Source organism: Aptenodytes patagonicus, chromosome 7 (genome assembly GCF_965638725.1).
Source record: "Aptenodytes patagonicus chromosome 7, bAptPat1.pri.cur, whole genome shotgun sequence".
In the NCBI taxonomy this organism is placed as follows: Eukaryota; Metazoa; Chordata; class Aves; order Sphenisciformes; family Spheniscidae; genus Aptenodytes; species Aptenodytes patagonicus.
In genome coordinates, this window is record NC_134955.1 from 64577064 (window position 1) to 64818162 (window position 241099).

Below are 241099 nucleotides of genomic sequence, written 5' to 3' on the forward strand. Positions count from 1 at the left end.
CAATTACCACTCTTGAGAAGCAGCAGAGAGCATATACCATAAAGAAAATAGCACTTTTTAATTTTATAAATGAGACCAAACACATGCTTTTCCAACGGGAGAAGGAAATAGAGCCATCAATGAGCTAGGTTTAGCCAAAATAACTGAACAATCGTCAAAACCACTCACTCCAGTGAATTTTGTCTGTTCCAGCCTAAAGGAAATGTTTTTCTTCCTCATCCTGGCTTTCCTGACTCAAGCTGTATCACATCTCCTCGCTGGGTCCATCTCTCCAGCCTCTCTGCCTGCCTCCTGTGGATCCTCCAGCCCCTCTGCCTTGGCTGTAGCCACGAGGCTGTGTATTAGCACGGCCTTTTTGCATCTTTCACCTGCCTCTTCTCCCTGCGTTTAACCCAGAGGTTTCTCCCGGGGAGGAAGGCGCAGGCCTTGCAGGTGGGAATTTCTCCACCGCACACTAATTTGGAATCAGCCCCCACAGAATACGCAATGACCTGCCCCCAACTTTCAAGCACCATGAAGCACAGAAAAGGCTGTAACTTCTTCATTAACCATTGTCAGCAGACAGAGCAGGATAACAGAGTAAAAAGGTGGGAAGATAATAAACAGACACCATCTCAGAAGGATGTCTTGACGAGACAAATATCAGACGCCGAACAAAATGCATCCCCTCTTAAGTGGCATTTCTATATTTAACACCATCTAAAATGTGATAATTTACACTGTCACAACATGTCTCTTAGAAACAGTCCCATTTTATTTGCAGTCAGCTAAAGTCTGGGACTCAAATTCTGACCTCCTTTCTAGTAGGGAAAAAAAAAGAAAAAAAAGAAAAAAGGAAAGCTAACATCTGGCAGAGCTGGGTATTTATTAGACTTTATAAAACTCCACGCTTCTGTTATACATAAGACAGGCACAAAAGGGGCCCCCAAAGTGTTATTTCCCCACCAGTGTGAAACAAGTGGCTTATTCAGTAAGTTTTCAAAGAACAGAGGCAAATGGATTATCTCAAGGAGAAGTTAAACACAGAGAAACGCACTGTAAGCTTACTGTTGGGTTTAGCTGCCTGGTGGATGTGGAGGGAGTGGGGGGGAAATCTATAAAATCTATCATTGTGGTGTCCAGCTGAGACTTTACACTTCTCAGGGAAATCTGAGCTGTGAACCACCAACAGCTGCTTTTCTCCCAACTTGTGAAATCACCCACGGAAGGAAAGTGTTTTCTTAAAAAATTCTCAAAACACAGCAAGGAAGAGCCCGCTAAATCATCCGGCTCCTGACACCGGGTCAAGATGACAAGCTTTTTCCAGCCTAGCTGTGACTGTTGGGCACAATGAGGTGCGATTTGTGACTAACATAGCTGGGCTGGCGAAAGCCCCAGTCTAGAGAGAATTGCATGGGCTTTTGCTTGTTTTCCTTCAATATCACCAAAACACAGGTTCCCCACTCAAAACCAGGTCCTCCCCACGGGTGCTTGGCTGGTTCCCTGCTCCCAGCTTTCTGAACATGGACCTGGGCTTAGTCCTGACACAAGGGCAGGTCCAAGGTACGATCCAGCATCCCCTTCACTTCCCACCCTGGCGTGGTGCTCCTGGGATCTGCTTCAATCACTGTGCCCAACACCTAGATCACACACAAAAATAGTGTTTTCTTAGATGCATGGAGTAAAAAAAGCACCAGTGTTAGGTAGCAAAGTTCAGCCAGCAAGAGCCAGGAACTAAGAACCTGTAACAACGAGGATAATTTTTCTACCTAATTTAAAAGCAGCGAAACTGCTCTAAAGTTGGATTTTTAAGTTGTTACCATTGCTCTTGCTGACAAGACACCCTTTTCTGCTCACGCTGCCATCAGTAAGGCCCTTCACAGAGATGAAGGAAGAGAGGTTTGCACTCCCACACCTGGATGCAACCCTTCATCTCATATTCTGCTGCCATTGCAATGGGGCATGGGCAGCAACAATTCATGTGTATGGTGGTAAACTGCAGGGTTCAAACACACTCTTTAGAAAATAGCAGGTGCTTTTAAGGCAGTAAGTTTTGAGTCTGAGATGTTCCTGGTCTCTTTGGGATGAAGGATAAAGGGAAGGCTGAGGACGAAGGATACAAGCGAAGGGTTCAAGGGGGCTAGTGGGTGGCCCCATGGGATGAGCAACACAATACTTGGTCCTAGGGCTCTTCTTTGGGCACAGGGGTCAGTACTGGAGTGAGGCAGAGCTGCTGAAAGTCCAGGCTGACCCCTGACTGACCATGACACAGGTTCCCCATACACTCAGGACAGCACGGGCAGCTGAAGCTGAGCCGTTTCCTGGCAGCACCCAGCAGCTCTGTGCACCAGCTGAGCTAATTAATTTTCCTTCTCCACACCAAAGAAATTATGGCTGCCATTTGCCAAAAAAATCAGGTCCTTAACACAGAGGTACCATCAACCAGTAACACCGGTTTGCAGGTGGGCTGCATTTCTGCTTGGCACAGCAGTGCAACATGCTGGAGGAGGCAGACCTGATGCGAGAAAGAGCAATTTTTTTTAAAGCATACAGTGAAGCTGCTAAAAGATCTTGTTTCAGCCAACCTGAAATAGTTTGGATTGCACTTACTGAGTACTCTTAAATGTATAAATAGTTTCAGGGCATTTGGCACCTTTCACAGATTGAGAGACACAGCTGATGTCTCTTCTGTTGCAGCATCTCAGGCATTAATCTCAGTTCAAATCCCATCCCTGTTGAATTCAAAGTCTTTCTCCTCCAAAAATAGCCTAACCATCCAAGTATAGGGCATATCTAGGGGTGGGCACAGCGGGGTATCCCCACATACTGGGATCTGTGTTTTCCTCCCAGGTTTGGTCTCACCAGACTGAAAGCAGAGCCAGTCTGCTTCTTTTCAAGCATTGGAACAGGCTGCCCAGGGAAGTGGTTGAGTCACCATCCCTGGAGGTATTTAAAAAGATGTGTAGATGTGGTGTTTATGGACATGGTTTAGTGGTGGACTTGGCAGTGCTAGGTTAAAGGTTGGACTTGATGATCTTAAAGGTCTTTTCCAACCTAAACGATTTTATGACTCTGTGATCCTCCCCTCTGTCTGTGTTTCACACAAACAGCAAGGGAGATGGAAAGCAGCCCATGTCCAAGGCACCCTTCTGGAAGGTCAATGACTGAGGCCCAAGTCCTTGTCCCAGGTTATGGTTTCATAATCAAGGAGAGGGTCATGGCAGGTATTGGTACCTGTTCTGTGGATCCAACCTTTCACTCTTATTTATAGGACTCATTTTTGGTTAAATAAAGCATTCATTTAACCCTGAAACATCTTTTTTTCTTTCACTTTGCAAATCCAAAACCAGTCAATTTGGGGCCAATCGAAGTGATTGCAATAATTACTTTAAGGTTGAGCTATTCACTCAACATAAAGCAATTTATTCATTCAGCCTATCCCCTTCACCCCAGAATCCAGGTTTTATACCCCCCAGGAGGGGTGACACCCAGCCCAGGGTGTCTGTACAGTGTCATACCACCCCTGAGGATGTTCCCCTCCTGGCAGGCACAGAGCAGCCTTGCTCTCTGTCAGGTCCTCTCAAAGCATCCAAAGAAAGAGACCAAAACAGCATCCTCAGTCCTTGCCTTATTCTGTCTGCAGCAGAGATGTGCCAGTTACCTAATGGCATCAAATTAACAAATGAACAGGTCTGGTAGACCAATTAGCAGAGAGTGCAAGCAATTTTCAAACAGGCTGCAACTGTCAGCTAATGACCTTGGAAGAAGCTCTTTTTTTTTTTCCCCCACTCTCCCTCAGAAAAGTCCATATTAAAACAGAATTGGTAGCAGCTGAGTGTCACTTACTGGGCTTTCATGTCATCGAAGTGCACTGGGGGAAAAAAAAAAAAAAAAAAAAAAAAGGCAAAATTGGGAGGCCAAGTCAGTGTAATTCAAGCAGCACCTCACTGCTTTACCAGTCATCTAAGAGCACTGCAGCTTTGCTCAGCAGACATACCAGCTTCTCTCCAGGAGCATTATCTTCTCAACACTGAGTAATGCACCACACACATGCTGTAGCTGGAAGCTCCCCCACATTTCCTTATGAGCCCAGGTCATCTCAGCTACACCGTGCCCTTTCCAGACTTAACTAGGGCTTTCATTAGTAAAAGACAGCTGCCTTCTTACGCTGCTCAAGGAACAGCATAGGACTGAGAGTCTGACCAAGAGACTTTTCCTGCTGCTCCTCCTATTTTTAAAACAAAACCAAATGACTGTGTGACCCACAAGCAACTGTCCACTTCCATCTAGGAGTGAATAACCTGCATGTGGCAAGGGTTAGCTACACTTCAGCGTCTCACAGGAAAGCATGATGATGAACATAAAGTGGGACAAGAGAGACATTTGCACACCAGAGCATCTCATTTGGGACCATGGCTCCATGTAGCTGGGGTGTGTGTCATGTTATCGCACTTCTCCAGGTGGTCCCTTCCCAGGAGCTGCAGTTAGTCCTGGACCAGCGAGAGAATTAACAGCCAGTATCACACGAGCCCTCTGGGCTGAAGACAGAAGGCTTCCTCACCCAGAGGAAGCTGGCATGGCTCTGTTGAAGCCAGGAAAGTCCCAGTGACTTGCATCACGGAAGAGACATGACATCACTGGGAAGGAAAATCCCGAGTCCCAGAGCATTCAGTTTTTGATCCGTGTCCACATCCCTCCAATGTAGCACAGCAAAGTCTCAATAAGATGTCAAGCAACTTAGAGCAGGTTTGTGCTTTGTTTAGCATTCCCCACCCCCTTCCTCAGACAACTGGATTTCATGATTCCCAGAGAAGGAGTCCCACAGGAGAGTTTAGAGAGGGAACAAGGTAGTCCAAGAGAGCAGAGCTACTGCTGGTTAGTTTTCTTGTGTGCCCTGCATTTTGGTATATCCCTTTGCAACAGCCCAAATCCCCTTCCACACCCGCGATACTTCAGGTGCTCCCCTATCTGCCACCCAACTCTGCCTACACCTGGGAAGGTCATGCTGGAGTCTGGTCGTGGCCCCCCCAGGGCTTCCTCCTCTGCCAGTTTCACAAAACTCCCAAGAACGGAGTATCTTTGAGATCTCTATCCCTCTGTCAGCTGTAGTTGGAATCAACTGAGGGGCTCACCCTTATTAAAGGTCAAGAGGAAGATAGAGAGACTGCGGGTGGATGGCTCCTGCAATTGTATATGCCTTGTTCTTTTAGGAAAGCAGGTTAAATATGGGATGGAAGGGATTAAATTCTCTGAAAATGCTTCAGAACAGCTTTTCTAAGAAATATACTGCATAACTGCAACTCCTCACAGGAAAGAGCAAGATGAAAAGATTTTAATGGTAATTTGCGTAGGAGGAACAAGTTATGAATTACTTCTGGCTTGGATGCTCCTGAGTAAGGGACCAGACCAAAATGAGCCTGACAAAGCCTTTGTAATATTTCCTTACTATGAGGTAGTAATAGCATCATCTGTCCTACAGCATCAGGGTCACAGATGATTGTGTAAATCAATAAAATAGACAAGCATCTTTCATCTGAATCAGCTATTCTGTATGCTGTTTATTTGGTAGTACAGTGACTCAGAAACCTTAATTCTAATTCTGTTATTGGACCTGGTCCAAGATCTTAGCAAGTTCTCGTGCCTCAGTTTCACCCTGACAAAATGGAGATATTAGCCTAAACTCTTCAGAAAGGGCTTCAAAACAGAAACTGGTATTAAAAGGTTAGTGAACTACACCAAATCTCTGCTGTCACATAGCCTTCAGTGTTAGCACTTTCTTGACTTGCTATTGCAATAAAAAACATAACACTTCAGTTCATCACCACGTACAGATGTGGACAAGCTGTCCTTTAGGCACCCTAGGCACTACCAGAAGCAAGGAGAGATTAAAATAAAGAGCAAAAATGGACTGCTATCCACCCTTTAACACTGCTGTCTTGCAGTTGCAGGCACAGAGGTACCCGATACCCTGGGCTTGGGATTGCCCCCCCGCAGCCTGCCCTGCTCCCTCACTGGGGGTGGTGGAATGGATCCAGGCTAGCTCTGCTGTGCTCCTCTTATGGAGCAGTTGTCAGCGTAGTAATGAAATTTCCACAAGTATGACACAGGTGTTGCCCGTCCTTGCTCATAGCCAAGGAATCAACATCATAACTTCACAAAGACTCTCCCAGCCTTGTTTTCAGTGATCTGTTTTATGCCAAGCATTTTCATACAAGCTCTATCCCCACATTGCATCTGGGAAACTAAAGGGCAGAATCATTCATCTAATTAAGAAGCATGAGCCAAGAAGATTCAGTAAGAGAGAAGACATTTTCTGCTGAGATAGGAAGTGGGATGATGAGCTGATAAGTAGGAGAGATTTTATGTGGCTATGAATACGTTGTGTTTATATGGCCTTATACCATAAGTATGAGTTAATAAACAAGACGTACTTATATGGCTATCATCTATCACATCCAGATGGTGATAAGTACATTGTAATGACATAGCTATACATCCCATATATCCAGATATAAATGCATTGCTTCTTTTGGCAATATATGATAGTGTTTGTGGACATAAGTGTATTTACTTGGTATTTATTTGGCATAGGCTCTGTGTGTGTGTGCGACGATTACATTTCATCCACTTTTCTCTGTATGCATGTGTTTGTACCCCTGTTACGGACTTATTCAAACATGCCCTGCTCCTGCTGCCTAAAAGCTCACCTGCATGTTTCTCTAAATACGTTGGGTTCAGAGCACTGCCAGACTGGATTGGTGCACAGCATGAGAGTTCACTGCACCATAGAAATGAATACCCTGATTTTAGGCCACCAGTTTAAAATCACACTTAAGACAAACCAGGTTAAACTAAAGCCTAATAAAAAAAGAAATCCAAAGTGGACCAAAATATTTCAAAGGTTCATAAAGACATCCATCACAGAAAGGAAAGAAAAGGGCATTTCATATGGTTGTTGCAAGGTCAAAACCAACAGGAAACTTCCTCCACCGTGGTGAGTCAACAGTCTGGAGACACTTACCTCACCAGGGGCTTGCTCATAGGATGCCCTTTCTGCATTCTCAGTTTGCATTCACAAGGGAAAAAAAAAAAAAAAAATCAGGGTTGGTGCAGCCTGTTGCCTCTCCTTAAATTCAAAGCTCCCTTTAGTCATTGCATCAAGGATACGTTGATCCCCCTCCAACAGGAGGCAATTTCACCAATTTTCCCTCTGGGCCAGGGAGAGCTCTCCTCTCTTTGGAAATGCAAATATGCAATTGGGTGGCCAGGTGCAGTCATCTCCTGTGCTTGAAAGCCACTAGCAAATCATTCAACTACTAAAGGATAAGCTGATCTTTTCTACCTGGGCAGGTGCTTGCAGCCCTCAGTGTGAAGCCTGTCTGCATACTTTGTCACATGGACATGCCAATTACCGGCTCAACTCTGTCTCCAGGCATGCACATATGTTAATGCAGGGTGCTCACAAATGCCTCTTGATTGAGACCCAGCTGAAATCAGTCACTTTAGGATGCAAATGGCCTTTGGGGGGACTGACACCCCCCCCCCCCCCCTATCTGGGAGAAATACTGTGACATTCTCCTGCTCTGCTGGAGATGAATCACTTGAACACCACTGAGAAACGTGCTGCAGGTGTGAACACCTGCAAGAGGGTGTCCCCCTATATTTTCTTTGGATATCTATCATAAACAGTACTTGTAGTTCATTTACAATTGTTTTAAACTTTTAAAAAGTTAAAGTCCACTTGGAGTGTTCTGAAATATTCAGATGGAATGTTTCCATTCCCCCAGTCAGATGAAGGGGGTCAGTTTGCAAAACTGTGCTCATTTTCAACTTTTCTTCTTCAAAATCTCAAAAATTCTGGCACATCCTCCTTAGCTCTAATTCTGAAATCAGAGTTTGGCTTTAGATTTCAATAATATACCAGTAAGTTTTGTTTTGTTTTGTTTTGTTTTAAGAGCGTTAGCCATGGGTTAAAATGACAAAAAGATTCCTTGAGCAACGGCCTTCAAATTTTCTTTTCACAAAGTACACCTAAATCACCTCATTTCTGATGATGAAATGTTGTAAGTGATGGAGGGAAACTGTGTAAACTTGGGTAAGTACATGAAAGCAGTGAGTCACCCCGAGGACGCCACTGCAAAAGCCCTTCTTTTATACTGCCTTTGGCAGGAGGAGAAAATGTTTAAACATATTAACCAATTTAAATAGGCAAAAGGAAGGGGAGTTATTTCCTTTAGAATCTATAATGCACTGTAAATCAAAGAAACTTTCTGGAAAACACAGTAGACATGCGATAACAGATAAAAGACAAACCAAAAGGAACTCAAGTAATTGCGGTAGAAAACAAAAAAAAAAATGGTCAGACTCTGGTGTGTTAGATGCCTGTTCCCTGGGCGCTGGATTTTCCTTCAGAAAGAAAAAAGAAAGAGGCGTGTAGATCTGGTTTCTGTCTGCCTCAGTTCATCCAACGTGTGCCCAAAAGATAACCAAGAGAGTTTGGTCTATGTTGTCATCCGTCTCTAATATCTCAAATAGCCAAAGGGATGCTGAAGATGTTAGGGAAAACAACAGCCCTATTAGCCCACCTTTGATCTTTCATACGCGAGCTATAGCAATAAAACACTGCACATTAAAATTGGTTTGGTCTTTGAGTTTACTAGGATAAAGAGGCAATGTTGAAGCACAGAGATGACTGAAAAGGAGAGCGGGTGCTGGGTCAGAGGATGCAGAGCTCGACTGATGACATTTGAAGACCACTTTATGAACCAGACCCCAGCTGAGGTTCACAGACCAATTTCACTGCAGTGGTGGAGGTACACGTACCCACTCGTGCTGTCCACCCAGCCACAATGAGCAGGATTCCTGCATGGGGTGTAGGGCTCATCTGCCAGTTTACAGTCCATGATATCGTTGAAAATTGCTGCTTATCTTTGTTAATGGTTTTAAGTATTAAAGAAATCCCTGAGAAGTATGGTTGCTCAGGGACTAACACCCTGTTCAGCCAGCCCAGCTTCAGGAGGGGTCACACAGGGCAGAGGAGTGGTGCAGATAACTGGGGGCAGAACCTGGTTTGTCTCCCTCAGCCCACCCTGCCAGGTAGCACGTGTCACAGCTTAGTTTTTCCTTTCTTCACCTGCTTTTATCTACGATGTGGGACAAGGATCTGTGATCTAAATGTCTGAGACCACTACTTCAAATTGCACATATCCCTGCTGAGAGCCTGAGACAGATGCCAAGGATGCTGTCTGATAGTCAGCAACATCAAGGCTGACTCAGATTATGAGAGAAACCCGTCCTCTGCTGAAATCAATGAGATACCTTCACAAAGTGCCCTACTGTTTGGTTTGTGAAGCATGAGACCCTGGGAAGTAATTTGGTATATATATATATTTTGTTGGCATGTTTCATTACATAGCCACTTGACATTTCTTCCACAATGGCACTGCCTCACCATAATGAACGTGCTTGAGGTGTGAGTCAATGTCGGGCAGCAAAGGAGAGCATTTACTGCCTTCTCTGTCTGCAACGTTAGAAAGGTGCATAAAGGCTGGGAAGAGAAAAGTAATCCATGTGGTTTAGCTGAGAATCACAGTGTGATCCCACCACTTCCCTCTCCCGCCACTTACGGTGTGCTCAGAAGGCTCAGTCCCCAGAGGCGGTCTGCTGGCGATGAGGGCTGAACCCTCCTGGGTGCCACAGGACATGTTGTAAGAGGTGAAGTACTCTGACAAATCAGGTACGCTGCAGGCAAGTACTTAGCCTCCTTGCAAACCTTAGCTCTTAATATCTCTTCAGCCCTCCATTCACTCATCTGGCAGCAATGGGCACAAGAAAAACCCAAGAGAGCTTAAAGCGAGCACAATAGCTCACGCCTGGGGCTGTGCATCAAACAATAAGGAGCAAAGTGTCTCCAATAGCTGCTCAGTAAGTGAGCGCCATCCCTTCACTCCATTAACTGAGACAGGCTTTAGTGGAAAAAATAGACTGTGATAGGGTAAGTGAAAATGAGATCATGGTGAATTAGGGTTGCATGAGCAACCCTGAGCCTGGCCTTCCCTAACACTGAGACCTGAACAACACTCTGTGAGCAGCAGTGGGATTTCCAGGGAAGCAGCATGTAACAGCCTACACTGAACAGGACAGTAATCACAATGATGTGGATAAGGAAACTAAAAATACTCCAGGTTTTCAGTTTTTTTGAAACCTCCTTATTTTCCTCAAAAACAGACAGAAAGGATATAGGACCTTCATAGCACCATGTTCCCACAGATGCTATACAATTCCTCCCCACAAATACTGCATTACAACAAATCACCTCGTCCTACAACATGGAAGATAACAGCTAAGCCATGGGGCAAGCTGGACATCTTTGCTTCTTGGACCAAAAATTATGCATTCACTGTGATCTCATGGTTTCCTCATCTGCTTGATTTTCCTATTCTTGTCTCTGACCATGGTCTTCCAAAAAAGTAAAGGTTTCTGGTTATATGTGAATGTTAGTTGGAAGTGTCATGCCCTGGTCTTCATGCCCCTTGGGGACAGAATAAGGAGAACAGATTAAGACTGTAGCATGATGGGTTTAGGCCTGATAGTATGAAACACTTTCTAATGCTCAGGACAAAGCACTAATGAGAGCCCTTGGAGAGATGGTCCTGATCTCTCAGGATAGACAGACACATCTGCCAGGAACAAGTCAGGCCGAGGTGACCCTGACAAGGACCAAGAGAGTGGACAGATGAGCTCCTGCAGTTCCTTCTAGCCTTCACTTCTGTGATTTGTGGCCACCATTAAGGCCTTGGGGTCAGAGAGGAATTACAGAAGTGGGGACATAGGTAGCTTTAACCTAGCTGAAAACATAACAATAAGATTATAAGAATAGCCGTATTGGGTTAAACCATGGGCCTACCTCACCTGATGTTCTTTCTCCAACATCAGTCAGCCAACAGCAGACACCTAGGGAAGAATAGGAGGATGGGGCAATTGTATAGTAATACCTCCTCAGAAAGCTCTCCTGGCTCCCAAGATTGGCAATTTGAAAACTTCCTGAGCCAAACCCAGCATCTTTGATGTTAATAAATGGACTTCTCTTCCAAGTGTTTCTCCATTCCTTTTGGAAATGCCTAGTGATGAGTTCCAGTGGAGCTATGAGCCATGTGACAAACCACCTCCTGTGGTTTGTTTTGAACCTTCACCCCTGTAGTGAAGTCCCATAGTTTTTTCTAAAGAATTAGAGAGAAAAAAGTGGCTGAATGATGAATTATTCCTTATTCATCTGCTCCTGATGTTGTAAGCACTCTGCCCCATCCTTGGAGGACTGCTGATGGCCTCTGTCTTCCAGACCCTCATACAAGCTGAATTCACCTCTCTAGCCAGGGGCATGTCACAAGGAAGCCACTCCAAACCTCCCCTCATCTCTGCAGTGTTTCTAGATCTGTGTGTCTTTTTTGAGGTGCATCTGGTCATAGCTGCACACGTTGATACCACTGCAGAATGACACTGCCAGTTTTTATTCTCTTCCCTATCAGCAATGACATGTCAGGCTAGGCCAGAAAACAGCGCAAGTCCACCAAAATATGCAGCCAGATTACCAGCTTGATTTAAAAGTTCTGCCACTGCATCTTTACTGTTTGCATTTCCAGTTGTAGCTAGATTGAATGGTCATAGCAAGAGCGCAGAAGTGCTCTGTGTGTGTTTACAGCTTCTAATACAATGGAGGTCCAACCCTGGGATGACCGTACCACAATCCAGTCCACAGCCCTTCCCAAGCACACACAGCTCATTCAGCCAGTGGGATTAAGACATACAGATGTCTGTTGCAAACAGGACCTTTTGACTCCGAGATTCAGCTCTGAACAGTTATCCAGGAATAGCAAGTTCAGTTGGTCCTCACCTTTAGCTTGCCTCAAGAATGAGGTTTCAAATCAATTCAGGTTTACTCTCTCTGGAGACACCAGAGGGACTTCCTCTAACACAATGCACCTGAAAAAAAGAAATCAGTGAAATGACCGAGACAAACCCAAATACAATGTTCTTCTCCAAAAGTTTTATTTTTTTAATAGCAGTAAAAAAGTCTAGCTCTGCAAGTCCAAATTGTCTGGCCACTTCTCCCTGCTCTCCAGGGTGTTAGAGCAATGCCTCTGCTAAGTGGAGTTTTACTTTGTTAACAGTATGTCTTTCTTTATTCCAGACCACTGCTTCTCTTCTTCTTGGGGACATTTGCCATCTGTTTTATAATTTCACCATTATCTGATGGTAGGACTCAATGACCTTTCTAGACTTTAATTAAAGTTTCTTTCTTTTTAAATCATCTTCATCAAATTCATGTTTCCAAGCCACCTCTCTTGTGAATATTTTATCATTCTGACTGCAAGGAGATACATGACAGAAATATATTAATTACTTTTTATTTTATCAAACTGATGAATTAATCTGTGATTGGGTATGAAAAGGGTAGAAAATGTCTCCTGAAGTCTATATAGATGTCATGTTAGTCGTTTTATGAGTCACTTTACAATTTTTACACTATTTGAGTTTTCAACTGCAAATGCAGGCTTTAGCAGTTCAAACTCAACATGTAACCACCCAGTTAAGCCTAGTTAAGCATTTACGGCATCTGGACTTCACTACATCGTGCACAGAGCAGTGGGGTTGCTTTCCTCTGCAGCATGTGCTTAAGATGGTAGAAAGGAGGCAACGAGGTCATTATCTATCCCAGATGGAGGGACCAGGATGGAAGCAACGGGGACATGAACTCCAGGCAGGTGACCTATGAGCGTGGCTGTGGACCAGGCCTGGGCTGGGGAATCTCCCTGCCTCTGGAGCGTGGGGCTGCCCAGGCAGGGAGATACTCCCCCAGACCCAGCCAGGGCCTCCCTGGTGCTTGCAGTGGCCCTGTTGGCCAGTGCCACTGAGCTCCTCTGCATGGAGGAGAAATACTTGGTGACAGGCTCCTTTCTCTACTGTGGATTTCTTTGATGGCTGTGGGCAAGGCAGTCAGGCTGAGCTTCAGCGTCTCTACTCCACTCCTTATCCATAAAACAGAGGGAGAAGAAGGGAACACACTCCTCTGTGTCCCAGGGAGCTGAGGATAAACACATCAAGCTCTGCCATGCTGTCAGATGCTGTGTCTGTGCAGGGACATGCAAAATCACAAGCTTAGAAAGTCAGCCTCTGCTTTTGAGTAATCAGCAAGACAGGAGTGATTATGTCTCCCCCTTTGCTAGCTTCAGAAACAGATTCTTTCCTCCAGGCCGGGAAGGAAGGGAGGAACCACCGTTGCTCTGTTTTCTCCACTGAAGGCAACAGAGCCCCAGCAATGAACTGCAAGTGCAGACTGGGCTGCATCTGTTCACCTGCAATTGCTGTCAGGACTGCTGCGACGGTGCATCCCAGAGCACGCACCTGTAAGTGCAAATTTCTACAAGGGCTGAAAGATGTTATTCAAATTAGGAACCACATCCCTCATTTAACCATCTGTGGTACAATGACCTCTTTCTTGTGCTTCCAGAATAATATTACATGTAAATATCACAAAAGACTGTGCATTTAATATCTTTGTAATATGATGTACAAGGTTTTACAAGAGTATGTCCAGAATGGCATTAGAGAAACAAGTATCATAATGTTCAGACTGATAGTTAAAGCATAAAAAAGAAATACTACTCAACAAACCTCTGGGAAAAGCAAGGAGCGGGTAAGGTGAGTCCATCTCTTTCTGGTCCCAGAGTATCATGTGCTCTCATGCACCTCATCTCTGCAAGCAATGAAGGAAGGACTCTGAAGGAGGGCACAGGCAAGTCTGGAACATTTTAGCTTCAGATGGCATTGCATTTGTTCTGTGCCTTCCTACCCCCTAGGTAAGCCCCTTAGGCAAGGAAACTCCAGCTTGAGTTAACGGAAGGTGATTCCAGATTCACTGTCCTGGTTTCGGCTGGGATAGAGTTAATTTTCTTCCTAGTAGCTGGCATAGTGCTGTGTTTTGGATTTAGGATGAGAATAATGTTGATAACACACCGATGTTTCAGTTGTTGCTAAGCAGTGTTTATACTAAGTCAAGGACTTTTCAGCTTCTCGTGCCCTGCCAGCGAGAAGCTGGGAGGGGGCACAGCCAGGACAGCTGACCCAAACTGGCCAAAGGGACATTCCATACCACGGGACGTCATGCTCAGTACATAAACTGGGGGGAGTTGGCCGGGGGGCGGTGACCGCTGCTCGGGAACTGGCTGGGCATCGGTCGGCGGGTGGTGAGCAATTGCATTGTGCATCACTTGCTTTGTATATTTTTATCATTGTTATTATTATTTTCCCTTCCTTTTCTGCCCTATTAAACTGTCTTTATCTCAACCCATGAATTTTACTTTTTTTTTCCGATTCTCTCCCCCATCCCACTGAGGGCAGGGGAGTGAGCGAACGGCTGTGTGGTGTTTAGCTGCCTGCCGGGTTAAACCACAACATTCACCTAAGGGAAAGACAAAGAGAAACTGGGAGAGTAAGCCCTGGATATTAAAAATGGGGTCCTGGAACATCATAGCAAGTGTCCAGTCCCCCTAACAGACAACCCCTAGGCCACTCAAAGAGCATTCAATGTGCTAAAAGAGTAAACGCGCACCGTGGCATAAAAATTGTCATAACAGGGTTCACGAAAGGAAGAAGTGCCTTTCATTGTCCAGCCTGATCAGGAAAACTGTCTGGCATGGAGTACAGTAGTGAGGAGCATACCTGAACCCCAAGGAGCCCCAAGGAGTTTGTGAAGGCCACCAGTCATTTCTAATGAGCAAAAGACAACACATTATGGCTATACCCATAGGAGACCAATGCTTGGGTTGTCCTAAGCCCCACCACTGCACTTCTCTGCCTCAATATGAGCTATACTTGGGGAAATCTGCCTTCTGTTCAGATGCCCAGTACAACTGTACAGAGGATACCTCAATTATGCATGGAATACGCATAAATTGACACTTGAGGTGGGAGTTTTGGCTTTTGGACAGAAGGAGGGCCCTGGCTTTACGAGAGGCCAATAAGGGAAAGAGCATAGACCATGGAGCTGCTTCTCCTAAAAGGCAGTGAGCCCATCAGGGTGAGCGAGAGCATCAGCAGTGCAGTGAGTACCCGGGTTTTGGATGGTGGGAGGATACACAGAGGCTTTCTGTGTCATCTGGAAGCCAGAATGACACTAACTTCCAGTACAACAGCCCTCAGAGACACCGTATGTCTTGAAAAACATAGAAATGAAACTTACTTTTAAATTGAGGGAGCAAAGAGACACCTTTTTCATTAAAGCAGGACAGGGAGCAAGGATACCTCTGCTCTGTTCCTTGGTTTACTGTAAACGATCCATGCTAATTGCTGAAGTGTTTTGTGCTTCAGTTTCCCCATCTTTGTGATGGCAAGGATGCTGCTCCACCGCTGAGAAATGTTCTAGGAGTACCCAGACCCTCTTCAGGGACACAATATTTTCTTAACGCTTCTGGCACTCTAACTGGACAGTGCTGTGCCTGTCCATCTGTCCATCCATCCCTCCATCTGCAGGAAGCATTGCATGCAGTCTGCTTGGGGAGCTTGTCCCTGCCCCCCTGCTCTTGCAGGCTGTAACTCTTCAAAAACCCTGCAGCACAGCTGTGCCTCCGTTACCCCACTGCCCTGCCTGTACTGCAGAGCAAAGCGATGCACAGGGCCCCGGGACCCTTTGGGACTATTAGCTGCTCTGAAAACAAACCTTTCCCCTCCCACGCTGGAGTCTGCTTCACATTCCAGCACCTCGGCGAAATAACTCAGCTCCATTGCCTGCCGTTCACCTCCCCGACCAATGATCCCACTGATGATTTCCTCCCACCAAGCAACTCTCCGCTGATTTTATGACACAGTCCAAACAAGCAAGTTGCACTTGGGTTTTTTTCCCCCTCCGGTTGGAGAAGGAGGAGTAATTGCATTTGTCACCTCTGATCATACCCACAACCCACTGAAAGTGAGTCATTATTCTCATTTACAAATAGGTAGGTAATCTCTTCTCACATGCCCTTAAAAATCATTGTGCTATCGGAGCAGACTGTGCAGATTAGCCAATACTGGGAGATTGTCTTCAGCAAAGCAGTAAAAGCCCTAAGTGCACTAGATTGGTTTTTGATTGACTTTTGGAGGAACAGTATATCAGAAGAATCCCAATAAGCTCTCCCTGTGGTATTTTAAGTGGATATAATGGTCAGAACTGACAGACAGTAATGAGCCTTGTAGACAGGGGCAACTGTATGTTATTTAATTTCCACTAAAGAAGATATCTCAGCAAGGAAACTCAGCTTTAAGACAACACACAAATACTCAACAGCCAGATTTTGTTTCCATCAATGCCGAAGCATGGGGTGGTCCAGTTCCTTCTACTGCTTAAAATTTGGGGGCAAACATCTTAAATGTCACCAGTCAAGGAATGCAAATAAAAAATGACTTCCTCTTTGGAAAGACCGAGCGAGAGCATCTCTCATACACCCCGCTTCCTAGCATCTAATGGCTCTCACACAAATCGTTTCAAGCTGAAAATGTGAAATTGCTGATTAGTACCTGGGGAATTTCAGCTTGGATGTGGGAGAATGAATCCCCTTTGCATCAAATGTCAGACAGCAAGACACGGACACCCTGCAGCCAGAGGTACTATGGGGTTTTTTTTCTTTGAAGTTGTGAGACTTGAAGGAGAGTTTCTTAGAGAACGTGGATTAATTACCCTGTCAGGCGCACCGCACCGGGTCTCGGGAGGGTCTCCTTGGCTTTGCACTCTCCCCTGATTCAGAAGGACGAGAAGAAAAATTAAAAATAACCCTTTAATGAAAATTCCTGATGATCCATAAAAAGTTTGCTAAAATAAACAGGGCCGGTTGGTTGCTTTCATCCACTCTACCAAAGATGTAAACAGGCTCTTTTCTGACTCGCGACGTTGCTGTTTTCTCATGCTTTCTTCCCAACAGACAACCAGAGACCGGATTTTGGCTCTCCTCGGCTGGGTCAAACGGGGCTGTAGGCAGAGCACGCAGCTGCCAGGCCAGCAAGGAGGAGCCACCGCCCCGTCCATACCCTGCCAAGACCTCTCCTGGGAGAGAAGCCATCGCCAGCCCTTGCTGCCCCACGGCCCGGCCCATCACGGGCAGCCGGGTGTGCTGCTGCTCCCGCTGATGCTGGAATGATCAGTGGCAATATTTTAATTGGGACCAGGCCAGCAAACCCACCTCTCCCGGGCTCCCTCCCAGCACCTCATCCCGACGTCTGGCAGAACCCATTCACCGGCCGGCCCCTTTCCTCTTGACGGGGGACTGAGGTGGCGGGTAAAAACATTATAGTGCCTTTTTGCCCCTGTTTTCATATGGTTGGAAGTAGTTGTAATGGATTTATGACCCTCTCTGCAGGGGTATAATGTCCTTTGGTTTCTACAGAGCCTGCAGAGGAACCAGTGGCTCCAAAAATCGGAGCTATTTTTAGCATTGTTTCCTATTTTTTCTATTTTCATCTTGGTTGTCTCAGCAGTCTCCCCCTTGGTCTGTGCTGCTGTCTATTCGCTCACCTGCCTGTCCTCTCTCATGACTTCTTAGTTAGATGCAGCCAAAGACATTAAGTCCCTAAAAGATTTGGGTAGAATGAGCCTAAGACCTAAAGGTATGCCTTGATGGTGAGAAAAAGGTTGCTACAACTCGGCCCCATACTTATTGTTAAAGGCAGTGGTCGGTGGCAAGCGGCACACGTGTGCTGGCCTGGCAAGCAGCAGCCATTGTGCCCAGTAAATCACAGAGTCTGCTGCTACTTGCTGCCCAGACGGGAGGCTGACAGGGTGGGAGGCGCAGCGGATAAGACGCTACAGCGAAATCTATAGGAAAGTAGAAAGCAGTAATGCTGCTTGTTTAATGAGGGACTCAGACTCTGCGGCTCGGCTTTCAAGAAAAAAAATTAGTTGCTGCTCAATCCGTCTACTGCCGAAGCAGAAAGACCGATATTGGGAGATGCTGCAAGATGTGTACCCAAAGGGTCCTAGCTAAAATTTACCGAGTCCCATGCAAACGACAGCATATGAGTATCCCGACAGCCCGTGCCTGGCGCCGCACACATATGTACATGCTCTCCACAGCGATCCTCAGCCCACAAGGTGGGAGCCGATGGATGCTTTTATATGTCCCCAAGGGAAGGGAAAATGTTGTGTCCAGGAACTCCGGTGGAGTTCAGAGCACGCCTCAACATGGCTCTCTAAGATTTCTTTTTACTGTGTTGTGTTTTCAGCACACGGGCAAGAAAAAACCAGGCTGTGACCAGGGCTGGCCACCACCACAATGCACAGCTGCTTCTGCAAGGACTGAAAACTGTTCTCAGCTACAGCTGGTCCGAGGGTCTGATGGCAACATCCCTGCATTCCAGCTGAAGTCTTATGGGCAGGAAGGGATCACAAGGCATCCCCTCGCACCATGTTTCTCAAAGCCCTGCTTTCGGTTCACATCCAAGTACAATGTCTGAGGGCACTGGCAGTGAATTAAAGGGTTAAAGGCTGCCTAAAAAGTGTGTTTCTAATCTCACAAAACATCACAATCTATTCTTTAAGTGTTTTGTTTCATTTCTTTGATTTTTTTTCAGCTTTTGCAGCATTCTGTGCTCTCCAGAGATGGTCTGAGACGTGCCCCCTGCAGGGGCTGCACTGGACACCCATGACCCCCCACCCATCACGCCCCAGTCCTCCAACCCACACGAAAACCCAAATCACGTTCACTGAACTCGGTCCCAGAGGTGGGAGAGAGGCTTTTTCTCCTCCCCTGTTTTAGCAGGGTGCTGAAGAGAGAGAGAGAGAGAGGGAGAGGGACCTGGCTGAGTCTTCATGATTTAAATGGGTTTCACTGGGGTTAGTTGTGAGCTGGACAGCCAGTGCAGACAGCTCGGGAGCTTGCTTTGACTATATGTAGAAGATTTAAATAACAATAGACATTTACATAAAGCCCCTGGTAGTCCTGCCTCCTAATTACAATCCCAATATACTAATACCTGCCACAGCATTCAGAAACAAAAATTCACACAGGAGCAGTAATTCAACATGCTGAGCTAGCTACGAAAATCTCCTTTCTAAGCGCATCTCCTGGTGCCTCCCCTTCCCCTCCCAGCGAGATGAGAGCTCCCCTCTTCCCAGAGGCACTGTAGAAAAACTCACAGTTTGTAACTTCATTTTTACCAAGATCTCTATCCCTCGGCACTGGCTCAATGGGCCATGTCCTTAGAGGAGGGTTCAGGAAAATTAACGCACACAAGAAACAGCTAAACAGGCTTTGACTTGCTTCTCACATTGGGAGAGAAATAACTGAGGGGAGATGTGATAAAGGTCTATAAACTCAGGAGTAATATGAAGAGGGTGAGCAGGGAATGATGTCTCACTGCCTTCCAGAGCACAAGAATGAGGTGGCATCAAACTAGTGGGTAGCGGGTTAAAAACAAATGAAAAAGAGGGTTTTCTCCAAAAACCTCTGGAAGCTCCTTGCAGCATTGACCTGGGGGTGCTGAGGATTTACCCAGCTTCAAGGAAAGAATAAGCCCGTCCACAGAAAACAAATCTTCTGGGGATGGTTAAGCATACAGACACCGCATCAGGTTTGGGATGTCCGTGAGCCAAACACTGCCAGGGGCTGGGGGCTGTTGAGGGCAACCATTATCCCCGGTTTGCTCTGCTCTTACCCTCTTCCCACAGCACCTGCGTGGCCAAGATCCAGGCACGCCAGCAGCCTGGGGGGTCCCTGGCCCTGACCCATGGTGGCTGTTCCCATCCTGAGCCAAACCAAGCGACCCCATGCACTTAACATGGAGAAGCCACTCCACCGCCGAGCTCATCTGGGGACACCTGCGACACAGCCAGACGCTCAAGGCATGGACTGACTTCCTTAAAAGTATTCACACCTAAGCAGTCTAAGCAAGCTACTTTACAAATTCAATCAGATAAACCGTACGGAGCATGCCCATGCAGGCAAGCCTGCTGCTGCCAGGCTGCGCGGAGGCTGCACCCTGGCTTAGCCCAGACCGTGAGCAGCGCAGACACGTCCCACGACACCATCTCTGACCGGCTTCATTTTCAGCTGTGGATTCAAAGCAAAAATAGTATCGAGTGCTTAGACAGTGGTTTTCATTTTCCACCGCTCTCTAATCAGCGACTAATTAATTCTCAATGCCCCTGTGAGGTAAATATATCTGTTTCATGCATTAATACATATATATATTATGTTTGATCTTTCCTTAACAAGTCCCCGTAGCCCTGGAAATCCACACTGAAAACAGAGCAGAGGGGGAAAAACAGCACCAGCTTTGAAATCCAAAAGATCTTCATTTGTATGTCAGATTGAAAGTAAAAAGAAAATAGTTATTTGGCAGGTCTGTTCCCACTGAGGGATTAGTTTGCCTCAATTTGTATTTAATAAGTGTACCACCGAAAAGTATTTAATGCATAATGTATAATATAACTAGCACTACACTAAATAATAACCTGTGACTTTAAACATTAATGACTGTTTGTGACTATTTCTTTTGAATTTCAAACTACACAGAAAATATTTGTCAGCAGTAAAAATAAGCTTGCGATAAATAAATAAAATATTGGTGCAATAAACCCAAGTCATGATGTGCCTATTTAAATGCATATATACCTCTATTTAATGGAGAACAGTGAACACTGTTTTTGTGTAATGTTCTACTAATGTGTACAGTACAATATAGTAATATTCAACACCTTTTCACTTCAGCTGCAGAAGAATTGCCAATTCAGTACAACACTTGCAGCTGAAGGATATGTTTATACATTCTCACTTTTTTAACTCAACTCCTTGGTTTTTATGTAAAGAGGAGAGAAATCGTTTCACCCACATACAGACGGGAGGTTTCACACCAAAGAATATTTAGATGAGATAAATCCGATTATTGCCATTTTATTTAGTTATAGTTTTTACATTTCTGGAAGCTGTGCACTAGGCTCTTTCTCTTTACTCAAGGAGGCAACAGCTTCCGTAGGGACCTTTTGGACGGCAATGAACTGAGCTCTGGAAAGCACATAAGCATTTTCAAGGGCATGCTTAGGTCCAGTTTAAGTACGCTTAAGTACACACTTAAGGCTAGGAACACATTTAAGTGCTGCCCTAGCTAGGGCTGCGTTGAAACAACTTCATAACTGTTTTCTGAGCCAGGGCTTAAGCTCTTTTATTTTTATTTTTTATTTTAAATTGGATCTGATATCACACTCCACTAGCAAAATAAGACGCCCTGCTACAGCTTGGATGCCATGCAACACAGAGACTTTTCACTATGATGGTTATGTAGATCAGAGCCTAAAAGTTTGTCCCTCCCAACATTTTTTAGTCCTTCCATTGCTCAGAAAACTCCTAATCTCTGGGAAGCTGCCCAGAGTTGTCACTGGAAACCATCCTGAAAGACCCACTGCTCTTCAAGCCAAAGTCATGCTTGACAACACAAATGTCAGTTCATCCAGAGCTGTCACACGGGGTATGGTGCCAGAGGCAAGATTTGGGGGCATCAGATTGGGTGCTCCATTGTAGGAAAAACTGACCTCCATTTCTGTCTATCTGCTTTCTTGCAGTGCTGCCTCTGAAGTGCTGTACAACATAAATAGCATCTGCCCTGGGGTTTTTAGCCTGAGCTTAGCAGAAATATTAAGGTGAAACAAGAATTTACTAAAAAATGAAGTTTTCAAGATGGTCAGATTTTATTAGCTTGGACTGAACTTCTTGGGTATGTTCCAAACAAAAAAAAATAATAGGGGAGTGGAATTCTTGGAAATTCAGGCATGAAATACATGGCTTTGTTTCAAACTTCATAATGAAAAAATAACGAAGTTAAGTATCCGAGCAGTTAGACTTTATGTTCTTGGTAAAACAAAATATTTTGCTTAATATTTCACCTTGCAAAAATACTTTTAAAAAATCTAGTTTGAATTGATCTAACTTGAGCTTCTTTTTCAGTTTGGTCAATGAACAAGAAAAGAAATCCAGCATTTGCACAGTTCCCTTGTGTTCAAATGGACATTCAATGGTTATGACCCAAAAAAGATCTTTCACTCCTCTGCTACCTGGTGAAAGGGAGCACCGGTACATCCCGCCTTGCCCAGCTCCTCTCAGGATATGGAAGCTGGAAGCAGGCAAATGTCTCAAATGTCTTAAAAAGCCTTAGAATTTCTGTTTCCAAAGAAAAGCTACAAAGCGTGGAACAAATGCAGCTGATGCAGAGATATTTTCCTGAGTTTGCTGGGAGCCTGGAACAAAGGTCTTTGGGGTGCCTCGCTCGGCCGACCGAGAGATGGCTCGCAGGGCAGCCGTGCTGTTTTACAGGTCTTCAAGGCAACATAGGAAAAAATAACTAATCTTATAATCTGGCAATCCACCTAAATAGCAATAGGTCAAGGACATATTCCTTTTGGTACACAGAGGCCTTTACAAGCCCCTCAAATTACAAACACTACAAAAGTGCTGAGTTAACTTCTATGTTGGTAAATGCAATTTTAATCCATGGCACAGGCATTCCTGCAGCAGGCAGTTGTCAGGGTGGGGTCATAGTCAGGAAAAGATGGTTTCTGAGGCATTCAGATCTGCGCCACTGCTTTATTACTCGAGAACCACTGATAGCTCTGAAGTATGGCCACATGCTGCTCTCTGTTATACTGGATTAAATCTGTAACCCACAGGGTGCTAAATCTGGATTTACACTTGCTTTGAAAATGCAGAGTCTGGCCTTTGCCCCTTGCAAAGTGTCAGAAGGCGCAAACACTTGAGGCAGTCATTGCAGCATCTCTGGAGCTCCCCGAATGCAGCATCTTCCAAGACCCAACCCTCATTCACGAGCACCCAACAAATTTTCCAGCCAGTCTTATCAGAAAAAAATTACGACAGAAGAGCAGAAGTATTCCCAAAATATAAACTACACAGTGTTTTAGTACGCTGCTCTACTGATTCTAACGAGGTCACTTCAAAGAGGTACAGTGGACATTCTGTGCTTTTACAAAGAGCCATGCAACCTCCGTCACCTGAACTTCAATTATCCAATTTCCCCAGTACCTGCAAAGGCAATGCATGTTAATTACATTGAAAGTTATTTTAGTAACTCAATCATTCAAATTTTGCCAAGCTTCTCATAAATTCAGAGAAGCCAAGGTTACGCTATAGACATGGGTGTGTTCACGTCAGCTTTATGTATCTAAAAAGTTAAAGACTTGACAGCAATTTAGAAAATGAGTTGCTGGGTTTTTTTAAACACCAAGCAGATCAAAGGTTTGATGCAATTTGGGGATATGTTGTAATTGTTAACTATTTTAGAAGAGATCTCCCAGCCAGGCATTCAGTTTGAGCAATTGTTTGCAAATGTGTAGGATCGCTCCGTATCGTCCAGCCTCAGAACTAGCACAGAAATATGCATGTGATTTACCGCGGCAGGGAAAAATAACCCTCTTCATTTGGAGTTGGGCTAATCTCAGAGCAAGACAGCTGAGGCAGGAAAAGCCATTTAAGTAATGTAGTGTTTAAAAGCCCTGGACTGACCTCCATTTCTGTCTATCTGCTTTCTTGCAGTGCTGCCTCTGAAGTGCTGTACAACATAAATAGCATCTGCCCTGGGATTTTTAGCCTGAGCTTAGCAGAAATGGCTCTGGTGGCTGTGATGCACCCTTTCGCAGTGATTAGTCACTGAAGTTTTTCAGTTCTTCTGCCATTTGGGGCATATGTTACACTTCTATTTATCCAGACGTGATTGGGGAGGCAGCTGATTAGGAGTGACGGAGGGCACTCTTGCTCAGCAAACCTGTGTACCAGACAAAAATAGAGAGCAGAAAGCACGTAAAATGGGCGGACGAGAACTGGCCCAGCAGAGAAGGCAGCTTTAGGACACAAAGTTTTCCTTCAGCCTCCAAGTGTGTTGGAGTTAAACCTGTCACTAGAGTCAAGTCATCAGACTGAGAGGGACTGCAAGGACTTTCTTGCCCCCTCTGTAGCGTGGGAGCACGGGCAGCTTCCGGGGGGGTTATGCAAGAAATCATTATTGCAGAGACTTAGGCATTGGTGATCTTCTCAGCCTCCTCCGCACCTTTCCTGCTGCATTTGGTCATCTTTTTTTTTTTTTTTTTTTAAAAAAAAAGTCTTGGGTGCTACGGAATGTCAAGAAGCATCTGTAACCTATGGAGGGACATTTCATGACTCCTCCTCAACATGAGACCTCTCGCTCGTGACCACAGGAGCTCATCTCCAGAGGTGGTCTCCAGCATAACCACATGCCTTGGCATGATTTGGTGGTGTCCAAGAGCCACTCAGCCCTGCAAAGTCTCATCCTTCAAGCACCAAATGCACACAGCTGGCTCACGTGCCCTGTTCCGAAGCTGGCAGCCATCCTCGACGCACAAGCGGCCACTGCTCTGTGCTCACCTGGGGACACGCACCCCCGTGCAGCCCGCTGTGAGGGCCTCTCCCCCTCCCCACCCCACAGCACTGGCTCACATCCCGCAGAATCACCAGGGGCTCTCGAGGTCTGCAGATTTCAGCTCGGGCAGAGAGCCTGGGATAGAGACAGCAACGCACACGTGTGACGAGCACAATCCCAGGCAGACACAGTGTGGGCAACATGCTCTTCTTCCTCCCTAGAAGAAAGGAAGAGGCGCGGCAGAGCTGTGTCTCAGTAGGCCTTTGAACCACCGCACAAGCAGACCAGCCTTTTAGGTGGAAGAAATACCAGTGTGGTTTCACACCACTCCCGGCACAGCCACAGAGCAGAAAGGGTCCTTCTGAATTCCCTGGTGGACATCAAGGAGGCGACAAGGTGATGACAAGGACTGCGTATCATCTGCTGTGCATTTGCACACAAACCACAGAGCTGTTGCCCATTTCAGGAGGAAGCTAGAAGCAAGACTGCAGCAAACTTTTATGCACAGCTCAACCTGCAGCTGCTGCAGTTTTAATAACGCTTCTGTTCAGTTCATTGCCTCCTGCCTGATTGCATTTGCAGTATCATCCATCCTCTGGCCTCTGAATTACGTGGCCACTGACTGGAGCTGGGGAACAACAGGGGTAATGGTCTTCCCCTGTGCCGCACAACACACTTCTGCAGCAAGGCAGGCGGAGAGGGACCAGGCCGATGCCGGAGTGACGCAGGGAGGGACCACCACACTACACTGGCCAGGGGGACCACCACACTGAGGACGGGGGCTTGGAGCAGACGCAGGAGCAGGGATAAGTTTGCAGAAGCACAAAGGGAAGCAGATAAAGCATCAAACCCTACCTGAAAGCAGAGCATAAACCAAACCAAATGTCAGGCATATGAATGGCCTCATTGGCTTTAACAATATTATTCACTTGTTTAAAAGCAATCACACTGCACTTTGCAGCTGAGGACCTCGGAGGAGCTGGCCAGCGGGTGTGGTGCCTTCTTGCACAGGACAAAAAAAACCAGAAGAGTAGCTCTTATTCCAGCAAACATTTTGGGACAAATATTTTGGGACATTTCCAAGGTCTGTCTGACCTTGTGGGGACCTTACAAAGTTTCTCAGAGCACTGGCAAGGGCAGACTATATATTAAAGGCCTTTTAAAAGCCCAGCAATTCTTAACACATCCAGCAAGCTGCCAGCACCTGATGGAGCTGAATCAACAGTCCTGACCGGACAGTGAAATCATTCAGAAACATTTAGCCTTAGGCGCTCGCTTGTAACAGCAATCTGAGCACAAAACAATTTGAACATTTCTTCTCACCACATCTCAGATGTTATACAGGAAAAAACCCAAACAACCAAACCATGAGATATCTTCCTAGTGCAAATCTAACTTGTCAGGCTCCTAATCAAAAGCTCTGGAGAGCAAGACACATTTTTCCGTAGGTTTACCTGACACGCCGGGAGGTAGGATCTTCCCACAGCTCCCCTCCTGGAAAGCCTGGGATCCCTGTTAGCAATTTACAAGTTTTTGCTTGAGGTGTCTCATATAGTTCCTGCCTGGACATAACACAGTGTTCCTAAATGCTCCACACAAGTCTGTAGGCACCTCCTGTGGTACCGTACACCAGAAATGCTGCCTGATCCCCTGGGTTTATTGACTTGGTCACTTGGACAGATGAAGGATGGGCAAGGGGAACAGCAGCATCCTCAGGTTACAGGCTGAAGCGTAGCCCCTGGACAAGGTGTGTTTCAGGCCTCCTGCGCCTGGTCTGCCGAGGAGGCGTCTCTGCTACAGCTGAGGGAGTGAAGATTCATGAGCCCCCGGGGTTTGGTGGCAAATCCAGTTTCCAAATTTCCTCCTCCCCAGCTGACTCCACAGCCCCGGTTGCAAACAGGACCACTGAAATCATTCCGGGCTTGGTTTGGTTTGGTTTTAACCTGTGGTTAAAAGGGCATGTATCAAAGAAGAAGGGTGTTTTTAACCTGGATCATTTCAGGGATTCAGTGTTCAGGGACTCAAAAAAACCCTCAGCCATCTCTGGGGCAGAGGAGGGCACGGTGATCTGTCGCTGACATGTCCGTGTTTCTGTCACATCTAGATGTGACCCAGCAGTGCCGCTGAGCCCCCAGGGACCCTGGTTAGACCGTTGGTCCCACAGTGGCACCGGGTAAGCAGGAAGGGTTTGCAGAGTTAGTAGAGACACCGAGGAGTGTGCAAACACTTTGAATTTCCCTAAAAACAAAAAAGTGTGGCTCTCTGGTGGGAACAGAGGCCTGGCTGCTTCCTTCTGCCAAGGTGGAAGTTCACATCGCTCTCTAAAAAGACCTGGAGCAACACGTGCCTCATCCAAAGTCAACTGTCATGGATGGGAGCCTGGTATTGATTTCCAAGGCTGAAACTCCCAATCCTTAAATAAACAGAATATGAAATTAATACAGCCAGAAAGCGCTCACCATTTCCAGCACATTTCCAAGGAGTGGTGTTCGCTCCCCAAGACTGAGGAGGAATCCCAAGAAGACAGCAGGAAGAAGTTAATAAAGTTTTTCCATGTGATTTTTATCTGGTGTCAAGTGTCAGCCAGTTTGCCCATCTGGGATATTAATAATGCAAATAGTGCTAAAGGTTGCTTTGCTCAGAATAAGCCACAGGAACTTACAGAGTTCATTAGACTCGCATATTTCCTCTCCTCCCATTTAAATAAAGAGAGGGGACGCCGTGCCGTTTCCTTTCACACAAAACTGTTGGGCTTTGGCAAGGTTTTTACATCATTTAATTAGCCCACTCAAATTTCACTGAATCGGGAATATTCTAGTGACAATAATGTCCCTCTCCTGCTGAGTATCAGAAGGTGGAAAATAAAAAGCTCTGTCATGCAAATGCAGCCTCAGCAAAACGCCTAAGGTGGTTGGAAAATATCGTTTAGTCAAATTATTCTTCCTGCATTTGCCTGCGAATTTGGGGAAATGAAAACGAACCAGAGTTTTTGCCTCTCTAAAACCTGCTGCTGCCTCACTCCATGAAAAAAAATCACTCCATGGTTCAGCCTTATCCACTGTTGGTGCAGTACCCCATAAACCCCTGCAAACACATCTTGCAATCACCCAAAAAAATAAACAACCAACACAACACAACCCAAAATATGATAAGCAGCCAAAAGCCTGATTCAGAGCGTAATGTAAAATATCCTTCTACCGTTCATCGAAGTTAGCAAGCAGACATATTACTCACTGATTGATATATTATCCTCCCCTGCCAACGCATCTGGGCACATCGCAAAGTGGAAAACAGTACATTAATCTCTGTCAGAGGGAAATCAATGGGAATCAGGCACCTAATTCCCTTAGCTGCTTTGGGAAGTCCCGCCCTTTCTCCACTTATCATAAATCAAATTTAAAAGAAAATCTTTCTCTGTCTGTGAACATACTGTATCTGCCCAGCCGTGACCTCTTCCCTCTGAAATTCGTCCCTCAGCAGCTGGTCCTGGGGTCCAAGGACCATGTGCCACCGTGGCTCTTCCCGAGGTCCATGGGTGATGCTGAAGGGTCCGTTATGTTTTTGTGCGCTGAGTGGGAGTCAAGCCCTCTGTACCTAATCATCCCCTAGCAGGTAGGTACAGGGGAAAGTAAAATGAAGGTGACACCTCAAAATAAATACAGAATCGAGAGTCAAACATTAATTTTGCAGTTGGGTACCTGCTGGCTGAGTTATTCTGCTCCTCAAAGCGTTGTAGCTTCTGCATGCGGTAGGAACATTTGTCAAAATCACATTTGTTATTTGGTTGGTACCAGTTCAGCAATTTAGATACATATCTATGAGCAATCACTTTCTCATTCCTGGCTTGCAATGTTCTGGGTAGGTTTTTCATAAGAAAAGCTGATTAATTGTAGGAATCTGAGGATAACGTCAGGAGGGCTGAGCAAGATGGACACCTGGTGGATTTGCCCACTGTACATTATGGAGTTGGCTCCACAGTGTTGCAAAACTTTTCCCCTGCCAACAAGCTTCTTAAGTTCAGCCCCAAATCCGTGCCAAGACCTGTTGGTGAGCTGAGCAGATGCACATCACCGTACATTTTTCTGAGGTGCCACACAGGAAAGAGTTACACATGGGACAAGGTTTCTTGGGGCACCTGAAGAAGAGCTGGTGCTGCCTTCAGACGACGAGGAACCAGATGACCGCGTACCCCCCTTTTCCACCATTTTTTCCACACTTCTGTTGCAGTTAGTGCTCTAGAAAGCATCTCAAACCAAACCACACAAGTACAGGACAGTCATTCTGGGTCCAAGTGGGCCTTACACCTACCTCAGCCATGTCTACAGAAGCCCTGCTAGCCTTGTTCCTGCTGAGATCACTCCACTAGCAAAGATCCAAGTTGCTTCCAGCCCTGCTGTCCTTGCTGCCTGGGCAAAGAAGACATCAGTCTCCAGCGTCCACTACTGAGCAGCACAACCACCGCGGTGCTAAAAGCAAATGCATTTTCTTTTTTGTTCCTCAGGTGGTGGTTTGGTTTTTTTTTTTTCTTTTTTAATCTTCAAGAGACATTCATTCATGTTAAATTGTATAGAAATAATTTTCCTTTCACAGCACCGCCGAAGTCCCTTTCTGTCACAAAGTCCCACCTCTATAAAGCTGTTGGCTTCATGCCTATTAATTTTCTCCTTCAGAAATCAGCAGGAGGACAGGCAGAAACTATCCCCGCAGAGACGAGAGCACAACCAGGAGCGGGGAGCACTGTAAGGCCCCGGCCGCACCCCTGAAAACACCAAGTGCATCAGTACAGAACGGCACTTTCTTATTTTACACTCTGAAATTGCTGCTGGACCAAAGGAGCGATGCAAATGCTTCCCAGCCGAGAACAAAAGGCAGGAGAGGAGCAGGGGCAGGTGATTGCACTGGGGGCAGAGGAAGCAGAGCAGCTTCCTCCAACACAGCGAGGAAACCTCTTTGTTCAGAGCTTATGCAATTGAAAATGCAGATTCAGATGGACCCGAAGAACTCACAGGTCCGTGTCTGACTGGTTAAAGCAAAAGGGAGCCCAAAGGACTGTCTGATGGTGGAAATTTTGCTTACAATATTATTTTTTTGTTTAAAAATTATGTTTTCTTTTTGAAGCAGTGTTTCAAAAGTTTACATACAGCCCCTTGCTGTAAATGTTAGAGCAAACGTACATTAACTATAACTTACATTTGGGGGGGGGCAGATAAATACTACAAAATACACAGTTTATCTGAAGTGAAGTAAGATATCTGGATTTAGATTGAGCAAAATGTTTAGAACTGCATTTTTTTTTCCCTTCAGTATTTTAGTTCAGCTGGCAAATCTAAACATCCATCATCGCCCTGCTTATTCTTCCGTCCTGTCTGAGCTCACAGATAATGCATCTCCGCACGGGGATCAGAGGCGGTGGCTTCCCATAAAGCCCACCTTCCAAACAGCACAAGTAAATCAGCCTCAACAAGCCCTACAATAGCTGGGCTTTGAAAATGAACTAGATCAAATCAGGGGCTGTGCATTCATTTGACAAGTTCTGTCCTCTGTAGGTAAAATAAACCTACTGTACCAGAGACATTTTCATTGTAGTGCACAAACATCAAGTGCTAAGAGCATTTCAGTTTATTGCAAAGAGTCTGTTTCCCAGCAGCTGCTCTGAATCCAATCTTATTTCTCTCTGATCTTGCTATTTTTGCATCTATCAGAGACTTTAGTCTCCTGCTACTTCTACAGCATCTTAAAACCCAACTCTGACAGGCTTCGGGAAGCAGGGCAGCCCTGAGAAACTCCTGGCAGAGCAGGCCCTCCTCTCGCAAGCTGCTTTCTAGCAAAGCAGTTTGTTCATGCAATTGCTGAGATAATGAGGGTTTGCAGGCACGTAAAAAAAGTACACCATCTCCCTGAAAGCAGAAACCACCAAGGTTTGCTCATATGCCTGCTCCAGCATGTTCAGCAAAGTCCAGGTGGGTAAGACAGAGAACAAGGTTTCCAGCTTTGCCTGTCCTGCTCCTCCCCACAGCACAGGGTCAGCACCCCTCCACGCACACCTTATGCTCAAAAACTGATGTGGCATCAGCAGCACCCCTGCTATACTGCTATCTAGGGCTTGGGCAATGAGGAACGGGGCACTCTTGCCTGATTCTGTTGAAAATTGCTCCAGAAAAACCCAACTCATTGAGCTTTGTGGGTCCACGGGGTGGGAACAGGGACCTACAGCCCCAGGGAGTCCCCCAGCCCTGTTGCATTTTGCTCCTCCTACAAGAAGGTGTTTATTTTGCATGGCGGATGGAGCAGGTGTTTATTTTGCATCGTGTACGTGGCAGCATTGCCCGGCAGCCCTGCCAGCACCCTGCCTCGCCGTGCTCTCAGGTGTGCTGCAAACCACCCCACAGCAGAGCAGCGTCCTGCGGGGAGCCCAGCTCATTCACAGCCCCGGAGCCGCGGCTCATTCACATGGTGGACCCAATCGCCCTCCATCCTTGCAGCCTGCCCTGCGTGTGCTCTTAGTAAATACAGGGGGGAAACATGAAACCTGCCGCTGTTTTGCTTCCTTTAGCCTCTGTGCTGGCCCAGCTTGAGGCCGGCACGTCCCACTTGTTGGCAGCACAGTGTCATTGCAAAATAAGGATAAAATGCCTCCCTCGGCCATCTGAGCCTCTGCTGGCTGCTTTCCTGGGGGGTGAAGGGATGAGCTCCATCAGGATAACAGTGCTGCCTGCATAATCCTACAGCAACACGCTCTACAATTCATGCTTAACTGTTTTGCAAGCACGAACTGAGCCGGCACAGTGGGAAGATGCTACCCCAATGCATCAAGACACGGGATGGGAGGGCTCATCCCCAAGAACCTGCAGACATGAGCTCCTGGGAAAGGCAGGTAAACCCATTTTGGATGGAGGCCTTTAATGCAAGTTGGGAAACTCCTGTTTCACTCATTGTAGCAACCCCCCTTTGCCCTCATCCCTCACATCCTGCGGCAGTGCTGGGAGGGAGCATTGGCCGGGATGTAGCTGCCAGCAGGGTTTGAACCGAAGCTGGGGACGCATCTGCAAAACCGGATGGTGGCTTGGCAAACGGGATTAACTAAATGTTATCACCTTCCCCGGCCTCAGAGTGGCTTTCACAGCACATTAGCACTCCTGACTTTTATCCTTGCTTGGCCACAGCATCTCACCTTGCCTTTGTTTGCCAGCTCCCCTGACATGGCATCCCAGCACAGACCGCGCTGGAAATGCAGCCGTAGCTTGGGGAAGCAAGGGAGAGTTTTTACTTAAAAAAGAAATAAATGCAAAATTGGACAAGTGCTTTTTAAGGAGACTTTTGCCCAGTCCCCCTGTCAGTGGGTCCATTCACCAAGTGATTGGTGTGACCCTGCAACATGATGTGCGCTAGGAAGTGGTAGGAAGTGGGAAAACAGCTGGCAGGGGAAAAGCCAGGAGCTATAAATGTGCAGGGAAAAAAAAACTGAGGTGAGATTTCAGCTGTTAACACATAGCTTCATCTCTGCCAGTGGCACTTGGCACCCACTGCACGAGGGGAGGGAGCCTTGCTCATTGCATTCACAGGTCACCTCGCCAGCCCTCACCCCTCCATCGGCCAGGCAACCAAGGTAAAGCTCACGTATAACCTGCAGGAGGGTTGCTGCAAGGGATCTGTGTGCCAGAAACCTTCATCTCCCAGAGGGCTGGAGCCCTCTTGGGTCCCACCCTCCTGGTGTACCAAGTCTTGTGGAGTCCGGACACTGCTGCACGCAAGGGCAGCTGGCTGGGAAACCTGCACCCACCACAGATTGAAAACTATATTTTATTCAATTAAATGCCAAGAGTGATCATGCAAATCAGCGCAATCCCATTCCTCTTCCCGTGACATTTTTCTGTTCAGTTTAATTGACTTTTCTATTGGTCTAACATCTCTTGGTTTCTAACCAGGAAAGGTTTTGCATCATCAGTGCTTGACGCTATCCAAGACACTGCCAGGAGTCAGCCCCAGGCAGCCCCAGAGGTGAGATGGGAAAGAGGGTGCTGCCCATCAGGGGGTGCAGGGCAGGGCTCCAGATCATTCATAAGCACATTAATTTTATTCTGCTGCCAGAAGCAATCAGCAGCAGGATGGTCAACAATGTTGGCATGGACCTCGTCCATCATTACATTTCAGACTCATCCTCCGGGATGAAGGGAGCAGCCTTTATCTCCCTCTCCCGAATAAACAGAACATAAAGCCAGGAGAGACTCCCCAGAATATCAACAAACCTTCCAGTTTTCAGCCTAGATTACTTCATGGTTAATTTATTCTTATTTATTCTTATGCAACCTTGTTTTCTTTGCTTTTTCCTTTCCCTGGTGCTTGCCCCTTTGAAGTATTTATAGATTGAACTCAGATCCCCTCTTTGCCTTTGCTGGGTGAGGCAAGCCACACTCTTACAAGACCCTCCTAAGATAAACGCTCTGTTTTCCTACCAATCTGCTTGCATTTCCATCCACATTATAGGAGTGACCAGGACATGAGATCTAGTAGCCACACGCACCAGGCCAGGGACAGCCTCCCACAACCAACTCTTTCCCCTTTGGAAAGAATGGCCCCGTGGGCCAGACACCCCTTCTGTAAATGGGCCCCAAGCTCCGGCCCTGACAGTGAGGACAAGGACGTGATTTCTGTTGTGCGAGGTGGCACTGTCCCGGCAGCCCAGCTCCCTGCAGCCCAGCACGTCACTGGAAGCACCTAAACAGGCATCAAAGCCGAGGAAGGGAAGACATGCAAGATCCAGTGATGTAAACGGGAGCATCCAGCCCTGCTTTCTGCCAGCTGCAATGCCTCAATCTGCCCTGTGGGAATTGGTGGTGGATGTCACAAAACGTCCTTTTGCTGCTGCGCAGGATTCCGTCCCTCCCAGCGGGAGGCCCCAGGGGTTGGCACAGAGCTTCCGGACCCATTGCTTTTTGGTGGCTGCTCTGCTCACACCCCACCAGCACTCAGCTCCGCAGTTCTGCCCCCGCGCTTTTCACCTTCTCCTCTCTGTCAGTAGCACTTACGGGAATTTCACGGTGATGAAGCTATGCGGTGATCAGTAGTGTTTGCCTGGGAAACAGTGAGCGGCAGAAATGGTCTAAATACTTTCAGGCCTCTGGCAGTTCACAGAGCGATACCCCAGGCAAAGAAAAGGATATCTTGATTAGAATAATTATAATTGTCTTTTCCTTCGTTCTTTCTACAGATATTCCAGGCTAAATTATCATCTAATTTCAGAGCGCTCCATGACCAAGATTATTTATGAGTCATTTGTAATTATGTGCCAGACTGTATTAAAGCATGAAAATACAAAGGTTTCTCATCAAATACTAAGGGGGGGGAAGAAAATCAAATTACATTGGAGCAAGATAACTGTTCCAGCCACTTTCTGATTCATGGCATCCAGCAAATGCAAAGAAGAAAAAAAAGATAAAATTCTCATTTTAATAATTGTAGAATTGTGAAAACTGACAAATTACAGGAAATTCCACTTTAAGGCTGACATACCGTCCTATTCCAGTGCTGCTCTGGAAAACAGTGAAAGGAGCTTTAAGACTCTCCCATTCTGGCTCTGCACTAATTCCCATGGGAATTTCTACCGCAGCTTCGCCCTGGGCCTGAGTTTAGCATTAAAAAGTGGATAAAAACTGCCCATGTAGAAATGCAGCCCATATCTATCCAAACAAGTTTAGCTGGGAAGCAGCAAACACGCCGGCTGCCTTTCTGCACAGCCTCATACCCAGCAGCAGGCAATGTCCCCGGACTCCTCCATCTCTCTCCGGCCACCTCCCCAGCGCGGCTCTCCTGGGGCAGGAGCTGCATTTGCAAATTGAGGGTCTTCTCCCACTGCGGCACATCCACGGCCCCAAGTTTGCAGCACCAGTGATGAGCCCCAGGGTCAATCCTGGCATGCTGCATGTTGTATTTTAAACAACCGGGGGAAGCAAAGGCAAAAACGTTCCCCACGTGGAAGTGTGGGGAGGAGAGGGGGGAGGAGAGGGGATGTTGGAAACAGGGTCATTGGTTGCAGGGGCAAAATACGGGGCTGCATGTGAAGGGAGACCCAGATGACAGTCTTGACAAGGCTCTAACGTGTTCGCTTCACTTCATAAACAAATGTACACATGAATTTTAAATGAAATATTAACACACTGTACAACTTGGATGGGGCCATTTGTCTTTCCTGAGAGAACAGAGTCCTGTTTTCCCCCTACAAAAATGAGCATTATTGAGCAGTAATAAACAACAGGGAAATGTCTCAAACCCCAACAGCCGTGTAAAAACAAAGCACAAGATGGTGATAGGCTCCCACGTGACTCAAAGGTCTGGGATGTGTTCCCCCCGCAGGTTTCTATGCCTTTGGTTAACTTGGATGCTGCCCATCCAGCCACGGCCAGGGCTCCTCCAGGTGCACCCGCCTGCCACATCCCAGGGCAGCTCACACCTACCTCTGCTCTCCACAGGCACAGACATGTGGCAGCTCAACTCACCATCACACATACAGCTCTTCCAGAGAGCTCTTTTGGTAGGAATTGAACTCTTTTTGTTTGGTTTCCTTGGCTTTGCTGATGGCCTCTCCCAAGCCTGCAGTGAGAGCTCTGCCCCAACCCACAGGGTCTCTCCATTATCCCAGCCCAGGGCACTGGGAAGCTGTTGCACTGAGATGGTGTTGCACTGGGATTTATGCCCCCACCTCCTGCTCACAGGCTTGCCCAGCTCCTGAGAGAGAACAGCAATAGGCTTACACGGGTGCCTTAAATCACGCTTGGCTCTTACAAGCCAGGTGAAGGTAAAATGTCAATAGCAGCACTTATTTAGTCAGACCCTGTGAAACAAGCACCACCATCACAAGTGTTTGTAAAAGCCAGGGAGAAATTAAATTAATTTCCTTTCCTAGAGTGGCATGAGAACCATCTCCCTCGCTCCCAGCCACACAGCTACCCTGTGCCCCGAGCCACCCCTGCCAGCTGACCCCATGGCACGCCTCACCAGTGAGAAGAAGCACCCTCCATGTGCGCCCACAGCCCTCCTCTGAAGCCTTCCAGGGGACCTGACAAATTTTATCTTTTGCCCAGAAACTCAGCCCATTCCTGCTGCCCAGGAGATGGCCTGCCATTTTCCTCAACTAAAATAAGGAGAGCTTGCCCTCCGTGGGATGCAAGTGTCGCCTAGAGCCTCATGCATCTGCCCAGCCCCTTAATGACTCCCTGCCCCAGGGAAGGGCACAAATTCCCCTTTCCCTTCCCCATCTCAATGGTGTGTCTGAAAACAATGAGATCCTTTAGGTGAAACTTCATTTACATATGACCTTCTCCACGCAGCATTTCTCCAACACTTGTGGTTGGCACAAACATCTACATGGATGCATGTGTGTAGCTACTGAGTCCAGGCATGAGGGCAGCCGGCGCTGGGCCCTAATGAGCTCCTGCCTCCCCATCTCCACCCTTCGAGTCCCCATCCTTGGTGAAACACCAGGCACCTCCACTGCTGGGGATGCCCCATTAGGGATGTCAGCGCTGCGGGGCACAGGCAGCTTTCAGGGACAGTAGCAGGCAGGAGTTTCAACTCCAGCTCCATATGACACTGTAACCCATGTGCTCTCTTGGGAAGAGACTCAATCCAAAAGGTACTTTAGTTTTAAAGGGTGGAGAAAGTTCACGGTCACCGTGACTCTGGGTCAAAAGAGCTCCAGAGGCAGTTAGAGCAGTCGTTTCTGGAGGGATCAGAGCACCCTGGGATTGTTCCCGGGGGGTTTCTGATGAGTCCAAGCCACAGCACATGGACACAGGCACCACAGTGGTGGGCCAGGGACAGGAGGAGATCCGTAACATTCAGGATGTGGCTTAACTCAGCTCACGTGAACTTCAGATTTCATTGATGGAGCCCAAATTAAACATGCACATGCACAAGGACATGACACAACTTTAGTTATAAAACTCAAGTGTGGGAAACGCCAGAGAAAGCAGCTAGCAGCAGCAATTAATGTGCGGGGCAAATAGGCCAGCTGCAATTTATTCTGCATGTGCTTCAGACGTTTTAAATTGTCTTCATTCCTCACAAAGTTTTTGTGATGCTTGTCGCATGAGCATGTTTTAAATGCCAAATTTAGCTGCAATGAGCATTGCTTAGCAGCCTTACAAACGCTCACCCTGCCTGTTGTGAAATGGCAAATAAACAAATTATTAATCTATTTATGGTGCAACATTTTACAATGCCTAGTCAGCCCAGCTATACATTAAAAGCTCTTTAGTTTTGTTTCATGGCACATGATGACTGGTTAATAGCAGAAGGGAGGCACTCAAGTCTCTTGCTCTTTAGAACAATTAGGACTTTAAATGAAGGCTGAGAGGTGGGAATGGGATTTCCTCACCTCACCTCACTCCTGGTGCCTACAAGGCACACAATCTGTCCCAACAACTCACCAGCAGTTCCTTCATATTCAGTGGAGAGAAACGGGCAGCCCAGGGAGTCACCAAGCAAAGATGATGGCTTTAAATGAAGCAAAATGTTCCTAGAGAGTCTAGAGCTCTACAGAATAGATGTCCATATGTAATTATGTGGGCATGGCTGGCACTGCTACACCTCAGAGCACGGAGTGGTGAATTTGGGAGTCAGTGGGATAAATAGGCCACAGCAAAGGTGTGTTGTCGAAATAGAGCAAGAAGATAAGTGAGATCCTGTACATTTTTGCATGACCATGGAGAGGTGGGTCTGTTTGTTCCCAGAACAACCTGGTCTGGAAAACTGCCCAACCGCAATGACCTTTCTTCACCTACCTGAAATGAGAGAGGCCCGTTTTGTTCCTTTGTCCCCTTGGCCACCACGCAAGTCAACGGTGTAATTTGAGAGGAGTTGGATACTGCAACCGCTGCAATTATGAGCCTGGCAGAGCCAGCAGGAGTGGGCTGACTTTCATTCTGCAAGAGTCACAAGGCTGCGGATGGCAATTTGCTACTCATCAGCCCTGTGATCGCGAGAAGGGCATGTGCCAGGGCTGAAGAGAAGTTCTCATCACGCAGTGCATCTGCCACTGGGGGCACAGATGCCTCTCTTCTGTCCCTGGCAAACGGAGGAATTGCTTTTCTCTTGGCAAGCGCCCTTTCTTTCAGGACAGGCCTCCACAGAAATACCCACCCACGGACAGAGAAACCAGCAGAACATGGCAAGGGTCCTTATTACCAAAGAGTAGCCCGGGAGCTAATGGAGATGACTGTAGGGATGGTGACAAAATGACAATGGATGTCCCCTGTTTGCTACTTAATATTAGTACCGCAAAGCAGGGGAGAAGGTGAAGAGCTGGTACTTCCCTTGATACAGAGGCACCTTTGCAACTGGGAACCTGAAGGGCAGTTCACCCTGACCTCCTTCCCAAGCTCCTCCTGAGCAGTGGGGCAGGGAAACACACTGCCATTAGAAGAAGGAACATTCTTCACGTCAAGTCTTTGGAGCTCACAGGGCTTTTCAGAGCAACTGTTAGGGTCCTCGGGGGCTCACAAGTAGAGAAATTCTCCTCTGCTGAATGTTAATGTCCCAGCAAACTTTCTTGTTTTCCCTTCTATACATTGGTGAGGGAATTTTTAACAAGTCCATCACTATAGCTCTTAGATACATTACAGCATGTTATTTCTTGCTGGTGTGTAGGTGATCCAACACACTCTATCTGGAGAGAAAGGGGAAGGCTTTCCTTAGTGACCTGTGTAGTGCATATAGCTGCAAGGCTTTTCCAAATCTGAAAAATGGCTTTTGAGATTAGATCAGCTAGATCTAGAAAAACTTGAAGGACAAAGTCCAACAGTGCAAAAAGCTGACGTGAAGCTTGGCCAGGTGTAGCAGGGTCAGCAGTCCAGGGGAGGAACAAAGGGTTGGATAGACTAAGAAGGTAGCCAGGCAGTTACTCATTTAGTAGGCATTTTTTATTGCTTTTGTGAAGCATGATTCATCTCTTAATATGTGCAGGGACAGTCAATCCTCTGGTTGTGCAAATGAATCACCACACACTCCCCACTCCCTGCTCCCATGAGGCCAAGACCCTGCACAGCCAAAACAAACCCTTGGAGGAAGCAGGTCTGAAAGTCAGCAACTACTCACATAAAAAAAACACAAACAAGAACTCGCATATTTAAAGGGATATAAACCCTCCTTGTCATGGATTGGGTGTTCCAGAAGTGAGTATATTCATTACGAGACAGCTCGTACCTCTGAAGAACATGGCATTGCTTGCTCAAGAGAGAAATACAGGGCTGGAAGAACCATCGAGGCCTTGAAAGGTTTTTTTTGAGAACAACCATGTTCCTACCTGCTTTCAGCACAAGCATCTTATACCTCAGGAAATTTAGCAAGGGTGGAAGAAGAAAGCCAGGACTTGGAAGGCTGTCCCACATGGACAGGGTCTCAGGGCTCTACCATCTCCTTTTTCTTATCCCCACATGCTGCTGATGCTGATATCCAGAAAGAGATGTCCAGAAGGAGCTGGCACACTGCTGCCCTGCCTGCAAGGGGGCTGCCTATAAACTTCCTAAAAATCTCTTGACCGTGGCAATGGAATGAGGCAAGTATACATGAAATGTAGTATTTCTCCTGAACTGCATCAAGTTAATGACATTTCCCTCTCCCTTTGCACCTCTGTAAATCACGGCGTGACTGTGGAACTCAACGGTGTTACACTGATGTAAAACCACTCTCGGGAGGGAGCCAGTCGGCGTAAATCATCCCCTTCTATTTCCTTCTACATAATCTGGTGCCAAGCTCCGCCAAAAACAAGGAGAAAACATTCCCGAGATTCTTCCGAAGGCAATAGTCTGTCTAAGCACAACTTTAAATGTCTGCCATTAAAGTTTTCTCCATCTCATTAAAATGACTTGCAAAACCATCTGCTAGCTAATAAAGACTTTTTAAAGCTCTAATATTGTATTTTATAACGAAATATACTAAGGGGAAAACAGGACATGTATTTAGAAAGACAGAACGGCAACAATCTGCTGTTCTTCCACAGAAAGCCAATGATGTTTGCTCCCATGACTAATTAAAGAGACTGAAGACTTCAGCCCTCTGAACGTTTCTTGTACAAATACCATAATTCCTAAATGCATCCACATTTTTATTTAGACTGCTCCCAGACACTGCAGCACTGCTGATATCACACTGTTTTCAAGTTAAAAAGGGCAGATTTCACTTTCATGTCTGACTCCACTCCATTTTGTTAGCTTTTTACACCTCAAATATTTATTATATTATTTATTTATTACAGATTGCAGGGATTCCAGTCGGTAATTTTGCTGCTTCTAGAGACTTTTTCCCTTTTTGCTGGTAGACGAGGTGACCACGAGGTAGGACTTCCATGCAACCATAAGGGTGACTCTCTGGCATTGGACTCAGTCTTGCTGAGCACTGACGGCTGGACCAGCCGAGGATGCAGCCCAAGGTTTTGATGAGCTGCCATCCAGAAGCAAAACCCACTCCTGTCCCTAAAGCTCTCCTCTGGGAAAGGTTGGGAAGTAGCTGTCACTCCTGCTTTCTAGTTAAACCAGACTGTCTGTGCCGTGCTCCCAGCTCAGCCCTTTCTCCCGTGTTGCACCTTCAGACACAAGGACTGTTTTCTTCTTTATGGCTTCTTTTTTTGGCACTCCTGGATGCTGCTGTGGCTGGGATGTTGCTGCTTTCTGCACTGATCTCACAATATTTGCCACACTGCCTAACACACAGCAACTGAGAGCAGTGTTTCCAGGAATTATTTCACAACATCCTCTTCCAAAAATACCAGCGATTGGTATGTTACAGAGAAGGGCAGACACATAGGTGCTAAGGGTCTATGCGTAAAGAGTACTTAGCAGCCCCATGCCAATTTTCCAAAAGCCCTTGGTGGTTCTAGATTCCCTCAGCTCCCATGTTCATTTCCTTAAGCTACGAACAAGAAATTATACGAGAAACAAGAAATTATCTAGGTAAATTCATCAGAGACAGCAAAGCAGCCAGACTGAGCGAAGGCATGGGTGAAACCCTTAGTAACAGCACTACTCTCTTTCCAGGAAAAGGAGCTGTTCCTGTGATGCCCCAGTCCTTTTCACCTGCTGAGCCGCCGAGCTGGGCAGGATCTGGCAGTGAGCAAGCTATAATCACTAGCCAGAGGAGAGCAAGCTGGGCATCATGCCCATGTGAGCAGTTAATGGTGAAGAATAAGGCATGTCACAGGGAGCCAGCTGAGATGGTTTCACCACCCCCCTTTGCAGAATTAGGAAACACAGAGCCTGTCTCGGAGAGAAAATGAGGAATTTCAGATCACAGTTTACCGGACCAGGTCTCCTCCACTGTGCTTGCAGCTTGCTCCTCTACCACCGATGTGGGACATCCCTGGCTTCAACACCTGGAGCAACTGATGTTTTCACACTACAAGTTTCACCACAATTCTCTGTCTGTGCTGCTTTTTCCCCCTCTTTGTATCATTTAACAACATCTCTGCTCTTCAGTAGTGATTGCTTACTCCTGCTGAGCACTGAGGACTCTGCTTAGAAGGAAAGCTGCAATCCTCAGCAAGGTCCTTGCAATTTATGGCAATAGAGGGAGTAACTAAAAATCACACACACACACACCCCGAGCACTTTCTTGGATGGCAAGCCACCCTATGCTCCAATCAACCTAAGATCTACCGAAGAATTTAATGATAGCTAAGTTTGGCTGGGAAAGCAGGCTTGAAATGACACTGGAAGAGCCACAGCCTTCCTTCCAAACCTCAGCTAAGTCCTGTAATAGCTGTGTCTTCATCCTGCCTACTCCTGATCTTCACTTGAGATGTCACGGATGGCCTCAATTGCTTATCTCCTTCTGAGCATCATATGTGCTGTAATAGTCAAGGTGGATTAACGGATGGGACTGATCCATGGGCTGAACACAGCCCTTGGGACCCCCAACCTACCTCTCTGCACAGCGGTGTTAGTAGACCTGCTTTTTCCCACTCACATGTGCAGCGGACTGGGACAAATATAATCTCCTAAGTGGTGTACCACCATCTTTCATCTGAGATGTAGCCCCTTTCACACCAGTATTATACCCAAAGCAGTGACAATACTTGGGGTCTATGCTGGGCACCTTACAAGGGTTGGCACTACCCCTGGCGATAGAGACCTTTTGCGTACTAAGTGGCCAGGGGAGATCAGAAAGTCTACACTTGCATGTGTGCCAAGAACACGGGCCAAAAGTGCTTTAGGTGGCATTTTATTAATGCAGTGCAGCCAGCTCCTCTGAACCAATATAAAATATACGGGGAAGATCAACAAGATGAAAGATCCTTCATCTTACTGCAGGCAGCAAAATCCACTCAGACTCTTCTTCACGGTGCCCGATGGTCCAGAAAGAAAACACGATGATTCACATCACACTGATTTGCTGTTGGAGACCTCAGAGCTTACGGTAGGTCCTACTGATTTAATGCAGCATGCAGCAGTATCAATCTCCCAGTGGCCTTGTGTAAGAGTTTGCTTGAAAACAGTGACTAGAGTTTTGAAACCATTTGCTTTAGCTATATTTTACCCTGTGTCAACCCATGAATCTTACTCGAATTGTGCTGGTATGTATGTGTAGACTCTCCTTTGGTGAGCTTTCAGAGTATGGGCAGGAAACAAAGCAGATACAAGGACTAAGCCTGTTTCCCAGACACGGTGCTGCTCTGAAGAACCATTATTCAATTACAACAGATCCATGTCAGAGTAGCCTATGACCATCTAGAGAAAGTTTTGACAGCCACAGCCACATGCAGAGCTGAAGAGGGATGCACTACGTGCTGCGCACTACAGCTGTATCAATGCTGAAGTTCCCTTTTCTCATTTATTTTAAAATCAGCAGAATAGGTAACTCCATTTTGCGGGTTAATTAGGCAAGGCAATTAAGTTGTGCTTGACAAACGGAGTAAGAAGTGGCTTTGGGCAACATACCACAATATCACAAACTGTTTTCACCCCAGAGCACTTTCCTGTCTTCCTTCACTACTGCTACCACCTCTAGAGACTGTTGCTAATGGCACAGATCCTCAACTGATGTGAAAGGGCAAAGCTCTTATTGCCTGATGCAAAGTCGCAGGAACTGTACCAATTTACAGCAACTGTGAGTATCTATCATGAATATTTTCACATCACCTTCCTGTTAGTTGGTTGCATTTTTAGGAACTTGAGATCCCTCACTGCCAACAGACATCTGCTTAGGGCACAGATCACACTCTTTGCATGGGACTTTTACTCAAAAATGTTTTGCTCCGAAATCCTTATGTGCCCAAGGGTATTCAATGAGGACCAGGATTAGCACCTCTGCAGGAATGGCAGACTTAGGAGACACTCATCAAAAAGGAGGACAGGAGTCAGAGAACACTTGCCAGCTACACTACCTGCCGAGGAGCTCGAGGATGGATGGCTGCGCCAGCCATGAGTGCTGTCCTCCAACATGTGCTACTGCTCCGCAGCAAGGTGGTACCCAAGGCCAGCTTGGGCTGTGCAATCAGCGGTTTGACCTATTTTTTGTCATGGTTATAAAAAGGCAGAGTTGAAAAATGAGTATGTGGTGCTTTTTTTTCCCCAGAACCTTGCAGATTCTTCTTTGGGAAGGAGCAGCTATGGGCGGGGGGCAGGAAACATCTGCACCAAGCCAGAAACGCGTCCACCAGCCCACGGGTGGGGAATGCTGCCATCCGTTAACCAGCACAGGGGCAGCTGACATCTCAGGGCAGAGTTAGAAATGACACCTCGACCCGACAAAAGCAGAGGCACGTCAAAAACAGTGGCATGGCCAAAGACTTCAATTTTTAATGCAGCTGTGAGACCGGTTGGGTTTCTAGAGATGTGAATATTATCCTTGGTTCATTCCTATGCTCACTGCCTGTTGCACAGTCCAACACACTTCATTGCAAAGAAATATTCCCTAATCTTTCTGGTTTTCTTAATGCAGCTTGTTTTTCTCCTTAACATCAAACTACAGCCCTTAAAACCACTCTAAATAATTAATCATCTCCTTTGTTTTTACTCAAGTGAAAGAAAGACACCTTGCCACCTCCTCTTCCTTACCTGGCTAGGTGTCCTACCTCTTTCGATACCCTCCAGTGGACTGCCCAGTCTACAAATGATGAAAATGGTGCAGGATATACCATGAAACAGGAGTCGTCTGGAATTCTTGCAAGGAAAATGGACAATGCTGCCTCACCTCTGCTGCTGCCAAGATGCAACTTTTGCCCCTCTTAGTCTCTGCGTAAAAATAGCTTTCACCTTTCCCACAGAAGAGCGCTGAAGAAAAATTACCTGGTAAGCACAGTGTTGGTGCTGTTTCTTTTCATTGCTTTGTTCAAATTCCTTTAATTTGCTGTATTTTTCTGGTTTTGAAGAATTGAGAAACTTTACTAAGAGCACTAAGAGCAGTAAGAAAGCATTCTTCTTGCAATTTTGCAATAGAAACGGATAATACAATGACTGCCACCCGGGTGTCCAGTTCAATGCCACTTACTGCCAACCCATACAATAACAAACGTAAGATTCACACTAAAAGTCATAAAAACCTGTGCTCCTAGAGTCACATGGCAAGACGGGAATTTCATTTTGCATTTTTCTGAAATGTATGCGCCTCCCTCATTGCCATGAAAATGCACAACGGTCCCATAAGAAAAAAAAACAATTATAATGAAGAAACTCACCAAGTAAATTTGTTACGCTCTAAGTCGTGAATTTTCACCCAGCTTCCTTTCTCGTGTGCTTAACCCCTTTCACTAAACAACCACCACTCACCAAGACCACTGCCAGGTATCGGGGCGGGCATAAGAAATACTGAATAATATGCTGTAACTCTTCTTACAGACATGACGGGAGTAGAAAATTACAACAGCCTCTTCTGCATTACAAAACGTGAACCTAAGAACGAGTGTGCTACGGTCTACTGGTGACAAATGAAGCTAATATAAAGCTTTGCAAGATTTCAGCTTTATTAACGTTATTTAACTTCTCAGACCCTTAAAGAAGGCGTATTTGATAAACACAGCTGGGGGGACCGAAAGGTTTTTGTTATGAAAGCCTGGTGTGCTAGGGAAGAGAAAAATTACAGGACAAAGCCAATAACTACAGCTTGGGAAGAGCAGAAAATACGAGGCCAAGGTGGCCAGTACTTCTTAACAGCTTAGATGTTACGAGTGAGAGAGCATCAGTGATGGACACCACTGGAGAAGTTCCCAACTGCCAGTGGAAAGGGTTGGAACAGCTGAAAAGAAACTAAGATAAAAGCATCCCGATGTCAATGAGAGCAGAAGCACACCTAACGTGAGAGTACGGGAAGCCAGTGAAATGCTGGAATGACGCTTACTTACTGCCTTATCAAAACTACTGTTAATCATCCTACTATATGCTAAAACTTTGCAGTAGACACTCCTGAGGATCCAATAGTAGCTCCACTTCCAGAAAAAAATAAAAGGAGCAAATACCCATGTGCACAAAGGGTAGATGTGGATTTTGGCCTCCAAACTGTGGCGACCAGATGTTGATAAAATAACAAGATTTTTTTACTCAGCACACACCTTATTTATCAAGATACAACTTTCAGAAACAAGCACTGGAACAGTTCCACTAAACACACACACTATACATTGTTCCCACAGTTAGTTAATTATATAGCTTAGTGGAAAAGCCTCGTTAATGTGATGCAGTTTACAGAAAGTATCTACATTTATCAGTGGAACAACAGCTTGTAAAAAACACTTGCCTGATTAGACGTGTCTTCCCTCGTAGAGACGAAAGAAAACTCTGAATTACAAATTTTGGCCACTACCAACCAATCATGCAGCAATCAAAAATGAGCGTTCATAAGAATGAAGACAGAAAAATGAGAAATTAGCAGGAGAGCATCATAAAAGATGAGTTATGCAAGGGTTTTACTTTTTATTTACAGCAAATATATTACAGTAAAAAAGCTTAACATGGCTCATATTGTGGTTGTGTAAGGATGATACATATGCTTACATCAAACAGGTTTAATTTCCTTGGCACTAACTGAACCAAACGCAAGGATTCAACACAAAAATAAGAAACAGAACATTTATTAGGCAAACTCTACATTAACTGTACACATCCGCGACTGGAGTTTCAATGCAATCCAAAGAATACAAACAAGCCATCAGGATGGCAAGCACTTTTTTGACGAACATGTTTAACCCTCAAGACAAAGCTGTCTGGCACCATTTAAAAGTTGCTGTACTGAACACAGTGATTTTAAAGAAATGTCATAGATGATTAAGACACTGAAAATGCTCTCACCATAGTGAAGAATCCCATTATTTTCCTTATTTCTTTCATTTTTCACTCCCACAATACAAGAGTCTTAAAAGGCTGCATGGCAGACAAGCTGGATGCAACAGCTGGAGGGTTTTGCCTGTCAAGCAAAGTGACTTGCAGCAAAAGACATGCTTTATGCAACAAAACCTATGATATACAGCTTGTGTGGGTTCAAATAAGAAGATCTAAGAACAACAAATGTTGAAGCCTTATAAGCTCTCTTCATTATAATCAGAATCCTGAGAAAAGCAGGGTCCAAATTACTCCAAGTGAATTTAGGCTCACTTACATACAACAAAATTGTCCAGATACATCAACAGTAGTAAACAGAGTTAATGCAGTGTTAATCTTTTTACATTTTAATGACTAGCTATAAAAACAGAAACTGGCATGTTCTAATCTGTTTACATTTCCTGAGCTTAGTTAAATCAAGAAGGAATGAACATTATAAAAATCCCGGTAAGTCACCAATAAATTAAAAATGTACATAACCACTATAGCTTAAGAAGCCTTACAATGCTCAGAGTGAAGTCTGCCTATCCGATACCACAGCCTTTCCTTTAGGACTCCTATACAGAAACCACGCCATTAACTTCACCAGCAATACTGAGATGCTATGGAATTGTAGGTCTTTTTTTTTTTGCTCTCCAAGTGCCCTTCTAGCAGACTATGCCATAGCCTTTCCTAATGAAATCATATGAGAGCATTCCAAAACTGCAATCCTCTACCTTCAGTGCAGGGAACAATGTTCTCAGAAACACAATGTGATACTGAAATTCAAATTTACTAGCAGCAGTTATTTGGGTGTGCTCTCAGCTCCCGCACATAACATCACTACATTGGCAGCAGGTTTAGTACCCTGTGGGGGAACAAACCGATGAAAAACTACACAGAAGACTGGAGGAAAGACCCTTAGCAATAAAGAATTCATCTTAGCGGTTTCTTTAAGAGCCCACATCATGCATTTGAGAAAAGCACTCGACCTACATGAGTCATACGCATGTTTATTTATGCATGTTTATTTCCTGCATAGAGAATAATGTGTACCTTGGAATAAAACCCAAGCTTTGAGAATATACTGAGAGTACAGGTATTTGTAATAGTGCTATTGGCAGATTAATTCAAACCCCAGTGCTCAAACTCAGCTGTCTCAAAGACTTGCAGAGCATGAACTTTAATAAAACAAACAACTTTTTAAAAAATTGTCTGCTTATAGCATGATTTTGAATTTACGGTGTAGATAAAAGAGAGGTAGAAAGGTTTATCTCCTCAAAATCATTTTCTGTGCAGTATTTATAAAGTATCTGAAAAAAATCTATAGCTTTTCGGTGAAAATTCCAGCTTTCCCCCTAAGAATTATATGCAATCTCTTCTTTCCACTGAAGTGCTGCAAACTAAGTAACTGAAATCTGGTTCAGAAAAGCTCTTCTTTCCATTAGCCTCACTACATCATTTTTGTTACCAAGTTCTGCTTTTAAGAAGTCATTGCAGAAATACTCCTATACAGGGCTCAAAAACAACTAGCAGATACAACCTACCCAACAAACTACATTTACCAGCCAAATACTATCAAGTCTGCTTCTAAAAAAAGCACTCGCTCTTGCTCTAGTTAAATGATCCCTCTTATGCATGCTACTGAGAGGGACAGAAGAGGTATGGAAGGCCGTATGGCCCTTCCCCTCTTTGGTGACGACCACAGGTATGAGCATCGTCGTTACTCTGGCTGGCAGTAGCTAGAGAGCTTCCCAAGGCAGCTTCTTCTCCTGCCACGATCCACGCTCCGCAGCGGGAGGATGGATGGTGCTTTAGTAATGAGCGCTCCTCAAAAAGGGTAGGAAGGACGAGCTGACCAGGAGAGACAGCTTAACAGAAACCACATCGGTAAGATAAATACCTGTCTTTCCCTGGTGTAAGACAAGCCTGCAAGCGCTACAGCTTTCATGATTGTCACTAGGCACGGGAGAGAGATGAAAACATCTTGGCTCCTGCGTCTGCAGTCATCAAGACCATGATCCAGCATGCAGTGCATTTCCCACTGAGCTGAGAGCCTCGGACCCAGCAGTTCCAGAGAAAGGCAGGTCAGACGCAAGAGGGTGGAATCTGGCAATAGGGGCTCCCTCCCTGACCCCTGCTCCCACGGCATTGAGAGAGCTGATGTATCTGGATGAGAAGGACCCGCCTGTTGACATTTCGGGACGCACAAGGCTGGAGGCTCCACCGTTATTCACATAGCAGTGACTGTTCAAGGGTGGGATTTGAGCCATGAAAGTCAGACTGCTGCATGGTGACCTTTAATTTACCCATAGAAAGTTAAATAAATTACATTAAATTAAATTCAGCCAAAGCAGATGCTTATTAAAAAGCTCAGCTTTTCCTTTCTTTCAACTGGTTTTAGAGACAGGCAGCTCTTGGGAGCAGACCTTCGCTCTAACTCAGCTGGACAAGAGCAGCTCCGTAGAGATGGCCAGAGTGACTCTCCTGCAGCAATACCAGCCGCAGCAAGACCTGGCTGTCCCTAGGGATGCCCAGCAAAGGCACGTGAGCACAGCATTGTCGCCTGCTTGCTCTCTACACTTCTTGCCTCACCCAGGTCTTCTCCCTCCTTCCATGTAAACCGCACCGGGCTCGCAGTGGAAGACGATTCTTCGCTGCCAACATTGCCTTCTATTGTCGTATCTTTTAAGAAATCTATGAATTGATTAATATAAAGAACTATTTACTTCATTTCAGAGAAACAGATACTGCCCTGCAAATACATAACTTGTCATTAATTTTTGATAGGCTTGGGTAAAGAAGCTTGTATACAATAACAGGGTCATGTTTACAACACCGGTTGGAAATGTTTTCTTTCTTTTGGTTGTAGCATTGTGAGACAACTAATGCTAATTTGAGCTACAGCAGTAACTCAAATAATCAACAGGCACGCTTCTCATTTTTACCTGTCCTTCTATCTGTCCTTCTATCCGCTCCTTTTCAACAGCATGCCTAAAAGCAGAGTCACATGAATAAGAGATGTGTTGCTTTCAGCCACACATACACAGTCTATTTTGTCTCTTTTCTTCTGTTCTCTGGAAACATTACTCCCATTAATTTCATCCTCAAACTATGATCCACCAAAATAAAAAAAAATTCAAGTACAAACCCAACCTTTATTGCTGGGTTATGGGTCAATGTAAACTGACCAGAGTCAATGCCAACCTAAAATTCGCTTTACAAAAGTAAGGATTGTTCAATTACATTTGCTGACCATAGACAGCTTCTTTCACTATTCATACAGTTTGAAGACTGAAGATTTGCTGGGAACAAGACACAGTCCATGTCCTTTGGAAGTAAATGGAACTAATAGCCATCATCATCATCCATATCACAGCCATAATCTGAAACACACAAAGACAAAGGCATATAAAAATGCAAATATTCCAGGTAGATGGAAGATACAACAAAAGTATTGCTACTTTCAGGTTGTTTTCCTGCTGTGTAACTAGATGGTAAGTTGCACCTTAAGCAAGCATTTTAAAAAATCATATATTTTCTTAGGACTAAATAAAAAGTTCTTGCATGTACTTTCCTCAATGAAATAAAATTATTTGTAAGCATGTACGTGTAAATATCTCTTCTCGCTTGTCACTGGACCCTCATTTAGGAATACTTGGCACATGGATATGTGAAATACTTGGTTTAATTTAGAAGTTAAGGTGATCAAGCCTGATTGTCACAAGTAATTTGGAACATGGTGGCTGATAAGCAGCAGCATACATTTACAAGTAGGCACGGTTCTCACTAGACACAGCCACCAAGAAAAAAGCTGCCTTGTTTATACTATTCATGGGTTTATAAGCTGAAACTGCAAGGGTTCAGAGATAGCTCAGAGTTCCCATCCACATCAAAGGAGCCGTGCAACAAATCCTGACCAACGCATCCGACTCAGATCTCACGTACCTACTTACTTCTAGAGGAACAACTTAAAATTTTGCCAGTGTTTTTTTACCCAGTTCTGTTTTCTTAAACAATGCTGAGTGCAAAGACTGTGTAATGTGTGTGTCAGAAGGCACGTCTCTGTGTTTCTAATGCACCAATTTCTCTTCTGCATGCTTCTGAATGCTGTGAAACAGCTATTTTCTACTGTGAAGTCAAACCTACAGATAACTATCACGTATGAGCATTCAGTAAAGTTAACCTTTATATTCCAAAATCAATACAGTGCAACATTTCACCCAAAGAGCGAAGCAAATGCTCAGAAGCAGAATTTAGTATAATCTATAATAATTTGTGTAGAATAGGTGAAGTTCACCATCTGTAATTCCTGCAGTTATTCCAGGCAGACGGGTCTAAAACCCATGAAGAAAGCAGTTAGAAAGGAGTTATTTGTTCTGCTGAGCAGCTCTGCACACCTGCATTTGAATTCTGGGAATACTCCTTTCCTTTTTCTTTTTTTTTTTAAACTCTGATTTTTCAGCTGTTGTCCAGACCAGACAGGGAGTAGCAGAATGTTCTCAGAATAGTTTAAAAATAGTAACATTTACAAAGAAAAAAAGCTCAGTGACCTTTATTCTATTTTTGTGGGGGGTTTATTAATAAACATAGACCCACCCTCCCCCACACGGGTGCCTTTTCTTGGGAACATTATTCTAATAATAAATGCAGGCAACAAACTGTTTTTCCTACTTTCAGCAATTACTTTCCAGTGGAGAAATCAATTTAAAAGCAACACACACTTTAGTGAAATGTATACATATTGTCCATGAAAGCTAAATTAATAGTACTGGAAAGATTTTTGCAGTAAATAACATTTCAGTAGGAAACTTATTCCCATCTTGCTTTTTCACAACCCATAATTAGCAGCTCTCATTTGAAAAATATTTTTGTATATTTTCAAAGCTTAACTTCTAAGGGGAAGTTTTTAATAAAGGATAAATGTGGATGTGTCCAGCTAGGAAAAACCGCAGCAGAGAGGATACTGCCTTTTCCTGCCAGCAAAGAAACCTAATTAAATGAGTGGCTTTGCTGGATAACCCAAATAAATTAGCACACATCTGCCTACCATACAGCACACTGTATGCTATCAATGCAATTTCTGTACTTGGTGAAGAACTCTTTCCTCCTAACGCTTTCCCCAGAAATAGAGTGTGACAATTCATTTTGTTTTGAGCTGGACAGCCATGTCGACAGGGCTCACGGACAATCTGGACGTCGCTGCAGCCCCAGCTGAGGAGGCAGGCAGGAGCAGGGCGGCTCGGCTCGGGAGGCAACAAGCCCCGAGCACTGCTAACGGAGGGGTTACTGACCCCGTAATTCCTCAGATCCACGTTAATAAACCTAATTCTGAGGAAGGCGTAACATCAGTTTGTTCTTGAGAAGCCCTCTTAGCCTAAAGCTCGAGGTGCAGAGTTTTCTCAGGAGGAGCCTCTGAGAAGGTCAGGTTTCAGACAAGGGTAACTCCAGGCCTTCCCACAGGAATGGGCAATGCCGGAAAGGCAGCAGGAGCTCTGCACGGGACGAGCTGCCGGAGGGCAGGGACCCTGTCTGTCCTCAGCCCTGCAACAACGAACCCCACAGCACTAGTAGACAGTAATTTAGACAGCATCCCAGCTTACCGTTTCCTCCCATTAACTGCAAGGCGCTCATGCAGTGATCATCATCTTCTTCGATTTCTTCCTCTTCCACCTCTTCGTCAGGGTTATAAGCTACTGGGCCACTCTCCACTAGCACAGCTGCTGGTTTTTCTAAGTCAGGGGCTTCTGCTTGTGCATTTGGAAAGGTCACCTGCAAAAAAGAAGAGGGGACAGTAGAGCAGCCCTTCCTTTTGTTCAATATTTGTACAAAACTTCAGCAGCTTCCAAAGGATAGGGACAGGAGAGCTGGAAGACCATGTCCAGTGCTAGAGGCTCAGCTGTTCTAGGGGACATGCAAGTTGCTCAAAGAAATGTTGCCCGAATGAAAGTCAGGCACAAACATCCAGTTTTCACATAATTCATAGCCAGGTAACTGAAATATCCAGAGACAGTAACAGCAGAACAAGGATCCTCTTGCAAGCACAAGGTAAGGAGAAATATGGGAGTGAAGACTCCTCAGTAGAGCTCTGCGGGAAAACTTAACAACCTTTTCCTCATTGTGCTTGACTCACATCAGGCCTATTACACAATAACAACATTATTGACACTTTAATGATAGCAAAAATGTACCCTTCAAATCAGGAAAAAACCAACATGTATTAGTTTTGACAGCTCTAGTTGGATTTATTTGGAGGCACAATGAGCTGTGGAACAAATAGCACTCTTTAGGCAGCACTTAATGTGATGGCAGAGCACTAGGTTGATAATACACACCAGCACCTGTAACATTACCTATGAAATTCATCAGAATAATAATCTCTGAACACTAACTTGGGAATTGATCACTGACGGGACCCGTTCCGTACATGCACCTCCCCAGCTGCTCCAAGGTTAGGCAGGACACAGCAGGGAGGCAGAGAAAGGGCAACACCACAAGGAGACAGAGGTGAATTTGGAGAAGGTAATACTGTCTTCGGTTCACTAATGACAAATCTGGGAATGGGGCAAGAACCAGCAACATGGTCTGCCCCAGCACAGCCCAGGCTCTGGTCTCTCTGGAGCTCTCACTTCCAAGGTGTGTTCAGTCTAGGGCTCCACCTCCCTCCCTCATCCAGAGATGAGCTTTATCTCTGCCAGCTTTGTAACAGGGCTCTTTTCATCTCCGTTCTGTACTTGGACTATTTGGGGTTTGTACTAGACCCTGTGGCCCAAAAAGACATCCCATTAGTGGCAACCTGAAGAACATTAAACATTAGCCATTAACGCTGCTTTGTCATGTAAGCAATTTTGAGAAGGGAATACTTAACAGTACCTGTCACTAGTCAGCAGTTATCAGCACTGAGAGTCATCTCCCCTACCAGGGAAGATGGAAAAGACTGGGACTGCTTCCTTGGGAAGGACAGTGGTGAGGTGCTCCTAACAATGAATGATCCAAAGGAGACCAGGAAACCCCAAGTCCTCTGGTCCCTACCACAAGAAAAGTCCTACAGTGCTTTAGATTTTAAATTACAGTACACAGCTATGTACTGCTGCATCTTCCCCAATTCCATTGGCAGTAAGTTCTGATTCGATGTTGTAATTTATTTTATTTATTTATAAATGTATTTACTTGGGATGCAGTAACTCCCAGAATCCCTGTAACTCCAGGCACTTTAGAGATACACCATAAGAGAAAATCCACGTACCAGAAAGCTGATAGTCTAATTATTCAAACATCAAAGCTCTTCCTGAACTTGTCATATACCATGACAGTCAACCTAAAGAATCTGTCTGAGTTTTTCAAAGTCACCTAAGGGTTTGCTCCAATAGCTCATTAATAGGGCAAAAGACACCCATTAATTTTAATAGCAAATCAAGTATTTAGATATTCGTATCACTCAAAGACAGGTTTTCGTGATTTTTTAATGCTCAAATTAATCATATTATTTAGAGGAACTTCCCTCCAGTTTATTTTGTATTTCCTACCACTGCTTTTGCCTCTAGAGTGATCAAATTGAGTCCATCTAGGTTTTCAGTATAAGCAGAAATAGACACAACAGTTTGAGACGAATCAGTATCATGATATATATATCAATTTATATGCTTAAAAGTATCCATCTGCTCTGAAAAAGTGGGTGAACATAAAGGAGCTACAATTGAGTCATTATTTTTTAAAATTGCACCATGCTAATTAAAATGTGACCTTCTTCTAATTATCATGTCCACTTCCAGACTGCTATACTTCTAAAAATGTGCAGAGTTTTCTAATGAGCATAGCATAAGTAGTGAAAATGTATTTCCCCAGGCAGGATATCAAACTGTTTCTGAAAATCAATGGGGTTTAGTCATTTTAAAAATAAGGCAGTCAAACAACGCCTTTAAATAGAACTTCCTGAATTCACTTCCAGACATCCTGGACTTGAGTTTGGCACATATCTTTATGTATGGATGGGCAATTGTCAAAGCATGTTAAACTACCCAAGGAAACTGGTTCACTTTCAAAAGGGTGTCAGTATCACACGTTCATGGGAAAAAGAAGAAGGACAAATACCTTTGGTATATTAGGAACAGAATTTTTAGATACGCAGTAGGCAATTATTTTATCATACACAAAACGCATATGTCTACTCTGTACAGTGTGAAAATAATAGTGAAAGAAAGCAGTTATCGCTTTGACTCTGATAATAATCATGATCCCTTTGGCAGAAAATGCAGGCGCACAAAGCCACCCAAGGAGGGTTTCTGGCGGTGGCCAGTTACTAGCACTAACTTTTCTATGGCACTATTATATTTTCAAACTAGACAAACAAACCAACCAAAGAGTAAGCCATGCTATATAGGGTAAGCTGTCACCCTGTGTTTCCTCACCGGTCTCCCGCAGAAGCCCAGCCCTTCCCTTGGGTCAGCGCTGGCTGCACAGAAGCAGCGTTTTGCATTGTCCCCTTTCTCCGCGGGGACGGTCCAAGTGCTGAGAAACAGGCACGAGCTCTGCCCTCTCCTACTCCTCCTACCCACTTGTTTGATATGTACCTTTTTAGATGCTTGCAGGGAGTTTTCTCTTTTTTGCTGTCTAACCAGGCATTATGAGGCTGTGCTAATGTTACTGATGGGTAAGTAAGGGCAAATCTTGGTTAGAAAACAGGCAACCTCAGCTTTGCAGTGTTTGCAGTAACCAGCTCCTGGTCTGATCAGAGAGACAAGACTCTCATTTCTTTTGCCCATATCTACCACACAACCAGAGCTGGGCTGCGAAAGGCTTGTGGGAATTTCCAAACTCAAACTGTTGCGCTAGGAGAAGTGCTGGACTTTACATACCTCTTCAATGGCAGCCTTTTTAGCAAGCTGTGTTGAAATCAAGGGCCTTAATCTGCAAAGAAGGAAAGAAGAGATGGTGAACATCAGAAAAGTTACACCACGCACAAGAGTGTGACACAGAGTATTCACTCTCCAAACAGTGAAAGCACTTTGCTAGTGTTATGTTGTGCAATTACTTTTTTAAAGATATAAGATAAAGAGCGGAGAGCTACAGACTCCACAATAATTAATACACACATTCCCTTGTAAGAGTCTGCCCCAGTTCAGGATAATAAGAAAAGATGTCTGTCAACAATAGCAAAACCTCATCTCAATCTGCAGCCCCAGCTCAGCCCAAAGGTCTATGAAATAGGTGGTCAAAAGACTCAACTGATTTTTTTGAAGAATGCAGATGTGGCAAAAACGAGCCACACGCCAAATTACCCAGCACCACTCTGCAACTACTTCCCTGTATTTGATGATATACTGAGGATACCAGTAAGATTATACACGCAGGATATCATAATCATCATAATCAGGCGAAATTCTAACCTCCAGCTACAGAAATCATCGTCAAAAACAAGGGGACCCTGCATACCTTGAATGAAAAATGACAGAAATTGAACATAAACATTTTTAAAAATTCTGCATCAGATATGAAAAAGACCTGCGTATCTGGGGAGAAAAGATGAATCAGTATTACTCTACAGCTAAGTGTTAAATATTGTTCTTTCTGAAAAACATTTCATAGCCTGTTGTCTCCTTACTGCCATGAAGGCTGTTCTCAATCCATCATTTAGTGCTGCTTTCTGGTCCCTCTTCCTCATCTAGATGTATCTAGTCACGAAGAGGATGACTTGCTTTCTACTGACACACCGCTCAGACAGCTCCTCAAGTACATCTTTTAACTAAGTCTAGGCAAACAACTTAATGAATACCAATTTATGTCTCCAGAGATACAGTCTTTTATGATAAGCAGTATCTTTCTTCTCATTTTTCTATTAGTCATTCCTCCCTGTTAACACACAGATACTGGTTGTTTTCCTACTTATTTATTTATTTCAAATAATCAGCAGGAGGAAACAAAACCCCAGAGAATGAGCAGGGGAGACTCAGATCATTATCTCTGATGGAGAAGACTATTAAAATACAAGATATTGACTAAGCTCCAAAAAGGTTCAGAAACTGGTCATCTCTGAAATGCTTTGCAAGACCCGAAAGGCATTTTGGCAACCAAAGTAGTCCAAGGTGCCTCCTGACAGTAGATCTAAACAAAAAGAAGCCACGGGAATGCTTCAGGAGCTGTACCACTGAAGGATCCAGAACACACTATTCTGCTACAGATACTTCTTGTCATATTTCATAATTATAAAAAAATTCAAGAAAGAGATACTCTTGACTCACATGAACTATCTATTACTTACAAATCCTGGTGGACTTCTGGTCTTAGAGAGGATGTATCTGAAGGCATGGACGCACTCCTCCCTATGTGCCTGTCCTTCTCTTTCCTTTATCTAACCTGAATTGTAGAGTTTTCACAGAATCATAGAATAGTTTGGGTTGGAAGGGACCTCTAAAGGTCATCTAGTCCAACCCCCCTGCCGTGGGCAGGGACAGCTTCAACTAGATCAGGTTGCTCAGAGCCCCGTCCAACCTGACCTTGAATGTTTCCAGGGATGGGGCATCCACCACCTCTCTGGGCAACCTGGGCCAGTGTTTTACCACCCTCATCGCAAAAAATTTATTTCCTCAAATTTGAGACTACCTACTTACTGTGAGTCACTGTTTTCCAAAAGTCACCCTGTTTAGATGCTTACAAACACACGAATGCAGCAATGTCAAAAGGTTATGTAGCTGAAGGATGCTCATTACCAAACAGGTTGTATTTCATTGACATGACTGAAAAAACCCAACAAGGGTAAGAAATGAAGGACCTTTATTTTAAACCAGTAGTAGTCATTATTGCAATTAACATTGTACCAAAGATAGCACCTATTTCCTCCTGCTACCAAAAGACATCAGACCTCCCTGGAGCACCCTGAAATCTTTCCTCCCCCCAATTAAAATCAAGCTGTTGAGTAAGACTCACAAGGTAATCAGAAACTGCTGACATTTCTTTTAGAGCAAATTATACATGTGCTCACACAGTGAAGAAAACAATCACAGCTATAGGAAGCAAAGAGTAAACATTCCAGTTTCATTTTAATTAAAATGGTCCCCTCATGAAAATAAAAAGACTCACACTTATGAAAAGCCTATTGGCAAACTTTAGCGCTAAATCCAAGAGCCCTTCTATACCATTTTTCAGCAGCGAGTGATTCTCACACCCAAACTGAAATTAAAGCTGTATTTCTGTTCCATGATAATTGCTCACAAAGTATACATCTTCACTTCATTACTAGAAATACAGCGCTGCCATTCAATTTGGGCAATACAGTTTCTCTCTCAGCTAATGCACCCAAAAGCAGCCGGTCGGATTCTGCTCCTGCTCTGGCTGTTGGGTACCTCCTGCAGTGCGATCTGAAGGGGTCACTTGCCGTGTGGGCTGAACAGTCCAGCGCGCTGTGCCTCGGTACTATGTGCTACCCACAAACACTAGTGATGAAAACTGAAAAAAGGTAAAGCCATCGCCAAGAGAGACAGAAACTTATTTCCCCCCGAAATAATGTCTCTGATTAAAATTATACAAAAAGAAAAAAAGTTATAGAAGTTATAAATATGTAAAAAGAAAAGTTAATTTCTCTCCCTTGGCTCTCCTTATGCCTGTGGAAAACGCTACTATTACTGCACAAAACCATTTAGGAAGGTTTTATAGTGGGTTTTTGTTTTGTTTCTTAAATGCCCCGATGTCCTGACCTCCTTAAACCAGAGCAGCTGCTGCCACACCAGCCATATGGAGCAATAAATTACCAGCTGCCATGGCTACAGATATAGGCTCCTTCTGCTGTCTGGCCGCACCACAGAGGGCGGAAAAAAGTGTCTTCGTGGAAGAGCACGACTGCTTTTGAGGCTGGGATAGGTTTGAGTATTAATGATCAAAAAAGCAGCTTGGAAAAAAAAGTAACTGAAGTATCTTATCCAACTTTTAATGTGCATGACTCAACCTCATCTGTAAAAGGCTACCGAGGTACACACATGCACATATACACTACACGTGAAAAATCCTGCCCATCAAAATCCAGACCGAATTCAGGGTTGCCAAGTTCCATAAATAACAATAATATCCTGCATTAAGATACAATTCCATATATGCTAAAGCAACAACGGCCTCTATTTAAAATGTAATGTTGCAACTGGAACATAATGGGGCTCCTGGTCTTCCCAAGTGTTTCCGTAGTTGTTCACTAGTTATGATGATTTCTAGTTGGGGGCACTTTCGTTATGAACTTAGCAAATTAATACAGTTCCTTGTGGGAGGGAGTAACAAAACAAGCAACTTTCTGAACAGCAATGTGATCCGTAAAAGGGGAAAAAAAAGATTTCGCACAGCCCCAAGTGTTATATCCACATTTCAAACTACTTCAAAAATTATGCAGATCTACAAATGCTCATGTCAGCCAACACACATAACGCTGGAAGCAGATAATCTTGACATGTTCGCGACAAAAACTAATGGCACGGTACATGGCATCAGAGGCTGCTCCCTGCCGAATCCGCGCCGCTCTCCGCTGAGATGTGCACGATAACGTCTAGGTTTGTCCTCCAGCTTAACAATTTAAAAGATGATTCAATGTAATAGCTCCTGACAGGGCTGGAGATCACACAGACTGAACTTTCAAAGTGAGCAAATTCTCTGAAAAACAAGCTGGCTGTGACAAACAACTGTTTTTATTTTGCTTATTATTTAATAACAAAAGATTACACAGCACAGTACATAAAATAGAAAGAGTACTGCGAGGCAATAAAACCACCTAACTTGCATCAGGCTGTTCGCCCACCAAAAAGGTTTACGATACCATAACAATCTCCTCAGTGCAATCCTGCAAGTAATTTGGAAACTTACCCAAAGCTCTGTTTCTTACTGAATTTTAATTTAATCCATCCAAGTAGGGAACATCTTATTGCTGTTTACTGCCCATACTAATTTTATACGTGGACGATCCCAGAATACGTGATGGAAAGCAGAGATACAACAGAGCCCGCGGCCACAAGCCTGCAGTGTAATTATACAGGTCATCTAAGACAAATGCCCATAAAACCTATATATCCATACCACAGGCCTTTCACATGTATGCCACTTCAGTGACAGAAAAAGCTATTGAGAAACGATTTGGCAGGAGACTGGTCAGGTTCCCCACGCTGGCTGAGATCCTCCTCCCACCTGAGGCTACATGGTTTTGCCTCAGGAGGTCAGTTTACCAGACATCTGCATGAGAAGGAAATTAATATAAATGTTTACCCTGGCTAAAAGTGCCCTTTAATTAGGTACAGTCAATGTTATCCTTACCGGAAAGCTGGGAATTACCTCTCTGCAAAGATTTAATGCTCTTGCTGGAAACACAACAACATCAGGAGATACCAACCCACTGTTCTGCCATTAGGTCAGGACAAAGGGGTGACCCTCCTGGACTCGGACCACTGCTCTTTTCCAGAGGGCGCAACAGAAACTGCAATCACGACCGCGACCCCGGAGCACTCTGGGGTTTGCATATCCAGCTGCAGATCCCACCGTCATCTACATCTGCTTCTGGCTGAGAGCCAGGTGCTCACAAGAGCCGTTCCCTCCCCTAGAGAGGAAACGAAGGCGCGTGGCCAAGGCCATGGCTGGTTGTGACACCGATGAACGGCTGCTTGATGCCTTGAGGACAGGGCTGAGGTGTAAGGGTGCACCATGGCACACCAGAAGAAGTCCAGATACAACCACGGACAACATCACGCTCTGCAGAAAGACGAAGCATCTCTGATGCTCACACCTTGAAACCACGTGTGCCTGAATATGAGCCAGGCAGGTTTTTTTCGCCTTCTGAAGGCCAGGCTGACCAGCCCTTCGCCCAGCCCAGCTCACCATCAGTGTGAAAGCCCCAGGGGGTTTCCCTGAATCATTCTCCCCAGTGACAGGGCTGCAGAGACTCCAACCAATGACCAAAAGACTGAAGGTCACGTCCACATTGCAATGAGCTCAGCTCACGCATAGTGAGGTCCCTTGGAGCTGGCTAACCCCAGTGCTGCCAGCTGCACAAATGTGACTGACGGAGCAGCAGGTAGGGTCTGAACCCTGCTAGATACTACCAGATACCTGGGCAGCAAGACGAGGATGTGTTGAGCAGTGACTGAGCCAGCTATTTCTAACTCTGCTCCGACACGCCTGCGTGAACTCTACAAACTCCACCAACACAGCCAACGTTTTCCTCCTGTTTCCAAGCAAGCAACGCTACAGAAAGAGCCATTTCAAGCACAAAAAAAGCAAAGCTGAAGTGACAACAAAAAATAGAGTGAAATGAGAAATTGTTCCCCACTTCTGATTCCCACTCAGTCCTCTTTCATGCTGGATCATAGGAGCTTTGCTTTCATCGGCGCAGCATCAGACAACGCAGCACTGAGAACATCTTCAGCGCTAATGAGATTGGCCTCTTCTAGCAAATGCCCAGGCTTAAGTATCTAGGGACCAAAGCTCACAGGAGTAAACTGCCGAAAAATAAGAACCTCTATCGTTCACTAAAGGATGTATTTATCAGCGAGGAACTAAGCACCTACGTCAGTCACTGATATGCTTTTGAAAAGCAGGAACTCTGCTAATGTATAGTGAACTAAACACCTATTTCAGGCTTTTCAGAGAGGGGCAGAGGCCACGATACCTGTCTTCAATAACCCAACGCAGAGCGGACAATATTTTTCTGCATAGCTGCAGCACTCATTCCTCAATGAGATGCTGCAAAACAGCAACTTGCTGTTCTTTCCACTGACTAAACCAAAAGATTTTCAACAGCAAAAATGAAAAGAATGAAATCTAAGGCCACCTTATTGCGACCAAATGAAATTATGCTACTGCAGCAGATCCAAAACAATCTCTGCACATATCTGCCTCTAAAGGAAATTGCTGCAGACCATGGGAAATTACAATTGCTCCAGGACAAGAAAGGCTGACTGATCTAATATTTCTGGTCGACACACCTTCTTCCTGGGTTTGTCAATAAAGACACTGATGAGCTCATCTCTCCACAGGTCAGGAAAATATTAGTTGAAAACATGCTATTCCTTTCACCATGGAAATTTTTCCAGCTGAAATGATGGCAGCAAGGCAAATTTGCACCTTGCTGGGAGAAACTACTTAAAATAAGGAAGCTATGAAGCATTTTAATGAAGGTAAATGAGTAATCATGATCGCCTCAGTTAAGCAAGCCTAATGGCAGTGTCACTTTTAAAACATGGGCGTGAGACAACTCATGTGGTAACAATCCAAATATGTCTAACTATCTTGTAGCACGGTCTTTCAAATGGTAACAGTGCAGAATGCATCTGTTACGGCAGAAAGCACCATTATTAGCAGATAAGGCAAATATAAATCATTTTTAAATCATGCTTGGAACTACATTAATGGAAATGAAATTAAAAAAGTTAAATGAACACATTATCATCTGAACAGAAATATTATGCTATTGAAAAGTTCTCAGCAGTAGCACTGCCGTCTCTGTTTCTGGTGCAAATATATTTTTCTAGACTCAAGCAAGGAGGATTACAGATATTTGCTTTTGGACAGGTGTTTTGATCAAGCTCAACCTCATAAAAACAGCTAATGAGGCAAAAGATGAAAAGAAAAACATCTTAGTAACCTGCAGTCTCTGAGAACAATCCACTGAGATTGTTATACCCAAAGGTGATGCCAGATTTATTGTTAGATCTTCCCCATTGACATTACAAGGACAAAAATCATGCTAGGCAAAATACTAACTCACCTCTTCCAACGCCTCTGATAGCATATACCACTGTGCAAATTAAGTTTCTCTCATCCGATTATGCAGCCAAAACTAATATTTCAAAATTCAGGTAACTATAGATTCATACAAGTAATCCATCAAGGAATAAAGATGGATGACAGATTTTTTTTTTTCCTTGTGTCTGGTCTATTGTACATTAAAGAGCAATTTCACTGCCAGCCATCTGGAAATCAATGTATTCCAAGCTTTATTTTATGATTACCAACATTCCCCTTCGTAACTCATTTCTAATTATAAGCAATAAATCATTCCTTCTTGCTTGTAATTTATAACAGCCAATTAAGGCAAACTTCTTATTTAAATAGCAAATCTAGCTTTAAAACATCACATATTTTGAGGTATGCACAGAACATCTAATCAAGCAGCCGAATGGTAGAATGATGATTTAACGTGGCTTTTGCAGCCACCGAGGAGACACATGTGGAAGAACCCACTCTCCCCTGTGCCCCAGGTACACCAGGACTTTTCAAAACCGAAAGCACAGGTCTCATCTGTCTGATTTACTGCAGAAGAGACTGACACGTAGGATTCGTGAGCCAGGACACACCTCAGGGAAGTCTGGTGTCAAGGCTTCTTCCCTCTACCTTATCAGGAAACGAATAAAGAGGCTGTAACAGGAGAAGCAGCTGTAGGTTGGTCTAGTAAGAGGTTCTGGACGTTTTCTAATTTCATTTTAGGAACTAACGGTGAAAGAAGGCAGCTCTAAATTTAATACTTAAAAAACCAACTCAAGCAGCTTTTCCCGTGCCTGGATTTGCATTCGAGAAACGGACTGGCCTCCTCCTCCCAAGCCAAAGGACACCACCACGCACCGCCCAGGCGCTCACCCTCTCGGCTACTCTCTCTCGTACGAGGTTTTGCAGGTGTTAGCACATAGTGTGGCACTTGGCACGAGCACGGCACCCTCTCAGATCACTCCCCCCCATCCCTCACGGCCAGGAGAGGATCAGGCAGAACAAAGCAGTGAAACGGTCTGCAAAGAAAAGGTGTCACCAAATAAATCCAGATTATTCCTTCAGGGAGAAGTCTTTAATGGTGGCTTCCTATGGCAACTCTTACCAACAGAAGAATAGCACAGAAATGTAGTGGAGGATGTCAGACAGGACAAAACAGGGTGGGTACAAAAGCACTGGCAAGGACACAGAGAAGTTTTTACTTATATTTGTTCTTCAGTGTAGGTCTGAGTAACAAGGCATGTGAGTGCAAACACAAGAGAGAGGCTTCTTATAAATAGCTCTGCTGGGATTTGTCCGTTAGAAAAAAAACCTCACTCTTGTCAGAAAAGTATTTGATACAATTTTGGATACAGAATTTATTACATGAGAAACTGATCTCAGGAACGTGGAAGTGGTTCCCACTGAGATTTTATTCGGTCATCACACAGCTCAAGTCTGTTCCAGCTTCACATCGTGTCATCTGGTAAGCGTTTACAGTAGGAATCAAGGGAACTGGATTTGGAAAAAATCCATCACAACTGACCTAAATCTGATCTGACCTGAATAATCAAACTAAATACCAAATTAAAAAATGGCTAGACAGAAGCAAGGAGAGGGAATTCATCAGCTGCAGGAGTTACCTCATGAGCTTCCTTTCCCCAGCCATACATGAGGGTTATGCACCCCACTTTTTTCTTCCCAAAGAGCGGTGGTGATGGAGGCTACGTGAGCATCCCCTTGTACGAAAGGTGTCAAAAGCCAAGTGCATGAGCGCTGCAGGCTCCGCTGTGTTCCTTTCCTTTTCAGACACCAGTCATTCCTGAGGGAGCAGCACTTGGAAGCAGGGAATGGAAGACAGCGAGTAAATAAGAAAATCCAAATAGAACACCGTGGAAGGACAGCGGTGACTATGTCAGTGCCATCTGGCCTTGCCTTTGCCATGCAGTTACCCAGAGTCATCCCAGAGAGGGACCACCCACGTGTGGGTAATGCTGTGTTAGACCCACAGCCACGCCAGCCCCACCTTGCAACCGTGTGTCATATTCACAACCCAGCTCATCACCGAGGCTTGCCTGTATTCCTGCTTCGGGGTCTAACAGGGTTATGCTGCCAGCTTCGCTTTATTCCTAAGAGACCAAGCTGAAGACGTGCAGGTGCAGCACTGCCAAGTCTTCATAGATGGATCATTATTTATGTAGATCTTGTACTGATGTGTTCAACAAAAAGTTTCACCACTTTCAAGACTCCTTATCTTCTTTTTATGAGAGATCTAAGTATTATTTATTAGTCTTCTGAAAACACAAAGCTCAAAGACATCTTAACATCTGGTTTATTCTCTCGGCAGTAAGAACGAAACACTCAGAAGAAAACTCAAAAATCGCTGGCTTGATGTTGGTGAAACTTGGGCAATACTTTTGGCAAAAACTTTGGATGAGGATGCAAGAAAAAAGCCTGTACAAAACTGTAAAGGGAGGAAGAAACAGACACCAAAGCCTATAAATTTCATTTTGAAAATAAGGCGTCATTCCTATTATGCCTGTGGATGTATATCTTCCCCATATAAAGTTTTAAAAGCTTTATATAAACTATACTTCTAAGCAAGCTTGTACTTAGCTAGGGGCAGGCTTGGCTCTAATTATAACTTGTAGAGACACACATTATGGAAATACTTAGCTAATAACCATAGCGATGCTCTGTTGATGGCTGAAGTCAGGCTGGCATGTGATTGCTGTGTAACCACCTGAGTACTTTCTGTCTTGTGCAAACTGGGCTCCCTAATGAAGCCTGTAGGACCAGTCTGTCAGGTCTTCCTCCCAGCTCTGCCACACAGGGTAATCCAGGCTTCGCTGCTGCCGATGCTGTGATGCCCTGCATGCCTGCATCTGGCTTCCCGGCTCCTTACAAGTACGCTGTGGGATCTCTGTTCTCACCTCACCAGGGGATGCTGATACCAAAGGGACTAGGGAACCTGACGGAGAGAGCCAAAACTGCACCATTTCAGCAACAACAACAGGCAAGATCAGACTGCATCCAGTGCATGAATCGGTCAGATGTCAGCATGCACTGTGAACATGTATACATTAATCTGTACAGCTTTCTTCAAGGTTAAAATAAAGTTGATCCCACATCCCATCAAAAAAAGCCAACAGGATGCTCTGCTAGAAGAATATCCCTCCAAGTCAAAGTTCCTGAAAATCTGCAAGTTCATACAGGTCACTCACAACTTTGGATCCAACCTCTACTGACATAAGAAAGGTCCAGAAAGTAAACTGTACCCTTTTACTCCAACCTTGGAAGCTGCTTGCATGACAATCTCTACTTGGGTATAAGCATGCATGGATAATAAAGTGCAAAAATGATACAAATCACTGGGAAAATGGCCATTTACCATCAAATACGACACAAGTTTAAAAGATGCATTGCTACACACTATGGGCACTTGCTCACACACACTTTTATGTACCAATGAATTGCTGAACTGGGTCGCAGAAGCCCTTCACGTTACAAAAAGCCTATTTCCTTTGCAATGCATTTGGTACAGATAAATAGATGAGTGTAAAAATGCAGCCACATTTTCTTATGGAAAGAAAATTCCAAATGGAAATGTTAGGAAGGAAAACAAAATTAATTGCTGTTTTAAAATCTGTGTACAATATGTGCAACTCCTTTCAGGAAAGGAGGACACTACTTCTAATGAGCAGACAGCACCATCTTCTCCCATGTCTTGTGTAAGCTCCACGTTGCACGTCTAATTAAGTTAGGCTAGCTATTGTAGGCGATCCTCCACGTAAAGCAGACTTAGTTAATAGTAGTTTGCTTTAATACAGCTTAATACTAGTGTTAACAGACACAAATTAACCAATAGAAACCTCATTCAAACTGCAGGGGAGATGCCCCTCGCAGCCTCTCACGCTGGTTTAACTGGATCAATTAGAAAACCTCTCCAGGTGAAGCTGTGCTGCCCGCAGCCAGCTGCATGGGGCCGGTGAACGGGGCAGCTCTGCTTGGGCCACCAGTCCCTAATTTGGCTCAGTCAAAACAAGCCAGGTCAGCCTAAGGAGACCTTTGCTAACTATTACCCTTAGAAATTGCTGGAGTTTTTGAAACCGGTTAAAGGGCACTTGCAAAAGCAGGTCAGCCAGCAGATCTGAGGGATGGTGAGAAGCGGCTGAGTTCAGCTGGGAAGACGTTTCCCTGACCTTGGCTTACAGCCCACCCAGATGGCTCCCGACGCCTCCTCTTCACCAAGCCCTCACCTGGACGGGTGGAATGTTGACCCCAATCTTAAAACATCCAGATGGCCAAAACTTCTGTAACTGGGAATTAGTCACTCCTCATCAAAGCAAAACACAGCAAAACCCACGTGACAAGATGTGTTTAAAAATCCTTACTCCACCTCATTTTTTCACCCATCCCTTCCAAGAAATTGTGGCCCCTGGTGCTTAGTTCTTTGGCCATCAAAAATCCAGCTTCTGAGAAAGGTCAGTGTAAAAGCCAGGCAAGCAATTCCTACAGCTGAACAACGTCCTTTACTCCACTTCACTGTAGCTACAGAAGATGCATTAAAAAGGAAATTACTGCAGCTACAAGGCTCCATCCAAAAACTGCTCACGCACATCCTCAACTTTGTGTACACGGAAATACTGAAAAGCTCTAATAGTTGCGGTTGCCTTTCAGCACTGTGCTGCTCCCTTGGACGTGTACAGCTACGAATGACATCAGGCCATCTGAGAAGGAGTCACATATATGCTGTGCAAGCTATATTCCTATCACAATTATGAAGGTATGGACTGTGAACAGTAAAAGGAGTTCAACTGACCGTGAAATGTGTAAATACCACAATAAATAGATACTTATACACTGTCTTACTTATATAAAATTCCTTCTTCCCATCCTATCATTCATCTTTTGTCACCGTATTCTGTCAAGTTTTTCAGGCAATTTTTGACATAGAACAGATTTTAGTACAAGTCTAGTGAGAACGAGTAAAACATGAAACAAACACTATCCATCTCAAGTAAATCCCTACTTCTTTCTTTGTACCTAGGAAAGCTTGCACTCGAACCCCATCGTGAAATAACAATTGTGTTGAACAGAGAAGACAGTAAATTCCCACTGTAGTTTAAATCCTTCTAAATACTAACCTATGTTTGAAGATCAATAAAACATGTACTTTCAGGTTAATTTTCTGCTTTTTTTTTTATTTTGAACTTTAACTCCTTGCATTAAAAATTCACAGAAAATAAACCAATATTCCTACAAGACAGGAGCTACTTGAAGTTAAGTGCCAAGAAGTATTGTGAGATCTGGTATGTATGGACCCTTTCTAGGCTTTGTGCTGCACACATCCCTCTCCAAAGTGAAGGGGCTCCCCGCCGTACACAAAGAGAAGGCTGTTTGGGCTGAAGTCACAACTTCAAAGACCAGTAGCACAAAATTTGCCAACTCGCTTGCCCATTGAAGCAAATGTCAACTGAAACAAAAGCACACCAAGGAAAGTTGTTACAGAATGCCACGCTGGGAAAATAATGCAAATTTGTATCGATGATCAACTTAGCTTTAACTGAGTCTAACAAGCAACTTTGCTTTTGTTCTCTGTCATCACCACACTCATTTTGCTTTCTAAGTCTGAAAAGGCATTTCTGAAGCATCAGCTAAAAAAGCCCTCTAATTTAAAAAAATCAGTGACACCTCTCCCCTTTTTTTTTTTAAGAAACATTAGTCTTGAATGCGTTAAGTTTAGATTTCCTACATTCTGTACTTGGTCAAAATATGCAGCAAATGCCTAAGAAGTGCTTGGCCCCATTGAGACAACAGTCTGCACAGACTCACTTGTAATACATGTCTGCCTTTCAGCTGTTTAATCTCCATACACTGTATTTCCTTTATCAGCACTACAGCATCATTCCAGTTTGCCTTAGTTTTTTTGTGTCTACAAAGTATCGTGGGAACATCAGTACTTGGCAACCTAACACTTGGGTTTTTAGTGTGACACCACAGATCTCCGTGTTAACTTTGCTCAGTTGGTTAGTAAAATGTTACAGCAAATAAATAGATGCATAAAGTATTTTTTTTTAATGCAATGTAAGTGCCATATTGTAACATAAACACTTTTCACTGTGCATATTTTTATGGAAAAAGCTTTTCAGAGTAAACTGTTTTAAGGGAACGGAATCAAATTTAAACACATGCACGATAGACTTACATTTGGAAATTAGTTTGGTAGCAATTTATGACCCTTTGACGTGAACTTTCACAGTCGTTCTTAGAGCAAGAATGTATTAGTTCAGAAGTGTAATGTTTTGCCTGGCCTCAATGGGGAAATTACAGCTGAAGCTCCTCTAAGGTTCTTGTTACCTCTAGGCTTCTACCTCCTGGTAGAAGGGGATCCTACCTGGATCCCCGACCTTATTTGAAAATCTTAAAAGATGAACAAGAAAGCAGCATAAACTTCATAAACAAAATACATGCTCCTACCATGAACCCGCTTTACACGAAGATGCTGAAAACAATTACCAACAATGGCAAAAGTCGATCCACCCAATACTGAACTTGTTTATTGCCTCTGCATCTTCCCATTGAATTATGATGTCCATGAAAGTAGTCTGAACATTCAAATTCCCCATCCACCTCACAGGACAAAAGCGAAAAAATACACTTTAGAAACAGCATACGAGTGATATGGTGTTTACCAAATGGCAGCACCATGCGGAGAGCCCTGGAGCAGGTATCTCTCACCTCTCGACAAAAGAAATACGGGGAAGACATTGAGCGAGTGCTGTCCCTGTGGTCGCGCCCTGGGCTCCTGGCCCATCAGTCCTCCTGGCGGCACAACAAGTGTGTTTGGCAAAACCACGTTGGAACAGCCCTCCCTCATCTGCCATACACCGATCCCTGTGATACCTCCATGGCCCCCATTGACGGCTGACAGTATTTCATGCACATTAGCTCAGACACAAAATCATGCCTACAGGGTGTTACAGCTCCCAAGAAGCTCAAGGCACAGTCTCGGGAGCTTGGGATCACCAGACCCTTTCCTGTAGACATCACCTAAACAATTTGTCCAAGATGATGCAGGAGATGCCAGGCTGATGCTGATGCCTGACCCACCGAAGCCAGCTCCATCCTCCTCTCATTTTCCAGTATTCAAAAGAGGACTGCGTTGGACTCTCCCCAGCTTTAACAGCAGCATGACGGACCCAACCAAAGCCGATTGCTCCCAAACGCTGGTATTCACCTTGGCCAGTAAGCAAGTCCAGGTGTGTACTCTCTCGCATGATCAGCATTTTTGCAGACCAGCTTTTGCTTTCCTTTCATGTACACATTTTAACATCAGTTTAGATAAAATGATGCGCAAGCCCCTCACATTTTTAAAAGGATAACAAAATCATAAGTTGAGTAGGTGTCTTTAGAAGCAAGAGCTAAAAAGTTAAGACTCTACATGTCAAACTGCAACACAAAGTTGGCTTCAGTTCTGACATAAATAGCGTGCAAGCCTCACATTTATTAAAAACAGATGAAACAAGTCCCAATTCTTTTTGAATAGCAGAACTACTGAAGAGACCTGGTGGAGTCTAGCACAGCGGGAGTTTTAGTTGTCTATCACCACACGTTTAAACGCTTGCGGACTTTGCAATAAATGCTGAATTGAATTCACCATCAAAAGACAAAATCCATGTTCTATCTGCCAAAATCTTTAGCAGCCTAAACAGAAAATGTCACAATTGATTTTCAGCAATGGTATAGAAATAAAAAACAACATTTTAAAGTCTTCAGGGGATAGACAGATAAACAGCGTGACAGACAGATGGATTTATTGCTATAGGTAATTTTTTACTCCTCCTAAGCAAAAATCAGGCTTCAAATGGATTGATACAGCTAAACAGATTAAGAAAAAAACCCAGTTAATGAGTCATTTTCTTTTTAAATTCTCTGGTCTGTCAGAACCATCGGCCTAGAGGTATGAAGTGAACACATTTTTTTTCGAAAGCACTACTGTTTTACTTGCATTAAGGTTAAAGAGCTTCCTCTATCCTTGACTGGTGTCAGACATAATAAAACAAAAACATTTGAAAGGAGAAAAAAACCCACCCTGAGCTACGAAAACTGCTGTTTCGGAGGCTCTTTTACTCCCTCTCCATTTCTCTGACAAAGTCATAAATTACCTTTGGGCTCACTTCGCACCCGCAGAACCGCTGTTAGGGGTAGGTCTGCAGAGCCCCCCCCGCCCCCCCCATCCCGAGCCCCCTCACACCTCGGCTGTCTCCAGCTCTCGCTGGCCAGGAGATGCTTTTTTTTGTGGGAGGAGGCAGGGCTGGTGTATTCACAGATTCCCTCTTCTCACTGAATTTACCAGGATTTTTAATACTCCCGATTTAAACAGTGCAGTGAAATACAGAGAGAAAGAAACGCAAGCCAATGTCCGTAAACCCTCAAGGTTGACTGCAAGCATTTACCAAACATATGATCTTGGCAAGCAGCAGCGGCTGCTGAGCTGATAAGCTGTCTACTGTGCTTACAGACAGGCTCCCACATTTAAAAGGACTGAGAAATAAGCAACTTTATAATACTGCTGTAAGAGAATTAATGCTAATATTAGAAAAAGGAGTTTGAATACTCAGGCTCTGCAAAATGCAGTCGTACTAAGCAGCAAGCTGAACCACTTTCAAAATTACCAAGTAACCTGTTTTCATATAACCTTTTTGACATGAACAACTGACCTGCATCCAGGATCACAGTAAATCAGCTTTTAGTTTCCCCTTCTGCTTGCTGCACTAAAAAAAAAAGGTCAAAGTAACTGTTCCTACTTAAAATGGTAAAACATCTATGAGAACGGCAACCGGAGTGGGGAAATAATTTGCTGAAGATTTGTTTCTTTAAGACTAAACCCACTTTAACAGGGTCAACAGAAGCAACGGTGGAGAGAGGTCCAGAAAACTCCCCTTCGCCCCGGGGCAGCTGCTGCAGCTCTCAGGCATTTCCCCTCCATCACAGGCAGGAGCTTTCGGCTGCCCCCCACCCCAAGAAGCCTGCGACAGCTAAACTCCCGCAGGAGAAACAAACCGGCCCTGGTGATTTACAAACTTCTTTTAAGATGTTTTCAACCCCTAGTGCACTTCTACTTGTGTTATTAGTTGAAAAAAAGTCTGAGGGTGCTGACTCCCACGCAGGGAGATGAAACTGGGCCAGCCCAGCACCCTCCTCTCTCGCCCATTACTGACCGGGATGTGCAGCACCCTCTGGTTTGACATGGTTTAAGTTCACCTCCAGCTACAGAGGACCCACAGGAGTGCGTAAATGCTTCACCATCACCATTTATCTCTTTCTTCAAGTCTATGGGTGCCTTAAGGAACAAATTCAGACTTAATCTAAACAGGTACATCTCCAAAAAGAGACAAGGATCTTCTTACGTCACTTCAGTATTTGGCCCTCAACCTGTATTTTGACTACGCTGTCTTCAAACATGGCACTCAACCTTACCGCCACCGAGACTTTCCTTCTGCCGTCCCACTGAAATTAGCCTTATCCTCAGTTTCAGCCTAGTTCTGCCATGCCATATGCTGCTGTTTCCCTCATCTACGCTCCAAACGCTCGCACGCTCACGTATGTGTAGGCTCCTATCATCACACTATGGAGAGCGTTTCAGCATTTCCTCCATATCATCACCATTTTGTTTCTTGCTGAAATCACCCTAATGACTCCAATTCTCTCATCCACAGAAGGGAATGGTTCTCCAAGACAGGCCTAATGCCTCCCTAATCTGTCACGTGCTGCTTCTCCAACGCGTAGCCGAAATTGGTCCTTTTGTAGAGCCTCGTATCTAATTTGCAGTCCACTATCTCTCTATCTCCTTCAGCCTTATGGCTTTTACAGCTTCTGCTCCCGTGTATGTCTGCATTTCAGATTATATTTCTTTGGATGCATTAGCCTGGATTTTTTCCAAGATGCTTTTTTATTTCCTGCTCTCAGTTACATTTTTTTCTTAGTGGCACTGCTTTGCACGGCCATTTTCAGTCTTCTTTGCTGTATGACTCACTTTATTGTCTCCTGCGGATTTCATTAGCACAGTTCTCCATCTCATTATGAAGTAGGACTGGATTTCACACATTGTTCGAGCTTTCCACAAAATATCTTCTTGCAAGTTAGCACTGTCCTCACTGTTTGCTTGGGCAGACATGGTACTCCTCAAAAGGAAAGATCTCGGGGTAAGAGAATCTGCCTAAATAGTCCAAGTTTCCTGAAGTGCTACGAGGAAAATGCTAATAGCGTTAGAGAAGCAGGGTATGTTAACACCATTAGCTCCTGGAAGATTTTGGTTTTTCCCATGACCTGTTTTGTTAGGTATTTGAAGGTAACTCCTGCCAGGAACAGATGGTGTTCAAGCAGACAACTGGCAAGGGATCTAGAAGAGTGCACTGAGATGGTGGTGTGCGTAAGTCTGGCCAGTTATCCAAAAACCGGTATGAATACAACAGGAGCTGCCAAAAGGCATTGCTTCTGAAAGAGAGCGTAGTAAGTAGGACAAATAAACCTGTAGGTGAGGAAATTTAAGAAACTTTCTGATAGAAGGATGGTGCCTTGTCTGTTAGCAGCTCCATTTTTGAAGCATTTGTATCAAATAGTCTACGGATGGTTGGAAGCAAGTAATGCTTTGACACGTGCCCGTATAAAAGAATATGATAATGATCTTTCACAGATGTGATGGCACAATTAAAATAGCGGACAAGAGAAGCACTTTGTGAGAAACACTTAAAACCAAACAAATCTTAATCCTCCACAAAATGCCTTCAATTGGCTGAATAAATTTCTTCCAAATTTTTACTCCAGTGTTATCCTATTTAAGACCAAAAAAAGGATAACATAGGAGACCTTCAAATGAATGACACTATACATTATGTATGTGTTTCAGATAAACCTTGCTAACTGTCCAAAAACATTTCATTTTCAGAAATTGCATACTCCTCCAGCATAAACATTACTAATGATGAAAAATAAAACCAGAAGGGATTCATCTCCTTTCTAATGCTAAACATTGCACAAGTAACTACCATCTATGTAATCTTAATGCTGCCTCAACACAATTTTCAAAATCGAATACAAAATTGAGAATAAATTGTTAGGAGATTACTCTACAAGAGAACTATTGCCAGTAATCTCCTAATAAGACCTGTCACTTTGACCTTCATGCATATTTTTTTAACACCTTCACTTGCTGCAATGTTTGTGTGAGTCTCAGTGCAATGAGGAGCCCATTTAGGAAGAAGTCCCTTGTGCATTACGCCTCAACAAGCCACAAGCCTGAAATACCCATGGAACCGTTTAAAATATTTACGGCCACAAGGTCAAGCCCTGGAGATCCTGGACAGAAATCTATCACACTCTGAGAAATGGAAATATTTCTTTCAAACTTCCCCCCCTCCCCTCAAAAAAGTATGTTTAACAAAGACTTAAAAGCACTGTTTTAAGCAAACCCTGCAGATACAGGGAAACTCATATAGAATATGTTTTCTCTGTCCATAACTCACCTCTCTGCAACACACAGATAACATTAATCTTTACAATGTCCCCTATAAAATCTAGATGTAAGGGGTCCTAACCACAAGATTTCATGCCTTTAGTTTGAATGACTGTATTTGTGAGGAGCAGAGGATGCTGCAGGTGGGAAGCCAGAGACAGCATTACAATTCCAAGCGCCAAACGCTGCAGCAGAAAAGCCCCATAAAGCTGTTTACCAAAGATAGCCTTGATACACGATTACTCATCAGGGGACGGTAGGGCCAGAGCAGCTGCTGCACTTCAGATCGTGATGTAATTCATAGCACTGTTGCAGGAGCTCCACTAAATGTCCTGAGGTTTCATCACCCGTTGTACACCAGCTCCATATTTCTCTCATATCAGTGCATATAGCTACCATTTAACGGACATATAGGCAACTCCACATTTTGGAACATCACAATTAGTTTAGAATTCATTTTTTGCCCATTAAGCATCCCTCCTTGGTACATGATCTTTAAATGATTTTAGTTGGGGTATCTTAAGCATGGTCACATGATTTTGATTATGGTATGACATTTTCATAATCGAGTAATTCAGGGAAAGTTCTAGTTTTCTGTAGGTACCATTTTAAAAAAGTTGTCTGCTCTGTTTCTCCCACTTAAACAGCAACATGTTCCTTCTCATTCTAACCAACAACTGAATGCTATGGAAGAGCTACAAAGCCCACAAAATGATACTTGCATAACCATTAACTAAATGTTTGCTGCGATCAAGGCAATAATTAAAAACCATTAAAAACAAGTCACAGGCTGACCCAGCATCGGTCTCAACCCTTTCAGGCAACGAGAACTGTCACTAAAAGTGACAACTTTCTGGCTCGTCAGGACACTGGCAAAAAAAAGGCCCCAAGAAATCTTGTAATTTTTTTAACAAGATCCTAGTCTATCTCACAAGTGAGGTTTTCCACTGCCAGATGGTCGATAGGAATGCTAATGGAAAGAGTTGAAGCTGAAATAAATCTGCCACTTTTAATCAATCACAGACAACTGTGTCATCAATAAGCAACTCGTGTTATGACAAACTTCCTTTGGTCCACTACAAGCAAAGTTGATCTAACGCATCACACCTACGTATTCATTGCCGATACTGGGCAACTTCAATGAAGGCATTTTTGAGGGTTAAAGATCATTCTTTCCCTAGCAATGCTGTGATTTTGGATCCACTCTGAAAAACTGCTCAAAAGAACAACAGTTTCTAAATGTTAGAAGCTATTTAGATAGTAGCTCAGTTGGGGGGGGGAAAAAAAGCCACCAGAAACCTCCCCCCAAAAGTCCAAAAACCCTCTTAAATCAGCTACTGCATAACAGAAATTCACTCCTTATTTTCAAGTCTCTGCCTACACACACGAGGTGCACCCTCCACTGTATAGAAAAGATAATTATAAAAGGATAACTATGTGACAGGCTGACAGTCCATCCATCTCTCTTTCACTCCACTCCAGCCCCTCCAGACGTCCGGGGACCACAAAATCCAACAGAGGTAGAAGTCACAAAAATAACCAAGTTCCTATGTTCTCTGTGAAAATCAGAAGTAGGAAGAGGAGACCCAAAAGAGTTCCACCACCAAAGGGGAAAGAGTTGACCACGTCCCACGCAGGTATCAGCTGGCCAACAGCTACGTGCCTCGCACCAGAAAACCCACCTCTGCTTGCAGGAAAGGCTCACAGAAGAGAGCTGGGGCTCTTGCTCCAGGGGAGGAAGGGAAAGACCAAGGGAAAGAAGATGGCAATCAGTAGAAAACTAGACTTTGCTAGTTCCACTGTTCATGGCATAGGTTGCTTTATAACCATATTTTTAACAGAGGCTTCCAAACCCGGCCTCGGTAAGAACTGTGTCTTTTTGCTTTCACTCACTATTGTCCATCAGTGTTTCGAAATATAATTGCAAAAACAAGACTCTACGATTAGGCTAAGGAAATCTAATATTTTCCCAATTTAGAGGCAATATGGCATTCAGTTGCTTGAAAGAAAAATGAATAAATGACAAAAGTTACTACAGCACAAGAGCAAACGAGTCATTTCGAATCCACTTATGGAGACACAGGAAAGCATAATTAGCCCAAACTTCATAACTTGTCTATCAGTACAGCAATAAATACATTACTAAAGATGCTTCTCCCTCCTCGCCAAATTACAAACTCCCAGTATCTAACTTACAAAGACCAGAAGTCAATGCAAAAAACTTTCAAGCTGGTTTTGCGACTCTCCCTGGGCAAAATCATGCCAACACAGACACTCCTTTGCCTTCCCTTCATCCCCCAACTGAGAGAGATGACACCTTTGTAATGCTTGAGCATCAGATACAAAGCAGTCACATTTTGCTTGCTTCCTTGCTTGCTTTTTTGCTTGGTTTTTTGGCATCCACTCAAGTGTAACTGTGCTGGACAGGATCACTGGAACAGCATGATCACCCTTCAATATCATTTTGAAAGAATATCGAACTGTGTGTGCACACAGAGAACAGTGTTGATCCATTTTATGAAATAATGAATGCCAAGATGAGTATCCCAATATCTTCAAAATTTAAAACCAGCAATTTTTATTCCAGTAATAATACTCTGAAAGATAATATGTTGGAGGAGTTATAGACTGCTGCAGCATCATAGATTAGTCTCATAGTATTGATCTTCAGGAGACCAAATGGCAGATATGTGAATGATCCCTACAGTTTAATCAGTGAGCACTTTTCTATGTTTTTGAATTATTTTTTCTCCATTTTCCTATTTAATCTTTTTTTGTGCTTTTGAAGTTCAAAGGAAAAGAAAAACACAGCTATTTTTTCCTTTTCATGCAAAATGAAAGGTTCTTCTAGATTTTGAGAAAGACTGCAGTCAAAACAGTTCCTAAAAGCCTAAGTTAGACAAAAAGACAGTAACACTGAGACATACTTAGTAAGAGCTAAAGAAAAGCAAGATCATTAAACACAAGGGTGATGCCCATCCTAAAAAATATGGCACAAAAGAAAAGAAAGGAAAATACTTGCAGCAATAGCGATAGACAGCATGTTTAGTAAATTATCAAGGAAAGCTGTAGCACAAACTGGCAAAAATTCAGATGTTCTTATGTAGATTGTTTTACCATTTCCTTCCAAAAGCATGCACAAAGCCTGAGAACATCCATTCAGTCAACGACCCGCCTCGTTAGGGACAGAGACTCACAATTCTTTGCGGTGCCTGCATACATACCAAAATACACATTGCTCCACCGTTTGACAGCACGAACCAAAGTCTACCGAGGTCAGTGGGACAAAATCCAGCCCTAGGTATGTTACAGTACAGAAAATCTTAAGGTGAGCCATTAATAGAAGACTTGGGTGATTGAAATCACTTACCTAAAGCATTCCCTATCTCATCTTCATGACATTTTTAAAGCAGCTACATTTAGATTCCTCTTTAAAAACTCTCTTGAATATTAGTGCCTCTATAGCTCCTGGCTTTGACCCTTTGGTTATGGTGGTAAACTGAGAGTGCTTAAATCATTTCAGATTTACCATATTGAGTGCATTTAACTGGAAGCTGGCCAGGTATCCCCGGAGCTGTGATGTGGAGCACGGCACAAAGGCAAGAGGACCTCTGCTGTTAAGAGCGCTTTAGCAAAAGATAAGTCTTCCAATAAGAGCCTGAAAATCTTGATCAACCTTTAAAATTACTTGCAAGTAGAGCCCAATACGGGTACCCTCAGCTCCACCAGGTCTCCCGCAGTGTACGCCCAGCACCCTGCCCAGCCCAGGCAACAGCACCACAAACATCAGCTCGTAAAACTGTGGTCTGTAGAGAGGTAGGGTATTAAAGGTCTTGATTACTGTGCTAGAAAAAGTCTTCGCTATTTCATTTGCTTTAAAATGGGTTTTAAAATGAAATCAGCAGATATTGATATTGAAAAAAGAAGGAAAGTAATTTAGACAAAAATGCACCTGTTACTGCGGCTGGCCTCTTGCAAGCACTCTGCAAAAACCATCTTAAATCTGGACTTCCCTGAGTTGCAAATCCTATCAACAAATGCTGAACCATAAACTTGAGTTTTCTAGTGTCTGGTTTTCACTGAAAAGTTAATACAACGCTGTGCTTAATATCTGTGAGCTACTGATGTAGCAACAAAATAATGAATATATACTATACTGCAAGCCCACTCAAGGCCTTGGATCTCAGGATTTCCTACTGCTTCATAATTTAAGACCTCCTTATGTTTTAAGGAGTAATTTTAAATTGCAACCCAAAGCTAATAGAAAACTACAGCCTGGTAATCATCAGATCTTAGAAATGTTCTCTGTCAATTCTCCCAATGAGAGAGAAAGAAATGCATAAAACCTGTATTTTCCTCCAACAGCTATGCAAAGAACTTTTTCTGTAAAACTTGTGGGTTTATATATATATACACACACTTGTGCATATATATACACACACACATATATATAAAAAATCCAGAACCTGAAGATTACTGTGTGCTGAAAGACAAACTTTTTATGTGATTTAATTATATTTGTATTTTCTGTAGTTGAAAAAAATCTGTTATTTATCCACTCCTGGATAAAATATAGGAAGTACCTGAAAAATGTTGATTTAGTAAAACCAGCAAATCTTCCAAACAAGTTTGGGCAAATGAATCCCGGAGCCGGGTTTCCCATCCATCACGCTGGGAGCTGTGCATTGTTTTTCCAAGGCAGGGCTTGAGATCGCAAGCCTGACCTACAGCCATCGCTGCATTGTTGGTGCCAGCGGGTGAAGGCTCCGGAGCAGGAGCACGCTGCTGCCTCCTGATAAATCACTCCTAAACACAATGGGACTCTGGGAGACAATAGTGTCTACGGTTCCTTTTGATGTTAAGAGTTTTTCTAATCTTTTCAGGTTAGATTAAGAGAGAGGCAGCCAGGATTGGCAAAGGTCAGCGAGATGAGGTTTATTTTTACAGAAACCTTTCCCTTCCAACCAAGACCTCTCTAGCTAGTCAGTCACTTGCTAGTAAGTTACTTTGCATTATACAGAATTCATGATTTTGTATGGCTTATATATATCGCACTTTACATTGGACTCAGTTCACTAGTTGCAAAAAACCCCAAACCCCAGCAGCTTTAAATCCTTAATTAGCCCTTTCTTTGTCTTTCCTTCCCTTCATGCTTCCTCTCCCTCTGTTTCTGGGGTTTTTTTAATAGAACAGAATTAAGTATTTTCATTTCATGCTTTTAGAGTTGATGAATCAGTATTTAGGTTTATTTTCATGAAATGTACGATACAGTCTATCTGAGCCATACAAGATCAATATATGTAACCCAGTTAAACCAAATTATTTCATTATCCCAATGCTTTGCTGGTGAAAAGGAAGAATAATATTTTAAGAAATAACAGGAAAATGAAAATATGGATGCATGGATAAAAATTAATTGTATTCCTACAGGGATTTAATGAAATTTAAGGTATATGTCCTCTGAACTTTTCCCATGATGAGACTGAAGCTTTTTCAGCAAGCTTCTCTCTTATAGTTTTGGAGTATATATGTTCTGACTTTAAAAATAAAAATAAGTTATATAAAATCTGACAGTAAGGCCCAATAATTTTTTATATTCCAGATTGCCCAAAGGTCAAAACTGCATTTGGACTGGACCAGCTGTAGGCAAAGCAAGCTCTTATTTCACCAATGCATTTAGAAGATTTGAAGAGGTGTGGCAGAGGCGGTATCACGAACAAACATGTCAGCAAAAGGCAGGTTTTTTGCACTGCCACATCACTGAGAGCCATTAATGATCCTAATCTCCTCGACACTGTCCAGAGGAGGAGGAGGAGGAGGAGGAAAGACCCCAGAAGGTACAGCCTGATGTAGGAATACCCAGAGAAAGCTCACAGGATGCATCCATCGGCGACATGAGCAACCCAAACTGCTCTTCTACCCACCTTGTTCCACAAACAACCTACCCAAAGGAGTTAACCTTTCTTCTACTCTGTTCCCATCATTTTTTTTTCTGTAATATTTCAAAAGGTATGAATAAAGTGCAAACATGTTTAAGACGTGCTATATTTGCATATCACTTTTTTTAAGCCAATATTGCTTGCACACAGTTCATTTAGCAGGAAATGGAAGAACAATTGTCTAAACCACCTTCATCTAAGTAGCACATTTAGGCACAGAATTAACCCTTAAAGTGACCTACTAAAGCACAAACTGGAAGGGCCCATCTCTGCCTCCAGGAGCCAGGCAGCAAGCGATGCTTGCTGGGTATCCGGGCTTACTGCCTTGTAATAACCAGTCATATGTTTTAAACCACCCTGGTTTCTGTCTTGCTTCTCTCCATCTAATAATTTGATTCAATGTTGACTTTAACCTCCATTATTAATTCATCAGATGATTGATTGATTCAACTACAGCTTTAATCTGACGACTGTCTCGCTCAACTTCAGCAACAATAGTTTTAGTTAGGACTCCAAATTATTTTGTTTCTTTATTGCTGCATGATAAAATCTGTGCAAAAGTGTACAAAGCCATTTTTCTATTAAAACTACCATGTCACCACTCCAGACAAGCAAAGATAACCTTACAAAATAAATACGCCAGCCACTTCATTCCACTTCCAAATTTGTATGCGTCCTTCATACTTCAGATCTCAAAACACTCTGATTAAATATGTTGATAACTTCTTAAAAGAACACTATGCTGTAAAGTAGCATATATTTCTTTCACATAAATACCACATCTAAAACAGTTTCTGAACAAAGAGACAACAGACTATTAAATACATGCCCAACACTTCTATTCTGTATGGGACCTGAGAGTGCTCTCAATGTCCAAGCATCTTCAGTGCTCCACTTCAGCAAGGTTGCACTCAACTCTGAATATCAAAACAGACTTCAAATCTATCGCACCATGTCACGCTGTGGGCTGTAATAGCCTCATCGTATCCTTTCCCTGCCAGCTATCACAGTCCTGCTTGAATGGAAAGATTTCACATTGTCTACAGTTTTTGACAGCTGCTGAGCCAGGCGATGCCTTGAAAGAGCACTTGGGGTGAGAGGTTCTCCACTTGCACGTGCACTTGGGAGATGGACTGCAGGTCCTGAGGACCATACATGCTATACTCTACTCTGTACCTTCCCATCCGACCTCTGTAGCAGCACAGGTTTCTTCTCAAGTGTAAAATATGGGGGGAGAGGAAAATGTATGTAAAAGCTGGTGGTTTCCTCCCTTACTTCTCTCTGGGTCAGAAGGAAGGGGTCTGACAGGGTATGACAGAAGAGAAGGAGATGGGCTGCTCTAGAGCAGGTGGGGAAGTTACCTTGGTTCCTGCATATCCCAAACACGGCAATGGGTTTGTTCAATCTATCGTTGCATTGCATTGGAGGAAAGGGAAAATGCTGGGCAGAAATTTCTGACTCACAATAAATTGGAAATTCAACAACAGCAGAAAAAGTTAAATTTGCTGCATATATCTTCCAAGACCACATTTAGAAGTTATCTCAGTATGTTTCATCCTATATTTAGTAACCACTGCAGCAAGGTAAAACCGAAATCAGTCAACACACCAGAAGCATCCCTGGGTAATGGAACAGCACTTACATAAATGACTAAGTCACAGTACACTGGCCAATTTAAAACTAATTACATAGATGCTGTTAAATATGTGAACAAACAGTACTTCAAGTTTTGCAACAAACTGCTATAACTTTCCAATACTTTACCCAGCCGTGGTGAAAGAACTGCAGTCATAACCACATAATGATTGCCAGCTATCCGGTCTGGCAATACGTGCAAACATCAAGAAATAAGAAGCTTCACGTGACTGCTCTCCTAGTTTGGGTATTAGTCTTGGTAAAATAACATATGCCATATTGTACTGAGAAAAAGTTAATTTTTTGTTTGTTTTGTTCCATTTCCTTCAACGTTTAACAAATATTCACTGAAGACTCAACTTCATTTGCAAATCTAACACACATCAGACATACACTTCCTCTGGTTTACACTAAAAAAATGAGCAGATATATACTGCAAAGATCAACAAGCAGACCCTGCTGGACTAGGGGCAAAGGAAAATCAATTCAGAAACCAACCATTTTCCTACCGTGAAAAAAACAAAGAAATAAATCTACAGACTGAGAATGAGCATTTCACAGTGCTGAAGCCCTCTCAGCCATGACAGCAGGACATGCACCTCTAGGGTTTGATAACAAGAGCCATAACACTTCAAATTTCTTTGTTTCTTCCCACTCTCCTCACACTCCACATCACATATAACTATTTTTGCTAACACGCTATTAAAATTCAAGAGACTGCGTGTACATATGTATAGTAAGTCTCCCACTAGACCCACTGAGTGCCATTTGGAAGAAAAAAGCTCACAGACCATTTTCTTATAACCAACCTGAAAATGAGAACATAGATAAACAAGGCGCTCGCAATCCAACTGTCACACAAAATTATCTTCTGGGCTAAAATTGCTCCTATTTGGTCTTAAACCTCAAGATGAAATTATTTCAGACAGTCACAAAAATCCCCTCTGTGTTTTTGCACTGCCCAGCCGACCTCCTCTGGAATCCGACAAGGAGACGATTTTCCTGAGTGGGAGGCGGAAAAGCAATATCCAATTCATATTAAACAAACAAGAAGGCTGCTGTAAAAATAAGGAGACTTGACCTGGGTCTGGGCCACGAGGTCGAGCCAGATCAATGCCTTTTTAGTTTTAAATTGAAGGCGTTCTAATCATTTGGGGTAAATGGAGCCGAGCACTGGATTTGGCAGACGCTTGTTATTGCTGAAACACTCGCACAAGCCTAGATGTGTCCTCACCCAATCTTGAAGCGCTTATTTACATGTATTTCTCAAAGGTTCTCGTAAGTCCAAATAAATGACAGCTCAGGAACACTCCTCTGCAGTCCCAGCAGACCCTTACCTTTATGCTAAACCAAATTTTGTCAACATTAAATGTCTGTACTATAAAATCTGAATGCTCTTAATGAATGATGTACAACTAGAGATGATTTGCAGCATCACTGAACTTACAGAAATTGGTCCAGTTCACATCGAGAAGGCTTCTTTACATTATTTCTCCTATTACTAAGCTATTGGGGCATTTTTCTCCAATTGTATTTTACAGAGTGAAAATACAGGTGGGTTAGTTGCCATACTGAAATTTTGGCATTTTGTTCCAGTACTCAAAAACTAATTCCAGTATTTAAAAACTAATGAATCCAAAACTGGGGTTCTTAGGAAAAATACTGCATTTTAATAACATAACAAGCTAGAAAACCTTTAACTTCATTTCTCTTAACTCACTGGCAGAACAGGCATGAAAGGGAGAAACGATTCTGTAACTCACCTCCTGCAGGAGGAAGGAGAGGATTGAGGGATGAAGGATGAAGGAATGAGCTTTTTGGTAACCTCACCCTAACAAACCGATGCTGCATGACAGAAAAGTGCAGAGCTGCTGGAGTAACAGCTGAAATGATTTGGGAGTCGGTGGCAGAAGCAGCTCCTGCAGCAGCAGCACAAATGCACCCAGACCCTGCAGGCTGGGGATGCGAGCTGTGCCGGGTGATGGCTGGAAAGGAGTTCCTTTCTCAATGGTACAGAGCACAGCCATGAGAAACGCTATCCACGCATGTTTCAGAGTTTAATGCAGCTGTATTTTCAGGAGTATAAAGCCCGTCAGATGTGAAAGAAAAATGCTATCGTTGGTATCAGGGGGAACTGATCTTCAAAATAGCCTGAGTAATCAGAATAAACGTGAAATCCTGACAAACACCTGCCAGCTTCTGGAAGGCTGGGTTTGGGGAACTGGTTTTTCTTTTTTTTTTTTTTTTTTGGGGGGGGGGAGGGGGAGGCAGGGCGGGAATTCTTTCCCCATCCTTCTGTCCTATCTCAGTGTCAAGAGAAATGAATCTGAGGGCAAAAAAACCTGCCGCACTGTTCCCCGGACAGTGTGCTGGTTCCTGCCTCCCAAGTCTTTCGGTGGCATTTGCTTAACTCCGCATCTGCTCAGGAGCATGGTGCTACGTGCAGAAGCAATGCATTTTTCCTCCTGTGTCCTCACTTAATGAGGAAGGAAAGGCTGCTGGTCATCACATTTTAGTGTTCAGAAGTTAAAAACACACACTCATTTTAAAACATGTTGGGTCAGATACATTTCTTTCCAGTTCTTGCCTGTGATTTATCTCCTTATTACAATACAAAGCCTTCTTAGCTCATATGAACAGCAGTAACCTGCAGCATTAGCCAGGTTACAACATTACTACAGGTTTTACTAGATCAACTCCTCAAATCAACTGTGAACAAGTAAATGCATGTGTCAGCTCCTTTCAAGGTCATTCGTAAAGGTCTCGCCCGTATAGCTAACTTTAATAAGGAGATGCATGACTTGAAAAGCAGAACCTTGGAAGTCTTGAATTCATTTTTTCTTGGCTTTGCTTTTTGTAAATAAAATACTAAACATAATTTGTATAAGCTTGTCCCTCTAACAGTTACAAGACTGGAAAATACTTGTAAGATTTATTTTAAGTGGAGGTACTTATCAAATGTCACCGTTTTCCTGTTCAAAATGACTAATCATTTTGATTAACCTTTGATTTAAATGATTATATACCACAGCAAAGCACAAATATACATAAAATTACAGTCCAAAGAAATTATCAAAGCGCAGATCACATAAGAAAACAGTTATGTCAAAGTGGTTAGAGAATTTATTTACCACGTACATAATATTCAAACCAAAAGCTGACTCCACATGGGGAGTCACAGCCACACGGGAAGGCTCCCACCACGTGTACCCAGGAATCACAGCCTAGTTAATCCCGTAGCCAACATGAGACTGCTTCCAGAGGAAACACCAAAAATATCAACCAAATAATAATTATGCTATAGAAGAAACTCCTAACTACCGTCTCAACAAGTACTCCCAGTACCTTCTGTAAGGAATTTTATTCCAGGTGGGAAATTGGTGCTAGCACGTCAGTCACATATAAAAAGAAGGCCTGAAGCAGCACAAGACAAGAAATAAAATTTAATATCCCACTTTGAGTAAATACACATGAATTCCAAACCATGTAACAGACTTCAAAGCAGAGAGAGAAAAACAGGATATCAAAGGTAAATTAGACAAAGAGCTGAAGGCAATTCTGAAAAATAAAAATATATGGTGGAAAATTAAAGCATATAAAAAGACTCTTAAGATCCCATCTCAAAGGGCCAATTTGTACAGAGAATGCATACCTCCAAAGGTAGCATGGAAAAGACTCTCTCTCAAAAGCTTCGTATCTGCCAAACGTGAGGACTTCAGACACCCAGGAATCCCTTTGGATTATTCAAGCTGAGCTTTGTTTCACGCCGTTTTGGGTTGATCTAAGTAATCTGGAAAGCATGAGCTCACGCTCCTCCCCTCCACAAGTACCAGTCTCGTAATGTAAAATAAACTAAAAATATTGTACATTAAAGAACCCGTTTGCTTTGGGTTTATAAAAATAAATTATAAGCCTTAGCCAACATAGAATAAGCATTCAGGACAATCAGACTTGTAGCTGAGTTAGGAGCACCCAGCCAGGACACGGCACGGCACTCAGCACAAGACCTCCACCCGCCGAAACAGTAAAACTACAAATAAAGGTATTATCATTATCAATAGTCCTGGATGTGAGGGAAACAGGTGATTTGGGGCTTCTTCCCTCCTTATTCCCGAGGAGAAAGAAATACAGATTCTGCTGGACATCCGCAGTATCAACAATTGAAGAGAAAGTTTTCAGGCTGGGTGTGATAAATAGCACCCCATGCTCCCTCCCACAACTTTATCAGAAATAATCTGGCAAAGCCAACGAGATCGAAACCAACTTCTACCTTACGGAGTAATATGCACATCCTGGACACCAGAAAGGGCCAACTGCAAACGAGGGTCAGAGCTGGGGGGAGCCAGGGGCAGCGCTCCCACCGCCTCGCAGCGGGGAGCTGACTCTGCCTCCCCGGGCTCCCTCTGCAGCGTGGGATCGTCAGGCTCCTCCAAAGCACCTAACTTAGGCTTCTGCCCATATTCTACCCCCCCGGGGGAATCTGATTCCAATTAGAGCCAAGAAAGTACCAAGTAATTTATGAGGTTAAATGAGATGCCGAACGCCAGGCTGTAGAAAAGTATTACATACATTCTCGCAAATAATAAAGGGCATTTTTCTGGCGTTGGGACACCCATTGAAAAGCCAACAAAAATGTAGCCGGAGCAGATGCTAATTGAAAGTGTTCTTCCCAGGGCAGGAACTTGAGCCGCAGAACAAGTCCCTGGTACTGCAAATGCGCAGTTCACAATATCCAGATCCCGCGGCTCTGAAGCACAGGTGGAGCCACGTGCCAACGTGTACGAGCAAAATGGATGGTTGATAAATACAAGTGAGACCGTGGAGAGAATTTGGAGGTGAATTTCCAAATTTAATCAAATTTGAGATATCTACCAAGGGCTTTTGTCATATTCGTAGCAAGCATGATTTGGTTTTCTATTATATATTCATATGCTTCCATTCAGAACAACCTTGTTTCATTATAATGGATTCAGCTGTGCTTTGCAGTCCTGCTTCATTTCTTCCAAGGCAAATTCTTCAGGAGATTAACCTGACACATTTATTCCCCCGATAATATATCCTGTCCTTTCCGATATCATTACCAATTTCAAGCACATAGCAATAAATAGGCCTGAAATTTTTTAAAAGTAGTGACTTGAAAGCTTTCTTGTTCCCACATTTTCTTGGTACAACACGTTTCACTTCACAAGTAATGTTGTAAGATTCAGCTCAAGTAAATATAAAGTAAATTATTAAGCTTCTAACCAAAAGCTTCCAGACCTAAAACCCCTCTTTATTGGACTTGAAGAGCTCCAGCGCATGGCACAGCTCTAACTGGAGTTCAGGTTTTAAGTAGCTCAAAGTTTTGGTTTCAGCTGGGATAGAGTTAATTTTCTTCCTAGTAGCTGGCATAGTGCTGTGTTTTGGATTTAGGATGAGAATAATGTGATAACACACCGATGTTTTAGTTGTTGCTAAGCAGTGTTTAACTAAGTCAAGGACTTCTCAGCTTCTCATGTGAGATGCACAAGAAGCTGGGAGGGGGCACAGCCAGGACAGCTGACCCAAACTGGCCAAAGGGATATTCCATACCATGGGACGTCATGCTCAGTACATAAACTGGGGGGAGTTGGCCGGGGGGGCAGCAACCGCTGCTCGGGGACTGGCTGGGCGTCACTCAGCGGGTGGTGAGCAATTGCATTGTGCATCACTTGCTTTGTATATTTTGCTTATTCTATTATTATTATTATTATTATACTTTATATTATTTCCATTATTAAACTGTTTTTATCTCAACCCACAAGTTTTCTCACTTTTACTCTTCTGATTCTCTCCCCCATCCCACCGGGGCGGGGGGAGTGAGCGAGCGGCTGTGTGGTGCTCAGTTGCTGACTGGGGTTAAACCACGACAAAGTGGCAATTGTTCTTTTCTAGGAGTTCAACATATTATTCTTATGCTTCATATGCACAGAAGACATTAGTGAAGATAAACTGTGCAACTGGTAATTGAAATTAAAGTTGCAACATCTATTATGGTAACATCCACCGTGCCACATCTCTAACACACCGAGAATGAAACAGCTTTTGCGTACGAAGCACCAATTGTGGTACCCACTGGAACAAAAATGCATTAAGAAATGTAATGAAATACATTTAAACAACATAAAAATTCCTGAAATTACTTACACTGCCATTACCAGTCTTCTACCATCTTGACAGATACAATAAGTAAAACCCCGGTATAATTCTGGGAGATGTGTCTGAGAAAAGCATGTCTTTTTCTAAAACTCAAAAAGTTGCACAGCATTCACAGTAAAGAAACCTGTTCAAAAATCCAGTTTGCTTCTGAAAATATTGATGTATATAATGTCTACTCATCTAAAAAGGAGAAATCTGCATGATCTTTGGAAGAATTCTTTGAAAGTACCTTCCTAACAAAATTTCAGAAAATACCAAACATTTCCAAGATTTCAAAATCAGGATTTTTTAATGAAATAACATGCAGATAAACTTTGGAATCCAAGTAAATATTAAGTGATTATAGTAGCAACAAAACTATATTAAAAGGGCCACCAACTGAAAGAATATCCAGTTTAAGCATGCTCCTGGGACCATGCTTAGCATTCCAGCTCTTTATAAACTTCTTGCAAATCAACAACTTTTTACAAAACTGTAAAATTTGCTTACTATTATTACATCAGTAAACAAAAGCTTTTCCAATATTTTAACTGATTAACACTGTAACTGCTAGTTTATGTCATATTAAAAAAAGAAAAACCACCCAGAGATTGCACCATCTCTGGCTGGGTTAACCATGTTTTAGAGATAATCTGGAGTCCTCTATGTGGAAATAACAGCACAGAGTATTTTATAGCAAGGGGCAATTAGAAAGATGGACATGAAGATCAACTTCCTATTTCCAGGGTGCCACATACGGTATATGAAGATGATTTCCAAGACACGTGACAAACTTGGCTGCATCATCTGTCCAAACCTGGTGAGGTATGTAAAATCTTGGCTTGCAAAAGGAAATCAATAAAGATATTTATTTATTTAAAAAAAAAAAAAAATCTGCTTTCCTAATTTTATACCTTTACAAAAGTGCTGCTTTAATCACCAAGGATGAGTATTCTTTTCCTAGCCTGTAAAGCTCCCTGTAACTTGGTACTGGTACCTTCTAATTGGGATCAGGACTAAATGAGTAGCTCCTTAAAATCTGACTATAACTCAGATGAACTAAAGGACCGGATCAAAGCACGGTTATGCAAGGTGCTACTGCAGTCAAATCCAGCTTACTAAATATTTAAGACATATAAAGATAAACACACAGGACTGTAAATCACTACAAACCAAAATGGTTAGCAAGATCTCTGCAAATGCCTCCTGGATAAAGATACATTATGTGCTTCATTCATTTTCTAATAAGCAATGTTCAGGGGTTTTACTATTATTAATTGCATATAAATTACCATGATTTTTGTATCACTGGGAAAGTATTTAGCCATTCACCTCTCAGAGGAACAATGCTGAACAAAGGCAATGAATGCATGGCATATAAGAACAATGCAGAACACAGAAATTTATGCATGCCATTTAAAAGGCACGGCATTTAGACTACTAGCAAAAAAATCAAAAGTATGTCATAAATCTTTAATTGTAAGGAAAAAAAAGTCCAACTAATGGTTTGCCAAGTCCTTGATATTATTTGAGCAAGAACACTGCCTGCTTCTGGAGTGCAAAATCTCCTTAACTCACATATCTGCATGTATCCCCAATCTCCCCTGAAGTGTTCTGCTGCAAAATTCATTGTATCCGAGATCTGCTAATCATCACCAGGAAACTCTGTTATGCATCTTAAGGACGTACTTTAGGTTCTCAAGAGGAAAAATAAACATGTTTTATTAGCTGCTTTTGGAAAATACTGATTTGTATTTATTTAGAAACCTTTTCAAGTTGCACCACTGTTAAATTAAATATTTATGGCATGATTTTCCAAAGAGATTAACACCTGTTAAGAGTTTAACATGCTGACTTCAACAGGAGCTCCGAGCGCCCAACATTTCTGCAAACCTCAGAAGTGACAAGGTTCAGACGTGGTGAAGCAGCTCGAGCGTGGATGTTACTGCTGAGCTCTGAAATGCAACCGGGATCCTGCCCAGCCCCTACTTCCCATTGCAGCATTGCATTTCAGACAACTGAATCGGCCATATTTTACTAGAAATACCAGAAATATGACTCATTAATACCTGTTAAATCCAAATAAAGCATAGGCTAAATGCCGTTAGTTAATCCTCAATGCGTCTTCACTTTCCTTCACTAGTGGAAAACTTATGTGCTTGGGTCATTAGACATCACCTCAAGTAACAACTTATAGAGGAGACTAAAATCCACAGTGAGCCAAGAACTGGAAAGCAAAGTTGTTGATATTAAGAGTGAGAAGTTGAACGAGGATGAAGCCATCTTGCTAAAATACAGAATAAAGAAGGTACAGCAAAGAAAGAAAAGACGCTTGGTACACTGCAAAATCCTGTATCCCGGTGACAGTGAGGCCAGAGGCGCGGTCTTCAGTTTTGGCTGAGAAGCCAAATGCCAAAGCCAAAGCTTTGCTTCTCAGCCAAAATTGAAGCCCGCGCCTCTGGCCTCACTGCCAAATGAAGTCAAAATAAGGGGTTTAGGTCTAGTCATCCTCATTTTGCTTAGCTTCTGAGGGACATGCACTTACTAACTCTCCCAGCTTCATGTTTTCAAGTATCCTACGTCTCCCATTTTTGTACGAATAGATGATTTCTTGCCGCCCTCCCACCCTCCCTGGCCCTTTACCCGCTCTCAGCTGCAACACACACCTAAATCTGAACTATGGAGCAAAGACACTGTCTTCCATTTCAGAATGAAACACCAAAATTTCCTTGTGGCATCAGGCCTATACTTCTGGAAGCAAAAAACTGTGTATTTTAGGCAGTAAATAAACATATAGCATCTAAGCAAGAAATTACTATACATAGGCATGATTCAAATGATCATCCGACATGATTTCATAAACTGAAGACAAATAAAATAGTTGAGTATTGCAGATAGGACACATCAATCTCCTCAAACACTTTACAGCACACTACAAATCTGCCCGGCAAGTCGAATATTTTACTCATTAAAATAGTAGCTTTCATCACACTATAAAACATTTGCAAATGCAGACCAGGAAACCGACAAGCATATTTACTGTAAAGCTCTATATTTGTGTCATCAATTAACAACAAAAGTTTGGAATAAAACTAAAATAAAAGCTAATCAAAACAGTTAGCTCTCGAAACAGATGGGAACTGTATTTTTCAAGTCAAGCAAAAAGCCAAAGCTTTCAAACATTTAGTGTCATGTCAGCTGATACAGACAACTTAGAAAGGAAGGACAGCAAATGTCAGGAGTATATGAAGAAAAGGTGTCCCTGGCCGAAAGATTCACGTTTATGAATTTCCATTGATTTTTTTTTTTTTTTTTTGGCTTCAGGATGATTAACTCGCACCAAAGCAGACCTCTGATATGTGAACTATAAATAAGGTGCCGCCGTGACACTGCAGGCAAAATAAATAAAAACAGAGCTCCGACATTATTTTAGCCTCAAACAAATGTTTCAGTCCCTACATTGTCTGGCTCAGAAAGATACATAGACAGTCTCACAGACAGAGATACAAATGAACAATTGCAGTACCTTTTTCCCACACTGTTTACAGGGTTGGCTATATTCCTACTGGCAATAGATTTTCTTCTTGACAGCTTCTTGGTGTTGGTGCTGTCATCAGTGCTGTCATCCTCTTTCTTTGGTGTGTTACTTCCTTTGCTGTTCAGGTCCCTTAGCACATTATAATTAATTTTACTTGAGATTTTCTTCTGTTCTAACATCTTTTCAATTGCCTCTCCTGCTGTGCTGGCTTGAATTGGCTCCCGCTTCTTTGCAGATTTCTTTGGCTTAATTAAAATATAAAATTAGTGATGTAGATACAAACAAAGTTTCCGTGAAGCAGAAGGGCGAGCTGCAGCTCAGCAGTCCTGGCTCAGGTGCTGCTGATGCGGGGATGCAGGCGATGCGGCCGGGCTAAGCCAGCGCTCCCTCTCCTGCCACTCAGCGGGACCGAGAGGTCTCTTCCCTCCGAGAGGTAAGTGTTCACTTTTTGCCAAATGCCCACACAGTTTATTACAAATTTTTTACTTAGTATTTGTAATGCTGCCAGAGAAGAAACATGGGCCATTTCTCACGCATGGAAAAGAAAAAGGGAGTCAACTCCTGTTACAGGAACAGGGACCCTGATAGCATTGCCCAGCATGGAAATAAAGAAATTCCCCTGCTAAAATTGCCTTTGAAGTTAGAGTCAAGCTGGGTCACGACTCCCCTAAGCACTGACAACTCCGTATCGAAACTGCAACGGTATTTTATATCAAGTTCGAACGCGGCGTGGGAGACCATCTACCCAACTCCTCCTCCACACTGAAAAAGGCCAAGAATACTAGCAGCAGCTTTCTAAGCGTGGACTGGCATCAATGCCGACGGATAGGAAGCAGGAGGCTGCAGACACACGAGCGCAGCGGCAATGTCACCTGCAACGGCCCTTCCCAGGCAAACGCTGCCAGCCCAAGCCCAGCGTTGCGCTGCGGAGGTTGATGCTGCGCAGAGCCAGACAAAGAGAAATGACACCGGAGAACATTTCTAGCCATGTCCAACGCCTGGGTAGGTATGGAAAAAGAAAGAACCTCTGTTTCTCATTTGGCATTTTCCTTTTCAAAGGAAGGTTTTAACACCAAGCGCTGCAGGAGATTTATTTTTTAATGGATAATAGCCCCTCTGTTTACCTACATGGGTCAAGTGCTACCTTGAAATTGGAAAGCACTATATTAATCAAGTTCTACTCGAGCTGTCAGAAACAATACAGAGTTAGAGAAAAACTCCTGTGTTGTCCGAACAAAAAGGTGGGTGTTTGGGCTACTTGGCGGTGCCAACGAGTTATACAATTTTGAAAATTGCTGGTAGACTGCCACGTCTCCGTAAGTGCAGGATGAATGAGAAACTCTGAAGCATAGAACAGTGTTTCATTGTCTGGTTTTGTTTTTATTGTTGAAATACCTAGGGGAAGTAGGAAACTCTGTCTTTCGCATTAGTTGGAAAAAAAGATAGAGGATATACACACTAAAAACTAACATGGATTTTAGTTGCATGTGGAAGATTTGACTTGTCACTCGCTCAATTACACAAAATACTAATGCCGTAAATCGTGAATATATGGCCAATTAGGCTGCTTTAAACTGCTAAACATGGAGACAGGACATGCCATTTGTTAACATAACTGTCGCATTCTTTATGAAAGGTAGAACAAAATATTCCTTCAAGTGACTGTAACAAGGATCTGTTCAGTTCTTCATAAAGAAATCATTATTGCAAGAGCAAAGAAAGCTACTGAAGTTATGGCAAGTACAAACAAATTCCCCATGCACACGTTAAAAAAAACTTAAGCATGTCTTAAGACCTGTATTTAAATAAGCAAGCAATTAGGACAGCAATCATAAATGCAAAGAGCTAGCTCTGACTTTGCCATGCACAGAATTTTCTCACAATAGTAATTTAAAATAAAAGTTTGGGCAAGAAAGTGTTTTACTCACCACCTGAAAAGTTATAGCCTTGTATTTCAATAACAGGTAGAGATACAATAGCTTTTGCTCGTTTAGTGGTGACCTGTACCATTATGCCCATACATCCTACATGGAGCTGATCAGCAAATGTAAGGAATTTCCAGGACATTTTCAGACAGACACAATTAGCACACGGTTTAATACCTTGTGTTCCTTATAAATCCCAAGTTCTTTCTCTTTTGCTATTCTTGCTTCCTTTTCTGAAAGATGACAAAAGGGTAACCAGCATGAAGATTACACAGACTGCATATTTCAGCAACACTGGCCAAAAGGAGAATTTCAGTCCTATATACTTACCTTTTTGTTCCTTCAAATAATCTGCATTTTCTTTCATCCACAGCTCTGCTTTTATCTGAGCTTCTGTTTCGTTAAGTATATACTAAAAGACAAAACAAGTTTATCTACTTTCAGAAATCAACTTGAAAACCACAGAGCAAAACTGAATTGAAAAACCACTGCCAAGGTCAATTCATGTTCTGTTTTTTAAAATACATTAATAAAAGAAAATATGACTGAGATGTGACAATCAGAGAGCATTTCTAGTAACTTCTAAAGCTGGCAAAAACCAACATGTTTTCAAAAACAGTGCTTGGTTTCCAAACTATGATGGGGTGACCAAAAACCATCCAGGACTCATTGTACGTGGTCTGTAATTAACCTAAAATGATCCTGGGTTTATGATCTTTTTCAGATGATATGAGAGGGTATCATGACAACATGGCCGTCTGCAAGTAATTCTGTGTGTTGATGGTGGTCTGTAATTCAAACCAGTATGGGAACCATTGCCCTGCGCTACCAAAACAGAAACATGTGTCTTCTGGGTAGGTTTCTGTGAAGGTTTAGGCACAGTTACTGAGTTCAATGGCCACATCTGTGTGAATGATACCACCTTAGATTGCGGGAGTTTTAGTCCTCTAGATTTTGGAGAGCTGGGTTCAGTAACCACATCTAGGCTTTTTTCAGTTAACTCTACTTAGTCTCGGTAACATCATTAGTAGGCGTGGAGCTGTAAAACATATCTAGAACCATTCAGATGAATTACAGAAATAAATAAACAGGTAGGTAGCAGGCAGGCCGGCAGGTTGGTAGATAGATCTCCTCTTCGATTACTTAAATGTAAAAATAAACCCAGTATTTAGCAACTGCCCATGAAACAAAAGTTCTCTACAGCCAATGCTGTTAGGGAGTGAAGAAATTCTGCAGAACGGAGAAGACAAATTGGTTCATCCTTCATGAACAAGACACTTTAGTTTTAAGCAGCGGACCCAAGACTTGTAAAACGATGTTTAAGTGCAAGAAAAACAATCTGAGATTTCTCCATCTTACGGGTTTGTGCATTCGAGATTTTCTCCCAAGCAAAATGTACATATAGGATTTTATGAGAAAAATAACTCCAGTCAAATGAAACTAATGCAGGGAGGAGTCCTTCCTCAGAGGGCGAACGAGAGGAGCAAACAGCTGTGCAAGTCCTGGTTTATCAGACCAATATTTTCACTCTTTCATCTGCTTCTATCAAAGGTGAGCCGTAATAGTAAAACTCACTTCCTCCTAGCTCAGTTATTCATCCTTCTTATGATTTTAGAGAGTTCATAATCCTGAGCTTACATTACAGTCTATTGCCATGGAAATGAACATGAGGTCATAAAAGCAGAGTTATGACCTCATCACAGATCCTAGGAGGAGGAGAAAATGTGCTTGTTCTTCCCCCGCATTTGTTTAAATTATGGACCTGCTATACTGAAAATCTTCAGCCTCCCCGGTCCCTCCATACCACGTCTGCTTGATTCACAAGACCCCTCCTAACGCCCAGCCTAGCAAAACCCGCTTCACGGCTGAAGTCAAACTGAGCATTCTCCTGCTCCTTCATCAATTGCCAACAACATTCTGCAGATCAGTAATCCCTATGCAACCTCATCGCTCTCAATGATTTTGTACCCCAAAAGGAATTTTTAGCATTGGTGTTATCTGTTCAAATTACTCTTTAAACCAGCGTGGCAGCTCGAGAGGGCATCAGGCTCAGAGTCAGGAGAGCCGGACTCTGTGGCGTGTTCAAGTGTTGACCTGCTGCGTGGCCTTCAACAAGCCATCTTCCACAACTGTCTGTCTGTCATATTCAGGCTATATCGTAAAGGGTCTCTTTCACTGCCACACAAATAATAATAAATCCAGAAAATGTTACAGAAATCTTTGAGAGAACACAGAAGCTGTATACACTGGGTTTACAGTTTGGTTTCCATGGCAGCCTCCTATGTTGAATATATCTTAACTAAATAATGAATTTAGAGCTCCACCAAACTTTTAAAAGTCCTTCTTCAGAATAAAAGACATTCTAAAACATAATTATTCCAGCACGGTAAGAGCGAGCAGCACCAGCAGTCTCATAGATATAAAACTTGGGCAAGGAACACCAAATTCACAGGCTTGCGTGAACGTGAGTTTTGATCTCAGATCACCGAAAACCCTTGAACCTCTCTATAGATCAGAGCAAAGAGGCAGTGAGAGGAGAGGACAAAGCAGGTAAGAACCATTTTTCTTTCTCAGATACCCAAATGCAGAGACACCCAGGGTAAGAGGGCACCTTACCCGATCTATTTCACTGTCGTCGATCCCACTCAGGTCTAATTCACCATCTCCTGTATTCTCACCTACAGAAAAGAACACATTTTAATTAGGCGGATGTTTGTTCAAAATCAATCACAATTCACGTTCTACGGTAAAGTAATACTTAACAATCGTCCTTCAGAGATTTGCATCCTTCCGTGTTCATCCAGCAGGTTTAAGGCGTTGCTGAGTATTTTCGATATTGGGGGTACACGCACGCACAAATTCACCACACTGAATTCATTTAAAATTCAGGAACTGGTACGGTCCTCCTCAGTACTAAAAATCTGCCGAACACTTCCAGTTGCCTTTTTTTTTTCCATTTTAATTTACAGCCACAATGTTCACCAGGAAGCTGGGGAAACCATTTTAGGAAGATGACCATTTTTCTTTCATCACAACATGAATTTCTCTGTCAGAGCCTATAGGTCAATGATTCATCTGTAAATTATGACTTAGAAAATATTTTCTGATTTCAGGGAAGCAGCATGGACCAGTGAATAACACATCATGCCGACAGTCATGCCATGGCTTTCTTCTTGATTCTGATCTATCATCATTTGAAGCACTTACCTCATACCAGTTCTGTAAAAAGATGTGTATTAGTTTTTCTATCTGTAAAATGGGAATTATTAAAACATTTCCAAATTTTAAAATAACTTTTAAAAGCTATGGAAGGGTCTAGAGAAATGTTAAACAGTAATGACTTTCTGTAATTACAATTTCACTGTAATTTTTCTAGCTTTGTATTTATTAAGACTTCTTCTGAAAACACATTTTTTAATATTCTATCCATTAAAAAGCATAACAGCGCAGAAGTGAGGCCTAATTTGGGACTGGCACAATGTACAGCAGCAAAACCTGATTTTCCACATCACGTTAATGTACAGTAGTAATACACTATTAATGTAGTCCAGGTAGAGAAGAAAATAAATTATTCAAGAAAGACTTATGCTGGGGAATGAAGCAATCTTCTTGGTCATCTCCATTACATCTAATCAAGACTAGACAAGGGATGACCTAACCAGTTTACTTGCAGAAAAAAACCCCAACAAATTAAGTTTCAACAATCTGCAATAACGAATTAAAACTGAAACGGTGCAGAAGAGCTTGGCATCTTCACGGTTCCTGCTCCCCAGTCCTGGGGATGTGCCTCCCCACAAACCAAGACCTTTGAAGAATGGTTTGATTCTCCAGCCTGGTGCTTTCCCGCGGAGCAGAGCTCCTGAGCAGTGTGGAGGACCGGTAGAGGACCGGGAAGGCAGCTGCAGCATTTTGATCCAATGGCAGGTTATGGCAACGCGGAGCCTCGAGGCTTGAGGAGCACCAAATGGTGAAGACAAGCAAAGGTAGGCATTACGAGCATTCCCAGAAGATACGGACAATGCTCCACTTGACAAAACTCAGGCGTTTAAACCAGTTGCCTGAAGTACGTGAAATCACAGGGTCAGGAATCCAACCAAAACAACTAGTTAGGAAAAAAGGCTGCGCTTCTTGAGGCGGTGCAAAGGATCTGGCTGCTCAACTCAACAGACATTTACTGGTATCAGACACCAAGTGCTCACAAATGTCTTTTCAAAATCCACCTTAAACAACCAACAGAAAGTTTTAAACTCTTTCCATACCAAGTCATACGCAAAACGGGTTTCACCCCGAAGAAAATGTCCTCTTGCAGGGAGCCGCATAATACTGCATCTTGATTTTCTTCTGAGATTGTCTCATAAAAGTAGTATCTTTACCAATTCAGTAATCTGATGCTAATATGAATGAAAAGGCCTTAAGGAACATTTCTCATTGCCCTTACATTTAGAAATTAACTGTACTTCAGCCCCAGGCACCAGATTTACTTTACAACCTTTTTCCTCAAAAATACTTTAAAAGTGTAAAAGATTTTATAATAACTATATAATTGTTCAGTACATTTGCTTTTCTTCTGGTCTGATCTCTATATAGTGCAGTAAGAGCAGAACTTTCTGCACCAGGGCCACCAGCTCCTCGTGCAGGCACCCCGCTACCAGGCAGGCAGGGATGCGACCCAAGGACATGGCAAAGCACGCCCTGGCTCGAGGCTGGAGAGGAACAGCAAGGTGACAAAATACGTCCCGGTGGTTTGCTGCCTCTTTAATATAACTCACTGGAATTTTTTTAGCAAACCGTAATCATGCAAAGCGCAGAGAGGAATTACTGTATGCCACATCACCCACGGGAGTCCAGGGTATACTGCAAAACAGCACTACACGTCTCTCCCGCTGGAACCGAGATACAAATTTCCAGTGACCAAAATGCTTAAATATTCACCGAGGAAAGTAGTAAATACTGTAGTCTAGTGTCCGAGATGCCTTCCCAGGAGATTGTCCACCTGGATCCAAGAAATGTTTCATTACACAAAATAAAATAGCTCGACAGCAGAGTGCAAGAGTGTGCCCAGGCCAGAATAACCTGGCTCCTAGGTCGGAAGGAGTTTGTGCAGAAATGGGACTCGAACCGGATCGCCCATATTCTGGGTAAGCGCTTTAACCATCAAGTTGTAGGACAAAAGGGGGGATGGCCTCCCCCTTCTTTGTGTTATCTACCTTTTGTTTCCTCAAGGTGTTGGGGGGAAAAACCCCAACTTTCAATCTGGTTGATCTGAGTGAATAAAGGATTCTTTTTTTTTTTCCATATTCATTGCACCAGATAAACTGTCAACTATCTACACAGGCTTGGAATTAGGGACAAAGAAAAAGGGAGCCAACCTCAAAAATCATTAAGTTCTGAAAATCGCAGGCTAGAAAATCAAAATTTGGAAGTGGTGACGGAACTACTCAAGTCACTGCTCAACTTTACATAAAATCGCATCCCAAAATTATCTGTTGTAAAAACTGCCACAGCATCTTAAGAACACTAAAAATATCCCACTGAAATGAAGCTGCCGCTGCTTTTATTCATCATTAAACACCTCGCTCCTCCTATACCCTGCTATATTTTTGTATCAGAGGTTTAAAATTTAATATGTCACAGTACAGTAGGTATCTGTTCCCTTATACAGCCCTAATATGCTAGACTGAACATGATGTAATTTCAGGCACCATGAACAATTTCCCATGTCATTTTAAATATAACTTGTTACTGAATTAGGTGCCAGTTTTTCTTATTGGATCAATTAGCAACGGGGACGGAAAACTCATTCTCCAACTGGTAAATTGCAGAGAAGAATCCAGAAGCAAGTTATACGTAATAAGCATTTCTTAGACCCCATAATGGCAGTAGAGGGAGTAATTGCAGGATATCCCTCTGCCTGCAAGTCGTCCTTTTTCCTGCCAAGGCGATAGGCATTCATTAAATGCAAGGGGCTTTTCAGAAGAGAAGGTGCCTTCAAATCCCTAGTTTAACGCTTTCACTGAGAAAAAAAATACGTGTTTTGTTACGGAATGCCAATTCAAAACAGAATACATCCGTTTTGAGCTGAAAATTTCCACGGCAATCGTTTCCAACAGGAGTAGACCCTACCAGCCATAAATATCCGTCTGCTCGATGTTATATGGCTCACTCCAGGGCATGGAAAGTAAACCCCTTGCTTTTTTATATACCAGAAAGATCTTCCCAGCTGCTAAACTTTTCAAAACAATTTCTAAATGATCATTTTCTCTTTTAATAAAAGGGTCAAAATGAAATGTTCGACGAAATAAAAACACAGATGTGGTCAACATCTGGTCCAACCTCTTAAAAGCTTATTTAAAAGCAGTAGCGTCACGTGGCATGGCTCTTAGACATGCGGATTTCTTCTGTGAAGAAAAACAACCACTTTACTGCAGGGCACAGGCAAAAAATAAGTTGGGTGTTAAAAATACCCCCACACACACCCAAATCCAGTTCTTAAATGAAAGTACCATTGGAAAGAGCGTAGAGCGAGGCAGTGAGGAGCAGCCTACTCCATCCTCACCTAACATCTCCGTGGCAAGCAGAGGAGGACAGCACTTCTAGAGCTTTCCATCAAGGTCCCAAATCAGCTACATCCATGGCACTTAAAACCATCAGTCACCCAGCCATCTCCCCCAATATTTAAAAATAAAAATCCCCAAAAGCCCTTTCTTTACAGCTTTTTAACATCTTTCCAACCGACTCCAGTAGATGTGAGGGCTACAATCAGACACTGGGGATTAGGTTTGTAAACCTGTAGCATTATTTACTGTTCTTGTCATTACTAAATGCACGCTAAACCCTCTTTTAACACACCGCCTCCCCCTCTCCCTACCTCTGTGCAGCTAATTAAATGTATACATAGCACGCTATTATGGGGATTTATTACAGAAGAATCATGCCAGCCAATATATTTTAAACCCCACATTTTTAAAAACAGCCATGTGAAGAATGTGTTTTTCTGTTTCTATTACAGGAGGCAGCACTATTTATTGCTCTGCCCAGATAAGAGGATTTCCTTACAGACAGAAATGGAGGAAATCCTCCAGAGCAGATATAATAGAAGGCACTTGGTGCTCTGGTCCCATGCAGCAAATACACTCTCCGTCACACCGTTTCGTAGCAGTCAAAGAGCCGAAAGAGTTTAAACAAAGAACCCTTCCACCTATTCAGCACAACACCAGACACTAAGCACCCCCAGCATTTAAGAAATACTTGGGAGCTAGAGCACGACAAAATCTGAAAATAGTTGGGAGAGGCTTTTTCACTAACAAAAATCCTTAAGCAACAAACCAAACGACCTGAGCCCAGGGCATCAGAAATAGCGGGATTGACTGTTGCTCTCCAGGGAGGGATTAAAACCAACAGGAGCCACAGAAAGCTCCCGCAGATCGTCGGAGGAACCCGAGAGCGCAGAAACACTTTTGCAGCTAAATCTGATGAGCGATGCCGGTGCCACTTTGGGAGCTGCAAGGAGCGCGAAGGGAAGGCGGTAGCTTAGCGTCAAAAAAGGCACTGCACAACCGCACCAGAACATAATTGATTAGCTGATCAGAGGGGACAAGAACCCATCTGGAGGGGAAGATAACTGATTTACCGAGGGGCGTGAAGAGAACAGTCATTAAGCGTGGGTAACCGGGAGGGGAGCGGCAGCGGCGCAGGGCAGACAAAGTGCCGTAGCATCAGGTAGGGAAGAGAAATGGATGTGAAAATGCTGCAGTAGCAGCAGCGCGGCATGAAGTGTGGCGTACGAGGATCAATGGGTGTGCAAATGAACCTACTGCGCGTCAAGGGGTGAGCAGAGTCCATGGGTCCGTACGAGCGGGGTACACTGTGAGTTTTATTAATATGGGGCTAGGAGCCTCTGGAGCAGGCTGGCAGGTTATCTTGGCAGTTTTAAGCTGTTGCCAATCTCATTGCTCTGGATAAGGCACCTCTTTGTGCAATCCCAGCCGGCCCCGCCGTGCCCCCATCCCACAGCACGCACCCCACAGCTGCCAAGGGCTCGGGTTCCCCCCGGTCACCTTTGGCAATACCATCGTGTGCCGTCGTAACAAAAGTACACCACAAAAACAGAACGTAAGGACAGAACAAAATTAATTGCACTTACTGACAAAATAAGGTCACAAAACGGATGACGTGTATGCTCATATTTAAATGAAAACTCTTTTTATTTTATTGTACCTGAAGCCACCTTGAAAATTACAGCCTACTCCTTCATAGTGCCAATTCGACACCAGGATTTAGGTCTGACGGCGTACGGAGCACACGAGGCCACACATACAGCATAAAGATAAATGAAGTCTGTCACTTTATTATTTCCTTCTGCCAAGGCAAGGTTAAGGGGTCCTCTCCAGCCGAAGCCAAGTTTCCAGCCTGCTAGCTCCCTCAGAGAAAGCAAACACACTGCGCCATGCAGAGCGAGGCCCCTTCTTCCCAGAAACGTTCGTTCCTCCCGATGAGGGATGGCGGGAGCCATCGCTGGCCGGCGCCAGGCTGCCCAGCAGCACCAGGACACACAGCCCTGGCACTGCAAAGCGCCCACCAGCCGGCTCCTCACACTTGGACTATAAGAAGTGTAGAGTCAAAGCCCAAAAGGGTGAAAATGAAGGGCAAAGAGGGAAAAGACACAATCTAATAAAAACGAAGAAATTGCACATATCTGCTACATACCCTACCATTGCAAGTGTGAGAGAGTGGCTGTGCAAGGTAAGCCTGAACAAAAGCAGGGATGTACAAGCTCATTAGCTCTTTCCTCGCTCCTATCCATTGAAAACAGGACCTTCTCACAAAGCAAAGAGGAACAAGAGCCGGGATCAGCCCCAGCTGGTTTGCAGTCACTGCATCAGGCTCATCCACGTCACTGTAGGCAGAAGGAGGTTTTTGTACAAGATTCGGCCTTAACCCGGTGCAGAACTACAAACCCATCTTTATTAAGTGCCTGCGCCTCTATTTCCTCACACTGAGACTCAAGCTCCAGGTGCTACATCTCTCCCGCAGCAGCTGACTGACATCCGACAGCCTTCCCGCACTAGCCGCCTTCGTACGGCGGTTGCAGAACAATTATCCCATCGCAAGAACAGAATTTCAAATTTGTGTGCTTAATGATATATGGGAATGAATTATGAGAAAAGCTTTTCCTACAGTCAATCATCTCTCACAGAATTTTTGTTAGATACTGAACACATTTCTCATAAATTAAATTTCAATTTCGAAAAAAACCCAAACCACCAAACCCACTGCTTTTCTGGCAGCACATCCACACTGAAACAAATGCTATTGTTTCACCTCGCAGTCCAAGGAGGATCTAACCAAACCGCATCCACACATTTTATATACAGTTAAAGGTTATGCCACTAGTTTAACAGACACAGAAACTTGTTAACTTAAACACTAATCCATCAGAAAAACAGTTAATCACTCCATTCTTTCCACAAATCCTCCCTGCAATATATGTTTTTTAAAGCAGGTAGTACAAAAATAGTCCAGCAATAAACAATGCCTTCCTGATTCTGAAGATTTTTCTTTGAAAAGGTAAGCTTGTGCTTATTGAACTACATAGCAATATAAAAAGCCCTTCAGAAAAAATCCTTTCAACCTCCCAAAATAAATACAGCTGAAAGTTAAGCTTTTGAACTGAAGAACATCTTGACACTGTCCTCAAAACCAGCAGCAGATGTTCCTCTTCTGGAATAACGTTCATGTCCCCCCAACACCTTTTGAAAACAGTGAAAAAGAGCATCCTTTATGCAACCTACTTGATGCAACTCATCGTTCTTTTTTAAGCTCACAACCCTGCTGCCATGACCAAGTGCTTAGAGGATGGCTGCTCTGAACAATATGAAAACAGCTATTTTTTGCTGATGAAACCAATAACCATCAATGATCAACTTGACAAATACCCAGAAACATACTCATTAGCTACCACAAATGAAATTTTTCAGCTCCAAAGCCCAGAAATGGTACAAGCTCCCATGCACAGACACAAGTCTTCTCCAACTCATGATTTCTGTGTCTAGCAACGCCAAGACCGATCACAGCGCTCCTGCTGAAGGTGCAACACACTCACATCTCAGCGCTCGTCCACATATTCACCCCCTCCTGCCTCAGTAGTTATGAACTTAAAAGTTTTTAAAATGGAGACTATATAGACAGATTTCCCCTACTTATTGCTCTTTTCCATCCGACCACCAATTCCCTGCTGTATTTTCCTCCTTTGCCTTTCATGCTGTTCTTGGCATCTTTTCTCTCCTTTCCCTTCCCCCACCCTTCTTTCGTTTTGGTGCCTTCTGGCCTGTATTTTCTGCATTTTTTTAAATCTCTGCAGGGGTATCCAACAGTAACAGTTTATATAAAGGAAGAGGCCAGGGAGAAGAACTGACCAGCATCTTAATCAGTTCCCCTCTCCAAACCCCGCAAGTGCAAAGCGCCGCCGTATCTCTTGCAGAGGGTGAGGGCTGTACAACGCCCTGGAGAGCCGATGGCAAAGGCAGCCGGGCTCAGATGAGTCTCCAGCTCACTTTCCCCGTGCTGCCAGACCACCTTGTAAAACAGCAAGAGCACTTTACACCCGAGCCAGCCGTAAAGGGAACAGCTGGTTTAATGCTTAAGTGCTGAAGCATCATTTCTGCAACTGCAGCTCGCCGGTTAAGTAGCCAGGTCTTGCTGTGGGCACTAAATGCTCTGCTGTCCGTCCCTGCAAGCCCAGGATCCTTGGCTGGCCGGCGCTCAGCCACCCCAGCAGGACATATGTTTTATTGAGAAGCAAATATACTGCTGTAACATGCCGCCCTCCCTACACCAAATAAAATGAGACGGGGAGCTCTGCACTACTGAGAACTTAAAAGCAAATCCTAGAATTTTGCTTGCATTATTTTTATCTATATATTTTTTAAAATCATGAATCAATTTCTATTCCACCAGGAAAAATCGTATATGTATACAGCTATACATACACACACAGTTTTTAAGCTACAAAGACACAGGAAGAATTTGAGCAGACTTGCAATACAACATTTTAAGGCTAATTTGACTGATTGAAACTCAAAAGCAAAGCTACATTATTTTCTCAGGACACCACTGAAAATTCAAGGTTGGCTCAGGTGATGGCCCAAAAATTAGAGCAAACTTCCTTTAGCAGAAGTACAAATGGTTGAACTGTCATGAAGGAGTGCAAACCAGAGCCCAGCCTAACTCCAACACATCTCTTGCCCCGTCAGAGTTGCCACACTTACCCTTGCACTCCCACCCAACAACTCCCCACCTCCAGGACAGACACACAGGCCAGCACTGGGCTTCCAAAGGCCACAGACTCACATCCATGTTAACCTGGCCTACGTCAGCTCTCCCATTCAAGAAGCAGTGTTCCTCTTGCTCCCAGCACTGTGGTCTGGACCAAAGAGCTGCTCCGGGTTAAAAACAGCCTAGCAAAATAACTCACCCAGACGAGTGAGAAAGAGGAATGAGTTGAACTTTCCACTTACAATTTTCTTCTAATTACCCTTTCCTTCTCTCAGCAAAGGTGGGCTAACTTCTACTCCCTCCTTTGAGGTTCAGATCTGGTCTATGGTAGATCTGGCGACAAGCTCAGCACCAGCCACCAGAAGCCACCTGCACTACCGAAATGCTTCAGCAGGCAATTATTAGTATTAAGACAACACCACAATATAGTGTATTAAATTATATACCCGAGTCTTTATTTAGAGAAAAAAAAATCAATTTGTATCCTGGCCACTTACCACGCTGTCCGGGCGGGCTGAATGGTGAGAAGCTGTTAACTGAAAGAAAATTATCGGGTAAGAAATTTCTCATTTTGTTACCCAGCTTCTTCCTTCCTTCATTGCTAATGAGAAATAGCAAGCAGGGAATTACAGAGATGGGGAGAGGAAAGAGAAGGTAAAAGTTTTTTATTATTATTATTATTATTATTACTACAGTAGAATAACCAGCAAGAGCAGAAGCTCCTCTACAAAAAGCAAAAGGTTTGTAAACGAAGCAGTTAGGTGGGAACCTGGCCCAAAGGAGAAAGCCTCTGCAGTGGATGGGGGCTGGATTCAGAGCAGACACCGGGCAGTGTTTTATGCTGCCAGGACTATCAGAGGCGTGGAGTGGAGACAGATCACACATGTAAGATCCTGACTCTGGTTCAGTGATCAGGACCAACAGTTGGGGTTTACAACCCTGGAAATAACAGACATGGGTTTGAATTCTTAAAAGGTAGCAGCTACAGAAATGCAGATCTGTGTTAAGAGCATCAGTCCATTATGCAACAGATGGCCGCAGCCAGTGCAGACCATCCTTTTAAATAAAAATCATGGAGGTTGTGCTGTTTCTTGTTAGATGAAGTGCTTTTTGTCTCTGACCATGCCTAAAGGCTGAGAAACAGGTAGGTGGTCAAGTATTTCTCTGTCTTGCTCTGAACCCAAACAGAGCTCACATGAGCCCTGCTCCAGGGACCAAGGCATTTTTACGTCCATTCGGGCACCTATATGAAGCATATCAGGATCTCTGCAAAGTACAGGCGTTGCTTGCGTGGCTCCAGGTGACAGTGGAGCACAGCAGGCTCGCTTGGTCAACTGGCCAAACTGCAGCACAATCCTGCTGCAGACAGCACAAGTACTGCAGCAAACTTCTTGAGGGGACGTGCATCTCCTCCTCCTCCTCCTCTCCCCAGACATTTTAGGGACTGCAGCGAACCTTCTCCCAGATGTGCAGTAGACAGTGGTGAAGGGTTTTAACATTTTGCCTCCAGCAGCTCTGAGGCCCCAATGCCTTGGCATTTGGATAGACTGAACCATAAGCACAGCATAATTAGCATGTGTACTCCATATGCTTGAGATCCATCATTACAGTGCTGGAATGCCCTCCGACACCACAACTTTCCAAAAGAAGAAAGTTGTGGAGAAGTTCCTGGAGAATAATTTGCCTTATTCTTCAGGAATGGTGGAAAAAGGCACTTCTGTGCACAGGAGGTTTCAGTGGAGCTGGAGAAATAACCTTTTCCCGACAAAGCCCAGCAGCATGATTCACCTATAAATAATGGAGCCGGTTTCAAAGCCGGCCTTTCAAGCTAATGGCTATCAGAAAGGCCAGCCATATGCTTGTACAACCTGTCATTCTGATTAATCTCAACATCTGACTGTTGTATATAAAGTTTATATAGTAACAGGACTATATTTAATATGTCATTTTAGCTAGGTTATGCATTGCTGATTTTACAGTTTCTCACCAATCTGCCATTCTCCGGGGTACAGGCACACAAAAGACCCTGTTTAAATGTTGATTAGATGCAGAGCAAAGTGATGAGTTTGGAAAGATTTTAGTAAGTCTTGAAAACCAGGTAGACTGGTAACACGTTGCAAAGAGAGCACTGGAAAAGATAAGGTCCTGCATCCCATTAGATGTAATTAATTCTTTATTTAAATATATTAGGCCTCTTACTTAACACGGTATTGCAGAGGCAAGAAGAAAGTCACAAATCATGGCTCAGCCTCACACACACTAAAAGGATTCATGGCTCTTTCTGCCATGCACCCATTTTTTTTTACAGCATATGGCATAGTATCAAAGTTGTTCTTCTTTAATTAACCGAATAACGATGCTTTCCCATGAGGCTTAATCTAAGTTCACCATAACATACTGTATTATGGCACCAATTCTCAGAAACATGACTACGTGTCCACAGCCCATTTGGAGAGAGGGATGTGCATTTCATGTACCAATTCATTTAAACACATTCAGCATTAAATGCAATATTGATTTCTTTGAAAACAGTAAAGTATGTCCTGAAAATAAGCTTTGGATAACTTTTTACTATTTCATTACAAAATGAAACCCAACCCACCAGATCATGATTTCAAATTCAGACCTACTATCCTTTCCTACGGAACAGATGTTTATTTATATTTTATTCCTTTATTTCTTTTACTTCTTTAGATAAAACTAGGATGGATGGTTCTTTACGTTAGTTTTAACTAGGTAAACTCTTTCCACAGCAGACGTAAGCACCATTAACAGTGCAGTGAAATAAGCCCAGGATAATGGGCTGACAGAAGGAATGGATGAGGGAAGAGCTACCAACGTGCACAGACAAAAGCCCTGTCTCCTGAAAGAGTAAGATTTTGAATCTTACTAGCAAGACAAAGCAGAGAATACTAAAGTCCAGACAAAACACTCCCATTCTCTTCATGCCATCAAAATCAACATAAAAATCTTTAAATGCTAAAATAAAGCCAAGCAAAGGAACATTACTGTCAACAACTGCCAACTGAAATGAATGATCTGGGTTGAAAGTGTTTGCTGACGTAGCTACAAGTTGCCACAAGACTTCAGGGCTGTGGCAGCAAACTGGTCTGCAGAATAGCTCCTCACCTCCTGCCAAGACGAACCAGGCACGTGGACCTCAACCCTGCCATCGCCCCCAGGAATAGCTCCTCGCCTCCCGCTGAGATGAACCAGGCACATGGACCTCAACCCTGCCATCGCCCCCAGGAATAGCTCCTCACCTCCCGCTGAGATGAACCAGGCACATGGACCTCAACCTTGCCATCGCTCCCAGTGAACAAGGGGATGAAGCTGGAGCTATGCCACTCGAGGGCCTTTTGGGAGCAGGACCAAATGCACCCCTCACTCTAAATCGGGCATAACAGACCCAAAATAAGGCCAAATCACTATTTTTGGCAGCAACAGCAGAGAACCTGTGACGTTTGGCCTTTGCCCAGAAGAGGTTTGCAAGTCGATGGAAACACCTTATAGCTAGGACACCTCTGACAGGCAGCCAGCGCGGCTGTGCCAAGGCATCCGTACCCACCGGCATCACCGCAGGGAAAGCCAGTGAAGGAGTACCAGGAGGCCATGCCAGGGGCTGCGGAGGCAGGGATCCCAGTGTCTGCATCTACAAAAGTTTAATTCTCAAGGTATTTCTCAGCTGCTACCAAGAGACAATGTCACCTCTGCAGTGGTGATTGCAGTCAATCAGCTTGACTGACCGAACCGACTGCATATCTACCGGCCATAAAAACTTACAGACTACATTATTCCACATTTTGCCCAAAACACGAGGACAGATTTGAACAATACAAAGTCATCTAAATCACAGCCTTAATTATACTGGAATGTAAAAAAAAAGAAAGGAAACAAGAACAACAATTTCAGGCTTCCGTGTTATTTTTAGACACTACATTTTTCTCCATATTGTAGCAAAATTAAAAGTAGAAATCTTTGGATGCAGCAAGGAGAATGAGGAAGCTTGCCAAATTTGGGGGAATCAACAATTAATATAATAGCAATTAATTCAGAAGAGTAACTACATGACATTGTAGGGTTCCCTGTCTGTTCTGTCCCAGTGATTGTTTAAAAGAATTGTTAAGCAAAGAAATAAAATAAAAAATGTTCTTGTTTATTTTTTTCTAAATTACCAGCATTGCAAACTCATGCTGGTATTTGATAGTCAGTCTGGGCTCTCCCTAGTTATACATCCTTATTATCATAAACATTCCACAATTGGAAATTACTTTTCATGATGCTTACGTCAAAAAGAAAATAGCTGTATTGCATCTGCAGAACCAAAAGTAGTAAAATGTAATAAACATTCATCTTTGTCAGTGGCTCTGCAAACCAATGTGTTCGGCACGTAGGTGCCATTTTTACACAGTTGCTTTATTACTACATAATTATTGATGGATCAGCCAAGTGCTCTCTCAAGGAAAGACTGTTCTTAAAAACGAGCTTGTTAAAAGTTTAAGTGTAAACCTTAGGATAAAAAACAGCAGCTAGATTTCATCTGATGTAAACTTTTAAAGAGGGGAAAAAAAAAATTGCAGGCACAATTTCAAAAAATGCCACATTTGAGGCAGGCATGAAATTGAAACAGGCAAGAAACTATAATGTGATAGAAAGAAAGAATTGGGGACATCTGTACCGAGAGTAAGTTGTAAGTAGCAGGAGGAATTATCAATCTAGTGATGTGCCAGCTCTCTGCATTTCAATTGTTTCACAGGCCATACCATAAAAATTGTTTGCAATGAAAGCAGTCTGAAGTATTCCTACATTTTATTGCTCCCAGTGATACTCTACCCAGTTTGTGTGTGTATACCAATTGTAGCCTTTCAAGTACAACACCGTTTCGTATTAGTACCTGTTTAAATTACTCATCCACAAACATCATTCCACGTTCAAAATGCCTCACTATTAAATTTTCTGTTTCAGTCAAAGTACTTCAAGAGTTTATATCAAGCTTTCAAAGGCAAGAAAGTTTCATGCGAGCTTTCTGAAAGTCGAGATAAAGCAATGAACTTTAAATTTAAAAGCAGGCTTTTTTCAGGAGAGAATTCAGCGTACCTTTTTGAATTCCCTCCTCACCTTGTTCAACCAAACTTCTTCATTGCTCACAGATTTGTAAGTGTTGCACTTCTGGAGCTGAACTTCAAGCATCAGTCTTACTCCCAGTACAAAGACCCTGCATATAAAATGATCTTGGACAACAGCATATCTGAAGTTGCCCATTCCCGTTCACTTGACGGATCATGAAACCTCTCCAGCACCGATACCTCAGTGCAGGCATGAATGCCACTCTCAGCCTCCAAAATACATGTTCTCTGCTGCTGCAAAGACGTGGTCCAAAGCACTCCTCCAACCCCAGCTGAACTGGGGGAGCTGGTTTCTGCCCCCAGCAACCCAGCCCTGTGCCCCTTCCCACCGCGGCAGGTACCCCCTCCCTCCCTCCCACCTGCTGCTGTACCAATCAAGGCGTCATTCCCTAACACGCATCTGTCAAAATGACGCTGTTATTAAAAACGGCTGCACGAGCCTGTGACATTTTTGACAGACCCAGGTGAGGGAGGCGACTACACCTGCACTAACGCCAGCAGATAGGAGGGGGATGAGCCAATAAGGCAAGACACTTCTTAACCTCAACCAACAGCCCCACACCAACCAACTTCTTAACCAACACCGTAACATCACATCCCAACACACCTGCTCCGCATTAAAACTGGAGGATAAACTCAAAACAGTGCAGTACAAAACAGGGATTTTATCTTTGCTCTTGTGGAAGAACTTAGCACAGGAGCTTCGTGTTAGTTCTGCAGCAGCTACAGAGCCATGAGACATGGTGGTTGCATGGAGAGCAGTGCTCCAACTAAGTGCAAAAACTCTGGCTTGAAGTGCAAAGGGAGACTTTATGGAAAAGCAACTTCTCACTGAAGTATGTTTTATTTAATGAAAACATTGACAGAATACAATACCACCACCGGTGACACAATTTCATGTTGATATGAATGTTGCTGCATTTCAATACATGACTTCTATGGTAATGTGGATTTGCATTTTTTACCTTTAGCAGGAAATTAGTAAGGGCCATTGAGCATAACTTCCAAAATCAGTCATTCGCCTGCCTTGTTCCTATATAAGTGTTAACGATTTAGTCACAGAGCACCGTTTTACTTCCTTCCCGTCTGTAAGCACATGGTGGCTTCCCCACCGTAACTAAATCAAACATGGCATTCAGGTAGTGAATTTGCTGAAAAATGGTATCCTTCCACCCACTGTACAGCTGTTTACTTCTGGCTTCTGCATTTATACCTATGTCAAGAGCCTTGTTTCTTGCTCTGAATTTCTTTCCTGGTACTACTTACAGCATTATTTACTCTCTCTCATTTCATATTCGTTCCCTTATTTCTGCTACACAGTTGTAAATGTCCAGGTCTTTCGTTACAGAAAACAACTTCTACAATCTTAGGCGTAGACATACGTTTCAATATGAAAGCTGAGCCTCACCTTAAACTGCTGACTTTGAAAGTAAAAGAAAGTATTTTCTGCTTCCTTTTAGCAGAACTCAGCTGCAAAAAATCCCGAGTCAACTCTTTGCAATTCACCCCCTAATTTGCAACTACCCCTCCCCACGCAGCCTGCCAGCATCTCCTCGTCCGGCCGCTTCAGACACTCTTGACCCAACACAGTTCACACAATCCTAGATAAAGGATCACGATTTTTGTTAATAACCAACCCAAAGTTGGTCTTATCTGCCAGTTTCTATGGCTTTGCACCACTGTAATTAATGAACACCGAAAACTCTAAACGTGATTTTTTCAGCCCTATTGAATGCATTCTGGTGAGCACATACAGAAAAAAAAAATAAATTGAAAAGCTGAAGAGTACAGTAGCCTCATGTTGACAGGTCATTCTGATTCCAGGTCAAAGCAGAGTCTATATTTGGCTACTTCGATTATAATTGCTTACAGGATAAAAAATAAATAGCAATTATCTCATTGTCACACAAGAAAAAAGACCTAATAAATGAACCAATACTACAGTAACATTGAAAAACAAGTTATTTCAAAAGCAATCAGGAGCAGTAAAAGTCAGTCTCCAAAATTGTTTTTAATTGCCAAGTGTCAACATTAATATTATTCCTCTATTGGATAATACATCCATTTTAGTTATGAAAGCATTTAGCAAACCAAAAATGTCAAACTACAATTATACAAGGCTAAACTCATGACTGTTTTCATCAACAGTCTGTAGTGCTGTATCTGAAATCCCTAATTACAAGGGTCATCTACGCAAGCCGTAGTCCAACCCATGCATACACGTTTATCTTGACTACTGTAACAGTCCCACGGATTTCAGACTAACAAACAAAACAGATGAAGTGTGTAGGGGTGTGATGAAGTTAATCCTTAAGAGGATATAGAAATTAATTTTTCAAACTAAATTCAAAGCTACCGAACAAAAGCAAAACAACAAACTGCTACATAAAAATATTAAAACCTTGCAGAAGCAGTACTCCATTTAAAGGGTTTGCTTCGGTGGATTTTCAGTTTGCAGGTATTGCCTTTACCAGCTGAACCTGTACCACAAGAAAATAAAGTACTAAATGGAGGATTATTTTAGCTTTTTCAGAAGATGCAAGACAAAACGCAACGTGGTCAGGATCCACCACAGCACTGCACGTGGATTTATTACCCATCATATTAAAGCCAAAGTAGCTAAGCCTTGCAAATCCCTCTGTGCTGTATTTCCTTCTTCCAAGGGCACGTTTTGTGGCTCCTTGACCTAGGTTAATAAGTCTTTATTCTCACTAACAACTGAGACCGTGAAGCCTCCCTGAACTGAACCCAGGCCTCCACTCCTGACATTTCAGATACTGTGATGAATTGCTCAAATAACATCCTCCTGAGTGGTTAGCTTTCCATGCCAATTTAACGTCCTCTCCGTAGCCTCCACGCATTCCACTTTCCGCAACTCTCTAATGAACAATTTCAGTTTTCAGTTGAGTTTTTTGGTGAAAGACTTTTCTTCCTTTTTGGCAGAAGGGCAGGGCAGGAATGTCCGTTTCTTCTGCAAACTGGCCACCTAACCAAATAACTGTGAGCATTAATGGGCTCAAATTCTGACAGGTGCAGAAAAGGAAGTATCATATAAATCTCATACTAGCAGGGAAGTTACTCAGTTTTTTTAGCCAGGTTTCCTGTGTGCCTGTAGGTGTCTGCGTCATCACCCCCCCAACACCACCTCCCCAAGTCTTGTCTTAATCCGCAGCGTATTTCAACCAAGATTTAGGAGCGGGGCAGTGATCCCTTAGATGGTTACGTTTCCACAAGCTCCATGAGAATCGGCCCCCAGAAAGACAGGAGCAATTATAAATGCCCCTGAAAGTATCTCCCACACTGAGAACCAGCATCTTTTCAGATGCTAGGAGTGCAGACAAGAAGAAACCTTGAAAAGAAGCCCCAACAGAAGGAAAACCTTAGGTTGGCGCCTACAAATGCCGAGGCATCTAAGACAACCATGAAACACAACCCTCCCTTAGTATTTGGGGAACAACTGGTTTTGTAATTCTGCTATTTAGGCACGGGAAAAGGACCATTTGTAAAGCCCCAACTGAGCTTCTCCTTTTCTCCCTGTTTGGCTGGCTCTGTGCTCCTGGACATTTCCACCTCCTTAAGCCTAAGCCTAGGCAGAGCTGATGACACCAGACCTGGACTTCCCCTCAACGCAAGGGAAAACAATGCATAAAAACCTGCTCAGACTGATTGCTTCTCCTTGCTCCATTAAAAAGCAGTATCGATGCAGCAGCACATACATGTCAAATATCAACACACAGAATGACGCACCAGAGCACCCGTTCAGCACGTTCACGCTCTTCTCCCAGCCGCATGTCTCTAAACTGGAGAAACAGCCCTGCTGCCACCTCCTTCTCCAAAGAGCCTGCGGCCAGCAGCCAGCTGAAGCAGCAAGAGAGGAGAAAGCAGCTTTTTTGCCTTTTTTTCCTCAAGCAAGGGAGGATGATGCCTTAAGCAGCAGGTTAGCCTTCTCATCAAAGAGCAATGTAAGGCTTTTACACTACTCAAATTGAAAAGAAAACTGATTTTCCATCATGCTTTTATTGGAAGAATTCAAGACAGAAAAGACACATTGCCCACTGCCCACTTGGCCGTCAGGATGAGGCAGGAGTCAGGCCAAAAAAAATCCAAGCCTGGAAAAGCTTTCAAGATTTTAAAACATTTCCCATTCCAGACCAGAATTTTATGAAACAAAAAATAAGAAAAAAGAGAAGGAGGAGGAGGAGGAGGAGGAGGAGAAGGAAGAGAAGGAGAAGGAAGAGAAGGAGAAGGAAGAGAAGGAGAAGGAAGAGAAGGAGAAGGAAGAGAAGGAGAAGGAAGAGAAGGAGAAGGAAGAGAAGGAGAAGGAAGAGAAGGAGAAGGAAGAGAAGGAGAAGGAAGAGAAGGAGAAGGAGAAGGAGAAGGAGAAGGAGAAGGAGAAGGAGAAGGAGAAGGAGAAGGAGAAGGAGAAGGAGAAGGAGAAGGAGAAGGAGAAGGAGAAGGAGAAGGAGAAGGAGAAGGAGAAGGAGAAGGAGAAGGAGAAGGAGAAGGAGAAGGAGAAGGAGAAGGAGAAGGAGAAGGAGAAGGAGAAGGAGAAGGAGAAGGAGAAGGAGAAGGAGAAGGAGAAGGAGAAGGAGAAGGAGGGGAGAGAAGGGGATAAAGAGACTTCCTCCCCTGAAACAGTCGGGATAACAGGACAGCCAGTTGGTCAGCCAGGGGCTAAGGGCATTCATTCACATGGGACGTTTAAGAGACAGATCTGCTCCGTTTGTACCTGAACCCCGCTCTCCAGTACCTTCTCCCAGCCACAGCATCCATTAGTCTGGGGCAGTTCTCTTTGACCAAGACTTCTGACAAAAACAACACACATTTTCCTATAAGGAGTATCTTTGTTGATAAACCAACCCCCTGGAAAATTCCTAAAACATCCACAAATGTTCTAAAAATGTATTCACATGATTCAGCTTATGCTTTCACTCAAATTTATCTCCCTAATGGCTCTAACAAACTGCAGGTTTCTCTCCAAAACTCCTCTCTAGATTTGTTTGGAAATCTTTCAGCCAAACTATATGATTAGTTTTCATCCCTTAACCTTCCTAGTTACTCACGGCATGAATATGGAATGAATTTATAGCATTCCTATGCTTTAATGAAATGCAAAGATCCTGCATGAAAAAAAGTGTACAAAGATTTTGGAGTAACACATGTACACGCAATACTCATGAGAGTGACATACATAGTCAAATAAGAAAATCATGTCATCTGTAATTCATACCCAAGACTTCAGGTATCAAAAAACTGCATTCAAAGCAGCTGGTGGTCTCCTATTACCATGCTGGCTGCAGCAAGCTCTTCACATCTCATTAACAGCATAATGAAGGCTCAATCAGGGATACAGTCTATCAAGACTGCCAAACATAGGCATACAGAGGCTAGATTAGAAAGATTAGCTTGTACCAAGGTTTTTATTGCTTAGGTCTCAAAACTGGGAAAGAGCTAGTCCTGCCACAGAAAATATTTTCAGAAGAGCAAACGGCACAGGGAGACAAAGATCAAACCCTCAAAGTGCTCCAAAGGCATCACACAAGCGGGTCACACACGCTGCTTGTTTCCACAGGTGGGGCTTAAAACCACAAAAGCAACTGCGCTGTTGAAGCCAGAGACAGAAGAAGAGCTATCAGGATGGGGACACACATGCTTACACTGATGACCAAGTGTACTTCGCATACGTAACACAATTAGCGCTAAACTCAGCAGCTTTATTTCTCATGCATGCAGTAATTATGATTTAATAGGGCTTCATAATGTTCTCTCTAATTACTGATTATATCTTTTTGTATACTTTTATATGCATGTATACATTTATATATTTTCAAACAGTTGGCACTGATGTACTCAGACAAAATCTGAGGAAGAAAGGAGGATGCTAGAAGAAGAAACCAGCACACAGAGGAGGTGAACACCCATCCGTTGATGGAGCAGCAACGGCAAGAGCAGTGAGCCTGCCCCCCGCCATGCAGCAATCCGGGCTGGGGCTCCTGGATGGGGCGAACAACCCTCCTTGGCACACGCACTGCCAGCAGCCGTTCTCCAGCCGTTTGCAGCCTGTGGGCCCTTAGGCATCCTTCCAGGGCAGCTCAGACCTTGCTAGAAATGTCACGTTTCTGCAAACTTCCCTGCCCGCAGTGCTGCCAGCACTGGTCGTCTGCTGCTGCCAAAAAAAAAGGGGGGGGATCATGCACGCATGCATTTTTCCTCGCTGGGTTAGGGAGCTGAGTCTGCTCACGGAGGGATCAGGCAAGCCCCAGGGCCAGGACAAAGTATGAAGTGGGAGCTGGCAGCTGGTAGGGTGAGGGGGATGAAATCTGGAGGAAAAGAGCAAGACCCTGGAGGGTGAGCCCATCCCTGCCTCATATAACTTCATCTTTAGCCGCTTCTCACATCCTCCTTGAGTAAGAAGTTGAAAAGCACTGGTACACAGGGACGACAACTATTCGATCAATGAACGCTGTCTGCATGGGGTCTTTAACACCCACAGGAATCAATGGCAGCCCAATTCAACCTCAGCCCATGTCAGATTATGCCTGCAGCAGTAATGGAGGCATAAATACAAGGAGTAATAAATGAGCAAGCTATTAATTATGAACAAGCACAAAACCTTTCTCGTGTATTCTTTCTGAAATTAGCAGCGAATGCAGTTAGCTGGGTGCCTAACCAAGCACAAGATGGTACATGCACGGTGATTTCTCACTGCAAAAGCCGCTTACTTTCATGAGGACGTGCAGGAGCGTGTTACCACCCGCTTCACATACATTATTTGAAACTACTGCCCTAAATGACTGCATGTGAATTTTGATTCAAAACAAAAACTAAATCAGGTCTCAAACACTACCTAGATTACAAAGGGGAAGTTATATAAAGTCAGTTGGTAACTTACACCCTGTATTTTACCTTTATCTCTGTTATTATCAGACCTTCCTCACTTTTAGCCCTGGCCAGAATTAAGTTTACAACTTTTGATTTATGTGGCAAGAAGCAGCGAACTGGTGGTGTACAGCCTAGCAGCGTGACATGGGAAGGACAGGGTAACAGCCAGCAAACATCAGAAGGACAGAAACACCAAGAAAGATGACAGATTATTTGAAGTGGTATAAAAGGGACATCATAAAATAAATTGCGAAGGGAAATTTTACACCAAAGAATGTTATTTCTTGAGAATGGAGTCCATGATATTCGACCGTGGCAATCTCCTAAAGGAAACGGTGCCCTGTTTTGAGGAGCTGCAGAATCAGAAAGAGCATGTAGAGCGTGGAGAATGCTGGGATGCTGCACGGCCAGGAAAACGGACAGACTGACGTACCCACTCTCCATCTCTGAAACTGAGATCTCACTATAAAGCACTTTTACCATGAAGAATAAGAAAGAAGCCATTTGCAAAGACTCAAACAGATTTCAGCTTAAATGTCTCTGCAAATTAACACATTTCGTAGGAAAAAACCAGTCAAACGTAGTGTTTATTCTAAGCACTTTACTGCCTCAGACTCATTAACCCGGTACGTTACATGCGCTCTTTGTAATGCAAATTTGCTAAAATACTATGCTTTCCATAAAACATTCATATAGGCAAGCTCACACTGCCCAAACACCAATTGTAAGTGGAGCAAAAATACACTAAATTTTTCTTAATACTTGGGCTCTGCACCTAAATCTTATCTGCATAAGCAATTTGTGAGAAACCTTCTGCTGTTGCTGCAGCCACTGTAGCACAAAGGTGGAAGATTTCCCAAAGCAGCTAATGTAGGCAATTATAAACTGAATTACCACATGCAAAAGCCAAATGAAAAGACTTTGTAGAAGGTACCTACAGCAGAGGTTTTTTTGAGGAAGAGAAGCCATTACAGAGAGGAGAGGAGATACCCTGCATTTAAGGAGGCCAAACATTGCACATAACTGCACCTGCTTGCTGAGCTCCTACTTAATAGCCACCTGCCCAACCATGCAGCATATCACCACGAGGGTTTGCTGGGAATCCTCACCATGTAGCACCAGGCATGCCGTTTCCAACCGTTGCACTGATTGGATGTAAAACACCCATCCAACAACACGTGGAGCCCAGCAGGAGATACAAAATCATCCCGACTAAGGTCTCCAGCCCAGCCTGACCCAGATGGTCCAGACAGCAGAAGATGACTCAGGGTTGGAGAGGGCTGAGAGAAGGGAAAAGTTCCTGGTTTATGACTTACACAGCTCTGGAGAAGGACCAAAACATCACCTTAAGGGTGCAATGTTATCATGACTCTCTCCTTTCTCCAATGGACTTAGGTGTTGGAACATGAAATACCATAGCAAACCTATGGCCAGCTGAGATTCACAATATAAATTGCACTAAACTAAATTCAAATACACAGGATAAATTCAGGAAATTTTATGACTGTCCTGGTTTCGGCAGGGATAGAGTTAATTTCCTTCCTAGTAGCTGGTACAATGCTGTGTTTTGGATTTAGGGTGAGAACAAAGTTGATAACACACCGATGTTTTAGTTGTTGCTAGGTAATGCTTACACTAGTCAAGGACTTCTCAGCTTCCCATGCTCTACCGACTGAGAAGGCTGGAGGTGCACAAGAAGCTGGGAGGGGGCACAGCCAAACTGGCCAAAGGGACATTCCATACCATGGGACGTCATGCTCAGTACATAAACTGGGGAAAGCTGGCCGGGGGGGCCGCTGCTCGGGGACTGGCTGGGCATCAGTCGGCGGGTGGTGAGCAATTGTACTGTGCATCACTTGCTTTGTGTATTATTATTATTATATTATTATTATCATTTTATTTCAATTATTAAACTGTTTTTATCTCAACCCACAAGTTTTTCTCACTTGTGCTCTTCCAATTCTCTCCCCCATCCCACCGGGGGGGGGGGGGGGGGGGGGGGGGGGGGGCGGCGGGCGCGGGGAGTGAGCGAGCGGCTGTGTGGTGCTCAGTTGCCGACTGAGGTTAAACCACGACAATGATCTTTCCCTCTTCCCTCCACAGGTACCAACTACTTTTGTTTCAAGATGATCTATAATTGTGCCATCTCAAATTAAACTCTGAGCAACTGCTCTCATCCTATATCTAGTTTTGAAAACTGCCATTTCTTTTTCAGACTTGAAGAAGGGCCCAGAAACCTGGAAATTGTCTAATTTTTACAACTATACCAGTTGGCCTGATAGAAGAAACTACTACCTCCAGGTACAAACCTTTCCCAGATTTCCCAGAGCTACGAGGCAGAACTCAAGACATCATTGCCTGAGGTGACAGAAACATCCATACTAGTTTTCATTGGGGTTCAGAGCTAAGATACAGAGGTGACCAACGGGAGGCATCTTAACAAGAGGCTTTCCTTATTCTGTGTAATAACATGCCACCTGCAAGTCAGGTGTACTTCCCAGCCTGTCTGCTAGACCTGGTTCCCGATCATCTTTGGATGATCATCATCGAGGCTCCGTTACTGCTCCTGAACCCAGATGACTTCCTGAAGGAAACCAGGTCCTTGGGGGGATGACGTACACGTACACCGTGACGTACCCACACCACGCAGGCACCACGTGGCAAGGGCTCGGAGACTGGGAACTGCACCCCAGCACGACCACCCCGCAGTACAGACATAACCAAAGTGAATCTGACTTAACATGAAACTTTTAAATGATTAAAATAAATTAGCAGAGTCAGTGGGTGGGGGGTGGGGGGGGTAGGGGGGTGGAGTTTGAGGCAGGATCTACAATCAAAATAAAACCAAAACAGTAATTCGGCATATGAGCTTCACACCATGTTAAGAAAATAAGTTCTTGTTCAAACACCCGCAATGATTTCTCAGATGCATTAAAAGAGAATGAACATACTGAAACCTATTTGGTTTTGAAATTCAGTTCATTTGGCACATCCTCCACTTTGGAAAGAAAACAAACAGCAAATGCAGACAAGCCATAGCATGAGCAGCCATGCACTCTCCTGCCCACCTGCCTGAAGCCCGACTCAGAGGAACATACCTGGCTGTACCAGCCTAGTTTCATCTTTAAACTCAGTCTTCAGCCTGTCCATTAAAACGGTCAATAGCAATGCCAGCTGAGAAATGTCCATCACCGGGAACTCATTTTTACAGATCATTGGCTAGCCAGACAACAACAGCTTCTGGCCATTACTGACCTCTCTTCGACATGAACCGCTGATTTCCAGGAGAAAGACGAGCCACAAGCCATCCATTTTCTTAATCGTAATTAAAACAAAACCAAAACCACTCAACCGTTTCTCCATGATTTCGTTTGTACAAAATATAAACGTCCAATCATCCTGCTACGTTTCTGGAAGCCGAACACTAACATAATAAGAATCTGAGTGCATTCAGTTCATCTACTGAGGCAGGGAGTACCTTATTATAAGTAGGTGCTGTTGAACAGAAATTAGCATCAGAAGAGTTTGGATAACAAAATGTTCTGCTGCATTGACCCCCAAGTAAGCTGACAAACCAGATTCGGACAGGTGTGTCTTATGATGGAAAAATTAACTGCGATAAAGAAAAGAATAAAATGCCCTTTAGATATATTCCGTTCTCGGAGTCATTAAGATGCAAAAGGAATTTAAAAAAATGCCATCTCCATAAAGCTCAAGCACACGTAAGAAAAAGCAAACAAACCTGCCTGGACGGCTGGCTGTTTGCAGTACTGTCTGCCTTAATGGCTCTGGCAGAATTGGCTTCCTTAGTTGATCAGTCCTGCTCCCACTGTACTATACAGAGCTGTATGTTACAGACAGATCTGGGAGTTTCAAGAAAAATGGAGCAAAACCACCAAAACACACACCAAAGTTCGTATCAAAGAAAAAAGCATACAACTAGTTATTTCCTCTTACAAACATTTTAAATATTTGCCATTTGCAAAGATTCTCAATCAGAGAGACAGACTGCATCATGTTTGACTCCAGTAAAATGTCTCCTGAGAAAGTCTGCCTTGATCTAAAATTCTCATACTTGGATTTTAATCCCCAGTCATATTTACAGGAATCCGCTTCCTCCAATTTCCTAATTGAGACTGCATGGCTTGAAATATGCCCATCAGCTATCCTATGACTGCAAATCTACTCGACTAAGAGAGACACATTCTCAGGCTTCAGGAAATAATTAGGCACTCCAGATTTTCCTGCAGCTTCCTAAGGAGCAGATGCCAACGACCAACATCAACAACCAAGACCTCTGGTCTCATCCAGCCTCACAGCTCCTGTACCTCGATGTTACAGTGATTCACAGAATTTGCTACCACAGTAACCATGAAGATACATGGAAATTACACAACAAACCCACAACTGGCTGCAGGCGTCCAGTTTCCACTCTGAGCTGAACTGATCTCCTACTCACCAGGCTCTCGGTCCTTAGTGGATATGCACTCTTTTATGGACTCCGTTATGCCAAGACTAGCTGCAGTGGGGAGCGGGCCGAGCAAGGATTCCAGTGCAGGTGGTCTTACAAGAGCTTCATTTCCATTTTTGCATTCCCCATCTTCAATTTTTTTTACTCTATCCTTCTCATGAAGTTCATTATAAAAGTCCTTGTTTAAGTGATTAGCAGCTGCTTCCAGTTCCTCATCTTCTGCCTCCTCCTCTCCAAGTACGCTAGAGGTATTATCTTCTATAGAATCTGTAAGGGAAAAAAAAAACAACAGATCACTGCATACCATCTGTTATGGAAACTAAATAAATAGAGAGGTGCTCACTTAAAGAATAAAAATCTTTAGAGAAAATCTGTAGAAGAAATACACAATATTTTAGTACAATGTATGAATACATGGAGTTTCCAGATGCTCTTCAAATTCATTACCTTGGCTATTAAAATGTACTTTTGTGAATACAGTCATCATTTAAAATAGAAGTATTGTGTTATCAAATTATGGCAGGTAAAAGGGCTTTGCGAGAGAAGCTGGCTACTTACTGGTATAATTACAAATGAAAAATAGCCCGTTCAACCTGCACAAAGCCCTTCCGTATCGCTTGGTCAACTGGGGGATTTGGTGACAGAAGGGTCTAGATACTGGTCCACTGCACTTTCAGTGATGAAAAGGAACATTCTCAGGTGCCAGGGCCAAGCCTATACTGCACCAGGAAAGAAAAACAACTGAAATCATTAATGAACTGTCACTGTAATGAACAACGTAGTTGTTTTGAAGACTGATATTTGAACCAACTAATTGGCAGAGAGAACCCCAACGCAATAGAGATCTTGTACTACGCAAGCATATATATGATCACATTTATCACAATAAAGTTCATACTGCCTGCAGGATCAGAACCCGTTATTACTTAAGTAGTCACAACTCTTTATAGACTTACCATCTTTAGTGAAATTTGCAAATACGCCTTTTGCTTTTGGTCTACTGTTTTCTAATTCAATCTCTATTTCATCTTGATAGCTCGATATTTCACCTGTGGTGTTGAAATGAAAATAAAACTCAGCAATCATTGATGTAATTTTGAAAAAATGAGTGATACGTTACACTAAACACAACTTATACCTTCAAAATCCTCCAGCTTTTTTGATAACGCCTTCTCGAGCTGAAATGAAAATAAACAAAAGAAACGTGAAATTACTAAAAAAACCCAACTTTGTACTATTTGTGAACTGTATATAGAGACACAGAATTGTAGGGTATTTTAAAAGCAATAAGCAGGTTTTGAATCCCAACTCAAATTACTTTACAGTGTCAGACAGGTAAGACAGACAAGTTTCAAAATACTGACTGACTTCAAATGTTATCTCACCCGTCTCTATACTTCAAAAGGGACCTTCGCTCTGGCAAGCTGCAGATAAAAGGCCCCGTTCTTCAGCAGTCAAGACTCTATGACTGTGCCTGTAGATGTGAGCAAGTGCAAGGACAGCGCTGAAATTGCTCTGCCCCGGCCAGACGTAGCACACAGGTGATGGCAGAGTGAAGTACTGACCTACAGCACCTGGCAGGCTCTTGAGACATCACAAACATGCCTACAGACCTTTAAATGATAGCATATTTAGAACAGTAAAAACAAAAACCCTGAAAAACTAATAATGTAAGACTTGGCTATGACGGTAGTAAAATCTTCTCCTCTGGTGCCAGCTTTAGCTCATGCTTTGTAAAGAAATTAAGCCACATGAGAGCTAATCTCTGTGGAAGCAGGTGCTGTACTACACAAAAAAACAGCAGTCTCATTAAAGCAATTGGGTTATTGTTTTCGTATGTGTTTAAAAAAAAATTATATGCAATGGTACTTCTCCTGACCACGGGTATCACCTTAAAAAAAGTGCACAGTTTCTGATCCAATTACAAAGCTTACACCTTTGCAACCTCGATCCTTGCTAACCAGGGTGGAAGAGTGCACACAGCCCATAAAAGAGAAGTGCAGATGCTAGAACAGCTACTCAAGACCTCCATGCCACAAGCTCAGCTTAACTTGTCATATGAGAGCCTCCAGTTTTGTAAGGACAAAAAGATTTGATGCTTTGGAAAAAGGTCAGGACCCAAGAAGGGAAACACACATGCAGCAGGAAAGCAAGCATAAAGGAGATAACAGTGCTTCGTTTAACTGCATCAGCTTGCAAATGGCAGAGCATCTGGGCAGAGTGTGCTGAGCCCTCATCTACAATACAGCAGTCGTGGGCTAAGCACCACACACTGGTAACCTGCAAACCATGGAAGCTCAGCTGGTGCTTGTTCACTCGGCCACCCAGACGTTCTGATCTGCACTAACAAGAGCAGTGACTCTGTACTTCCTGCAGCGGCTGGCTAAGATAGCAGACATACTTCGATCCCTCATCAGGGGACGTTTAAAGCTACATTTGAAGGTACATTATCTGAAAGAGCACGCCTCTCTAGAGGAGGGAGCAAAAATGATATAGGAGAAAAACAACTTTTTTTTTTTTTAACTGGGAAGCTATCCCTTTGCCAGTAAAACAAAAAAATATCCTTTAGTTAATGGGTATCATATGCACTAATGCTCACCCTTCTCTTAAGAACTTCAAAATAAATGTAACTAACCCTTATCAAAGGCTGGTCAGTTAGGATTTCGTATTAACTGATTCAAAAAGGAATATACAGAGGGAGGAGAGAGGAGAGACATACAGAGAGCAACCGATTCAGCATTCACCTGCTGTATCTTTAATTTTTTTTGACCAGCTGTAAACGAAGGAGGATCACATTCTTCTTCCAAGTCGATCTTCATAAACTCATCTATGGTTAGCTGACTTGTTGGTGTGTCTTCAAACTCTGTCAATCTACCAAAGCATACAGTACATTACCATAACAACGTTAAGAACTTCTTTAAAAGTAACAAAATTTGTCAAACTGCTAAGTTACAGAATAAACATGTCATCTGTAGAAACTCTGGCTCAAATGCAGAATACATTAACACTGAAGTGATACTAATTGTTTCATCTGCTGCAAAGAAAGTATCTTTTCATATCGCAAATTAGCTTTTGATTCAGTAGAGTATGTAACACACACTTTTTCTGATGAAAAAAGACTGAACAGAAATACCGCAGCCACTACGGTCAATTAAGTATAGACTGACAAAACTGAGACGAGAAACGCAGCTCATTCCTCCTGTCTTATTGCTTTTGTTATAAACAACAACAACAAAACAGATTCCCAAACTAAAATATCTGCCATTATAGTTCGGCAGTATGCTCAAAAATATTCCTGATATGTTAGCATGATTAATTTATGCAAAGCAAATGTTAAAGTAACATATCCTCAGCAGACTGGAAGAGAGACAAGAGGTAATCTTCCCAGGACACGCAGAAGCAGTAGTAAAATAAAGGGATCGTCTGCACATTGCACAAATGAAATAGATGAATTCATGTCATTTTACAATAATATACTTTGTATTTGTTTAATGTTCGCATTTTTAAAGTCCCTACCTATGTGAGAGATGGGACTAGCTCCATGGGGAACTGCCATGAAAGCAGCTGAATCTTTCAAAGGAACTGAATCTTAAATGAGACCATGTTGTCATAACCTCATCCACAAATTTCAGCATTTTATACAGGTGGTTGAGAATGAGCACGTCCGTTTTACAGATGGAGAAAGCGAGACAAAGGGTTAAGCACAAAGCCAGGTCAGGAAATGTCTGGCAGAACACTTTTCTGACAGAAAATGCCCTTTTAATAATATCAACGTTTTCCATGGGAAAATGGCCATGATGGGTCTGCAGCTGCTTCACTGGAATATTCCCATCTTCCAGAGGAAGCAAAGCTGAGAACAGCTTCCACCTGCAAAGCTAGGAAACTAAAAACGGTGATTCAGTACTCCCAGCACAGGACCCTTCGGCATTTCTCCCCCCCAAAATGCAGTTGTGGTTTTCTCTTTTACCTCTGATTGCAACAAAACTACTTCCAAAGAAGGAATTTTCTCTAGCACAGAAATTCAGTTTCCAACCAACTCCAGGGTCAAAGCCATGAGTACAGGGCCACACTCTCTCCTGATATCCTTATCAGTACCTGTATTTCTTTTTTCATAAACTGAGGAGCAAGACAAGCCAGCCCATACAAAGGGACGTAGGCATGCCGCACCCTCAGGACACTTTGCCTGTAGGCACCCTGCTCCCGGAGCACATTCCACAGGCCATGCGCAGCATCTCACGCCACGAAATGCGCAGGGAGAGCTGGGCAGCTCTACATGAAACCAACAGTAAGCAGCACACTGAGCCCACGCACGGCTATGCCGGCCAGAATTAGTGCTGCTGAGGAGAAGAAAGCCTCTGAAACCTAGTCTTGCTTTTGGAGTGCAGGCATCTCCACGAAGCCACAAATTAGCCATGTATTTGAGAGTGACTGACAGCCCGAAACTTTCCTGCAGAGTACCAGGGACCAGCTCTCTCCTCCTGCCTTTCAGATCAAATTGGAAAGGCAAGGAGGATGCTGTTGGCAGCAGCAGCACCCAGCTTTTAATTAACAGACTAGAAATCTTTCGCAGCATTAACCGGCTTCCAGCATGCACTACCCACCTTCCAGGAGGGAGCCTCATCTATCAGACTAGCAGGAAAACCTGGCTAGGGCACTGCTATTGTTATTTTAATTCAGGATTCACTTAATGCCAAACCCGTGTATCATTTTAGGAGCATGGATCTTCCCAGTCACCATCATTAAGCTGTAGTCATCCATCTCTCCACGTATGAATCATGCACTCACAGGTAGTCCCACTTAAGCAAGACTTTTCCTCCCAACCAGCCTCGCCTAGTTAAAATGTTATTCTCCTCCCACTGTAAAAAGCCAACATGCACTTTGGCAAAGACTCCCGGTTTGTTTATCCCACGCTTGCTCCAGGTTCGAGAGGAGCAGCCAGACCCAGAGCCCAGTCAAAACGGCAACAGCTCCAGGCATGCAGGGCAACACAGAAAACACCAGTAAGCAAAACCAGTCGCTCATGAAGCAAGGTTGGGGACGAGATGACCGTGCTTGGGTTTCAGCACTTAACCCCACGCACGTCTCCTTGCAGACACCTGAGGCTCCATCTGTCCTTGTCTACCGTGTCGTGTGACTCACGTCACGTACCCTGCACCCGTCAGACATTAGCCCACGGGTGAGCCAACGTGCTGGCACCAGGCACGAGCTTCGGCTCAAGCGCCAGCTTCAGCTCTGAGCTGAAACGGCAGCACGGGTCTCTCCTAAGACCTTCAGTGCATCTGCACTAGGACAGGGCAGAGCTATGTCCTGTTTGCCGCTGGTGCTACCAAGGAGCTCAAACCCACAGCACGGCATGGTTCGACCGGCTGACCCGGCCACCAGTGTCCAGCCCCATGCCCATGCCCATGCCCTCCTCTTCCTCAGTCCTGATCCAAGCCAAACGGGGTGAGGGCTGACCACCTGGCAGTGAGGGCTGCCAGCGTGACGGCGTAGGCACAGCCCAGTGGCAAGCCCAAATTTAGAGCAGCACGTTATTTCTTCACTTCTCACCGGTCTTAACCACAAGGCTCTAGCCTTCCTCCTGAAATGAGGAACCGTCCTTGATGGTCAGGATCACAGTTTGAGCATCATCTCTGTGGGAGAGCGAGCTGTTCACTCAACATTGTCTCCTTTAACTTGATATAAATAAATATGTGTTTGCCAACCACTTGCCTGCCTCAACATTTTATATTGAGTGATATCCTGCCTACATATTTTTAAACATTTCTTTAATTTTATCCAGTGTTTGGACACATGCCACCAAGGCAACAAACTGATGTACGCAGCTGTCTACACCGCATGAAACCAGGTAACATTAGTTTGGCAGCTAAGAAAAACTGACGCAACCTTAATTATGAGCACAATAATTTCAGGGGCAAGGGAGTGCCCTCATGAAAAAAAAATAGCTACGGGCTATTTTTTAAGTTCCACATAAAAATGGTATCCAAGTTCATTTTGCACTTTCATTAATCTAAAAAAATCTAATAAGCGTTGCCATTTCAAGTTATGCACAGAAGGAGGAAAATAAACAGATATACAAATTAAGATATTATTTCCTTGGCACAGATTCAAAAGGCCTCTAAAAATTGAAATTTGGCAGACAAGTATTTTCTATTTATAGTCGAAGCAGAGGCAACCACTACAGCTCAGGCTAAGATTCAACTTCCAGTATAAACCCTCCTCTTACAGTTTCTCACAGCAAACTCTTTCAAGCAAATTCCTTTGGGAGAAAAGTTTTTCCAGAGCTTGGTGTCATCTGCCCCTAACCCCAACCCTTTTTTTCAAACAAAAATTTCCACGGCTTTTGTTCTATCCGTTTATGGACAAAACCACACCTCGTCTTCTGATAAAGCACTTTTGTGCACAAAACAGTAAACCGATTCTGTTCACACTTAATTTAGCTCCCAATAAGGGAAAATGGGTCACTTGTTTTGAAGTTACGAGCAATGTTTTTTTCACTCTGTTTTGTTTCAGGGATACCATCCAGTGAAGACTTATGAATCCAATCTACAGCTAAGGAAAAAAAAGACTCCTGTGTGCAGTTTTAATGTTTAATTGAAATTCTGCGGTGGCGGGCTGTGACAAAGCATGTAAAAGAACAGAAAATAGCAGAAATACATGAAAAAACTTTATTGCAAGATAAGCTGATGGTAGTAATTAAATTCCCCTGATTTTTCCCAAATTAACAATATAATTAAAACCCTAAGTAATAACTTATGTGGTATCTACATAATCTTAACTGTCATATCAATTACAAATATTCTAGTAATAGATCAGCTGATTTGACAACTCCAACATTTGCAAACTCTGGAAAAGTAGGGGATTTACTTTTGTATCTTAGTGAAGTACCAAAATACTGCAGTGTATCCCCACTGTTTTAACTTAACGTTCATCAGTGCTGCCCACCACTCTAAACCTGTGCACTCGCTCATGGAGAGAAGTTCAGAATTGGCACTGATGTGGCAAACCTTTGCTATTTTTTATACTACAAATTTAACAGTCTATTGCATTATTCTTCTCTCCTCATTTTTTCCAAGCCACACAATGTTTATGCATGAACTATTTATGGAAGTATGTAAACACATACCCTAGAAGTGATACTGAATAGAGAATGTGTATCAGCAATAGTTATTAAATGCTTCCTACATGACATAAAAAAAAGTTTTCAAGTATCCACCAGTATATAAATAGAGAAGCGTAATCTCCTTATATGTAATCATTATACACATATATAATTTTACACATACTTGCAGCAATATAAAAAAGGTATTTTTAAAGCCTATATGAATGAGTATCTCATTACTAAAGGTAAGGACAAAATTAGAGGTGTTCCAGTTACTGTGGGTTTACAACTTACAACTTATCACCTGAATGGAACAGTTAATTCATCAGATACCTTTCACAGGATTTTAGCATGGCTTTACTTGGATCACAGCTGAACGCAGACTTCTTCACGCCTTTCCCTTCAGTCCTGGCCTTGATTCGGCTTTGGTGTTCTGCAAAACTCAACCTCACAGCCACCTCGCAGCTACAAGCATCCCTGTTACCTTCTCTTCCCATCCCGACTCTGGACTCACGTATCAACCTGCTCCTCACCTTGCCTGCGCTCACAGAAGCCTACCCGGCTTGAGACTGCACTGGGAGCTTGGACATGAAGTTTATGTGAGCTATGTATTGCAGAAATGAAAAAAAAAATAAGAAAAGCTGCAAGCAATACATTTATCTCTATGCATAAATCTTCAATTTTCCAGAAAATTACCAACACAGTCATTGAAAGAGCTGTAGCTGGGTCCCCAGGATATGAGCAAAGGACCCCATTTATGAAAGTCCCTGCAGCATCTTCACCCAGCCTGGTAAATGCAGTTCCTTCGTCCAAGTATTGTCTTCCTTCACCAAAAATGTTGCCAGAAAAAACACGCACCTCAAAAATGAGCGCTTTAAACCCATTCTGGCCTTTTATTCCAATTCCTTCTAAATGAAGTTTTACTTCTTCTGAAGTTCATCACAAATAGGTTTTTTAACAGATAGTACTTTATGGAACTGAGAAGAAGTATTTTTTATGTAAAAAGCAGCTCAATTTAAAGATAGAGTAAGCCAAAGAAGTAAAATGCAAGTGTTAACAACGATAAGCGGATTTTTTTATTTATTTCTATTGAAGAAGTGCCTAAGATCTTCAAACAGCCGTAAGGGCCACACAGTATTAGATAACGGGCAAATATCACAAAAATTATTTTCACTGCAGATAAGACAGAATTTAGTATGCAGAGAAAGTATGCAATAGGTGAATAAACGGATGAAGGGGCAGAGTATGTAAAGGTTAAAAAGGCAGCAGCGAAGACAGGTGCATTGAACACAGGCACAAATGTGAGGATTAAACTAAATAAAAGGGTTGGGTTTATTAAAAGTTAATTTCTGCTATCTCCACAGATGATTACACAGAAAATAACAATTTGACTAATTAGTTAATATTTGTACAGTACTTTGAATATACAAAGTGATATATAAGTTAATATCATTTCAATTAGACTGGAAATGAGATAGAATTATCAGTGCATTTATTAATATTTAATATGTTCACTTTCAACAACAGCAATAAGCTTTACATTTTAATTGTGTGCTTCAAAACATAAAGTTAGAAGGCCCTGTGAAGTAACTACAAAGTTTTCTTACCAAGATCCTACCAAAAACCCACGCATATTATAAATAAACACACAGCGATTTTTAACCAAACAGGTGGTTAAATTAAGAACTCTTGATTCGAAGATGAGTAACAGGGTGCATGGGCCATGCTTTGTTGCTTTTTCCTTCCAAATCAGATTCCCTTTATGATCAGATCATTCATTTTCATGACCTGAAGGTACGTCATGTTTTTGTGAACCTCCTCCTAAGAGCTACTCCTCCTGTACACGGCGGTCAAAGAGGTGATAAGACTACAGGCACGTAGGGCTTGATGCTCTCCAGCTGATGGACAACAGGGTGATCGAATCCTTTTTTACACAGTCGCATCAGCTGCATTGCACAGGATCAGAAATAGTGCCCTTCTCAGGGAAGGGCTGCCACCCCTTGCTGAGGGTCTTCCTGAAACAGGAAGCCAAGCAGGGCTTTCTTAAAAATCATTACTCCCGCATCCTCAGCCAAACCACTGATCAACACAGCCCTGTTCCCCCCCAGACTGCTGGGCAGCCTCTGCAGGGCAGGGGAGAAAGCACCTTGTGTCAGTGCCGCCCCTTCCCTTGAAGATTTCTGCCATGGAAATCCATCGTCACCGAAAGCAAATCCAGCTTCCAATGGCCTGTGCTTCCCCAGGAGCCATGTAGCCAACTGGGAGCTAAATCAAACCATACAGCAGAACCTGCAGGTTGGACGTTTCAGCATTATCTGGACTCCTGTTTGGTTTTACTTCAAGAGCTGTCAGGGCAAAGCCATCAGCAGTGAGCATAGCGTCCAACGCCGTCCATTAATGAGCGTTCACCCAGCTACATTCAACACCTTCACAATGCGCAAAGCAGCAGTAGCTCTTTACAAACAGAGTAACTATAGCAATAATTAAAAGGAAATAAAGCTGTACATCAAACTGAGATGCAAAGAAATTTTTAAGAACGTGAAACAAGTGCTTATTAATTTAGACAACTTCCACCCGATGGCATTTTGAGAGGAATTCTTGAAAGAAGAGGAAAAAAACTGGAGTGCAGAAGGAGTTATTCAAAGGTATTTTTTTTATTTGCCTTCGTTAAATACTATATAACGTGCTCTTATTTGAAAAACATCAATCAAATTTATAGATTCATGATAAATACAGTTGTAATTATAGCTGCCTGAAAATAATTCAGCTGTCACGTTTACCCTGTCAAAGTAAATAACGCTGTCATTTTAGTTGATGTGTGTGACTTGAGTAAACATTTCAAAGCATGAATTTTGAAGTAAGATTTCTTCACTTGAAACAATTGCTCAAATTAATTTTCCTTCCAACTCTAATTTATGATGCTTATTTTCTTAGTAAGTACGAACTCTTTAACTATTTAACCAAGGCATCTTGAAGTAGACTGTGGGCGCATAATCATTAATCATACAAAATGCACATTAAAACACATGACCTGCTGACCAGAGGAAAAAAAGTGGCATTTGTACTGCTCCATCCTTATTGTTATAGTACCTTAAAGCACTTCAAACACTTTAAATTTATCCCTATACCACCCATGCATGGTAGGGAAATAGTAACATTCCTGTTCCACAAATTAAGATCTGAGGCAAAACCATTTTTCACAATTAAGTAGTGAATATTATTAACAAGTATTCGACTCAGCTGGATGTGCTAAAGCTGGTCTCAGCGAGGTGGAACGAAAGAGAGACACCAGGGGAGCTTTCTAAAGACAAACCTTGGTAGAACAAACTTCAGAATTTATTGGTGGTACAAAAATTTCCAACTGGGGGCAACAGAAAGCATGGTATTTCACAGTTAGGTCATTTTTTACTGAACCTATGGGGAAAGAAAGTGTTACAACTTTTCAAAACTAACATGAGGGAAACTGGGTGACTGCTTACTTCATCAAAATATGGAAAATGCTACTAGAGCTTTTAAAAAAAAAAAAGGTACTGGGGAAATTCCCATTTTCAGTCTCGCATTCTGCTAATAATTCCACTTCTGACCCCTTCAGTGAACTTATCATTAGACTCACTGCGCTGTCTTCTATTTATTAGCAGCACAACACGATCAAAAAAGAACATTTCAGCAAAATATTTTGAAAAGTTCTGTTCAGTAACAGCTAAAGGACAAGACTTTTCAGCACCGTATTCTGGATTAATGAAAAAATAATCCTACAGTACATCCTCAGCTTTGAGAATCAATCATTTCTTCTGAGGACATGACAACACTGTTAACATTTCCGACCCAACATTTTTTTGCCTTCAACTCTGCACCTGTTAAATGGGCACAGTGCTCCTTACCATCTTTGCTAAGCTTTTGAGGCCTTACGTAAGAGGCAGGTGTTAGTACTTAAAAGTGACCAGCTAAAACATGTTGTACCTATTTTATTCTGGGCGCCTCTGAAAATGAAAAGAACCTGGTTTTCTCCGACATACATTCATTTTAGACTACACCACTTTTCAGTACTGTAAACGAAAGATAAAAGCAATAAAACTGCACTGACCTTTTCCTTAATGTAGACTCACAAACCTTGACCACCCTGATGACCTCTTTAACAGTACGTCGGAAATCATGCATTCTTGCTGCCACTAGCAGAGCTAGAGAATAAGCAGGGAAAGTCAATGTCAAAAAGAAGAAAATTTCCTGAAGAAAAGCAGAAAACAGTCAGGTAACTATACCCTCTCTTTGTCCCTGCCTTCAGCTAAAGAGCTGTAAATGCTTGTGCTCAGCTGTGTCCCTGAATACAGGTGATTGACTTGACTTTACAAACTTTGCTTCCTACCCAATAAAATTAAGCTGATTGCAAATTGCACCCTGAAAAATTCTGTGCTTTAGCATTTGGGAAACCATGGTCAGCTCTTAAATACAGCACAAGAACACCTCATTGTTCACATATTTTCAGAGTTACCGTCTTTTTAGCAGAATTTACTCGTCCTGAATAAAAAGATCTCCAGTTGACTCTTCCAGAAACCAGAAGTGAAACACTGAATCCACTTAAGCCGTTATCCTCATTGCTGTCACCACTATCACTGTCTTCCTAGTGCCCAAGTGCTCGCAAGACCCGCTATACAGCTAGGTAACTAGTACTGGCTGCATTTACATTAGCGTGTTGATTCAGAGCACTAGCTCCGTTTTGAAGCATCACCCCCACTCACCGTGCAGTGGCCCAGTGCGCGGAACAGTTTTAAGCATGCAAAAGTGATTCCTTTCAGAGGAAACTAAACCACAGCTCCACTTCAGGTATGTGTTTGAAGTGCTCCAGTTCCTAATGGGAACATCAGGGGCTGAACTAACAACTGGTCCTTCAAACAACGTATGGCACAGACATTTAGGCCAGAGAACCAAACTAAACCCAGTCCACAGTACACCACATGAACTGCATATTGCGTGGATGGATGTAGGGGACTCGGTACCACCTGCTTCAATCTATTGATCCATGTCTGTTGAATCAAATTACTTGCTCGTGTGGATATAGTCTATGTAGTGAATCAAAGACCAGGCTGGTCTCCCATAGAGCCTATACTCAATTTTTTAGCAACGTGCAACAAGCAAGTACTATTAACAAAAAGAGGCTAGAAACTTCAGGAAGATTGCATAGTCCTGGGTTCCCTAAGGTTTGAGCGCTATTTCTCATTCCAGCATGCACATGTAAGATCTTTCAAATAAAATAAAGCGCATACATGAACTCTGTGACTATCTACACCCTTCGTTACTCTGACCTCACTGGCTGGTACTGACTACCTTTTAACCTAGCCCTCCCAAACCAGTAGGTTTTTTGTAAGCATCATGACAGCAATGGATCTCGGAAAAAGATGAAGAAGGAGAGGAAAATAATTTCACAGAACAGGTCAAAGAGGGCATTTCTTGCATAAGACTCTGTGTAAAGACACAAATCAAAGTGCTCGCACTAATGGTGTCATTTTAGCTGACAAAAAGCCTTTTAGCAGCTAGAGCTTGCAGAGAGTAGGGGCGAGAAGAGCACCAGAAAGGAGGTTAAAATATCCAAAACGTAAGATACAAAGGATCTGAGCAAGTAATGTAGGAGCAAGGGCAAAAATAAAGTTTGAGTTTCAGAAACTATTTCGATGAGGCCTATATAATCTGTAGGTGCCTGACGGCACAAAACCCAGAGAACATGGCATCACCGAGGAAACGAGAAAGGCCTCGTCTGTTCCCAACTCCCAGACCCTCCCGTCCAACCCGCTGCGGGGGAAGCGATACACCCAGCGTCTGAAATACCTGCTCCACAGAGCCCGGAGGGCCGGCGGCCGGTGTGCATCCAGTCCCGCTTCATTCTCTGCAACAGCCTGAGAGCCGTCATGGACACCTCGTGGTTCTTATCCCCAAACTCAAGCATGTGTGCAAAACGAGGAATATATAAACACGGATCTGCAAGAGAAAATAATACAATTATTTCTAATCCTAACCTTTGATCTAGGAAACGCAGTACTTGAGCAGCAGTACTGTGGGGCTGCCGTGGTTGGCTTGCTTCACATCTCGGCAAACAACACGGACTGTGCTGCTGGGCCAGATCCTCTGATCACTAAGCTTTAGAAGCACCTTTTTAGTTTAGTTCAGCTAAAACAAAATCCTTTCTTGCTTTATAGACCTTTAAAGCACTGCACAAAGTTTTTCTTACGTGCTTTTCAGGGTCCAAGGCTGCACATGCTGACTCTGACACGTGAGCAGTGTTACTGGTATCAGTGAAATTATGCACAAAGCTAAGCGTTCGCAAAAGCTTTTGCAGAATGAGGACGTAATTTAGGCGCAAAACTTCTAACATCTCCTGCAAAGTAACAAATAAGCTAACTTGCATGTCTCGTCTCACACCCACCTACAAACCAAGCTTCAAAAAAAAAATTCATTTGCTTAAAAACCCATGTCCCTAACAAAAGTCTACTTGCATCTTCAGAGTTAATTCCAGCTCCTTCTCGACTCATATCCCACCAATACAAAACGCTGTTTATTACAGATACTGAGGCATACTCTCCATCAGCATAAATTGCTGGAACCCAATTAACGTCAACAGCGCTTATGACAATTTACATCAGCCACGGATCTGCCTCCAGATGTATAAACTTATTTCAAGTGTTGGTGTTATCAGCTTCAAACCAACCGAAATATGTCGGTACGGATTGTGCTTTGCCTAAACCAATTTATAATTTATCAAACAATCTTGTAAAAGCTATACTTAACACATGTTTACTCTTATTTGAGGTATCAATTTCTCATTTCCTGCCAGCCTTTTATCACTTAACCGAAAATCCATGATGTACGGTAAATTGTTAACTATTAGTCTCAACTCAATTTCCTTAGCTGATCCCCTGTGTGGGCACTTAAACTGATAAAGATGAAAACTCAGTTCGAAACACTGGAATAATCTTACGGATTTACAATTAATCAAAGCAGTTTAATTTAGCACCAAGTTCTAACAATGATGCCCTGTTGCTATCCGTAATTACCAAGATCACACCGCAGGTGATTACACCTGTCAGCCCTGCAGAAGCATTTAAATGAAAGCATTTATCAAGCAAAAACTTCCAAACACATCTCCTTCAAAACTGAAGAAATGCCAGAGTGGAGTCACCTCCTAAACATGACCCTAAAAATCAAAGGTTGTGGAAAGATTAACCGATCCCCACGATTCTTAAGGGCAGGTGTTCTGTATTTCCAAGTATGATTTTATAAAACTGTACTCAACAGAAATAACCGATTCCAAAATACAACAATAACAAAAAAAACCCTTTCGGAAGCGATAGCCTAGGGTTCAACAGACGTTTAAACTTCGCTCTTCGCACTACAGAAACGCGCGCGGCGTTGCAAAGCGATGCCTGGTTTGCTTTCCGATTTCTCTTATCCCGAGGGCCCAACTTCAGCTCCTCCAGCCGCCCCGAGCAGAGGCAGGCAATTCACAGCTTTCTCTTCAGAGCTGAGTTTCGGGAGCATTTACACGTTTGCATTGTGGCTGTTCAGACATTTCTGCCGGCATTCATGCCCACAGGTCATCTGACAAAAGATTGCACATCGTTAATTTAAATTCTGAAGCTACCAAACAGCCAGAAAATGAAAATGCGGGTCGGTTTTAAGTGAAAAGCCTTAAAGAGGCCATAAATGGCTAGAATGCAATACTAGCAATGTAGAAATTAAATGCAGGCCCAAGGTTAACATAAACATAGCCTACATGGATGCAAACATTTAAAAAAAAATATATTTTTTTTTTTAAAAGTTGTAGAACCCGAACGCCTGGAATCCTTTCACGTGTAGGAAACAAGCACCGGCGCACCACGGGTGCCCTGTTCCCAGGCGAGTCCCCTTTGCAAGTTCAAGCGGGGCAAAACCCGCCGGCTTTCCTGAACGGGGACTGCAGGGGCCGTGAAGCAGGTAGCAAGAAAAACATTTATTTTCTTGTTTAAGAAAGAAGCAGCTGTCTTTCTGAAGACTTTCCCTTCTCCCCCTATCCCAGCGGCGACTCGGGACTCGGACTTTTGGAAGCACCTGGATGCCACATAGTCATTAACAGGAATATAAAAAAATTCCCAGGAAACGGCTCAAAAGAGTGACTTCCCCACCAACACAGTAACCGGGACGGCAGGGCCGGGGAGAGGAGTGGGAGCCGTGCTCCCCTGCCAGCCCACCCCCACGGGAAGGGGCACGGAGAGGGCGGCCGAGGAGGGTCACTCCCCGCTGAAACACCCCCGGAAGGCGAGCGGGGGCCCAGCCCGGGAGGGCCCGCACAACCGGGGCACGGCGGCTTCGGGGCTGCGAAGAAAGGGGAGGAAAAATCCCCCTGCAACTTCCCCGACCTAAAGAATTCCGCCCCGATCGTGCCCCCAGCGCCCGCAGCCGCCCCAGGCGCCGGCCCCGGCGGGGCAGCGCGGCGGCCCGGTCCCCCCCGCTGAGCTGCGCGGCGGCGGCGGAGCGGGGCAGTGTCGCAGCGCGGCGGCGCCCCCGCCCGGACCGGCCGGGAAGGGCGGTGCGCGCCCGGGGCCGCCCGCCTCGCTCCGCTCCGCCCCGCCGCGAGAGCCCCCAGGCCGCACGGCGGGGCCGGTCTCCCGTGTCCCCCCCCGCGCTTGTTGCCGCTGCGGTAATCCGGCGGGGGCGGGGGCGGGGGGGGGGACCGACACCGAACGGCGGGGGGACCGCGGGGCTCGCTCCCGGTGCCCGCTTGGCGCGGCGGTGCTCGGCCCTGCGCACGTACACGCACCCCCCGTGCCGGTGCCCGGCGCCACGGCGGCAGCGCCCCCGGCTGGGCGCGGGGGGGGGGGGGGGAAGGAGGGGGCACCGGGGCGCGCGGAAGACTGACACACGGCGGGGCGGGGGGCGGCTCCCCCGCCGCTCCCCATTGGCGCGGGCGGCCGTGACGCGCGGCGCGGAGGCTGCCTATTAGGGCGGGAGGCGGAGGCAGGGCCCGGCAGAGCCGCGCCGAGCCCAGCCGCGCAGCGCCGCATCCCGCCGCCGCGAGGGGAGCGCCGAGGGCAGCGCCGCCCGCCCGCCGCGGAGGAGCCGGGGCGCCCCGCGGCCAGCAACGCCCCTGACGCGGGCGGGAGGAGCGCGGAGGAGCAGCGCCGTGTGGCGGCGGCCGCCGCGGAGAGAGGAGGAAAGTTGGTGCGAGCGGCGGCGGCGGCGGCGGGGCCGCCCGGGAGCGGGACTGCGGAGAGCCACCGCCTCGCCTCGGCCCGGCCGCCGCGGATGTGCCCCCGCCGGGCGGGGAAGGACGGAGCGGAGCGCGGTCGCTGGCAGCGGGGATCGGGCGGCTGGCTGCGCTTCACCCTCGGCGGGCTGCTGCACTCTGAGGATTTGTGGATTGACTGTCGCTCCTGACCCACCGCCTCGGCTGGATTTGTGGGGTTTTGTTGCTGGATTTTGGCTCTTTTTTTTCTTCTTTATTTTTCTCTCCTCTTTGCTCGGGGGAAGGAACTGCCTGCCAGCCCCGCTCGGGTTCCCCACTGCAATCGTGGCAGTGCCGTGGAGGCTGGGACCCCCCGCTTCAAGCCAAGGTGAGCGCTGGCAGGGATCCGATACAGCACCATCCCTTTCCCCCCGGAAAGGTGCGTCGGGCTCGTAACCAAAGAGCGCGCACACACGCCAAAAAAAAAAAAAAAAAGCCGCCCTGCATCTAGAAGCATACAAAATATCCAGCTAGAGGGACTCGCATTTGGGATTTGTGAGTCCTCTTGCTCATGCCACTGACCCATGGTTGCCTCAATGGCAGGATCATGAAGTGTTTGACTTTTTTTCTTCTGCTTCCAGAGACCTTAAAGAAGTCCAAAAAGAGCGTGAGGTCAAACGGCAAGGTGCCAGGATGCTATGAGATAGTGCCCCTGTCCCTGAAGAAGAAGATGGCTGCAGAACTTTACCCTGCCAGCACCAACACCAACATTGCAAACAGCAACGCCGCCGCCGCCACCGCTGCCAACAGCAAGAAGAACGCCCTGCAGCTCCAGCAGAGCGCCCAGCCGCCCCCGCCGCCCCAGCTCCAGAACCTCAACAACAACAACTTGGAGAGCGCCAACTGGCAGTCCTTCCACCCCACGCTGCGGGAGAGGTAAGGGCCAGGCCCCGCCGGACCCTCCCCGGGCGGGCGGGAGAGGTGCCCGGCCCGGCCCGGCCCCGCGCACCTGCGCCAAGGGCAGGCGTGAGGGCTGGGCCGCCGCGGCGAGGGCGGCCCGGGACGGGATGGACCCGCGGGGGACGCCGGCGGGAGGCTCGGGCGGCCGCGTGCCAGCGGGGCCGCGGCACCGGGTGAGGGGCTGCCCGCGGCTAACGGGGCTTCTCCCCCCTCCCCTCGCTCGCAGGAACGCGCTGATGTTCAATAACGAACTCATGGCTGACGTTCACTTCATCGTGGGCCCGCCGGGGGCATCCAAGAAAGTTCCTGCCCATAAGGTTTGTGCAGATAATTTTTGGCTTTTTAATACTGCTGTGTGTATCGCCTTCTCCCCCTGCCTTACAAAGAGTTCCACTTTTTTTTTTCCTAATTACGGCTCTCATCTAATCTCAGAAGTAATTCACATACGCTGCAATTAAAGGGAACAGTCTAAGGCAGTCTTCTGCCTCCACTGTAGCTTTTAACTTTCCGTAAGTGTAGCTGTTATCGAAAGCCAGCACGCTCAGCTATTACTGATACATATTACTGAGGCTTCTCTCTCTTTATTTTCCAGTATGTTTTGGCCGTTGGTAGCTCTGTCTTCTATGCTATGTTTTACGGTGATCTCGCAGAGGTCAAATCTGAAATCCATATACCAGATGTGGAACCTGCAGCCTTTCTAATCCTATTAAAGTAAGTGGCCACTACAAGTCTACTAATTACGTGGAGAGAATCAAAGTAGCTTATAAAATATACATCTCCTAATTGGCAGTGTGCAATACGCACTTATTACTGTTTACTTAATGTGCTGACAAATACTGAACGTCAGATTTGCTGCCAGCAAAGATCACTATAGATCGGTCTTTTGTGGCCTATATATTTTTTTCCTAAGAAACTATTTTTTTTTTTCCTATCTAGATATATGTATAGTGATGAAATAGACCTGGAAGCTGACACGGTTCTGGCTACGCTGTATGCTGCCAAGAAGTACATCGTGCCGGCCCTAGCAAAGGCCTGCGTCAATTTTCTGGAGACCAGTTTAGAAGCGAAGAACGCTTGTGTCCTGCTGTCTCAGAGCAGGCTCTTTGAGGAGCCAGAGCTGACCCAGCGCTGCTGGGAAGTGATTGATGCTCAAGCAGAAATGGCACTGAAGTCAGAGGGCTTCTGCGAGATAGATCAACAAACACTAGAGATCATTGTAACCCGGGAGGCGCTCAACACCAAGGAAGTGGTAGTTTTCGAGGCTGTTCTCAACTGGGCAGAGGCTGAATGCAAAAGACAAGGGCTGCCGGTTACGCCACGCAACAAGAGGAATGTATTGGGGAAAGCTTTGTACTTGGTGCGGATTCCGACCATGACTTTGGAAGAGTTTGCCAACGGAGCTGCCCAGTCCGACATCCTCACCCTTGAGGAAACTCACAACATATTCCTCTGGTACACAGCCGCAAATAAACCCAAACTAGAGTTTCCGCTGACAAAAAGAAAAGGACTTGTACCTCAGCGATGCCATCGGTTTCAGTCGTCTGCATATCGCAGCAATCAGTGGAGGTACCGAGGGCGATGTGACAGTATTCAGTTTGCCGTAGACAAACGGATATTTATAGCAGGACTGGGATTGTATGGCTCAAGCTGTGGCAAAGCTGAATACAGCGTCAAAATCGAACTGAAGCGCTTAGGAGTTGTCCTTGCTCAAAATCTGACAAAGTTTACCTCTGACGGCTCCAGTAACACTTTCTCTGTGTGGTTTGAACACCCTGTGCAGGTTGAGCAAGACACATTTTACAATGTAAGTGCTATTCTTGATGGTAACGAACTCAGTTACTTCGGGCAAGAGGGAATGACTGAAGTCCAGTGTGGGAAAGTGACATTCCAGTTCCAATGCTCCTCGGACAGTACTAATGGAACCGGAGTACAAGGAGGACAAATACCTGAGCTCATTTTCTATGCATGATGCATTTCACCTTGATTGTATTCCAATACTGCAACCATGCACATTAAGGGATTTTTCAATTTTACTACGAACTCTGCAGCAGTATGGAATGTTATGCTACTTACCTATCTGCTACATCAGGCTATACAAATAAGTGAAGGAATGCTCTTGAATTTAATCTTATTTTATTTATTCATAAGCTATTTGACTTAATTATTAAGACTGCAACAAGCAGAAAAATGTTAAATTTCGCACGTACTGTGCATTTATTTTGTATATAGATAACTAACTTGCAGACTGCAGCTGACTTAAACAGAATGTTCTAAACTAGAGCAGTTTACGAATCTGTGAAATATAAAACATTTTTACTTGCCCTAAATCCTGTGTACTTGATCATTGCTGATCTTATGGCTTGCGTCTGTTAATTCCTCTACAGTAGTTAACGGGGTGATGATACTGTAGTCTGTCCCCTGTGTGCATATACACAGGGCATTAGCTATCGCTGCAAATGTAACTGAGACTATCTATCAGCAGCCTTTATTTTCCTTCACAAAAAAGGGGAGCTGACATATGTGGAAGCTCAGGGTTTTTTGTGTAATCAAAGTTGATAAAAATCATCCTGTGGTTATATTTGAAAGGCTCTAATGCCCATTCACACGCATCATCTGCATTAACCTCCACAGCCTGCCCTGCAAACAGCAACACTGACACTTGCACCTGTCAAACTGCACCCCCTTGAATGGCCCGAGTCAAGACATACACATGAAGCTTAATGCAGCGACAGGCTTTATCACAGATTGAGCCCAGAGCTGCAATACTGGCAGCCACTATCTAAATATACATCCCATCCTCACATTTAGGAGCAGACATCAGAGAAATACTTGCAATATGGTCTTTAAGTTCATTCAAAATTAGTAATTAGAAGTAAGCCACCTTAAACTAAAGCTGCTGGATCTTTCCTACCCCTCTGTTTTTTCTAAAAACATAGTCCCAGCCACTATCAGCAGTCATTTTATAGCTAGTACCCTAACTTTTCTCAAAGAGTGATAAAAGTAGGTTTTTTCTCAATGTCTCACAGTCATTACAGATGAGTCAATTAGAAATACTTACTGTTCTTTATAAATCTCTCTTCTCATAATGACCTTGGAAAGAATACTCAAACAGCAGTCTAAACCAGTATGTTTTTCCATGTATAACAGGTACCTCTACATTTAATTTAGAAGGGTTTTCTGTTTGTTTTTTCCTAAGCTGCATTAATTTTCACCTTGAAAGTAAGCTGCAGTACAAATTCTGCCTGTTCTTTCTTAAAAAAACAGAAGTAATGAAAAATAAGAAGGCAACTGAATCAGTGAAAAGAAGAACTTTTTACCAGACATCAAGCTATGCTAACGAGGCCAGCACACCGCGATGGCTGATAGCTGTGCACTGCCACATACTATCTGGATGCTGTCACGACAGTGCTCAGTATGTGAGCTCCTGGTTCTCTTGCTGCAAAGGCAGGCAGTTACGTGCCCAGCTGAGTGCATCTGAAGGGGAGCGCGTGTGTGTTGTTCTTGAACACAAAAGGCATCTGATTTCTCTCAGTACAGATGAAGGAGAGTGGGAGTGAGAGTGGGTAAAGATACAGGAAGAAAATTCCTGCACAGAGGTGGGTAACAGTCACAAGACCTCTCTATAAACTCACTCTCTTAACTGGAATTGGCATGAATTCCCTTGCCTTAAAGGCTACAGCCTAGACAACAGCTTTTTTACCCTTTAACAGGTTAAAACGCACCTTCCTATCACTGTGTTACAATTTCAGCAATGACTTACTAACTAAAAAGTTATTCGCATGCTTGGAAAAAGTTGCTCCTCATTTTCCATCAAGCCACTTGTATTTCAAGCACTGAACACCTCAGCTACAGGTGATGGACAGATAGTAAATTTGGCAAGTATTTATCAAACGTTGCATCTCTCTGGAATTGCAGTGTGACAGGCCTGTGCAAGCTTGTAGACGCACACAAATTTATTATGCATCAGCCCATTGTCTTAGTATAGCTCAAACTACTCTCAGAAAAAGCAACAAAATTATTTGTAAAAGAAAATAGCATCTAGCTCCCAAAAAAGTCTTACATAAAGGAAAACAGGCTCTAGTGGTCAGCATTGCTGTTCGGCCTGGATTGATTCCAGCTTCATTTTTAAGTTACCACTTTGGTATTTAGCACACAATACTATGGATATATACACACATACATATATATTCTTTTAAAGTAACCATGCAGAAAATATACCCAAATACTCAAAAGTCAACTCAAAAAAAAATACCTATGGCTGGAGCATTTATGCAGAGTTCTCTGGCCAACAGAAGGAAAGTTTTTCCCAGCACATACACATTCACCTATTAAAAGAAAAAAAATCATTATTTAAATCTTAAACCACAAATGTTTTTAATAGAACATTTATGCAGAAAGGAAAAAAAAAAACCACACTTTTGAAATCTTAAAACAACCTGCTTTAAAAATTTAACTGACGTAATACAAGCAGTATTCATAGGTACAGAATAATACTTGGTGCTTGTCAAAAGCTGCACAAATTAGTATTGTAAACAAAAGCACAAGTTTATATTGAAAAAATTACAAAAAGTTATTCATCACACTCTTCAGTGGGCTCAGTGTTGCTCTGTAGTACTTGGCAATTTTTCAGTTGTCACCTAACATCTTAAAGCATTAAGTAGACTTTAATATCAGTATATATAAAGTGTTACTTATCTTGTAACATAGTAAAACCTGAGCAAATACTCACAAGTTAGTGCAAATTTCAGCTCTGTACGATCACGTGAAGTGGGATAATTAAGTATTGCACAAGCACACACCAAACTTTTCCACCAAAGCAAGGAGTGGTGCACATGCCCCAAGGGTTATTTGTCGTTTCTTACTGTTTGGACATTGCCCCAGATCACCCTACTTCAAAAAAAGATAAATCAATTCCGAAAAACCCTAAACCACGCCAAACCTGCTAAGGAGCCAGGGACAGAGCCCTGCTCCCCTCCCCTCCTTCACTGCTGCACTCGGGAGGATGTAAACTGAGGGGAGGAGTTACTCTTCATACTCTGATTTGCAATTTATAGCATAGGCAACTACATTTGTATTTTAAAAGTCTGAGGAAGTTTTCTTTCACTATCTTAAGATATGTTTTTGTGGTCAGCAAGAAAGGCAGGATATACTTCAGTTCCCAATCGGCTCCAAACGTTCCCACAAGGCTCCATGAACACCTTGCTCCCCCAAGGCACATATAAAGGTCAAAGTCAGTAGAAAAAAACTTCATCCTCCTACACTACAAACAAATAGGTTTTTTTTTTTTTTTTTTTAGGATAGTATATACTCTATTGCTTTCATGTAACAGAACTGCCCCTCTCTTTCCTATGCCAGGATAGTGAAGGTGTTTACTAAGCAGTCAATTACACAACAGAGTTGTTGATTATGGTACAAGCCTATGGAAATAAAAAAATCCTGTTACTAAGTATATTCTCTTTCAGTTCACAAAAGAGCTTTACCAACATTAGTTTAAAAGCAAGCTTTCCTTCCAAGCGTATAGATGCTTCTACCAAGCTAGCAAAAATAAATTTATACATTTAAGCAACAACAACAAAAAACACTGACACATTTTCACCTAGCACTTCAAAATTTTTCTTTATGGGAAAATGTTCTTAACATGAATTTTTCTCAAATTTAAAAAATGAGAACGTCAAAGAAATCCTCAGAATGATCATGTATCCTGAAAGTGACTGCCCAATCAAGTGTGCATGATATGATGTTAATTCATTCCATATTTAGTGGAAGGTACTGAATTTCTTCCATGCTTTCTCTGACCAATGGTTGGTCTGGTCTAGAAGGTACAAAAGTATAGTCTTAAAATTTACCATCCTTTTTTTCCTGAAATACCAGGCAACATAGAAATACTGTTCCATGGGAAGTAAGTGAACAAAATATACCCTTTGAATAAGAAGCCTATTTCTTACGAAATAAGTCACCAAGTTTTATACAGAAAAATAAGCACCTACTGAATCTGGCAATCCATATAGGAATTTGAGAGCATGTGAGTTTCCATGAGCCACACAGCTAGAACAGACCTTACTACAGCAAAATATCTGCAGTGTTTCAGTTGGCTTTAGATGCTCTAGATTCACTATAAGTTTGGAATGGCTTGTTTTGACTTTTTGTCTAAGAAATATTAACATAAAGAGTGGAGGTTTGGCTGTAGTTTCAGCCTTCTAAGTTGGCTGACCAAGTTACTATAAATCTTAAACCTCATCACTTAGATCTTGTTCTGCAAGGACAATTTCACTGCACTCATCAATAAAGTCACTTCAGTGGAGCCAACTACATATGACGTTTCCATCAGAGGCTTCACAAACTCATCTAGTTCTTTCATTTTAGTCTAGAAAAAAAAAAAACCTCAAATTCAGACAAGTATTCCTCCCTCTGGCTTTTTTGTCACAACATCCAAATACTTGATGTTTGCCCCCATCAAACCATGTCACTCTAAGAAACTCCTCCCAAGCAAACTTTCCATAAATGCAATCATCAAAGAACAAATAAATATGAAGAGGCATAAAGAAGCAGGGTTTTTTAGTGAAGTTCTAACAATCAAAGTGGGTGCCAAATTAAATCTAAAGCAAAGACAAATGCATAATAAAATTGCTCGATTACTGGTTTTTATCTTCTTCTCCTTGGCCTAACTAAAAGTCTCCAGATCCATGGTCTGTTTGAGAAGTAACGTACTTAAATCTAACCTGCTTTTCCACTTCACCCACATCATCAGTGTTTTATGACCAGCTTCAAGGTGTAGGCGGTGTATTTATACAAAATAATAAATTCAAATAGAAATGGTACATCAGGGAATTTCTTTCTTTTGATCACAAGTGCATTTCTTCGCAGTTTCTGGTTACTACCTATTTAGAAAGAAAGTGTAATATACAGTGGATTACGTGCTCCATGTTGTTTCCCTCATGAAGCTCACGCGTTTTTAATGCCAGGGTAAAGTCACAAAAAGAATCGGGAATATTCAATTGCTTCCAGTTTTCCTGGCAAATCAGTAGGAAAAGAGACTTCAGGCCCTCTCAAACAATACACTTCTCATCTTTAAAAGTTACCAGATATTCACAGGTTCTGGGGCATTTCTCATAAATGGGAAATTAAAGATGGCATAAAGCTCACCCAGAAATCTGTTACGGCATTGACCTGCTGAAACATGATATTTAAGAACTTTTGGGTTTAGTGGAAGAAGGCCCTTTCACCAAAATTTTATGCCACTGTCACTAATTTCAACTATTACTCACACACGCACACGCACATCCTGTGACAGATGAGATACGATAGATATCTAATAGGCATATAGTCTTTCTTTACTCTCACAATTTGTATGGTTTTTTGCACTCCATTAAGCTTAGAAAATTAAGATAATTAATTTAGAGGCCTACTTTAATTTCTAGTTCTTTCTTCATTAAGAACTTCGTATAAAAATTCATATACTCCAATCCATCAAAAGCTTAACAGTCTAAATTTAGAACCAAATGACATTTGCATTCATAAAACCTGATTTTATATGAGTCCTTAGAATGGTGAATAAACAAAAATGCCCTTCTAAAAGGAAGTCTCTGGCTTAGACTTGAATTGGTGCAGCTTTAAAGCTTACCACATTGTCTTCGGACTCTTGTCCCCCGTCTTGATTTAAAAGGATCATACTGAAAAACAGTATTTCCCCAAACTCTCCCCAATCAGAACTGTCAAAGTGTAACAATTGTTTTATAGACTTTCATAATACTTGTGCTGTCTATTTTGATCAGATATTAACATTTCCTAAACTTGATGCAATCACTAGGTTTGAACATTAATACCTAATACAGAGAGTGGTGTCAACCTCTGTCAGAGGGGATATTTTAAAATATCTGCATACCCTGATAGTTTTTACCATATTATTTTACATTCAGTTCACATTTAACAGAAAAAATTTACAAACATATGGACCTGCCACTGAGTTGTTTGTTTGTTTTTAAAAAACCTAGATTCTTCAGCAGGAAGACATCTTTCAGACAAAAAGTATGTGCTCACCAAGGCACTGGGGGGGGGAAAAAAAAAAAAAAAACCACAAAACAAAAAACCCACAAAACACTGATGTTTTTACCCCTAAGTTTTTACAGAGAACTTAAGATTCTGTAAGATGTTGTCCTTTACCAATAGTTAACTTCTGCTCCTGTTACAGAAGACTTTATATTAGTTAAAAGGGGGCATTTGGAGAAGGAATGGCTTCCAATTATTCAGTTACATCTTTATAGGAAGATCCATCTACTTGTTATACTCTTTGCCCGTCACAGTATTTTTTGGAGACAGTCTTTTCATTTCACATCTGTCAGTCATCAGATGCTGATTTCAAAGGGACACTTCCATAGGCACTCTTACCCTTTCATAATTTCCTCTTGCTTTCACATCATGCCTGATGTGTTGACAAATACCAATATACTTCCACTTTTAGAAATAACAACAAATACCTCCTTTTCAGTGACACAGGAATTCAGCTCTTCAACAGTCTAACACCTTCCAGAATTTTAAACTCTCTTTGGGAAACAGGGAGTCTCCCATTCATACAGTTACCAGGTCACTTCACTTTCTGGACAGTAGCAAAAAATAAAGCTGCAATCATTGAATGAAAGTTTTGCTTGACCGTAAGTTCCATAAATTTATAAATCAATACTCTTTCACTTCAAGCAATTTCTAAAAAGGCTTTTCAAGACAATGGTGTGGCATTCTGGAAAAATATTACAAATGGTGACGGTGGTTAAGGTCTTCTGCCTTTTAGAAAGACAAAGACCAAGCAGTTGGAACGCGATGAGAAATCACACTGTGAAACATCCATGGCTGGTTGCCTAAATAATTAAGCAAGCATGAAAAGCAAATGAGTTTTTAAGGAGAGTGTCTGTTGCTGGGGAAAGAGGCACCTGTGGTTATTTGATTCATTATTAACATTTCTAGTATAGTAATGCCTGAAGGTCCCAACCAGGTTGTTTAAATTAACTCAATCAACATAGCAATTTGCATAGGGGCAATAAAGGCAAGCACAGTCAACATGTTAATAACTTCAAATGAACAAAGGGTATTAAAAACTGAAGCAAATGAGTACAGTCTTTAAAAAAAACTCTATTTTACCTTTCTCCACACAATAAACTGAAACTTCTTATTTTTTGGATGCATATTGCAACCAGAACATTACATTTAACCTTGAAAGACAATACACAAAACTACAAACATGTACCAAACCCAACTTGTCAGACTGCAGTTCAAAAAGAGACACAGATCAAAATTAAGCAGCTTCCTCTCATGCTATACTTTAAAGCGTTGCCTTCAGTCTGGGGACTCTGAAGGGACAGTCTACTTTTGCCAATCACATATGTAGTAGTCCTAGCATTCTTCCTCCAACACCACAGCAGTACAATAAACAATTATCATACCATCTATGCAAGAAAGTCAAAGAGGAATTTGCAACAAGCATAGAGGAATCACAGAGGCCAATGCTGCCTTTCAAAAAAAAAAAATAAAAACAAGTGTACAAAAATAACTCACAATAAAAATCCTTCTGGACAAGAAAGTACTGTTCCTTCACTAGACAAACTGAAGAGAAGAAATAGGGGATGAGAGTTGTGTTTTGAAGTGGAAGAGAGACCAAAGGAGGACTAGACCAAGCAGGTACCAGTTACTGATTTTCACTTCTTGTACACCCCCTTCCCTTATCTAGAACTGTAGTATAGTTCAGGTTGGAATGGTTCTCGGGAGGTCTCCAGCCCAACCTCCTGCTCGAAGCAGGGTCAGCTACGAGAACAGACCAGGTTGCTCAGGACCTTGAAAACCTCCATGGACAGAGACTTCAGAACTGCTCTGAGCAAACTGTTCCAACGCTTGACTGTCCTCGTGGTGAAAAACCTTTTCTTGATATCAAGTCAAAACATCTCATTTTAATGAATTATGTCCGTTGCTGCTAATCCTCCTGCTGCGCACTCCTATAAAGAGCCTGGCTATGTCTAACATCTTTTCAGTAAGCATTAGCCTTATTTAACAGCAGGACACACCACAAGGCACACTAAAAATTATATTCTACTAGGCTGAAATTGGAGATCAAAGCACTGCCAACACCTCTTCCCAAAGTCTTTTATGACCACATTGCAAAGACCATGACACTGGAGATTACAAGAGGCTAAAAAAGAAACTGCATTTCCCAGGATGAGAAAGGCAGCATTTCACCACAATGAGATCAAAACTTTAGCCAACTAGTTCTCCAGGTGGAAGGAATGAGGTGCTCTGAAAGAGGTGAGCAAACCTAAACTGCTCAAAAGTTGGGCCAAGGGTAGACAAGCTTTGCAACTCTCCTAAACAAGCAAGGCCTGTCGCTCAGATTGGACTAACAAAAAAGCAAACAAAAGGCCTGATTACAGACCTCTCTAAAGATTATATTTGCAAGTAAAATGCAGTATCTGAAAATATAAGCTAGTACTTTCCTTGTCAGAGATTGATGACTGATCATCCTTCCAACTCAATCAACATGCAGCATGGCTCTGCTCTGCACAAGGAAGGAGCCTGATTTGTAGCAGTGGTCTGGACAGTTTCAGTTTATTTCAGATAATGCTTTAAAGTCTAAATGTACCAGAGGCATATTGAATCTGACCACACTTTCAACAGGAGGTTTCCAAGACATAGGACATATTTCACCTGAAGATAAAATGGGAGAAAAAAAAAATACCAAAGAAATTGCCTTACCAAGTAAAAAAAAAAAAAAAAAAATGACAGCAATTTTGAAGCTCCAAAAACTATTATGAAATGTAGCAGTTCTCCAGTGGAACAAGACAAACTCCCACATCGCAGTCATCAGCATAAGAGGAAAACTGATACGACTTCTTAAACAGACTGCCATTAACAGTGAAAATTAGTCTCCTCTATTGCTAAGTTTCAGCTGCATAATGCTATTCTAAAAGCATATTACACTGTAGGGGACAGCTTTTTTATTTTTTAATGGAGAATGGGGGACCAAATCACAAAGCAACTCGAAGACAGGAAGAGAGGTTGTACAAGAAGTACAGAGCAGAGCCTAAGAGGCCACACTTAGGATTTCCCCTGCCTTTTTTCTTCTTTTTTTTTTTTTTTCCTTTAAAAAGCTAGACAGAACAACAAGAGAGAAAACATAAATATGGTAGGTCATTAAACAAATACTGAGTTGCAGGTAACAGCAGATTCAAATCTTCATATTACTCTTACTTATAGCTACCACCTTTCTTATGTTGTGAGCTACAGAGGGTGTTGGCTCTCCCAACACTTGCAAGACACTAGTTGAAGGTCACTGATGTGGAGGGTGCCATAAGTGGGATGCAGAATGGCACAGCTAATATTGTTTCCAGCTGCAAGATGGCAAAAGGAAGCAATGGATGGCCTTTTTCATAGGCTTTCATTTATCTTTTTTGCTGGTAGCTGGAGTTAAAAAGCTTACTTTTTGTTTTGCTTTTAGATGAAGCAACACACAAAAGGTTGTTATGCTCCCCCCCCCCCCCGCCCCAACTGCACTGAAACCTATTTCAAGATGTTCTGTAATTCAGTCAGCAGCCTCCATGAAGACACTCCATAAGGATGTTTCATTTGGTAACTTTCTTCAAAAAATTCCTGCGGTCAGATGATTAGCAGCCCTGCAGGTCACTTCACCTCCTGCAGCAACTGAGCTGCATCAAGTAGAAAATTCTGAAGAAAAAATCTCAAAACTTGCTATTAGCATCTAATCAAGAGTTGGTGAAGGTCAGCAGTAGCTTATTTTTTTAGACTTTCAGATGTGACTTTTTTTTTCCTGATATAAAATTGACACCTTTCTCATTTTACCAAGAAAAACAATTACCTGGACCAGTATGACAGATTTTGTCCAGATGAGTCTGAACAAGTTAAATGTTTTGGAAAGGTAATACCACTGCCGCTACTACTACTGCTAACAACCTTTCTGTTTCTTTAATGACATGCACATCCCAACTTCAGGATGGGAGAGCTGTCCTTGAAGAAGAGGCACTTCCAGGTAACGTAGTACAATCTAATGAACTAATTGCTTTACTTTTTTAGGCACACAATCTGTGGCCAATGGCTGATCTAAAGCAGAATATACTGAAGTTTTCTGCCTGGGCCGTAAATGTTTTGCCACCAGGTTTTTTTTGTTTTGTTTTGGGGTTTTTAGTTTGTTTGTTTGTTTTTTTAAAAACAAACTCGGGGTGGGGGAGAAATCAAGCTAGGACCTGAAAAAGCTCTTTTATATGTTCTTAAACAGGACTTTCTGGCTAGCTACAGTTAACAACAACATTTAAGATTCCTGTTTGCTCAGATTCACCTTAAAGAAGCTACAAAGTAGAGCACATCAGAAGTCTTCACACAGTTAAACACATAAATGCAGATCATGATACTGAAATTTTGCATTTTTCCTGTTTCCGGGGTTGATTACTTCCTCACTACTAATCTATTTCTGTCTCTCCCATCTCTTCAGTTACCCTTTTGGTCCTCATATGTCCCATCTCAACACCTTTTCTGGCTGGAATGTACAGAGGGGAAAAGACAAATCATTCGATCTTTCTTGTCTGTTCCTGCTGACAATACATCTTTTTCTTCTTTTACAGATACAACACCTTTTTCTTCTTCTTCACATTGTGTGACTATTCGTCATATTACTCTGATCATTCTATTTCATAACAATCACCACGAAAAATCACCTGTGTTTAGAAGGAAATAAACCTCCCATTCTACACATGCAGTATTTGGTTATAAGTAATCAAAATAATTCAGTAAGAGTTTAGAAAAAGAGAAAAAAAGTTACTAATTTTAAGAATTAAAAGATTAATTTGATTATTGCAATTCCAGCAGACTGCTTCAAGCAATAAATAGTCTTCAGAGGATGCCATTTACCAAGACAGCTGGGAGGACAAAAATAGATGCAACAAACCTACTCACATTGTATGTAAAACAGCGTTAACAGGGAGAATGAGGATAACAGAGCATATGTCAGCAGAGCTTTCTATTTCCACATACAGAGCAAGTATGTATTTCTCTCAAAATACATTTTATAAGATACGTCTCTGTAGTGCACTAATCCATTTACACAGTATTACCTACCAAAAAAGTTATTTCTGTCTTCAACAACTGTTGTTTTAAAAATGTGTAACATCTGACCCTGTGCCATTGCAGTGACTCTGAATCCTGATGAAAGGATCATACTAACTCTTGATAAGTTATTTGCAGCATTAAAAGCAAAAAAATATTTGTTTAACATTTAATTTTACTGAACAATTACTCAGATTTACAAATCCACTGATTTTCCGATTCAGAATTTTTAGAGAGAAATTAAAACATCCCAAACAGCCCATGCTGACAGCTCTTTGCTTGCAATTAATCTTAAACTTTAACAAAAGTTTCAAATAAAAAAAAAGATACAATACCTGAAGAAGGTCACTGAGGTCAAGTAACATGTCTGTGAAGAAGTCAAGGAACATACATGCTTGTTGAATGTGACAGCGTTTCTTAATTTCACTAGCAACCCAAAAAAAGGAAGAAATAAACACAGGTTTAACTGTCAAAGAAACCAAATATGGGTGCACCACTTCTGCTAACAGCCAGCATCCAGCTAACCGTTGAACTCCCCAGAAAATCCTGCCAGCACCCGCTGCATTTACTCCACAAGTTTATGTGGCATGATGGTCTCAAAGAACAAGCCAACACCTTGTGTGACTTACAATACTCACCATATACTGCAGCCCAAGAAAGACCCAGTGATAACAAAAAACAATAATAGCAGCAAGATAGAATACTCTTATTACACTTTATTTAAGAATGTAAAGCATCATCAGTCTCCTATACCAGCTTAGGAGCCCAGGGTCCCAGAAAGATGGAAAAGCAAACTAAGAAAACTGCAATAAGTTTCTTTTGTCCTCTTCTGTGAGGACCTGTCAAAGAGCTGGGAAGAGAAAGCCACTTTGGCTACTCTCTTCTCTGACCAAGAAAATCAGCTGTTACCTTTGAGTTCTTACTCCCTCCATCATATCCTATGCTGCTGCAAAAACATTAGGTGGTGACCGTCTACTACTCACTATGGGCACACTTGAAACCCGTAATAGCTAAAACCAAGCCAAAACCACTACAAGTTTCCATTAGATTTTACTGAAACTAACCACACTTATATTTCCTTAACAATAAACGAAAAAGGAAAAAAACAAACCACCATTAAGCTTAAGGTGCAAAGGTAGCCTTCTCCCTGCTATCAAAGTAACAAACACATGCTGGATCTCCTATCAGCTACTCAGGTGTGGCTTACATGTCGTAAAAGGGTACCGGTTTTACCATTAAAAGGAATGTCAAAGCAAAGTGAGAGAGAAGGGGGGGGGGGGGGGGGGGGGGCAAAGAAAACACGTAGGCAGGGGTGTATGCGCATTTGTGTATGTAGCAATGTGTTAAGAAATCCAGTACTAAAAAAAAAAAAAAATACAGGGATGTCAGCATAGTTCGGTACATCATGTAACGCAAGTATTAGCGTATGTTGTTCTTAAAGTATGCCAGAGTAATACAGTACACGTTTCTCCTAAGTATTATCAGCCGTGGAAGGAGAATAATTCAGATAACGTAATCAGTTTATACATAAACATTTATCTCGCTAAGAATTTTTATCCTTGAGCATTTCTATCCTTAGTTTGCATTTAAAATTATATGAATTTAGTACTCCAAATCTGTTACAAAATTCAATACGTTTTGTTAAAATTATTTGGTGAAAGTTGATTTTAGCATTAAAAAACCATAGCATAGCTGGATATTTAATTAGCTGAAAACGCAGCATGTCTGAAAAAAATCCAAAATCCCTTATAGATATTATGCAAGACATTAAAGTAATCTTAAATTTTAACACAGCAAGGAAATTGCTAACAAAAACAATTTGTAAAATATAGAGCTTAGAAATTTACACAGAGCGATACTGTATTCAACACAACTTTTTGGTCAAAGTAGTGAGAAAGGAGAAAATGGAAAGACTTTAACAATGAAATTGCCAAGGAACCATAACAGTCAGCAGCTCAAACAGATCTAGGAAGAAATCACTACACCAATTTCATGCTCAAGAAATATTCTAGGTCTGAAAATGTTCCTAGCTCGTGACTGACTTGAAGCATCTGGTTACTCTGTGCCCACCCTGAGATACCTTCACCACTGAGATAAACAAAAATTATCACTCATATCTGGTAGATTTCGTCACAATTTAGGAAAAACAAGACAAACAAAAAAAAAACCACCAAAAGAAAAACAGCTCATAGGCTATTGAGGCACCAAAGTGAGCAACTGAGTGGTCCTAGAGTCTGTCTGCTGTCACTGGAGGCAGAGGAGGAGTCAGAAAGAGAGCATCAGTGCCAGAGGCTAATTCAGATCTTAGGTGGGCCAGAGAGCTAATTTTCTAACCTAGGCATTTCAGTTACAGTCATAAAATCTGTATACCAAAAGTATTCTTCATCCTCCTCAAACCATTAAAAACGCTTCAGCGGAAGACCTAAACTTAATAACAAATTACAAGTGCTCAGGCTTTATTACTGGGATAAAAAAACCAAACCAAACCCCAAACCACAAAAAAAACCCGCACCTTTTTCTCCAAGTAAGAAGAGACAGAAAGCATTGCATGCATTTGTAATGACACGAGATTAGAGCCAAGAAGCTGGGAAATACACTTGCAGGGTTCAGGCAACTCTGAAGCAATTTAGAGCTACACTATAGATGCTTTAACATACAGTTGCTTTGCTCCTCAGAGAAGTTAGTTCAAGTGTCCACTGAAATTGTAAGCAAAGGTCACAGTAAAAATGTGGCATTTCTGGATTTCATTTAAGGTAGCCTCCAGCAATCGCTCTCTCTGATTAGACATGTAGCTGCTACAGCGAAGCGAAGCAAAAGCAAAGGGGAAATTTGAGTCATGCAGTAGCAATGGGTTGGCCTTTACTGTGAATATTGTGAGCACAATTATCAGCAGGAAGTAGTTGTAAAAACAGGCAGTTGTTTTCAAACTCCTTTTCAGAGTTCGAACAGTTCAGGAGAATATACAACAACAGCTGAAAACAGCAGATAATACTTAATATGTATTCAAAAATTATACAATCATAAGATAAAAGTTTTCTTTGAGGTTGAAAGAAAACAATGACAATTTTACATACGGAGACTGCTAGCACATGGAAAAGTTCTCAAAGGAATAGAAAGCTACTGATAATGTAGATACATGCATACAAAATAACAGGACATAAACACAAGGGGTTATAAATGCACCCAATTTAAAAGAAAAAGGAAAAGAAAAAAAAAGCATTAACAGTTTCAACTGCTTTTCCTTTGCTGTTCATTCTTTAAACTAATTTCACCAAGGTATGCAATTGACTGTCCATCACTAGAAACTTTTAAATCAAAATGAGTCTACAGGCTTTACTTCAAAAGATTTAATTCAAGGGAATCCTTTGACCAACGTGATGCAAGAGGTCAGACCGAGTGGCCAGAACACTCCCTTTCTGCCTTTATAATCCAGTAATCTGTGGATAATGTGAGAGCACCATGAATCACAGCAATAATGATCTCATTCTCAGCACCAGAGGAAACAAAAGTTCATGATGAAATGAATAGTACCGGAAACCTAAAACCCAAAATACCAAAACAAGCATGCATTTGTCCTTCAGACAGACCTACATTTTACATACTCCAGCAATCCTAAAGTACTTATATGCAGCGAAATCCCCTTGGTTTTCAATACTCACATTTAGCAGGAAGCAAAACTGCCATTTGCCAGAGTTTATATATAGAGATGCAGGAATAAATTGTGGAAGATGCTTTTAAAATAACAACTATCATTTACAATAGAGTCGTTCCCCCTCCTAAAAAAAAAAAAAAAAAAAAAAAAAAAAAAAAAATCTTTATTTTAGTGTCTGACAATCTACAATAATCAGGAAACCTTCAAACAGACTATTTTACATTACTGTGTCAAAATTCTTCCGCTATATAGTATGTCATATCTGGGATATACAGGCACATATAAGCAGCACAGAGAAGACAAAGAGTCTAATATTTATTTTAGTTAGTTAGTTTTTGTAAGTTACCCTCAGAACTTTTTTTACTTACTTTTACAAGCTTACTACAAAATCAGCCATACCACAGAAAGAGGACTAATGCCAAGGAATCACGACTGCAAGCCACTCAGCATAAACTTGACATCCATAAGAGCCATGCTGTCCACTAATGAAGTGTTACCTTCTTTCAGTTGAAGCTAAAATGCTTTCTGTTTCTAACAAAAACTAAACCCAGATCCATTAAATAGATGAAATATTTGAACATAAAGTCACCCTCTGTACTCAACAAGAGCAATTCAGCTGGCTGCAAAAAAAACCAAAAACCAAAGTTTAATAGGAAATCTGACTGAAAAGTAAAAAAAAAAAATTATTAATATTAAAACAAATTTTTCTCAAGTTCTAAATGAAATTAAATATTTGAAATTTCAATGTTAGGGTTCTGTATAAGCTACATAAGAAATGTGAACTTCCCAGAAGCACGTATAACAACAGACACATGGAGATAAGACAAAAGGGAGGGTGGACATAGAAGTGGAGTCATACCAGGGTGAAAAACTAGTGACTGCATTTGGCTGGCCCTGAACCCAGTTTTCCACCTTTCAGTTCAACACCCAATTCACAAAATTCCCTTTCCATATTTTCATACACCAAGGGATTTCTGATTATGACTTATAACAATTATATCTCTGCTGCTTTACAAACTTTCACCATTTTAATTAGCAATTAATTAAAACTGACAGGACTAATTGTTTAAAGTAAACATTTCTCTTCCCAACGACACTGAACTAAAACGATTAGAAAATAATAACCAAAACCAATTCCTTCGTAGAAAACTCATTTCTGATAACTCTAATAAAAGCTTTGCCTTGAGGCTGAAATCCTACAGAGCCAGTTTCCAAAGTTTAAGTTTGCAATTTTGTCTGTGCAAAGAAGTCCACATAACATAGGCTGCACTCGAGTATACAAATAAAAAGAGCATTTAACAAATCAAACTGGTAAGCACAAATGCCATTTTTATAAAAAGCTATCTTTATTTCTGTGTAGATTAATGCATGATAAAAAAAAGAATTGCATTTTGGTCTGTGGTCCCCTCCCCCCCCCTTCTTTGCACACAGCTGCATGTCTGTGTTTCATAAAACTGCATTTTTCTATATTCTGTATTCTAAAATCCCCAACTTAAGGACAAAAAGAAGTGCTGCACGCCTTCCCCAGGTAAATCAGGATGTTTCTCTAGCAGTTCCCTTTCAGCACGTGCAACGTCACTATCTTCATAGTTAAGACAAAGTTAGCGGCAGTAATTCAGCATCGTCCAGCCACCTAGGCAGATTATTAAAAAGGAGACAGGCATATTGGGCTGCATTCAGCCTGCCTGATTTCATGGCGTTAACTGAAAGGGTTAGAAGTGTAGCTTTCTGGCTCAGCTAAGATCTGAACTAGCCTCTGACACCAGTTCTCTGCTCCTCTATCTCCAGTGACAGTAAGACAAAATCTAGGGCAACTGGGCTGCTGACTGGCGCCGCAGCCGGTTAGACTGGATGGGTCCAACACCTGTGAGCTACACTAACCTTCAGACTCCCCGACGCACATACAGTTCAGTCTTTACTAAATTAATGCTGTAGCTTTTCTTAATAATCATCTTCAGAGCCATTCCCATTTAGAGGAACATTTTCAAAAGCACACCAGGCTAGCTGAATATGCAGCGAGCGTTCAGCACTTCTGAAAACACTGTCCGTAGAGAATAAGGTCTTCAAAGGATTGGGGCTAGGCTGTATTCCTAGTGTTACTGACTTCAAGTAAATAACTTGCTTTGTGGGATACTGCAAAGTATTTACATAGTCGCGTGTAAATTTATAACACGGTGCAACACAACCAGAAAAAAGTAAAAAAAATACATTTCTTGTCCCAAAATGCCTGTACAGTCAACTCACAATTATGCAGGATCTCAGATGGATAAAATATGCAAAGAATATCCATACTAAGCTACTGAAAGATAATCCAGTTAGTATATTTACTTTGGGAAAAGAAAATTTAGGCATAGAATGAAAATGTAAATGTTAATTTAAAAGTTTTGAGAGACATGAGGTTAATCTTCAACCTGGATGATGTGACCATGTATAAATAACAGTTGGCTATATTCAAACAACAAAAAGTCTCCAAACAAGAAAGAGAGACCCCGTCCCCTGAACAGTAAATTGAACAAGCGCTGGTGAGGGAAAACAAGAGAGGTTGCTAGGAGAAGGAAGGTTTAAGGAAGAACTTAAAAGAAGAGCGGGGCTGGCAGACAAGAATGGGAGAGAGGCACCAGGAAAGGAGAAAAGCTCAAGCTGCAAAGGAAAAAGAAACAAGAGTAAATAGTAAAATCACTGCAGAAAACATCCTGTGTCTGAAAAGAGTTCAAACACATAAGCAGGTATGAAATTGCACAGTCCAAAAATCTGCACAGAATGACCATTTGATAATAAAGTGGGCATAAAAAAAACGCAGCTGTGAAGGAGGACACCAATAGTAAAGATTTAAGTAAACGTAAAGGAGTTCAGTTCTCTCTCTTTTCCCTGTGTACAAAGTCTGTAAAGGTTATGACTCTTGCACCAGGAGTGAAAGAAAAGTTTCACAGAACTCAGAGGTGCAGATTTGGAAGAACTATTCTGAGATGACAATCGGGTATTCAGCACAGCAGCAACACACCCGTTCGGAAACGTGAAGCAGCTGGCGGAGACAGAGAAGCAGCAGAAACTAGAAGCAGAGAAAAATCACTGCCTGATCAGAGGTGGCAAAGGAAAACCAGTACTGTCATGAGCCTGACACTCTGCTTTTCAGAAAACTCCAAATGGAAGAGTTTGGCAAGATGCGAAAAAAAAAACAAACCAAAAAACACAAAACAGAATAATCTCAGCCAGCCTGCCCCAAACTGGCTTGATTCTGGCCCATTATCACCCCCCTTCCCTGGGCTGCTATTTGTGCAGCAACGTGGCAAACCAGCCTAGGGAACTGTCTGAAATAAATTTTTTTTTTTTTTTTTTTTTTTTTTTTTTTTTTTTTGCCTGTTTTCAGCTGGATTAACTCCCCAATTCACATGTAACTGCACAAACACCTGGGCTGATAGAAGGCAGGGGACAGACTGGGGGAGGACTGAGCAGGCAAGGGCAAAGCAAGATGACTTCTTTCTGAAGCTGCGCCAGCTCACACTGGCTTAAAGCATTCATCAAAACTAGACCCTGAAACAATCTTTCAAGTCACCCATCCCACCTTCTCAAATTTCTCTTTAAAGTAATACTGTTTGCAGAGTTCTCCCCAGCTTGCTGCAAAATACAAAGACCTACCTTATCTGAAAGAAAAACCTTAAAACAAATAAGGAGCAAAAGCCTGCAGAATAACTGCTTTATAGTAAACCAAAATCTTATAAAACTGGTAACACCTTCCTTGTTTTAAGTACATACACAGTTCCTGTGTGGAAGTTCATCACAGTACTACTCTGGTTTACCGACAGTGAACACCCAGCTATACTTTTAGAAAAGTAGCATTGCCGTGCTCAATTAAACCAGAACAAAACCAAATTCTGTAGATACAGAATGTTTTATATTTTTCCATGCGAGAAGCCAAGCGTTACATCTTTGCTTTCATACCCATACTGAGTCTAATGCACTGGTATTAAGTGCTCCTCAGAGAATTATCTCAACAGACCTTTGCTGGGATGGGAGCGCGGCAGCTGCTGTACCCAGCACTGGGACACAGCAGAGTTTGCACAGAAACTCAGACGCTGCTTTCCTGCCAGTATCAGTGAACTTGATTTATCTATGCATAGGCATTATCTAGTATCTTACATGTAAATATGTAATATCTTACATGCCACTGATTTAGCAGAAAATTTCTGACACTAGAGCCTTTGTTTCAAGAAGAAGTATAGCTTCCAAAAAATGAATTGCATCCCTGCCATTCTGAGGCTGCCGACTCCTTAATGGCCTTTGGTGGGAAGTACAACAATGTGTTAAATTTCCCATTCTTAAAGGCCTTTAAGAGAATCATATCAGCATATGTCATGTAACACAATGACAGAATAAACCCTTCTGTATCAGATGCCTGTAGGCACGTACCTGTAGGAACCTCTTTCGTTACTTGAACTGGATACTTAACTGCCACGCATGAAACGGAGCCCTTGTATTCAGAAAGCGGGCAGTACAGGAATACCTTTCCCCCTAATGGTGTATTCCTGTTGATCAGAAAACCTCACCTCAGCAGGCGGGAGAGCTCTCTGCATTCCCACCCTCCCTCACACCTACAGCGCTCTGTTGGAAAACGCCAGGTGTAACGGCTTCATGGATGTGGCCGGCTCTCTCCAGGGGCACGGACTGAGCAACACTTTCACAAATGCTACCAAACTGTTAATTACTAGTCTTGGAGTAATCAAAGCAAGTTTGATTAAAGGCATTACAGTAACTCACGATAACTTCCCCAATCACCTGTCTTTGTTACAGAACTTAAACGCAGCATGGAGCTGAAAACTGGGCGCTTAGGACTAGTTTGTCAGCAGTGCTTGGAAGTCAGGACAACACACCACTTTCACATTGGCTGAACTCCTCAAAGCAGTCTGGTTTAGTCATTTTCAATAAAATAAATAGGAAAACATAGAGCTAAACTGATGCGCTGCATCAGTGGGTTTAAAAATCGTCAACTCATGCTTTCACTTTAAGAAATGCCTACACTAAATATAAAAAAGATTTCTACATGTTCACTGTAGCAGAAACTTATGTAAGTCATAACAGCACAGAGGTACACAGAATTTGACTTTTATTAAAGAGAGTTACATTTTCTAAACTGGGCTTGCCTTATGGTTCATAAATAGCAGCTTATCCCAAATGAGTTACTAATAAAGCATTTTACCAAATACAGAATACGGCATCTTGCAGAGGCTATGCTTTAGAGTACCACTGTAAGAGTGTTCAAGGGAGGTTTATTTAGCAGTATGGGAGTAGAAAACTCACATTAACTCCTTGGACAGTTATCCAGGTATCTTGGGATATGGTAACAGATAAAAGCAACTGAGTTAGCACGTTTGAATTTACCAACCTGTGGACAAGACATAATATGCAACCATGTCTTCACTTCTACTTCACAGCAATGCACAAAGGAGAGATTACCTTAAGCTGTCACTGGCAGGGTGAGAAGATACCTTCACTTCCTGAGAGCCCAACTGAACAGGGCTCAAGAAGAACTAAAAAAAAGAAAAAAGAACTGCAATAGCTTTTCTAACTTTAAAAATATCAAATACCAATTTTAAATACCTTTCAGGGCTAGAGACAAGTGACGCATCATACTTTGAAATAGATACAATTCTCAACACGACACATTCCCCTTCAAGGACATAATATACTGGACTTTAAATTTAAAACAAATTTATGTCTTGAAAAGTTGCCCCTAGAAAAAGATTAAATTTGGTCCTTGAACAAGTATAGTACAGCAGGTGGAGGGAGGAGTTTACATGGCATGGAAGAAAGAGAACATATCTGAGATTTTAAGGTAGCTAACTTTTCAGAGAGTTCAATTGCGAGAATAAATCTTTGAGGTGATCTATTGAGCAGGGGAAACACAGTCGCAGGCATTTGATACGCTTTGTATTTTATCTACACAAAAGGGTGGGAAATAAATGCTTCCCTTTTGGAATCAGTTTTTCCCAAGAAATTGATAGCCATAGCCCCGAGGGACTCAAGGCTGTGCCTTCAGGACACTGGGTTTCTGTTTCCATTTTTGCCACTGCCCCACAAAAACACTTTTCATCCTTCTTTATCATGTTTTTATAATGAAGACAACAGTTTCCCCTTCCTTGGTAAAATGCTCTGAAATCTTCTATTACCTTACTACTATAATACACATTTTGACTCTGGGGTTCCCAAGTGTCTCCAAAGGGAGAGAGAAACAAGCTTTCAAATGTATTTCAGCTATAATGTCCCAGAAGGTAACTAACTTTATGGTCAACAATTATTTTTCAGACCATCTCCCTGCCTTTGAAAGACCCAAGCTACATCCTGTCTTAATACAACATCCGGATCTAACTAGTGGGTTTATGATATGCAAATCAACATAGAAATTTGTCCCCCTGTCCAAAACATGCAAAAAGGGCTTAAGAGCTAAGTGACATCCTCAGCTCCTTATAATAAAGAGATGCAATGCGTATCACTGATTCAGTCCCTCCTTTCAAGTATGCCAGTCCTAATTTTCATGCCTCTATTATCCAAAAAACAAAAACTTTAAAATCCTTTATTCAGTTTAATATTTAGTTCAATTTTGCACCAATTTGCTCTAAACTCACTTTGCAAATACACACATCAATTCTTAGCGTTAGAAAAGATAAAGCAAGTGTCAACTCCTTGTTTATTGGTTATTCATCTTTATGAAGGAATCCTTAAGGAGCAAAAGGAAAACCCTTTATTAGGGCAAGGGGGGGGGGGGGAAGAGGAGGGTAGGAAGGGGCTAGAATACACATACTGATATCCTACTGAAAACTCAGGTCTTCAGTAAGCAATTTGCTGCAATTCTCTACTTGTCATGGATACTGCAATTCTGTTGGCATTACTGTCAATGTTTATGTCACTGAAGTAGGAACTCCCAAAGCATTGCAAGACAATGCTGCACACCATCAGTCAGTGAACACACTGCAGCTAATTTACTTGCAAACGGCATTTCTCCTGTTCTTAAAAGTTAACAACCTTCATTAAATGGTTTTAATCAAGATGGAAAATGAGGAATATTTTCCTGAAGTGTCATTTTAAACTTTTATCCCTGTATTATCTTCTTTTGAATGCTGTAGCAATGGCAAGCACTTATCTTGTGTCTCTTACAGCACAGAGACTGCTCTTTCATTATCAGTTTTTAAGAAGCTGTAAACTTATCTCAGCTGCTGGAATTCTTCACGAGAGAAAAAAAAAATCAGTAATGATGTACATATACATCTGCCTCTGGGAAAATCAAAACTGCCAGTGATATGCTGGGAAAGATCTCCTTAGACTCCTTTCACACAGTCTTGCAGTAGTTTTATTGTAACCAAGCAGTGTAATTTCAAATAACATTCTACAGTACACTGACGGCAAGCTCCTAAAATACAGCTCTGCTCTGAACAACAACTGAGAATGCTATTGTGAGTCTCATGTTTACAGCTGCTCACTGATTGTGTCATATTTGCAAAGCTTTCAAGAAAAATGATAACTTTTTTCCTCCACTGCTGAGACTTACAAATTCAGCCTAGGATTTTGACAGCAAGCTCAGTACAACACCAGAGCTAGTGAGCCTACAGAACTTGCTCCTCTTCACAATTTCAGCTAGAAATTCCAAGTGTTTTAGACAATATACTTGGAAAAGTATATTCCAGGATCTTAGAAAAATCTAATAGGAGAGTAATACACAGAACAGGACTCCTACACTGTGGGAGGCAGCATACTACTGTATGAGGTATAAATGCACATGGGACACAAACATATCTACATCGTATTACTGCCCTGATGAGCAAGTAACTTTGCTTCCCTTCTGTGCCTCAGTTTCTCCAACCAGAAGATGGGGGTTGTAATACTGACCTTCTCCATAAAATGCTATAAATTCTACACCTCCATCACAAGGACCCTCAGCTAGGAGGGGGCAAACTGGAGTTACAGTCCTGCTGCCAGAACTGTTTACATATTAGGTCATTATATTCATATACAATAAATACATTAGTAAAAAAATAAACAAACACACAGAAATAACCTAAGAGAGAAGCTGAACTAGGTATACACCCTCTCAAAGCCTGGCCATTCACCTACAAAAGCTTCCACTTATTTGCTCTTCTCCTGCCCCACAATTCTTGCATATCAGATTGCACAGCAACAACAGCTTCAAAAGGAGAACAGGCAGGGTTCGGCCCTGACTACCCTCCTGGCTTTTAACTCCCCTTACGGAAGCAAATCTGGGTTTTCTGCAAGTCAGGAAGAGGCTTTAGTCACTAGCCAGGTTTTAGTCACCAGCCCTAAAAAAATAATAAAACAAAAAATAATCAATGAGCACCTGTCATCACATTGTCCACCAGAAGACGGATCATCCTGGACTCTGAGCAAAGAGAAATTCTCCGTACAGAGCACTAGCCAAACACTTAAACTGTCAAGTGGAAAACCAGTCCAGCTGCACTCCTGAGCAAAGTGTCACCTACCGATCCATTTTACATGGCACCCTAACCGACACAGGCTCGGGGAAACTGGCACTGCGGTAGATGCTGCTTACCTTGACTTCAGCAAAGCTAAAGGCATGGTCTGCCATGCTGTTCTTAAAGCCAAATTGTTGGGACATCATGGTTTGGATAGCTGGCCTACAAGGTAAGCATAAAATTGGCTGGACTGCCAAGTTTGAAGGGCTGTGATTAGTAGTACAAAGTCCAACTAGCAGACAGGTACTACAGGGATCCCTTGGGGGCAACGCTGTCTTGATTAGCAATGAGACAGCAAGGCAGAAGGCACCCTAGGCAAGTATGCAGATGACACCAAGCTGGGAGAGCAGTCAATAGATCAGAAGGTGGGGCTGCCATTCAGAGAGATCTTAGCAAGCTGGAGAACCGGGCTGACAGGAGCTGCATCTGTCTGAACATCTTGAAAAGTCTCACGCCCAAGACAGAATAACCCCTTGCTACAGTACAGGCTGGGACTGACCAGCTAAGGAACAGCTTGCACAGAAGGAACTGGAGGTCCCCATGGACAAGTTGAGCAGGAGTCAGCAGCATGCTCTTGCATCAAGAAAGGCCAAACACGAACTGAGTTGTATTAGCAAAAATGCAGCCAGCAGTCGAGGGAAGTGGTTATTCCCCTCTATTCAGTACCTATGAGGCTGCATCTGGAGAGCCATGTTCAGGTCTAGGTTCTTAAGTACAACTTCAGTACTCTGGAGTGACTACAGTGGAGGGCCACTGAGATGGTGGAGGGGCTGGAGCATGTGATATATGAGGAAAAGCTGAAAGAGCTGGGCTTGTTCAGCCCAGAGAAGAGAAGGCTTTAGGGGAGATCTAATGCTGTCTTAACTACCTGGGGGGGTGGTGGGGGTGGTGGTAGTATAGAGACTATGGAGCCAAATTCTTCTCAGACACACACAGGCAGAACAAAAGACAACAGATGCAAGCTGCAGCAAGAGAGAATCTGATTAGATATTAGGGGAAAAAAATCTTTGCCATGAAGGTAGTAAAACACTGCAGTAGGGTGCCCAGAGAGAGTATGACATGTCCACTGCTAGAGACAACCAACACTCAACCAGAGTAGGGCTTCAGCAATCTATTGAGGACGTGAGCGGGGAATTGGAGAGATGACTTCCAGAGGCCCCTTCCAATCTAAATTATTCTACAATCCTACATAGGACACAGGCTTTCTGGATTGTTCCCTCTGTATTTCATCACCTTCAGATATATTGTCTATATAAACATTTCCCTGTATGTACCACACCTTCTCTGACTGCTGGAAAGCTGGTGGAAAATGCTCTGTATCCTCTTTCCTCCCACCCTAGAACTTGTCAGTAGGAAGGACTGTTCTGATGAAACACTTCTGTCAAGCTACTTTTTTTTGCAGCTTCTTTTTTTGATGCTGTCCTCATGTTCTGGATACTACCTCTCAGCCAACGTTCTTGGCTCCTGATTCTGCTCCCAACTTCTCCAGTTGCAACAGGAGGAAAGTGACCAGTTTACAGCTCTGCTGGGAGGGCTGCCAACATTATCAGGAAAACCCAAGGACTGGAGCATTCTCTCGTTTCATCATTGAATGACTATGAGAAACAGCTGAGACACTGAAGCCACCAGTTCAAAGACTGAGGAATGAGTACAGCAGCAACCAATACTTAAGTGGCTTTCCTCTGCCACAGTAAGAGCTTAGAGTCTAGGTGGAAGATAATAAATATTAAACTGAACGTTGACAAAAATATTTTTCAACTGAAAAACTATAATCTGAATATATGCTGGAAATAATTATTGGCAGTGAACTGGGTCCTCCAGATGCGACAAGAATGCAGTGATTTGGGATTCCCTCAGAGACAGCAGCACAGATGCAGTCCATCTGTTACATTCTTTAGAAGACTGATCCTTTAAGGACCAGAAATTTTCATATAGAAAAGAAAATTCAACTTAGGTTCTGCAGAAGTTAACAGCACTCACGTGGGAAAACCAAACTTTCAATTCCACATAAGTAGAGAATAGAGCGTTCTCTGAATTCAGGTACCAACTGAGACGCAGCAGCTGAAACGCCCAGATGTTTCTTTAAAAGAAGACTTCTTCAGTAATGACTTACAATTATTTTATGTTCCTTTTCTCATTTTCCTGGAGATCAAGGATGGTCCACTGGTGATTTCAATGGCAAATTTCAAAAGAAATAGTCTCAATTCAGACAGCCCAGCTCTTTTGCCCAACAGGAAAAGTCACAGAAAAGCATCTATAATCTCACAACCTTTGGAGCTGAATAGGCAGAACTTCATTACTCTGAAGCCATGGCTTCACTGGGGAGGGGAGGGAGATGTATTTTTAACGCAAGTTAGCTAGAAGGGGAAAAATCCTTGCAAAGCAAGGACACAGTGGTGCTTTCTCAGAAACTAGCAAGTTCAGGTAACCTCTCGAATTTTCTGCAGTCTAACTTGAAACACCAGCTCTTTGTTTGTCCTAGAATTGTGCCACACATTACAGTACCTGAAATGACAATAACAACTTTGTTTCCCCTTGGAAACTGCAAGGCCAAAAGGCTCTCTACAAGCACGATAAGAAGTTAAAAGAACCAATTATAGAAGGAAAAATACTGTAAAACTGATAAGGTGAGACATTCTCCTGACAATAAGATAGAGGCAGCGTTTGGAGTTCTGTTTTTTATGCAATAAAGACTTTCACATTTCAGTTAGTACATGTCATGTTGCTGAATATGTATTTTTAATCAAAATTTTCTCTTCATATTAAAATGATTATAGCATATTATAAGTTAGACACAATTTTTGTCCACACTAAAAGGATTTTTTTTTCAGTCTATATATTTTCCCCTCTTTCAAAATTTGCTTTCCATCATGAGTAGTTCATATATGATAACATAAAATATATTGTTCACCATTCCTCCCCGCTTACCAATACAAAAGGAATCTGAAGAGCACACTGATTTCTACTCCCTATCGAGGCATAAGCTAAGACTTTATTTTTGGCAGACAAGCTGCTCCTTCATTGAAGAAACAGTTATACATCTCCATTTAAAAATACCGATTAGCAAATCTCATAGCACTTTACCAACACATGCAGTCAAAACATCACTGAGACTACTGTGTTTCTCCCAAACTGGAAGGATGTTGAAAACTTAAATGATTCGCTTACAGCTGATCTAAAGATGAGAGCTCTGCAATTTATGTTTTATTGTCAAATGTTTAAAGGATTAAATCTAAATAAAATACACAATACACAAGCTTCAAAGCACACGTTATCTTCAACATCTTATTTCCAATTAGCAAGTCAAAATAAAGAAGGCACGGGGAACATTTGGCTTCAAAAGCAGAGCTCTGGAAGAAATCAAGATTTTTGCTGTTTTGGGTCTCATTTAAGGCTGCTATTTTCCCAAACTGCTGAAACTGGATAAGATGGAAAGATTATTCTCTCTCTCTCTCTCTCCCAAAGGGGGGAAAATTGCAGACATACCACCACGTGATTGAGTATTACATCATTCGTACTTATAATACTGAGCCAGTCTGGCAGTTAAACTTAAGACATTTTCTTTTGCCTTCAAGGAAGGACATGGACTTGCCATAAAGGCAGGCTAACAGTGAAAAGGTTAGAAAAGGCTCAGCTCACAATTTTACTTGGCATGAGATTACAAAATGCCTAAAGTCTTTCACCGAGAAGCATTTCCAGTATGAAGTTTGTGTATGAAGAGTATGTCATGCAAACAAAATCCTAGTGACAAACATCTGAAGAAATAAGACAACTCTTGAGAAGTACTTTTACCAATTTTTAAAAGGCTTATACTTTATTAGGATGTAAGAAATCATTATGAAGACCACTTTCAAGATATGAAGACAGGCCAGGTATGAGAATGCATCCTGTTTTTCCAAAACAAATTTGAAAGGTAATATTGTTTCTCTGATACACCTTCACTTTGTTCTTACAACATCAAAAAGTGCAAGACCAAAAAAGCTGCATAAGACTTAAGAATATGATGAAAGTGGACACAGTTTTAGAAGACCTCAAGCTAAAATAATATTTGCAGATAGCAAGAACAGAAATGCTTATAGGTCTCAACGCACTGGCTTTTAATCACCCTATTTTGCATTACTGATCTTAATTAAACTATTTAATAATATGAATTTGTCTTCTAAGGCGTCATTCTTACTGTGTTAAAATGCAAATACACAATCTTCAAAATTATTTTAATGAAGGAGAACATTTAAATTTCTAATTGACTTCTAAAGTATTAAAATGCAGAAAACATTAGTGATGGCTACAACCAGGAATATTTTTCAGTGACCAGATCAAAACCATCGACCATAATTGATCGTGTTTGCTACCAGGATTTGTTTAAACAAAGCATCAGGTAACTTTTTTTTTTTCCTTAAGGGGGGGTGGGCGTGCAGGGAAGGAAGGGGAAGCGTCTCCTCCACATCCCACACCACATCCAGCATATCCTCTGAGAAAAGCAACAATGTGCTACACAATGACCGGCTGTACCACACTTTTTTTATTTAGCTGGTGTTTGCAACATATTAGCTCCCATCAGGTCAAAACACCACGCAGTTATAATGCTGTTTTTGCTGACATAAGCACCAAAATTCAGATGCAGAGATAAACTTCTGAATTAAGCAGAGAGCCAACCTAATCGTTTCCTCTTTTAAACAAGGTTTAAGAAGATTGTTAAATATTTATTTTCACAAGCATGCAAGGATCGCTGAAGGTCAAAGACATCAGAGGTGTGATCCCCTCCCCTATCGTCACTCCTTTGTATTTATTTCACTGGAAGGAGGCCTCTCTGCCATCACATTTCCCTCCCCTCATCCATCACCTAGAACTCGTCCTGCCTTCGTTCCCCTCATTAGTTCCCATGTCTCTGCCACCATGTTTCAAAGCATCACCCCCTCTCAGCGCTGCTGGTAAGTGAGGACTGCCCCTCGTATTTTCACCGTGATGCCTTTGTAGCTCTCCTGTTCCCTGCTTCTGTTTCTTTCCTTGTTTCACCTTTACCATGAGAATGTCTCATCAGGTCAGAAACTCCAAACTGGAACATAATTACTAAGAGGACAGACCATGCAATGAATTTTATTAATTATTATTTTTATGTACGTAATAACAGACCACTATTACACGCATTAAAAATGTGGCTCAGATACTTCTGCTGTATTTCTGCATTACACAAGGCCTGACACGGTGACGGAACACAGGACTGCCAAACAATAAACACTTCTTCCACCTGCCCATAGTGGAATTCAAGCCCACAGCGACAAAGGCTTTACTCAGTCGTCCTAATCCAGAAGCCTACAAAGTAAAGCCTGTCCCTTCCTTTCAAAGAGGGACGACGATGACTGGTTTTGTCCCAACACAGAAAGGTACGATGGGCAAGGGCAAAGTACCTCCAAAATTAAAACAATCTAGGTGTAACAGCTCTATTGAGCGCAAACCCCATGGTTTTCAGCAGTCGCACCCAGTGATGTGCTTTGAGAAACAACTGCCTAGAGAGAGACTCGAAACACTCTCCTCTGTAAAGCAAAAAAGTATTTCTGCAGTCGAATTTCAGAAGAGGATTATTTTGACCTTTACTGTTCAAAATATCCCTTAAATGAGGAAAACAAACAACAAAGCTATCAAAACCAGCCAAAATCTGTAATCTTGACAGGCCATCTTTTGACCCTGTCCCCCTCGCTATCTGTGCAGATACTTTGTTTAATGCTGCATTATGGAAAAGTTGACAATTTGAGCCACCTGCTGGGTACCAACATCCTGAAGGGAAAAAAGTTGGTCACTTCTCTACACAAAAGCTGGTGAGATTTTCGTCAGCGAATTCAATGGGGCAGGATCAGGTCTCCCCTTGCCAGCACCAGAGGTCAAATACTTTTTTATCCTGAGTTAGTAACAAGTTAACAGAAAAGCAGATTTTCAGAGTATGCAATTCTTGAACAAAACATTAGCCTGAACACACACACACACGCACAACATTACAGTCCTCCTGGTTCTTCTGGATGATATATTTAGAAATCCTATTAGCTGGAGAGATCAACATTCTTATCTGAATTTCCAGGATGCTGTAACACGCAAAATTAGAGCGGCTCTCTTAAGTGGGTCAATTATCACTACTGCACTTACAGCAGCTTTCCCCCCCCCTCCCTGCAGCATCCGTAATAGGCATTTAGCACAAGGATTTAAACAATAAGATGTTGAGTTGACACACACCACAATGTAAAGTTCCCTTCTCCTTTTATATTTTCAGAATCTTAAAGGAGCAAAGAAAATCACTGAAGTACAGAATCTCCACATTAAAATTACGGTCTCCCTGTGGAAAGCTTCGATGACTTTCAGTGACAGGGCACCCTGCAGGATAATGCTAGTCAGCAATCACACTCACTATTTTCCTCCCACATGAGAGTCATGCACAAGTAAGGTTTATGGCTTTCCCTCCCAGGGGACAAAGAGGAGAACCTGAGGGCCGCTAACCATCTCCCCAGTCCTGTCCCCCAGGTGCAGGGCCATACAACCAGTTTGAAAGGCTTCAGGTTTTCTTCTCAAGAGGGAATTCTCTTTAAAAGACAATGCAAATCACCAGATACAAGTGGAACAATTCCAAGTACCCAGCACCACTTCAGATACTACAAAGACGTCCCTAGAGGACTGACAGATATGATACAGGACCTCGGGAAACACAGGCTCTTCTGCCATACAGCTGGAGGCCAGGCAAGGTACCCGAGTGACACAGCCCCGACTCCTCCTGCCTTGCTGCCTTACTGTCGCCGAATTGCAAGCGCAGGGCGGCAGCCAGGAGCAGCCCTTGCAGTAAGTAGATGCAATGGGGAAGAGTACGGAGCCACACAACGGAGCAGACAACGTCAACAAGCACATGGAGAGGAAAATTTTACTTTCCCACCAACGGGAAACATGAAAACACCTCATTTTCTCGGCAACATACTTCCTTTATACATATCTCTCTATATGGCAAAAAAGCGCGAGGCAGTACTGCGAGTGAAAAATCATATGATTCTCCTTCGCTTCATGGAAAAGGAGACTGGATACACTAGCTTCAGGTCATGAGCCCTGCTGTTGAAATCCAACACTCCCAACCCTGGCTGGAGGAGAGGGCGACAGGGAGAAATTAAGGTGCAGAAATTAAATTTCTATTGCTGCCCCTGGCTGCCCTCTTCCCTACATCTCCAGCATTTTCTCCTGTGGTACCAAATAGGAATGATCACACAAGCCAAGCATTACCAAACACATGAACTATTTGGAAATAGATGCAAATAACACGGGGCAACATTAGCTGCACCCTATGTAAGGTGGCAATTTTTCATTATTAGATTGAAACTCTCCCAGCTAAAATCCATCCTTCGAATAAGTAATCCATGCTCAGTAAGTAATCCATGCTTTTGAGTAAGCATACCAATTTTAAAACTTCATTTTGAAATGGACAAGGCTTTTCCAAGACTTCAAGTCCAGGCAAATGCTTCCTAATGAAGCATTTATTTACTGAGAGGGTGGTCAAACACTGGAACAGGCTTCCTCGAGAGGTGGTTGATGCCCCAAGCCTGTCAGTGTTTAAGAGGCATTTGGACAATGCCCTTAACAACATGCTTTAATTTTTGGTCAGCCCTGAAGTGGTCAGGCAGTTGGACTAGATCACCATTGTAGATCCCTTCCAACTGAAAATTCTGTTCTATTCAACTTTCTATGAAGTAAGATCTTGGTGTCCTTTACCACATACACACCAAAAAAAAAAAAAAAAATCTAGTGAAATGAAATAATTTGCTTTCGTAAATATTATATGTATTTTTAACTGTGCAATTTAAAATCCATTTTTAATCTCTTATGTCCTTGTCACACTCAACACTTGAACAAGACACATTTTGAATGCAACTGTATTTAATCAAAAGTAAAAGGTCAGTTACTAAAAAGAAAGTCCTTAACCAAAGAGAAATAGAAACTGGTTTTACTAACTTCCCTAACTAGAGCTCTAAAATTTTGTTGATTAAAGCCTAATTTCAAAAGTTAACTTTTTAATTGGGAACACTAGGGCCTACTGGCTCCAGGAAGTTTTAGTAGAGGTCAAAAGATTGCTGGAGATCTAATTTTTCATTTCTAATAAAAAAGGAAGTCTTGCCCTTTTCCTTGCAAAGATAGACCTTGAAGTGTTAGTAGGGAAACAAAGAATGTATCCATCAAAGGCTCTCACGGTGAGGTTATACAAAGCTTCCCAAGACAGTATGGAAGCCAACAGAGCCTGCTAATGCTCGAAAGGAAATTAGCTGAACTTCTCTTGCAAAGAGCAACCAGGCAGAAAAGCTCAGTAGCCGATGCCTAATCTCGGATTAAAGAGACCAATTCCTTACTCCATCACAGATTTTCTGGGTAACTTTGAATGTGTCACTTAGCCTCAGTTCTGCACCTGGAAATGAAGATAAATACTCTCAGCTTCCCTTACTGTAACATGAAAATAAACACATTAAACTAGGAGGCATTCAAATAGCTTGGCAATAAAGTGCAAGTACTGCAGATAAATAGGAAATAACAAAGTACTGCCCCATTCAGCGAGGAGATGCTCATTTTTTTTCCAAACCCTTCTTGCCTGCTGGGATCCTGCAATGCCTTCGTGATCTTCCCTCAAACAAAAGGGAGGTTCACAGGGCAGAGGAAGCAGGGGAGGAAAAGCGCCTTACGCTTTCCCACCCAGCACAAGTTCACACGTAAAAGACACCAAGGCACCAAACTTTCTCCTGTCAGCCTTCTGCTCCCAACGCTCAAATTTAAGAGGTTATTTTTCTCAGACATTTAGCGGAAAGGTTCTTCTGCAAACAACTGAGAAGAGAGGCCTCACTTGGCTGCCTTGGACTGACCCCAGGAGGACCCCACTTCTTTCCTCTGACTACACACAAAGCTGCTGAAGACCACCTCAATAACTTGGTCAACATCAAACTCAGGAGGCTGCCCCCGTCCTGGGCAGTGGGAAGGGCTCGGCAAACCCCCCGGCATCAAGACTGATCAGCTTTACTGGAGGGGGAAAAACCTGCCCTGAATTTACCTCCAGAGGCAAACAGAGGGATATTTACACAAGATAGCTGGTGAGGGAACTTTGCAAGGACTCTTCTCATGCGGAAAAGGTTTTATTTACTAAGCTCTAACAAGACAGGATTTGGTTTACAACTAAGGGTGCATTTTCCAGAGAGCTTCAAAGGAAACAAATAAATAAATAAAATAAAAAAGGGGGGGGGGGGGGGATAAAAGCCATTTACCATGTAAAAATGTTGCTGTAAAAAAAACCTGTGTGGTAGCGTTCAACATATAACAAAATAGTGGACAGTTGTACAGTTTTTCTAACAGTTGTGTACAGTAAGAAGGATTACAAACAGAATGAAACATTCCTGGATTAAAACAAACTGATATCCCACCTGGAAAATCGTGGCCAGGCTCTCATTGTTCCCGAGTGACCCTAGGGCAGCCATGGGTTACAGCCAAGCCTGTAAATCACTCAAACACCCTGCCCAGCTCTTCCCAAGTTCTCTCTCTCGGGAACAGCAGGACCAGCTAAGGAGCCCTTTGTTTCCATTCAAACATATGTAGGGGTGGAAAAGCTGTTCAAAACATTAAAGAGAAACAACTGAGGACTGTTACTATTCCAAGAAACAAATTAAGAGCCAGAGTCCGAAATGCCCAGAGCACTGGCAGTGCCAGCTGAAGTCAGATGTCACTGGAAACGCTCAGCATTGCTCAGCCCCTGGGAGGGGGACAACCAGTTCCATAAAACCTGAGGATTTAAAAATCACTATCTCCTTCAGATGTATTTTTTGCATTATACCTTTACTTCTGACACTGATAATATAGACACATTTTATAAAGAGAATAATAAATTAAAGTTTTTATAGGTAGCTCATCAAAAGGATGAAACACCTCCCAAATTCAGCTAATAGCTAGTAAACCATCTTCCCTTTAAAACATTAACACTGACAAGTAATATAAGCAAGGCAAATGAAAAGCTATGTCAAAGTTGCTGCATTGTGGGGTTTTGTGTCACAATAAGCTAATAAAAACCATAAACCGATGTAAAATCAATTCAGATCTCAAATAATATATTAAACTTCCCAAAGAACTATAAATAAAAGCTGCACTTTTAGACAAATAAACTTTTATGTTCTCTTTAAGTTCTAGAACTATTTTTTCAGACTAAAAAAATTTGTTTTACTGGACTATTTTACATTAATTAAACAACACACAAGAACCAAGGAGAACTTTCCTATTTGAGGCTGAGGTTTATTCAGGCATAATTCAGACTGCACCAGTAGACTTGGCTACTATTTTCCTCACATTTTCACAGAGGCTGGCTGGCGACATGTACATTATGAAAAAAGAAGAATAAGCAGATATCCATGTCAGATAAATGCATTCCACTCTCTCAAACCGAACTCAATGCAGACACATTTAAATCCTGTTTTCCCTCTCCAAACACTTCCCGCTCCTTTGGTTCTGCCACTGGAGAGAACACAACATTTCTTGCCACTTCGGCTCCTGACTATATTCCACTGTACCTCCCCCGGCCACATACATACTCCATTCCTTCTACCATAATACTTTTTAAGAAATATGCTGTCTTCTATTTCAGAAACTAATCTGTTCCCAGCTAATCTCCCTTGCCTCTACAACTCCCGAGTCACTCCACTGATTCATTTGGGCCACCCAAAACCAAGGTGCTGTCTCTGAGCTCTGACAATGCTGCTGCCCGTCACTACATTCTCTCTTTCCTCTAAAGTAAGTTCACCAATCTTCAGTCTTTAACTTCCTTTTCTAAATTTCTCCCAAATCGCTTCATGAGAGTTCTATAACCAACACAATGATATTGAACACTTTAAACTCAGTAAATCTACTTAGCAGTGTTATACAAATCTTGAAGTGTTACAAATACTGTATATCCTTTGTACAGCATATTTCTCCTCTCTGCGTGCCATCCTCTGCTGCCTTCTCCAAAAGACCAAAACCAACTGCAAGATTATTACCCTGAATGTGCATCTTCATTCCTGCTAAAGCATCTTGTCACATGGCCATCCTCTACACCTGCTCTTGGTGTCTCTGGACCAAAGGCCCTGGGAACACGCCTGCCTCCTGTAGCACATTTCTGTATTGCCAGATCTAGGCTGGAAACAAATATAACATGTTGATAACGATCATCATAATTAATCTATGGAGGCTTGAATGTATTTTCACTTCAAAAGGTCAGCAATATGCACCTGTGGCTCTCAGGTTTTCAAGTTTCTAATGAAACGATAAGATACCAGAAAAAGAACTTATATTTCAATGTTCAGAATCCATAATTTGTTTGGGGTTTATGTTTCAAACTACACTGGATTTTAAATACTAAAAAACAAAACAAAACCCCAAACAGCAGAACACAAGCAGAAGCTGAACTCATTCTCCCAAAGTAACGTAGTTAAGTTCTTAACATCAACTACAAAATTAAGTTTATCTAATGGATTTTTTAAAAAAATCAACACTAACAAAATTGAGCCATAGTGTCATGCACTACCACTTCTTGATTCCCAGGTGCCACCGTAACCATGCAAATGGAGTACTTTGTGATAGTGACATAGAAAGACAGAGCCCATCTTTGCAGTCTTATTCATACCTTGGTCCTAGGATTTTACATGAACTATCACACAGGATATTATCTCAACTTAATGAAAAAAGTGGGAAAATTAATTTAGGTATTTATGAAGAGTCAACCAGACCAGTACATTTTACACATGCCGAAATACTTTAAAGAAGGATATGTCAAACAAGCAAAGGACTTTTTTTTTGTTGTTTGCTAGAAAAGTTAGCCACACTTGCTGCACAGATGGCTGCTACATTACAATGTACCTACTTGCCTATTACAGCTCATACTGCTTCGAATGCTTTTTTGTCACTACCAGTGGGGAAAAATGGATTTGCATATTATGGCTAGGCTATCATTCAGTAGTTTCAAATAAGGACTGTAAATAAATTACTTTAAAAATGTGACATGGGCACAAAAAAAAAAGGCAATGCTTTTAAATCAGCACTGTCTTTATGGTAATGATAGAGTTATACTGTTCAAAGTTGACACAGAGATTTTACATTAGAAGAGACTAGTCTAATAGGCAAGCCTTCCTTTTAATTCCATTATTCCTGCAAAACCGCATTTTTTTTTAAACATGCAAATGCAATGACCACAACACTATCAGAAAGCACTAATTTTAGAATACTAAATGTAGTTTCTGAAACTAAAAATCATCTCAATCTTAAAAGGAAAGCTAAACTGTTCAACTGCTAAAATATAGAATGAAAACAGCAATCTAGAAAAAGCACCAAGTCAAATAGAATACTGATGATATGCACATACTGCTTTAAAGTAGAAAAGAACTAAAATAACACAGAAGAAATTGATACTAAACTCCAAATTCCAGCAACTGAAATACAACATAAAATAAGTAAAAACATATAAACCAAATCAATTTGGATGGCCATCAGTATTTAAAGCTTCATTAAAATTCATGTAAGTTCTACAAGACAAAAATAGGGATGGTCTAGAGGCAAGGAGTACTCACTTGCAACTCTGGCCTGTGTGCAGTCCCACCTCCAGCCACTCATTTCCTGTATGATTTTTGAGCAAATTTCAGAATTTATCAAATGTCTTTTTCCGCAAAACTAAAATGGGAGGGATATTGTCCTTCCCACAAGCATGAAAAGAAGGAAATCCAAATATCTTATGGAAAACCCACTAGAACTCTAACCTGTTGTTTAATGCTGACACTACAGGAGGCTTGGGGTTCACTGCCATTTGTTTTTAAAAAAGAAAAACAAAACAACAACAAAAAAACTCACACACCATAAACAAGTAATCCCTAGCAAAGCACAGGAAAAGTGCAATCTTATACTAGAAGAAAATGTTGAGAAAGAATAAATTCAGTGTTATTGATGGGAGGCAGAGTGACATTTATAGGTCCTTGTAAATACTAAGTATTGTACATTTAGAAAGGGAAAAATTTTAGTTGAACCACAGTACAAACTCCCATTCAGTTCACTACATAAAACCAACAGTGACAAAGTTAGCTCCTAAACACTTACCTTTCCAAATTTTGAAACAAGGTCTAACTGGGATAGTTGACTTGCTAAAAGTATGTCTTTTGTTTATTTTTATTTTTTAATTGTGAAAGGATACGAGGAGTTCCTTCTGTCCTACACACCAGGTAGAGACATGCAGCAATTACGTGGGTCATCTTTCTCCCCCGGGTTAGGTGCTTGCTCACAGCCATCTTGAAAAAATTAAAGGCAGTATCCAGACAGTGTTGATTGAGTTGAAGCTGGTTTCCCAAATGGTGAATCTGACGTTTCCCTAGAAAAATTAACAAGGGGAATAAAAAAAAAACATGCTTAACAACTTTGTAGTTAGTGTGCTTTTGGGTTGGGGGTTTTTTGGCGGGTTTTTTTAAAGACAAAATTGAGGGGGCGGACTTTGGATTTCATCTCAATAACCTCTCAAGTTTCAGGAACTATATATCCTCAGCTCCTCCGGACAAAAAAATGCCTCGTTTTGGACTGCTAGAATTGAAATACATGCAATCAATGAGCCCTGGAAAACAAAGCCGCAAACATCAGCCCCAGAGAGGATCCAAAACATAGCCAAGATTTCTCAGGCAGAAGATTACGTCCCCTGCTCCAAAGATGATTTGACAATTAGTACTTGGTTAGATGTAGCGATGAACTTCTGAAAACTGGAGGTCATGGCGTGTTTGACATTGACATGCAAACAGAGGAGACATTTTGCTGCAACTCTCCAAGAAGTGATGAAGTTTGCAGTTCCTCTGACCACAACTGAAGCCCACAAGGAAAGGGGCTGTGCTCTGGGCTTGCCCGTGATCACCACTGATGGAGAGGCACTTCCTTCCTCTGAACACTTTCACACCAGAGCCTTCATTTAAGGCTTGGCTGCCAGACTGCCGAGATTAGTTTGTGGCTTCAGGAAAACAAATGTGCCTTCACCCTTAAATAAAATAATTTAAAAAAAAAAAGTGTGTTTCAGATGATTCACGGCAGGAAGCGGTACAGCTGCTGGGACAGATGCGGGAAGCAAGGTCCAGTCTGTCCTCACAGCTCCAGCTGCGGAAGAATGCACCGAAAAGACAGCTTAAGAAAAAGATGGGGGAAGTCATGAGACAAACAGAGCACTGGAGTTCCTCAGCATATGGGGTCAGACGGCACATCAAGAACAATCCTTTAATTCAATGTGCCGGGCAGATGTTTCCAGTACGTGTATTTACAGGAAACACTCATCTGTTCCCTTCAGAGATGTCATGAGTAGCTTTGCTGAAGGGGGCACAACGCCCACCATGCACCTCAGCCACCATTGCTCACAGAAAGCAATGGCGACCACGCAATGCTTATCAGAACACCACCAGCACCTGCACAGACTGCACATCTTAACTTTATGCAAATCCCTACACCATCATCACTAATAACATGGTAAAAATGCTTAACCTCCGAACAACCTTCTGCCAAAGACGCTGCTTCAATTCGGCTTTAATAAAAAATGACTCCAGACACGCAGCCAGGGTCAGCAAGACTCTGGCCAAACAGGAGCTGCCACAAAGCGACAGCTTCTCCTTCCTGCACAAGTGGCAATTAGTGCACTCACCAACGAGATCTCCTTTAAGGCACGTTGGTCAACCAGGTGTAACACATTTGGATGAAGAAGTAACAACAGAGGAAGGATATGTCACCTTCCACAGGAGGTATGGGTACAATAAGGTACTCAGGAGTAATCCAAAGCCCATTTTAAGTGAATAGTTTTTCCACTGCCATCAGCAGGCCCTGGACTGGCACTCACCAGCCTCAAATACAAATACTACATCTTCCCAAAACTAAGATACTAACTAGCACTCACCCTCCCCTGAATTTTATTTCACACTCTACAACCTGTATGCTGAAGCGGGATCAAGACTTTTATGTCCCTAAGAAAGAATCAGTTTGTACTTATCGGGGGGGGGGGGGGGGGGGGGGGGAATGCACTTAGCCCTGAGTACTAAAACTCATTTCTGCAGTGGCAGCAAAGCAGCTTCCCTCATCAACCCCTCCCCAAACAAGTCCACCCCAGAGGCCAGCGTGGATCAGCGAGGCTATGGAAAACCGCCTCCTCCTATCACCTAAGCTTCCTATTTTATCTGGTTGTATTTTGCCATGCATGGCTGCCGAGATGAAGACACAAAGAACTGTCATCTATAGAGATTTTAGGCACTACATGCAGATGTACAACCATTTAAAAAAGACATGACCATGCCAATGTACCTCTCCCTCAGCTGCAGGGAGATCCAGACTGGAATCACTGCAGTAGCAAGTGCACTGCATTCCCTTTAAGTAAGATGGTCCAATTCAATGTCCTCAAAGTCACAAAGGCAGCTGATAACAGGAAAACAGTTTCAGCAGTTTTAAGTGTTGTCTGAATTTTGCTTTTAAGTAAAGCTTTTGTAAAAACATAAAGAGAACAGTGGCTCCTATGCCAAGGAAGAGCCACATGCACTCCTGAATGCTTCTTGGGCTAGTGGTGGAACCGGTATGCAGGGCCCACCTGGCTCCACAAGGCCACCAAGCAAGAAGAGGTGATGAGGAAGCTTCCCAGGCCAGCAGCCCAGCAGAGGCTGATGTGGTCCTGGGCGTACACCAGAGAACAGCCCAAATGAGCTGGAGATGCAGAGTAAGAACAGGACAAGCATCCACGAGACTTCTCCCCCAGCACTCCCCTGGCCCATCCCTATTACCAGGTTAATCCTTCTCCCAAGAACACCACTCTCATTCAGGGCTCCACACCTCAGAGGGCACTTCAGAAACAAAGAACGTACCAGAAGAGAAAAAAATAACATTGAGGAAAATATTTGAAATTCATTTCATTCATAAGCTATTTTTCCCACTGATCTGGTCCCATCCCCAAGCTACCATTAATATTCTCTGAGTATTTAGCCTTTTCTTAATTTCAAATGTTGAAATATAATTCATCATAATCCATCCTAGGTAAACAGTATGCTTGTTTGAGTAATATATGCTTTTTTAGCTGAGCTCTTCATCCAGCATCAATATTTTAAAATGCAATTACTTTAGGGGTGACCAGTCATTGCTGACAAATACCAAAGAGATCTAAGAGCACAGAAAGGTACTCGTCCACTTAGGAAATGCTATTTCTCTGAATGTTTTACTCAACCTTCAGCAGACCAGTGAAGGCTTTAATTCTGTGTGCGAGTACTCCCTCAAGCTGCTTTGTAGTATTATGTCAGTCATATAGTTTGTGGAAAAATAAGACAACTGTTGCACCGCTATTGATCCCCAAAATGAACAACTTAACACAGGACAAGAAGCATATTAGAAATTATGTGCATCTTGATGACTAACTTGGTTTTGCCCTTATCTGTTATGAGAGAGAAAGAAATGTACTGCTTATAGCATCATCTAAGATAAATATTTACACTCTGTAACCAGTCTCTTATTTACGAAAGAAAGATCAAAAGCTTTGTTGTTCCCCTACCACCCCCGCCTCTTGAATTTAACATGACAACAAAATTCTATTTTTCTGGTATCTTATGTAACACTAACAAACAAAACAAAACAAAAAAATAGCTGCAAAAGTTCGCACTAGCAATCGTGCTTCTAGATTTCTCCACAGGGAACACAAGATACCTTGTACTTCTTCTGGTTCCTTCACAGATTCACAAGCATCTCCATTTAAAAGGTAACTCCAAGAAAAGGCAGCTATTGGCTAAATGGCTATTGGTATTGTACTGCAGTACAATACCAAACTGTTGTATAGTGTCCTCATCCCAGTCAAATGACAACCAAAAGTATGTAATTTTGTGATTTCCAACCTTTTCTTCCAATCTCACCAATCTGACATTTCCAGAGCTGAAAAATGTGTCTCCATAATATTTTATTTAACTATAAATACAGTTATTTAATCTGTTGGTATCTGAAGAGCAGATATTCATGCTTAGAGAAATTTGGCATAAGAAAATAACTGATCAAAATAAACTCTCTATCCAATGGTCCAGTTACTGTTGACAAAGACAAACATGAACAGGGACCAAATACCCATTCATACTGCCAGTCCTCAGCATGAAAAGTCCTCATAACTGTGCAATGGTAGCCACAAGCCTTGCTGAGCATTCAGATACCTTCTTACGTGAGTGACTGCTCCCCCAGCAATATGGTCAGTGCAGGGAGAAACTGCAGAGCAGCTGCAAGCTACAGGGCTGGGAAGATGAGCAATTCCCTCCAGCAAACCTACAATACTGCATTATGTCTATCAGCCTTTGAATGTACTCCCACTCCTGCTGCTCCTCGCTAGCTGGGTGGCATTTTATAACCTTCCATTTGTTGTTTATCTCCGGACTGTCTCTGTCGTTTGCTCTAGACTACCAGCGTGGCTTCAATCAGCCCTAACGGCTGGCTAATGCCCTTTCCACCAGTTTGACCATATGGTCCCAGTGTGCAGTGAGCTGGTCCAGCGATCTGCAAGAATGCAATAAGCCTTATGATCTCAGCCAAAACAGTGGGAATATCCAACATTACAATGCAATTTATTAACAATCTGCTCAACTCGGTATTCACCAGATTACATCGCAGTGTTACAAACTCATCAAATGAATTGAACTGCTCTACTGGACAGAAAAGAAAAGAACTGCCACACCTTTAAACCCTGCCATGCCCTGGGTTGTAAAACAAAACTCAAGATGACAGCTTCCTGACTTTCTTATCCATTTTATTCAGTAGAACAATTTTTTTAAAAGTTCGAGTGGGACACTACTCTAAAAACCTGCAGCTACTGCTATCTCAGTACTATAAAGGAGTATCATCATGTGGAACAGTCAGAAATAAATACTGCATTTTCTTCTAAATTGCTAGGCAAGAGTACAACATATAACACAAAACATGCAGAGGTAAAACATGTCCCTTAGTAGGTGCATCTTGTATTAGTAACTTGCAATAAGAGTTGCCTCTTTTGGGCCTTACAGGTTTTTGACAGATCCTGGGATTCTTTTTTTAAACCAGAAGAAATAGAGCCTTTAAGGTCAAAGCTTACGCTTCATGCTGCCCTTGCAATTTAGTGATGGCATTAAAGTGGTGCCTAAGTATCTTTGGGAAAAGGACAAGGAACAGCGTCTTTTTAAAGGCAGGACAAGCTCACCAACAAAGTTACAAAGATCCTCCCCTTTCCCTCACCAGTAAAACAGTAAAATTATTCTCCTTTAAAGAGCAAAAGAAAAAAAGTCTAGAAACTACAGAATTTTTGTGACATATAAGACACATATCAGGCAGCTCCCATTTATTTCTCAAAGGCTCATCATACCATCGGGGTGAAGGGGGAGGCAGGGAGAAAAGAGAGAGAGAGAAAAGGTTGCACTTCTGTAAGCAACACACAAAATCAAGTTCCCAGGCTACCAAGTAGTAAAGTTTATCACGCTCCTGAATCTGCACCTAAAAACAAAAGGCCCTTTTCAGTTTTTAGTTCCAAGCCTACTAAAAAAGTGTTTCTACCCATCTACTCCCAGCATGCTGAAACAAACACTGTCATCTCCTCAACCGATGCCAACCTCAATGCTTTGAACTGGCACATAAGACCTGAACTGACAAGTTCACATAGGACCCCTCAATGCTACTAGCCTTTTATTTCAGAAATTTTCTGTTCTTTTGATGGAGGAAACAGTGGTTATTACAAAACAAAAATGTGTAGGCTAGAAATCACTGTCACAAAAATAGACTTGCAGAAAACCTTCGTAATATTAAATGCTTACACAAGAGGCAGTTGATAGCAAAACTGCAGCTTAAGTTATAATAGGAGCAAAATAGAAAAAGGGGGGAAATCAGACCCATTCTTTACAAGCAATTTTCTTTCTTTTATGATCTCGTTACTACAGAAACATCTTGTTCTCTTCCACTCTTCAAGAGGAATCATACCTTTTTTTGGATCCCTTAAAAGTCAGTAGCGTCAAGCAGCTACAGTTATATATTACTCTCATCTGGCTTCTGCCTGCTCATCTGCAACCCTCCCCTCAAACTGACAAGAGACTGAAACACTGCTATTTCAAAGTAGCACTTTTCAGTACGAAGCGTAAGTTTCCAGGGAAATAACAGGCAGTACACAGCCAGAGCTTAAATGAATTGTTATTACGATACTAAACTGCATCATCAAAATCCAGACATACAGATTTTCCCCTCTTTCTGCAATTTGCTCGAGGGGCCCTGGAAACTAGCAGTACCTGAATTGGGCAATGGAGTCATGTTAACAGCACTAATCCTTTTTTTGCAAAAAGGATTGTTATGGTAACAAACACTGTATTCTATTAAAGGAAACATTTGGATGGTTTTTGCTTGGGTATTAATTTCCAGAATTTGAATTACTTTACCGACTGAATTTTATGTGCAGATTTTATTCTGCATTTGGTTTTTCACTCCTTTTATTTTCTTCATTTGAAAAAAGCCCCCAAAGGAACTCCCAAAAAGGGGAAAAGAGCATTTTTTATGTGTGGGCATCCCTGCGTGCTTTGTCATATCTTTCAACTTCAGCAAGTCGCAGCTCAAAGCCTGAATGAATTTCCTGCTCTTTACTCCATGCCAGGCTTCTATGTTATTTGTATTACAAATAAGTAAAACAAACAAACAAAGCCACAACAGGGAAAGTCCAGGAACATCAGTAGGGCTACTCTTATGAAGGCTGGTCCCAGAAGCCTAATCAAGGGCAGAGTCCCATGGTCAAAGACAAGAAAACATTTAAAGCCCGAACAATGGGGGGAGGCAGGGAGGAAACCGAGGCAATGGCTGCAGCGATCACACCAAGCATTTCCAGCAACACGCACAATACCATGAGCCAGAAGCAGCTTTTTATCTCCGAGCCTGTAATGAAAAAGGCCAATGAACAGTAGGAGTAGCAGCACAGCAGGGCATTACAGCAGTGCTGAGCCAGCACAGTAACAACTTTAATTTTATTAAGGATAGCTAAGAGTTATTCCCAGTAACACCTAATTGTCTATGAGGAAAGTGATGAACATGCTGGCCTCATTCCCATGCTCTGCCTAACTTCAGCCTAGCCCCAAATCCCCACTTCGCCACCATCTAAATTGTGGGTGCACCCCACGTCCCCAGACCCATGCTCTTCCGCAGGAGAACTCCCCAGTTCCTCCACGGGATGTGTCAGTCCCAGGGATGAGCAACCTGGAGTCCGTGCACGCTCGGTCCCGCTCCGACTGGTGCATCCCCATGCCTGTGTCACCTGGCAGACCTGCTTCGGGGACTGCCCAAGGGTCCGCTCTGTTCCTGTTATCTCAGCAGAGTAGAACCGTTCCTGGCCCCTTCCCTGTGACATTCTACCAGCTGCGCCAGCACAACTGTTTGTGGGGGTGCACAGAAAACCAAACCAGTAAACTCATCCTTGTTAAAAATAACCTTGTGAAAGAAAAAAAAAGACTTAATCCAGACCTGTTTACTGAAAGATTGATGCCTCCACTTTATCTTCTTAGGGCCAGAACCAGACTATCTCAGCGCAGAGACCTGTATTCAATTTCTCTGCCTGCTGACAACAATCCAACCCATCCATTTTGCCTCCCATGAGAGCGCCCCAACTACCAGGTGCAGCTCCCCATGTCTCCTGGTAAAGCCCTTCCATTGCACATCAAATGTTTATTCATTCATTCAGCTAAAGAGAACTAGCATGCATCTTTAAGATTAATGGCTTAAAAATTCAGATAGTGGTCACCAGTCCAAACACTTCGTAAATATTTGATACTAAGCTACTTTCACCCAGAAAATCTGCTGTTAATATCTCTTCCCAGCACTTATCTGTACTTCTTGAAGTATTCATTCCCTCAAAATTGGTCCTTGTATTCTATTAATGCCAAAGCAGGCGTGTAAAGCGTCCACATAACTTCCCCCACCCCCCTCCTCAAGCACTTTTTCCATTCCCCAATTATGATACCATTCCCACATGGGCAGCCTCTTTGCATATACAGCAACTGGCCATTTGACTTAATTTGCCTTACCCACTCTGAAAAATTTGGCATCATAAGTGGTTCCTCTGACTTTTTGCATTCAGTTCCTGGAATTCTGCTTCCCTCGCAGGTGGCACTTCTGCTGCCATTTCATTCCTATTATCCATCTAACTGCTACCGCCGCTTCAACAACAACAACAGACTAGAAGCCATACGGTTTATTCATGGGCTGCACCTAACCTATTGCTAATCTTGCCCCATCATCCTTAGACAGTGGCTTGCCTCCTTCTTATCCTTGCTTAATTTTTTATTTTTTTTTTTTTAAATACAGCTAAAGAACTTCTTGCTCATAAAGTCCTTACTGAACTTCACTTCTGGTGTCAAGCTGGAAAACCATAGCCAATGCTGACATTAAAAAAAAAAAAAACCAACAAAAACAAAAAAAACCCAAAACCAACAACAACAAAACCCCAGTCTGTTGATTCACTAGCATCTGAAGGTATAGGATCACAGCTGTTTTAAGTCAAGCTAAAGCCCAAGCAATGTTGCTGCAGACAGCGTTCCCACCTCCAGCACGACATTTATGTGGCCACATGCTGATACAGATGATGGAACCTGCTCTGCTGAAAATCAGCCCGAACAACAATAAGTTAAATTTTCATTCAGACCAGTTCCCTCTTATAACTCAACAAGCAGCCTCCCAAGCCCTAACGCCGTCAGAATGCGGCTGGGGTGAGGAGAAATGCTGTCAGCAGCAGCGTACACGTGGATCGACTTAAAGCAAATGTGAGGCTGCAGCCTAAATGGGTCAAAGAGAAAAGTACACACTATCCCTACGCCTCCTCCTGCTTCCCTGCTACTGCTCCCAGCCCTTGCCACTCCTCTTATACAAGTGAGCTCACACAAAAGTCTGACTTATCACAGCTTAAACAAATGCTAACATGTTCATTAGTTGTTTGTATATTAGAATGCTTCAGGTCGTTTAAGATTAATTTTGGAAGCAAGCAAACGTGGACTTTTTTTATATCCGAAAGTTTTGTCAACTGAATTTTTTACTCATGTAAGATTTGCAGCTGTTTCAAAGTCGAAACAGCTGGAAGGCTGCACTACTGGCAAGAACAGTGAGCACGTGTATGATTAATGTAGCATAACCCTTACCTATCTGACATTAAGGGAATTAGAAAGAAAAATTTAAGATACCGAGAACTTTTAGGTAGTGGTAGCTTTTGAGCATGCAAGATTTCCTTCTGAAAGTACCATCAGTTAGGCTTTGCTTTAATCTTCCTCTGTTTTGTTTGGACAGTGATTTTTTTTTTTTTTTAAATTACATTTTAACTGACAGTTATTCCTAGAGATTTTTCTATATCTATATAAATGTAAAGCTTTTTCCCCACACTTATCAATTACCAGTTGTTATTCTTGTCACAACAAGAAATGAAACATTTCTGTCACACAGCAGTACTGCTGATCCAAGCACTACCTTCAACCATCCAAAATCATTTCTACATCACTGCAAGAAAAAAAAAATCCTCATGACAATCTGACAGTTTTGAAAAGATCACTTTTTTAAAGTTTTAAAAACCCGTAATTCTAGCATTATTAGAGATCAGAACTTGTTTCATACCTACAAAGCAAAAAGCATTTAACTAACAAGCAACTGTCATCAATCTACACAGCTAGACATGGGGGGGGGGGGGGAATCTGTTGCCTATTGGTAAAAGTTATCAAAATCTTTAAAACGAAACAAAGATGAAGACTAAACACAAAAGGATCCACTGCTGCAATGGAAAACTTTACAGATGCAAACAGCATATAAATCAGTGCAGCGTTATCTGCTCGCTGACAGCGAGTTCTAGTGCCTTCCCTGCAGATCAGGGCTTTTGCAAGGCAAAGAAGAGTGAGAACTGACAGGAGCCATTTTTCAGAGCCTTGCGGACACCACAGAAGCAGGCAGGAGCCCCGGGAGTTGAGGTGCTTCATGTGGATGAGGAGGATGCAGGAGCTGAAGGTATCTCTCCCCTGACCAGAACTGCCACTGAGGCCAAGGGGACAGGGACAAGAGCAGAAGTAATTGAGTTACCGCAGCTGAACAATTACCTCTTCTCAGCTGCACTGCAGCAACTATTAGATAAGGTCACACATACTAAGATTGTTTAAAAAAATAAATAAAAATCTTCCTGTTTGATCTACCTTCCCTGTTATAAAAGCCAGTCCAGCCTTTCCCTTTTCCTGCTAAGAGACTCCTGCTTATCTCTGTGAACCCTCCCTACTTTCCTTGTCCACCTTTAATACTTACCTTTTAAAACACGTCTGAGAATTTACTTGTCCTCAGACATGTGCAGAACAATTTTCCTCCCCTAGAGTTCAGCCCTGCTCCTCTGCACACCAGTTACTCTGTCAAAATACAACTGTTAGTGGTAAGTTATTTCCACTCTCCATCATCCGACTGTGTAGGCAGGAAAGACTATACTGACAGAGACTAATACCCGCTCTGCTCTCAACCTGTACTTGACTTAAGGTTGCTGCTTCTTCTTCAGGACTGAAAAAGGCCTGTGAGCCCAAAGCTACTTTTGGGCTCTGGTTTTCGGGCTGGGTTGTTTTTTTTTTTCCCCTTTCCCCCTAATTCTATGTGCAATTCTAACAAAGGGCATTCTCTCCCCATCCAGACCTTACCCGTTTGGCAGTCAAAGACAACGTATGACACAATAAGTCCGTAAGTAAAAATTTCACAAATATCAACTAATTGGCAAATCCCTTAAATCATCTAAAAAAAAAATGGAAATGTGGTGAGACGGCATCAAGGGAAAAAGGATGCAGAGAGAAGTAGTTGAGGGGGGTGAAGAAAAAGAGGCAGTTATTAAAGATATCAAAGGGATAAGAGATAAAACATGATCTAAAAATGGAAGCAGAAAGAGAGAAGAAGCGAAATCAAGCTGGGAAAGGCACAGAGCTGTTACAAAAGCAAGAAAGATAGCATTAGGCTAATACTTATTTAAGGCGTTTTTATATGAAGGTGACAAGAGCGGTCAAATACTTCTTCCTTTATACAGAAGGGATAAGAAACCTGGCAGTTAGGTAAGACAGCATCAATCTTTATCCAGGCTGCAGCTAAAGAATGAAATTCTGCCCTTAGTTTGTCCCTGGCAGCTGAGTCCATCAGCTACAGATAACAAGCAAGGAGTATGAATCTGAGGGGGCTGCTCTTCTTTGCCACTATAAAAGGCCTATTTAGATCAGAGCTACAACTGCCCCGATAATTTTATCTGTGTACTGCCCATAGATGATGAAAGAAGTTATGGACAGCACTTCAGCCTCAACTTTGCATTTCCTTCCTTTTTAAACTAAAAGTAAGTGAAGGTTGCCACAAATCTCAGCTACACAATGTAGTGAATCAGTGAAGCTATTTATCAAGCCAGTCTCTTGTGCTATCTACTTCGGCTTGGAGTTGAAAGAAGATTTATGTTTAAAGAGAGAATGCACATATTTCAGGAACAGCCTTGTATTTCTTTAAACAATAACATTTATATAAGTCAGATGTACAGACTGTTTCAGTAAAGAATTAAAATTACAATGCCATCTATTTATTTCTACAGAGCCAACGTGGCCCTCTTAGAAAATATTTGGCATATTTGAATAATATCTATCTGTACGTATATGATCTCTTCCATTTATATGAAGCTACTCTTTACATACAGGATGTCATCAGCAACTTTTCTGGGAGGAGGGAATTCCCACCAGACTTTGCTCTCCTCCTCAGGAACCCTAATCACCCTAGAATTAAAGATGGAGAGCGGCAGGAGGCGGTAGGGTGTGGGTATTTAAAGACCCAGGGATTGAACTTACAGCCTTCACTGAATTACCAAACATGATTTGTTATGAGAAGAGCAGAAGATCACTAGATTTCTAGAAGACAATGGAAGTTTAAGCCATAAACAGATATAAGCGTGAGTTCATGGCTAAGGACTAATACCGTGAAATTAAAGGAAAATGTAAGCACCATGTTAATGTGAACTTACAACAAAACTCATTGGACCTCATAATAGTTTCCCAAGGGAACTGGTGGAAACCCCCACTGCTTGGAACATATGAATCCAGGAAGGGAAAAACACAAGAAAAAAAATGCATGATATGGAATGAACCCATGTAAGAAAAATGGGCTAAGATTATTTACTAGGTTAAAGTAAGTTCTTATGCTTTTGCAAAACTTTAAAGCTTAAGAGAGAGGCTGCTTTGCATGACAGAATCATTCTGTATTCTGAATGTACAGAACAGGGGAAAAAAAAACCCCACCTTTTCCTCTCCAAGTAGCCATCTCTGCTGACTCGGTACAACAGCCTTCCAGCCTGCTCGCAGTTTGGCAACAGAACAATACCGACCCAGTGTCAGACAGACCAACCTGACCTGTACAGCAAAGATCCACCTATTCGAGTTGCCACCTCTTAAATTTTTTTCCCATAGTCACCACTCCATTCTAGTTTTCCTAAATTAAATATTGTATTAACAACACTTTGGAAGGGGGGGGGGGGGGGGGGGGGGGGAACCCAACAGCCAACAACATCAAAAAAACCCCCACAAAAAAAACCTCAACACTTGTTCACGTAACAAAGTCTGAGAAATTTTGTCCATAACCAAATCTTTAGATACCAGCTTCCTTTGCTCTTCTAGATGATCCACTCGCCTCCAGTGTACCAGTCCTTAGTAGTTAAGGAAAATTTCAGGTAAGCACAATTACATTTTTCTGTTCTTTACATGCTAAACCTCAAAGATGAATTACAATAGAGTTTTTTCTGTGCAGTATGACTCCAAGATAGGACGTGATATCATCCATTAAACATACATATCCAAGACTAGATGCATTATTAATTCATTTTCCCCTAGGTAATATGGCATGGTGAAAAATAGCTACCAGACAACATACTGACTAAAGACTTAAACAGAAATCAGTGGATTTATGTGATGATTGCTATGCAGCAACCTAACAGATCTCATTAAAGGAGACATGGATTCTTCTCCCCTGATACTGTCACTGCTCCTACAGAGTAGATGCTGATGTTCAACACAAGGAAAAGTATTGATTGCAACCTACCCCAGAAATAGTTCTTACACCAGTTGTGAGCATGATCTGTCTGAATTTGTCTAAGTCCGACTACAGATAGGTCTCAACTTTATAGCATTTTTCTGATTAGCGACAGTGTTTGGAAAATCTTTTAAATGAGTTGGCTATAAAACACTACCTGCCTCAGAGTTTCAATCAGGCAGATGCTGTAAACACCAAAATGAGTTTTTACCGTTTTCCTCTTTGACTCTGTGGAGCTGCAATCAAGGAAGCTGCCCTAAGAAATTGCTTAACATCAGCGTTATCTTGAACCTAACAAACATATTGCTTTGGCAGAGTCCATAGAGTAAATTCTATTTACTGACCTCTTAAGATCCACAAGAATAAACAAACACTTCAATCAACTGCATGCCTCAGACTCGGTTATGCTACAAGCAGCTCCCCACTGAAGGCCTCAGAAGTTCTATCGCTACATTAATCAACCTCAAGGACCACACTTTTCCTCCGCAAAACAATTATCATCTGGCCTGTCCTCCTTCCTACATTTTGTATTTTACTCAGGAGTGTTCGGAAAAGCAGACAGGCAGATGAAATTCTGCCTAGCTTTGTGCAAGATGACCTTACGTCCACATATCCATGGCCCTGGCAGCTACAACAGCAACAGGACACACTGAAGTTAACACTTCTGTATGGTCAAACGCCATCCTACTACATTATCATATAACAAGAGGTATAGGTGCCACTTTGTTTAATCTATCTTTAATTATCATAAGCATTCAACTCCTATTGAAAGCCATGCTTCTATAGATGGGAAACTGAACTTGGCATAACCAAACATTTCTGAGAGTCCCAAATCAATTGTGGTTTTAGCTTCTGGTAACTGTGCCTCTTATCATTTTGAAATCACAGCACTCAAACTTCAACAGCATTTTGTTCCAAGTGGCTGTTATTATGTTGTCTCCCTTTTATGCTTTCTACAGACTAAATCAGGAATGGATATCTGACATAAGGATCCTTCTTCTTAGCTTAATAGTGAGCGAGTGCGTCTGGAGGAGACAGAAAACCACACACGATTCTCCGCGTTGAACCACGGAGGCAGGTGGCAGTCCTTCACTTCTGCTGCGAGACGCAGAGGAGACAAACCACTCCAAATGTACTCTTTGAAGAACTTGATTTTTGTTTCCATGTCACTGCTTACGCTCCCTTATGCTCGTCTTTATCTTCTGCTGAAGTTTTCTTAGGATTATATTTGGTATTTAATATTCAGTGTCACTGTAATCCTACAACTTGACTTTCCTGGCACAAGAAATCAGTGTTTCTCAGAGATCCAAAACAACCTCAAAGCTTTTTTTTCCTCTGTGTCAAAGACCTTGATCAACGTCAAGTTTCCTTTTCTTCTTAAAGCTTGTATCAAACACCGCAATGATCTCGGAATGAAGTTTGTTGTATATGTCAGATCAAAAAGTAAAGAGCAGAGTTGGAGGGAAACAAAACTACCCACACATGCAGTAGGAAAACTGTCTAGTCAATGGCAAAAAGAGCATGTGAGCACCACTGTAATCCTTCAAAAAGAACATTATATCTATTCCTAGTTTTCCAGGATCTGAAATAGAGTGCAAACTACCCTTGAGGAGATCATCTGCCATCAATGCATGGTAGACTCACCATGGACCGAGAATGGAAAGAGACAGAAGTATGTTTATGATCCACAGGATGTCTAACAACTTTATTTTGACCAAAGCTACAGATACCCATTTGCTCTCAAGAAAGAAGCTGGCAGCAAGCAAGAGTTAACTTTTAGTATAGGGCCAGCTGGAATAACACAGACCACTCAGACAACAAACGTCACCTCACAAGCACCCTGGATTTGTTCCAAAAATCACTTGAAAAGTGGTATTCTTTCTTGACACGCTCAAGGACTGATTCAGCTTGCACCAGAAGCAGTACTTTTTTTTTCCTATTGCATGTTAGGAACCATACTTTCTAAATCTACTTTGAGATGATTTTGAATAGTCTCGATATACACATTTTCCCACAGTATCACTAAGTAAGCTTGTAAATTATTTTCCTTGTATTCAAGCTTAAAAACAAAGATTTCATGCAGCTAAAAATGTCAGATTATTTGCCCACCTCCCACAAGAAAGAAGCCTTTAGATATAGAAATATATTTTTTTAAGGTGGAAAGGGACTGTATTTGCAAAGCTATTCACCCACATTAGTACTGCTATGAAATCACTTACAGGATTTCAGCTGACATTCAATAATTTTATTTCTAGCTATTTCCCTGAGCTCACAGAGCTTTCACGGCCAGGGAAGTAAGCAAAGATAACACCGGCTTGGATTTGGCAAGCTGCATAGGGCTCAGAATCATAAGGCAACCCCTCTAAAATCTCCCTCATTTACAGATGCCGATTTGCTGACAATAGGAAGATAGCTGTGCTCACCTTCGGAAATGAGGATGAATTTGGATTAGCAAATACTGAGGATTCATCTCATGTTTCAAATGGAGGCTGGTAGTTAGAGAGGAGTGAATGATAAACTAAGAGCTATTACTGATTTACTGCTTTCTCATATAAAGTCTGCTTTCCTCTCTTAACTCCATAGCAAACCTAGGGTAAGAAGCAGGAGAGAACACACAAAAACCTCAGCCTGAAGACTAGGTACAACTGGAGCAGCTGGGGCTGTACTTTTCATTATTTTTATTTTGGAAGAGCATTTTCCTAATCTCTTAGTGATCAGAAAAAATCTACTTTCTTCTTTTATAACAAATCAGGTAAAATATCAGAGGATGAAGTTACCAGAGACAGCTGAAAGGGGAAATCTGACATTCCCCATCCATCCCACCCCCACCCTTTGCACCCGCTCCCAGTGCTCTTCAGATTTCATGCTGAGCCACAAACCAAGGAAAAAAGAAAAAGCAGTCAGCTTTCTATAGGCATCAGCCAGAGCAAGGAAGAGAAGTGAAACAAGCACTGGCAAGAAGTACAGCAGCAAGCCTTGAGAGCAGTTCATCAGTAATATGCAACTCCTCTGATTTGTCTAAGATGCTACAAAGAGTTTGGAAGCAGAAGTTTACAGCTGTCTGTGTACTCCCTCAAAACATGCAGTATACATATTCCATAAGCAAAGACATCAATCTCCTAACCTGATTTAGAAAGCGTCTTTTCCCATATAAAAGCATTTCTATGCATCTGTCTAAGCTTGCATGTATACGCACGCATGCCCAAAGGAACCAGAAATGCCCTTCTGCATCAAGTGGCTCTGCAAAACCCTGAAAATAAGTACCAGGATGACCACTAAGGATGATCACCCATGCTTTAGCACCCGTGCTACCCCATGAGAGTGTGGCTGGAGACTCTGCAGTGTTTGTATCTCCCTTTTAGGCAAAATAATGCGATGCTTTTTAGACAGGAAGAACATCAAAGATGGCTGTGTCTTATACATCAATTTTGCAAGGACAGGAAACAAGCAACCTTCGGGTTCAGTATGTTCTATACTGCTATCAAAAAACCTCCCTCAGACCAGACCTAATGATCAGTGTCTGGAGAACAAGCCAGTCTCAGAAATTCATCCTAAATGGACTACAAAGCAAGTGCAAACTACTGAACCTTATGCAGCTCCCTTTGTAGCAATACTAAGTTCATGATTCCTACCATAAAAACGCATGGAATGCTTTCCCTGAGTATTGATTTATAAAAGTAATCAAATAGCATATCTAAGGTACAATATAAATACTATTCATATACATTCTAATGAATGGCAATCATACAGGAGAACATGTGTGTCTAATTCCTGTACATGAACCCAGCTCTGTGTATACCCCCAGAAACTGGAAATATGATCCTAAACTGCTTTCTTAATATTATGCATTTCATAATATGCTACCCAAAAGTACTACTAACCAACTGTGTGGTTTTAGAGCACATAAAGGAAGAATATACAGCGTTCTTCTAAAAATCCCATTCCCAATTGATTTTATTAAAAAACCGTTTATATGCTCATTAGCATAATATAATTTCTTAGGGAGTCACATTTGAATATAATTAGCCACTTGTTTTGTTGCATTCAGCACTAACAACCTTTCTTTGAAGAAAGATCCATGTTTGATTTTTCTATTGTTCAAACTTAGAGAAGCTTGGGTTGAAAACACAGGAACCCTCTGAACTGACTTTAAACAGCTAAGCAATCAATTACCTTTTCACTTAATTTATGCTGTGTTTGTTTGGGACAGCTTTGTTACAACAGCATGAAGGCTTTCAATCTATGTGATTAAAGCCAGACTTCTAGGTACATATTTGGGATCCCAAACAATAATGCCAAGCAAACACAGCTCCTGCTGACATCCAGAGTAGGTCTAAACAGCATAGCTCAAAAACAGGTTTAAGCATGCTGAACCCAGCTCCTTGCCACACTGGTGGCAGTCCTTAACTACACTGGAGCCTGGGTTCGAGGAGACCATGCTGTACTTCTGTCTCTTTAAGTGTCATTTGCTTATAATTTCTATTAGAAAACAAAAGTTAAAAAAAAAATCAATATGTAGGAAACAATTCAATTCATTTTCCAAGTGTTACATTCTCAGTGTAGGAAGTTATGTCTGAAATGATAGCAATAATAATGCCTTCAGGGGAGGTATGCATTTGGTAACTCCCCCTCCCTCAATTACTCAAACTTCCTTCATTTCTACCTACATGGTTGACAGTACTTAAGTTTAGTCTATGCAGACTAGTACTTAGTTGAATCATTTTGGACAATAAAGACAATTATTTGAGTACAAGGGGGGGGGGGGGGAATATCTTCATCTAAAGGAATAGTTGGCAACTTTAAACTCATGATTTCCCATTCCACAGTTTATCCATAAATAGCCAGTTCTGCAAAGCCTTAGGAAAAAAGCAACTTTCTTTACAAGTCTAATTACTGTACAACTGTAGAGGGAAAAAATGACTTTATTTTATATGTATGATCTAAAGTTTTTTCTAAGTAAGAGGAAGAGCATTACATTTATTGATGACATTAAAAAGAAGCTGTGTATTAGCAGCCGGGATTTTTTTTTTTTTTTTTTTTTTTCTCCTAAGAAGCATCCTTCCAGAGCAAGCTGGAGTTCTTGCCCTTCAAAACTTGCAAGGTTAAATTAAATGTCATTTGGGAAACAGATTATATTCATCTTATGAGGAGACATCACTCTGCAACCTTCCACCTGTGATAAAACATGCAGTACCTGCATGTTATCCTCCCTCAGGACTTAATGAGAGCCTTCATGAACTTATCACCCCAGCCCAGATACGGTCCCACACACCCAGCATCCAACCTCCCAAATTATCCCATATACCATTATTTACATCAGAGATGGTCATAAACTATGCGTGGGAAATTCCACTCTGAGCAGCTAGCAGAAGAGCAAACCCAAAATTTTCAGGAAAAGCCCTACTTTAAAGACATGATGAAAAAAAGAAATTCTCTTTCTCACCGCTCCTCCCATGAAATTACAGTTGAATAACTATGACAATGGCAGAATTTAAACTTATTTTCAGAAAGTGTTTTAAGCCATGTGTAACAGCACCACCTGGTGACCACAGCTGTACAGTATTTTTAACACTTAAGGCATAGTAATCAGCATAGAAGAACAGATTTTAATTCTGGTTGTGTAAAGTTTGGAATTTTTTCAGATAAAAATACGTGCAATTTGTATCAGTAAATAGTAACATTTTGTGATTCTGTTAAAAAATGAATCAAACTCCTCAGAGCTAGCATCAGCCAACTTCTGCTGGTAAGTGGGGAAAGCTCTTGACATAGCAACATCCAGTTTAGTAAAATTCAGGAATTGGTTCAAATGTTTTAACACACTAGGTTAATGAACTGTTTGTTCAAAGGTTTGGTTTATAGTTCATATAGATGGAAAGGCCACCTCAGAATTAGAAACGGTCAAGCCTAGGATATTAAAATCACTTGAAAAAAATCAAACTGGATGTCATGTATGCTATATGTTCTGAATGGATTAATACATAAACAGAATTAGCATTTTGGTCCTAATGCATTAAGAATTTTACTGCTGTTCCAGTGAAGTATCGCAGAACATCTAATACATGTTGCTGGAAAAATCCTTGGGGATCCTGAAATGAAAAAGTACTCCCTAAAGACATTGCGAGCAACAAGAATTCTATTAGAGTTGAGCATTTCTTCTTCATCACTCCTTTTTAAGTTGTGACTAAATTAGCACAGCCTGTGCACTCCAGGGTGTGTGCTGGGAGGAGGGAGGGAGAGAAAATGGAAGATATAAAGGCCTGAGGCACTTCAAGCAGAGAGCATCCATCTGCTAGCAGCAGTCAATGAACAGAACATTTCTAAAAAGCTTCCCACTCATATTAAGTCAAGCCAAAAGAACAGAAAACACCTTCCTTCACTCTGACTGTGCAGGACTGAACATAATGAGACAGTGGGTTATAAATATATGTTTAAAAAAATCTAAAAAAAAAAAAAAAGAGAGAGAAGCTCACAACACAGTCCTGCATTCAGCCTCTCCTGCTGCAAAGCTGGTTTAAAAGGCTGCTGCTCATCTCTACATCATCCATTCCCTCCTCCACTCTGTGGTGGCATCTGGGGGAGTGAGATGATCAAAGAGAAACAGGAAAAGAAAAAAAAGGGTTGGATCTTTTTTTTATTTTATTTTGCTTGTGAAACCCAGATCTTTTCACTGGCCCGGTGAACAGATGCATTGCCCAAGCTAAGGCCCAGCACATTTGGAAGAGGGGAGTGGGAAAGGGCAGCTGAGGGATGGGAAAGGCAGGGATCAAACTACCTTTGCTGTTAGCGATGCTCATCATGGAACTGGACTCCAGAGCTGCAGCTCTACAAGATGAAGGCCTCTGATGGCAATACCACTCAAAGGAGCTCCAGACCCTTTGCATAACATCTCGTTCCCACCCGCACACCGCAGCACATCAGCTCTCTGGGCTGACACTACCTACTGGGAGCACAGCAAATCCCAGCACAGCAATCATCCAGGTTAAAAATAACTTGCATGTGGGTGCAGAGTTGTTCTGGTTCAGGCTGGGACCAGGGTTTGGTTTTGAGTTTTTTGGTGGTTTCCTTTTTTGAGCAGGGGGTTGACATAGGTCAGTCTGCTGATAACCTTGCTGGTGTGGCTGTATTGGACACAGGACCCTCCCACTGAACACACATTTCATACCTGGTACAGAACCCTGTAGTTTCTATTCATTTGTATCTAATACCTACATTTACATTTGGGTCTTCCACCAGTGTACTGTATTTGCCTGAGAAAAGCTGCTGTAGCAATGGCATTGAGCAGGAGCCAAAGTCTTTGCCTGAGCGACTTTTGAATAGTGTATGCAACGGCAGCATCCTCCCAGATGGACGAGCACATCACACAACTGGGAAGGCAACGAGGATGACCAAAGCTATACACGCACTTCTGCACAAGGAACGAGGTGGTAATGTTGTGGAGAAGCATCACCACGTGCTCTGCTCTCGTACTGCTCTCCCAGCCACTGCTGGATGTCTGTGAGATACTGTGCTGGATGTGCCTGGGCAGGTGGTGTTACAGCCCTACAACAGAAATACAATGTGCCTGCACATCGTTTCACAGACACGCTTGAGCTGATGCCACTTGTATCCCACACCAACAGATGCATTCTGATTCCTCCAAGACCATCAGCCACGGTGAGATGAAAGCAGCTTGGGATCACAGCTAACTCGTGTCCAGCTGCAAAGTACAGGTGAAATGAGTACAAGCATGTCTTCAAGAACACAAGCAAATAAATCAGTCTTCCGTATAAAAACAGTGTATACAGGCACTGAATTTTTTCAGTTATTTGTTAATCCTATAGAGGGTCCAGAAGTTTAATGCTGTGGCCATTATTTAAGAAAAGCTGTCTTCCAAGAAAACTGCAATAGCTCCACCAGCAAGTCACACTTGCAGACCCTCAGGCTTAGGGAATGCTTCCCTGCATTGTCACGTCATCAGCTCTCCAATTTATTTCATAGAGCAAAACAAGAAGGCACTTTCCACACATGAAAAAGGAACTAGGCGCTATCAGAGAACACAGCATTAAAAAGCAACAACATTCTCCCTCTCAGGTTTTGAGCCATAGTGCCTGTAAAATGACACAAACACTTCAAAACTCACATTCGAATGTTTAAAAAAGACAGTCCTATGCCATAAGTGGCATACATACTTTCTCCATTATCAAAAAAGAGCAGCGGCTACATGGAACTTAAACAAAAGCTATGTTACCTGAAGTATATTGTAAGTCTGTCTTACAACATTCCAAAGCTAAAATGGTCTAATTCAGAAGCTTGTTAGATTACTAGCATAGAATTTTATAGACATTACTAGAGGGGGAGGGAGGAGGAGAGAGGCAGTTGTCTATTTTCTGCCACACTGTACAAGAAGGAAGAGAGACCTATTAATATCCAAGTTCATCTCCTTATGAATGGTACTATAAAAAGCGAATGTTTTAAAAAACATTAGCCCGCTAGGTAAACTGTCTTTAAGTAAAGGATTGCTCTCAAGAGAAATGACAGGTTCCAATTACCTACACAAGACTGTAGGGAGATAAATCTCCATCAGTGAATTCCACAAACGTGATAAATATTGTCCTACTCTATGTCACATAGAAATTGTCAAAGTTAGCAGGGAGAAATTTTAAGATACGAGAGGCCAAAACTTTAATATCCAAGCAAGAAATTTCACAAGCATGCAGAATTTTAGAAAGCATTTCTTCTTTTGTTTGTCAAAATGAAGCAGAGTTTTTTTGCTTCCCTGGCACAACAGTTTTCTTGCCCACAGCCAACTAATAAACTAAGAGACAGAGCAGAGACAGAGCAAAGGAATCATGAAAGATGCCTTTAACTCCAGAGTCACAAACAGGCCAATTCAAAGCAGCTGAACACACAACTATTTTTTGTTATTAGTTAAGACAACAGAAGTAATCTGTTAACTCATTTGATTAAGACTTCAATTTTTTTTCTTTGTTTTTTCAACTTCAAGGACAATCTTCAAAATTAAAAGAAAAAGTAACAACAGAGATCGTCCTGAGTCCACATACAGACTGAACCAACACCTCGAAGGAATTTCAGAAATGCCTTTTCTAATTTTTCCCTTTTCTGAATAAGCAAACACAGGAACAGAATAAGGAAGACCAGCAAAGCTTGACTCACGTATTTCAACCGGGTGGGATGCTGTGCTCAAAGTTTTAAGTTGTCCATCAGTCTCTTGGCAAAATCCTACCATTAGATTACCTCCAGCAGATCCTCTACTCTTTACTTAAAGGATCCCAGACCCTCTTCATTAGAAACATAACAGATCTCATTAAAGGAGACATGGATTCTTCTCCCCTGATACTGTCACTGTAAGGACAAGCAGCACATTGAAAGCATCTCTGAGACAGGTACTTTATTCATCATTCTCTACCAAAACACAAAGATGGCCAAGGCTTAAGACAATAAAAATTTTCAAATCTGAACTCAAGTAGGAACTAATTAATCAGCGCATAACCAAAAGGTTGTCCCAGACCAGCTGATCAACTTGACTGGTCTTTTAACAAAGATAACTGGAGATCATGAAGCACAGGGTCTCATTAGCCATCTGAGAAAGAAGAGATTCTCCATGTGCTGAAGGAGAAGCCACAGTACCAGAAGAATCCCAGCTTCCTCAGATATCTCTGAATCAAACTCCATGGGTCCCCAAGAGTAATAGGGAAACACACAAGGAAATACATTCTTCTACTGCTTTTATCCGAATTCTTGGAATAACTTATGCTGGTTAAAGGGTGGGTTTTCTGCCTCTAAGGTTTTGTTTGTTTGTTTTTCTTAAATAAGTGGTTTGTCTGCCTCTTCGGGTCCTTGCTGATCAGTGAAGTTGCCTGTAAACCCTGAAAGCTGAAGTTCTGAGAAAGGTCTGTAAGGTATTGAGATACCCTGACGGTCAGCCATCAGGGACTCCAGCATCTAAGCTGTGGCTTATGCTTCTGTGACTTACCAGTGCCTGTGTCAAAGCAGAGGACCAGGAAAGCCTGTACCTACTGACACTCAAGCAAGCCTCAGAAGCAGAGAGGTCCAGCAAGCTGGAACACAAACACAACAGCCTAGTAACACCAGAAAAGTTCCCTGTTGAACTGTTATGTGATAAGTAACAGTGATCACAAATGTGAAAGAGCAAACAGGTTCGGAAAATAACATTCCTTCTAAAATTCTTTGACGAAGATGTTAAGGTACCAAAGATTTAACATCCCAGGTCACAACTTTACTGCTTTCCTGGCTCTGGAGCATGTTCTGATCACACAGGAAGAGCAATGAAAGTCAAGAGACATTTGTGCAAGAAATAAATATGTGAGTGTTATGGCTAGGACACATCCATGTTTTAGCAGACGCTGGAGAGGATGGATCTACAAGACAGGAGGAGGGAAAGCTGTGAGTGGCCTCAAAGGGAGGAAGCTTGAACTTGTTAACATGAAAAAGGGCAGAGCAGTAGGATGCAATTCAGTAGTTCAGTTTTGGCCATGTTAAGTCTGTGTCAACAAGGAGATACACAAACGCAGACACTAAAGCGTAGGATTCATCACCCTTATCTTCAGAGATGAGCATCTGAGCTTAGTCAATCTAGACTTCCTTTGCAGTGAGTGAAGAGAAACAGACACTTAAGAGAATGAGTCATTTGACTTCCTTTTGGATTAAATTAATCACACCCTAAATCTGTCTGCCTCTATGCAGAGACCCTGAAAGGAGTTCAGGATGACGAGCTCACACAGACATCTAAACTTTGCCAGCTGAATCCCACCCTAGCTCAAGCCATGACATGGGACTAGATGGAAGAGGTATGTTGAGAATAAGGAATTTTACCAAAGGAAAAGGTTGCACTTCAAACAACAACAAAAAACAAACAAACAACAAACCACACCCACACACAAAACACATGTAAGATCATCCCAAATGAAAAGGGGAAGATGCCCCTTATCCTCCTTCAAGGAGAGATGGAGAAAGTTAACACATCAGATGGAAAGATGAAGGAAATGAATGAGACAGAAGTTGTTAATGATAACAAAGGACTCATAAGGGACAAAGCAGTATACAGATCAAAGAGGGTAAAACTGAAACAATGGTTTGGCTAGAAGAGGAAGTGTTTCAAAGCCTTATGAGTAAAGAAATTTAGAAGGACACAGAAACCTGTGTGTTTTCACCCAGAAAAGGAGAACTTTAAGCAATGGTTAGTTTAAAAGACAACAAGAGAAAACCCAATGGGGTACTAACTGAAGGTGGAGATGGGAGGATTAGAATTAGCTTCTATCCCAACAGAAATGAAGGCAAGAAGGACAAGAAAATGGCAGAGAGACTAGACTAGAAGTTTCGTTATTGAAATCGAAGCCAGAGACAGATGTTGATACAGGAGGAAGAGTCAAAGAAAAGATTGCATCCAAAGGAAACAATCTGGAAGAATTCAAAGTCTATGCACAGCTGCAAAACTACAAATTGACTGGGGGGTGACAGTTACATGGTGGAACAGCTCACATGACTGGAGTCATGAGATGGATGGTTACAGGCTCCACAAGAAGGACAGACAGGGAAGGTGACAGGTAACTCATTTTACACAGAGGAACAGCTTGAATGTGTGAAGCTCTGCTGAAAAACAAGTGACAGGCCAATAAAGAGTTAATGGGTGATGAGAGGGATGAGAAGCAAGACCAAAGGAAACAGTGGCATGAGCACCTGCTACAGACCACCTGATCTTGAAGATGAAGCCTTCTTTAGACAACAGGAACATGTCCTGGTTCTCATGGTGAATTGTAACTATGCCAGCATCTGCTGGAAGGGAATCATAGTGGGGCACAAGCAATACAGTGAACTTCTAGAGTGTGTCAGGAACAGGTCAAGCAGGAGAAGCACTGTGATACAAGTACCATTCTCCAGAAAGGAAGTAGTAGTGGAGAATGTGAAGTTTGATGGCAGGCTTGGTTACAGCAACCCTGAGATGATAAAGTTTGAGATCTTGAGGGGTGTGAGGAAGATGGTTAGCATAATGACAACCCTGGATTTCAGAGGGCAGGCTTCAGTTTGTTCAAAGAAGTGATAGCAGGACCCCTTGAGGTACTGCCGTGAAGGCCAAAGGGGCCAGTAGGATTGGTCAATCTTCAAGTACAGTCTCCCCAAAGCACAAGGACACTCCATATTGATGTGCAGGAAGTTGAGCAGGCAGGGTGTGTGGCAGCTTGGCTTTATAGCAGCTCCTGAGTCTCCTTAGTCTTCTGTTGCAATGTCTGTTTTCAGGTCTCATAGGTCTCTTTACATGAGTTTGGAGAAAATGAAGCATTACCCATGGTAGAGAAAGACTGAACATGGGCTCACTTAAGCAAAATCCAGTTGGACTGGATGGGATACATCTGAGGATGCTAAGGGAGCTGGGAAAAAAATTGCATCTTTGCAATCTTTAGAAAGTTGTAGGAATCAGGGGAGGTTCTCTATGACTAGAAGGCAGCAAGCATCAGGCTCTTCTTCCAGAAGGGGAAGTAGGACACTAGAGGTGAGTCAGCCTCCCCCCAGCCTGTTAGAAGGCTATGCAACAAATCTACCTGGAAACCATTTCCAGACACACAAAAAGTAAGAAGATTACTGGGAACTGCCAGCACAGATTTAATGAGGGCAAATCATGTCTGACCGGCATAAAAGCCACACTGCAGTCAAGCTAAACAGTAACTACTGTTCTTCCCTCATCCCGTTTCATCATTCTCCCTTAGTACCCTGGCAGCTAAATTGAGGAGATGCAGTTCACCTGTCTAGTCTGTAAGTTGGGTCAAGAACTGGCCAGGTTCAAAGGGTAGTGTTCAGCACTTCAACCATCAGACTTACGAGTGGGATTGATACTGAGGTCAATACTGTTTAATGCCTTCATTAACATGAACAATGGGACAGGAGGCTGCTCCTTTTGCTAGCCTGTGGACAACATCACATTGGGACAGTGGTCAATACACTGATGGGCAGAGCTGCTATTCAGAGGAATCTTGAGATGCTGCAGAAATGAGCTGACAGAAACCTCATGAAGTTCAACAAGGCAAATGCAATTTTTTTTGCCACCTGGGACAGAAGAACTGCAGGGCAACAATACAGGCTGGGGACTGTTTGGCTAGGGAGTAGCTTTGTAGAAAAGGATCTAGATTCCTCATGGACAAAAAGAGGAACATGACTCAGCAGCACCCAATTGCAGTGATGAAGGCTAACTGTATCCTGGAGCTGCATTAAGACTGCAGCCAGCAGGTCAAATGAAGTGATTATCATCCCCTGTTCAGCACTTGTGAGACTATATTTAGAGCACTTTGTCCAGTTCAGGACTCCTCTGCACGAGAAAAGGCACTGACGTATTGGAGCAAGTCCAGCAGAGAGCCGCTAAGATGATTAGGAGATTGGAGCACATGGTGTGAGGCCGAGAGCTGAATTTGCTCAGTCTTAAGAAGAGAAAGCTAAGGGGGAGGTCTCACTGGTGTCTTCAGCTACTCGGTGGTAAGTTACAAAGAAGATGGAGCCAGAATTGTCAGAGATGCGCAGCAAAAGGACAACAAGAGAGAATCACATTTCATCAAAATAAGTTCTGACTAGATACAAGAAAAAAAATCTTCACGGTCAGGGTGGTCAAGCATTAGAGAACAGGTTGTCCAGGGAGACTGTATCATATCCTTCCTTCGGGATACCTGAAGTTCAGCTGCACTAGACCCTGAGCAGCTTAATGCAACTTCAAAGCCACCACTTTGTGGACCTCCAGAGGTCCCTTCCAATCTAAATTATTCTAGTATTCTACTATCCTTTCCTCCCTGGTTGTTTTAGTTTCGTTAAATAAAGATGTGTTCTCTGTTCCTCCTCTTTGAATACTTCTGTTCTTCACGCGTATAATATATCGTCCTGGTCTAATTCACACTGTATAGTTCTGTCAGGAAGTAAAGCCCTCCATAATCACTTGTAATAAACCAGCTATGAAATTAGTGATGACAACGAAGGTTAAAGAATTAAGCAAATAGTTTAAATGTAAACAGTCAAAAAACACATTAGAGAACATCTTCAGAAATGCCTTCCCATTTAGCATTAAAATACTGTTAGCTACGTTTTGGTATTTAAGAGGACTGAGGGAAAACACACATTCAAAGAAATGATTAAAAACACAGCACAACAGTTCAGAAATTGGATTAAGCTAGATGCAGCTGCAATCTTCAAACTTAGTTTAAACCAAATTTGAATATCTGCAACTGAAGCTTTCAAGTTATAATCATGCCATTGACCTTCCTTCCCCTCTCCCTTTTCCTTTTGGCCACTGAAGACTATTGAAAGTATCAGAGCTCCAAGTCAAGAACAACTCCCTTGTAACTACGACTCTGACATGGATATAGTGAGAGCAGATTGCCTGCAAGGAAACAAGAATAAACCGGCTATTTAGAGAGATTATGTAATGCAGCGCAGAGCTGTAAAATGAGATTTAAAGAGACAGAACTCTGCATTTCAGTCCTGCAAGTAACCATAAAAGTTGGGCAATACTGTAGCAATTCGAAGAGGCTCAGACAACAGAGGAAGAAGTCTTGTCAAAGGGTCCCCCCCTCTGAGCTAGTATTTTATTCATAACTCTTCTTTCTCACAAAAACAGTACTGCTTGGCTATTTTGTCAAATCCTTTAAAACAAAGCTGAAACACCTCTTCACATCATCTCACAGATGTGCAGGTTTTTACTACAAAAATAAGCTCTATATGAACAGATACGAACCATTTTGCGGACCTGAGCTTGTTGAATTTGTGGAGCTTAGCGTGCTCAATTAGCACAGTTTGATTTTCAGTCTGCGGTACTGATCATGAACAAATACAGCAGTATTAGGTCTTTCCTGCATAAATATTTTAACAAGTGTAAACAAGCCGATTCCCAAACGAACACGCACAAACATCAGCTGGTTCAGCAAAGAAAGGCAGAGACTATGAACTGCCATGCACCACCGCATTATAAATAGTGAGGAAACATACAGCAAAGGCACGTGTGATAAGGGAGACTAGTTCTGTGCATTGGACATTTTTACACAAACCTAGAAACTATAAAACCTTCAGCGTTTGCCCATGGCTTTGTTTAGAGCACATATATATATATATAAAAACACCAATGCACAAAATATGATTATTAGAAGAGTCCAGAACTGTTGAGCAGTTGTTGTTGGGAGATTTTACTTCTGCATTTCTTCACTTGGGGGGGGGGGGGGCAGAAATTGTAAAATTATTACCTTAGGTATTCTAATGAAAAACTGGTTTTTTTCTCATTTTAAACATCCTTTAATTACAAGCCTCAAAAAATAGCAGCATCATACATTCATCTAATTCTAAATATCCTTTAATTACAAGCCTCAAAAAATAGCAGCATCATACGTTCAGCCAACCCCAGCTGCTTTGCTAGTGATTAAATAAGAGACAGTGAGCCCAGATCACCTCCCTTTCACCTCCCATGAACAGACAGACATTAGAGCAAGGAAGAATTTGGCCCAAACTACATGGGGGAGGGAAGGGAAAGCAGGGGGAGGTTGTAGTTTTTTTTAAAAAACAGCAAGCCCCTGTTCCCTTGCCGGACTTTTCCCCGCATCACATCAAGCCTGCAGGTTGCTGGCAAGCAGACCAGGCACAGAGTGAGACCTGCCAGCGCTCCCAGACCACACACACGCACGCTCTCAGCTGCTCTCAAATACACTGGGGACGACCTCCAGAGCAATCTGGGCTCCAGAGCAATCTGGGCTCCGCCACCCATCTCTGTTTTCCAGAGTCTGTTCTTCCCTTCAGCAATAGCCTGTACAGAGCACCATATAGGAGAAAATCATGTGCTTACACTACTGAAGGTAGCATGCAGCCTTGACGTAAGAGCCATCAGCGAGTTGCAGGAATAGGCCTCCTCAAATGTTCACAAGCTGTGCCGCACCAGCATCCCAACGGGAGCTAATTTCAGCAGTTCATTTGCAACTCAGTTCACTTTAGAAATGCAAATGTAGTAGTACCAGCAAATAAATAAATAAGTTGCTAAGCATTTTTTCTGATCAGACAGCACAGCGCTCCAAGGATAACTGTTCATTTTTAATACAGTCAACTATCAGTGCACTTCAGTTTCACCCAATGAACAACCCCATACTTTTTCTTTAAAATATATACAGTAAGTTCATTTACCTTGCTACACTTTCAAGTCTAAACAGAATGTATATTAACATATTTTCACCAAAAAAAAAAGCCATGATCATGGGCAAACAGTGACAGGGTGAGATTTTCTAAGTTCACTGCCATAGCTCAATTTGCAATTAAAAACTATGTAAACCTAAAAGTGTGATTAAATGCAGCAGACAACTAGCTCATTATACAGCAGCAGAAAGAAAAGCCTTTCAAACACCAATTGCTCTACCTGAAATATCAGCTGCTGTTGTCATGCCTGGGACTGAGCAAGAACATCACTTAGCTCATTGAAAAGAACTTTCCCAGAGACAGATTGGCAGCATGACAAATGCAGGTTGGCTACAGAAATCAAAGACCTTTTCCTATATAAAGCATAGCCACAAAAAGGAGAAGAAAACCCCATAAAGAGCCTCAGACAGGTATAGGTAAAAAGCCAAATTATTTTCCTGTTCCAGAACTCTTCAGGAGATAATTTCATTTCAAGCAACTATAATTTCTTTTATATGATGCTGATAGACTTTAGCCAAGTCAAAATCATTGTGTATGATTAGGGGGGCCACACACACAAAAGCTGTGGGGAAGGAAGATGCTCAGACATACTCCTGGCAAACACTCATCCAAGAAAGAAGCCATGTTTAGATTCCAGAAAAATGCCTACACTGTCTTTAATTGCGATCACCTTTCAGCATAACCAAAAGGGCTTTTGAAGGATTCAAACACTCCAGGAAGCAATAGGACAGCATTTTCTCCCCTCAGCATTTTACTTTTCTACAATTAAAGACAAGGAACTGGGCAGTCCTTATGCACAACAAGCCAATTTATTTTTTAAACGCCTGTGCAAAATTACAGTTTTGATTAAAGTGCCTTCATCCAAAGACAAACTTCACTAACTGTAAAAGGTATTCTAGTGGTTTTATTCCACTGCTTATACAGGTTACATTTTATACAGGCATTTTTAAAACTCGTAAGATAGTAACTTTGGACTTGACACTGAAATGAGCTTACATGAAGTATGAGCTTTACTGTGCCAAACAAGCAGGGCTCAATACTGTTCAGTACAAACAGCTGAATAAAACATTCTGTATATAAAACAATCTGTATATAAATCGGCTGAATAATGCTGAGTAAAGCAATCTGGCTGTATTTTAATAACACAGATCAATCTTACCCTTTGTATACCTATGCAGGCATAGTATCAGCCAAGGTATTCTGTGTTTGAGTTTAAGTATAAGACTTTAATTTAGGAAAATACCTTTATCTAAACTATCTCCCCAAAATGAGCACCATATCAGTAAAACCCATCTACATCCTTTGGTTAATTAAATGTCAGCTTCTGAGTCTTTGATATGACAGTCTATCAGCTGTCATCTCCAAGAGTCATGAGACAAGAGTATTAATTAGCCAAAAAATTACAACTCCTGTCCATCGATATGAGTAACGGCAATTGAACTTGGAAGACCATTCTGTTTCTGGAATAAAAGCTGTTTTTATTCACTCTCTTTAAAGAGTATAGATCTCAATTAAAATGTATATAGCATGTAATGAGAATATTTATTTAAATATTCTCTGGACACTAAAATCTTTTTTCCATCCCCCCCCCCCCCCCCCCCCCCCATTCACCAGTCACATATTAAGCACAATTACTATGAAGTATGCATAAATATATGCATTATCTCACACCTACACTGCATAAAACCAAAAGCATTTGAACAATTATACTTAAAAATAAACATGCATAAAGCATTTCAAGAACCCTGAAGACTGATAAAATAAAAAGCCACAATAGGTTAACAGATAATAAAAAGGTGCAATGGGCATATCAACCTTGAAAAAGCCCTTTTAAACTACGATAGTATTGTCAGGTGTCATTACCCTTTGTCAGCCAGCTACCTGACCTCATAAATCAGGTATAACAGCCAAATGAGAGCACAATGTAAAATCAGCACTAGGCAGACTTGTCTACTGACTAATGAGTGGCCTGCCAAGGTCACATTCAAAACTAAAAATTAATTGTAATCAACCATATTATTAAAAAGAAAAGTCACATCAACAAGACTAAAGCTTGCAAGTACCATTCTGTAGAGTTTGTGCTCGTGACTCCTTTCCCAGATTGGCGTGGAATCCTCCTCCTAAAGTCGGTGTTTTGCCTGCACCTATTGGGGGGGGGGGGGGGGGGGGGAATAAAAAAAAAGACAGACGTCAAATGCAATAACTGAATTAAAATATTAAAAGAAAACTTATTGTGTCACTATATTCAGTATCTGTATAATTTACAACATGCCAAGTTACATTAAGAAGGGCAACAGAAGTGCTTGAAGGGCTTAAGACATCGAATACAAATCCTGCGCAATTTATTTCTTCCTTGGGATACCATAAGAATTACATGGCTCCATAAGCCCTCCCAATCTCAGCTCCAAAGAAAGTACAAAAATGTCACAACCCCTATTTTAGGCAGAACATAAAAATCAATATTGTAAAATATTTCTCAAAGTAAATGGTGAAACAATTGCTTAGTTAATATTTTTTGTCTGAAGAATATTCAATACAGAATTTTAATAGCTAATTACTGGCACTGCAGAACATAAAACATGTTTAGCATTCAATAATGACTGTGTTGGCTATTACAGGCATAACATTTACTTTAAAATAACTCTTAGGCACACACGGTGACACTTAGGCTACAAAATCTGCAAGTCTGGAACGGCTACATTTATACCCTGAAAGGCTGGAGACTAAAATAAGTCTGAGTTGTAAATTAGCATAAACTAGAGGCTGGTTTATGCATCCGTGCCAATGCTGAGGAGCCTGAATGCAGAGTCCTCTGGGAGTCAGTGGAATTACTCATACAAACCAATCTTGCAGAACAGGGAATTAAACTACCAAGGACAGAAATAGTGTCCCACTAAAGCAGGAATTTTTTTTAAAAACAATCAGCCTACCTCAAGCAGGATATTCAAATCTATCAACTTAACGGCAAGTGAGACCAAAAAGCTAAATTGCATAGGATTGAAAACAAGTAATTTGTTAGTAATTGGACTTCTACTTAATTCCAGCAGTCTGCTCTTCACAATAAGGAAAAAAGTCATCTTGTGCCCTATGATGCCTACAGTATTTCCTCAAGTTCCTGTAGCTAAGTTTTCTCATCTTACACCAGTTCTCTAGAACAAACTAGTATGGCTTTGGGATAGAAACAGAGAGGCATGAAGTGTCACTTAAAAGCAGTTCAGGACATTTCTCCTACACACCTGAATAAGATACTTCTGTAGCAGGTCCAAGTGATGAGAAACTGTGACCTAAATTGTTCACTCTTACTAGACTTTCTTAGCTAGTCTCCTCTCAGCTGCATTTAATATACATCTATGTTGAGGAAAAAAAACAGAAAAGCTAATATTCCTGCAGAATTATTGTCTATAAGCCTTCGAAGCTTAATTTTCCATACAACCTTTAAATTAGGTTTCCAGTGCTATCCACAACAGAAACCGACTTCACCTCACTTCGTTAACAGACCCTTTCAACAAAAAACAATCAGAAGCTCTCATGTAAATGCCCCACAGCTTAAGTACTTCAGTTCAACATCCTAATTAGAAATGAAAAATATTCAATAGTGACCTCCTCACTGGATACAGAAGTAACCCTCACAACTCTGTATTTGTTCCAGACTGTTATAGACAGCAACATTTCCTTGCCATTCTTATAGGTACAGTCTCATAGTTCCACAAATGCTCCAAAACAAACTGATGATGCAAAACAGAGATGTTACCAAACTATGCTAGCACACATAACATTTTTGGCGTACATTTAATAAGAATGGTTTACCTGGCTAACAGTGGCAATAGTTTTATGCACATCAGCAGCAAATCTAACTTCAGAAATTCTGCCTCCTACCCTCCTTTTTTTGTCATTTTAAGGTCTGCTTAACTATCAGCATGGGCTACCTCACTTGTCTGATTTACAGCAGGAGAGCACACACTCAAGCATCAGTACAGCGGAGGCCGCCATAAACTGCAGGGCAAGAGCACGAACAAACAGCAGGGCAGGCTGGAGGTAGCGGGCTCATCCAGCACTTGCATCAAAGGCACCAGCAAGCGATTGCCGCCTCCTGTGTACAAAGGCTCCAGAACACTTTTCAGTCCTCACTGTCGTAGAGCGCAAAAAATACTGAACTCTATTGGACTATCATTTTGAAAACAGCTACGTTACTCTTTCACAGGTTTCCCTGTTGCTACCAAAAAGCTTACACAAAAAGAATCTTAGAATGGCAATAAACAATACTATTAACAAAATAATTTAACTTACTCAGAAGCTAAAATCCAGAAATAATACAAACAAAATAAAATTAAGCCAAGATTTCAGCGGTTTTGTTCTTTAAGATTCTTTCTCATTAGACATCAGGATGTAACATTGTACATAAAAGTCATTTCTTTCTAAGCTCTAGTCTGCAGCAGATACTAGCAGAGCTATCCGAAAGACAAATTCTGCTATCAGAATTGATATGCCCATTTCTCAGTGAGTTAACTGGAAAGACTGCACATCTCTAATTAGCATTTGGCTTTGAAAACTGACAAAAAACTAGCCTGTTGAGCACTTACACTCTCAGAACTGCAAACTAATGTTGCCGTTGACTATGAAGTCTCACCATCAGCTTTAATCTTCACAAGCAGAATGCAAACCAAACTCATTAACACAACTGTTCAGCTGGGTAATAAAAAGATAAACTCTTAAAGAAAGAAAACTGTGAAATCATCAAATTCATTTAAAGACAAAAATCCCTACAAAGCTAGTCATTTAAAAAGTACAAAGGAAAGGAACAGCAATCGCTAGGCACAACCAAATTAACATCCCAGCTTAACTGAAATTTTTACATTTCTTGACCTTTTCCATTTTTCCCTCTACAACTTCAAAAGTGAATTAAACAGGCTTTTGCGTTTTCACATTCAGCTTTCAAGACGTACAAAAATATATTCGAGAAGTATTTGGTGTCTGCAAGTACTGCTTGCCAAATCTTCAACATTAACACTAACATTTCCCCAAGCCAACTCAAATACCCTCCTTCGTGAGGTGGCACCTCCCAAGGTACTCTGTCATCTACTGATCATTTTTAGAAACTAACTCAGACTCTCAGTTTTGCTTAACTGAAGCCTCCTCTCCTCTTCAAGTTAGCTTTGGACACTTACATGAAATTTTGGACAACGGAATGTATGGAGAGATGTGTCAGGCAGCTCAAAAGTGCAGCTACTCAACTTTTTTGTGGTCCTCTCAGTGGACTACAGTGCCCCGAGACACCAAAAGAAGAGACTTGAAGATGCAGGAGATCATATACCTGTAAACTTGATGATACTCGGTCAAAGCTTACGCAGGTCCAGACCCAGCCCATAACCCCGCATTACTCAAGCGCTGAACTACAGTGACTGTCCCTCAAGCAGCCAAGAGCAGCCATCCCCACGTCTGCTCCTTGCAGCACAGTCTCTGGCACAGCTGCCATGTGCAGGGTCAGACCTAGGCACCTTGGCCCTTTCTGGTTTGCTCCACCAACTCACTAACGAAGGAAGTCACATCACTTGGCTTCTCTACAAAAATGTTCCTCAAGCAGTAAAAGGAGCAAGCAAAGCTTGAAGCCTGTGGTAACCTTGAACAGCAACAAAAAGAAGACAGATAGCAGGAACAGCACTTACCACATCCCTCCATACAGAGGAGGCAAAGAGGAGCCACTCAGGCATCTGCAGCTTAAAGGGCACTTTTCTGAGAGCTAGCAACATGCTGAGTTTCAGATTCAACACCCAGAGAAGAAACAGCTTCAGTCCCAGTGTTATGGATTGTGTCTCCTCTACATAAATGAGCAGTGAAGACAGGGAATGAAGCTGCTTGCAACTTGAACTGAAGTGTATCTGCTATTTGATAGGACCAGTCCTACCAAAATCCCTCCCTGTGAAATTAAAACAAAAAACACACGAGCCCTTTCTCCAGCACAACGTAGGAGAAAAACCTTCAGTTTAAAACCCACGTATACCTAGCATAAAATCTGGGTCTGGCAAAGAGTGCAGACGGCATCACACCAACAGTTTCATAATCAGGGTAGACTAAATAATCTAATATAAAAAAATTAACGAGTTTCCTACTTAAGTTAGACAATAAAAGTCAAAAGGAAAGTAAATCCATGTCCCATTACAATTCATGCCTACAATAGCAAAATGATGCAATTAAAGTTTCCTGAACACACAAAACTACTGAATTCGGTAGCTGAAATAATTCTTTTCTCAGCCATTTTTACAGGCAAGTTAACAGATCTGCACACACCACAGCCTGCCAAAATGCTACTGCTGAACAAACTTACATAGACAAACTTTTAATCTACTCCATCATAACTAGCTATCTACAGACTTATTTTCATAACTACCAACCAAAGAGAAATATACTGTTGCATCCAACACACCGGAGTTTAGGGCTGCACAAGTCTATGAAACCAGACTGTGTCCAAGTTACGTGCAAGATTCAGCATTTTCACAACTGACAGCAGTATACTCTGCAGTGCTTCAAGCATTTGTTGCCATCACAAGGACAGCATATAAAAGACTCAATGCCAGAAAAAAAACACTATACACTTAACTCTGATGCAAGATTGCCACCTGGAGGATTTCAGAAGAGAAGCAAAAATTGATTCAGTTCATCTCACTAAAACATATAGCTGATAATTATTTTTTGCATTAAGTAGATGCAAGTTTCCCCTCTTCCTTCCCAACACAACATCATTATGGATTAGTTTTGTAATGAGAAAACCTAGCACAAAGTAAAACAGCTAAACACTCTTCAGGATTTCAAAAAAAAAAAGTCTGCAAATCCAGCATATGCATACTTTCTTCTGTGTTGCAAATTACATCATGGCCACTCTACATAATTTTAAATTAACTATGAGTTAGTGTCATCTCTAGAAATCTGGACCACAAGTAAGAGGAATTTTGCTGATATTAACATTATTTTAACTTTTCAGTATCTAGTGTTTTCATTTCAAGTTTAGTGTGTGTATTACTGGTGGAACCCACTTCAGGACTGTTCAAGGCTGCACTACAAGAAATATTTTATGTCAGGATTTGGTCTATCAATATATCCTACATAGAAACCAATTAACAACTACTAATTAAAAACGAAACCCCTACTCCTTCCACTTTTGTAATACTGAAAAATACAGAAAAATCCTTTATTGTATGTAACAACTGACCAGACAAAAACACAGAATCTGATACAAACAGAGTTCATCCTCCTTACCAACTGTCTCACTAGCACTTACTGTGACAGTAACTGTCCATCTTACAAAGTTCTAGAGGAAAAAAAAGGCATAGAAGATGAATGGCTAGTAAGCTTAGCTTAAATTATATGAACGCTTTTTCCTCCCTGTATCTAGTCCGTCTCTTCTTTCCAGTTTGCTGACCATAACTATCCGTTTCCACAAACCCCAAAAGACTGAAATACTTTGATCAAGGCAAACCCCGGTCAAGTTCTGCCCTTGAGGTCAATGTAGCTCACACTCCTAGATGTAAAAGCATAAAGAAGTTTTTAAGGATAAAGTAGTATATACAAAACATTTCAGTAAGCTTCCATAGGCATACCTGAAAAATTGAGCATACCAGAGCTTTACTAAAGAGAAAGACACATTAAATTTGTCAAGGGACACTGCAAAGTAAGAGTATCCATTCAGCGTTTTTGGCAGTACAAATGGGTCACTGTAGTAAGTTGCTCATAATCTACTTGCAACAAAAAAAATTGTATTACCAGGAAGAAACTTTTACTTGATATTCTAATTATTTGAAACAGACCACTTACAAATGTTGTGGAGCCTCCTACACTAGAAGTTTTAAGAAACACTTGCTGGTGTGTTAAGGGCTACTAGTTCACAACTTTCCTTTCTCCCTGTGAGCAAAAGCAAGTAGGTATCTTTCCACAAGCAACATTCTTCCCACCAGCCTCAAATTAGTATCTTTGGAGAAGGAGAGTCTTAATGTATGTATGCCATACAAGAGCCACAAGCTCTACGTGTTCCTGACTCGGTACTGAAGTTGGACTAATGCTGCCAATGCCCCTTGCAGCCTCCCATTTCTATGACTATGTCTGTGTAGTCATCACCATCCTAAAACCTCCTGGCTTAGTCACTACACAAGAGTAAGTGAAAAGACTTAAAATTAACACCAGTTATTGTAAATCTCAAATGCCAACCTAGCATTTAAAGAATATGCATTTGTAATTTAGTTTATTATGTATTTTAAAAAGTCACCAAAACAAATAGAAATTCCAAGCAACAAACCATAAAATAGTAAAGCTGATTCAAGACAGTCACGCTGCTCAGTCTCACACAGACACACCGGTGATGTACGTTCACCTCAGACCCCAAAGGCAGGGTAAGTGCTGTGGGGCAAGAATCCCACTTTGGTGGCCAGCCTACAATCACTCCATAACCCTCCTATGAAGTAGTACCCTGTAGGTCTTATCTGGAGTTGATAAATGCCGCTAGCTCCACCAACTTGTCTTCTCCATCCCACAGTTCTGCCACCTCAGACTATGGAGGCTGCATTTCATTATGCTAACCTCCATTTTTTTATCCCGTTTTCCACGGGAAAACAGCGCACACAGCAGTGCTGCCCGCCCCTCTCCTATCTCTGCCCAGTTTCAGACAAACCTGAGAAGGGGACAGAGGTCTCAAAACTACAAGGTTTCTGTCAGTTTTATAAAAACAGGCAGCTGGTTGGGGAAAACACGCGCTAAGTAAGAGCTAGCTAAAAGCTTCTGAAAAATAATTCTGATTTAAATTTTTACTAGAGACGTGACCCCGAACTCTGTAGCGGGCCAGGGGCAGCCGCCACCCAGGGCATCAGGCACTTCTGTGGATCCAGGGACGGGCTGAGGCCAGGCAGGACGTCAGCCTGCACGTGGGGGTCAGGATCAGGCCCAGCGAGGGGAACCAGGTCAGACACAGCCTCGGGATGGCCAGGCAGGGCCATAGGGATGAGCTGAGGCCAGGCAGGACGAGGGCCTGGCTCGGTGGGGGCCATGGCCAGGCAGGGCAGGGCTGTGGGGAGCTGGAGACTGGCCTTGATGTGGCATCGCTGGGGCAGGGGCTGACATGGGGGTCTGGGGCTGTGGGCAGGGTTGGGGGAGCCCCAGGGAGAAGCTGGTTGGGGACAGCAAGAGCCAGCAGTTCCTGGTGAAGCAGGCAGCTCTCCAGCCACCGGACCGCACACACACAGAGATCCCTTCTAAAGGGCAGGTTTCCAGACTGCCTTATGGATTGCGCCCAAGAAGCTTATCAGATGCTATTTTTCTCAACTTACTACCAAGCATTCAAAGGCGATTTCTGGAACAAAAGGAGCTGAGCTTCCCCAGACACAATGTGTTTCAGGATCACAAGCTCAGTACACCTTGCAGTGCCCTTTTCTTGTGCTGTATTTTCTGTTATGTCTTCCAGCTTGGTGCTGTGCTGCTTGCAAGCTTTCTCAGGTGGGACTGTTTTCTTCTCCTTTGATAAGCGTCAGAAGCCCTAGACTTCCACTTTCTCAGCTTCTTTAAACAAAAACCTGAAGAGAGATCTGGACCATCAGTGTTTGCTCTGTGTTCAGCTTTCCTCCCCTCACTCTCTTCAGCTTCATACTGGGTTTTTCTCCTGTCAGCCTTAGGGAAAATACCTGTGAAAACAGTTTCTCCCAACAACTACCACAAGACGGGGGACTCCCACCCAGACATAGTGAAAGAGCGATCAGAGAATTCACCGCCTTCAAACACAGCACATGACTCGTAACTTGCCTTTCTGCAAAAGCAGGTGCCATAAAACCGATGCAGACTGGCGAAGGGTTCAGTGGAGCTCCGTTTTCCGGGATGCAATTACAGTATAATGGAGGGAGAAACGTAGCTCACTCTTAGACCCTGTATTGCTGTACTTCATGCTGGCATGCATTCAAATGTTATTACCGATAGGAGTCCGTTAAGAACTTCGGTATGAAGAAAAAAAAAAGGCAAGATGCATTCATTCCAATTAGCGAAATGAGGAATTTTAATTCAAATGCTCCCCAAATTTGACAAGAAGCCACAGAGAACAACATCTTTTGGCTAGTCTGAGAATATCTGAACTGGCTATCAATTATAAGGTGGATAGTTATTCTTCAGAACTAGACTCAGATAGGAAAAGTACATGCCTCACATTTTTCTGTGCAACTAACAGAGTTCCTTGGAGCTCAAATGTGCATGACAATCCTTTTCCACTAGTATCTGACTTATCCAGGGTCAAATCAGTCAAGCTCAGAAACTCAATTTCAACGCATGGCCTTCACAAGCTTCCAGAGAATAACACAGCCAGGGTTAAGTGTTGATGCTGGACTCCTACCTGGCTATGACCGCTTGCCACAGAATTAAGAATTACAACTAATTGGACCGGTACAGGGCCTATCAAAGCTTTCACTAGCTTGTGCTTTGAGGACTTTCCTCTCAGATCAATAGAAAGATACACAGTAGACCCCTTTTAGAGCATGAAGGGGGTATTCCCTTGCTAGTGAAAGAACTTACCAGCTCATGACCCAGCAAGTGACGGGTACCTCAAAAGAAGAGATGACTTGCCACTCCCCTAGACAGGCAGCATTAATAAGAATTGTGGGATTAGGCTAACCTGCAATCATATCCTCTACTTCCATCAAGACCACGGCAATGAAGAGCATTGGTGTTATTATGCTGAGACAGATAGGTCATGCCCATCTCCAAAGGGCGTCTTATCAGGACTGGGATGGCCTAGCTCTCTCTTTGTGTATTTGTATAAGCATGTTGTGTCCTTTTATATGCCCCAACTACCATTAGGGAAGATTTCATGGTCCTTATTACGAAGTACTGCATACACAACTTCATAAACCTTACTCTAAATAAATCTTCGCCTTGCAGTCTAGATTTCTGGACACCTTATCACAGACACTCACAATTGTAAATATCTCTCCTACCTACTTCTCACAAGGAGATCAGAAGAATTAGCTAAGCATTTTCAAGAGAGAACATATCTATATAACTGTCAAAGTCAGAAGTTTTGTGCTCACCACTTTCAAGAACACAAGCTGAAAAAACCCAAGTATTAATATCTAGGGACACCTACACTTTATGCTGCAAAGCCATAGCCCCCCGATTCTTGGACCAGTTTTAAAAGAATGGTCAAAACCCTCAAAAGCATCTTTGTAGAGCTCAAAGAACATGATCTTCCTCTGAAGACTCAAAAGAACAGCTGTGCCAAGTCAGATCAAAGGACTATCTAGTCCAGTATCCTACCTCTGAATGGTAAAGTCCATTAATATACATGCCTACAAGTGAACACAAAACATAGGAGGAAAGCTTGTCGCAATACTTCTCTCACATAGTCTCCCAGAGTCTAGAGATCTGTGGCTCAAGGATTTCCTGAGCCAGAAATAGTATTTTTTTTTAATGGCCGTGACATTTTTTAATTCTGTCTGCCCAATCATTTTTTAACTCGTGAACTTTTACCATCCACAACTTAGGATTCACAATTTAATTAAACGTTTTTTTCGGGGGGGGGGGGGGGGGGGGGGGGGGGGGAGGAACAGGGGACAACCACCACCAAAACTCCTAATGCTTCTGAACCTCCTACTTGCTACCTTTAAAATAAGCTAGCTGCTAGATTTCTTACCGTTCCCTAGTTTTTGCATTATGTCATACTGAACAATTGCTCATCCTTCCCATGTTATTCTACTGTATTTACAGACCTCTACTCGTCCCCATTCAATCTTCTCTTTTCCAGTCTGAAGAGGCTGAGTCTATTCAGTCATTCTAACTGAGAAGCTCTTCAAGAAGCCCTCCTCTTGATCACCCCATCTTCCTCTCTATCTTTTCTAGTTCTATTAGAGGTTTTCTTGGGGAGAGGAAGAAAAGAGAGAAACACACCAGAACCGCACACAGTATTTAAGTTGCAGATAGTCCTGTGTATATTTAACAGTGTATGTATATGCTGTCACATTCTTTTCCTGATAACTTCTAATATTCCCCTCCCCACTTTGGTTTTTTTTGTACTGCGAATGAACATCGAGCTAAATGTTTTTACAGAGCTATCTATTAAGACCTAGGGATCTCCTTCCCAAGTTATACTAGCTAGTCCAGATGCTACCATCCCACGTGTGGAAGAAAGGAACAATCCTAACTCTCACTACAACTCTCAATCCCATCTGCTATCCTACTACCCAGCTACTAAGAGCAACAAATCCTTCTACAGTCTTTACTACCCCAAATAATTTAGTGTTGCCAGCAAACCTCATTAACTCACCATTCACCTGTTTTCCAGATCATCAGCCCAGATTCTATGGAACTCACTTCAGGAGACTTATTACTTATTTCTAGTCTACGATTCTTATAATTTGAGTAGTTACTTTGCTCTGCAAGGACTTTCCCTTATCCATAACAGCTCAGATTCTTTAAAAGCTTCTGGTGAAGGATCTTGCCGATCTCCTTTTGCAAATCCAACAATCTGCTTTGTCCACTTACAGACTTCTTCAGAAACCTCCAAAAGATCTGCAAGGCATGCCTTCACTTTGCCAAAAAACATTCTTCCCCCATATTTACCTGCACATCCATCTATTTCGTCCTTCACTGCTTCTGCCCTTTAGCCCAACAGACTTACTAGCCTGCATTTCCCCAAACCTCGCTACAGTAGCAAAACGAGATCTTTCAGTCATATTCCAGCACAAGCCCACACTTTCTCAGCACACTAATACTCAGTTGTTAAAACTGTCAAAACAATGGAAAGAAACAGACTCACACACCTGCACTGGAAAACACTGGCTATACCAAACTTCTCTGTGAAAGCCATCAGTGTTGAGGCTGTGGCTTCCTACACTAGGCACGTTGATAGCTGAATGTAAATACTGCCCGGGAAAACTTAACTGTGATCTCACACCTTCTTCCAACCCTGAGAGAAAAAAAGAAGGAATTTCCCATGTTTTATAGTGAGGGCTTACTAGCAAGGACTTGGCATGATCTAGACACTTTGTATTAATATAGAGAAGTGTAGGACTCTCTTCCTCCTTCAGCAAACAAATGCAAGATTCTGAATCCTTAACACACAGCTTGGCAAAATAAAAGGTTTTGCTAGATGCACCAAAGAGAAATCAGTAACAGTATCTCAGTGCTTTCCATTCCCTTTTGCTTCTTTATGATGAAGACGAAAATAAGTTATGAATAAAGGCATCTATAACTACTCAAAATACATTAGCACACAAATAGAAGCCCTCGTGAATCTTGGAAGGGTTTGGGGAACCTTGTTGCACAACCAGGAGCTCTGAACTCCGTAGACACCAAGAGCCCCATTCAACTCCCAGCTCTGCAACAGAGAACCTGACAGCCCTCATACTTTGCAAAACCTAGACAACCGCCTCCGAGTCACCCAGCCCCACTGATCAAGAGCCAGGGTCTCAAAAACAGTAGCCCAGGCACCTCTGACACTGCAAATGCTCCACATAGTAGGGCTGCCCATGAACACTAGACTGCAGTCCGAGGAGTCTCGGCCCAAGGCATTTCATAAACGGGGGATCCCTCAGAGCCACAGACCTAAAGAGGCTACAAAGATGACAGGAAAAGGTGTTAAAAATGGGTAACTTCAATGGAAACCTGCTCACATAACCAGAAAAGTCACTGAGAGCTATAACTTACCTGAAAATGTTGCTTTCAGCAAGTACATGTTTTCTGACTTAAAAGAAATATACATTCTACTGGAAATTCTCCAGACAGCACAACACTAGAGATACAAATTCTGTCTTGCTTACACAGGAAAGGACTTTTCTCCCCATTCCGAAGGTCTTAAATCGGTGTCATACAAGCACAATAGACAAGCATACATCATGAAGACACTGTTATTGCAGCACAAATACATCTTTTCAGATTAGCTTGTATCACTCAGTTTAAGTCAAGCAAAAAAATTATTCACAACAGAAGCATCTGTTTTGGAACATGAAGAATTATACCGGCATAAACCACCCATATCCAAATTTCCTTAAAATATTTACTGCATGAAATAAGGCCCCCACTCATCCTTGCAGTAACTTAGCAAATCTACAAACAGCATTGTTTTGAAAGTCCTGTTCTACTCTTTCCACAAAAAACATTTCATCAAAATACATACATTACCACACATGGGGACTTGCTAGAAGATCACAATATGAACACACAGCAAAGCCCCTGCAACCACACCTTGTGCCAGCCAGATAAAGCCACCATAAGCATGCTAGAATGTGTTCCAATTACATTTTCACTTTTACACACCCACCCACCTCACGGTGCTTATCTGTCTTCATGGGTGCTAGAATTATTTTTTTTCAGAGTAACATATGACATATAACTAACCAGCTATACAAGATCAAAAAATTAATGCACTATCCATCAAAACAAAGATTAGCCAACAGCAGCATCTCAGGACTTGCACAAAAGGGAAAGGGTCCCTTAAAGGAACTTCGGAAAGTACTGTGCAATTCATCCAGAAGAAGAAAAAAACCTCAGTATGGTGCAGTTCTCTCTTTTCCTTTTGCTTTTTTTTTTTTGTAGGATAAAGGCATCCCAAAATGCGCTCTAGCTTGCATGCCATCTGTCCCGCATAATTTTGGGTGGGAGGGAAAAAGCAGTACAAGCCCTTAAAAATGTAGTCTCCACATCACTACAGGAAAAAGTGAAGGATACAGGAGCTGCTCATAAGCTACATAAAAAAGTAATGCCAGCAGCCTGAGCTGGAAGACAGGAATGGCATCAGACAAATCCTAGTCTACAGTAAGCTCCCGAACTCCAATATGCAGCGTTGTCCTCTTCACCACAACTCCTCTTTCTTTCCCACAGCCATACAATCCATTAGTCCCTCTTGTTTCACTGCTAAGCTCCTTCACGTGTTTCTTGCTTATGTTTCTTTCTCCTTACACACATTCCCTACACCCGTTTTCCTTCTCTCCCCTTCCAAACACTATGCCCTCTTCACGTGGCCTTTTTCCAGGCACACAGGCCTTATCCTCCAGGGCATTCACACAAATACCCCAACCCACCTATTTACAGGAGACTCTTGGCCCTTCACTTCCAGCCTCTTTCTCCTCCATCACACTGCCTCTGTGCCTCCACACACTCCCTCTACCAATCAAACACCCAACTCTCCTGTCCTCTACCCCAAATAATTTCATAAACCTCCCCATTCCCCATGCACCGTCCTTCCACACAGAGCCCCAGACCTTCTCTCATGCACCCACCCCACACCATGCAGAGCTCCAGTCCTTCACGCACTTACTCCCGCCACACACAGAGCATCTCTCCCATCTCGCACAGCTCTTTTTCCCCATTCATCCCAGCCTCCCCTCCCACCCCATTTCTGTCTCACACTGTCTTCCCTCCCTATGCACTGTCTCCCATTTCCACTTTGTGCAGCACTAGCTCCCACACGCACCAATCCCTGTCCCTCCTTTGCACAACATTCTTTTCCACACGCTCTGTCCCCCACACCCCTTTGCACAGCACCCTGTCCCCCATGCACCGACACTGTACCCCCTTTGCACAGCACCCTTTTCCCTATACCTTGTCCTTGCCCCCCAGTACCCACTCCCCCACGCAGCATCCCCGTAACCCCACCCTCCGGCACAGCACCCTCACCCCCGTGCACTGTCCCTGTCCTCCACACCCCTTACAGCACCCTCTCCCTCATGCAACGTCCCTTGCCCCCCACCACTCTCTCCCCTGTCCCCCCAACATCCTCTCTCCACACACTGCTCCTTATTCCCCTCACACCCTCTCCCCACGCACTGCCCCCTGTCCCCCCGACACCCTCGCCCCCGGCCCCGCACAGCACCACACCCCCCGGCCCGGCCCGGCGCACGTGCGCCCCGCCCCGGCGCCGCTCACCGTCCAGCGACACGAACTGTCCCACGGCGGAGGAGCCGCCGCCGCTGTTCTCCACGAACTGCACCTCGGAGACGATGATGTTGTCCTCCAGCACCGAGCCGCAGCCGGTGCACACGGCGTCCCCGCGCGCCGCGTCCACTTCGATCTCCGAGCAGCCGCAGGCGGCGCACACCCGTCCGCCCGGCATCTTGCCCAGCGCCCCGGCCCGGGCCCCGGGCGGCCCGCCGCCTCCTCCCCGCCACTACCGCCCGCCCGGCGCGGCGCAGCCCGGCCCGGCCTCGGCGCAGGCCTCGCTCGCCGGGACCGGCGGGGGGAGGAGCGCGGCGGCGGCCGCCCCCGCCCTCTCTCGCGAGACTTCTTCTGCCGCTCCCCGCCCCTCCGGTGCGGCCCCTCCCTCACCGCCGCTGGCGGGGCGGGGCGGGGCGTCTCATCCGCCTGCCCCGGGCCTTGCGTCTGTCAGGGCTCCGCGGCGGCTCTCCTGTCCTCCCCCGCCGGGGCTCGGGAGACCCCAGCGCCCCGCTGCGCTTCGGGGGTTCCCTTCTCCATGCCCGAATAAAGGACCGCGAACTACGCCTGGCCTCCAGCGCTCCGAGTGTGACTGTGACGGGGGGGAGTCCGGTTAACGAGGCCAGACCCGGCGCCGGGCCCAAAGGCTTGGGGCGGGGACGGCCGTTACCGAACCGTCTCCCGTTGCCCGGGCAGCGGCGGAAACGCGCTGGCGCCGGTCGGTGCAGCGCTGAGCTCCTGAGGCCTCGCTGAGGTGGAGGGAGCGCGCTTTGCGAGTCGGACCTTGGGGAAACCAGGGATGGCTCTTCCTGAGGAGCAGCTGCGGGCCCCGCTCTCAAAAGGGGCATTACATTTGCATTCCTCCATTTTAAAGTATTCTGCTGCCAGCAGTGAGCATCTACCGGCATCGGGCAACGCACTTGGGTATTTGCAGTTCTGCAAAACGGGGCCCATGGTGTTTCAGATTAAGTGATGGGTCTTGTGCTTCAGGCAGAACATGAGGATGCCTAAAAATTCCCCAGGATTCATTCATTTCACCGTAGACGTGTTACCTAACCTACATAAGTTGTTAATAGATTCATGCCATGGCTTCTGTACCATAAAACAAGGGTGATAACACTTCCTTTCTGTCAATCTTTGTCCTTCCTCCCGATTTGGGTGCTTTGATTTGGGTGGAAAAGAATATCGCTAACAAAATTTGCACTGCAGCTGATGAGTGGTATGTTTGTTACGACACCCCATAAAGCCTGTCATAATTAAAAGTTGTGTAAAAATACGTAGCATGCAGTGAAAAATGTGAGCCTTGTGTTCTCATCTTCCTTATGCCAATTCCTGTGTTCCCTGAAAATAAAATTGGGGCCACAACACTCATATTTGCATTTCAAAAGTGTAATATTTGTTATGCTTCAAAAATTGATTAATTCATCAATCAAATCTAATTCGATCATTCTGTAATATATAGATAAAAGTTTTGTGAGGCATAATGAATCGGGCTCAGTCAAGCACTTTGAGCTCTGCTTAACAAAGGTGCCGTAACATTAACATCTAGTGCTTTGTAACTTTTGGTTATAAGTTCCTGAATCAAAGAACTCAGTTTCCGTCCAAGAAAGTTATTGCTCACTTTAGCACTCAACTCACATGTAGTAAATGAGTGTGGCATGCCACAGATGGGAAGGAAACTGAGCAGAACAGGTACCGCTGGATGTTTTTTAGACTTTAATCGCTCGGCTTTTGAAATACATGAGTCAGTTAATGCAGAAGTAGAAACTTTCACCTTCCTTCCTTACAAATTCACTGCAGTCAGTATCTGTTGTCCACCAAATGACGCAGATACAGCCAAGTATCACATACAGATCTCTACGAACTGACGGATAGATGGTACAAAATGACTTGCTGTAGGACATTTAGAGGCACATTGGGGCACATACTAAAGCTATATTGTTCCATCCAAAAAACTGAGCATCTCATAGGCATGAAATTATGTCATATGCCTAAAAATTTGCAAGTTCTGGGCTTTTGCAAAAGGAAAATAGCAATTTTGTAATGGAGATTGTGCCACTATATATGCAGCTTGGCTTCTTTCTTATTGTCCTTTTTATTCTGTTCTCAGAGATGTATTTGTGAAAATAAGAACTTCTGGTTTCTTCAGATTCCTTCTGCTTCTGGAGTTTGTTTCGTTCCTGAAGTTCCTCCTGCTGCTGGTGAGGTAATGAGTGTCACAGCAGCCAAGCGTGATCTCACAAAATTATGCACTCTGTAGCTAATGTCAGGGGAAAATCATATCCCTGATAGACAAATATTTTTAGCAATAATAGGAAGAGAAAAACCCATGAAATAAATAATTTTCCTCTCTCAGCAAAGTCCCTTGAATATTAGAATATTTTAATTAACAACTGTCAAGCCAGAGCAGTTCATTTGTCGTATACTGTGCCTCTGACAGAGGTCAGCATGAACACAAGAAATCCTGCAGCAAGCAGTTTTGAAATACCTTTCCATTAAAAAGTTTCTTCTTAACTCACTTAGGTAGAGACTAATGTAGTCCTGATCCGTGAGGGCTTAAATTTTACATCCCTTCCAAAATTATTGGTGTTTTGATTGTTTTAAGAGTTATAAGCCTTTTCTGTGAGTCCCAAACAAGTTTGGAGTTTTTCACTTTGAATGTGAGCAGCAGAGGGCCCTAGCGAGAGTATAATACACAGCTGCTATGCAAAAAAGCTCATTTAATGTAATACTGAATAAGGAAGTGTGGTTTAATTTTTATCTTCTTATAAGGTGAGGTTAGTGCTGATGAAAGAAAATGGGTTCCCAGTCCTGAAGACTGAAGTCCTTTGCCTCCCACTCATGAAAGCTTTCTTATACAATACCCCTTAAATATTTCAAACATTTCTGTAGGATCGTTTTCTACCAGCCAAAATGTAAGTAATTTTTCACCTCTGTAAGATCTTTGTCCTTTCTGCTTGCAAGAGGGTTAACTACAATCTTTTTGACCAATAACATTCAGCCTGCTGAATGAATAACCCATAACTCAGTTCACTTAGGCTAACAAAGTGATTGTAAATTGTCTGAAGCCTGAATCACAGTAAGAACTGATCAATTAAAAAATCATATTGACAAAACCCCATTCCCTGCAATATTTTGCCCTTTTAGTTAAGAGGAGGAATGGACCTGTTTTCCATTTCACCTACCCTCATATTTCATACCTCCTATTTTCACTCCTAAGTGTGACAAAAAGTGGTGATCAGGATGTCTGTTAGCCCAGGCTGACCGATTTCCTTCCTGCTGTGTCTCCAGGAACCCCGAATATAACCCACCCGTGGGTGTGCGTGTTTGATATTCAGTTGTTGAGGTTTCAAAGAGAGGAACTGTTCTCATTTGCTTGAAAATTAGAATTTTTTTTTTTTTTCTACTGCTCATACAACAGTAGGAAGAATGCAAAGGGACTGTACAAATCCAGACCGGAGTGTGAGGGAATCCCACTCTGCTCTTGCAAATGCCGAACAGCACAGCAGGGAATATACTAGAGCAAGCTGATGACACACTACCGTACTTCTGCAAGAGATGGATCCTCTTCTATAAATATGATGATTTGAAGCAGATGCTTAAGTGTCGCGACAGAAAACCCAGAGACTCTCCGGCTTTTTGGTCGTAGCTCAACCTTCTGGGTACTGAGCCTCCCAACGCACCAGCCCGGGTAGGAAATGTTTTCAGTTAGAGGCACAAAGTTTAATCCCTTGATTTGATCAGCTGCTGTGAGCATCCTCCGTGCTCTGGCATTTCAGCTGGAATCGCTCCTCTTAAAATCAGGCCTAAGAGCATTGCCGAAGTCTCACAAGAAGTTTGAATATGCACATAACTTGGGACAAAACGCAAGCAGAGGAAGCCTTCTTTGGTTTTGGACTGTCCAAGATAAGGCATAAACTATGCATTCAACCTGGAAATCTGCAGGCGGATTCTCTGGAGATGAAGTCACAGGGATGCTCGATAGAGGGGGGGAACAAAGGATTTCGAAATGGATTAACCTTATAAGGTGATAGCAACTGGCTGCTTCTTTTTTTGTTTGTGCCAGTCCAAATGCATTTGGCTACACTAGTGATGAACACGAGGGGGCACCCAAGGAAAATGAAACCGTCGAGGAGCTGCAATGCTCCCGCAGGTTAGGCTGATTTTCCATGTGTTTTCCTCTTTGGTTTTTTGGTTTTGGGTTTTTTTTGAGTCTGCGTCTTTTCTAATTATTTCCTGACATTGTTTTCATTACGTTCATCAATAAATGGTAATTAAAAAAGCTTTGGGAAGAACGTTCTGAGAATAAAAGTTTTTGGCATCTATTAAATCATGTAGTAAAACAGTTCAGCAAACACTTGAACTTATCTCTTTGCAATCACAGCCCTGCTGTTCGGAGACGGCACTTTGCAACTGAGCCTTGATCCCTGAGTAAGTGGCAGAGATCCCATGGCTTTCCCAGTTACCTTCCCAGGATCTGTGCCTGGTATGATTATTAGTACGTGAGGACAGCAGAAAGCACAAATACTGTGGCTTAGAAAATCCACCGAGAAATTAGCGGAGGGAAAGTCCAAGGGTATTGAGTACAAAGATCCAGAAGCAACCACCAGTTGAGGAAGTCTTCCATCAGCAAATCGCTGGAAACTGTGAGCAATATTGCTGCCCAGCTATTCTGTTCTGAACATCTCCCCCTGCAAGCATACTACTTGGAGATGCATGGCTGATCAGTGAGTGCTTTCAGGAGGGATGTAAGCAAGGTAACAACAGATGTGCCCTCCTAGTTTCTAGCAACCTGCAACTTAAGGATTTCATCAGCTGAAGGCTCATACACACTAGTAGGCTTTTTATCTGTTAAACAATCAGGTTTTGATCTGTATATGCTTTCAAGATCCACAGCATCCGGTGGTTTGGGGTGTATCACAATTTAGTTGGGTAGCAAGTGAAAAAGTTTAAAAATGGCCTAAACCTTTCAGCAGGTAATCCTGAGTTCTTGTGCTATAATGAGTGGTGAATAGTTGCTCCCATTGCACCTCTTTCATGTCAGTCCAGATTTTTTATGCCTGTTTTACAGCTGCTCTCAATCAGGATCACTTCACAAGAACAACTCTTCCTCCAGATAAGTAGTGCAATGCTAATCAGCCACAGTCTGAACACAGAAAAATCTGTTCAGGGCAGTCATTTAAGAGGAGACCCTTTTTAATGAAGCATTGGTTATATTCTGCACTGAATAACTAAAGGCCTCCATCACTTGGGGATATAAACACAAGCAAATACTCCTGTGAAAATACAACTCTGCTTGCCTGCAGCTCTTGTATTCTGAGACTTGTTCGTTCAAACATTAGCATAGAATCACAGAATGGTTTGGGTTGGAAGGGGCCTTAAAGATCATCTAGTTCCAACCCCCCTGCCATGGGCAGGGACACCTTCTGCTAGACCAGGTTGCTCAAAGCCCCGTCCAACCTGACCTTGAACACTTCCAGGGAGGGGGCATCCACAACTTCTCTGGGCAACCTCTTCCAGTGCCTCACCACCCTCACAGTAAAGAATTTCTTCCTTATATCTAATCTAAATCTCCCCTCTTTCAGTTGACAGCCATTCCCCCTTGTCCTATCACTACAAGCCCTTGTAAAAAGTCCCTCTCCAGCTTTCTTGTAGGCCCCTTCAGGTACTGGAAGGCTGCTAGAAGGTCTCCCCGTAGCCTTCTCTTCTCCAGGCTGAATAACCCCATCTCTCTCAGCCTGTCTTCATAGGAGAGGTGCTCCAGCCCTCTGATCATCTTTGTGGCCCTCCTCTGGACTCGCTCCAACAAGTCCACGAATGAATTCATGAATTCATGAATTCATCACTCACTATCAGAGAACCATTCCAGTCAGCTAATTGCCTACTTAAACAACTGTCTGTGTACCTAGAAATTGAACTGAAATGAGGAAATGCCTGGGTTTAAGTGCCACTTTTGTGTGCACGCTTGATGAGTCGAAACTTTGGTGCAAATACATTTTTTATACAGACTGAAAATGAGGCTTTCACTAAATGTTAATATTCATGTGCAAGGCAAAAAAACAGGGACATTACACTGGATGGATCTGCAGACTCAAATGCAGAAGCAAACCATACATATTATTGACAGTTCCCATTTTTTTCCCCAAATTTGGAACTACAAGCCAGAAATTCACACCAGTGAGTGGGAAGCTGTAGAAGCACATCAAAAAGTAAATATGAGTCCCCTTTAGTTTTGAAGAATAAGTTTGGAAAAGTAGTTGCACAACAGTGGATTATCTGCTTAGCATCAAGATAAATTCAATGCTGTTAAAAAATAATGCTATAAACTATGTCTGTAAAGTGCCTAAGACAGTGTTGGCCATTTACAAATTATACCTAACAAATCATAAATAGGATTAGGAGAAAAGCTAGCCTCTTAAACAGGAGTTCGCTAGCTATATTAGAGCAGGATATTAAAAATCCTGCTGTCACCAGGTGGTATTAATAGTCCAAACTCTCTTTATTGGCATTTCATAGGCAGAAGTCTCCCATAATCAGAATGACTGTGCTAGCATCAAAGAAGAATATGCCAGTCAAGTGTTATTTAAGACCATGAAACCTCTGTATGTCAACATAGAGTCAAAAGCGTGTATTTCTGTATGATAATGTCACGACTCCTTTGGCCATCAGGGACCCCCTTCAGACTGAAACCTGCAGAGGTAGGAGAGAACATTGCTGCAGCCACACACAAGCCTCTCCCTTTGCCAGCACAGAAGAAAGGCTGGAAGCAGGGTAAGGAACACAGTGTCCTCCTTCACACAGCCCGTTAGCACCAGGAAAAGGTACAATGGAGCAAGCAGCTTGGATAAATACAGGTTGGCCTGTGGGTGAGGCCAGTTCTCTCCTGTTTGGGTCATAAAAGACATGAAAGAATTATCCTTTCAATGAATGAACTGTGTGTCATTGCCTGCTTTTCTGTGGAGAGAGTCCCAATACCTCAAATATGCCAAAGTTAACGCAGTGCTAAAGAAACCATCAGTCAATACTACAAGCTGTTGTCCACTATCTAAAGCTATGAGCAGGCTAAATAAAAACAACACTCGATTTTAGAGAAGCCACAGTATAATCCTTTCGTGTCACTGGAGAATTTTCAAGAATTTGGCAGATTTCCTAGTTTGAATTAGTTGAATAAATTAGATGACTAACATTTTTCAGAGGGCAGCCATAAAAAATGCTCGGAGTAAAGCAAACTATTTCATACCAATAATTTGAGTTAGCCTAAATTACAAAAAAAAATAATCACTTAAATAATTTAAATATTTTCTTTAAATGTGAAATTATCAAAAGGGTAAAATCTGCCACAATTTTCAAAATGAGACATTTATAATCAGTTTAGGTCTCAGTGCATCAATATTTATTTTTATTAATAAATAGTTTAAGAGAAAAATTCTAGTGCTCTGCAAGCCACATCTTTCCTTCCCCACTCTCACCCAAAGGTAGGAAATCTCTTTTACACCTCCAGAAGCAAAGCAGGATCCCTCCTCAAAGCAGTAAATCTTGCCATTCCTTCACCAAAAAAAGGCCACAGCAGTAGTGCAAAGAGGAAATGCTGTAGCCATGGCTGTGACGATCTCTGCTTTACCCAGCAAGGGCTGGGATCATCTCTGTCTTCCTCATTTTACAGTGCACCCTCTTAGATGGGAACTGGGAGCTGCAGCACTGATGGTCTGACTGAGGGACAGGTCTGGAAATTAGCACTACCTTGGGAGAAACAGTTGGTTCACATCTCTCAGCTCTCTGTTTCAAGGCGCTGCAGATTCAGACTACCACCTGTCGCCATTTTTTAGTTCTTCTTCCCCTTCTCATGGGATAAACATGTATTTTTTTCAGTAAATTAAAATTGGGAATCTGATATAACAATATGCCAGTAAGATCTGGAGCCTTTGGCTTGCCCTTCCATTGTCTGTGCTTCAATCAGTCAGCTCACACCAAGATTATAAAAAACCTGACCCAGGAGTTTACAGTCTGAAGCCCAAATTGAACAGAGCAGTCAGCACATTATGTATTCCGCTGAACAATGAGGTCTTCAGTCCCTTTTTGAACCAGTTTTCATTACATGAATTATGTTTGTATCATATTGCTGAGAATTACACAAAAGCATTATTTTGAAATGAGTACAGTAGACAACAATGTTGTCAATAATGCATGATGTTAGTAAAGCATATACATTAATAGCAGCATGAGAAGCATTTCAGAGAGCTCTAAGCATGTTCAATTCCACACCCATATGCATGCAGCCTTTCAGAAAATGTTAAGCTTTACTACTATATGATTTCCTTTGGAAGGGAAAGCTAGAAGAGGATGTTCCTATACATTTTTTACCTATGATATTTTTACCTATATAGAGCCCCTACTGAAAGGGGCTTTATATATGATGTGAGTAGAAAGGATGTCCAAAAAAGAATAAAATTATAGTGTTGGCATTTCTAACAAATATCCTATCTTCCCTTTGTAGTCTATCCCACACTAAACAGTCAGAGTAGAACTTTCTTCCAAATAAAGCTTTAGAGCTACTACTGTGACTTCTCACCCGTTCTACAGAAATACTATCCAGATGACCAAAGATTTTGTAATCAAACAGGCTGCAACAAATACCCAGCTGAAACAGCAATTTAGTGGGCTCAGAGCAAAAACAAATTATTTTTGCGGCATATAAAATTATGAAGAGCCTTTCCCAATATATACTGTGACTAATAATCATCAGTCCATACAACAATATACAACAATGACATTTTAGCCACTCCCTCTGTGGTCACCTTTCATTTGCAACCACCATGTCTGCTAAAAATAGGACGAGAAATTGCAGTTAAAAAGTGAGATTTTATGAGCTTTCCCAGACAGAACCAGGTTGGGAAAAATGAGAAAAAGAAAACTTCCTCTCATAGTTTAAGGAATAAATGAGCAACTAATAAACATTCTAATTTAATAAGTGCACGTATCCTGCTAACAAATTTTCTTTTGAATAACAGAACTGAAAGGTTGTTGTGGTGTTTTGTTTTTGTTTGGGTTTGTTTGGTTTTTTTCCAAAGAGTAAATCCCACAATTAAATTATAGGAATAATAAAAAAAATTGAGCGATGTCCACATAGAGAGTTTGAGCTGGGAAATCACAAGGCAAATGTTCTTTTTCCGGTCCAGAAATAAAATCCTAACCTGCCGATTTGGGTTCCCTCCACACCATTTTTCACTCAGTTGTAATGCAACCAGCACTGGCCTGGGTTGACAATTCTCTTGAAAAGCCTGTGAACCTTGAACAGCATTGCTGAAATCCTACGTTTTTGCTACAACATGCCTGGCAGTTGGGACAGAGCTGATGTAACTGGCTTCAGATATATATTCTCCACAACAACAGAGCTCTTGCTTCCCGTTACTGACATGGGGGGATGCTGACATGCAGCATCCACAAGGTGAATAAAAGGGCATGGCTGGGATACCATGGTCCAGCTTACCCAAGGACCCTTTCATGTCTTCATCAGCCCAGTCCAATCCATCAAACCCCATGACTTGAAGGTGAGACCTTCTCAGCCAAAATGCTCTGCAGACGAGCTCGTAGAGCACATACCCATGGTACCAAACCGTGGCCTCTTTCCTTCTGCATGACTGCTCTCCTGCACTGTGATTCATGGGACGGCTACCTCTGCCCTACGGGGTCTCAGAGAGAAAGCAAGACTAGGGAGGTGCCATTTATTTCTGTGCAATTCCACTGAGTAGCTCATACATTGTTTTCAGCCTGTCATTTGCCACAGGACCATGACCCATCAGAGCCTCCCACTGTCCACAACTCTGCCACTTTGGCCCTTCACTGTCACATAATGCCGCCTAGCCAACGGTTCCTCCACGGTGCGAGAGGCTTTGCATTATCTCTGTACTAGAAAAGGTGCCTGAGAGACCCAAACGACAAAATCTAGCCAGCTCTGAAGGAGGTCTGGAAGAGCAGCGCAGCACTCATCAGGATGTTAGCAGATATAGCACCCTTCAGCTGTGGAGTCTTCTGGGGCAAACTCCATCAGAACAGGAATCTTAATGTAAACAAATGACTACTTCTGGGTTCTTCCAGCCCAGCAAGCCAGAACAGGTAAATATCTACTATCTCAGCATTCCAGCAACTATTAGAAATACCCACAGAGGTTTCAATCATGCTTAATAATTAAAAGTAGGGAAAGGAGTTTCAGGTATTGTGTTAATCAACAGGTGCTAAAGGAATACGACCTTCCTCAGAGGCAAAGTCTGGCACGACAGCCAATTTTTTCCATGACACATACTAGAAAGCACAGAAACACAATCAGCAAGATGATTTCCTTGCTTCAAGATCCAATATTTTAACAAATGAGTCACCGATACATGCTTCAGATATTCCTATGCTAAAACTAGAGTATAAGTCATATGTATAAAATCCACTGTTGCCCCATAAGCTGCCCATGATAGCTTTTTCCAAATACTGACCTAGAGAATGTCTGGTATGTTCGGACTGATGTAAGAAGTCTGGATTTTATATTCATGATCCCAGTTTATCAGCAGATAAATGTCAGGCGAATGGACTTGTCTCAGTGCTGATTTAAAGAATTAAGGAAAATTCAGCAACAGAAAAATCTTTGCTGGTCCATTTGAAGCCAAATCTCATCAGAAGTCTATGATTCTATCGCTTTAGTAAAGGGAAAGCATGGTTTTGTCAGACTGCATCTGAGTACACAATAAAGAGTTCATGACAGAAATTGTTAAATATGGAAGGAAAAACATTCATTAGTACACGCAAGGAGAAGTGTAGAAGAGAGCTGTTATGGCTGCTCTAATGACTAAGATAAGGGTCTCAGATGCAGGAAAACTGGATACAATTGCAGGCTCTGACACAGACTTTCTTTCTGACCTTGGGCTACCCACCAGATATTGCTGGCTCTGAGTTATCTAGCTATAAAATGGAGATATGGATACTTAAAGCCCCTTATTCTTTGTTTGGCTCTCCTAGATTGTGGTGTAGAGACATAGACCAAGAGAGAGATTTCTTGGACCATGAAGGAAGGGAAGGATGAGGCGGAAGAATCCACTCAAAGATGAATGTGACCTGATCCAAGAAACAAGCAAAGCACAGGTTTGGCAAGCCTGGGGGCCGAAGGAGAGGCTTCATCCACACTGATGGCATGGTGGTGAGCTGGTGGGACAAGGATTGCTGTTGAGCTGTCAGGAGCATTAGCGCTGTGGGGAGGAAAGACCTGCCTGGGAGGAAGGCACAGGTTTTACCAGGCAAAGCCATGGCTGACAGCGTGGCACTGCGCTGGCACGCTGGGAAGGCACAGAGGGCAGGGAGAGAAGGGGGAAGTTTTTAAGAGACCTCACACAGATCTTTCAGCAAAGAGACTGAAAATGACAGTAGGGGGCATCTAAATATACAGCCAGGTCCTCAGGCCTGGCCCACACTCAAGAGATTTGTCAGACTAGCCTTTTCCATCACAATTGCAAAAGAATCATGCTCATAGCGATGACAGCTAAAGCCTCATACTGATACCGTTACATCAGCCAAGCAGCCTCTGCTGCTCTACGTCCCTTCATGCAGGGAGCTGGAATCTGACCTACCGCTCAAAGCACTCTCTTATGGATATAAGCTGTGTTTCTGCTTGGAGGGTTTGCCAAAACAGATACACTAGCAAAGCAGCTAAGGTTGTCAAAGCCAAAGTTGTCTCCTTTTACTTCAAATCAGAGCTACACCAATTTGCACCAGAGAAACAGCTGGCTCAGAAACCAAAATAGCTCATTAGTCAAGGGCATATTCCAAGGCTTGAATCATCTTTAGCAAAGGAAAGGGGCTCAGTGTCAGTGAGTTTGACAGGGGACACAGGAAAGGGTAACTGACCTTTACAGAGAATGTCAGCACAGGGAACCAAGGCTTAATCCTCTAAAAGCCCTGAGGTATCACTCTTGTCGGTGCCAGGAAATTTGTGTCCCTCTGAACAGGCAGGCACACTTACCAACAGAGCATGCAGGTCCAGATGCTATGTGTGCCTTGATTATTGCATAATATTATCAAATAGGATTTTTTAAAACCCTTAAAATGCCCTGCTTAAATGACTTAAGCTTCCTTTTTCAGAGGTCAGCCAAAAGACCAGCTCATTTCTTTGATGTAAATATTAACTAATGAGTATGTTGAATCTGCTCTCTCCCTATATCACCTCTTTCCTGAAGAGAGTAAAATGGCATGCTGTTGGACACAATTAATTTCCCTTTTGCCAAACTAGAATACCATCACTGGAGCATGAATTGAGTGAGCTGAGGAATTTGCTAAGCATGGGATACCTCAGGAAGCAACTATAAGAAGCACAGTGCTAACAGTGCCTTGTAAGGATGAGAAGCTCTTGACATTCATAGATCTCCAAGTTTCCTATAAACCTACTGGATTCCTTGTAAAACATTTTTAATTGTCATGGCAAAGCCACTAAGCTTTTATGGGGATGCCTTTGCGACTTGCCTTTTTGAGCTCCGTCTCCCTCTTTCCGTTCCTTTTCTAGGTGAGAGCAAGCCAAGAATTACCGAGTTCTCTGTGATATACTACTGTCGTCACTGGACAGTCTGCCACTGACGTTTTGCTCGCCACTACAAATGCCATTGCATTGAGAATTATTGACGTTGTCACGGAGGGTGCTATAGTTGTGTGAGTATAAATAAACACAGTGCTAGTAAAAGACACTCAAGGATAAATAGCAAAGGTACTGCATTTTGTGAGACCAAAATAACTCCATGCTGTGCACTGAAAGTACCTTCTGCTAGCTGTCGTGTACCTGCTGTTACCAGCCAGGGTCCTTGTCTTCCCCTGAAAGGCAAAAAGCATGTGTGACTTCAAAAGCCATGGGGCTCCTCTCTGTCCCTCCAAGACAGTGACTCTGAGAAGCTGGGACCTACTTGCAAGTACATTGTGAGTAACAGTGCTCAGTCTCCAAAATCTGCCGACCCTCTCAGAGCTATGAAGGTCCCAGGCAAAATGTAAGCACCCGTATGGACTCTTCTCTCGCTCTAGCCCTCCCTTGCAGCCATGGGGTCTCTTTAGCAGCTCGCAGGTCCCCTTTTGGGAGTTTCAGCCATGCCAAGTGCTGTGCTCTGCACTCCCAGAGGAGGTTTACAGATGGTGCAAATGAACTAAAACATACAAATGGGTGATCTCATTGAGAAGCAGGAGCATGGCAGAAAGATTTGGGCTAAGCTAAGTGGCATATTTTGCCTGAATGTGTCTCACCAATTTGCGTGAGAAAGTCCATGGTGCTTGGGAAAGTGAGGGAAGAGAAGGATGTGACAGGTCCAAAATGCCCATGTTTTGTTGCAGTGGGTGGCTTGAGTGAGAGCCAGGGGTCAGTTCTGCAGACCGGACCAATTAAATACCAATTTGATCCTAGACTGATGGGTACTGAAAGAGCCACACTCCTGGCATGTGACTCCATTGATATTAATTCATCAGGGACAAGCTTGGCTTGGATGATACCTCAGATGAGAACATGAAACCACAGAAAAATATTCTGTCAAAATACAATATACAGACAAGTTTCTAATCTTCATTGGAAAGGTAAACCAATGTTTTGGCATTAATAACGGTGTTTCTAAATGTCCTCTTAACAGTTGAATTCTGTTCTTTTACGCTATGAAGTTACTATTCCACTGCTTCCTTTTTTCTTTGCTTATTCTGTTTTAAATTAGAACATTATGAAGAAATTCAAAACTCAGAGCCAATTTGTCTGTTTATTCTCCCTTGATAACTCTTTTGCTCTCCTGGGTACAGCGATGTTTATTTTGAAAGGAATCTTCCAGTGATCTTTGCTAAAAAAAATAATGCAGAGACAATTCTTATCCTGCAGTGCTTATTGTATTACATCTAAGCCCATCTAAGCAGTAAATGACTCTTGATATTAAAGCTAGATTCCTGGATTTTTACCTGACTTCCCTGCTTTGCTACCAACCTTCTGCTCAGTGTTGTACATCAGTTTTCCCTTCTTTGAAGAGTATGTCCCCTCTCAAGTGGTATTCTAGTCACAACAGTCAGGTGTTTCTGACTGTGGAGAGAAGGTCTAAAACTAAAAAAGAATATAGTTCTACTCGTGCCAAGTGGACAGCAACACAGCAATCAAGCCTGTTTGGAAATGAACACTTAGAATTGCACAGAAACCTATTATTTTAATGCAGATATGCTCTCAGCACGGTTTCTCACATTTTCATAGTCGCACAACTTCTGCTGAAAGATTATACATGGGACTGACATTTGGACTTTCATCAGCCGATAGTTCAGACTCAACATCAAGAAGAAGGACTGTTCAAAAAGATGATATAAAATGTCCACTTAATTGCGAATAGGCACATGCAACTTTGTCCTCTTTAAAGTTACCTCCTTACTGCAAAGTTAAGCTCAGTTCTTTTAGGGTTTTGCTCCCTAAGATTTCGTCATCCACAGAGAGGCTTCAGAAACTCTCTGAGTTTTGCTCCAGGACATTCATGGCTCCATCTAGTCAGTCAGCAGGGGACAGAGTGTCTCACGTAGAAATACGCAGTCTGCTGCTACGGGCCTGGAAAATCTGCTCATGCTTCCAACCAGAAGTCTCCAGAGGATTAAGTAGCCTCCAAGGCAGCCCTTCTGAAATAGTGTTGAAATAAAGAATGTTAACATGTGCAAAACACTAATTAAACCTAAATTAAACCTGAAGTACTTATGGGAGCCTTTCTGTGGGTGTGAACCTGAACCAGCAGCTGTGCAACATCTGAAGCAGGAGCTATTCAGGGACAAGGTAAAAGCATAACAAGAAAACCAAAGTCTTCTTGGGGTATGTTTGCACTGTGCACTGGAGGTGTGCATGGTGCAAGCTCCTAGGATAGGTACCAAGATCTGTGAAGATACAGAAGCATAGGTGCCAGCCCACCCTAGCAACCTGAATATGTGCCCAGGGATCTCAGAGAGCTTGTCTGCTGGTGACTAACCCCTGGCAAGACCTTCACTGCACTCTACTGCTATTGTAACCTCTGCCAGCTTGGTAAAACAAGAACAGATCCGCTATCAGCTGCCACAGTTGCTCACATTCATGTTAACACAGCCTCAGAGAGATCTCAGCCTACTCAGGACTCTTGGAGAAAGATCTGTTTAGGGACTCCTGAAGTCTTTGGAGAGTGCAACACCACCACCTTGAGCACTAGGAGGTTCAGGACAGGAAGTCCTGGAGTACCTACAGCACACCTAAAGGGTGACAGATTAGAGTGGAGCAGCAGAGCGCACTGTTTAAATCCTACTAATCCTCACGGCCAGAGGTTAGAGACCTTCCTGGCAGCTGCAGTCCCTGTACCACCGTTTACCTTCTCCTCTAGATTTCCATGTCTCATGGCCCATTCAGGGGCCGTGTGGCATTTAGGGTATGCTACATTCAATGTTGCACAATTTAAAGCACATTTCTAGGGGATCTTTGGTTTATATTCAGATGCCTACTAAGAATCATAGAAAAAATTAGGTTGGAAAGGACTTCTGCAGACTCTCATGCAATCTTCTACTTAATGAAACAGAATGTTTCTCAAGGCCTCATCTAGCAGGGTTTTGAGTGCCCCCAAGAATAGAAATTGCACACACTTTCTGGGCAACTTGCTCTAGTGCCTGACAACCCTCACTATGAAGAATTTGCTTCCTTATGCTAGCTGGACTGCATCCCATCTGGTCCCATAGATTTGTATATGTCCAGTTTACTTAAGTGATCCCAGCATCACCCTCTTCAACTGTGGGTGCTAATTCTCTCTTCCAAACTCTGCCATTAGACATGGATGCCTGGGAACAGACTCTGCCAGTAAAGACTGAGGCAAAGAAAACGCTGAGAACCTCAGATTTTTGTGTGTCCATCATTAGACCACCTGCCCTATTCAGCAGTAGACCCACATTTTCTTGGTCTTCATTTTGCTACTAATGTACCTGTAGAAGCCCTTCCTGTTGCTCTTCACATTATCACCAGTATCAGCTCAAGCCAAGCTTTGGCATTCTTAATCCCATCCCTGCATGCCTGTGTAGTTCTACACTGCTCCTTGATTGCCTGTCCCTGCTTCCTACTGTTACATGTTTTCTCTTTATGTTTGAGTTCAGTCAGTAGTTCTTTGTACATCCAAGCTGGCCTCATACACTGCCTGCTTAGCCTCCTGCATAACAGTATGGACCATTCTTGGGCTTTGAGAAGATGGTCCTTGAAGATCACCTAACCCTCCATGTCCCTTTACTCTTCACAGCAACATCCCAAGGGAAGTTGCTTGCTAGTTCCCTGAACAAGCCAAAGTCTGCTCTCCTGAACCCAGGGCCATTCTTCTGCTACTCAGCTTTCTCTGTTTTCTCATGATCTTAAATCCTACCACTTCTTGGTCTCTCCAAGGCTGCCATTAACCATCACAACCCCAACCAGTTCTTCCTTATTTGTAAGTAGCAAATCAATCAGAGCATCTCCCTACTCACCCTGTCCAGCACCTATGTCAAGAAATTGTCCCTGGCCCACTCCAGAAATCTGGATTGCTTGTGCCCTACTGTGTTTCCTGCCCAGCAGATTTCAGGTCGGTCAGTATATCCTATAAAATCCAGGGCTTGAAACAGTGACACTTCTTCCACTTGTCTAGAGGAGGCTTCATCTATTTTGTCTTCTTGACCAGGTGATCTGCAGCAGATGCCTACCACGATGTTACCTGTGTTGGCCTTCCCTCTGATCCTGGCTCATAAGCTCCTGACCAGCCCATCACACAATCCATAGCAGAACTCCATGCACCTGAGCTGCTCCTCTCTGTGCAGAGCATAACCCTCTCGCACATCTCACCTTCCTCCTTCTAAAAAGCACGTATCCATCCATCACGGCACTTCAGCTGTTGGAGCTCTTATAACTTCTAAGTACAAAGGAGCAATGAGTGGGTCAATCCCCTGCCTATCCGGGTCTGCAATACTGTGTCTCCCAATCCAATCAATATAGAGATCTGGGCACTGTCTTAAGATTACTTGCTATGAACACCTAAATTAGATGGTGCACCTTCATATCTTGATTATTACACTGAAAAATACTAATAACAGCTTTGGGGCAAGTCTTTAATCCACGATGTCCACACATCCCATTATAGTCACAAATCTGTCATACATACTCTTCCAGGTTCAGTAGAAAGAATAACTATCCTTTTCTAATGTAGTAAAGGCAGATGAACAATGGAAGCCCTCTCTCAAGGATCTATTTTCCATGGCAGGACTTCACACAGTCAGGGACTTCCCTGCTTGCCCAGACATGGTCATGGTTGATGTGCTTGTGTTGGCTTGATAGAGGAAAGCGAAAAGCAAGGAGCCACATAGAGGAGGACCCTTTTGAGGTCAGGTCTTGTTAGGACCAGCAGACTTGGGAATGTGTGTCCAGAAACTACTTGTTTGCGTTTGTTTCTACTGTATTCAAGCAAAGGAAAAAACACTGTTTATTCTTCTGTAAATAAACAAGATCACATGGAGAAATACACTGCATTTATATTATCAGTGTCTCTTCCAAATAGAAAGGCTGTAACAGGTGACAGTATACTTACAGTCTGTTCCTTGAACCTTTCAATGCTCTCTCTCACACGGAGGAAGAACTAGGGTAAGAACATCTTCACATTCTGCAAATTGCAGTTTGGTTTCTTTGCTGCAAGCTGTAAAAATCTCACTGCAAACATTTACAAGTTAGTCTGAGCCACAGGAGCTGTAACTGGTACGTGGTGCTTCCAATGCAGTTTGTTTACAAGATGAAGGCATTAGCCCCAGCCAGAGCAGGAACACATAGCACCAACATTGGGAAGCCTTGCTTAAGGAAATCCAGACCGACAACCTCTCTTCCTACTGCAAATCACTGCCTGGTCCAATTTCCAGTTTGACTGCTGCTCTATTTCCTCAAGCACACCTGCAGGTAAAAAGGCATCACAAGCAACACGCCGGCCCCAGGTGAGGAGCAAGTGAGGTGATGGTGCCAGCTGTCTGTACAAAGGAGCTGCTATTGGTCCTCCTTGGCTGGAAGGGTGGTTGGTCGGTAGGTGCAGCTTTGGCTTTGAGAGGGCAAGGGAGACAAGCCACAGAACAAACAGGAGCAATAAGAAGCATCTTCAGAGCTCTGTCAAGGATTCATGGAGTGTTTTGTCTATCTGAGAGGGGAAAGAAGATGGACGAAAAAATATTCCCCCCTGCCCCAGGCAGAGAGGGGACACTGGCAGGATCAGGAAACATGATGGCATCTTTCACCACGGCAGCACCCAGTGAGTCCCCACTTGGCTAGTAGTAACAGACACATTCCTGAACGCCTATATGAGTGTTAGTCCCCCGATCTCACTGGGGCTGAACACTACTAAAATGCCACTATGAGTCCAAGCAAAAATGGAAAAAAACTGTTATTTGCTGATTAAATGCTGCTTTTGGCCTGTCTCTCTTGCACAGAAGAATGAGCAGGCTCAGACTTGCTTTTCCCCATATATCAGAGACTGGCCCCTAACAGGACAAGAAGAACAAGACTGAACCGGAGGGACCAGAGACAAGGAACCTGCAAGACCTCCAGGTCCTGCCATGCTGGCTCATGGAGAACTTGCTGAGCCCTGTAGCCCTGCTACTACGTGGTTGCTGCCTTCATAGGTTACTGCTCCAAACCCACCTGCAACATGAGTAGAATGGGCTTGAGCTTACTTTGCTTCTTTCCATACCTCAAGACACCCAACTATGCATTATGGTCACCCGCATCTAGATGGCTCCCCTTGCTACACTGCCATCTCTCTCCCAGCTGTAACGCCTGAAACCCCCAAGGGCAGAGTTTCCTTAATTAATCATCAGGCAGATTTTTTTCTCTGTCTCTTTTTCCATTTCTGAGTTGCGACATTTCCTGCCAACTTTCTGCTTGGCGTGAATTTCTACAACAGAGCAATATATCTTCTGAAAATAGACACTTACACTGGAAAGCCTGACACACCCTATATGGAGCCTATGAGTGGCAGAACCATAATCAAAAGCCAGTCAAGACACTAGGCCATGCTAGCAGCATTCAATTAAGGCTCTGAGCAAAGCAACACTAAGAGAAGAAAGTAAATGGGAACTCTAAAAACGCTGTTGCACAGAACCCCCCAGGCTCTTTTCACCACTGAGAGGCATTTGAGTTTGTACTCTTTATGGTAACCCTAGCTCGGGCGAGTTATTCCAATACAGCTGGCACGTTCAGAACCCCTTTAAAAATAAAAATTCATGGAAATGGCCAACCTGCCATGATTTCCTGATATGAAACTGCATGCAAAGCCTATGGGGAAAAAAACCTGTAGTTGTATGATACAAGTCTGAGCTCTGCCTGTCATTAACAAGGGTGTCTTTTTCAGGGTAAAATTCTCCTGGGCCAAATAACAGGAGACTGATAAATAAAGCTTGTCAACTGCCCTTTCTGACTCACTCTCTCCTGCTGGAAGGATGACTCACTGTCATGTGTGAAAGGCTGCCAGGTCTTGCTTACATGCTTAAACAAGCATGGGTTAACGTCCACGTTAGACATACATTACCTCAGAAGAAGCAGACACTTAATGCTGAGAAGGCAGCCCTGGAAAAGATTCTGCTGACTAAAGTATCTGAACTTCAAGGTATTTCTCAATCCTTTCTGGAAAGTTCAAGGTTGTTGTTAGATTACCACAGAAAACTTAGTCCCAAAGCCATGGCTGAGGGCTTGGCTGATGATCACAGTGTTTTAAAACCAGGACTCACCAGGACCATCAGATTTTACATAGGCAATTCCTGCAGAGTGAGCCAGACAGCATGTTCTAGGTGCAGACAGAAGTAACTGAGAGCATGCCTGGTCCAGAGCTGACTTTTGTCCAAGGAAAACAGCATGGCAAAAGCAGTCACTTGTTGCTCACTATTTTATGGTGAGAAAGTATGCCCATGGGGCTGCTCCACTTAAGGAGACTGTGAGGAACCTGCTCTGAAGCTGGAGAGGGGCAAACATAGCATGTTGAACATCATCTCTCAGTCTGAGTAGCTCATCGATTGTTTTTGAGCAACACCGGTAGCTGCTCAGTGCTTCCTCCTCTCTGCAGTGACACAGACCTTGCAGGTAAGCGACAGTGCACAAAAAGCTCGTCCACATCCAGGAGCTCTGCTGCCTACGTGAGTGTGTGCTCCACCCTTCAGTCTCCTCCTGTCATCCCAGGCCCACCACAGGCCAAGTGTGCAACTCTGAAATCTCTGCCCCAGGCACTGCAGGGACTGTTCACAAATCCCAGTTATTAGCAAATACCACAGACTACATTGCCCTACAGGGCTGATGTGGCAAAGGACTCTTTTCCCTCATACTCTTTCCAAGGCCCCGTACAGTGCCTGTTTGCTTGGACGTGACAAAGGAAGGTGCTTTTGCAAGGACTAGTGCACTGGGATGTCAATCCACAGATCAGCTAAAGAGATAAAGCTGTACCCATCGTTTAGGATATAGAGGACTCCTAATGCAGGAACTGAAAGGTTGCTCCCAAGACCATGAGAAGGAAGCTGTGCTGTAGCCTCCCTCAGCTCCAGGTATTAGCCAACATCTTGCTGCATCATTCAGTAAGGAAACCATGCTGCTGCAGGGCAATCATACCACAACTGCCTGTTGCATGTTCAGCCAGGTATGCACCATCCAGG

At 42.7% G+C, this 241099-nt stretch overlaps 2 protein-coding genes across 3 annotated transcripts; one reads left to right on the forward strand and one right to left on the reverse strand.

Annotated features, from left to right (window-relative positions):
* Positions 1 to 45257: 45257 nt before the first annotated feature.
* On the reverse strand, positions 45258 to 220660 carry BRF1 (BRF1 general transcription factor IIIB subunit). The gene is made up of 18 exons (XM_076345599.1): positions 220436 to 220660; positions 206620 to 206700; positions 175512 to 175685; positions 150511 to 150542; positions 141336 to 141408; positions 132754 to 132903; positions 131018 to 131111; positions 122576 to 122702; positions 120970 to 121009; positions 120788 to 120880; positions 119820 to 120098; positions 94695 to 94756; positions 92409 to 92490; positions 92256 to 92311; positions 90142 to 90398; positions 54521 to 54572; positions 51269 to 51437; positions 45258 to 49051 (listed from the first exon to the last, which is right to left on the reverse strand). The coding sequence occupies exons 1-18, from the start codon at positions 220620 to 220622 to the stop codon at positions 49014 to 49016; spliced, it is 2046 nt and encodes a 681-aa protein (XP_076201714.1). The 5' UTR covers positions 220623 to 220660; the 3' UTR covers positions 45258 to 49013.
* Positions 136010 to 139410, forward strand: BTBD6 (BTB domain containing 6). Of its 2 annotated transcripts, XM_076345601.1 has the most exons (5): positions 136010 to 136511; positions 136765 to 137059; positions 137310 to 137400; positions 137676 to 137794; positions 138020 to 139410. In XM_076345601.1, the coding sequence occupies exons 2-5, from the start codon at positions 136854 to 136856 to the stop codon at positions 139050 to 139052; spliced, it is 1449 nt and encodes a 482-aa protein (XP_076201716.1). In that variant the 5' UTR covers positions 136010 to 136511; positions 136765 to 136853; the 3' UTR covers positions 139053 to 139410. The 2 variants fall into 2 exon arrangements, with proteins under 2 accessions (XP_076201716.1, XP_076201715.1); XM_076345600.1 differs by having other exon boundaries at positions 136442 to 137059.
* Positions 220661 to 241099: the final 20439 nt, after the last annotated feature.

Coding starts and splice junctions, on each gene's coding strand:
- BTBD6 (XM_076345600.1), top strand. CDS start 136,695: ATGCCACTGACCCATGGTTGCCTCAATGGCAGGATCATGAAGTGTTTG. Junction 137,060..137,309: donor CACCCCACGCTGCGGGAGAG/GTAAGGGCCAGG, acceptor CCTCGCTCGCAG/GAACGCGCTGATGTTCAATA. Junction 137,795..138,019: donor GCCTTTCTAATCCTATTAAA/GTAAGTGGCCAC, acceptor TTTCCTATCTAG/ATATATGTATAGTGATGAAA.
- BRF1 (XM_076345599.1), bottom strand. CDS start 220,622: ATGCCGGGCGGACGGGTGTGCGCCGCCTGCGGCTGCTCGGAGATCGAA. Junction 121,010..122,575: donor AAAAATTAAAGATACAGCAG/GTGAATGCTGAA, acceptor TTTTCATTTCAG/CTCGAGAAGGCGTTATCAAA. Junction 120,099..120,787: donor TGCAAATTTCACTAAAGATG/GTAAGTCTATAA, acceptor TTTCCCTTACAG/ATTCTATAGAAGATAATACC.